This window comes from Oxyura jamaicensis, chromosome 4 (genome assembly GCF_011077185.1).
Source record: "Oxyura jamaicensis isolate SHBP4307 breed ruddy duck chromosome 4, BPBGC_Ojam_1.0, whole genome shotgun sequence".
In the NCBI taxonomy this organism is placed as follows: domain Eukaryota; kingdom Metazoa; phylum Chordata; class Aves; order Anseriformes; family Anatidae; genus Oxyura; species Oxyura jamaicensis.
The window spans coordinates 45,491,308-45,729,312 of record NC_048896.1 but is presented as its reverse complement, the minus strand read 5'-3'; the positions used below and the strand labels follow the sequence as shown (position 1 = coordinate 45,729,312).

Below are 238,005 nucleotides of genomic sequence, written 5' to 3'. Positions count from 1 at the left end.
CCCCCCCCCCCCCCCCCCCCCCCATTAAAAATAAAGATTATTCATAAATTACAGATACCATGCCCAGTGACAGTGTGCATTTTCTGCATTTGCTGATACTAAAGTAAGTCAAATGGACAGGACAGATCCCAAATTTTTGTTTCATGTTTCTATGCTGTATTGTCGCCTCATGTCTCATCAAAGCCATGTCATTAACTCACTAGTGAGTGCTTTCAATAAACCCCATTCCTTCTGGTATAAAGCTTCCCTCGGCTTCCTTCATAAATCATCCTAGAGGTGGAGGTTGAAGCATTGTTTTTCTCATAGTTGGAGATTGCAACAATCACCTTAATAAGATCTCACCCGACTCAGCTTAGCCATCAGAAGCTGACCCTGAGCAGAAGACTGCTTGTGCCAGCAATCTCCATCCTCCTCTGTCCTCGAAGAGGAAAATACATTTTTAGAAATGGATTTTAGAAAGCCGGAGTCATTAATTGTCAGCTGAGGCCCAGTTAACTTCCACACAATTTTTTCTGCTTTCATTTATATACATGCGTAAAACTAACTATACATAAACTAACACATAGTAAATATATATAATGGTATATATGTGTATAGTAGTATGTAAAAAGCAGTAAAAACACAAAATCGTTAAAGTTTTCCTGGTAGATAAAACCAACTTGCTTACCTGCTGCTTTATCCTGACATCCTGTAGTCACGCAGGGTTTGAGGACTTCCACACCAATTAAAGAAGACTGAGCTGAGCACCACGCACGGGAGCAAACCTGCAGTGCTGGGAAGAAATGCTAATTTTAGTGGCAGGCTCCGGCGGTGATTTAGAAGAGCACAAAAACATCCTCCTGCTTTGAAGTTCATGCGTTCTCGGAGCATACCTACTGCATCCGACAGCCCTAGCGATAGGTGAGGATATGCATTTTTACCATCCGTAACGCTTTATGTGGCTGAGAGGAAGATGCACCTGACTGAAGATCCTTAGGGGACACAGAGACAACTTTAACAATGAATAATGAGGCACCTTTGGAGTTCAGACACCAGCTCTGAATTCAAAATGAATCAAATCCCATTCCAATACTGCTCTTGCCACTTGTTAACTTTTATGATCTCTTCACAGCCCAAACTGCTCCCTTACTTTGAAATACACTGTCCTCTACGCAGTGCTCGTGCTGCTTGCTTTGGGATAGCCTACTTTTTGGAAAAGGAAGGGTTTAATGTTTTATTTTTCTCTCTTCTTAAACTTGCCAAACGGCCTGGGTAACATTGCTGGGATCAGGGCAGTGGTTTATTTTCATAGCAAATAACCCAGTTACTGCATCTGAGCTCTCACTGGACTGTTTCCCTTAGCTTCCCATTCTTCTCCCAAGAAATTTCCAATTTAGCTCCGGAGAGTCAAATGGGATATCATGCTTACACGTTTGATAGACATGGATCGTGTAGCTCTAGCCCTCATTTTCTTAAAAAACACGTCAAGCAATGAAGCAAAGCGGGCCTGAATTTTCTGGAGAGAAATGATTCCCTGTTCCATACATGAAGCACTCCGCATCGTTACTTCTCGTGTTGCTTCCATGTGTCTGTTAAGAATCAACCAATTCTTTCTTTGCTCTTAGCAATATTTAACCTCCTTCTGTAGTACACGGGCAGGTTTTTGTCCCTTTCCTGTTTTAATCCAGCCGCTACAAATTCCCCAAGACCAAGGAACGAGTTTCTATTGCTATCAAACTGTTCTTCTACAGGTCCCTTCTGCAGACATCATGGTTAGAGAGCAAAAGGGACATTTCTAAGGCATCTCCACGCAGGCTGTACCACGAGCATTATTTGTAAACGTACACACTGTGTGCCTGCTGCACCCCGTAGGCTGTGGCTGAGAAAGCAAGCCAGGTATTTGTCCAGCACACAGAATAAGGATGCCCCTTTCTGTGTGATACAGCCAAATCCTGCCGTGCTCTGGCACTTCTCCAGTGACTTTTGTTACCCTTCTATTTGCTGACTTTTTACCTTCTGTTCAAGCCAGGAAGCCGTCACGTTCTTCTCCTGAGTCTTTCCTCACGGTGCATTTCAGCAGCCCACTGTCTCATTTCAGATTTCCATCCAGAATCCTTTTGATTCAGTCCACGTTTGGCAAACACCTGGAACAACAAGGTGCAGCATGTGCTCTGAGAGACAGATTTTACTGCATTTGCATGCAGCGTCAGTACCAGAGTTTGGGGTTGCCACTTAGAGGGGATTTGAGGGAGACACCACGGTTGCTCTGACACGACTGGTGCCCCAGCAGAAGGGGGGACCATGTCACCTCTTCCCTTGCCTTTTGCCCCTGCCCTCCTTTAGGTCAAAAAGCCAAAGAAATGGATCCACCAGATTTCTCCCCCTCTTGGGATGGTCCAAGGCAGAATCTCTCCATGTATGATGCAGCATTACTGTGGCATGCATCAACTCTGGTACAGTACCATGGCTTCTTACTGCAAACAATATTAAAAAAACAAAACAAAACCAAAAAAAAAGTGCACCTTTTAAAGAAAACCAATTCTGAAACAGCTTGCTGTGGTTTAACCTGGCAGGCAGCAAAAGGAGCTGAGCAGCCCTTGGCTCTAGGTGAGTGCTGCTCTGCAACAACCAAAACCTCAGGTTGTTGTCTCATCCCCAGTCCAAAATACGGACATGTACCAGCTACTAGGAAGAAAATTAACTCTATCCCAGCCAAAACCAAGACACAGAAAAAGGACTGGATGTGTACCTTAAGCAGCATCCATCTGTCTTCTCTACCAATGTGATAATGTTGAGCTTCCACAGAAAGTGCAAAGCCTCTATAAAGCCTCTAGTGGCACAGCCACGTAATATTCCTCTTGGTTTAAGAAAGATTCTTTCAAACTGGCTCAATTTGTAATAATATCACTGAGCGTAAATTGTCTTCACAAATCCTACAACGGCCACCACTTTCTCAGCCAATTCACATGCCTGGCTACAACCCTCGCGTTTCGCCTGGTGACACCAGCAGGCAGAGCTGCACCATCCACTGAAAGGCTTTCTCCTCATGTCCTTTGTCTTGGGCTGTCACGCTGCAGCTCCACAGAGGTTCTACCAAGAACAGAAAGGTTGCCGATTTCACGTGTGGTTTTATGACTTTGCTCCCTGATGAGCACAGTCATACACATGCAGCACAAGTGCTCAGAGAAGAAAAGCAGACAAAGTAATACCCTGAAATGTGATCAGTACAGAGCAAAGGCAACATCCAAACTTTAAATTAAGAAAAGTTGGCTAACTTAACAAGTCTCTTGACTATTACTTTGCTCCAGCAAATGTTGGAACTTATTCACTGGATATTAATATCAGCGACTGAGGATGCCAAGCACAAGTAAACTTTCTCCTTTTCCCAGGCTCTTCCATCTAGATAACAACACGAAAGGCGGCACAGTGACACACGCGGTCACTTCCCCGGCTTCAGTCCCAGCACAAGAACAAGAGCTCCTCGTTTGGGAGCTCACACAGCACATGCCACCCTGTCTGGAGATGACAACACCACAGCTCTCAGCAAGGATCTCTTTCATACGTGAGATGTGAGTAGGGACCTCAACCCAAATGAGCACCGAACAGTGCCAGGTATGCTTTTAAACGAGGACAAGAAAAAAAAAAAACACAACTGGAAGATTGCTTAAGGCATTACGTTTCATCACTGGGATTCAGTGGGGGTGTTCGAGAGGAACATTTTGGCTTCCATCCCTCTGAAGTTCTGAGTTAGCTCAGGAAACGCTGGTATCTTACCTCAGCTTCTGGGACCAGCTGGAGGACAGGAGGAGACGGGATCCCACCGGGCTCGTCGACGCTTCCGTGCCCAGATGGGATGCTCTCTCTGCAATACCGAACACACATGATTCATGTTACCATCGAGGGATCCTTCAGTCATTGTGCTTTGGAGTGTATAAACAGGGCTCTATGACACAAAAACTGCTCGCTGCTATTAAAACCAACGATTCTACGGTGTGCAACAATTTACACAGAAACCAGACACCTTTATGGCACAGTTAGAGGTGTCATTAAACTGTGAGCAATTCGGTCACCCTCCTGTCATATGCCACCAGTTTTATCCTGCTTATAAAAAAAGATATTTTAATTGGCTGAACTCCATTACCGAAGGCTGATTACTAAAGCTGAGTGACGTTTAATTACCCACAAGGTATATTAGGCAGTTTTGTGGGGTGTTACGAGACCTCAGCATTCTGGCAGCTCAGCTGTGTATTAGCAAGCAGCCCTGGCACACACACGGGCTCACTGAGAAGCTTGCTGTGAGCTACTCTGCCAGCTTTTATTGGAGTAATTTGTTTCCCAAATGAAGATGTGCGAAAAATGTATGTATGAAAAAAAAACATTTCATTAATACAAAAAGCAGGCAGAGAAAGTACATGGTACATCAAGGGATGCCTTCAGCATCACATGGCCTTTGATCACTTAAATACGCGGTTAGAGGGCTAGACAAACATTTGTAAGGGTTAAATACAGCGCAGCCCCACAGCTCCAGTCTACAGACCTCTTGCTCGGGCTCTCTGTAGCAATGTTCCCACCTTCTGCTCATCCGTCCTCCCACAGGAGGACACTAACGAGGGTGTTCAGCACTGCAGCAAACACCCCACGGATGACACGTAGCACGTGCTGCTCTTTGTTTTTCTCTCAAGAACTGCGAGCTGCGCTACTAAAGACGTCAGGCAATTCCACACATTGTACTGGGTTCCCTGAGGACGGTAAGGAGGAGATTTTTCTTACCTGATGTCACTACTGCAAGCCCGCTTTCCTAATGAGGGACCTTTAGTAGAGGCGACCTATTCAGTGTCACCCTCTGCTGCTCTGAGGGAAATCCTTTACAGACTGCAGCAGGTCCCAGCACTGCATGAAAACAACGACAACAAAAAATCAAGTAGGGCAATTTCCCGAGCGCGTGGCAGATAAATCTGACCCACGTTTGTGACCCCTGAAGAGACAATCTGATAAAGTATGGGTGAAGCCACAGGAAGCACAAATGGGGAACGTAAGCAATGCCTGCGCAAGCAATGCCTGCAACTGCATTCCTCAGCACGGGTCTGGGAAAAAAAACGGCTTCTCTTTCTGGCCCTGAAATGCACCAACTGACACTTCAATGGACGAGTTTTCTGCTGACCAGCCTCCCTGGGACAGCTCAGAAGCAAAGCATTTCCACGCCACGTGACACTGCCACCAGGCAAAGTGGCACATGAGGGTGGTTTTTAAGCCTATTGAAAACATCCTTGGAATAATGGCTGCGTCCCGACTGTTGAACCGGCCTCGTGTCAGTGGCAGGGCAGCAATTCCCGTACGGGATGCACATGGACTGCACAAACTGGCTGTTGGAAGGAGTTTGTGCACCTCTCCACTCCCCTGTTTATTATTGCTGAAAATCAGGAAAGTAAACTCACCCACGTGGGAGATGAGAGAAGCGGGGAAATGCTTACATCATGCACCCCATTTACCTGACCAGGACCCTGCTGCCAATGGCTTCTGCAGAGCAGGATCAGGTCCTTCCTTCATACCATGCAAAACACCTTGCTTGTGATTACAGTGAATCCTCTCAGCTGTTCAGAGAAACTCATCTGCCTTTCTGTCCTGATGGAACGGCTGAGCAGGGCATCTAGAAGGCTGCAGGGCAGAAAGCAGAGAAAACCTAAAACATTAAAAAGAACTTGGGTAGCTCTGAGACAAACAAGTAGATCAGATACTGATGAAATCACCATGCTCCCGGAGCTGTTTATATGCAGTTTATCTCAGTTGCTAGTTAATTTTTAACAGACGTTGCTCCTGTCCCTTGCCAAGCAGTTAGGAAACTCGCTGCAGAAGATCCACACGTGCTCCAGTAACAAATATCCGAGAGTGTTTCAAAGCAGATGTAGTAAATGGAGCTCTTACTCAGTGTAGAAACTGTTGTTTAAATCCTATTTCTCCTGCACCTGAAAATGAACAAACTGGTTTTTTTCACATAAAAGAAATTGAATGCAACAGGCAATGTCCCTCCCTCCTCCACTGTGTCCTGCTTTGTGCTACTGATTTTTATTTTTTATTTTTCACCTCGGTATGACATGGCATTACCAGCTGCTCAGAGCTCTCTACAAGGCTCCAAAGTGGTTTCTTCAAGGAGACAATCTTTACCAACGTTCAAAGTCTTTCACAATGTGCACTTGCACAACCCTAAACCAGGGCGACATCAGGACGAGACAAGGAGAGCGCTCCTGGAGCCTCGCATTTCAGCAGTTTTGCTGCAGAGCTTCCAGCCCAGCCCACAGTGACACCAACTGAGGCAAAGCTCCTGAAGAGACCTACTGGTAACTGTACCAGCCTAACTGTAGGTACCTGGAACACCTTTTTTTTTGATGAAAAACAGGCTATAAAAGCCTTTATCCTCAGCCACATACTTTAAAGTTTAGGCCCCCGTCTACCAGGAAGATTCAAGTTAGGTATAAAGCACTGCACCTGGCAGTGTTTGCCAGATCCTGCCCAAACAATAATAAAGTTTCTTTGCCTCAGGACCTGGTGAACCCAAAGACTGTTTTCTCTGGCACGAGAGGCCAATTTACGAGATAAATATTAAGCAAAGTGGAATTTTTTGACTTTAGGAACTACAAAGTTGAACTTTTTCCTGCAGCCACAGACACACCCCTCATGCCTCCAACGCTGAGCTATTTTTAAAAACAATAATTCCTGTGGTATTTTCCTAATAGCCATAAAGCAGCAGGGCATTCTGTCAGACACACGTCGCTATTATTACTCCATCTATGCCTCTTGACTACTTCCAAATCCAGAAAGATTAGCCAGCTGTCTAAAGAAGACTAAAAAAAAATCAGAAGTTCTTCACTTTGTAAAGCCTTACTTTGTCACTTGTTTTTCCTGGGCAGCAGCTCTGGCCTGGCAGAGGACCACCCTTCAGTTCTTGCCTGGAGGCTCTGTCACATCTTGGAAATGTCCAAGCCCTGTGTGTTTGTGTGTCACAAATCAGACCTTCTGCACGCTTAAAAAGGGAAAGAAAAACTTGTATCTCCTGCCAGTGCTTCATCACGCAAACACAGTGAGCCAAAGCACAAGTGAAGTACTGCTGCCGATCTGTGTAATAATGACATCTTTTGTACCTGAAGAGATAACATTAGTTATTTAAAATGAGCAAGGAGCACCAACGTCAGCCGTTCCAACAATCACGCTGTTCCCTCCACCTGAGGAGATGGCAGACAAATTGGGCGTGTGACTTTGCTCGTAATTCTAACGAAAGCACTACGTCCTGGGGGCCTCTCGCTGCAACGCAGCGTTCAGAGGCACAGAACTCTCCTCTCCTCTGTACTTGTTCCCCGGTTTAGAACCCAGAGCAACATTTTTTCTAAGAATATGTAAAGATAAACAAAGATTAAAATTAGGGCAAATATCTCCTTCCACTGACTTTGCCCCCTGAACCCTCATTAAGCTCCTCAGTAAGCAAGGTCAGACCCCATCTATTTTCTATTCATGAGCACAATTTATTTCTGCTTGCCCACGGTTTCTGCCTGGGGAGGGCACTCCCAAGCAATCAACCTTTCACTCCCAGCTCCTGACCCCATTCCTTTTCTCCCCTACTCTTATGTCTCCCAGCCTCCTGCCCATTTCCAGCTTTTTGCTGCCCGAGCCATGAGAAGAGGCGGTGGCATCGTGCCATTATGCAGAAGAAATTGCCTCCTGCCGTGGCTGCCACCTGCCAGGCACGTCTGCAGCTGTCTGCCCTCCTGGAGCAAGGCCACGGGATGCGTGAGCTCTGGAGCCACCCCTCCTGGCTCTGGTTTCTATCTTGCCACCCTCCCCCTACTACTGCAAGGAAGCCAGAAACCCTCTTTTAAGTCAAAACCTAACTTACTGCCACAAAAAACAAGCACAGCAACTGGAAACAGTGCGGTGCTCATTTGTATTTTGGAAAGTTAAAGAGATCTCCGGCATGTTACTGCTCTTTTCCCTCCATGTGATGAGTCCATCTTCAAACCCTGACCTAAAGAGGTGTTGAAAACGAGATGCAGCGAGATCCATGCAGAACAAGATACAGTGAGATCCGTGCAAGTCAGAGCTTCACCCTCCCTCCTGGAGCTCAGCTACTGGCTTCAGAGACGGCAGGACTGAGAGCTTCATGATACTGATTTGCTAGAAAACACATATATTTAGCTGAGAGCAGAGCTGTCATTAAAGGTTTTAGTTCAAATGGCACTGTGCTGGTTTTTCATCAGTTGATGAATTCCAGCTTCATTCCTTTACTCAGAAGTGATATTTAATCCTGATGTGTATCAGAATTACAAAATTTACCATTCTTCCACACCAGACTTAAGGTGAAAATAGGGTTGTAGAGCTCCCTAAAACTCAATATTAGTAAGTGCTGCAAGAGGAAACAACAAACTAACAAAAACGTCAGGGCTCAGAGGGCATGAGGGAAGGACTTCATTCAACAGAAAAGCCCAAAATTCCAAGAGAAAAAAAGTAAACATTTTTTTTTCAATATTGCTTACAATACTTCCTGTGATTTGCCTACATTTTTAAATCCTTATCTGTTCTCTCAGACATAGGGAATAAAACCCACACATCATCTCTTGCCCCTCTGAGCAAGCTGTAGTGAGAGCAAGCATACAGCAAGCTGAGCATGCCTCTCACACCTCTATTTATATGGAAGGAACCACACAAAAATGACATAAATATATTCATGTATGCAAGGGCAAGGAGGGCAGGCTTGCTCTGTCAGCTAGCAGACACGGCAGGATGTGCAATTTCTTCTTCAGAATGGCACAGCATGGCCTTACCCATGCTCAAACATTGCTGGAAGAGCGCTGCCCTACGGAACAACCTCCTCCTGCAGCACTTTTCCCCGTGCTGCAGGTGCAATCCCTCAGCAGGCTGTCATGCCCTGCTCTTTGCCATGACCCTCACCTTCTCCTGGCAGCACCCAACCTCCATCCGTGCCCGTGCTTGCACCGTGCCCGGCACAAAGAGGCTCCAAGGCCAATTGGGCACCTCCAGGAGGTACCTGATGCAAACCAACACCGGAGAGCTCACGCAGGAGTACTTGTCCTGACATTCGGTCAGAAATTTTGCTTCAGCTAATTTGAAGCCCATTCTCCCACAACGTTGTACGGTTCAGGTCACATCGTAATCGTCTGGCCAAACTTAATTCCTGCAGCTCTTTTGATCTCCCCTCGTTAATCAAACATCTCTGTTTCCAAGCTGTTTCAATGCCTCTCACATAGAGCAACCTCCTACTGCAGCCAGCTGCAGAGCGCCCGGCAGCTTTACAATCACGGATGGCAGTGCGGTGCATTTTCTATTAAAAAAAAAAAAAAAAGTAATGTAAATCGTATCATGGCTGGTACTGCATAATTTAACAGAACGTCACAGACTGCACAAAGACTAGCCAGGCAATGACTTCTTGTGTGACACTTCAGCAGTGTTTTGACAATGTGCCAAAGTCTGACAGTAGCCCTGGATTACTGCCTTTGAGCGGTGCCTCTAGGCTGCTCTTCTGGCACACTATTCATCGCTGTCCTATTGTTAGCACCAGCACACTCTAAATGCCACACCCTGCGTTTTGGATCAGGGTGTGTTTCACAGTACCTTTGCAAGTGATGGCACACAGCAGAGGGAGAGGAGTCATCTGGCTCTCAAATTAGAAAACGCCTAAAAAAATAATGGAGGAAATCCCGCACCACTATAATATGCTAATTGCTTCTGAAAAGTCGATAGTGTCCTAATAGATGAGGCTATAATAAACTCTTATACTGTGTTATATCAATCCATGAGCTACCTTATACCAGCTGCTGTACAGACAGAGATTTCTATTCAGAGGGATCCCACTTGTTATGTCAGTTGCTTAAAGAGACAAAACCCCCACACTGTGTTTTCATTTCTTCTCAGGATGTTTCACCTGAACAGGCTCCTCCTCAAACAGCTGTGTTAGAAACTACTCGAACCTTGCAACAACTTCCTAACAGTGGCAAAACATCCACACAAAATAACAGCAAAATATCCACACAAAACTTCTCTCTCTGACAAATTTAGCATAGACTGCTGACAACACTTAAGGTAAGGCTCTCGTCATTCATCATTATAAACTTGTTTGTCTCCAGAGTGGAAGTTTTATTTCAGGACCTGCCAAGGCTAATAGGCAGGATAAATACTCTCCTCACTCATGGCCTAGTGGGAACTCTCTTAAGCACCTCATGTTTGCTATGTGATACCTAGGAAAATGTGACAACCGACATACCATATGCTAAATGTCAGTCTTCAGAATGAAAGCAGGATTTGACTTCAGCTGCTCACTGTTCTTACCCTCCTCTGATCCTGGAGAGAAGCGATCCTCTGTAAACCTGAAACACTTTGACTTGAGATACTAGAAAGGATAAATCAGTATTAGAGGAGTTGTTGTCAGCAGAGTTTTAGATGTACACGTAATGTCACACCAACCTCCTCCAAGAAGGGTTAAGTGCCAGGAAATGAAAAGAAAAGGAGAGAGACAGAGAGAGAGAGAGAAGGAGAAGAAGATGAAGAGAAAGCTGAAAAAAACCCCAAACCCTCCACTCCCAGAAAAACTTAACCACTATTTTTTTTTTTTTAAGATCAATTTTCATAATGTTATCCTTCAGAATACGTTCCCTATGGATTATTTTTCACTTAAAAATTGATATATATTTAATAACAACAGTGTTTATCTTCGTTATCACTTTGCCAGGGAAACTCTGGGCCACTCCAAAAGAATTTGTAAATTTTCATGGTGGTTGGCCTGAAATGATTATCTGCCCTGATAAAGTGCAACAACATATTTCGTGGAAATTTAACTACTGCACGTTTTACTTGGCAAAAAGGTGGAATCTCCTAGTAGAAACTGTTCATAATTCAGTAATCTACATACTCCTGAAAAAGCCTTTGTTACTCAGGTAAGTTCATAATGAAAGAGAGCCCATAGAAATAATCTGTTAGACTCAGAGAAGAAAATTAGTATCTGAAGACGCACATCAATACAGGCATGAAAACACGCTGTGAGTTTACCTCGGTTGGACTCTATCTGTCGAGGTTTCTGTCACTCTCTAGAGTTTCACCGTCACTACATCTGGTCCAGCTACTGCTGCCTGCACTGCACAGCTAGAACAGAATAATTATGTCTAGTAAACTCCGAATCCTGTCCTCAATGTGTCCAACAAACTTCTAGTTAGGGAAGAACTTGCCCATTTTCATTTTCAGCTACAGTACATGTTATTGAAACTTGACAGAGATGCTGACATCTAAATATGCTCCATATGCCTCCGAGCTCTGACTGCTTTGCTGTATTTCCTGAATACATTATGTCTGCAGTTTTCTCTCTGTGAATCACACACATCATCCATGTCAAAATGAATTTAGCACCTATTAATTTCCATTCTTCTGCTCATGAAGTTATGCCACACCTCTAACAGACAAGGGCAATGCTCTGGCAGGGCATTAGGTTGCTAATCTAGTATCACAAAGGGGGTTACAGCATTTCTCCTTTGCACCATGTGCAGTTAGCACTCTTCTGACTGCAGGTTTCTGTGAAATATAAAGCAGGTATATTCTCCTAGTCTTGAAAGAGCTCTTCCCTGAGTTCATGGACTTACGAACTCATTTCTTCCAATTTCAAGAAAGCTGCAGTTTTCCTTGTTCTGCTGTAATTGATGAAGTGTTTTTACCCCCAAGAACATTTCACAGGGAAGTGAAACCCTGCATAGAAAACATTTCATAAATGTTGAAAAGCTGTCACCTTTGATAATTCCCTTTTCAAGAGAAAACTGCAAAACAAGCATACTTTAAAGGTGCAAAAGACAATTCTCAAGGAAACTAAATCCATGGATCTGACACAGCAGTGGTACAGCTGGCTAGAGCTCCACTTTTTGACTTTCCACTTAAAAATATTTTTTAAAAACAAAACAAAAAACAAAACAAGATGTTTTCTAGTGTGAAGTAACTCAACCTCTCAGGAAGGCTCCACTTGTACATAACCATTGCATCCTGTCTCTCAGCCAAATTAAACTCACCTTCACTTTAACTGTAACTGATTTACGATGCCTCCTCATTACAATCAGAGTGGGTGTACTTTTTGACAAGGAAGTACTGGCACAGCCACAGAGAAAATGTACTTATCATCACACTTCCACCCTGACACCTGATTAAAGCAAAAGCTGTATCAATTAGTCATTTTCTTGTTTGGGAAACCAGGTGGTCAGCACCAGCTCTCGGGCATCCAGACATCATTTGACACCACCACTGCTTGCAGTGAGAGGCTCTCTCTGCAGAGAGATCTTGCCCAGTGTGTGAATGATACTTAACTTCTTCTGCAAGAGAGGCTCTTAATTTAATTAAAATATCTTAAAACAGACATAAGGCAAGAATAAAGCCTGTCTGTCATTGTATACAGATTCCCACTGAGCCTTCCTTGAGGGAAAGTGCTCCAGGAGAACCTCTAATGTAGGAGATTCCCAGTCAGCAACTCTGTGACCATTACAGTTGTAGGTACTGGGTTTATATCGTTAGATATTTTAACACACAGGTAGATGCATAGTTCTGGATCCCCACAGAAACCACAGGATGATTTAATAATTAGCAGTACTCCATTTCTCTGCCTACAAACCGTGATACTTGCAGAGTACTAAGCAATGAGCAGACAGTGCTTATACTCTCCATTTGCTGAAGATAGCAGGTTACAGGTTTATCCCAGAAAAAAATAATGCATTGCATTTAGCAGATCACTGTGAAGAACACCTTTCAGTGAAGGCTTTTCAGATATTAGACACCATGAAACTGTAACGTATTTGTTATTTGTAGTAGCACCTACAAAACCAGTTACAATTGGATCCTGCCTAAACACCCAGTAAAACACATCCATCTTCCAAATGGTATGCTGAAGAGTCAAATCAGACACATGGAAGAAAGAGAAACAGAACATTAATGAAGACAACTGAGCAGCCTCAACTCAGTGTCAGAGTCCAGAACAAATTTTCCATCTCCCCAAAACACTTGTTCATGTTGCCTCACTAGTTACAAGGGATGGAGGTGAAGCATGCCATGCCCAGCTCAGCACAGCTTGAAAAACAGGATTCTCACAGCTCACACAAACATCAGTTTGTAGCACATAAGGAAACTTCAACATTGCTCTTTAATACCCAGTCTATTATATTTCATGCTCAGATAGCTCTGTCAAAACCATGGTATCAAATGGCAAACTATTACATCTTCCCACTGCCTCGCACTGTAATACGCTCCCTGAAATGTACTCAAGAAACGTCATAAATGTGTGTACCCAAAAGCTACAAAAATAATAACCCCAGGAAACAAAACAAAGGAGATAACAATAGCAGAATTCACCGCAGGAGCAGCAGCTTATCAGAGCAATGACAGAAAATCAAGTCCTAACAAAGTACAGAAGTCATGCAGAACAAACATGACTGCTATCATTGTATTAAAAAAGCAGGAAAGAGACAAATCAAACACTGGAGCATGTAGTCAAGTTTCCTCCTACAGTTCAGTCCTGAAGTTTCTGGCAAAACCCAGTTATTTTCTACCAGCTTCAGAGTCTCATCTAGTGTTCATACAGGGGCAGATCAGATTCAGAAAGTTTTCTGTCTGACAATTTTTTAGCTACCATTAATGCTAATAAGAGACACAGGGAATTAGACACATCCAGAAAAATCCCAGTCAGGAATGCTTCATTTCCTTTTTCTCCTTCTGGGTCCGAATCTATGTTGCTGTGCTTGGCATAAGCGTTCACCAACAGGAGACAGTGACTGGTTTGGTTCTCAGCTAAAAACGTGTAATTATCTTCATTGAGGAAGACCATCAGATTCTCTCCAATGTTTCAGTAGCAGAATGAATGAACTCTTTTAGAAATACTGTAAGCATTTTTGCAACTATTCACTATCAAGCTTGCTGCACTAATGACAGAAGATTTCCTGCGCTCAGTTTTAACTGTAAACAAATTATCGTAGGCTGAGAACCATATTTATATCCTCAGAGGTGGCAAAAGAAGAGAAGAGAGGAAATAACTCACATGTTTGGAAACAGAATCTGAGGCTCAGGTGAAAACTGGAGACCTCCACCTCCCATGTTCCTAGTTAGCACCTGGCTTTGAGCTCCACTGCTACCAGAAAATACTGAAGTCTTGCTCAGGAGGTGGATATGAGTCTCAGAGATAGTAAGGGAAACAGGAGGATATGAAAGCTGGATAAAACCAAGAACCCTAGGCCTGACACAAGAATAAAATGCTGCCATCTGTGATACACCTGGTAATAATGATTTATATGTATAAAAATAATAACTGAATAATAAATGAAACAGTCAATGGTTGAAAAAATTGAGGCAAAGAAACTGGAAGAGAGACTATGCTACATCACATCAAATAAATTGCTTATTCCTCAGGACATCCATATGTAATGAGTGTGCTACAGTACACTTGTCACATTAAACAACTGTCCACACAGGCATAAGTACCTGTCTGATAATCTTTTCTTGAGCATGAAATGTTCTGCACGGGGTTTGCTGAATGGTTTCTGAGAATCCAAGCTGTTGGCTCACCAAGTGAAAAGCATGCCTCATTCACGCACGACTGTGCCCGAGGTTTCACAGAGGGGCCATACTTACCTGTGGGTCTCTGCAAAGCAAACATCGGCTTCAGGAATACCTCTTAAACAAATAATTACACTGGTGCAATACTGGGAGAACGGATGCATTCCAGACTTGCACTCAGTTGAGAGTTTCTGGATAACAAATTTGTTCAGCAACACTTGACATTAATCCTTTTGTTCTTGGTACATATTAAGTTCTTCCCATATGTTTTCCACAGTTAACAGAGTGTGGGGACCTGTCTATTATTACAGGTATTTTTTTTTTTTTTTTTGATGTTAGAGAACCTTCCACACTGACTGTACACTGTGAATGCCTACACAAACATTTTACTGGACTTTGCAGCTCTTGGGGTTTCCCTTAGCCCTTTTTTTCCCTTTGAATGGGTCTGAAGGTCAAACTCTTCCGGAATACCCAACCATACCTCCCACCAGCCCTGCCAATATTCTCCAGCCCTACTGATATCTCAAGAGGCCCATGGGGAGCCTGAAAAGTCTGCATCTTTAGGATTAAGCTACAATAAACTACCCCCTTTAATTAAGCATAATTTTGTATAATTAATCCATACAGAAAGCATTAATTTTCCTTGCTATCTCAGATTTCCCCTGAGAAAAGCTTTACAGTTCTGATGATGCCAATGTCTATCGTTATAAATCATCGTACCTTAATAATGCAGCCTGTGAGTACAAAGAGCTTCCCACACACTCCTTCTAATCAAAACAGAAACGCTGCCATACACAGCATACACATGAATCCCAGCCTTAAGCAAAAACAAATCCTGACACAAGACACTCTGAACAGCCAATCTGTCAGCATCACTGAGGCTTTCTCCATTCACTGCTTTGGCGTTTCGCGTGTGTCAGGAATCCAGAAACCATCCGTACAAGCCAACTCAACCACAACCCCAGTGACTAGGCAGCCTTGTTTCCTAGACTTGCCCTGTTTGGAAAACCATTCCTCAAGTCCTGTTCTTATCTAATAAAACAAAGGCTGTCTTCCCCTTTCATTAAATCTGTGCAGGAGTTTGCCTGGCATGCTTAGAGCCATGCAACAGAATGTGTGCAGAGATGCTCACCTGAGCACCAGCTTTCTTAATTTACGTTGAGGAAAGAAGAGAAGTCCTCAACTCTAGCAGCAACTTGAGGATTTACTTCATGAAGCAACACCTGCCCTCCCAGTTTTGCTGCTGTGTTGGTAACAGTTGCACCAGAGGAGAAAGACAATTCAGAAATAAATCTAAAATAAAGAAAAAGTCATCTCAGGTCTTGAGCCCATGCCACACACCAAACATTTGTGCATTTTTAGGTTGTCTCTACCCTGCAGTCAAAGCTGGACATGTGCACACAAGGCATAGTCAGAGGTTTACACAGTTCCCACATGTGATGTTTCCTCAGTAGCTAATCTTTATGAGACAAGAGATGGACAGACACCTCCAGAAAGATGTCTTCTTCAGATAAACAGAAATTAACTTTGGTCTGTGCTGAAACGCTTCTTTGTTCTTGCCTCTTGAGTCATGAGTTCTGGATAACCCTAAACCATTTTCCCACAAAGTAAGTCTTTGGTTTATTTCACATGGCATAGCAGCATAATGATGTAACTATTCCCTGTAGCAATGTGTGCTCCAAAAAAAGTATAGGAATTACTGCTGATCTGCTCAGTATTCGCTCTTAGTAGCTGCTATCCATGCAGGTGAGAGCATCTTTGAGCGGGACTGTGCGCGCAACGCTAGTTGTTTTAGAGGAGACTGCCATCCATGGCTGTGCTACTACATCTCAGGAGGAATTGTGTTAGAAAACGTACAGAAAGAGAGAATCTTTTTTACCATTACCTGGTTTGGCGAGGACACTGGTGTTATCAGAGATCAGCAAGGTTCACATTCTTCAGTTCGGCCAGGAAATGGAGTTCCAGCATTGACGGGATAACCTGAAGAAATGCAGGAGATCTGAAGTTTGGATTCTCCCTCCCTCCTTCTCCTGCATGAGAGTTTCAAATAGTCCTTTGATTTCAAATGCCATTTATGGTTAATTGTTATTATGTCTGGAAGTATGCACTTATCAAAAAAAAAAAAGTTACCTACTTGGAGTAACAGCTAACACAATGTACTGTGCAGCCTTCCTAAAAGCACCACCTCTGCTTTCAGGACCATATGTGCACCTGGGAAGACAGGCATGGGAGGCAGGTAAAGATAGGCTGTACATGTATATGAAGAAAAAGCCTGGGAGCTTACAGGACAGGCTTGGGAAGGAACGAGGGCTGGAGGCTGAGTGAAATTACCAGTGAATGATAATTCTTTTCCAAATTTCACAGATTTGGCTGACCTACTGATAAATCTGGGTGTAACATCTGCATTTATTACCTGTCTTCTGCATGCTCAATCGTTTTCACTGACATGACCTTTCCAAGCTTTTAATCATCTTGATAAAAACAATGTAATTTCAACTTCACTTTTAAAAAGTCATAATAAAAATAAAAAAAATAATAAAAAATAGAATTTGGTCCAATTACTCTGTCCAAATACTCTTTTCTTTTAAATATTTCAACGTATGCTTGGATAACTGTTACTGCAAGCAAGCACGGCACTACACTGGATGTACCTATTGTTGTCCAATCTCCACGGTTAGATTAAAAAAAATAAAAATAAAAAAGGAAAAGGCCACTCAAAAAAGCGTCAACAATAAAAAAAAAAAAAGAGAGAGAGAAGAAGAGGAGGGAAAAAACATTTCTGAAATGTATTAGGTATGTATGTACTCATACACAGAATCTAACTAGAAAGATGATCCTTCAGCAACCTGATTTACAGTTTTGGAGAGCCGTACATGACCAAAGGTTATGAACCTCTCCTGCAGTGAAACTTTACTGTCTCCACTGTGGAGCTCGTGCTGAACTAGACTGGAAATGGGGGAGGATGATAACTTGCTGCTTTGCACTCTAGGTGGGGATTGACAGGCAGGCTTTCAGCATCAGCCAAAAAACAATCAGCGACTACAAATTGTATTGTGTGACAAAGACCATGCTGTGCACATGTGGACTGTTCTGGCTGTACACCACCTCCTCGCCAAGAGCTAATGAGATAATTTTTCTCCTCGGAGGCTACACCACTGCTAAATCCAAGAGCAAAGGCAGCTTTCACACAAGCAGTACCTCCCACAGAGCAGGCCCCCGAAACAAAACATTACCTAGCTGCAGACTGCAACTCAGCAGCTCCAGCCAAGAAAGGCTCCTCCTCTCTGACAGTAACTGCTCACAAGTGGGATGTGTTATCTGAACGTCAGCAGTTCCAGGCTCTGTTTGCATACTTTCATGGCTGTTTATATCCCTTCAACACATCTTTGGTGGGTGGCCTTTCTCCACTTTGCTTTTTTATTGTTTCTACCCCCTTCCCCTTTCTGTCAAAGTAGCACCATCACTTTTATTCTGACTGCTATCCGTTAACCTGATTAAAGCTCTCCAGCAACAGGAGGTATTTTTGATGCTGGTTTAATAAAACAAAATAGTAACACTGTAGAAAGCCCTCTGGTCTCTGAGTGGACTCAGACAAAGCCTAATGTTTTAATCTTGCCTGATAACTTTTTCTAGACAGATCACAATAAAGTATTTAAGGTATTTAGGCCTACACCTAACTTAGAGCTAGGAATCATGACATTATCTTCAACCTGACTGTGCTTCTGATCACCTGCTGAATCAGTAAAACAATCTTCATGCCTGCTTATATGTGAACTCGTTAAACTTTCTTCCTAAAAAGCAGTCCCTTGTAAACAAAATCTGAAACGGGCAGCAGGGACTTTACAGGGATTTTGTAGTCAACCTGAGACTTCAAAAGGAAAACAGATGCAGAGAGATATTTTTTTAATCAACTAAAAGGAATCAGTAAGGACAAATCTTGGTAATGAATGACCCTAGGTTTGCATAGAGCGGGTGGTCTGCAAAACAGGTTAACAATACCAGAGGGATGGCACTGCCAGCATTTCCCACCAAAACCATTTACAAACAGGCTGTATGTAAATCCTGACTTTATGAGGACAAATTTTCCAAGCTCAAGTCCAAATTTTTAAGCGTTAAGCACCCAATGCAAAGGCCAGATTTTCAGGAACTTGAGTCTCATTTAACATAAGGTTCCAATTTTTACAAGTCCTTTGTGTAAGTAACTGAAAACTTCTGAAAATTGGCACAAGAAGCAGTTGCTGTTGCATGAAGAAAACTTTACTTAACCTAGGTCATACCAAGCAGGGTACACAGAACACTGGCGTATTTTTGCACAAAACTGCAACAGTCCAGTGCTGTAATAATCTATCAAGATGTTATATACATCAAACAGGTAAGGCTTTGTAACACGACAACAACAAAACATTATAGCAATTAATAGGTGTACAGCAGAGATTGCACTAGCCCTTAGAGCAGAACAGTGGATTAAACATGCAATGATGTCCACTAACAGGCTGGGGCAAGCATTAAGTCCTTTTCATCTACTCCCTGCATCAGCAAAGACTGGGCCAACTGTATGAAAATTTACAAGCTGAAGTCCTCTGTGCACTTCAAGCAAGAAAAGGCTTATGCCTAGCTAAATACATGAGCCTGGGAATTATGACTTTCTGATCACTGGGGCTGTCTGCTTGACACAAGTTTTAGATATGAATTTACATAGAGAATAAAATGAACCTCAAAATTCCTCACACCAAGTCAAAACTCCCAATTCCTCCTGCCATTTCCCATTCAAATTGGTGAGCCATCCACAGCTGCACTTTCACCTGAGTTGCTTGCTGTGGATGCGCAACCACCTTCAAAAACTGTGGAATACAATGCTTAGGGGCTTCTCCTGTATGACTTTGTCCTCACAATACATGTTTGCTTGTGCAATGAGTTAAAAATAAAATCTGAAAACATCACGTCAAAATCTAAGAAAAAATGTTAGGCATGTTCTTTTGTAATTTGTAACTCAGAACTATGAAATGTTTTTATTGTTGCAACTATAGTAGTGTTGAAAAAGAAATTAGGGTCCCATGTGCCATCAGCAAAGGTTCAGGCATAGTTCTGAAAAGTCCAGAAACTCTTACCTCTTACATGTTTAACAACTGATTTAAGTTCCAGTTCCTGCATTTATTCTGTCTTCACTTGTCAGTTCCCTGTAAATACGTAAACCAAACAGTTAAAGGACTGCAATCTAAAGGACTAATGCCTATTCCAGTCTTCCTAGACTGACCTCACCTCATTTTTGAGGGATATCCCCCTGCCTATGTACACATATAAATTATTATTTACAGAAAAAGAGGGAGAGATACATGCACTGTACTACATGCACCAGTTAAAGGTTTCTCAGCGCTCTTGGAAAACTTAATCCTGTCGCCCTGGAGGACAAAAAGTATTGTCTGGGGTCACTCATCACAGAAATTGGAGAAGAAGGGAAGGAACTATTTATATACACATACTTATATTGGTACAATGCCCAAAGGCCAAAAAAAAAAAAAAAAAAAAAAAAAGTTCCATAACACACAAAATTTCCTTTTGCCAAAATAGTAAAATTCGTTTTTATAAGATGGCATCATGGTGACCTGTCACAACCAGAGTGCAATATTTACTCAGCCTTAAGTACTTAGAATTCATAACAAGTTTGTTGAGCACATGAAGTCTGTTCTGCTACACCCTTAAAAGGATTTATCCACATGGAGGGGTTCCACGCAGAAGAAATTAAACAGAATAAAAGAAACATGAATTAAGTGAAAGAGGTAGAAGACTGAGGATTTCAGGATCTTTAAGTTTTTTTTTGGCATTTACTAGCTGAGCACCAGAAATGTGGGAAATCTTCAAGTTCAGTAGACTAACTCTCACGTTAGCTACTGTGACTGCTTATTGCATAACTTTTCTGTGTAGCATACACAGTAGGACTGCTTGGCTATTTTGACTGCCTTTTTTTTTTTTCTTTCCCATTACTTCACACACACACACAAAAAAAAAAAAAAAGGCAGCCACCTTGTCTTTGCCACAGGGGGAGGTGACAGTTCATGCCACTGTCTCAGGGTGTGATCCAAGAGCCGCCCCTGGCCATGAGGGACGTTGGTGCTCCTGTACCGAGCACGTGCAGGAGGCATAGTTTGGAGCACAGCCCTAGGTGTCTGTTATTCTATCTTGTCAGGAAAGAGCAATTAGAGAATAACTCCCTGTTGCCTTCAACTCTCTCCTGCCAGCCCAGTGGTCCCCATCCATCATCATGAAGACTTATCTCGGTGATTCATTACGAGAGGGCTGCCTTTCCAAGGGAGGCACTGAGAGGAATTTTCTACTTCTCTCTCCCTCCCCTTTTGCATGGCAGCAATCTCATTTCATTACAAGCCCAGGATGCTAATGTCACTGGCTTCAGACATTTGCTAATAAGGAACAAGCAATTTCCAGGAGCAGGAGACACAATGAGTACATTAAAAAACACTTCTGAGAAAGAGAACCCCTCACATGCTTCCAGTAAGGAAGGTGAGCAAAAGGTAGGAACATGGGAAAAGTTAAATCCTGGAAGGGTGAGGGGGCAGGCCTGGAAAGCACACAGTAAAAACACTATCAGGCAGGGTGAAAGAGCACAAAGGAAGCCTCAACAAATATTGTCTACCTATGGGACTTTACGAAGAAATCAAGGATAAATATATATATGCATACACAGTACCAAGAGGCACACGGCATTTCAAAAGCAGTGAGCACAGTCTGAACAACTCATTTATTACAGATACAGTAGAACTGTGCATTTAGGTGTTTTTTCCTTCAAAAGTAATTGCAACATTTCATAGTACAATTTGTGTCTGCATGAAATGGTAAGAAGAGTTACCTACTTTTGTAAAACACTCAGATTCATTTATATAATAAATCTTAAATGTTGCATGCGCTACTTGTCTATATATATATTGCACAGAGGTATTGTTATTATTCCAGTTCCTCCTAGCTATTCTAGCTGGGTTCAGAGGAGCTTGCAAAAAGAGCCGGAAGATTTTAACAGCATTGTCAGAATACAGAGAGCTGTTTGATAACTATATGGTTGTAGACGATGGTAAAGAAAACTCTCCATGTTCATTCTTTAGGTACTTACTGCATATGGGGCGTCTTTCCAGGGGCAGGAGTGTCTCAGTTCCTGAAGATTTACAGACACAGAGCTCTGAACCAGTCCTACACTGAGGGCATGAAATACTGAAGATATTCACCAAGTTCCTCTCTGATATCCTGAAACTGATGTCACCTATTTCTTTCAGGCTGGAGAAATGTCTGTAAGAACAGCTCTACTTGAAATAAAGAATTAAGATCAGAGATACAAGCTCATTCGTTTCAAGGAGATTGAGAAAAAATGTATTTACGGTAGGAAATGAACCAAGGCAAATCGAATTATTTGACCTAATGGCCAGAAAGTTAGCCCCTTTGAGGAAGCTGAATGTTGTGTGCTCAGTAAAAGTACGTTTCTGCATCCCCAGGATTGAACAATTCTTTTAAAGTAGCAATTATAACTGCATAGCAGAAGATACACTGTGCTACTCTTGTGCTCACTGGTGCCAGAACTATGAGCTAACCTCCCAAACAAGATAAAGTCCTCTCATGGATAAGATTGAATAGCATAGCTCTGACTTGTTTTGAGTCAGCTTGCTGTGATAATGCCAAGTGAAAAAAGATTAAGGCTAAAACCTGTCTTTCAACAGCTGTTAGAACATGTCAGAAATACCCAGAGGATGAATGTATTCAATTTGTATATGAACACTGACAGCCCAGAACTGTGGAAGACTCAATAATAGTAGGGTATCACATGCTAACTTATTTAAGCAAAGGCTAAATGTCACATGATCGACTCCATGACATTTGGTTGCGAAATTCTGGTCTAGATTTATCCCTGTAAACACAAACGGTTTGTTCCTTAGAAATTCCTTTTAATAGAGATCTGAAGTAGACAAATGTGGACAGGACAGGAAAACAGAGATCTAAAAAGAGTATTTCCCCACTGAGAAGCTGTGAGAAAACTGTTAGCAAAAAAGAATTTGGCATTTCACTACTGCTGAGGAAGAGGTTTTGTACCTTAACATGCCATAGCAGGACATGGAAGAACTACGTAAAATGATACCTCTTCTACACATAAATTCCTTGCATGCAACACAAACTCACTTGAAATGCTAAAAGAGAAGAAATAAAATAAAATAAAAATATTTTTATTACCCTTCTGACCTCTTGATTAACATTAAAAAAAATCTAAGTATTTTAGTCAGTGAAAATAGATCAGATTTTATTATTTCCTAACTGCACAAGAATGTTTAGTATACACTATTAACATGATTGCTGGATGTAACTAACCAACATTTATAACAAGCTTTGTAATACAAGGGCTTCTTGATCATGAATACTACATTGCTGATAGATGCTATGAATAGTTTGTGGGAATGCTGACATCCATTCATTAGTAGTACTTAGTAGGGAAAGGATACTCTACAAATCTGGTCATGCAGAATTCATGTTATCATCTGTCTTTGGCCTCCCAGTTTCTGCATTGTCCTCATACTCTTGCATTTTCATTGGTCACAATACTCACTATAGCTCTTTTTCCCACATCAAATAAAATTAGAAAGCACTATTAATCCCATTTTAGTGAGGGTGTCTGAGTCACCACAATTGTGAAAGACACACCGGAAGTTTGTAGCAAGACAGGCAACAATAGCCCACTAACTCAAGCTATCACTAGAGTAATAGAGTAAGTGAATTACAACAGTGCATGCGCTGATGTCACTCTACCATCACATGCAGGACCACTACCAGAGGTTAATTTGAAGACGTATTTATATTATGATTAAACACAATTTGGGAGGAAGCTTTACAAGAAATACTTACAAATTAATTGATTCACTGGTAATAATGCTCTGCTGATCTTTTTTTTTTTTTTTATGGTTTAACCTGGCTGGCAGCAGAACACCACACAGCTGTTCGCTCCCCCTCCCCCCTCCCTCTCTGGGATGGGGGAGAGAAACGGGAAAGTGAAGCCTGTGGGTTGAGATAAAGACAGTTTATTAAGACAGGAAAGTAATAATAGTACTACTAATAATAATGTGTACGAAACAAGTGATGCACAATGCAACTGCTCACCACCCGCTGACCGATGCCCAGCCTATCCCCCAGCAGCTGCCCCCCCACCCCGGCTAGCCACCCCTAGATATTGTTCAGCATGCCGTCAGATGGTATGGAATACCCCTTTGGCCAGTTGCGGTCAGCTGTCCTGGGTCTGTCCCCTCCCAGCTCTTGCTGCACCCCTAGCCTGCCCGCTGGCAGGACAGAGTGAGGAGCTGAAAAGTCCTTGGCTTACTGTAGGCATTGCTCTGCAACAATTAAAACATCAGCGTGTTATCAGCACTCTTCTCATCCTAATCCAAAACATAGCACCCTACCAGCTACTAGGAAGAAAAATAACTCTGTCCTAACTGAAACTAGGACATTTTTTTTTTGGTCAACCAGTTTCTTTAAACTCTGCATTACACTGGTTTAGTAACTGCTGATAAAATAGGACAGCAACACTGGAATATTGAATTAGGTCCAACATGATTATAGTACTATGAGATAAATTTGTCAACCTACACTAACAGAATTCAGACTGTTCTCATAGAATGCAGACTGCTGTCCAACAGGTATTTTAGTGGTAAGGCTCATGGTTACTTCAAAGACAAATGGAACACTACTTCCAAAACAGAACATGCTTTCTAGCATCATCTCTCAACTGAGGCTAGAAATTTTAAACAACACCGGCTTTACAGCTTGGGATTCAAAGAAAAAGGAAAATCTGCAGTTTATCTAGTCAAGTACACAAATCTAATGTTTGCTCAGTCAGCACTGATCAAGTTTCACTACTTGTCCTGGAAAGAAACACTCTTTTGGGAGGAATAAAAATTCTTCCAGTCAATCTTTGCAAGTTGGACCAGGACAAGGAATCAAATAGCAAGATAAGACTGATGACAGAAATTAAGCTTCCAACATAACAGTGAGAGACGTCAGTCTCACTCACGAGCAGAGAAAAGCTATCTGAAAATGGGAGACTAAAAGGCCACACTTATTCCCACACAATTCCCAGACCAAAATAGCAAAATATTAACACTGTGAAAGCTAAAGAAGGAAATAAACAGTTTTTATCTTCACTGAAGAAGCCTAATTCACTACCCAAACTGAAAACGTAAATTAAATCTCCAGAATGGATATTGTGGACGACACTCATGCGCTGCAAATAGGAACAGGGAGTATGTCTCAGGCCACAGAATTAACAGACTCTCTCACAGTATCTCTCTGAATAATAACCTTATAATTTGAGCTGTGTGCAATGCAGCTCTGAAGTCCAGCTAAGATTGAATCCGATAACCATCCTCCTTAGCTCACTAAAGCAGCATGGAAAGTCTCGCTAACTGACTGTAATGTACAACTATCTTTTACATACCTGACCACGGGCACTCTTAGAGCAGGTTCTTCTCAGGATGATAGGGAAGGTGTGAGAAGTTGAGTCCTCCTCATGAGAGATAATACTCATAAAAAAAGGGATGGCAGATCTAATAACTCGATAAATACTTAATGATATCCAGAAGGTCATAGAAAAAACATTGCATCATCTTATTACGCCTGCGCAAATTCTGTCTACACAAAGACACAAAAGGATCAGTTAGCCTAATGATAGATTAAAGCCTAGAAAAAGACACAAGGAAAGGATGCTGTTTAAATTTAACCCCTTGCCCATTCCAACAAATTAGTTAGCTCTTCATACTTCTACAGATTATTTAGGAGATCAGAAGAAGAAATCACTTAAGTAAAAGAAGACATACCTTTCTCCGCCTAGCTGCTGTGGTTACTGTTTCTACGTTGGAAATACTAGAAAGGCTGTCTACCAGATACCCTATATTGACAGAGGGGAGACCATGAATCTAAAGGGAAAAGATACATTTAAAAAATAACAAATATCTACTTTAAAATTCTCAGAACACTATGTCTGGTCTAAAGAAAGACATTCTATTTTAACAGCAATTATTTGATAGTCTGCAATGATCAAAGATGGAAGACTAAGAGGGTTTATCTCCTTTGCTCGCTTCTCCCTAGGTGTCCACCTGGGTACTATATGGGGAACTTGGCTGTCCTAGCAGGAAGCTATAGGCACATGTAACTGGGGCAAATTCAGTATGTTTTTAAACCTGTAGGAAAAAATCAGACTGGGAAAGGCTATGTTTTCCAGACTAAACAGTGGGAAATATTTAGTTGGAATGTTTTTATTCTAGCAGAAAACAACAGCTCTGAAGAACAGTAATTGGTTTTCTCCTACTAGATCTTCATGATATCCAGTTGCAGTCTAAAACAGAGAATGACTCTGGCACTGCTGGATAAATGACAGAAATACACATGCTAAAAAAACCTTGCCTCCAAAAGTCTCTCCACAGAACTCTATGAAATCTGACAACTGCTTGCTCCACCAGAGCACTGCCAAAATTGGCAGAACAACTGAGCAAATACGTTTGGTTACTCATTTCTTAAACTGGGCAACCACTACAAAAATGGGATAAATTCTCTAATGAAAAATTACCACAAAAAGCAAGATTTTCCCTAGCATAGGGAAGAGGAGATCAAGAGCTAATTTTGTGACAGAGCACTTGTCCTACATGCTTGAATCTAGACAGAGTATGCCAATTTATAGGCACACTTTCAAAAATGTTGACTGAAGTAGTAAGTTCAGGTGTACCAGTGACTTGCAGTCATATCCAGCTGTTAGCTACACAACTTCCCATGTAGTTCTATGTAAATGGGAAAAAATCAGTGTTGTTTAGCAATTCTTGACATTTTCTGCTTTTACACACATCCTGTCCCATGACTTCTCATGGAAAACACATATAAACATCACTTTACCATGTAAACTCTTACTTAATGGCAGCTTTTAAGCTTGCTGTAAGAATATATCCATACACAAATACATGTGACTTAAATCTTACTATTTAAATTCAAAGGTAAGACTGAACTGCACTAGAGTTGAAATCTACAGATGTGCAATATTTCAACACTAAAAATGGCTGTATTATTCAAAAAGGAAGTGTTGAACCTGTTAGGTATTAGGTATTTTTAATTTGAAAGATAACCTGGCTTCTTATTCTAAATATTAGCTGCAGCAGATACTGAACACTTCCTACCTTTCCTACCAGAGGAACGAGGAGCGAGGGATACATTAAATCTTATTTTCTTACAGGCATTTTATTCTTTGGGCTTAAAGTCCTTTCTGAGTACCTGCATAAAGGAGAGAGAACCATTAAGCTGGGATTAAATATATAACATCACCCAAACTGCTGTACTGGGTATGGCCCAATATCCACTAATGAAATACATGCTTGAAAAAGGAGCACAGGAAATATGGTGTAATCCATCTCTGGTGTATTCTCTCAGCCTCTCTTAATCAATAGATTAGGAATTCCATGAGTTCAATACTGTTGATGGTACATTGTGGTAATAGTCAGAAACTCAACTCTTCTACAACACTTCCATAAAGAAGGATTAGACAAATCCTTCTTTACGAGTATTTTTACACTTCTGGCCTCTTCTGGCAACAAATTCCACAGTTTAAGGATGCACTTTTGGGAAAATAGGATATGTTCTGTTTTGGTTGTCTCTTTTTCCATGCCAAAGATCTTCAATCAACACAACATCTTCTGTTTTGTATCCTGTGCATCTTTTTTGGTACTATAAAGCACCAGTACTGTATTCAAAATGTACCACACAGGTTATTTCTGTGATGGTAGAACTTGCTTTGTTCATTTCTTCCCTTATAATCACCAACACTCTGTGGGGTTTGTCTGGCTGTTCTTAAGTTTTGGAATGATGATTCTTGTCTGTCAATGAATTCACCACTGAATATGGTTAAAACTGGTTCTCCAGTGTCCCATATGCACCCTTCCATAGTGAGTTTCTCTGTCATTGAGTATCGCAAGGTCTTTCTCTTTAGCCAAGCAGACAAGCAAAAGATTGATCACAGGGGGTGGTTTTGTATTATCAGCATGGTGGTGTTTGCTCACCACTCCTCTCTGTTTCTACACCACTTTTAAAGTCACCTGAGAGACACAGGCCTTGCCAGATATTTATGGAGAAATCCTCTGCTAGCAGAGACCTGTATTTCTTTCCGATCCTTTATCCAGTCACCCTATCAAACTTCTTAGATTTTTAATGTCAAGAACTTTTTAAAACTTCAGTACAGTATGCTGGCATTACACCTAAGAAAGCCCACATATATCAGTAAATTGTAATTCCATCTTTTTCCTTTTTTTTTTTTTTTTTTTTAATTTTCTTAAGACAAATCACAACTAAGATAAATGGAGCTGAATGGTGCCTTTCCTTCCCCGTGTTCTTTTCACTCATCATACTTTCTCATTAATGCTCTCAAAATAACAGTTGTGGTAAGGTAAGACTGAAACTTGCTGGAGATAACCTCAGCTCGAGAGCCTAGCTTCTGAAAATTCAGAATGAAATATTCTGGCCATCACACAGATGAAAACAAAGACTTCTTTCAGCACCTTCCACAAGGTCTCATCTTCCGCAGTATCAGTTCAAAAAAACCAAACAAACAACAAACCAACAACAGATATTAAATATATATATTTTGCCTGTGATCTACAGAGAATATTCATGACCTGGGTTCACAGCCTTCTCAGCGACCTCTTCTTTCCTCTCCTCCCCTCTCACAACTGTCTCAGCTTTGGAAATCTCTTGTGACAAGGAAAAATAAAATAAAATTAGTTGCTGCAATGTTCTTATTTGCCAAACTATATACTGTTCATGACTGAAAATCCTCAAGTAAGGCATATGATAATCGTATCTTCCAGAGCAAATCCTTGTTACCCTAACAGTGAGGTCATATTGTGTAAACCTCTGTGTCAGGCTATGCTCTAACAAAGAGCAAAAATAGTGTCAAATTTACAATAAAAACTAACGTGTGACTGTAACCAAGTGAGCAGCTCTTTGTCATTCTGTTTGTTTTACAAAATATATTTTATACCCAAGTGTCACAACGTTTTCTAAACTTGAAAAATGTAGAAACAGAAATGTAAAAGCTTCTTCTTCCCTTCTGTCTAAAGTAAATTATTCCAACTTCCCATTTAATGTCAGAGCCATCCTGTCAGTCTTAAATCATAAGAACTGCTTTTCCTGGATTAAAGGTACTATTTTCAAGTAGCGTTCTTGAACTAGTTTATTTTATTTTCCTAGAATCCCTCCACACCTCCCCCATATTATTTTTGGAGTAACGGAGCTGACATGCTAGGAAAGTTAATCTGGGATTTTGAGGGGGAGAAATACAGTGGTGTTTTTTTGTTTGTTTTAAAACATCTCCCCCAAATCTGTCTGAATCACATGTATTCTTAGCTTACTTGCAACAGAGATGTTAATTCCTGTCCCTACTGGTGCTTTCAATACTTCTGGCTTCTTACTGCAAAGTAATTTCCACATCCTCTAGTGGACTGTTGCCTTATGCCCTTTGCAGAACCCTGCTTTCACTCATCTGCAGCACTTGGATCCCTTTTAGTTTGCAAACTTAGTTTGCAAACAGGATTGCTGTCTTCATCTGTCAGTTTTAAATTACAGGACTCCAAAAAGTCTGCAGCACTAGCTGAAAGAATTGCAAATAAACCAAACAGAACTTCACACTTCCAATTAGAGAGTACATTCATAAAACAGTAATTTCTCTAGACTAGTTTTATATGAAAATTACAACTACATTGATTCTTTTTAAGGTGTGAGCTAATAACATGGATAAACATTAGCATTTGTGGAATAAAGGATCTATTGTTGTAAGATAGCATTGCTAAAAAAAAATGTTTGGGGTACACATAATTTTTTCAGAAACAGTTACATTTGCCATGTTTCAGGAAACTGGATGTTAAATTCTCCACATAAGAAAATGCCTTCTCCACTTCTGCAGCATATGATACACTTTGGACTGACTTAGCAGCAGCTCTTACAGTGATCTCCAATCTAGGACATATCTTTATTTCCAATCCAGATGAAAAATGCCTTCTCAAAACAACCACAACAACAAAAGTAGGTCACAAGATACAGCAATTATTCTTCAAAATAAAAGAGAACACATTTTTTCCTTCTTTGATACACAGGACACAACTTCAGCTCATTACTTTCAATATTCACAGTAAAATACTTTTGAAGAATAATCTATTTAAGCGCAGCTTCAAGCCATCACTTGTCAGATTATTTCATTCTGCAGAAAAATTTCTAAGAAACCAAATGCTAGCTGAGTTTCTCTTTCTGTGAGCTCAGCCAGTTACATAATACATCATTGCTGAAAGAAGTTTTGTAGAAAACCTTAAGATTCACATTTTCCATCTGTGCCAACTGAAGCTCTTTATCAAAGAATAAGCGTAAAACCTCTGATCTTGATCTGCAAGCTAAGACAACTGATCATCCAGAGAGGTTGTATAGTGAAAATAACATAATGCCCTTTGAGTTCAGGATATGCATGCTGAACTGTAAGACTTGTCTATTCAGACAGATTGTCCCAAACATTTACAGTCACTTATATTTGTGGAGAAGGAACAGTGAGGAGACCAGTTGGCTTGATCTTGTTGATTCCTCCATCTAGAATGCAGATTCGTGGGTATTTATTCTTCACTAGATGAGCTGCAAACTGAAGCAGATATATCATTAACATGCTGTGTATCATCGACCGTAAGCCAAAAAGAAATGCTTTATGTTATGAAAACCAAGTTAAAAGAAAGCTTATAAGATTCTAGAAGTTCTTTTTTGCACCAACCAGTCCCACACAGGAATCCAGGCCTGTCTGTTGCAACAGCTGGAAATAATTTGGTGGTTGTGAAAATGTCATACCTGAACCTTACTCATTTTTGCTCAGGCAGGATTTTACCTCATTGTTACAGAATTGCTTAATCTTGGAGTAATCTCTGGAACGCCTCTCAAACTGTGAAATATCAGGCAAGTTACATGGGGTTAGCAAGCCCCCACCTTCCGTAGTCCTTGAAACCCTCTCCCCAGTTAATTCATTCTATAAACCGAACATGGCAATTGTCAGTTTCCACGTAGCATCTTGATGAAAAATTGCTACACCGCTTAAAGAACATTATTTCGTTCATCACATGTCAAACTTGCCTTCTAAATAGTGATTGCAGTACATTAAAAAGCAAGTCACTAAGAATGGATTAATTGGTGAGAATCCAAAGTAATTTTACCTTATTTCCAATAGCTGCAAGACAGACTGGCCTGCCATTCCAGTCTTGCAAATTGTTGCTTTATACCAGGTTGACTAATTAGTACCACTTGTAAAAACAGTAAGTGCTTCCAAATGGGCCATGTAAAACAGTCATACTTCCCTTTTCAACTCTTTAAAATGATTCATGATACTATTGCAGAACCCAGTGCAAGCATGATGCCCAAATAACTACCTTTCCAGAAACAACATTACCAACTACAGAACAGCAGTAGGCACCCTGTCCAAACTTGGTACAAGGGATTTCCTCTTACATTCACTCTAATTAGCTGTGATAGCGTTAACAGATACAAAGGCAGAACAAGATGTACCACGTGACTACCTGAATGAGTACAACAACTGAAATAATCTCTTTAAAAGGTAAGAGTTCACAGTAGCAAAGTTTTAACCTCCTTCCATAGCCAGAAATTTTGCTTCACATTGAAGGTATTTAATATAGAGAATTAATTTCTGTACATCTACGTGTCAAAACAACTACTGTATTCCTTTCCTTCGGTTTCAGGACAGATTTAACCAGGCAGTGAGCAACCAGTATATGATCTGTGACCACTGAGAACTCGTTGTGGCAGAGTAAGAGCTCAAGGCAGAATAAGAGGCTAAAGTGCATCAGTCAGGACATTTTGGCTGTCATGTCTGTTTGAAGTACTCACCTAAGGAAGACCAAAAGTAGGTTTGATCATCTCTTCCCTTACTATTTTGGGTCAGTCTCCTCAGGATTCAAAGGATCAAATGGGGGGAAAAAACACAACACAAAATCCCCACAACACCATCAAACAATCAAAACAGCTAACATTAAAGTTAATCCATATACAGATGCCATTTTGCATGAGAAAAGTAAGTGTCATGCTTTCACAGAGGCTCTCTGATGCAGAAGCAGTATGATTTGCAGAGACATTGCACTAGGAAAGTCCGATTACCTCTCACTGTAATTATAGTCCATAAATGTGGTGTACAGTAAAAGAGGCAAATATATTTCCCTTTGTCAAGAACAGTGCTCAGCTGTGCATGCCATGAGCTCCAAAAACAGTATATACAGTGAAATACTCCTATTGCACATCTCTGCTTCATACATTCAGATCTGTCACTTTGCAGTGCTCTCCACCTGTGACTAATGCTCTGCCTTGGACTCCATCCAATGCTGCTCATAACTGGCAGAAGTGGAAAATGACAACAAGCGTTCAGACTGATAGGAAGCAGTATGTTATTGGCTGAGTACAACGTCCTTTGTGTCAGTAGAGAGATTCCATTTCTGAAAACAAACTGTAAACTTTCCTCCTAATTGTTCCAGGCTCTATCCATATTATAATTACCATTTCATGTAACCTGAAAATATGCAAATAATAATTTTATATTTAAGGTTTGAGCACTAAGGCCTGCGTCCCACCATATTTTAGAACTGCTTTTGTAACCAAGGTATGGCTAGAAATAACTTTTGTTTACTGCACATGATGAGATTTCTTTGCAATCTTATGGTGAAGTCTGTCACTTTCTCAAACAGGCTCCAGGAAGCAAGCACTGCAGAATTTGTGGCTGTTAGCAAATGGCATGTAGAAAGCACAAGAGACATGATAAGAAGATACACCACAAGATGAACTGGCTTTTTTTTCCCCCTTAAGTTGTCACAGAACTGTCTGCAGTTGTCCACACAGCTTCTGTGAGAAATACAGCAACTACAGCTCAAAATATTGTATCTGAACATCCAGATGGGGAAAATTCAGCGAGTAGGAAATGTATTAGTATTGCACTACTGTTGGTACCTCACTACTGTGAGAATTAGCTGCAAGTCAGAGGCGCAGTGGCTTATAAATTGCTATAAGCTGAGAGCTGCCAGCAGACTCCAAATATCAGCCTCCATGAACTCTGCAAATACATCTGTCTCTGAAAACGCACTGTGGCTCTGCACTGCAAAGAAGAGAAGAGTCAAGATTTAACTCACAGGTTAATAGGATTTGATCTAATTGAAGACATTCACACTTCAACTTTCATATTCCTACATTGTGTTACACAAAATAGAAATAACTTTTGGTAAAGAGTAGATTTAGAAGAAGCCATCTAACTAGTGTAATAGCCTTCCTCCCTAATTAAAGCTTCGACTTTTTATAGTTCTGTTCTAGTATATGTTTGTGCCCTCCTCTCCCAGAGGGAGGAGTCCCTCTGTTGCAGACAAGAAGAGGAGCTTGTTCACCATGTTTCTGAAATGTTCCAGTACCACCTGCTATCTTTCCCTGCCAAAATATCCTGTTGAATTCTGAAAATACTTTAGCTAGTATTTTCAGAACTGAAGCCAGTATTTTCAGGACACACAAAAGTGTTATGTCTGGCACGTGCACTGATGTAGAGGCATGAGAGGAAGGACTATCTGAAATAGCTACACAGGAGGACCCTTCATGTTCTTCATCTATGAAATCATGATGAAATTTATGAAATATCAGCAACCCACATCCAAGAAATTAAGAGAGAGAAGGAAAAAAATTGTATTTCCCAAAAAAGTTGAAAGAATCAAGCAACCCCAAGGTGCTCTTCTGAATTTATACCACAGACTATTTCTGAAGCAGAAACTGTCACCTTGGACTTAACACCTGGGCTCTATTTCTTTTAGGAGTGCTATCTAAAAGTGTCAAACCAGAAACTAAAGAACAGGCACCTGAATACAGAGTTTTATTCTACTAAGTTGATTTACAGAGGTGCTATTATGACAGAAGATAATATGAGGAGATGAGGAGGTGAGTTACATCAACTTTAGCAACCTGTAAAGCATCTAACATTTTAAAGAGAGAGTTATTGAAACATGTAAGTGTAGTTCACAGCTAGATTTCTATTATACAGGCTGATTTTAAAAAGAAACGAACCTAAGTCACTTAGAAGGTGATTATGCTTTCTCAGCTGTACAAAGTGCTTGTACTGACATCACTTGAGATGTTTCCCCATACCACCAATGGATCACAGTCCTCTGTAGCGCTTCTGTTTCCATTTGGACAACAACACTACGAAGTACTGGACCCTTTTCTTGGGGAAACGGTGTTACTGCTTATCTGTGGGAGAGGATTAGAAAAAAGACAGAAGACTTCAAGCTTTTTCCTTTCTGTCTTGGGTGGCCTTTCCTCAAAACACAGTTTCCAAGAAAGGTTACTGTGTTTTTACTGGCTGCGTCTAGAATTTAAATTGAACTTCCTTTTGCTGTTTTCACAGAAAATATTATATATGGAAGGTTGAATACGTAAGCGATGTGTTTAACAACTCCTATGCCACGGCTTTGGTGAAGATTTTGGAAACACCATTCCCCTATTACATGATACATCAATCACCTCCACATAAAACATCCTTCCTGGTGAGTACAACTGCGACAGCAAATTATAATTTACACATGAAAGCAGTAAGCTAAGACTTTTTCACTCACAAAGTCAGGCTTTCAAAAACACAGGCAAGATCAAAGCAAATTTGTATCAAAACCTGGGTAAATATTAAACATTTTACCCTGTATGGGTGTTGCTCTTGATACAAACGGCATGACAGGACCGCTCTTTTAAGTACCATTAAATATCAAGAACCTTAATAATCTGCACAGTTTAAAATGAGAAACTGATATTCACCAAAGGAGCATTTATCAAAATGTTTCTACTATGTTCCAAGCAGGAAAATCACACCTTTCAAGTGTGCTGGGCATATTACACTAGGCACATCACACTTTCAGACTGTCTGCAGCAAAGAGCCGTAATAACACCACACAGCTTGAGCAGCATTGTTCCCAGCTCCCTTCAGGCTAGCCACAGGGGTTGTTACGTATACATTATTCACTTTCACAGACATTCCTGTGACAGGTAGTAATTAAAGGGCAAGCTGGGAGGGAAGGAGGAATAACTTACTGTACCAGGCTATCAAAAAGGACAGCTGTGACCAATGTTATCGGGGTATAAAAATAACATCGTACACCAAAGGAGTCAGAAGAAAGGGAGGTACATGAGAAGCTGGAAGAGACATTAACCAAATTGTGTAGTATTGCCATCCACTATCATAAGATTTCTGTTTTTTTCATTTATAATCACATACTGGACAAACCTGTCAGGGAGTGCAGTCTGCTTTGCTGTATGATTTCAGTAAAGAGTTAGCCAATCTGAAAGCACATCATGGTCATCAGAGCTTTTTATAATTCTTATTTATTTAAACCAACCCTTTTCATGTGTCAGAAAGCAGACCCAGCACAAGATTAATTTTAGTCAGGTTCTTCTTCTATTAAAAGGTTTCAGGTAAGTGAAAGCATACTTTAACACCAAGGTGAGAGAGAGTCACTTGAAGTTTCCCAGACCAACAAAACAGTGCCTGGCTAACAGTTATGGTATGAAGTACAAAACACAAGGAGCACAACTTTACACAGACACATAATATGATTTAAAAAAAAAAAGAAAAAAAAAAAGGCAGAAAAAAAAAGAGAACTTACTCTAACAAGATGAAGAAAAACAAATCTTCTCACACAGACCTGGCCAAAAAGGAACACTTTCCATTCCATCAGGACAAAAATACAACAGAAACTTACAGCACGTACATGCAAAGATCTGCAAAAATAAGCCTAGACAAACAAATATTTAATAGCTGGTTTGGGGATAAATTTTACTGAGAAATTAAGAGCAACAACTCACATTTCTCCAAGTAGAAACTTTTTAACACCTGCTATTTTAATCTTCCATTTAGAAATGTAATATTACACACAAACACACAAAACAGCTGAAAGTGAGAACCTGAAAATGAAAACTCATCTGTAGAGTTTTAGCTGCTGTAAACAGCTTATACTGACCAAAATATAAGCAATGCACCCAATACAGCTGAATAGACTGTAGGAATTAAACTGCAAAAAGCACACCTATTCTATTTTTTGAGCAGAAAATAGAAAAGCTGTTAGTGAAGAGATGCATAACACATGTGGCCTGAACATAAAGAGAGCATGAGTCTATCTCTTTCCCCCTTACGTGTCCAAAGAAATTCTGTTCACTTCACTTTATTCTTCGCTTTATTTTTAGGATGGCTTTTTTGTAGAATTGTCTAAAGTCTGTCCTAGATGTGGAGAAATGTTCAAAGAAACGCTTGGAAGTACAAAACCTTTCTTTGCACTTTGCTTTACTTTTTAGTAACACTACCCAAATTGAAGTCTCGTGTTTTTTTAACCAGAGAGAGAGCTGACTAGGCAGCCTACAGCAAATCCATATAAAAACTACCAGCTCTTAGACATTATTGATGGCATACCTACACTGCCAGTTTTGGCCTATTTCCTCTTAAACTCTAAGATGTAAGTCCTTGGCCCTCCCTCCAAATGCACATGTCCTTCCTGTAGCAGGCAGCCAGTTCTCTTCAAAAGCTGGTTCAGAACAAGTTTAAAGAAGAACAAAACACCTGCCCCAGACAAGCAGTATGGATATTGGAAGTGCCCAATTCACCAATACAACCCTAGCTAGCAATAATTCAAATAATTCAAATTCAAGTCTCCTGGAGCTGTAACACACCCTTGGTTCATTTCCATCTCTATTTCAGTTATCACTATTTCTGATTCTCTGAACCAAAATACCAGGAAATATAAAACAGACTATAGAACAGCTGCACAAAGTGCTTAATCTATGTTATTATGTGGTAGCCCTAAATACTACAGATATGACCTAATCCACACAAGCTCATGCAAGGACTAGGGTGCTCTTTCAGAGGTGCAGCCCACAAAGACAGTATGCTCACAGACAAGACTGGCATACGTGGAAGAAACTTTGGAGCCTGGCAGCCTTCCAGCATTTAGGTTTACCATCTCGCACCTCTCCAATCCTTACAGAGCTTCTAGATGGTTGAGAAGAGTTGAAATCCTGCTTGCCAGCATCTCCCAGAAGTCAGGCATGTTCTGATAGGAAAAGCTGATGACCCCACAACCACTCCTCAGAACCATCCAAACCTCTGGGTAGTAAGGCAGACAGGTGAGCCAAACAACATCTACACCAACGAACCACCTAAAATTTCCCATAACTGTAACTATTGGTCTCAATAAGGATTAAAGAACAGAACCTATTGGGAGTTTTAGAAGTAGTCTTTCCTTGGCACCTACTTCAGAACTGGGAAAGGAACATTCAAATTCTGCTCCTGAGCCTCCATCTTTCATTTTCCGCTCTTCCTCTTTCATACCTAATGGGAAAAGGGGAATATTTAGGTCATCTCTGCTGTACTTCAGGCATGCCGTGCAAACTAACCAAAGCCACTGACAGGGGCAGAATTACAAAGCCAGCACAACTGCTGGCTTGCAGCCCAAGTGCCTTTCTTGGGCTGTGTGAAGAGCAATGTTCTGGCAACAGCAGCTGGGCTAACTTTCAGCTGATTAAGAAAAAAACATGTATACATATTACAAAAACAAAACCAGACTAAACAAAATACAGACTTTACGGAATAAAATAATGAAGATAATCTAGCATGTCTTAGGTAGAGACACAACCAGCAGGATTGCTGCTGATTAATGAAGCCTCTCTTCTTCAAAGGTGGCAAAAGACACCTGATGATGCCACTAGGCTCTGCATCTAAACCCAGAGTGCAGGGTGATGCCTTAACAACTCAACCAGATGAAAGAGCCGTTCTGGGAATCATAAGGAGTCCCTCCTTCTTTGCAAAGAGAAAATACCTTCAGTTTTCATCACATTTGCTCAATTACTTTTCTGCTAAGCAACATTTACAAGGAAGTGCAGAATACATTAGATAGATTATGTAAACATCGCAAGAAGTTAATTGTCTAATTTCTATTTATTTTCACTCCAAAATTTTCAGTGGCCCCCTCTAAGTAATTGTATTTGTCTTCAGAAGCCTCAACATATCTGCCCGTTAGTATTCTATGTGACACCTAGTTTTCAGACAACCCTATGAAATCTCATGGGTTTCCATTTGTTTTTTAAGACAGGTTTATAAGAAGAAACAAGCTCGAACATGCAGGGACATGCTTCTCAGGCAAAGCTTCTTTAAAAGGCTTTAACAACAACAAAAAAAATAGCACAAAAGTTAAACTAACAAAAAAAAAAGTCAACAATTAAAAACCACCACAGCAGTAACTAGACACTTTTACCTATGCATCTCAGCCTTCATATAATAAGTAACACATCCCTGCAGTGTGCTGAGACAATCAGGCACAAGAACACAAACACAAGGAACTATTTTACATCAATATGGGTCCGAACATGTATTCTACTGCATTCAGCTTTTTAACATTGAAAAAAAAAAAAAAAAAAAGAGTATGAGTGGATGGAGAAGATATTTTAGTCTTACATTCTCCAGACTTTTTTTTTTTTAAAAAAAACACTTCTAGTTCATATTCACTGTTCAATTATATATGCAGAAAAAATTGTCTTGGTATCAGTCTCCAAAGTACCATAAAATAAATGTTTTCTATTATCTTTTTTTCTTTACCCAACATTTTTAAGCATAAGAAAAGATTTTATGTTAATAGATCAACATCTACATTTAGAGAAAAATGTTACTTCCACATAGAAAGAGCTGCTGTTGTTTTTTTTCAGGCTAGGACAGTGTTATACAAAAAGAATCTTGAACTTGACCCTCTCCCTCTTGCCTTGAAAAAGGTCAGTAAGATCCCATGGAAATCCTGCACCACTTGCCTTTGCTTTGGAGATAGTTCATGTATTTTAACTATTAGCTACTCCGTGACAAAATGAGACAGACAACTTTGCTTCATTTACTTGTAGAAATTGTCTAGACAATGTATTTATAGCAACATAACATACCCAGATTTTAAACAAAAGTAACAATCACAAGTTAAAACATTCCCATGTAGAATCTTTAAGCTTCAGCATACAGCTTGCCTGCATTTTTTTTTTTTGATGGCAAGAAATAAATGAGTTTCTAGTTATTACACATATTAGAGTCCTATAAACTTTATTCTATTAAAGCATTTCAATTAAAAAAAAGAACAACAAATTTATCTTAACTGTACTACACAAGAAGCAACAAGTCAGGGTCAAAACTGAGCTACTGCAGCATGACTTTATATCAGATAAGTTATTTCTCCCATCCTAGTTTCAGTCTTTATCACAACAATACAGTCTAGAAGTTGCAAATGAAAGCAGAAAATACCACCTCAAAGTTGGCTAAGGAATGGGAAACAGAGAAGTAATGTCATCCTTCCCCAAAACCCAAACAAATGCCTTTCCTATGTGTCTGTAACTATGATCTACCTTTTCACACATTGTATCTCAGATTTCAAAAATGACAAAAGTCAGGAGAGACAGATTAATGAGCACCAAAATGCTATTTGTTGTGCATAAAAAAAAAAAAAAAAAAAAAAAGTGCTCCTCTTGAGCACTTGACCATTATACTGCCAACAGTAATGATTCTTTGTCTGGATTGGAATCTTCAAGGTATTCATATCGGTGGATGTGGGAAAGGGGAATTTAATTCACTTAAGAGATGCTTCTGCTTAATATATTTAAGTTAATCAAAATAGAATCTGGCTGGTTAATTTGAGCATAACACCTTTTATACGGTCTTGAGAGACGAACAAGTTTCTGCGCTGCTAACAAGTGTCTGGAATCCCCTAGGAGAAGAAAGGCCAGCACAACAGGAGAACCAGCCTGAAGGAAGGGACGTGCTGCAGAGCACAAGTGCAAGCCAAGCACTGCTGCACGATGCCCAATGCAAGTGTCTCTCTGCAATACCATTGTGCAGCTAATGGTGCATTCATAAGGCTCTCATGCACCAGAAAACCTATTCATTTAGCTTTCAAGGCAAGTAAATTAAGTTGCTTAACAAGTAGGATTACCCTGTTTTAATTCTGTCCAAAGGAAGTGTTCTGCTAAAGCCAGTCTGGGGCACTGCTGGCTTTTTTGTCTCCTTCTGGAGCAGGGCCACTGTGAAGTTCTCTCTTATCCCCTCTTGCCTATCAAGTTCTAGACAGCTTTTTTCTTTCCAACTTAAATATTTTATCATCTGGCACCAAATCAAATACACAAGACAGAAAAGAAGTGTGAAAATGGAAAAAATGAGTTTTCTACAAGTCTGTTCAATACACTCAACATTGTGTTTTTTTCTTTTATTACTTCAATGGTGTCAAGCAGGTTACTAACATGAAATGTAATTGAAAGATTCAACCTCCTAATTACAAATAGCCTTATAAATCAACAACATTTTTATACACTTTTGACTCCCACACAGCCCTACATAAATTTAAGTAACACATTTGGAGGAGCCAATCTCTGTATTTTTAGTAGAGTAAATATCGGTCAACACTTCTGAAAAATTCTCCTTTATGGTGAAGGAAGAAATTAGTGGCTAATTCATTTTCAACTGGAAATACATAATTCTGTTTAGAAAAGATATATTTTATGCTGAACGTTTTTTAGTATTACTTTGGATAATACTGTTTTTGTTTCCACACATTCATACTATTAGATTACTTTGCAAAAATTCAAGACAACAATAGTTAATATTTTTGTCTAGTCTCAAGCTAGGTATGTGTGTATGTATATATATATATATATATTTACAGTTCCATGCAAATGTGGTAATGATTGTTTCAGTTGTAGCATGACTGTTTAAAGATAAGGCAGATTCTTCTTACATGGCTGAAGTGCTTGGACTCACTAAGAACACGAAGTCTGTAGAAGTGCATAGCAAAGGAAACGTTCAATTTTCCATTTAATGAATCATTTAAAAGCTGAGACAAATCCAAGATTGCATTAGGAGTGTCACTGTTATATGAGAAATATCTGCTCTTCTTAGCTACAGTGTAACCCACAACCCATACCATGAAGCCTCTGTCCTTCCTTTCCTACAGATATTTGTTTCAGGTTGTTTCTTCATTCTGTTCTAGACATAACACAGCGTTTCTGTTTCAGATTCAACATTTCTGACTGGCCCTGCAAAAAAACTCCCAGAAAATGACTTGCTAGTATGTAGGTTATCTTCCATAAAGACAGTCATTACTGAAAATGAAAGCATTTTGTTTTTTTCTGTTCCCATTCCTCAGGGGGTTAGCAAACAGTAATACTCTTAGTGAGATAAATTAGGATGTTCAGAGATTTAAAATGTAATTTTTGAAAGCTGCTGCATAGCCCACCATCAAAGGTGTCAAGTGTCCATTAAATCATCTCCATTTGGCACTTAGCATTTTATGCATTTTGTACTTAGTCCACTGAGGGGTAATTTATGCATTCAGCATTTAGTGAGCCATTGTGATTATTCAAACTGATTGATTTCACATTGAAATATTTATCATGGACTTAGTCAGGTCTAATACAGAAACCTAGATACTCATGGACTGAAATTATTTCATGTGCTGTACAGTCTGTTTTATACCACCTTTGCTACTGTTTAAAATATATGATACATATCACAAGTTCATTTTCTAAATGATGAAACATAGGTTAATGAAAGAAATTTCTCATGCTACTTACAACTTCCTATATGCATAAAAAACACAACAAAACATTTGTTACGCAGATGAGTTCTTGCCTTCTCAGTAAATAAGCTTAAGAGACTGTGGTGAACTAAAGGTATACTGAACCTAAAAGCACACTTTTGCAGAAAAATATGTTCACTTCACCGGAGACAAAGAATAGCAACAGAAATAATTCCCTTTATTATTCTGCTGGTTCAAAACACCATTAAAAACGTATAGAAATGAGTAGGCAAATCCCAATATCCTCCCCATCTAGTCAAAGTATCATATGGAAGATAGCTGTATGAACCATTCTTCTCTTAATTGAGCAGAATTTCCTAAGCTAAATGATTCTATAAAATTAATCAATATATTATTTCTTACTTGGAGAATATGAACTGTATCTTATTTCCTTTGGAGTTCACATGCAACATGCATGTTGCTCCCTACTTACCTTGTATATTCTTGATAACACTGCAAAAAGTGAATGTTAAACCCAAGTCACTTTTGAAAAATAGATCTTACTGATGCACGTTAGAAGTGATGTCACTTCTATAACATTCCAACATAAAGATTTTAAAGGTGAAAAAATGCTAAATAATTTACTTCAAAATGTTAACTTTCTCAGATGTTGACCACTGTAAATATTTCTGTCTAGAAGCAGAAACTATCACCCCCTGTCCCAAATCCTGCGGTGATACCCAGTTACTAGCGCCTGTATTACCCAGGCTATAGGATTTATGATTACTGTATGCATTAATTCCTGTGATGTATTTCTAAATATAAACATATATATTATAGCAACAGACTTACAGCAGCTGTGTTCTTCACTGCATTTCCTACGATCACCACAACTCTTCCTTTAAAGCTCTGGAGCGTGGCAGTTGCTGGGCACTGGATGAGATCTCCTTCTGCAGTAAATGCTGATGCAAATGGGACATTGATGCTGCCAGAAATGTGGCCACGGTTAAAGCTGAGGAAGAACAGTTAAGGACATCTGAAAGGCAGAGAAATGCGTGGCATGTGCACAGCTGTAGGATGAACCTGCTCTTCATCCTGGCTGATGTGATACAACAATGCTGGTCTTTTGTCTTGGTGTATTTTGACAAACCTCAGTTACTGCTTTCACAAAAACAAAACAATTTCTGACACTACATAGAAAAATGGAGAGAATCAAGAGTTTGTTTCATAAAAGATACAGCATGGCACTACAGAAACTGATCTGTTAAATGCAACAGTACTAAGGACCCAGTATTCACAGTATGCACATTTCTGGGGGTTTTATTTCAAACCAGCTGCTCTAGTCCAATCACAGGAACCAAATCTCAGTGAGCAGCTGGAGCATCCCTTCCAAAGGAATTTTATGCAAATTTACTTAAAATGAGAACCATTACTAAATAGTGATTATTGGGAAATTCTCTTAAACTTCCCGCCAACTCCTCGCAAGCCCCCTATGATTCTGATCCAAAGAGCATCATTTATATTTACCTGCAATCTCAATACCAGTGAGCATGTATTGGGTCTTACACAGAAAACAGTTAATACATGAATGCCAGCAATGCTGAGATGTAGTTAAATTGTGCTTTACTCTCAGAGGGTGATCATTCAGTGAGATTTTCTGAACAAGTAATGAATGTGAAAGTCTCCTCAATAAAAATTCAGCTGGATCACTACTACTTAGCTTTTACTGAATTTCCAGAAAGTGTTACGACCTTAACAAACCTCTGAATTACTTTTATAGACTGTATGCACATTAATGGAATACTTCCTACCCCAACAGTAAATAAGAAAAGCTTTGAAGAGCTGGAAAACTGTAAGTTTCTATTAAAATATACATAATGCCAAATATCCAGATTAGTCACTCTTTATTACCATACTTGCAGAAAGCTACTAGATTTGATTATAAATCCTAGAATTCCTGCTTTTAAAGGGGCAGCCTTAAGTGGAGGTAAGATTTAGCTGACTTAGGTTAATACTAGTATTCATTTCTTGTGATTTCTGTAAGTCTCAGCTTTATGTTCATCATTACTATCGTGTGGGGAAAAAACATGGCTCTGTTAAAAAATCTGAAACAACAAAGACAATCACATACCATCCATTAATATTATCCGTTTATTACTGTTTGATAAGGGAAAATTATGACACCCCTTCCTTCACCACTTCAGAGGTGCAGACATACATTCCACCCCACCCTTAATTTATAACTGCATCATTCTATGATGATTCATTGAGAATGAATCATTCAGATGATAGCTACTAACCAGGGTAAAAGGTCTGAAATGACATTTATTTACACAGAATGTGACTGTGGATATACTTAGCAGCTTATGCTCGTGCCACTGAGTGTGCCTAAATGCTCAAAGAAACATAACTTTTTTTTTTTTTTTAAAAATAAATACATTTGCCAACATTACCACCTAACTTGATAGGTCCAAACTGTAGTTGTCATTCACGTTCTCCTTCATCTTAAGTGACCATCTTAAACATTCTGCTACTAAATAACAAAAAGACCAAGATTTTGTGTAACAGACTTAGAGACCACAAAGTATGTCATTATAAGTTTCATAGCAGGAACCAAAAGCTGATGGTATTTCTGTTAACATGCTTAATGAAATGAGGCTTAGACAGAACTTCTGGCCAGAAATACTGCTTTGAACATATTACCTTTTCATTAGAAAGTCTTCTGTTACAAAGCTGTCCACAGGGAAAAGGGGTCACTAGCTGTTGGTCTTGTAATATGAGCTTCATTATAAAACACTGCCGTAGCTTTCAAGTTCATCCTAATATAAAATATGAATCATGTTTGATACTTATTGAAAGTTCTCTCATGCTTTTTTCAAATCACACTGAAACTGAAGTGGAAGAGGGAAGTTTAGCATGACAGGCATAGATATTGAAAAAGATAAACAACAGAACATAAGAAGTGATCATATTTTTGAAATGGCTCAAAGTGGTCTGTCATGTTTGAAAACACCTACTACAGCAAAATACAGCCTGTCTGACCCTGTTGCACAGGTTGTTATAGTTTCTGAAGACAAAGACTGTTTCTGTACTGCAAGAATAAGACAGTGAACACATTATTCCTATGGTTTCCTACATATATTCAGAATTGATGCCAGTTTAATAGTATTCTATACACTGTAAGTTTCTGCTACAACTGACATAAAAAATAAATCATTTGTGGGGTACTTTTATTACCGACCAGGCTGATGTTTCTAAAATGACATTCCCTACCTCCTAACACCTGCAAGATTCAACTCAACTCAATACTTAAAAGGCAGGTTACAAGCAGAAGGAAGTAGGTCTTTCTGCACTGAACCACACCTTACTCTACCACCACAGACTCCAACCATGCTGAAACAACAGCAGCAGTGATTAAAATGTGCTTTGAACTACAGAGATTTTCTCTCTCCAGCATGCCTCCTCATTCACAAAATATAAAGTGAAAGACTGATTAAAGTTTTGTGATACAAAAAATTACTTCACAAAACCACTTCACAGCAGTCAAATGATTTTCAAATAATTGAAATTTTGAATCTACTTCACATGAACAAAATAGGATTAGTACTTAGTAAAACAGTAGAGTAAAACCTATTATCAAGCTATTAGGAAGGCTACAGAAACACTTAAACACCTTGCCTTTGATCTTGATTGTAATACAAATAAATCCATTACTGGACACAGATAATAGTCTTTCAGCACAATGATTATAGTCTAGACATTTTATATTACTTGTTTTCCACCTGCTTTCTCCTTGATGATTTCTAGTAAGCAGCTTAAATAATTAACACCACAATGATGCATGTTGTAATAAAAACATTTAACTCAGTAGTGTCAAAGCTTTTTATACAGCAGCAATAACCTTTTAGAGCTTTTAATTTCAGGGCTTTCTCTTTTAAACTTTTTTATCTTGATAGAGAAATGTTCTCTTGGAACACAGCCTCAAAAAGAACAAAAAACAAACAAACGAAAAAAACAGGAGAATCACATTTTCAACAGGCTAATTCCAGCCACAGAAGTCTAGAAAATAGAGTCAGCCTAATGACATTCTACTTTATTGGAAACCTTAACTAATGAGTGAAATAAATACATGCAAACAAATGAAAACAAAAACTTTTTTTTGGTATTCTTCTGACCACTTTGTTTTATCTACACAGCAGACCACATTACAGGTTTAAGTATGGCTTACAATAAAGTTATAACTCCCTGAAAATAAGAGTTTTTACCTAGAATAATCAAGTTATACTATTCTCTTTATTATGTAAATAATATATTTACACCTATTTACACAGTAAAAATTTTATTTAAGTTTTTACCACATATTTTAGCCCAAATATTTGGCATTGATTCACCATTAGAGGGAAATAATATGATCCATCTAAGAGCTTTAACAGTAACCGTACTTTTCCTGTTAGAAAGTATGGAAGCTTATAACTCTTGGACATTCACTTCATTGTCTAGTATTTATTCTTTTCTTATACACATGCAGTCTGTTATCAGACACCGGAAAGTTTTTTCCCAGTGGCTGGATCTGTCACTGGAGATGTCTGATAAGCCAGACATAAGTAATATGAATGGTCCTCCTTTTGTTGGAAGCAGAATTTGGACTAAGACTCCTGATTCTTTTATTGTTTTTCTACTGAGAACTGTTTGATCCTTACAAATTACAGCTTGTTACACAGCAAATTAAGAGTACACCTCCTAGCAAAAGCAACAATCTACATCACCTTTACTATTATGAAAGTAGCAGTACTTAAAAAATGATATAAAACAATAATGAGTATATTCTCAATACTCCCATAGAACATAAAGAATTACCTTAAATAAAAACATGTAATTGTTCCCACTTTTAGATGGATGTTGATGAAGATGTGTGTTCCTAGCAAAACACATCTGGTAAGAAGGAATCCCCCTTCCAAAAAACAAGTGAACCCAGCCTCTTAACTATGCCAATACAGAAAAACAATTAAAAAATCCCTCCACACGCAAAGTACTATGTATTTGAAAAAGAACAGAAGAGTATGGTGTAGACAGGGTAGCAATCCTGATAAAAGCATAGCTTCAAGATACGTTTAAGCTTGTTATAAGCAAACTAGATGACGGGTTAGGACAGTCATTGGGCTACATTACCTGACAGCAGTGAGAAGGCACTCGGCAGAGAACTGACTTTCCACTGAGCTCATGTGCTTTGCCAGTCCCTATCAACTCTTCTGCACTTCCCTTCTACTAACTTGAAAAGTCTCCCACAGTTCCAAAATATTGGTCATGTTCAGTGAGGAAGGTCTGCTAGCAACACCTAACACACACACAAAAAAAGTGGTATCAAAGCACTTGTGCTATTGGTACAAAGTATCTTCATTACGACCACAGCCTCAAGTGTGAAGGTAAAAATACATCCATACTCTTCTCTACAAACCAGGACTCCCCATGACAATAAATAAATAAATAAATAAATAAATAAATAAATAAATAAAAATAATAAAATAAATAATAAAAAAAATCAGCCTTCAGTCCTTCCACTGTACCTGGACACATCCCTTCCCATTTTTTTACCATTCCAATATTACACTGCCTGCAGACAAAGAGAAGGTAATTGATTCAAGCATGATTTGGCAAGACCAGCACTTGGATTTGAAGGATACTCTTCACTGTTACGAATGTCCACCACCAGCAGCTTTGGTTTGCTAGGCTTTGTTTTCTTTACAGGTGTTTTGGAATGACTGGGTCCTGTCAATTCACACAGGTCAATCAGATCTTCTGCTGAAATACGTGGTGACACCTCTGCTTTCAGGTCATCCAGCTTGATAGAATCCCTAGACTTCAAAAGGAGAAAAATAATATTAAAGGTGATAGAATTAAAGACATAGCATTCTTGAATCCTCTACTTATTTGACAACCTCAAAGTATAACAACCCAGTTAGATGGAAACTCTGAAGTAATCAGAGTTGGACTATCCCTACAGAAAAGCTCCAGAGCAGTACCAAATGCCTAACCAAGAAATACAGCCCTATTTTCTTTTGAAGTAATTTGAAAATAAAATTGTTCAATGATCAGTGCTAACTGTTTTAATTTGTCGTTTGTTAATGAAAAATTCACCAGGCTGAGGGGCTCGGAAAACTCACAGAACATTTCTCAGCATCAGAAGAAGTGAAGCAAAAGTGAAGCAAACTGGCTATGAAGCACCCTCTGAGAAGACAAGCGGAAATGGCTAAGGCTTAGAGAATGAAAGAAGGGTAGCACCTGGAGACTTGGTACAAAAACTGCAGGAATGCCACTGTAAGCTACAGAACTATCTAAACATCAGGTGCAACCCTCAGCCGAAGACCAGACCAAGATCAGGTCACCAGAAATGTTAGGAATAGTCCTATATAACGATTCTTGATCCTTCTGTCTCCATGTCTTGACAGATGTACAAAATGCCCTCAATCTTCCACTGTATATTTTCAAATACCATGGACTTTCCCCAGTTTAAAACATACAGAGTTACTTTTGAATAAAACCAAACTTGAAGAAACAACAAAATATCATAAAGCAAAAAATCTGTTCCTTTTTCTTTAGTAGGGTATCACACCCAGTAATATTCCAACAACTACTTTAATAATACTTAAATTGTTTCTCATAAGAGAACCTTCATTGTGAATTATCTCAGAAATATTCCTAAGCAGTAACATTTCTGCAGTGCTTTCCTCAATGTATGTTCTTAAAAGCTCACACACTTCTAAAATAAAGCAAAATAATATTATCCCCTTTTTGTGTAAATAATAAAGAATGTAGATATGCCGTACTTTCATAACTGCCAACACATTCAAAACTCTGAACCGCAACAAAAAATACAATTATCTTGTGATGACCACATTGTACAGTGGTTGAAGAAACTTTTTGTCCTTCCTTCATGTTGTTTTACATGCTGAAACTATGTGCCATTACAACTACACTTGCATCCAAAAGAACTAGAAGGTCCTTCATTAACTGTTGAAAGTGCAAGTTTTGAAAACTTTCATAGACTATGCAATTAAGAAATACATCAGCATGCGCCATGGTGTTAAGGAGTTAATCAATTGCACTTATTTATAGTCTTCTGCAGGAAGATTTTATTTTCTGTTATCACCATTGCCTCAATCTGAAAAATCACAGGTAAACTTTAAAGCAGCTTATTTTCATTATGCTTTAATCCAGCAGATACAGAGTTAACATGTTGGCTATTTATACAAAAAAACATTATGGAACTCAACTTACTCTGTGAGTTAGGTACATCAAAGATAGGCTTATAGAGCTTTTTGATTTTACAACACAACTGGTTTGTCTTGTGCAACTGTTAAAAGCTCCTATTGTGCAGAAGGTCAAACAGAGGCAAAAGTTGTTTATAACCAAGTCTGTAGCTGTTCCCAGTGAGTTTTTCTGGCTTGTCAAGAGACAGGAACAAACAGGGAGCATCTTCTGAAATGTTACAGGGAGCATCTTCTGAAAGACCTTCAGACTGTGTTGTCTTATTCTTGAGGAAGACAACAGACTAAATAACCAATAATTTCACCATAAAGATCTGTTCACATACTCCATGGTTGTTCAGAACATGATCACAGGCATACAGAGATCGACTGTGGAAAGCCAAAAATAAAAATAAAAAAGGACAGCCTCAAATATAATGTTACAGCGTATTACTTTTGAGAATGCGTACATATAGCACACTCAAAATATATTCTGGTACCACAGTTCCAAATTTTCTCCTTTGAAAAAACAATTCCACGTCATCTAGTTTTAGATTGCAGCAGTCACACAGATTCAAGAACCTATGTGCACATAAAAAAATTCAAGAGAAAAAGAGTAATGTGCTGAGGGAAACAGGCATTACTAATTAGCAGTAGCTTAACTAACTTATTAGCTCTAGCTTTTTTTTTTTTTTCTCCTCGCAGTTCTAAACAATATTAATTTCACATTTAATCTGAGGACTATTCCAACCCTAAAAAAGGCCATGAAGATAGTAAGGAGAACATAGGCATACACATTTTTCTGAGATATGTCCCAGCAAAAGACTTCCTAGACACTCCTTGTGCAGTTATAAACACCTTTACTGTAATACAGATTACCAAAATGTACTCAAAATTACAGACAGAATCTTTAGGTATGCTTCAGGGAATACATCAGCCCACCAAACTGGCTTTTATGTTGTACACAAACATATTTAAAACACAAGAACTTCCATATTGCTAGACTCATCACCTTACGTCATCCCAAGTTCAGGGTAATAGAGGTCACAATGCTTTATAATCAGAAAGATGCTTCAGTTTCTAGATAACGTATTATGTATTTCAACAGAACAGACCGATACCCAAGGGAGACCTGTTTCAACAAAAACACGAGTGTGCCAGAGAACACAGCCACCTCCCAGTTGCTGTAGAATCCCACCTGCCAGGGTGCACCTGCACCTGAGCATCTGCATTTCCTCAGAAGGACTCCATGAAAAAGAGTTGGATCAAAGGGGGGGAGGAGGAGGAAGAGGAACAAAGTCAAACTCTTCTGACAAACTTCAGACCTGTCAAATGAATTCAACAGTCCATGTCTAGAAAAGTTGCATCAGACAAGTTTTCAACATCCAAGAAAGTTAGCAATGTAGAAAAGTAGTGATTACATAAATAAGCTTCATTTGTCTGATGACTAAAGGTAGCTGGCATCACTACACCCTCCTCAAGCAACAGCTTCTGCTTCAAGAGGACATTTGTAGAGCAATACCAAGGAATGAAAATAAGCAAGTCCACTGCAAAAAGAATTCAAGCCTTGAAGGGGGAACTGATGGTTGCAGGTAAAAACAAACACTCAGGTAGCCCAGCCAGGAGTTACATAAGCAGATTATGCTAGTGAAGTTGGCTGTTATGACCTGAACTGGGTCTTCTGGAGAAACATTTACATTGTGATGGACTCTAACTACACAACCACTTCCTACTTTAATTTATTCAATTCTCATTCTGCATATGAGATGAATACCTCTGGAAATAAGAAGTTCATGAAGGAAGCATGAAGTCTATGAAGGCTACAACAGAAAGCAAAATTGTCAAAAAAAATCCCTTATGATAACACAAAAACATTTTCCCCTGTTTAAGTGTGAAGTCACAAGAAGGGTTCTACAGGCAAACACTATCCGTACTGTGAATAAGTTTTTAATAACCAGGACAAGCCTTTTTTTTTTTTTTCCATTTAACTGGGTCAAAAATAAGGAGAAACATTCAACTATGAACCTTACAACCGTCTTTGTCATAATTTTAGTTACAATTCTGCCTTTTTTTTTTCTCCTGATCTAGGGTGTCCAGTTCTGCCTATATGAACTATTTTGTGTTACAATATCTGTGTAAGTTTTGAGCAAAGCTGTAGGCTAAAGCTCCTTGACAGACTTCTGGGAAAGAGAACTGCTGAAACAATTCTCTCCAATAACAGCTGTTTTATCAGACTAATTTATTTCCTTCATATTGCAAAGTGAAATACATGCATGCACTTATAAGATCATACTTCCTAATTACATTTAAAAATATGACTTCATCTGAGGTATCTCATAACAACTCTATTTTTTATCAGACATTTTTCCTACTTTCCTGACAGTCAGCTCAAGCTAAACGAGGCTAACACCAAGGTGTCACGTGATGCCACAACCTCCCTGGGCAACTCTTCCCAATGCCTGACTACTCTTTCTGAGCGGAAATTTCTCCTAATTTCTAACGTAAACCTCCCCTGGCCATTCCCTCTCGTCCTATCACTAGTTACCTGTGAGAAGAGGCCGACCCCAGCTCCCCACACCTTCCTTTCGGGCAGTTGCAGAGAGCAATGAGGTCTTCCCTGAGCCTCCTCTTCCCCAGACCAAACACCCCCAGTTCCCTCAGCCGCTCCTCACAGGACTTGTGCTCCAGGCCCTGCACCAGTTTCATAGCCCTTCTCTGGACACCCTCCAGGGCCTCGATGTCCTTCTTGTACTGAAGGGCCCAAAGCTCAACACAGCACTCGAGTTGTGGCCTCACCAGAGCAGAGTACAGGGGGACGATCACCTCCCTGTTCCTGCTGGCTACACTATTCCTGATACAGGCCAGGATGCCATTGGCCTTCTTGACCACCTGGGCATGCTGCCAGCTCATATTCAGGCAAGCACTGATTAGCACCCCCAGAGCCTTTTCCTCTGCACAGCTTTTGAGCCACTCTCCCCTGAGCCCATAGTGCTGCATGGCCTCCTCACACCTCCTCTTCATCCCACCATCCTGCTATGTACACCTGCACTTTGGCACTGGATTTGAGGCTAAGCCCCTAACCACCCAAACTTTGCGGATTCTTCTGAATTTTTCCACACCTTCCCTGCTCTTCTCCACATCAGTGTTCAAGCTGTGGCCTACCTTACCTCAGGGGTTACCCTCTTTGCTTTAGCCTAGCCAAACATTTAAGAGGAGGTGCAAGAGAAGGTGGCTGACACACAGAGACTTACTTTAGTGTATCTTACCTCTGGGGGTGAATCTTACTTTACACTAGTCAGGTATAAGAAGCTGTTCCTGAGAGAAGACCAGCATGATACAGGGAAAAGAGCATTTCAACCAAAGTTTGAGGCCTCGTCGTCTCCCAGAAGTTTCCCTGACAACACCCTAAGTACTTGCAAAGTAAAGAATTTACTCTTCTCACTTCATTAATTTTTAAATAGGCCTGGGAATTGCTAAGCCATGTGCACTTAATAAGAAGAAATAGGCATTACAATTTTTTTTTTTTTTTAATATTAGAACTAAAGCTGCTTATACATTCTCAAATTAGAAGTCAAGCTTCAAAAAAGATTAAAGCACTCCAGGACATGTGGCTGGTGCAATCATAACTCCTATCTACTTTTCCATTAGCCTATAATCTCTTACAGACATTTCACCCTTGCTATTAAATGAAGATACACACTTTTGAGAAAATAAGCAAGTATCTTTAGTTCTGCTGAACTTGAACTTAACAGTCCCATCTGATAAACACAGGAGCTGTAAAGCAACTTTTTATCCATGGAAAGGATAGCTTTATCTAAATAGAAGCAGGGCTCCCGCGCTTTTGTCTTTGAAGTTGGCATAGCTGGCTGCAACAAATCTAATAGAGAAGGAACTTCAGCCTGAAAGTCAGTACGATTAAAATTTGGGGTTCAAGCAAAATATTCTTTTCGTAGTTCCCAAGTCCTTCATAAGAAAACATTCTTCATGGACAATGTCATTGCACGTTTCTGGAACGTAACATTTTGCTTCTGAAATCAGTGTATGCATGTACAACTAGGAATAAGTAGTAAATAACGTTTTCAAACCAGCTTAGAAGAAAAGTTTTAAAAGGTATCTGAAGAATTGATGGAAAAAGCAGATTCACACAGCAACCAAAACCAGATGCAACTCTGAATCAAACATCACATCAGTCTGTAGCAAAGATGTTGGAAAAGATGTTGCTTTTGTGCTTGGTTTTAAGTATCAGTAATAGAAGAAGGCTTAGGTAATGTTAAAGTGATTTCCATGTAAACATAATGGTCATGGTCCTAAAGGAGCTTTGGGGCAAATATATTTGTATAGAGTAACACTATTTTATATAAATCGGAACGTAGCAGTCAGATGAAAACAGGTGGAAAGAAGAGGGAGAATAAGCAAGAATTGGACACTTCAGGATATATCCATAGCCACCTTGCCAGGCAGGCAGGCAAAGTTGTCACTCCAGTTTAAAATCAAAAGCAGTTTTCATGACAGAAGAAAACAGTTTTCAGGAATCATCTGAAAACAAGATCAAGGAAGAACACTATGGATTTTAGTCACGTAATTTAAAAGGTTTTATGAAATCAATCATGGTTAGTGTGTTTCTACTTAGCATTTTCCATGCAAATGTTTTTCTTTACATCCTTTGTAATTTAGTAGATTAAGGCAGTACTTAATCCCCCAGGATCCCTGTCCTTTGCATGTTTATTTTTGGTGGATTTTTTTGTTTGTTTTCAAACAAACAGACTGTGTCCCATTGCTCCCTTGAATTCTGATGGCCCGATAGCAAAAACTATTTTACTCCTGTACCCAGTGAGAAAGAATAATGCATAGAACCACTGTTACTGGCAGAAAGAGGCCTATACAGTCAGGGAAGTATTATAACAACAACAACAATAATAAAAACCAAAAAGGTTTGATTTTCCACTCCCTCAGCCCCACAACCAATGCCATTTTTATGATCATTATTGGCAAGGAGTAACACAGATTTTGATTTTCAGTCAGGACTACTTACAAATTCAGGAGCAGCCAAACTTCTAGATATTAGGAACTGTTCTCTAAAATTTTGCAGACACTGTAGTGTTACTGTTTTCTATACAACCTCACTTGCAAATTCCTTGCTATGCCTTGAATTCAGTCTTCCCTTGCCATCATACTCAGCTCTTCAGATTCCCAAGTCAAGATACCAACATCCTACCCTTGTCTATGCTCCCCATCTCCCTCTACTTGACAGTCACTAAGTCTGCCCCATTCCTGGGTCTGGAAGCTGCACTTGTCCTCCCCTTCCTGCAGGGCTCCCCAGTCCAGACTGCACACCTCTGGCCCACCACACTCCCGGCACCCCTGCCAGTACCACAAAGAGCTGGAGCCAAAAATTACCAAGGTGCATGCTTCCAGCGATGCTGCTCTGTGGCCAGTTCAATCTACAGCATTCTGCATTGCAAAGGGCATTTTTAGGAAGCCACAACCCACCTTGCAGCCCGGCCACACATCACACCTCCCATCTCCTCTCTCCCTTTGCTTGAGGTGATGCTGCAGAAAGGAGAGGAGAACAGAGGCCAAAGAAGATGAAGGAGGGTGCAAACAGCTGTGGTGGACCAATTCTTACTCATAAGCTTACTCCAAATGTCTCAATACACAGTTGCAGGTGGTCTACAGAAATATCATATAAGTGGGTTCTGCTTGCCTGAGTAGCCTAATTGCCTGATTATTATGGAAACCTCTCTCTGTCTCCCTGGAATAACGTAATTGAGTGACTCAGCTGAGTCAGCAGAGCAAAAAGACAAGTTATTCCCTGCCTGCAGCTAGGTAGACATGCAGCAAGGTTTCATTTATTATTGCCTCTGATATGATAAAACAGGTAAACTCTTCTCACCACTGCAGGAAGCCCCTTTAAATTACAGAGCTGAGATGTAATCCAGTTGTGTCTGAGAACACCCAGAAGAAGCTTCAATACAAAATAAAACTAGAAGCAGCAAGAACAATCTTGCCTGCCTTCCCCGCTTTCCATCAGTGCATCCAGTTTGCTCAATAAATACTGCCTCCTTGACAAGAAATTGTAATAGTCTGAGGAAAAAATAAATAAAATTGCAGAATCTAAAGAATACCAACTGCCAGATACAACCTTGCCACTTGATAAAACAAAAACAACAGGAATTTAATATAACACCTTAATGCAAACTATAACTGGAAGAGAAATTCCTTCTTCTTTACAATGTGACTACATATGTCACTCGGGGTCAGGGACCTTCAATTTAGAAAATGCATCTTTTTTGGGATTCAGCTGTAGTTGCTTTTTATCCAAGACTTTCTGAATGAGTATTAACAAAGGCAGCACAGCTCTGGGACATTTAGAGAAGAAAAAAAATAGGGTAGGAGAGACCTGGGGAATAGAGGGAAAAAAATAATAAAATAAAATCTTAGGTGTTTGATAGCTATAACTGCATATATCTCCCACATAATGCATCTGGTCCCCATATCCAAAAAATTCCTTTTTACTAGACTTTCTCAATAGCACTGTTACACAGCAGCATGGTCTAAGACATCATTTTTCACAGCACTGATATATGGCATACGCAGAATTTAGTGCAAGATGGAATTAGTGCTGCTGTGACCAGCAGGAGGTAGCTATATGCCTGTGCATTTCAGTGTGTTTGCGTGTGTGGGGGGGGAAAGAGAAAGATCCTTCACTTTACTTCTCCTCCAAAACTTGGCTTCAAAAGTTTCTCCCAGACTCCATTGCCTTCTAATGCTGCAAGCACACAAACACAAAGAAGTCATATCAAGTGGACTATTTCTCTTTGCGTTATTGGTTTATCAGAAGCTGAATAAAGCACCAAGCTTTTAAGAACCATGTTGGTCCTAGAGCATGTTTTTAGCAAACTCAGTGGCTTTACTCTAACAGCTACTTTTCTCCTAAAATTAATTCACATGCGCACTGTACTGCAAAAAAGCACAGGCTGCTATTTATAAAATATGGATTATTTAGCAAAGTATGAAGTAAAACCACTACCCAGGAAACTGTACCAAGTATTTATACTGGTTGCCAAACGGACTTACTTCCACTAGAATCCTTCCTCTCCAAGGAAACCAGGGTGAATGTTAAACTATGTAAAAAGAAGAAGAAGTTACAACTATGTCTTCAGACAGACAGCTTACAATTCAGGACAACTACAGCCTGAAATCATTTTCTCCTTCAGAACTCGCAAGCTGACTCCTTACTCATTTCTCATGGGAAAATTCTAAAGTATCCTTCAGAAAATGTCAGCTTACCTCATATTGTTAGAAACTTGATAAATAATTAGCAGTGAAGTTATTAAAACAATGATTTGTGTAATTGCTTCCTAATATTCTTCAAGCATGGAATGGGTGTTAAAAAAAAGAAAAAAAGAGGAAGCGTTTATAACAGTTTACTATTACTACTCTTCAGTGAGACAAAACAAATAATTCCTCCTTGCTGAAAACTAGTCATACTCTAAGGCTTTGCTCCAGCTGTACTTGTAGAAAGAAACATTTTCAAGAACGGAGCCATGCCAGTCAACACAGCACAGAGATCACCCACCAATAATCAGTGAAGAAAATTGGCTGGCGGATAAAGCACAGGTAAAAATCACAGTGTCACTTGGGAAGTGCCAGCTGCAGCTGAGTGTTGGGCATAGATGGGCAGAGGTAACACTGGCCAGAGAGGCTTTGGAAATTCTGGTCTTCCTCCATTCCTCTTTTTTGATATTCCAGTAATTTATTTTGGCAAGGACTGACCACAGACTACACTGCCAGTGCTACCACATGTGTCTCAGGCAATGTCTTTCACAGGATACACTCCACAGGGGCTGCACCTAAGCACAGAAGAGGACACGGAGTTGGCTCAAATCCAAACTCTTTGCCATCAGTAGCAAACCCGACTCTTTTGCACTGTTCTGTTCACTGCTTTATTGTGGGTCCAACCCTTTAACAACTCTCTCAGTTCAGTAACTTTCACACTTTAAAGGATGCTGACAATAGTTGCCATACTCCTAATTCTGCCATACAGTGGCATCGGCTTACAAATTTAAGTAGTACCATGACAAAGCTAAAAAAAACAAACACAAAACACACCTAATATTTAATTAATAGTTATCATATCCAAAATCTGATTTTAAGGCAATGATTTGAAAAACATGACACAATAATGATGTTAAATATAAAGAACTTGCCCACAAGATGCAAAGGGAGAGATCTGGCTGTTTAACATTATTTGTTTTTTTACAGCTATAATTGCTAAATAAAAAAAGTTTGTTAATCAATCACGGAAACACAATTATACTCTTCAAAAAGGTCAAAAAGGTCAAATGCACCCAGCTTTCAACTTCAAAGTGTGTGTAATGGTGAAGGATTGTGAAGAAAAAGGGTATAGGCAACCAGTGAACCCAGAACCTGAGGCTAGGCTGCAGAGCGTGCTTTGCCTGCCCTTACTGCCCCATTTATATTCACAGCAGACAAACACATCCCAGTGAGACTCAAAACCCAAAGTCTGTACAAAATATGTTTGTAATAATTGAATGTGATCTAAATAAGCATCTAAGAAACTATTAAAGTCATCTAAATAATATTTAGATTATCACAAACACACTGATTCTGCCTCAGCTACAAACACAGCACATCTGCTACAATCAGCTTACATTCAATTAAAACGATTGCTATTTATAACTTGAATAAACAACTAAAACATTCATTAGAGACTCTAAAATTAACATTTAACATCACTTATTTCTTAAGTCAATATATTTCTTATTTATTTACTTTGCTAATTGATGTAATGCCTTATCTGCTATTAGAAAAAGTCCTAAAGCATAATAAAATACATTCATGTTTCTAAACCCAAACAGAGAAAAAAAAAAAAAAGTGCTACAAGGCTTCCTTCAGTTAAGCTAATCTGCAAAACCAAAGCACTAGAAGCAGAAGACTCCTTACACTGACGCTCCCTACTTTGGTTGCAGCCTGCCTGGTTTATGCATTCCAAAATTTTTTTGAAAAGCTACTAAATACACATATAAGGTTTTGATGCTTTTAACAATACCAAAAAATAGTTGCCAGAATGTGATGAGTTAATTATGGCTCTCCTAATTAAATCATTCTTGAAGTAGAGTGACATAAAAAGTGTATTTTAATAAAAGCACATTGAAAATGAAAAATAAACCCAGTTTCTTACTCAAGCTAGTAGATACAGTCAGAGGTAGATACAGTCAGAAAAACAGAAGCACCAAAGGCATACTCAAATTTGTAATTTATACTTATGTATACAATTTATATAATTAGAAGCTAACTCATATCTTGATTGGTTAACATTTTGTACAACCTGAAATAAATTTGAAGAGCAACATGCTATTGTCTTGATCTACAAAAGAAGGAAAAAAGTTTCTTATAGAAACAGAACACAACATAAAACTGGAAATGGCAGAAGGCTCTTCAGGCAGAATACATATAATGGTTGTTACGAAAAGCACAGACCTGGCACTTGAACATTTCCTAGCCTGCACAAAGAAGCTAAGAGATGGTGTGCACTACTCACTGTGCTCCTCTTAGGGGAAGAGAGGGACTGTACACACCACTTCTTCAAGGACTTAACATAAACCTAGCCAATAGATTTTATATGGACAATTATATCTTAGGTGCATACTGGAGGAAATGATAAGCAACTGAGCTTTGGCAAATTTAGTCAATAGCAAATAGGCTTGAATCGCCATCTGTAAGAAGTCTGTCATGCAAGCTGTCCTTGATTACAAGCATAGAAAAATTACCCTCAGGAAACTCTTCTCAAACTGCTTTTGATAAGAAAGCAGCTTTCCTGTTTGTAGTGTTTCATCACGATATTAAGTCACCTTTCCATGAAGGTTTTGCTCCTTCTGCTTCATCAAAAAAGGAAAATCTGAACTGAGAGCATTTAAATCAGCCCAAGAATCAATAATCCTGTGGTAGCTTTTCTCCATCTGAATGATTCAATTCCCCAACATTTTACCAGGAACTCCCACCCTTGAAAAGAGGATGGGTGGTAGAAGAAAAAAGATTAAGGCCTAGGTGTACCAGCCTGGGATGTCTGGAGTCCATCTGTCACACTGAGCAGGCGTATGCAGAGATAAAGGAACTGCACCACACGCTCCCTCTTTATGCACACGGGTAGCTGGAGAGGGTGTGCACATCTACCATGTCTGTAAGAAGGGAGATGGAGGAATCACAGAAAATTGTTACGTGATAAATAGTGTTAGTGTCTGACTCCTGGACTTTCAAGAACACTACTCTGTGTGCTTCTAGGGCATGAAGGTAAATTTCATGCACCAGGATAAATAAGAAAAAAAAATAAAAAATCAGTGTACTGGTCAAGAAAAAGTCAGAAGCAAATTTGCGTAACCTACTATTAAAATTCAGTGGTGAATGCAAAGGGCTTTTTAATTCTTATTTTAGACTTTGTATCTCTCTTAAAATACGCATGCAAATTCACTTAAGATGCACATTCGTTCTCTCTGAAACTATTTCCTCCTTGAGATTTTATCTCAGCAGAAATATGCTTACTGGCTGAAACAGTAAAAGATTAAGCAACACACAAGGCTGGGAGGGAGGAGAGCACCCAAGCCTATTTATGAAGTTGCAAATAGATGTCACTAAAATGAAAACTAAGCAATGCTAATAATAAAAAGTCAAAACAATTTGTTCTACTGGCTGCTGATTTAGGATGAAAAGTGCTCACCCAGGGGCAAATACTTCTCCCGTTATTATTAACCAAACTGTAACATGCAGATATACACAAATATTTGAGTAGCCAATAAAAAGCACTTAAGGGACAAACTGAAACAGCTTAGAAAAAAAATTCAAATATGGGGGTAGGAGACAGACAGTGTTTAGAATTAAATACACTAAACACTTGTTGTTTTAAGAAGTCATAAATTACCTTGAGAAGCAAACCCACAACTCTGTTTTCGAAGGAATTGTTTCCTACTCTTCCCAGCCTTAAATACAGATGTGATCCACAAAGATAAAACTGGAGATACAAGTGTAGCATGTAGTGCTTATTCCATATGAACCAGGTAAATAGGTAGGGAAACAAAAAAGTATGTTTTCAAGAGCTAGACTGACCAGCAAGGACACAATGGAGTTTTAGAAAAACTGCAGTATGTACTGAAGACTGAAGAAAGCAGTTCCCACTGCTTTCAAGTGGAAAAAGTTTTCCAATGGCAGCAAACATTAACAGAGAACACGACTGAAGAAACAGACAATTCTAGGATTAAGGTTAAAAAAAAAAGACAAAACAAACAAACAAAAAAACAACACCCAACAACAATTTCAAATTTTTCTTCACAATGTTGCTCAAATCCATGAGAAGTGGGAGATGTCCCTACCCATGGCAGGGGGTTGGAACTGGATCACCTTTAAGATCCCTTCCAACCCAAACTATTCTATGATTCTATGATGAAGTATCATTTTGCAAAGACAAATATCTAGAAGTGCAGAAGTGGTTACAAGTGACAAGTGGCTCACCCTACATGGGATTTTAGAAGCTTGGACTGTGCCCCCCAACAATACCATAATATACATGTCTCAAAATCTGACACACAAGTACAGCACATGAGAGCAGACATATTTGTACACTAGAACGTCACATATGAAGCTGCCTCCTTGCCGGTCTCCATGAGATGCCTTTTCTCTTTCCTACAGAAAAAAAACAACAAGGGAGGATATTCACAATTTTCTGTACAAATCACAGGGTCCTCCTCCATAAAAAGAGCTAAAAAACCACACAACTACAGTAGATCCAACACCCTTGAGCTTCAAAGAAGTTAAACCACCAGTTATGTGGCAGTGAATCAAAAGTGTTTTACTGTTAAGCAGAAAGAAACAGAAAATAAAGAGAGGGCAATAGAAATTGTGGTATTTATTTTTTTTCTCCATAAAATAGAAAAAACATTAGCTTAATTTATCGGAAACTAGGGGATGGATGAGCCTAGTTACTGGCATTATAAACAAACATTTTTTTGGTATGAAAATAAAATTACTACTGGAAAAAAAAGACCCAACACATTTCTCAGGAAATGGAAGAAACTTTGCTTGACCCAAAACAATAGATTTTTTTTCTCTGCTACAATTACAAATCTTTGCTCTGTTTACTAATTCAGCACATCATTGTTACTCTCTCCCTTATGCCTCCTTGCTGCTTCCAAGCCTCTTTACTCTTGCCTTGACATAGAAAAGCATGAGCACATCCTCAGGACTGAGGAAACTTGGCTGTTTACTCTTGTCATACATTAAGAAAAGCTAGCACATACATGAAAACATTTTCACTGTCAAGCATTGGAGTAGGCTGCAAAAAGAGACTGTGTAATCACTTTCCTTGGAAGTTTTCATGATCTGACAGGACAAAGCCCCTGGCAAATTCATCTGAATTCAGGGTTTTGTCTTTTTTCTGAAAGAATTTGTACCAGATGACCTCCTATCAGAATTATTCTATGAATCTGCAGTCCTTGGCTCCTTCAGAAAGCCTCTCTATGCATCTGTAGACCAGCACAGCAGTTGTATTTGCTGAAATTCCTGTATGACAACCACCAGTATTCTTGTGTCATTTCATTATTCTTCCCAGTTGCCTTTGTACTCCTACCTATTATTTCTTAAATCCTATAAACTCTTTAGTTTCCTTTTGTTCTACATTTGCAGGTCTAGCTCTTGGAGTCCTGGATTTGTGCCTAAGGCTTACAGAAAATACGGTAATACTAAAATATATATATATATATATATATATATATATAAAGATGATGGCTGAATATCATAATCAGGTTTAAGGACTATTTAAGTATTCAGATACACTGAGGTGACAATCCAAAGCTTAGTTTCTTAGTAGTTGAGAAAAACAGATCAAAAGACTAAAATCTAATGCAGATGGTCAAATAGATAGGATAGGTATATATATATTCTTCCCCTACTATTGTAACGTAGTAATGAATGAATTTTGATTGTAGGAGAACATGGAAGAAAAAAATACTGTTTAATTTTATTTATATAAAGACTGACTAGATTTATACTGCTGAGAGGATGGAACAGAATCACTTCAAATCACCAGTACCCTTCAGGCTGTATGGCTGACAAACAACAATCATCAGATTTAGTAGGAAGACAAAGGGATATTTTTCCTGAACTGAATAGCTATGCAGATATATTCTTACTCACCAGCTTTTCTTTACTAAGGCAAAGAAATGCAGGTATAACTTACATGCTGCCTCTCAAAACTGCTTGAGCTGTACCCTTGAACCTGGCATGCCAAGATGGAAAAAACAGCCAGAGCTGCCTGCATCACTTTCCTGTTACCCAGTTCTTTCAATTAATCACAGAAACACTAAGGTTGGAAATGACTTCCAAGATCATCTGGTCCAACTGTCCCCCTGCCACGAATATTGCTCACTGCACCATGTCCCTAAGCACCACATCTACCCTGTCCTTCAACACCTCCAGAGACGGTGACTCCACCACTTCCCTGGGCAACCTGCTCCAATGCCTGACTACTCTTTATGAGAAGTTTTTCCTAAAAATTCCAGTTCTCACTGGAAAACTGCTCTTTTATTGTTTCTCTCCTGAGACTAAGCTTGTTTGTAGTTCTGCAGGTATGAACTGGACAGAGGTCTGTTGTGGTAACAAAGAACACCACAGAGCTGGAAGAGCAGGAGCTGAGAGAGGCAGAGATCCAGCGCAAAAAGAAATGATTTTATTGGCATGTACATCAAAGAAACTTAAGTTCAAAGCAGTGAAGTTTAACAAAAAACCAAGAAAAAATCCCACACGACCAAAAAAAACTTTCTACTTCCTGCTCAGGAAAAAAAAATACAGGGAATAAAGAACTGTATTTCAGAGCAGTTAAACCTCATTCACTGTACTTAATTCTTCCTCAGAATTAATACCATGGCACAGGATATAACACTGTGCAGTAGTTAAGAAGCAAGTCTGTGTGATGAATGTGTCAAACTCCTGTGCTTGGTAGTGACAACATAACTACCAGGGACTGAGGTTTGGTGGGTATTTTCTTACTGCACTAAACAGAACAAAACAACAACAAAAAAATAAAAGCCTCTTCCCCCTGCCCCACCTCATTAAACTGCGACGGGGTGGCAGGGGCTATCAAAAGAACTGGAAAACTTGTACATAACTAAGAAGGACCCAGAGCAACTAACTTGAACCTGGCTGAAAGTAACCACTTTGCAGTGCAAAGCAAGCAAGGTAAAAAGCCAGCTATAGGATGGCCCTACTGTCCAGACCAGTAACATATTAGCAGATGCAAGGGCCTTTGCTACAAAACTGTAAGAAAAAAGTAAAATTGTGACATTGATTAAAAAAAGAAAAAAACAAAATTTCACCAGAAAAAATATCCCTCAAAACACATGCACACAATATTGGCATTAATGTGACTCCTCAAACTTGCACTGAGTTGGAGTACCCTAACTGAATGCCGATAGCAATTCCCTACAGCAGTTTGAAATCTGCTTACCCATTGCAATTCTCACGTGAATCCTACAGATGCAAGAAAGAGACTAATGGCATCATTTTAGATTTTCAAGCAAGATGAACAACAAACTCATCAGCTGGTATTTCAACAACCAACATTGCAGCTATATAACTAAAATGATCCATTTATCTTTCTACCTCCTCTCACCTACTTGGGCAGGGACATATCCCACTATTTTAAACTTTAAAACTTTAAAATATGAACATAAGCTAGGTACAGTTATTATCATTCACGACTACTTTGACGATATGATTTAGAGTTCTCTGAGGCCTTGAGGATTTAGAGTTCTCTGAGCTACAGCAAAGAAACAAATGTACACAATAAATAAAGCTTTGCATTAAAACAATGCAAGAATGGACAATAGTGCATGCCTGTGTATCACTTGTCTTCCCCCTCCATGTGCCAGGGCACTTACCAGGTCACTTCTAGGTGCTTCCTGATAATCTGCTGAAAAGCAGGACATTGAACTTCTCGTGCCATTGCTCTCACCAGCTTGTCGAGGAGGCTGTGCATATTGCCTGTACGTAGCACTCTTCGGGGTCCAGCGAAACAGGTTGATCGACTCACGAACACAACGCTCAATGTCAATCTCTGATCAAGGATTTAAAGAAAAAACAACAAATGCAAGTGTGAAAAGTCAGTAAAGCCCATAAAACTAGCTATGACATTTCTAAATAAACACAAACATATCCATCTATACACCTCTGTCTCTCTTCCTTAAAAAGTAGTTTTCAAAAATAGTTGGCTATTCAAAAAGCACTTAACAACTTCTATTAAAAAAAAAATAGTAAAGGCATTTTAAGCATTAGCTTTATCCCCAGGTATGCATGAAAACACAGCAAACTTTTATTAAAGAGAAATACAACAGAACTTCAATCAGTACAATGACAGGAATATAAGCAAAGCCTCATCACTCTAAAGCATCTTCATAAAATGCCTTTGCAAATCAGATTGTTGACACAAATATAAATGTATGCAGTACATCAAAAGTGTATTTCATGCAGTGTATGCAAATTGGGATTTTTGGATCAACTCACCATCCTATTTATCAGTTATGTATCTGCTACAAGCCAAATGATTTTGCTGAAGGCATTCAGTGCTGTCAAACCTTGTATGGCCTGCTGTTTTGACAAAGCTATACGCTGTCTGTTTGGTGCAAAACAGGGAATCTCAATGTCACTTTCTGTTTGATGTCACACTGGTGCACAAAATGGATTTCTCTTAGAGCTGAGGAGTCCAAAACCCAATCACAACTTACACTGGAATACTCTGGTCAAAGAAACAAAGTGCGAAATGTGACAAAATATTACTCCAATTAGGAGGAAGGTAGACACCCGTTAAAGGTGAAGCATCCTAAAATAAGCTATGGACAAAGAAAAATCACCAAAGCATAATGAAAAACATATATAAAAGAAAAAAAAAGAAAACCTACGATAAACATCATTTTTGCAACACTGAGCATTCTTCATGGATCTATCTTCTTACAAGGTGTAACATAAAAACCATTTCCTTTTGTAAAACTAACCAGTCATTTTGCAGTTATAAATCTGCTGTCTCCGGTTTGGCAAAGACAAAAATTATCCCAACATTCATTTTATGATGAACCCAGCGTAGGGCAGACAAACAACAAGTATATTGGCACTTCTCGTGTCTGCCCCAAGCATCTCGGACAACTTATTGCATGACTCACAATTTAGATGACTGGGGCATGAGTTTCTTTGGAAAAAATAGAGACGATGCAGTCAAACTTTATCTGTACAACTGAAACAGACCTGATACATTGCCATGAATAGATTTGCTGGATTACCATCAATGAAGAAGTCACACCAGAAACTTCAGTCATTAGCATGGTGAGCAAAAGAGGATGAAATTGAAGCCTGGGGCAGAATATTCCAGTTGCATGAGGTTATTTACTTTGTTTAAAACTGAATGCATGATGCCATCTATTAATTTCCCATTCAAAAGGCTGCCCATATTCAGGCAGGATACAGCCTTCAGTGTTTTAATTCCATTGAAGAACACATGCTTATGTGTAAGATTATATCACAATTTTCCTTAACCATATCAGGTTCCTGAGCTACTCAGATAATACTTGCCAGAAATAAATGGAAAATGTGTGCTTCCACAGTAATTAACAACTTTTCATTCTGTCATGAAAACATACTAATTTTTTCATTTTGAAAATGCTATAATAGAACTTCCACATTTAGTATCATTCCCAAGGAAAATCCAGGCCAACTGGCAAATTTCGCACAACTTCGAAATTCAGGAAAGACAGATCCCTTTTCACTGGTTATTATTCCTAAAGTCCACAATACACACCAAAACATTAGTCACATTTTTCTACATTTCTGAAGGCTATTCATAAAAACTTGACAATTGTAGTTCAAGACTGTAATACATACATGTTTTTTGCTCTTCTACTTTATTCTAGAACAACTTACAGCCCTTTCTCAGTACTTTTGTACTGAGTTGAAAGTAGAATTCAGGCAGAAAATAAAAGACCAACACTGATGAATAGCATAAGGAGCTTTCAGTAGTGAGAGGGCATAATAGCCTACAAATATCTGAAATTGAAAACAGAATTGGGAAATAGAATAGGAATTTTCTATGCAGTAGGAAGTTAAGAAAAAGACAAAGGCGGGAATTGAGATTGACGGAGTTAAACATTTAGAGTTAAACCTTGAGACAGACTATCAAAATATTTTTCCTAGAAACAAGCCCTGTAGTTCCAAAAGGAGCCCATGTTGATAAATGCAAAATTCAGTAATGGACTTCCTTGAAAAAGATAACCATCTCTCCCACTTCAGAGTACGAGTCAAAAATTCAGGAGGCTGTTGTTTTGTGATTCCCAGCTGTGCGGCTTCTCCCTTCATCCAAGCAACATTTCTGGAAGGCAGCGGCTATGCCTGGAAATGAACCTCCACGGAACACGACAGAATTTTAAATGGTTTGAGAGGCCATCAAAAACTTAGCAGCAATTTACAGGCTGCTAATTGATTAATAGGCTTCCAAGTAATGCAAAATATAAAAATAAGATGGTGTTTTCCACAAACAGATAACAAAATACGTGTGCACACATATAGGTACATGCATGCATACATTTGGGAAGATCAACATTTATCACCCACAAGGGAGAAAAGACTGTTGGTAGCAAAAGCATTTATTCACTTTTCCTTTTTAAAAGTGATTAGCTTCACAATAGTGGTACTTAAGAAGACATTGAAGTGGGTAAATCATTTACAGAATATGTAATTAGTCACGGTGGGTGAAGGAGCTTCAGACTTGAGTAGCCTTCTAGCCTGTCTTCAACCTTTGTTTGGAATTTCTGTTTAAGAAAGATCACTTCCCGTCAGTGAACAAGATGCAGTGTAATCTTTTGCAGCCTCACTAGATAAGATCTTTTCCCTTCCCCTTGGCTAATAAATTAGGGTCTACTGCAGTACTTCAATATTGATTTCTTCCCATGCCCTTTCAAATAACTGAAAAATGATTCAGTCTCTATTAAACGACATTTTAAAAAAAATTAAATCACACCACAACTTTGTACCCACACAATTTTAATCCTAGTTGTATTCTGCTTGCTCTCAAGTAGTACTTTGTGTTACAAGTGAGTCAATGTTAAAGCTTACACATTATTAAACACATTCTGTTAGGACATCAGAAGTGTAAATATATGAAGTCAGTGCCGAGATCCTTGAGCAGGACAATGAACAAATGAACAGAGTACTTCATGAGGATGCCAGACTACTTGTCATACACAAACGGTTTAGAAGAACATCCTTCTGAGAGAAGGCTCGGAGTAAATCTTAGGGTGGCAGCATGAAGTACACAGGAACACCTAGAAAGGATGGGGAGGGCCTGCTTGTGGGATGTACACACATCTCTGTGCTCTCTAAAGTCCCAGCACTGGTGTGTTCTGTGGTCAGAAAATCACGTGCTTTCCCTTTTTATTCATAAAAGTTACTTGGCTGGAAAATCTGTAATCAAAATGTGTTAACATAACATTGAGCCATTAATTTTGAAGCATGCACTGAAAAAGAAAAAGTTAAGCACAGGTTTGAACATAATAAAATACTAAAAAATAGTTATTTCAAAACTGAGTACGTCTTAAAGCAGCCTGGTTTTCACACAGTGTAAAGCACCTGCATTTCAAAAAGTCAAAGTTGGCACCCAAGTACCTAAAAACTAAAAATGGCCAGTTTCACTACATAACACTGGTCTTAGGAGTTCTAGATCAACCGAGCTCGAGGATTTCACAGTCGAGCAGCAATTAAGCCTTAGAGGAAATAATTCTACGGCACTAGCTAACATCTTTGCCAGGCAGCATCAAAAGCCTTTTTTTTTTTTTTTCCTGATTTTTTAAAATATGTGAAATCTATGAACTGAAAAAGGCAGGAGTGTGTGGGGGTAACAAACAGACTAATCTAACACTAATACCCATGTAATTGATATTAATGTAATGTATCCATGTAACGGATGTTAGTGCTTTTGTCATGGCTCCATCCCACTATTAAGCCTGTTGAAATACTTGGTCCATTTTCTGAAATAAACTTTCTTGTTGCTCTAAGATATCACTCATTTTTCTCTGCTCATGCTAAAACATCCCTCTGTACTGAGATACTGCCTTTGTTTGTCAACAGTCTCATCTGAAAACACTGGCTCACCTGATAGATCTGCTTTTTCAGTTCTGTTTTAGTATTTTTTATTATAAATACAGCAGAGAAGTAGACTGTCCTTGAAATAAACATTAGAAAACATCAGTTTAAAGCTGATGTACGTGTAAGAAAAGCACAAAAACTTATTTTTACAGTAAAACTGGATGTAAAAATATTGTTCACACCAAGGGAAAGCAATAAATAGGGAAAAACATAACACGAAGGGCTCCTCCTTAATGAAAATGTACACAGACCAAGTCTTTGTGCAGAGTTAATCAATTCCAGAGGCCTTTCCTTGGGTAACAAGGCACAAGTTAAGAAGCTTGGCCAAAATAAACTTCTGCTTTTTGGATGCAACCCAGAATTAGGGGCTTGGTTTGACCTCTCCATCACAAGTACTTAATGGCTACCCTACCTAGCACCCTCTGCTTTCCCCACACAGCCACATAAATAGGGAAGCAGACCTCTGCCTAATAAAGGCAGGGAAGCTGAATACATCAGTAAGTTTGATCTCACCGTTCCTGCTCTCCGAAGAAATAGGGGTGGAAAGGCCATAAACCTTTGATTTTCTTGCAACATGCAAAAAGATGCACTAAGCCTACATAATTAGAAGGACGAATTGAGTAAGAGAGGTAACATTTCCATCCAACAGCTCAGTATCTACTACTGCTAAAAGGTTACTAATAAATGAAAAGGTCAATGGAAAATTATTCTTTTTATATATTTATTTCATACATCACAGGATAGTTGTGCTATTTCACTGTTTTGTGGATAGTCATTTGCTCTTACATCAGCATCCCTTTCAATGCATCTCAGGAAAAAAAAAATCATAGGTAAAATAAATACCACTCATTAAAACTGCATCAACTAATAAAGTAGAAAGCTACCATTTTCTTCTTACATGGATGCAAAGTATACATGTTTCAAGAGCTGTCACAGGGACAAGTGCTGTCAATCATGAGACCATCACATTTTCAATGCAGCACAGCAGGTTTACAGAAGTTGCACTCAGACAGATAAATGGTTGGATGCAGAAGCAAAGGCAAAAACTATAGAACTGTGACTTCAGACGGATTATAATTACTGCACAGCTGTAATTAGGATCGATAATTTCAATGCTGCATTGACAGTCTACCTTGTCTGGGAGCACATTTCTCTACAATTTTTGTATCTTGAAATAAAAAATAAAAAATCTCTAGAGGCAGTTTTCCACAGTCAGTATTGTTTACCACTTCTTGCTGATTCTTCTGTTTGCAGTGTACATGTGACAATTTTCTTGCTGTTGGAAAGGGATGCCAAACTATTCTTGAGCCTGAATGCCCACAGTCAGTGATTAGTATATTAAAAGTGAAATGGTCGAGGCCCTGTCTTGGAGAAGGCACATTAAACATCTGTATCAGGGTTTAGAAACACCCAGAAAGGAAGGAATTTTGTTCCTATATTATGAGATCACACGCAATGTCCAAAGAGCAGAAAAAGAACTTGTTAGTCTGTTTATCCATAAAGGAGGTGCCTGAGAACTGAGAAATTAAGTATGTCTCCAGATAAAAGAGTTACGTAGTGGAAGGTATTACAAAGAAAATAGTCCAAGAACAAATAACATATCAATGTGAGACAGAGACACTTCTGCTGAGACCAACAGCTGGTATGCTTGCAGACTGTGTACACAAAGAAGCTGAGAGGAGAGTTACTAAAAGTACAATTATAGCAGTACCTGCAGTTATGTAGTTGTCTGGATCAGTTCACGCAAACACCTATCAAAGGAGCGAGCAACAGAGCTGAGCAGCAGTAAGCACTGAGTCATTCCCAGAGACATTAGGCTGTTTAAAGGGTAAACATGAATCCTTTTCTTACTTGGGACAGTAAAAATCACTCTGGCCCAGCAGTTTAGGAAAAAGGTTTCATAAAGACTGCCTTCCCACATGGGAGCATCATGTTGTCCTGCACTGGTAAAGATGAGCAGGGAAGAAACAGGGTGATGCATGGCTGTATAAAGAATAAAGGTTAACTCTGTGAGTCAACCACCAAATCCTACATCCTATGCCCTATGGAGAGAGAAGAATGAAACAGGTTACATAGAGACTTACACAGCTTGGGCTAGCATGGTTCATGGAAAAGTTCCTACAGGAGAGGGTGTTTTAAAGAGTTATATGAAGCGTGCCAGGGCAAGGGGCAGATGTTTCTGTAAGCTAACAAAAGGTAAAAGACACGTGAGCCAGCCATAACACCAAATTACAGGATACTGGCCAGTGACAGAAGCAACAGGAATTGAAAATGTGTAATGGAAATAGTCAGATGTAGGCCATTATTTAAAAAAAAAAAAAAAAAAAAAAAAAAGATCATGCACGAAAAGGCAAAATAAAGCAAATTATTACAAGAAAGAACAGAATTTCATTGCTTGCTGATAACCATATATAGAAAATTTATAAAAGGACATTTACAAAACATCAGTGATGAACTTAGAGGAGTAGCTTGTTAGAAACACATGGAAATGAGGATTGTTTCCCACCAACACACATCCAACACCATTCAGTTTTTGAAAGATTTTTTTCCCCTCTTTTCTATGTTGCATGGTTTGTTAAAATCTCTCTAAAACTGGCTCAACAGACATTCAGCAACCTCAAATACTAGTGAACCTTACCTCCTTTAGCCTAAACCTGTGCTTCATAGTGGCAATATGCAACTACTGAAGCTCAGTAGGCATTTGCAAGGTTCACGCTGTGTAGGTTTCCAGCTGGTGGATACCACTCACTTCAGCTGCTTCCCAGACATGACGTGTAAAATGAAAAACCCTATGGTCAGAAACTCTGACCAGATCAGTGCTTATAGAATGGATCAATGTCTAAAGTGTCACAAGCAGAAGAGCTTTGTATTAGCATAGTTTTCCTCTTGTTAGCTTTCAGGAGAATTTCAAAGTACTAATAGGAAGTAATTTAGCATTTCTGCTTTTGAAGTAAGATAAATATTCAAGTAACCTTAAGAAGGGTTACTTGTTGCCATGGGAATAGGATCAAAGTCTCTAATTTGACCTCATGTTTCCTAGACCAATAACTGAAAAACTTTAGGTAAAAATTAATACAGGTATCTACATCTGCCCGAAGAATGTCCTGAACTGTACAATACAAACTACCAAAAAACCACCACAACTATTTTACAATTTTACCATGATGTCAGCAATTATTTCTTATTCTTTTCTTTTTTTTTTTTTTTTTTTTTTTAAATCTCTGTGGCCAGCCCCAGCAAACCCACCCACCCACCGTCTGTTTTGACTGAATCCAATTGCTCAACAACTGTTAACTCATGTACTTCAACAACTTGAATGAGAGGGCTGGGAGCTTTCAAACAGCTCTGCCCCAAGCTGAAATATGAACTGAAAAAGTTTCTTGCAGGCGATACTGCTGGCATGCACATCACTGCTGGAAAAAATTCAAACCAGATGACGTGATGTTGGTGAGAAAAAAATAAAATGCCTTTTTTTTTTTTTCTTAGGTGTAAGGGTGGAAGAAACAGCAAGAGATCATCTAGCTCCTCGCCTTGCTCTGAGGCCAAATAATAAGACTACCTCATGCCCTACAGACACTTGTCTAGACTTTTCAGATTTTTGCAGCGACAGAGGTTTCACCTGACACACCCCCGATGTGTACTTAGCCCATTTATCACCATTTTCAAAATAAAAGCTACATTCTTCACATACAGTGGGAGCCCAGTTGGGACACTTGTCTTTCCTAAACATGTTTAGTCCTTCAATGCTAGCAATCCAGTCCCAAAAGCTTGCTATACAAACAAAGTCTTAGCTTTATGTGCAAACCTTGCTCTAGTTCTCCACGATTAGTTTTGTTCTTTCTGTTGACTTCTACTAGAATCTAGCTCTTAATACATTAAGAACAAAGATTGGATAGACAAAATAAAAAGCCTGATGAAGATTTAAAGGCAAGAGTTTAAATTCTTTCAATATTGGGAAGTAAACCGAAAGGATCTAACAGCTATCCCAAACCGTGAGAGAGCTGAGAATTCCTTTAAAGACGCCTTGTTCCTCAGCCCTTACTGTAGCAGAAAGATTTTTCTGGCTCTCAGACTACACTCTGTATTTAAGTGGTTATGTGTGTATCTGCTAACAGCACTGGATCTAAACACACACAGCAAGTGTGTCTATGATCATGTGGAGATGCGCTGCTAATGTACATTTTAATCAAGGAGTCTTAACAACACTACCTCCTAGAGCTTACCCCACTCAGCTCCAACTCAACAAACCTGTGTGTGTAAATCCTGCCATTTCCACCGTGAAAAATGGTACCAATAGTTCTGGCATTTTCGTTTTCCCTGGAAAGTCCCCTTTCCACTGCTGGTTAATGTTATTTGTGCAGCTCATTTTAAAAGTCTCCTCAATTAACAAGTAGAGAACTAAAGGTCATAAGGAAGATCATTTATACCTGTATAGACATACAAACAACACATTCAGCATAATGAAGATATGAACAGATACCCTATCAGACACCTTGCTGTCAGCAATGTTTCCCATAACTGTGGGAGAAAAAAAAATCTACTGCATGCTCTGGCTTTCTAAACAATAGTCTGATCCTGAAGCAGTTGTTATTCTCACAATTTTAGTGAAACCAAAAAAGAGAAGAAGATTTTCCAAAGACATCTTTGTAAAAATAAAAAACAATATATATAAATATATTCACCTCATTTAGATGCAAACCTCCAATAAAAGGAGTTTAACTTGTCTTTCCGTGCCTAGAAATGCTGGTACATTTGACAGTTTGACTGTTTCTGCTTGGATTTTATTCCAGGGTAAGGGTGTACAAAATTCTTTAACAGAAGTATTACTCTATTCTCTGAAGTCCCCTTTTGCTATGAAGGGTACCTACAGCTTCTATCAAGAAACAGGAGGCATCAGCTGTGCATCACGTTGATTTTAAGACACTAGGAAAGTTTTACTGATGAACTCAGTTTCCCTTCTGCTTTGATATAATACAGCTTTAGATAGTCCTTTGCTAAAGGATATATATTCTATTTTTTTCTGCCACTGACAACTACAGAGTAGCAAAAACACTAACATGAACAAAATGAAGGAATTTTCTTTCTTTAGTGTTTCACCCATCCCAGCATTACTCTTTAGTCTCAAGAAGGTGGAATCTATAAATAGAAGTGCATGCTGTTCATGTAGCTACGAGTGGCAAACGTGAATAATTAAAGAATTCACGGCTTCAGGTAAAATGATATCAATCTTACAGTTTGACACAGCAGAACAGCCTTGGTGAGCAGGTGTGCCAGAACAAATTACTCTGCTTCTGTACCAAAGCCAGCTCCCAACCAACACTTTGCTGTAAGCCATTAAGTAACAAAACAGAACAACACAAAAACCCAACAGTTACTAGCAGTTACACAGTTTCTGCTTCATAGATGCCATCATCTACTGACAATACATCTTCACAAACTGCATTATATAATACACCTGCCACCTGCATCTAAAAAGCCATTTAACATGAGGATGAAGAATACATTGAAAAGATGTATCCATAAGTATTAGTCTGATCTACATCCTTGAAGAAAACTAAAAAAGTGATTTCCTTTTTAAACTCTGATGCCTCTTGATGCTTCAATCTATTTTTTTTTTTGTTTTGGCTATAGTTACAACACCATTATTATGTACATCACGTGACAAAGACCAAATTGTTTTTCTTCAGACATACAGTAATTTGAAAAAGCAGCCCAGCTTCACTAATGCCATGATAAATCACCTTGCAGTGTCACCTTCCACAGGGGACAACAGTTGGGAACTCAGGCAAGCTACAAAGCTACATGTCAAAATTTCCTAGTTGAATTTATGAAAAAAGCTTCCTTTTAAAAGCGCTATTATGATTTCTCTTCCCCAGAGTATTAATCGGAGCAATACAACATTTTCAAAACTGTATGAAGAAAAGTCAAACCTTATTCAAAATGGTGTATGATCTTGGTTTTTCTACTGCTTACTCACAGATGGAAGACCCCATCGTATCCCTTTCAGTCTATCCACAGTTGGTGTTTTGTGACCTACAAGTTCACATTTTTAGCCAAGAAGTGGTGAAACAAATGAAACCCGGCACCATGCACTCACAAAATCAGTGTGGGCTTGGTGGACAAGTGCCATTTATTTCACCTGCCAAGTCTTAATTAACTAAACACTGAATCATCAGAAATTCTGTCAAGATAAAAGATTATGAATTGCAGGTGCGTACACAAAGCGTTTTCAGAATTAAAAAAAAACTGCAGAAAGTAGAACAGTAGCTGTCTAGGGGTTGAATATGTACCTAAAGTCGAGTTCTCTGATGTGCATTTAATTTTGCTGCTGTCAGCAGAAACATCAGTTAAAATTGCACCATGCAATCTCAGCATAGAATTTCTGTTATTTGTTAATGTTTAGTCCATCCGTGAGCTGGATGTAATATTTTTAAGCATTTAAACAACTTTCATCATCACAGAATTAATCATTTTGGCACACTGATACAATAGAAACAGATATAATTGTTTCTCTCACATGTTTCTCTCTCACTCTGGAGTTGGTTTTATTTGTTTGTGTCAAATAGTACCTCTAAATCTTCCCTGGTAATCACATTGTTTGAATAGAGTTTATACTCAAAGTAACTCCTCAAACACAAGGAGAAAGAAGAATAAAGAACAAAACAAACAAACAAAACACATGCCTTTGGGCAATAATTTCCTAAATAATCTAATTTAATCAAGTTTTAGCAGTTGCTAAATGTCCTCTTAGTGCAGCCCCACCAGGGGCTAGGACATTTGGTATTACAGCAAAGGGATTTCCCAGTGTTTTAGTTGACCAATTATTTTGTCAAATCCTTCAAACACGTTTCCTAGTATATGCGAATATTCTTAGAACTAAATACTACTAAAGCACATGAGAATTCTGAATGGCATATTCCTATAATTTGGAATAATAATGTTAACCATAAGATTAATGAAGAAAACTGAATCTCCTTTGCACGGTGACATGTATAGTAGTTTCTGTTCCCCTTCCAAGTATAGGTAGAGACAACAGTTTACAGGAGAACTTGGTTGAAACTATGGTTCTCAAACATGGAAATGTATGCCTGAAATATGTTGAGGTATGACTATACCAAGCAACTTACAAGCAGAGGAAAGTGGCACATGTGAACACTGAAGGCTTTGCCATTCAGAAGCTGTAAGCCAAGAAATTCTGAAAAGAACAGAAAGTCAAATGAAAACACTTGATGAGAGACTCCTACTGATGGAAAAAGAAATAAACAAAAAAGCAGAATCGGGACCATTTTTTATTTCCGTCTGTATAGAGAGTAAGAACAAGCATTTTGGGGAATGGTTTGCAGTGTTTTCCTTGATGTAAAAACCATAAAGTTACAGGCTCCACTAGCAGGAGACAGCACTGTCAAACCTAATTATTAACATGGCTTTCCACGACAGAAACACCCTCAGTGCTACGGTACGGTTATTTTTCTGACTGAATTCCTTATACACAGAGCTAGGAATAACTGTCAGCTCTAGCAACTACAAGATTATGGAGAGCAGCAGCAATGATCAATTCTGGAAACAGAGTCTAATTTTATTCATAAAATTAAGTCATATCCCTAGCCACTTTAAAACCACTTTAGAACTGTTTGTTTTTGAAGATTTTTTAGGGTAATTCCCAAGTTTTGTACCTAAACTTAGTGAAGAGTTAAAATCCTGATCCAGTTTCAAATACAGTGCAACTGTCCCTCCAACAAGTAAATAAAATGGTAAGGTTCCCTGCATCACCGTCTCTATTCAGAGAAATTCAGATACATGGAGTTTTGAAGTGTAGCGTTTTAATTAACTTTTAATTTTCCCTCCCTGGCCAGAGTTCAATTTTTACATGAAGCCACAAGCAAAGTATGGCATTCATGAAGGAATATCTGTTTTCAATATTAACAAATTGAGATTTCCACTACAGATTCCAAAACTAGCAAGTGATATCCTTTTATACAGATAAAATATAGTCAAAGCTTTGAGATAATCACTGCAAAGGGCTTTCAGAATCAAGTAATCAATACCAGCACTGTGCCCCTTCTTTTTCCCCACATCATTAACTTCTCTAAACAATAATCAGGACTGTGTTATCTGCACTGAACTCAACTGTGAACTGCAACCAAGTGAACTGAAAATAAATGTGTGGGTTATTTTTTAAATTAAAATGTATCTTTTTAGTGACAGGTACTGTAAAAACAAGATTTTTTTTTTTTAAAAAAAAAACTCTATCTTGCAACTTTATGAAATGTAAAGTAGCTTTATCAGTCTGGAAAGCAAGTCACTTTCACTGGCAGCCTGAGATAAGACATGCTGGTGCATGGAAAGCTTAAAAACCACAGGAGTTTCAGACTGTTGAGCAACAATTGATTTTAGATTGAAATTATTGCAGATGTTTAGAACAACATAATCTCTTCCTTGGGGTGACCCAATTCCACGTAAAGGTTGTTTGTAAATTATTTTTAGAAAATTCACATGCATGGTGCAGAACTTATTTTTACGACAGTAACAGAAACCCTGTTTGGAATATACAGGTGACAAAAGCAAAAGCAGTCAAGACATAATAGGAAGTAAGACTTGGGTTAGAAAGAGAAGCACAAGGCCATGGTAATTTTATGTTCAGAGAGGTTACTGATTACAGAAGTCTCAACTAGACCAACAACATTTTTAAGTCATGCTAGTCATGGTAGCATCATCATCCATGCCTATCCTTTTTTCCCTTGGCAGTCAATTTATGATGTGCTTTGGATTAATCTCCCAACATTCAACTGCGTCACTGTTGACATCCAAACATTGCAGACATCACAAATGCTTTAAATATTTGTTGTCAGAAATTAACTCTATCCTGCCGAAACGTTTTCCTACTGGAACATCAGAGTTGACAAACAATAATCAGCAGAAAGCATACATATTGTAATACTACAGGTTTTAGTTATTTAATTTTACTATATACATAGATATGTATTATGAGAACTAATGTGTTCTTACACTTGACCTCAGCATAAAGTACATCAACTGTCAGAAAATCAGCTGGTTCAAGATAAATTGGAATATATAATTTAGAACCAGTTAAGGGAAAAAAACAGGAAGATATGACCTTAGGCAAGAAAATAGGTAAAATATTAATTAACCTATATTTAACTAAGATAAAGATAATACTTAGGGGAGGACAGAGACAATCTTTTATTTTAGTACTCACCTTTCAAACCACCTGAAGATACCCAGTTAAATTTAATAAGAGAATTTGAAATGACTGAGCATGTAGACCAAAACTGGAAAGAACCCACGCTATATGGAATGGCCTATTTAACTTTCTTATAAATTGAAAAAATAAAATAGCAATTGTGTAGTAGAAACTAAGCTGAAAGGTAGCAGAGAAGCAAAATTTTGAAATCTGGATGTGGGAAAGGAATTTGCAGGTGGCTTTGCGCCGTTTCTCATGTCCTTGTATTAGAAATAATGAGAAAACAAGCTAGAGACAAGTGCATGGAGAAGCTAGACCAATTATAAGTTGTTATCGGCGCATGCTGTAGTTAGTTGCCTATATATACTCCGTGAGAACCTGCAATAGAGGAGGACGATTATACTCGCATCGAGGTTGCATCGTTACTCGGGTCCGTTTCCCTTTCCGACATCTGGACATTTGTTTAATGGTATACAGTGAGAGACAGAATTTATGACAATAGAGAAGCCACAGAGTTTCACCAGTGAGAACTTGCTGAACCTCTGAGAGACTTGACTTACACAGCTATGAACTTAGATGCAGCTTGTTTGCTACCACACTGTAGGCTACTGCTAGCCCCTGAACTCTGTAGTTGTGGAGACTGCCACACTTAATAAAAGATTTTTAAGATTCAATGCTCTTCCAAACTTAATTATTTCATTCAATTCTTCAGGAAAAGAATGACTTCTGTTTAAAGGAATTCATATTTGAATTACACACGTGGTGTTGGAATACATCCCACTAAATTTATAATTGGCCCAGGAAATAAGCAAATGTTAAAATTCTCTTAAGAAAAGGCCACATGATTAAAATCATATCACCTCTTAACCAAAACCTATATCATATTAGTGAGATCCTGGGTTGAGGAGAGGGAAGAAATACAAGATCATGAGCATGTGCTGTGTGCAGTACAGTGCAGTGCAGACTTCCAATTCATGTATTATGTAAATATTAGTCCATCACAAATGGAAACATCTTCACATCTTCCAGTTTACACTGTTTACTCAGTTCAAATGTATGCTACTGCTTCCTTAGACACTCACTCAGAAATAAGAACCAAGCTTCATTGCTAACTGCCTCTTTTTTAAAAAAAAATTTCTTTCTTTTCTTTCCTTTCCTTTTTTTTTTTTTTCCTCAAAAGATGTAAGACTTATTTATATGGATATGTCAACAGCTTCCCACTGAACAGGAGGGCAGAACTTCTGAATGATTATACAGAATCAGAATCACAGAATCACAGAATTTCTAGGTTGGAAGAGACCTCAAGATCATCGAGTCCAACCTCTAACCTAACACTAACAGTCCCCACTAAACCATATCCCTAAGCTCTACATCAAAACGTCTTTTGAAGACTTCCAGGGATGGTGACTCCACCACCTCCCTGGGCAGCCTGTTCCAATGCCTCACAACCCTTTCAGTAAAGAAGCTCTTCCTAACATCTAACCTAAAACTCCCCTGGCGCAACTTTAGCCCATTCCCCCTCGTCCTGTCATGGTTTCTTCAGCAATGCACTTGGGAAAAGAGAAAAAGGGAAGAAAGTTTTTTCTATACCTGGTAAGTCTGAAAAAAGGAGAATGCATTCGTTGAATCCATTAGCCAGAAGACGATCCCTCAGTTGTTGAAGTATAGCCACTCCTATACAGAATGGGAAGGAGGAATTTCCAAGCAGTAACGTATCCCACAAGTGAAAAATTTTATGCAAAGGGAAGACATCTGCATGACAAACAGGCACCACAATAAATAAATAAATAAATAAATTGTAAGTTAATATAAATGCACATACACACATTTAAAGGAGACATACTTTCTTCTCTCCTTAGGGTTATTTCTTTTTTTTTTATCTGGGAGCAAGCAAGATTCAACCTGTTTAAACCCGTTTCTTTTTGTATGTATGTAGACTATTCTAGAAGTAATCAGTACCTTCTTTCTTTATTAAATACTTTGAAATATGAAGGTTTTCAGATTTCAAACACAAACAATATTAGGCAATTTATTCTTCTTTTGGTACAGAATAATTATGCATGAAGAAATGCATATCAGCAATTTCCAATGGCATGAAGACATTAATGAGTGAATCAATAAGCTCAACTACTTTAAACTAGACAAGAAAGTGAGCAGAATAGAGCAAGAATTGGCAGAGAGGAATAAAGGCCTATTAAAAATTGCACCACTTTACCTATAAAGCTGAAGGTGGATCTCCTAAAATACATTATCTTTCAACTAAATAGTTCTAACACTTTTAATTCATTACCAAGAAAACAATCTTCTCAGTTTTCCAAAGGTGAATATTGCAAATTCTCATAAAACGTTTAGAAAATTGGAGAACTGCAACAGCCAGTGCTTTACAGTCAAGATCTTTAGGAACTGGAATCAAGAATCTCATGTGAAATACTTTGTTATTTTAGAGAAATAACCCATCAGCTCTTTTCATCTCACCACTTTTTTTTTTTTTTTTTGGATTCACAGTTTGCCAAGTTGGCATGAAATGAAAAAAAAAATTAGAAAATTAAAGATCTTTGACGAAAGAAAATTAAAAATTGCTTTCTAGACTTGCTTTACTAACTTTCCTGTCTTTCATTAAAAGCTCACCAAATCAGAAAGCTTTTTTTGTTCCAAGTACACCTTCCCAAATATTGCAGAAAAGCAGAATAACAATATGTTAAAGCGCCAAAAGATAAAGCTTGTTCTGTTGGCCTTCAAAAATGAAGTTACCCTTCGTTACCTTAACTGGGTGGGGGGAAAGGTGTTTTAATTATAATTATTATTTCTATTACTTTTTCCAGTACAACAGCTTCCTTTTCACATTCCTTCAGTACTGCATGCGCAGAATAATCCAGATCAAGTTTAATACAGTTCTTTTTTTCAGAAATAAGAAAACACTAATTACTGTCAAATAAGAGCAGAAAGTATAATGTGACAGACACTGTTGAGACTCAAGTCACAATACACATCCCTGCAAATTACAAGTGACCTGCTAAATGACATACACACACAATCAATTAGGAAAGCTCTAGCTGAAAGAGTGAGAAAAGTTATCCTTAAGAAATACGAGAACAATCAGAAAAAAAAAGGAACCATACTCACGTGTAAACATTGTAAGAAACCAAGGAATCGCGTAGAGCTGCAAAAGGTGGGGGAAGGAGAAAAGACAACAGAAAACATGTATTATTAAAAGCTAAAGTTCTTGCTTGGATAAATTTTTAAACTATATTAAAAATTGCACAGCTTGGCAGGAACACATTTAAATGGGAAATAACTGCGGGGCCCGAACTGCTATGATACAACTTTCAGCTGCCAAAAGGTGTTCCCATGCCCGGAACCCCCATTCTCATCTCTTCCAAATTATTGGAACAACAACGACCATCACTTTCAGCAGGCTTACATTTGGAAAGAACACTAGCACCACCAGCAAACCCACCAAACCACCACCGAAGTCTTAAAGCACTCAAGAACCTGCTCTAGTAAACTGTTCCTGTTCTCCCCTTACATCATATACTGCTACATGAAATATGACTAAGAGTGCTTGAAGAAGCATAAAACAACTTTTTGACTATAGAAAAAAATATTTTAATATAAATAATTAAAAGCGCAAATCACAATTTCCAACAGAAGAATTTATAGATTTATGGTATCTACATCTTTTGCCTTGGTTGATATTTATTATAACATATACTTCTCAGTGAAAGGCAGCAAGAACAGTTTAACTCTTGTAAGTCACTTAAGCAAATACTGCCAGTTACTAACACCTTGAGCATTTACATTGTTCTAATGTGATCCGTAAAGACAGGTTTCATCACAAGAATTTGAGGCTGCTTCAGTGCTTCTGTTACTCTGGGACTAAGAACTGTAACACCTACAGAAAACCTTTCAGTCACAGTACTTATGACATCATATATATATATGATATATATATATTTATGACACCTTGAGAGATTCTTAATTTTTAACAAAGTACTTTGTGTGTTGAAGGCAATAGAATCTATTTTCATGAAACATCAAATTCTGCAGAAGGTCTCTACATATTAGGAATGCAAAGGCAAGACTACCATTGTTAAATTTTACTCAGAGCATTGCTCATGTGCTCTGTTTTCCATTTCTGAAGACTTACAGTTAGACATAAAGCTTAATATATTACTTTTTAGCTCATAAAAAGTGCAAATTAATGCTCCTATTATGCTTTCCCTGGAAGTAAGCAAATGAAAAGCAGAAAGCATAATCAATATTATGTTAATAAATGACTACCTATTCCATAAACTCTTAAACTGGGTTGCGGCACTGACAAAACAATGCACGCTTTTGCTGAAAGGCAAATACGTCTATCAAGGCTCTCTCTAGATTTTATTCCCACACCTTCATCTGAGTATTCAATCGCAACTGAACCATATACTGTCTATAAAACTAAAGGTTTTGATGATGACTGCTTAGCATTTTCAATATTCACAAGGTAGTGTTTTGAGTTTTTTTTTTTTTTTTATAATATATATAATTTAAATAAAGCTTGGCCTCCAACCCTTCAATTGATTTTAAGTGTTCAAAAACAAAAACAAATCATCTCCTGTCACCATTTCAGCCTCATTGTACATTCATACTGTCTCCCAGAGTATCTCTCTTCAATGCCTTCAATAGATGGCTCCCTACTGAATAATAACACCCTGTTCCCTGAAATATCCCCTGCAGTGATTTTGATCAGCTAATACCTGTTTACCTGCTTACTTGTATGTGATATATTGCTTTCTATGCAGTAGGAAAATAAGTATTCCTAATAGCATGAGGCTCCTCTTTGCTTTGAAGTACACATTACGTAGGCATCATTTTTTTGAACTACATTACTTCCTCGGTATTTAAAAGCAATTACTTCCTCCTTCTCATACATTTGATTAAAATGTTTTACCAGAGCATATCCACTTACACCTAATTTCATACACAGACACTTGTATCTTCTGTGCATATACATAAAAATATACAAGGAAGACAAAATTTGAAATACTAAACAGAGTTTTAGAAGGTAACAAGGCAAAGCATCACTTTGCTCTAAACCATGCTCACCAAGCCTATCAATAGTAATATGAGAAGTAAGTCAAACTATTTAAGTAGATGGTATCTGTCAAATTTTTATTGAAAAGATTTTGCTCTCAAATTTTCATATATGTAATGTTCTAAGACAAGGAGGTCCAGGTAAACCTGAAGTGGTTATGATTACTATTAATAAGGAAGCAAAGAGACAACACTGGCATTATTATTCCACCATACAAGTGAAACTGAAAAACAAAGATGAGAAAAAGAACTGCACTGACATGAAGTCCTCAAATAAACAGGCTACCAAATCCTTTTAGTTAAATGTCTTCACTTGTAATATATTATTAGTAAATACTGCCCTCTAGCAATCACTGGCCAGAACAGCATTTTGCCATTCTGTACTAACAAGCTGCTTGCTTGCAGCTTAGGCTTTCAACCCTTTACTACTGAACCAAGGAATGTGATGGGGTTATGTCTTTTATTCACACTTAACATTAGGTATGCTTCATAACTATGTTGATTTTATCCAAAGTAGCGTTTGAACTGCTGTTTGAACTGCTGTTTGAATAGCCTGGAGATAAGTCACATTAAAATAAAAGGCTTTAAAACCAATACTTCAATTTTAGACTGAGCTTGAGATAAGCAATACCATAATTATAATTTTGCTTTGCTAGTAACGTAGGAGCAATTCAGTGCTTTTAAGTAAGTAGTTGGACATCTCTTAGATATAAAGAACACAGCAGCACCCTAACATCACTACCAACAAGCTGAAGATAACCACCATATTTTTTTTTAGTTAAAGTTGAAATCTCCTGTCCTTCCACATTGTTTCATTGTCAGTCCTTCCACTATTCTATATTCTATTTCCTAGCTGAAACTTCTCCAGCAGTGCTGTGCTATGACAAATTCTGCTCAATATCTGAAACTGAAGACCCAGTTCAGTGTTTTTCAACAGGGTGAAGACCTTCATTTGCCCCTAGTTAGGGGCAATTTCTAATTTCCCATTAGAAATTCAAACTCCTCAGAGACACTGACTGAAATCTCAATGAGAACCTCTTCCATGAGAAATTTATTGTTGCCTGTTATTACTGCCTTCATTATTTTGTTATTTGGCTTTTCTAGAAGCTGGAGATTGGGATACAGAAGACTTGCACAGAAGTTTGAGATTTCTGTTGTAAAGACAATAGTTTTAAAAATACTTATGTTCAGAGGCTGTTGATTCAAAAGATCTTTTAGAAGGGATAGCAAGTTGAACATGAGTGTTAATTTTTGTTGGTGGGGATGATACAGAGCACTAGGAAGCATACACAATGATCTTGCTCTGTTGAAAGTCTGCAACAATAAAGTGGTTGACCTGTATGAACCAGGTGCACCTCATGAACATCACAAAGCAACTAAAGTGAAGCTATGCACCTGGCTACAAGATAAGGAAAATGAATTATTCATTATTGAAGGTCTGAATTTTCAAAGCATCAAAAATGCCAACCAACACTCTCCACAAATTATTAAACGTTATGTATATGCATAACAAACAACTTTACTGTAAACCTCTAAGAAAGTTCAGTCTCTACACCTCAGAACTACAGAGCTGGGATCAAGGTTAAATATATGCCATTTTAAAGACAACACACACACACAAGCAATAATTATCATCCTCATAATCTTTTATAGGAGAATTCTCATCTGACCATCTGTCATTCAATACAATGTGTTATTTTAAACTGATAAGGCACCTGTCATATCTCTACATATAATAAGAAAAAAATATAGATGGATAAAGAACTATTTTATGGTATGTATTTCATGCTATTTTCAGTGCTCAGACTTTGATATGTTTGTACCTTTCCTCCTCCATGCTCATCACTTACAAAGGAACGACCACAATTAATAACAACACGGGGCAAGTATTCTACCTCCAACAGTAAGGTTGCTTGTTTTCTTCAGGAGAACCTGCTAAAAATGCTGCAATGGACAGTTGCAAAATAGTTTGTCTGCCATTCTAAGCTGCTTTCTACATATTTTATGCAGGCACTGCCTTAAATGCCAACAGAAAGCACTCACAAAATGTAATTATTTTTTTTTTAATTGAATTGCCCAGTAGCAATCACAGACACTGAAGATATGTTAAGTAAACCAATCTTTTTTTTTTCCATTCTTCCCAAACCAAAAGACCATTTGACATAGCAATACAGAAAGGTAGTAAAAACAATGATCCTCAGCTTAAAGGAATAAAAACCTGATCTTGCACCTTCATATTTCACTGCTCTGTCTTCAGAATGCATTCACACATACCTCAAGCCTACAAGGTGCCTAGACAATTCTATGCCTAACTGCTACATAAAGGTGCAAAAATGTTTAAAGGACTGGGGATGCAAAAGAATGGAAATGGAGACCAATTTCGAACTTCAGATTCTACCCACTCACATGCACCTACACAAAATTTGAAGAAGGATCACATTCCTCACAAGATAAAAATATCAGCAAGAAACCTCTCCCCCAGATTCACCACTGGGTAATCATGCAATAGAAGAGACAATCGGAGATAAAGTACTTCAGTCACAGGATTTTTAATTCTTGGTTAGATGAAGCCCTATTACTAACACCTCCCAAATTATCACCAAAACCAAGCTAAGGTATCTATCCACCTGTGACAGCAGCTCCAGCAAGATGGTATTAAGTAACTGCAGCTAGACTTCGTCATCTCTTTCATTGGCCAGCTGGCAACTGCATCTAGCTTCCATAATTTGCAGCTGAAAGCTATTTAGAATAATTTATGCCCCGTTAGTAACATAGCACACCTCCTTGTTTTCCTTCAGCTCAAAATGGTCTGTTGTTGATGTCAGAACTATTCGGTAAAACAGAGAACAGATGCTATAAAACATTACAGAGAGTGGTGGAGATTATAAACTTCAGGAGAATGAGCAAAGAAGAACTGGAAGATTCACTGTCCATACCTCTCTATTTACATGTAAATCACATAGCCACAGCAATGTACTTAATCCAGGCACCACATCAGGTAACTATATTCACAACTATTGAACCTTCAGCAGCGTTCAATATTCGGAGAGCTACGTAACCTGAAGCAAATGAGAAAGGTGCCAGGAAACACAGTCTTTCCTGCAGCAGGAGCCTGCGTTTCAATGATGAAAGATTAACCAGGGTTTACTTTGATAGGATTAGTACTCAAGCACGAAACTCTGGTTCAGATCTCATTACTAAAGTGCATATTCTTCACCTTGATGGATCTTGTGCTGTCTTGTTACAGGTAAAAAAAAAAAACACCTCTCTCACTAATCTGGAAGGCAGAATTTTGTTTGTTTTTCCTCCATATGACATGATTTAGGAAGGACAACCTCTCCTTCAGAGGTTACTGTTAATTTTAGAATTGGATTTTTTTTAATTATACCCCAATTTTGTAATTATTTGCTGCACCACCAATTCATCTCCTGCTCTAGACTGTAACACTTAGAGACAAGGCTTAGGTTTGGCTACGTGCTTTCTGATGACTAGCACAACACAAACTAAAATATACAAAAATAGGTGATTTTTAACTATTCCATTTGACTTGCATTTTTGAAAGTTTTCAGTGTGGAGAACTGTAACTGCATGAAGTGGGAGCTGCTGAAAGAGCAGCAAACAACCACGACAGATTGGTTAGTAGCAGAAACGGAGGCCTGTAGGATGGTCAGAGAATTTACAACTACATATCCTCAATGGAAATGAGTGCCCCGGACAACAAGAAATAAAGAGAAATTGCTTTGGTCCCCACAGGCTACAGCAAATAAATATTGGGTGCATTTACACAGTGATGCTGCTAACTTGTTTCTCCCACAGGAAATTAAATGTTGAAGTTACCCATGTCCTTTATCCCCCGCCAAGCATGCATCCTTTCTACAGATGAATATCCTCCCTTCCCACTTTCCCTCATCTTCATCCCTTCCTTCTTCAGATGTGGTTTATTAGCAGTACATATGGCCTTTCAGAGCATCTGTTTATAGTGCAGTAGCCTAGCTGTATCTTTTGCTTCTTTTAATGCCATATTATCTTTTAAATTTGTATCATAAATAGCATTATTAGGTTAATAACACCTTTACATGTGAAAGCATTTTTTTCCTCACTACAATCTAAAACAGTGCTAATGAGTATCTGCCAGTCCCAAAGACAAGCAAATTCACCCAGGAATTGTGTATAATTGTGATTTTAATAAGCTTGGCCCTACTGCTTTAAGTTAAAGCATTTCCTAATAAGCATAATGCTTTACTGATAAAAGAACCTTTAGATTGTCAGGAAAACAAACACTTTTTTTTTTTTTTTTTTGTGTGCAATAATTTCTGTATCAACCTCTGACTTCAGTTTCCTTCAATTTTCACTTCTCTGCTCTTAGAGAGGAATTCTTATTGACAATGAAAATTGTTTCCATTGTCTAGTCTTAGGATTAATTTATATTTTTTAAAAAAATCTGTTATATTGCTCATGATACAGTCTCGTTTCTCATTTTTCTCTATCTTACAGGCTTCTTCCAGTGAAAGGACCCACCTCACATACGTGTTACGCTCTTGATTGCTAAGCATTTTTCCAAGATCTGAATATCTACAGATTAACCATCACTTGTACATATATATATTATTTATTGTTTGCAAATTGATTTGTCTTTTGTGTTAACCAAAAGCATTTATTTAGTTTGTAGAAAGTTTTCTATTAGTCATTTATGGCCACGTTTGTTTTGCATGCTAATCCACATTTTAAAAATAAAATTATATATACATTTTAAGATTAATCAGTGAGTTAAAACAAGTGATTAGTAGTAATTTTATTGTATTTACCATGCCAACACAAGGGGAAAGACTGAGGTATATAAAACAATAATCAAAACTTCACCATTTTATCCACATACCCAACAAGGTCGATTAATACACAAGTCTCCTAACAAACTACTATCAAAAATTTTGAAAGGCATCTCAGCCTAATTGCCCTAATTTTCCATTTTTTTTACTTCCTTTGAACAATATTTTTAAGAATGCTCAGCACTTACATCTGGAATAAAACCAATGTCATTAAGATGGTTACTCAGCTCTGGATCATGGAATGCAATCATCTGGGAAAACACTGTTAGGTATTCTGAAATGACAAGCAAATTCAAGATCACTAAAAAAAATACATGCCAGTACATCTTGTTATTTCATAAAGGAGCTAAAAAAAAAAAAAAGCTTTTTTTTTTTTTTTAAAAAAAAAAGGCAAAAAAAACAAAAAAAGAAAACACAAAATAAAACAGCAAGTGAATACCACTACTGTTCTCCTTAGCACCATTATATTCAACACAGATGGAGAAACATTTTTCTTCCTTAATATCAATTTGGATTTTCAACAAAGCTTTACTTGACTCATACTCAAATTGTGATGTATACTTGGAATGCAAAGTTAAAGACTTCAGTATGAATATAAGCCACAGGATATTGCTGGAAACACAGTAGAACAAGTCTGTTTCTAGAATTTTTAAGACCCAATCCGAGTGAAATATAAAGTTTATACTCCTTAAGTTGTGTTCTATGTAGTTTATTTTCAACAAAGGTAGATTCTGTAATCCAGAAAGTGTAGTGTTTAGTGTACAGAAACCGCTGTACACTAAACCACTGTGGTATAACTGCCTCAAGAATCGGGCATCAAGAATCTGCCTCAAGAATCTCAGGAGTGCCAGCCTCTCCCGCCTGATGCTGCATCTGCTAAGGCTCAGATGACCTGTCAGCATAACCACTGGTGAGTTAAGTGGGTAAACAGACCCGCACTGAGTTTTGTGCCACCAAGGCCAGGCTGCTTCAGAGGTTTTTACATCTTCTCCAGTATGTTATCTCAGTCTCAAGACAAAGAAATTCTTATTCACATCCACACAAATTGGGGAGATAATGGAATCTATGCCTGAAGTTTATACCACCATATGTGCTGACCTTAAATGAAAATAATTAAAAATTTCATCTGTAAGGTGCATTTTTTATCAGTTTTGCACCATTAAACAACCAGTCACTAGACAGGTAATAAATAGCAAACAAGTAATTCTACACAATCCTACACATTCAGTTGTGCACTGATGAAAACAATTTCACAATTAGATTCCCTGAAGCACATTTATTTTAAAATGAAAATTCATGCCCATGGTCATTCTCTGCAGATATACTACAAGTTGATAAATACCATCTTTATTTGACTAGCTTCTCTCACAAAATATAATTACTGTGTGAGATTACATGGTTAATTAAGGGTCTACTAAAGACACATGAGCCTTCACAAAAAACTCACCAATAGGGTCCAGCCAATTGTTGCTGGCTGGAATTTCATTAAATGATTTTTTTTTGGTTTATTTTGCATAATTAAGTGTTCCATATCCAAACACTTTTAACTGCTCTTGCTTCCTATTTAATGTAAGGAAATCCATCTGATAAGCTTAGGAAAAAACATCTGCCTTCACTGTTTAGGACTGGTCAGACATGAGGAATGCTGAACTCTGCAGTTTAAACAATTTATTCTCTCAGCTCCTATATGGAAGATACAAGGCAGCTAAAAGCTAAAATTGCAGTAGGCAGTCAAATGACACTTCTTGATGCTTTCTTACTACACAGTAAAGCAGGAAAATTATAAAGAATTTTCCCTGGAAATTGTGTGGAAGTCTGGAGTTCGACTTAAGTCCCTGGATTGTATCAGAATACTTGAAAGAATCCTAAGAGTTCCAGTTTGAGTCTTTGACGACAAAACATGTTGCAAAACAACTTGGAAATGCAAGCACTTCTTTATTTTATGGAATCCTACTGACACATAACTTCAGCTGATATTTTTGTAAAATTTTGATTCCTGTGGGTATCACAATAGGGAACCTCTAGAGAGAGAAATTATTATTTTATGTAAGAGTATACCCCCTTGAGAAAATCTTTACCAAGCTATATAAAGCTATATCAGGAACAACTGATATAGTATACTTGTTTCATCTTTAGACCTTTACAGACTTTTTTTTTTCATCATGCACTCTTTCTTTACAGAAAAAAAGGATGCAAAAAAGTTGTCTTGAATCACTTTTCCAAACTATTTTACATAGTCAGTTCATAATGTCTCTGTTCCACTGTCCTTCATATTTTGACTCTCCTAACCATGTTCAATCCTCATGTTAGCTCTCCCCCTACTATCCAATATTGAACTGCTTTTATGGCTAACCTTTTTTTGTTGACCAGTTCTTAATTTCCTTTCTTTTTTGAAGACAAAGAAATGACAGACATTGTTTCTCGAGAAGCTTCACAAGTTATATAGAAAAGAGCATTTCTTGTGAAGAAATACAAGGACAGCAAGCCATGCCGAAACTCACTATTCAACAAACACTTATAACTAGTTGCATCTAAAAACATTCATTACCACCTGCTTTTTTTAAACTATCAAAGGCTTTTCAAACAGCTTCTGTTTTTAAAAAAAACTGTTTACAAGAAAAATTATCTTTGTCATCATGGACAGTGCCAACGTGGCTTTTTAAGTCTGCACAATTCCTTGTGTCTCCTTGAAATTTACAATTAATTTTAAAGTAAAACAGACATTTAACCCCCAGCTGTTGTTTTAATTTGAGACACCTACGTTGCTGAACACTGAACTACAGAACAGTTTTCCCCATGGCTCTCTAAGTCATGTCCTGTATGGGTAAACATTATTAGCTCGGTAAGAAAATCCCCTCATGTCTCAAGCTCTCTGAATACCGTAAAACCTATTTCCTGAGTAGTATCTACTTTGTACCGTTCCTCCTCTTCATCTTAGCTCATTGTCAAGGTAGCTTCTGCTCTTACCGTGCATGTGGATAGTACATGGAGCTGTACCTTTTTTTTTTTTTTTTTTTTCTGTGCAGCTTATAGTTCTATTTTATTTTATTTTATACCTCACACGAATCTTTACCTACTTTACCGTGTTCCCATTATTCTTGCACACTTTCTTGTTTTATTTAAAATAAACTTTTGGAAAGACTTATTTTATAACCACTTGAAAAAGTGTATGTATAAATGCAGACTTAATTCTGCCACTTAGAAGAAATAAAAAATTAAAGAGATTTACTTACCTTGAATAACATGAGAATTATCCTTCAGAAAGAAGTTATACAAATACTTGGGTATGAAAGCAGACATGCAGGCATATGCCAGAGCTGAAAAAAAAAAAAAAAAGAAAAGAAAAAGGATGCAACTACAGAGGTAGAAATGTATGTATATCTGAAAATGTTTATTATTAAGCAGATAAAATGTGTAAGTTTTTTAAATCAATCAATAAACAAAAAGGATTGTACAGATACATAAAAAAAGGGCACATTCCTTATTAAGAATTTCAAAAGCTCCCAACGTTTACCCCATGATTAATTCTTGGAAATTTGGCTAAGAGACAGTTTACCTATTTTAATACAATTCTTGGCAATGGTGGTAGATCAGAGATTTTAAAAGGAGCCTTTGTTGGAAATATGGTTTTGACATAAATTATCTAAAGAAAATACATATAGTTTGGGAAACGATAAACAAAACATCAAGTTTATACCAAAGTGACATAGGATCACATTAGAAATGAATTCTGGTTTATGAATTTTCTGGCATGGAAACCACCATTTAAGTATCTGAGCCAAATGTATGCAATTAAAATAGTAAACTAGAACATGGAAGTGTGTATTTTTCACTACTATTTTTTGCTGCAATGGAAAGAAAACCAGGTTCTACAATCTAACTGTAGGAACATGTCCAAGAGCAAGAAAAACCTGTTGACAGAAATATGTAAAGGTGCACAGTAGGCGTAATAAGAGTTACTGTCCTGAAAAACTAGCTTCCCTTCTCCCCCATCTTATTAAAAAGCTGGGTGCAAGATAATAGAAAGTTGGACTAGGCCTGAACAAATCACATTCTAAGATGCTAAAGGCTGCGTATGTAAAGGTGGGCTGATTTTAGGAATTTAAATCCATCATCAGCTTTTCTGAATGATGCTAGTCTGACAGGTTAATAGTTAAAAAATAACACGTTCATTGAAAAACACAACTAGTAGAGAAGCATTTCTTGTTTTTCTATAGTTATTTGTACTTTGTATTACATTTTCTTTATTGTGTTTATTAATAAATACAGTGTTTGAACCCTTTGCTTGAACAGTAGCACACCACATCCTCTTTCTCAAAAACAGACCGCTTCGGCTGACCCATGGTAACAAGTGCTTTAAACTTCCTTCATAGTTGCAGAAAACTCTTGTCAGTAAGTAGGTGCATGCACATCTGTATACAGCTAGACACAGATAACAGACTGTGCTTCCCTTCATCCCCAGTAGAAAAGGTACTCACCTTCATTGTTAAAATTCAAGTACAGGAATGGTGCACAAAGAGAATCAAGACCTGAAGAGGGAAGAGCCACAAAAAACAGCATGAAGATCTCATTTATTGTATTGCATAAGATGAATTCATTAACTTACCATGAAAATTTGCATACTTGATAGTGATTATAATACCTTCAACATCAGGCTTCATTCATAATGCTGAGAACAAGCGTGAAATCAGTGCATGAAAACAAAGAGGATTTAAAATTGTTAAAACTATAGCACTGAATTGATTCTTTTGCCTTGGCTTTCAAGAAATGCAATTTACATTCCCAAGAACTTGCCCAGTAAGTTCTTCAGTGTTTGAACTGAAATAAGCAACAGATTTTTTTTTAAATGAATGATTGAAATTTAAGGAGAGCATAAGAGGCTGGCAATTTTACATTAAAAATTAAATATAAATTATTAGGATTTAAGTTTGCAATAAAGGATCTAAATTTGCAATAACCCACAGATTCATTCTTCAAAAGAAACAAAAGGAAAGCAATCCAAATAAGGTGTTGTTTTTTCTTAAGTTAACCATAGTTTCCAGGTAATTTTCTGAGCTTGCTAACTTGTCAAACTCACCTTGCCAGTATACCAAATCAGGATGGGAAACAACCCAGGCCTTCAATACACGCCTAAACTTTGCATGACCCTCTGGTGATGACAGTAGTTCATCATACTGATGGCAACGAGGAATATCAACTTCAATCTGTACCACAGCCAAGCATACAACATAAAGAAATACATATAAGGAATCTGGATAAGTGGGGAAGTACTACAGCAATCATGCAACACTAGAGGTGGAAGTCAGCCAGACAATATAGGTCAGACCACCACCAAAACCACAGTCCGTTTCCCCCATCACTCTCAGAAATGTAACTGAAAGGGGACAGGACACTAACAGCCACACTTAAAGATTGAAAACAGAGAGGGTTTGTTGGTTTGTTCTTTAATAAAAATCAGATTCATATTTTAAGAAGGGTTCTAACCATTGAAAGCAAAAAACAACAGATTACATCTATATATTTTTTTTCTGACCCAACCTTTGGCCCATTTCAGGTGCTACCATCACTTTGTTCTACAGGGTAATCAAATCAGAGTTCTCAGAAACCTGTACCCAATTTGATGGAAACTATGTATTCAGCCAGCTGATGGAATAGTTGTTGCTCATCGTGTCTATTTACATTTGGTAATACTTTGTGGAAAACTTAATTAGTCAAGAACCCACTTCTGTGAAGCACATCTTACTTCACAGGATCTCAGGGTACTTGGTGAAGTCTGGCATCAGGTCCAAAAGGCACAACAAATATTCAATAAAAACAGAATTTTCAACAACACATCAGTAAAATTGTTCACTACACTTTGCTGTTGCTACAGAAACAGAAGTTCTGAAGTAAAAGAAGATTTCACTTACCAGGTGTTATAACTCAAATTGAGCTAAACTAGTTGTTCCTATCAGTTCTGCAAGACTCTTGCTACTAAATAAGGTTAGAGGACAAGGGAAACCTCGTAGTATGATCAACCACATCAAGCCATCAAAAACAAATGACAGCCACTAGTGGAAAAGATCTTTGCATTACTTCAACTTACAATATTTGGTCACAACACAAGTCTTCTTACCTGTCTGTCTGTAGGAATTGGTGTGTCTTTATCAATTGCATCGTATTTTGCTTGTATGGCACCCTAAATGTGGAAGAATATATGAAGTTAGAAATCCCTTACTAATGTAAAGGCATATTATAACATACACACAGATATAAAAAAAGCTGGTAGTTTTTGTCAAATACTTTAGTTAGCAACTTTTTTTCTGAAAATATAAACTTTCCCAAAGAACAGAAAATTCTCACTGCTGAATTTTAACAAAATCTTTATCCTGCTATAATTCAGTATATATAGACCTTTCTGTGACATTCCCAATACCCTTAGTGATTTTCTGTTGTTTACACAGGAAGCAATATACTTGATCCATTTTCCATTTTCAAGTTAACTGAAGCTTTCAATTTAAATTAAGTAATTTACCTTCGACACTGCCAAGTGGCTTTCAGCATCATCTGCGTAAAGGCTGCCTATTAATTACTATTGATATTATCCATATATACAACTTTTAAGTAGCCAGTACATGCCTAAATCCCGGAACAGGTATGCTAACAATAGCATTTTAATGTTATGTGACAGGGAAATACTACCTTCATTATACACATGGTAAGCTGATGAAGCATATGAACTCACCAAGAAGGGGCCAGGCCAGGCCCCTAGCCAGCAGTTCTTTGTTCCCTTTACAGCTTTTTTTTTTTTTTTTTCCATCATATTATAAGGCAGTAAGCTGATCACACCCTAAGCTAGATTTCCTAAAAAAAAACAACACCTTGAGATATGTAATCTATAAGACTCTCTGCTGCACTACTGAAGATTGCTAGCAGAATAGATGTAAAAGCTGAGCTGTTGAGCAATCTCTCTGAGGGGTCCTCATTTCTGGGACTTTCCTTTCTAGTAATCCTTTTGGGCAAAGGACACTTCATTTATTTATTCTCCAATCTTTGGAGGATGTGTATTGGTTAGTAGGTGAAAAAAAGGATATATTTGGTATTTTTCAGCCGGATTTGCTCACCTATCGCTGACTGGGGAAGAACTGCATGAGCCAAAAATATTAAAAATAAAATTAAAATAAAGTTAACTACCAGCTGTATTTAAATAATCTCACCAGATTTATCGTATAGGTACTGTTTTTCAAACCTATAATCAAAATGAAATATGAAGGCTTTCAAGTCAATATTCTTTGAAATCAAATAATGTCAGAGGCAAGAAAAGTGCTTGAACATTGTCTTTGCTCATACAATTTCATGCATCATTTTCTTTAAAATTGCACTAATTTACCTGCCAAATCTTCAAATCCTTTCTGGCTTTCCTGTCCAAACTATTCCTATCCCATTTCTTCCCTGGTCAACACTGGAATTTCCACAAATGGCTTCCCATTACTCTTACCTCAACACCCAACAGGGCAGCCCAGGTTACGCCTCTCAGGAGAGGAGGGATGTCAATCCTGGCTTCTTTCCAAATTTGGTTTTTCTTATACGGGTAGGCCTTCAAAGAGAAGAGATTAATAGCGAAAACATTAACACATAACTGAAATGAATCAAATCCCAATCCTGGGATTTTTATTTTATTTATTTATTTATTTATTTTTACAGACAACAAACTGTCAGTATGAACAGTGAATGTAAGTTTTACAACATGCAAGTTTCATTCCTAAATGGAAACCCTGGATGGCTAGTATGGTTATGTTTAAGTCATGGTTAAATATGGTTAGATATAAAAAACCCACTCTTTCTCATAAATGTATTCATGTGCTTTGGTATATATTTGATATATAAATGTAGTGATACTAATTATTATTATTTTTCTTAAATATATGTTTATACTCATATATCCAATTTTGTTTCATTTAACATTTCTAGTTTATGCCTTCCTAAGTACTGCAGCTGTTAACACTCACTCACTCTTAAGCAAGAATCCATCTCTCTGCAAACATGTAAGTAGGGTTCAGTATTCTCGCCCTCACCCCAGTATGAAACCCATGTTTCTATCATGGCTGTTGAGGTTAAGACTGCTATTGTTTTCCACTACAGTACCGCTTGGAAATGCACAAATATGCACAGGTGTATTTATACCTACATTAGGTATATGTACCCTATAAAAGGTATAAATCAGGGAATCAGTCAGGAATAAATGGAATAGTAAGTCAGAAAATCAAGGATGCAGGATTCGTTTCTTCAGTAAATAGCAGGTATTAGCAGCAGCTCTATTTTTATGTGCATACTTTAAACTCTACTTTTATATTCAGCACTAATAAAGAGACCTATTTCTCATATTTTTATTTTCAATCTTGTTATATTTTTGTAAGACATTCTCACTCCTCTCCTTTGTGGTCTCTTGCATCTCTGCTTCCTTTTTCAATTACTTAGTCCTTCAAAAATCCTCTAATTAACAGACCAAATCCAATTATCCAGCATCAAAAGATTCCATACCTTTAAGAGCCTGTCAAACAGGACAATTCTGTTTAGCTGATACTCTGTGTCCCTCTCCCGGATGATAAGAGGAAGACTGGCAGCTGCAGACAGCTCATTACTACTATTTGAATGAGGTAAAGTTGACTGGCTGGAAAAAGAATTAGAAAAGTAGTAGTAAGGAGAAAAAAAAAAAAAAAATCATTGTGAAAGAAATGAATACCCAGTGATGCATTTTTGAGTCAGAAACAAGTATAAATGGAAAATTTTAAATATTCAGCACAAACAGTTGATTTACTGAACAGGAAAACAGGTTAGATTCTCAGTTTGGATTCAGGGCCCTAAAGCCACCGGTGCAAAGTGCCTTTCAGCATTTACCAGCTTTAAGAGCCAAAGCATGACAGACATGCTAGGTTTGCTCTTGGAAGACAACTGTCTAGCTGTACAATGTGCTACTCAAAACTAGTAACTCAAAATTCAGTCCGTTACATACATACAGATTTACACACACTTACTCATCTTCGAGTAATGGATAAAATGCTTCCCCACCAACATCTTTCAGTCTCTGAAATGAAGAATAAAGACAATTCATAATCAGAAAGCTGTTCAGAACTCACAAACAAAAACCTAGTGGGCTCTGAAAACTATTACTTTACATTTCATTTACCAAGATTAGTAGCTTGCTCTGAAACCTGTACTAAGCATTAGCTCAGCTCTCAATCAGCAAAGAAACATACAGCCTTTAACACTAGAAAGTTTTACTAATACAAACTATTTTATTATTGTTTTTAAGAGGTAATGGAAATCCTTCTGCCTGAAGAGAACTCTGTTATTTTCTACATAAACCTATTTACACATGCACACACAGAAAAAGCTTCTATGGACCATGGGTTAATTGATCAATATTATTTACAAATTTTTTTAATTTTCCTTGCTTTTTGACATGGACTTCCTATCTAAGTAGCTGCAAAGCAACTGCAGAGCTTGGTTTTATTTTTTTAATCAGTTCAAATGTTATGTAAATTTGAGTTCCTTTTAGTAGCAGCATCTTAAAACTGCACAGAAATACAAGACACTCTCTGGGAAGGTGACAGACAAGCGTGCCTGGACTCTTGCCTGAAGTTTTCAGACATCTTTGGTGCATCATGATTAATGTTTAATACCATCCTCCCTGCAGTGCTCTGTTTTGCAGTTCAATCCCCAGCTTAAAGGCATACAGCACACAGCCAGTTCCTCCTGGGACTGACAGAACAGTTCACTCTCAGTTCATTCAGACCTGATCCTCTTTTGATTTTAAGCATCATGCTCTGCTCCATGAAAAATGTTTGAAGAATCGTGTAAGTTCAAAAAATTATTTCAACTAACATCGCAAGGTTCAGGCTTGTATCCTCCCCAAATAAAACTGCAGTAAATGTGTAGTGCAGTTTTATTTGGGGAGGATACAAGCCTGAATGCTGCTGCATTTATACAAGTAGGCACTAATAATAAGTGGGCACTAATTACAGGTTAAGGTGGTTTTTGTTTGTTTGTTTGTTTTTGGTGGCAGACAGCAAGACGTCAGGAGTCAATTTCCTTATTAACCTCCATAGTCATATGTCATAACAATTTTTATGAAGACTACTACAGAATTGCAATCGCTACTATAAAAAGCAAGTTGTAAACAGTGCATCGTAAATTTCTAATTCTATAGCAATAAAGCTCTACATCTGTGAAGATACGTAAACAATTAAAACACTTCAGTGATGTATGCAGTAAATCTTGTAACCCACTGCTACAGCAGGTAAAATAGGTTAGCATAAGTTTATTATTCCACTGAGAAAAAACTGCGTTACTGCATTTTGGCAAAATACTTTGAAGTGCTCTTTCAGAGTAGTTGTTTAATAGCTATATATTCCAAAGGTTAGTATTAAACTACTAGAAATTTGACATCCAACTCTAAATGATAAATATCTGAAGGAGCTGCAACTGAATTGAGCTGATCTTTCTTTTGAATTTGTGAGCCACCTACAGACAGGAATTAAAGAATGCAAAAAGACACTCACTGCCCCAATTAGTTTAGCAATATTGCAGAATATCAGGTGCTACAAAATTATTGTGACTGCACCAGAACAAAGCACAGAGCAAAACACAAAAAAATTAGAACAGAGGAGGGGGAAGATAAACCAAATTTAGAAAGCTTTTACAGAAAATGCAACTTAATAGCATAAATCAGAATCCAGCTTAGATACCAAGAAGTCTTCTCTTGGAATCATTAACACTGCCCTTCTGTACAAACAGCAGTAGGAGCTGCTGTTCCATATTCCCTTTAAACAAACGTTTCTGTAGCAAAGATATAAGCACCTGTGCACAGAATTTTTCTTACATTTCGGAGCTGGCACAGAGACAAAGTCACAGTTGTATCATCTAGGAGGGAACTTCTATCTCGTCCTTGCCCAAAGCTTTCACCATCTTCTAATAAAAAGCTTCAAAAGGGAGAGAAAATATATAATTCAGGTCATTTTAGAACATAAGATTTGATTTAGAAAAAAAATATCTTACATCAATCAGTTTCTTCTTTAAAACAAAACAGTAGCTCTTAGAAGTATACTGCGTTGACTCTGCAAAGCATGAAACCTGCTATCAAGGGAATGTACAATCACCTTAAATTATTCAAACAGCTTTTTGTGTAAAAAGGCACATTTCAGGCTTTCCACGACTTTAGTTTGCACACAAAGGAAGACTAATGAGATATGAGATTAATATTCCCTTTTATTCCTTGAGCTTGCATAGACCAAGACTATTTAATGGGAGAAGCAAAAATAAAACAGCCATTTCCAACCATGACAAAAAAAAAAAAAAAAAGAAAAAAAAAAGAGGAAAAATCCAGTGCAGACCTGTTCTGTTGCAATCTAAGGGATTAACTAATGCATCCAAGAAAGAGTATATAAGAATTGCCTGTTTGGTGATATTTTAAAATAGACAGCATCAAACTGATCACTAGAAATTAAGCTAGCATCCTCAGACTTAGGAAATAGAGTCAAATTACATTTTTGAATGAACACCTCATCTTCACCATAGTTTGTATGACTGAAAATGTTTTCCCCACATAACTTGAAAGCAGAAACATTCACCTACAGGTACAGAAAGAGGCAATCCCTCAAAATGTCACACTACTTTTGCCATTACTTAAAATTTAGCTTTTTTCTTTTTTCAAGATACTGCACTTTTGCTGTACGTGCTGATGTCATATGTTTTTACATCACAGACCCAGCAAACTGATTTATATGAACACAAAATTCTGTTTATTAAGATCAGATTGCAGGATTAAGACATCAATATATTACATAAAATTGCAACATGTGCAGCAATAAGATAAAGGCAGTAACACACAGAATTACAAGTAAAACCAAGCATTTAAAAATAAATAAATAAACCAGCTGATCTGCTGAAGAAATGAGCTGACCATTCAGCACTGCTGCTCTGTGAAAGAGAATTCAGATTGTGAGAATTTGCTACAGAATGAATTAAATTCCAATTAAAAATACAATATTCAAGCATAGTGAAACTTTTTTTTTTTTTTTAACTGAAACTTTATGCTACTTGAATGCATGCCAAATTTAGGGACTTCTAATTCATTATGTTGCACTCCACCTAAATTTCTTCTCAAATTTCAGAAAGCAATGTGAAACGCAGCCAGATAACATATACAACTGTTCAAATAACACCTCAAATTTGGTAAGATGGGATGTGAAATGATTTTCTGCTGTTCAAGATTGCTATTTTCACTGTTTTTCACTTATACACAGGTGTTGAAACTAAAAACCAAACCAAAACATTCTCTCAGTATCACTTCTCCATACATTGTCCTTCCCTTAAAGCGCTTCTCTTTCCTTACTTGGGAAGTGTGCAGACAGGTGGCTTTGATCGAATGATTTCCTTGTTGACAAGTTCTTTCTCCAAGTCTCCTCCAGCCAAACACCAGAGATAATAAACCTCTTCAATTGATCTTTCTGCTAGGTAATCACTATCTTCATCTAGGAGAAACCACATAAAAAGCGAGTTACAGCTTTTTAGGCAGCTTGTATTCCTTCCTATCACTCTAAACATATTCTGTGGAAGAAAAGTTACTACACTTGAAAAGTCCTAGACCATAATATGAGGTTAGAAGAGAAAGTGATGTACCCTTTGCACTGCTGTTTAGGAAAATGTACAGAAAGAGCAGATGGGCAGAGATCAGAAAGAAATCAAACATTTTTGCAGTTTGCCTTGATGATAGAAAACAGAACCAATCAGATAAATAAATCAAAAGGTGGAGTTTTGCTTTCTGGGCATCTTTTTTTTTTTTTTTTTTTTTTCCAAAAAATTAAACAAAAGCATTATTTTGTCCCCAGCAATGCTAAGAGTACAAAAAAGAAACTAGTGGCTCATATTGTCTCATCTTCTTTTCACATATCATATACATTAACTAGGTATAAAATCTTAGTCACCAGGAATTGTATAGTGAGATTTTTCTATGTATGTGGGAATCTCAGAGTTCATCAAAAATGTCAATGAGGACTTAAAACTTTCAGCATACTGTAGTTTCAAACTCAGAAACTTCTAACCTTCTTTTATTCTGGATGATATGACCACTCTCACAAGGATTTAGTTTTTCAGTACTTCCAAAAATAATCTCAAGCTATTATTCAACAGAATCCAGTTACCAATTCACAACACAACGTAGTGTGGAAAAAAACACCACCACCAAAAACCATTTTGTACATGTAAGTGTTCAAACTAAAAAGGCAAAAATGATACTGATATCTCAAGGTACACTTGAATAGTAATGATAACTGTTTATTCCCTGAAGTCAGAGTACAAAAATAAAGATGCCATCCTTTGATTTGAACACATCCCTCAAAATCATGTCTGCCTCCATCTATGCCCATTCAAAAACTTACTACAAAAATTGTAGTTTTATACCATTTAATAGTTTCTCTCTAACAAAGCATTCAAAGAAAACTCAAAACCATTTTATTTTCCTTCCCCTTTCAATGACATTCATCCCACTACCTGCTTTTACCTTTGCATAATTGACTTATGTCTTCAGGAAGCGTTAAGTTAGCACACCTTGGAGAAGATGAGAACAGACCAGCAGGTTTGTGAAAGGGAGGGTATGCCAAGGACACTTCACTGAACAAACTGTCATGCAGCAATTCTTCTGGAGTTGGCCTTGAGTTAAGAAAAGAGAATACAACACTATGAGTAAAGTGCTTCCATAAATATTACATTTCAGTAAGAAATGTTCCCAGTAATAAGTATTAACAAGTGACGTCAAATTTCAGAAATTTTATTAGCAAAAAAACTATCAATTTTGTTCAATTCATAATTCATAACACTGTGCAGTCTGTTTATAGCCCAAGTTCAGATCTCACCTTCATTTAATACATAAAGCAACTACTTTCTGAACTCCCTTTTAATTCCTCTAAGCAAATGTGAAAAAAATGCAAATGCAAAACTTCAATTGAAGAACAGAAGCCTATTTCCATTTTCAGAAGAAAGTTGTGATGGACTGCCATAACAAAAATGTCTTTTGAAATAAGAGATTTGAAGAAAGCGGTCCTAATTCTGACTACAGCACAACTGTACTAACCACCACCAAAAAACATTTTGTACATGTAAGTGTTCAAACTAAAAAGGCAATAACTGGACATCCAGTTATGGAATCACTGGAGTTGTGAAATTAAAACTGAAAATAACCAAATAGTTTTCCCACAAAAATACTCTGCATCAATCTCAAGGTTTTGCACACTTCATTATTTTTTTCTGAACTCTTAACTTTCAAATATTGCAAAGTAATTTAACCAGTAAGCTATTGTAGGTAGCACAAACAATCAGTATTCCAAAAAAACGTTCAGTGACTGGACTTCTAATTTCACAGAATCCTAACAGAGTTTATTATGCATTTGGAGTGAATACTTGCCTCTTAGAAGACTGGAACGTAAGGCATTTCTTCAATAGATCTATGGTATTTTCAGGAAGGTCCTGGAACAGAAGAGAAATATGGAGGGGTTCTGGTCATTACTGTGCTAACTGAACAAGCCACTTAGCTCATACTTAGCTTTTAATATACAGGCTAATCCTTTGAAAGCAATAAAATTTGACATCTACGTGTGTGAGGTTAGCTGCATGAGATCAAAATGCTGTATGGAATTAATTTCATCACCCACATTTACTATGAGGAAAAGAAGACTAGAAAATTCAGTGTATGCAGTTATTTATTTTTACTTTTCTAGTCTAGATATTCTGTACAAAGCTTGAACAATACAATACCTGGGAACTCCTGATAACAGTCAGAATTCATTTTACACAGTGTTTCAAAACATAAACACTAAAATTCACTGATTAATTCTGTGTGTGGGGAGGAGTTGAACTGTATAACAACATTGTCAGAATGTGTAAAGCAAACTAGGTAGAAGGCTAAATTTCTAGAAGAAAAATCTTTAACCTCCAACATTGTAAAGAAAATTAACAACTTACTGAACTATCCAGCAAGTATTAAATCAATTGAGGAGTATCTAGCAAGTATTAAAGTAATTGATAACAATTTTAAGAACAAATAAACATTACCAGCACTGGTTACTTGAAAGGATCTTACATATATATTTGCAGTACAGTGCAATAAATTCAAGTGAATAAGTAAGTTTACTTTTATATATATATATTTTATATATGAGTTTTTATGTATATAAACAAATACAAACTTATATTTCATACATATATATGAAATCCTATGCAGCACAACAATAATAAAATGTTTTGAATAATATAGCATAGAAGAGTAAACTAGTTCCACAAACCTTAATAATATCAAGGCAACCATGTTCTTCAGCTAATACTGTTACAATATCATCTACACAGCCTTTGAAAAACAAACAGAACAGTAAAAAAGTTAAAGACCATGAGAAAAGTGATAGTAATTAAACAGGATATCAGATGGAAGCCCACCACAGCATAGAATTTTTTTTTTTAATTGATGTTGCCACATCAACTGAAGGTCAATTCTCAAAATTAGAAACGAAAGTAATATCCCCAATGCAGACAGAAAATTAAAGCCTAGAAAATTGAAATAGTGCATCTAATTTAACAGCAAAAAGCTTTTTTGCAGGCTTAGTAAATCCAGAGCGTCAGTCTCTGCCAAATAAATTCCAACAGCCTTTCTATTTATTAAAAGGAAATTGAAAGAACTTAAAAAATACCTGCCTATAGAAGCTCAGAGGACGTTTTATTTGCTACTTGCAGATTATACTGGAAGTATTTTATAATTTGTTTTCAATGCATTATTGAGAAAATAACTCCCAAGTCAGAATGTGGGCATTTTTCAGTGAATGAAGGTTTATAATAACTTGCACTTAACTTGAAGGGGACTTGAACTCTTCAGGAAGCTTTGCTAATAAACCACATGCCACAACAGACAGAATCTCATCACCAGAGCACTAGCTACTCAATAAAAAGATGTTTTTACTGACAGTATCTTTAAAGGTATCACTATTTGCTCTGGATAAATTCAATAACTTACTCATGAACCTTCAAATTGCAAACTCATGCTCTGCTCTCCTTCATGGCTCATACATAAGCCCCACAATAAACTAAATTCTAAAAGCAACAAAATAGTCCTACTTTCACACTCATTTACATTACTGTAGACACAGATTTTTTGCTTAATGCTTATACAGTTCGTAGATGAAGTCAGAACAAAAACCTAGACCTAGTAATAAGTTCCTCAGCTCTCTATTTTCTGTCTTCCTGTTTGAGTTCTGCTTCTCACTGCTTGGTTTCACACTCCTACTGCAGAGACAGTTTTCTTCAGTGCCATACAGTTCCTATCTCATTTCAGAGACTTCCTGGAACACAGAACAACAAATAACCGACACAAAGACCACCTTTCCTGAACATGTTTTGCCATAGCTTGCCCTTACTCTAACACACTCATGGCTCTTCTGCAACGTTATTTTACCTGGCAGCCATCTCTGTAGCTTCCCTAAGCAAGCAACCATGCTTCAAATGCATTTTAAGTTCTGGAGATGAAAGCAGACAAAAGATAAAGTACCCTGAGCATAACAAGCTGACTAGTTTGTGAAGCTCTAATGATAACACTACATTAAAAAAAAATGATTTTGTGCTACTTACCCAGCATAATTATAAATTTTAATCTTTCTGCTATCTCCAAACTCTGGAATAATTTTCTCCCCTAAATGAATAACAAGATTAAATCAACATTTGAATGCTCGTACATAAAAATATTTAGATAGCACACACATCCACCTATATACAAAAACAGTGAAATAAGCTTCTTCAGATTAATTTTAGAAACATTTAGAAACATTATTTGCCCCCAAATATAACAGAAGCAGTTTCATAACATCATAAAGAAAAAAAAATGTATCATTTATAATGTCTCTTAACTGGAATAAGTAAAAACAAACAAAAAACATGCAAAAGAAATCCCCAGGTTGCCTCAGCAAAGCTGCAGGTTCAGTAACAAGCTTTCAAAAACCTGTATTTTTTCCAATGCGAGCACGAACAAAGGTGATGTTCATGTTCCTGACCTGGTGACAGCCATAGCTTGTATGGCACACTATTTTTGAAAAGTCATCCAAATATCAATTCTAAAATGTTTCAACAATATTTTTATGAAAACGTACTTATTCAAAAGAGGAATAATGATCTATGAACACTATGAAAATTCACAGAATACAGAAAAGAATTTCCAGTGCCCTGATGTATTCACTAACTAAAACATGTTCTTGACCATGTAACTGTCAGACCACTTAATTGTATAATGAAACTAACCATCAGCATTGGTATATTTGCCAGATCATGCTTCTGTACAGAATGTTGCTGTCTTTGATTGAAAGTCAAGTTTAACATGTACAAGTGGTAAAGATTATGTTGTCTTAATTTATTCTAACATCTAAAGCCAAATAAGTATTTTTCAAATAAACCTTTAATTCCCTACTGACACTCTTTAAACTCTGGCAATAAGGCAAATAATAAAGAAACTTTATTTTCATAATTTTATATTTTCATAATAAAGAAACTTTATTAGTTTCTCATCCTTTTTGAAGAGAATGAGGGCATGACAGCAATAGTTACTACATGCTTATAAGCATAATTAAAACAAAAAGTTACCTAGAGAGACTTCTTGGTTTAGAAGCTCTTACTAAGAATTAGATCACACAATTGCATCACTGAGGCTTATAAAAGGCAGCTGCTGTTCATGGTAACACCTGTACTCAGCCCAAGTAACTTGAACACCACCAGTACTAGTCAGGTGGGAATGCAAAATGTAGTCTCGTATTTGGAGTCAAGTGCTGGACAAGTGTCATTAACCCCATTAGCATGAGCAATCAACTTGATGTAACTATTTCCCAAGAGTCACAATCAAACCCTCTTACATACCATGCAAAGCTCAAATAGTATTATGCCAAGAGACCACAGATCTGATTTAGGGCCAGAAGGCAGAGGCCTCTCACACTGAGTATGGTCGCTTGGTTTGACTATTCCCTGTGCAATTACTTCAGGTGCCAGATACGACGGGTACCTAGAAAGATGCAGCAACATTAAGTAATAATCTGTCTGTCCAAAAACCAACTTTTCAGTTACAGTAATGAAATTAATTTTGTGTTCTGAGAAACTTGAATTCATACCAATGCAGGTTGTTAGCCAAAACGTACACATTGCAGCAGTTTCACTCCAAAGACAAAGTAGTGTCTAGTATATGAAAGGCCAAATTTTAATTATTACCTCTGTCTTTTTGTGAAAGTAAATAACAGCACCTTTCAAAATAGTTTATCTATTTAAAGATTCAATATTATGTGTATATTAGATCCATCCCAGTGTTGGGGCGGGGGGGGGGGCGGGGTTGCCCGATTTTGCCGGATTCCCACAAAAAAACTTTCGAAATACCAAAAAAAAAAAAAAAAAACCCCCCCCCCCCCCAAAAAAAAAGTCTTACCTGTTGTTAAATCATTTTGAAAGTAACAATATCACTTGTTATATTATCATTCATGATAATATATTTAAAAAAATCTGAAAACTTTCAAAGGGAAATATCAGTACTACTTTTGTGCACCCAAGCAAATATCCTTAATATATTTGTATTATGTAGCTCCATCCTTACCCTATAGGAAAATCAACATCAACGCCTTGACCAGTCATATGGTATAGTCCAAATTTAGCCAACTTGACATGTCCCTGAAAAAAATAAAAACAAAAATCAAGAGCAGCAGAACCTGACTTTACAAGAATCTTTGAGTTTACAAATATATATGTATACATATATATTTATTTATGCTAATTGTATTAGCTGTCAGAAGGCAGATACTCATAAGAAACCAGCCTCTTACAATTCTGTTTCAGTTATTAAGTACAATTCCACTAAAAGCTAGTAAGGTGCTTATTTCTAATGCTTTTACTCTCCAAGAGCACTGTGTAATCACTTTGGGGTACCTCAGCAAGTCAGAACTTTGTACAGTTACAATATATTTTCAGTAAATTAAAAGGCTTAAATACTCTCTTGAACATTTGTCCTGTTTCAAAAACTGTTTGAATCCTAGAGCTCACTAAGCAGCCCCACTATTCTCTCACCTCTGCCATTTACCCAGCTTTGCTCCTCCAGTCTTTCTCACCAACTCATTACTATCTTGCTCTCTTTAACTGTATCCACATACATTTCAATCAAATAAGTTTTCCAGGTGCTTGGTTTTATTCTGTGGAGGTAGAAAGGTAACACCAAAACCAAAATAACAACAAAAAAAATAGGCACAGAAGTTAAACTGATATATAGTTTCTGCTGGATTTTGAATTCAGTTTCTGCTGGATTTTTGAACTCAGCTACTCTGCAGGTGGTGCAACAGTGAAGGCTACATCAGCAAGCAATTCAGAGGGCAGAGAAAGTCTTGAAATTTCTAGTCTCATGGCCCCCTTTGCTCTTTTACTGATTGTAGGGCTATCTTAAAATCCTAAGTACTCTTGCTTGTTAGAACATTAATATTATGTTCATTTGTTTACAAGTAATTTAGCCAATAACATATTAGTAAGTGTTCCTTTCTTCCTTCCTCCTCTTTTCTTTCTGCCTTCCAAGGGGAAGATCTAGTTATTTTTTTTAAATCAAGCGAGGGGAAGGAGAGAGGGGTTGTCCACAAAAACTGAACTCTTTGGCTGTTAGTTCAGATAAAGTGATGGCTCTGAATGTAACAGTAGCTATTAATTTCTCTCATCGTTTTTGAGGGAAACTTTTATTCCACACTGCCAACTCAGTAGTCTGACAACAGAATTGACAGACTGGAATTTTAATAATGTAGTACGAACAAAGATTTATGTTGATACCTTAAAAGTCAAGTATCAGACCACCATGAAACACAGGAAATGTTATTAACTACTCACTAGCTAAAAAAAATATATCCTTACTAAACAGAAAGGCTTTGTAACTATTTACATTGATGACAGTCAAGTAGACTTAGATCACTTCTTTAAGAAGGATGAAAAAAGTGATTTGGGATAGAAGAAAGTGGGAACAAAAAATTCTGCAACATACTTGAAATTTAGGAAATGGGCTAAAAGTATAGTAAAAAACAACAAACAACCCACGCTTTCTGTATATGCAATTCCCCCTCTCTCTCCCCCCAAAAGGTCTGCTTCTGTCCCGTCTCCAGATATGACACAGCATGCTACTTGGCAGCAGGAGAAAAAAAAATATATAAAAAAAAACAGATTCATTCCTGCAGCCATACCTTTCGATCCAAAAGAATATTGCAAGGGGAGAGCGCTCGGTGGACCATTCCATGTTTGTTCATATATTGCAAACCTTGTAAAACCTCGTAGGCTATGCATAAAATCCTTGAGGAGCTGAAAACAAAAGAGAAGAACACGTTATACCAAACATTTCCCCTCTAATTAAAAAAAAAAAAAAAAGTGTTTGGAATAGGTTTGGAACTCCACAAGTGAGATTTTCACAATTCCGGAATTGTTTAATGGATCAACACTGAAAAAGGGAGGATATGTTCAGTAGCATATACAGCTCTTCAAAATCCCATAAGTAGGTTTCTTCACCCTGAACTGGTCCTTAAAAACAGCAGAAAACTTATCTCAGAGACGAAGTGTGACATACTCTCCATGATACAGACTATGAGATATATCTCAATTTGGGAAAAAAAAAAATCCTAACTTGGTTTTTATTTGCTCTTCCTAAACCTGCTATTGATGTTAAGAGAAGAGTTAAACTGAATTGAAGCTTTGAAATTCAGATGCTAATGGCAATTTATCGAGAGGACAGTGTAGACACACTGCTATATCACACCTATCATCTTCTATCATCTCGACGTCTAAAACAACAAAAAAGGGCAGAAAACATCTCTTTCTGCAGTTTGTTTTAAAACTTTGGAAGCATCATCTCTATCTTCTTTGGAAAGAAATATTTACCATCCAACCCATTTTGACATAACCATGACAAAGCTCAAGAAGTGAACAGGAATTTGTGCAGAGACCACCAGTCTTGATCTTCCAATATGCACCCAAAAGAAGAAAATAAACCACAGATGCAATGTCACCCAGAGGGATTCCTTTAAAGATTTTAAAAATCTTTTAATCTTATTTTATTATCACCTCCTTCTCTTGCTTTTTACAAATCTGTGCAACAGCAGAATGAAGGATTGCATTACAGACTGGCATCAGTGACAAGCCACGTTAGCTGACCTAAGACCCAAATGAATTTCTTCATTAAGGTTTTATTAGCTACTATTCACTACTGTTCAAAAGCCAAAACTTTGTCATGAGAGAAAATAGCTATATTTTGACAAAATCCACAAGTCCAACAAATGCTCATGGAGTAGTGCAACACGGAAATACTGAAAAGAGTTCTATTAATAGTACTCTATTAAGATCATTAAATTATTTTACATGGGGTTATTCTCCGATCTTTAACCTTTTCCTTGAAGAAAGCCTCTGCACTACTTCGCACTAGTTGTGAACATACACTTCTAAGTTAAATGCTAAGCACAAAGGAAATCTACTCTAACATATGTCCACACTGCTGTAACTTGGATCACAGCATTTGGAAGTGATTCTCAAGGTCTTAGCAATTGAACCAAAACCACATGGCTAATGACCACAAAAACAAAACAATCCCCCACAACCATCTCACACCTCCCTTGCTGGCACTTTTTCCCTTCCCCATCCCTCCTATCCTCAAGTTACATCCCAGCGCTAAAAGCTGTTGGCTATGTAGTTTTTCCATAGTCATTCTTAAGAAGAGATGCAAAAACGGTAAAAATTTATGTTGCAGGCTTTCAGATTTTCTGCAGTTTTTGTTTGCATGGCATATACTCCTGATAACTGTTGCAAACCAAATACCCTCTTATTTTTGCACAGCTTTGTAAAGCCTGTTACTACGAAAAGTAACTGATGGAGAATTCAAGTTTCCAGTAAGGAACCATTGCACGTGAAAAGCTAGCACCTTATTCTGGCCTAAAAAGTGTTTCTTCGTATATATTTTTAAAAAGTGAATAAAGGGCACTTGTCGTTGTGCCTGACGTGCAGTATCATCTGAAGACACAAGAGGGCCTCAGCTCTCCATTTATTTTCCATGTTCCCTTACAATCCTTAAAAAAAAAAAATCAGGCAAATGCACGAGAATACCGGTTTTGGATTCTTTGCCATGTAGGATAAATCCTCTCTGGCACTGCAATTACCAGAAACACATGAATAAAGTATTTTTAAATTACGCATATTTCTCAAGCTCTCAGTGCCATCCTAATAGGCAGAAGCGTTCAGCCAAATATCTCACTCTCCAAGGAAAGCAAGCACACTTCCCCAGCCGAAAAGGAATTCTGTATAACTAACTCTCCATAGCATTGTTGCCCATTAACTAGTCCTTATTTCATTTATCATGTACAACATATGGTTTGTGGCTATTACTAATGAGCTTTGCATTTAACTGCAAGTTCAACAGCAGTCGCTTGCCTCACTGGAGATCCCTACCAAGTTATCACCTAGCTTCAGGTGACCGAGCTCTCTCAGTTTCTGTGGCTCCTGTCAATACTACAAGCATTGAAACAGGCTTCGGGTGCAGAGGGTGTACACTTGAAGCTGCCTCCAGGCTTCAGGCATGGTGACCTTTAAAGAATAAATAAATCATAATTAAAAATAAAACCACAATCATAATTAAAAATAAAACCACAAAATCCAAGGAGGACATTTAGGGCACCGAATGTCAGGGACAAGGTCTGAGCTGATTCAGAAACTTTTTCTTGAATATTGAAGCCTGTTTTTCAACAGGCTACCTCGTGTCATAACTATGAGAGATCTAGAAGAATGTTTAGCCACTGGAGCTCTTAAACTGGAGGAGTTTCAGCATCCTCCTTTAAAAGGAGGTAGAAAGAAGAGAAAAAATAAAGAAAGGAAATGAAAAGGAAAAAAAAAAAAAAGGCAAAAGCACTGTAATCTACACCAGGAGAAAAAGGTGACAAAACAGAGGCATAGCAGGTTTGATGCCAACCACTGCTAATACCACTGACCTAGTAAGACCTGCAAAACCAGTTTTGTGATGCTGTGGTTGTGATTATGCCTTTAAACTGTTGTGAAGGAAATTATTCCACTGCTCAAAGCAGATATGGTGGGAGGCATTAAGAATAAAATCTGAGATCCACTTCAAGAAGTAACCTGAAGATCTGAAGGGGCACCAATCATCTCCAGCTTCCTACTTTTGCTAAAAGCAAAAGTTTTAAGGCTCTTCTCTTTATCAACAGGAGCAACTGTAAAGAAACAGGAATTTATCTGCGACAGAAACACTTTGCAAACAGGACAAAAAAAAAGAAAAAAGATACCATCTCTCTACAACTACCAGCACTTTTTCCAGTTCCATTATCCTCAGTGTGGATACCAAAAAATCTACTCGGTTATAATCTGTGAATCTACTGTGAATCTGTGAATCTACTTAAATAGACTTTTAAGAAAGGATTATCTTTGAGTGAGAGGACTGAACACTGGTATAAAATCAAACTGCTTGATTTAATCATTCTCTGTTAATTCCTTGGTTTTGAGAAGAAAAGTAGCTGTGAAAGGAGGTATATGATATTCCTTCACTCTAGAAACAAAGAATTAAAATAATAAATGGATTAATCCAATAACTGTGTTTACATTTGAAACTTGAATGTATAAAACTGTAGTAAAGGATGTACAAGGAGTAACTAATTTGCTCCCTCAGAAATTAATTTTGTAGACAGAAATAAAAAATAAAACTCTACAAGCTGATACAAGCAATTTCAGTCATCAGTAGAAAGCCAGCATGGTTAAAGAGGCATGTGCATGGCATTTGTGGGGGGAAGAGAGAAGGAAGACTTAAAAACCCACAAAAATGAGGATTGTTTTATTACCTCCAGAATTTGTCAGACCAAAAGCTATACCAGACAAATGACTAATTTCCACACGCTAATAGTACACAGGTGGCTACATTGAGCCCTCACCAAAAAACAAACAAACAAACAAAAAACTTTTCAATTTAGCAGTCAGCCTGATCTCCAGCCTGCTGAATTCTTACTGCTAAGGATGTGTAGCTGCTTTCTCAAAGTTTGCTTCAGGAGCACCAACCTAATCTGTCACAGGAAACAGATGTGCCAGCAAAGTTTCGATCTTTTACTGTGCTGCAAAGCCACTGACAAGATGATCTGATTTCTTAGGACGCTTGTCACTTTTTGGACTCAGAGAAGAAAAATGTTACTCTTTGTGTGCCCACTGCAATCTTCCATATGACTGAAAACGGCCTCTGGGCCAAGATGAAAGGGAAAATTTGTACTAATAGAAAGCGGCATACTGAGATCCTTGCCGTCTTCAGAGGATAGTTTATTAAGAAAGAGAGAGAGAAGAGAAGAGAGATTTATCAGGAACTAATTAAAGACAATAAACCCTAAAATAATTAGTGGAATGAAGAACTGAGTGACTGTAACCAGCCAGTAGTGACAGAGCAGTGCCTGGGAACAAATATACATGAAGAATTGTCCAAGCTCTAAATCAGCATAAGCACGAGAGCAAACAAAAAAGCTTGCAAACATTTAGATCAGAAATTAGAAACCTTATGACTTAAAGGCAGGATTATGAATTGTTACCAAAAAAAAAACCAAAACTCACACACACACACACACACACACACAAAAGAAAAAAAAAACACACAAAAAACACACAAATATTAACTACATACGATTCAGCTTGAACAGTTGTTAATTTATTTCTGATTATTAATGGGAGTGATAATGAAACTGCTTGTGAAAGTAAGAAGCTGGATCAGAAACTCCAAGATATGATGCTGTGGTAACAACTTTCTGCAATTGATTATTTCCATTTTAGGTAAAATGAACGGCCTTCCAAACCTTAAAAACTGGCTTACTACGGCAGACCCAAAACTCGAGTTGAGACCAATATCCTATTTCATAAAAAGATGATAGGCAGATGCCTAGGAGAGGGGGGAACACAGGACAAGCGTATGTGAAATGTATGGACCCTGACACTTGCCTGGTTTCCAACCACAGACGCAAAAAAAAAAAACCAACAACACACAAAACAACAAAAGCACCACCAACAAAACACACACAGGCATATACACACACACAGTTTGCCTCCTAAGAATCACATCTGATAATGTCTGAACATAAGGTAACCCCTGTAAGCCTCAGCAGCTCCCTTAACAGGATACCCATTATTCCAAGTCTCTCATCCATGTTCAGAGGAAATGACCTGTCAGTTACTGTGGAAATTCACAGCCACCAAGTATTCTGCTGGTAAGAATTCCTCGCTGTCTATTTTATCACAGGGTTCTCTTCATGTTGCTCTGTTGCTCTAACTTCCAGAAGACTAATTTTAAATTTCAGCTCAAAGCAAAGAAAATGACTGCCAAACTCCAGAGCAGGAAAGAAGGTTTTGGAAAAATGCATCTGACAGCCAGCAGCAGTAGTCCCTGTGCATACCACAGATTACTGAGGGGAAAATAAAAATTACTTTCTGAATGACATCTTGAATACTTAGGAACAAGAGGACTGTAGATCACACAGTTGGAAATCAGAAGTGGGTGGACAAGGAGACTTGACCTATTAAACTGTTGGAATAAGAGCGTTCCAAAAAGAGGAAGGGAATAATGAAAAGAGGTAGAGGTCGGCATTCATGTAAGTATCACAGAAGTCAGATTCACACAGGTTTCCTTTCCACCAGTTGAATGGAAACATAATGCCAATCTACACATGAATACACTGTACTCATCATCTGTAACAGACATGCATTCATGGTATTACCCGTTAAGGTTTTTTTTCCATACTTTTTTGGTGCTGCAAGAAAATAGTTTAACATGGAAGAGCAATCAAGTATCACAAGAGACCTTCCTGTCTGCTTACTGTTCCCAGTTCTACTTTCTCCTAAACAAAGGGATCTCCCTTTTGGTGAGATGCCTCGTCATCATCTACTTAACTGTAGCGAGCCCTATAATTTTTGTACCTACCTGAGACATCTACATGGATGTGTGTTAGAAGCAATGCTTCTTCAATGCAGTAGGAACTCGAAACACAAGGAAGCTTATAACAAAACCTGGAACTAGAACCTTTTTGACTTCCCTCAGGAAGGCACAAGAAGACCAAGTAGAATATGGTTATGCTCATGATACATACTCCAGAGTTTCTCTTTCCTTAGACTTGAAACTCATGGGCACATACATAGAAATGCATGCTTAAGAAGTCCTTCATCTAATCTGTGTATCTTGTTCTAACCTCATATTATTGATGAAAAGAGGTAAAAACTGAAGGAAGAACATCTCAGCAACCAGGAATCTTAAGAAGCTTATGGCAGTGGTACACAGGAGCAAAAACATGGGTTTCTCTTCTGAAGAGGAGTGTCAGCCAGGGTCAGCCCTGAGGAAGCACACCACAGTGACACATACCAGCAATGTCATCAATCACTACCCCAGACCTAGCGAGACAAACAAGCACTGGGAATTCAGGAAGAAGATTCATCACAACAAACTGCATCTATTCAAAGTAGAATGGAACAGGTTGTGAACAGATGTAATATTTCTGAACTCATAAAAGCGACAGTATTTTAATACAAGCAAAACTATAAACCAAAGAAAATGACAATTGCAGTTAGCTCTATTACAGCCAACAATGCAGATAGACTGGTTAGGAGTGGTGTGGCCAAGTGGATACAGCAAGGGATAAAGTTTGGGTATAATCCCCGCTGAGACAACCACTACACTGACCTCAAGAAAGCCATCTGACCTCCTTATGCCTCAATCAACCAGCTGGAAAACTGGATAAAAAGCAGGACTGGGTTGAAAACCAGATGTGCAGATGAATTGGGTCTTCCTGGGTAAATAAATTACAAAATACCCTATACACCTATATGGGCCGTAAAGAGTTTGATGCAGGTGGGAATGGTTTATTTAGCACTTTATTATGTGTTTGATTAAAAAATGGCACTAGGGACTGAGACTGTAAACACCGCCAATTTACTTGGAAATGCATTCACATTATCAGAGTGAAATGTACTGGAAAGGGAACGCATCAAGCAGAGAGTACAAGTCAGAAAGCATGAATTTTATGGACAAAGTTCTCTGGAAGTCTCTAGCTCATGCACAGAGGTATTTCACACAGGATATCTTCAACAAGTTTGTATTCCTCATCTGAGGAAACTCAGTAAGTCCTTCCATTCCACTTTCAAAGTTTTAAGCTGGAAGCATGATTTAAAAGCAACACAGATGATGTTACATTTTTATGAAGGTCTCAATTCGTAATGTCTGATTAAAAAAAATCATAAAACAGTGGATGAAGGCATAGTTAAAAAAGAACAACTTCATATATAAAACATATTGTGCACAAAAAAATTTAATGAATGTGATTTTTCAGATCATTTTCACTTTGAACTTTTTAAATGCATCTCCTCCTCAAAAAGCAAAAATTTTAGAACATAGCACCTTGAATTCCTTTAAGATATCCAGCACTCATCCTATAAGTGGGGGGAGTAAATGAACAAAGTTCTTTAGAAAACAATAAGCACACCTTATAAAGTGCAACCTTAATGAAACCTATAGTGCCTTCTGCTTTGGTGCTCAGAAGGGGAAAGACACACAAATACCCAGATTTTGATCTTGCCACTAATTAACTACCATGTGATAAGTTTTTTTGTTTTGTTTTGTTTTTTCATCTTTGTCTCAGATGTAAAAAGTATAATAATGATGCTTTCAATTGGACCAAATAGTACAGAGAGAAAGTTTCACTCACCACATGGTAAGATTTGGTACAGCAGTCCCTCATTTAGAACCTGATCACAGCCTACACATTCTCAGATAAAAAACTCAACAGAACAAGATGTGCAGCCAACAGTAATTGGCATGGATCACACAAAATCTTTGTTTTCTTTTGGACTTCCTCTGAACAAATACGAGTACTTCTGAAAGTTGTTGATCGCATTTTGTGATCAACAGTCCCAGCAAGACCTATCACAATTCAAAAGACACAGGAAACCAAACGGACAACATATAAAAAGGAAATAAAGGAATTAACTGTGGTCAGGTACTCTTCCTTTAATAAAATAAAAGGCACCAATCAAGATTTTTGGCTGTTCAGAAATGTCTTGTCAAGCCTGTTTCAAACCTAACAATAAACCCCATGCTCTAGGCAGGGAGTACTGTCTTTTTGCATCTGAAAGCACCAGCATCTAAACTTTAAGGCATAGCATGTATTAAATTTCAGCTCTCTGAAGTATAGATCTTGGTATTTCTCTATTAGACATTTCCTATGCAGTAGAAGGTAAAACCAGCAGTAACACCAGAGCCTTAAACCACACAATTGCTGAAGAAAAAGTGACTTCCAAAGCTGCAGGATAAATGGTCACACAGCAGGCACCTCCTATTTCCTTACCTTTCTCTATGCTAAAATAAAAAGACATAGCTGAAAAACAATTGCTAACTGCATCCTGAAATGCCAAATATCAGTATCGGGCTCAGACCCCATGCTTCTGGATCCAGCTCGGTTCAGAAGTGTGAAAGTAACAGCTGTAGATTAAACCACCTGCTTCACAAATCTGTCACAATCACCCCATTACATTACATGACAATCTTTTTAAACACCTAATATTACATGCTTAAATAGAAAATGGATTACAAAGAATAAAAGATCTAGCAAAGATCATACACAAATCATCTCGGTTTGGAGAGTTGAGTGTGAAACGAAATCATGGTTTGGGATTTTTTACCATAGCTTTTATTCAAGACACACAAACGTGCATAGAAACACACTATCACCTCCCCCAAAAGTCATACCATGGGAACTATTAGAACAGGTAAGTGCCTGATTCAGAATGACTAACAAGCAAACTCACCAGGTCCACATACTCACAAGACTGACTTCAAAAACAGAACAGTTCTTCTATTTACAAGGGGTGAGCTAGAAAGGGTTACTAAAATTCAGGTTACAGCTAAATAGGTTAGATTTTTCTATCCAAGATATAGAAAATACGCTTAAGTAATCACACTAAAGTGACCATACTGTATTCACTTAGCTTTTTAAAAAAAACAACACAAAATGTTGCAATACAGTGGCAAGAACTAGCAATACTGACTTTGTAGTTAAAAGTTACAGAAAAGAAACACTATACATTTCAATGTGCATGTGAACTGTCACTAGTGATAACACGTTTCAGCATAAGTGTCAGCCTACAAGGTGGTTATGGGCTTGGGAAGGTGGGTATCAAGCACCACAAAACATTTTTGTTACCCCTCAGCCAACTACTGTTCACCTAGGTCACTGCAGCACTGTGCTGATGAGAAATTTTGTTGATCCACAGCTTGACAGCTTGAGGATTTTTGTAATGTTTAAAACACGATAAAAGTCAAGGAAACTTTCCTTTACTATGAGAAAAAGTTTGAAGAACATAGGAATGTGAAGAGCAAAGATAAAGACCATGAAGTATTCTTCTTTTAGCATCACTTTAGCAACTTCCACACAGCTGGAAGGCTGCAGGGATTTTGAATCCTTCATACCTGAGAGCATAGTCATTTTGAGGGTCAAATCCTTGCAGCCCCTTTTCAAATCAATGAAAGGTGAAGTTCTCCTATGTCTGTAAAGACATTGTTTTTGATGGCTGAAACTAGCGTGTTAGCCTATCAAATCCAGGCATCAGTCAATGCACTCTGGGCAAAAATCCTATTCTGAGCTGCTGATCTCTACTCATGTTAGCAGTCCATTCACCTGCAAGAGCATAATTTGGTCTCGTCTTCTTTCCTATTGTTACAGAAGTTTCAAGACTCTTATTAACAGAAAACCATGCATTCAATTAGGTGAAATTTATGGAGCAACATTCTTCCACACTTCCCTCCCCCGCAAATATAAGCATAATTTAAGAAAAAAATATATCTAAAAAATTGCTCACACTATATCGTATATGTAATTATGTACTGACAATTATGGCAACAATACGTTGTATGTTTAAAGTGTTCTTTCAAAAGGAAGAATATAGTAAAATTATTCTCATAGTCACCACAATCACACACTTTAAAAAATTAAATATATTATTTCCACTCTCCCTGTCTCCAGTGAAATTATATTCTTAATAGTTGCTGAATCGGCACCAAGAAACCAAAATAAAGACTGTTCAATTTCCAGGTATTAGTTTCTAATTGAATCAACAGAGCTATTGGAAATGACAGCAATTAACAGGAACTTCCCTTCCTGTGCTGTTAGTCCACTCAATGAATATCCAAAAGGTTCTCAGAGATTCCAGTGTTACACTTAAAATAGACACTACCACATTGCTTGTTCAGTGGCAATTCTGTAAAATCAGCAAGTCTCAGTACCATTTGCATTGGTCACTCAAACTGACTGCTTTCCAAAGGTTTGCTGACAGGATACGTCTGATTTATTTAATCACCACTTCTCTCCCTCCTCCAATTAACAGAAGAGATAATATTGTGCAGAGTTAGCGAGTATCATCTTTGCCAGGAAGAAAAGGAAGCAGGGTACATGGGAGGATGTAACCAGAGCTGTCATACTGTGCTACAGTTAACTTAATGCAGCTTCCTTCTGTAGATCAAGGGCAGAGAGGAAACATTTTCTTAATCAAAAGGCACAAGCAGGTATATGTGAAAGAACAGTATCAGCAGGTCACTTTAGATGGTATGTTTCAAGCACTGTCTTAAAAAAACAGAAGTTCATATGCTTAAGCCAAATTACTTTCAGATCCTAAGCCTCTTTTCGCTCTGACCCATGCCACCTTTCAGGCCTAGCTCAATGCAGACAGAACCCGAGCCCCATAACCAGAATGTGTAAACCTATATCCACCCTATAGCCACCTTACTGTGGTTTTACTAGGGCTGAGGACTCTCTTCCACAAAGATCTCTATCACAGCAAGATTTCTGCATAAGTTCTCACTCTGGGAGGGAATTGGGTCATAATCTACGTTTGCTGCAACTCTGCAACCACATTCTTAAGAGACTATAGGCCTTGTCAGACTCTCAACTGAGCAGATGAATTGTTTTGAGATATAGTAACTAAGAGGGTGCTTTCTAATAATCTGTTGCTTACAGCGACATTCTTCAAAAAATAAGTTTTAAAGATTTTACTTGGAAACAATGCTTTTGATTGATTCGTTCAACAGGAGCTTCCATTCCTATACTAGTTAGCCCTTGGTTTACAGCAAATACATGAATAGAAATAAGTTAATTGGGGAATAGCAACACAACTCCAAGTCTACTTGAATCTTTTCAAATTTAAAGAAAAAACATCATCCCATTAAGCTAATTTGTTTGCTTATTAGCTTCTCTACTTACAAGATCATGTCTGAACATGAGCCGGCTGTGTGCCCAGGTGGCCAAGAAGGCCAACAGCATCCTGGCCTGTGTCAGGAATAGTGCAGCCAGCAGGAGCAGGGAGGTGATCGTCCCCCTGTACTCTGCTCTGGTGAGGCCGCACCTCAAGCACTGTGTTCAGCTTTGGGCTGCTCAGTACAAGAAAGACTTCGAGGCCCTGGAACATGTCCAGAGAAGGGCTACGAAGCTGGTGAAGGGCCTGGAGCACAAGTCCTGTGAGGAGCAGCTGAGGGAGCTGGGGGTGTTTGGTCTGGGGAAGAGGAGGCTCAGGGGAGACCTCATTGCTCTCTACAACTGCCTGAAAGGAAGGTGTGGGGAGCTGGGGGTCGGCCTCTTCTCACAGGTAACTAGTGATAGGACGAGAGGGAATGGCCTCAAGTTGCACCAGGGGAGGTTCAGATTGGAAATGAGGAGACATTTCTTTTCAGAAAGAGCAGCTAGACATTGTAACGGGTTGCCCAGGGAAACGGTGACATCACCACCCCTGGGGGTGTTCAAGGAAAGCTTGGACGTGGTGCTTAGGGACATGGTTAGTGGGTGACATTGGTGGTAGGGGAATGGTTGGACCAGATGATCTTGGAGGTCTTTTCCATCCTTAATGATTCTGTGATTCTTTGACTGTAACACTGGTTTTACAGTGCTAAATGTGTTTTTTTTTTTATGTTCTTTGTAACATATCAGATACTAAACAGTGATATTTAAGGAAGTTTTTAGATGCTTGAAGAAAAACCTGGTAACTTTTGCCAGGCCACAAAAAAACATGGAATATAGTAGAAGTTCAAAGCTAAAAATCAGGAAGTTTTGGTGTTTTAATAGTGTTTTATACAAGATTGATGGACATTTTTTTCCCCCAGGAAGAAAGGTAAAATCAACATTTTATGACTTTAAATTTCCCATTAACAAAATGGTTGAACTTGACTCACACCAATTGTTTACCATGTTTGCTCAAATTTTAAGGGCAGAAGATTGAAGATCTCACCAGAAAATAGTGGGATAGAATTGTCTCAAAAAAAAAAAAAAAAAAAAAAAAAAAAGGTTGCCTGCTTGGGATTTGAGGGAAATTTTACACAAAAGGCTCCAAATGGCTAACCATAGCTTAAATAAATAACCTTGTAAACACTAAGGAAACTCCAAAACTTGTCTCATTTTTCATTATCATCATATTACATCTGCAGGTCTCTGAAGATTTCCTTTAGCCTGAACTTCCCTTAGCAAGTTTTAAAACTGAATGACTTTTTTGGAGACTAACATATATTACCGATAGCAGACAGGAAAGAATTCACATGTCTGCCTTTATATTTTCATCATAAACTTGCACAAACTTCAGTTGTGTCTGGAAGCCAAACATAAATTAATGACAGAGCAAGCAGGTAGTGCACAATACTGTTTGCCTTATTTTTGAACCTCTCCCAGCTTGGACAGATATGCCGTTCTTCACTATGTGGGAAGAGAGAAGAACAGACGAGCTCCTGGAAATCCAACTTTCATTCTCAGGCACTCCAAGCAGTGAGCTCCCAACCACTGCAATGTTTTCTGAATTCAGAGATTGTGTATTATGAATTAAAGTGGCTTTGACCACATCACACAGTAAGAAGAGAAAATGTTAGTAACAGTGGGATTCTTAGTATCTTCCTGTCTGCTCCCGACAAATCTAAGACTCTTTCCCTTCGTTTCAGGACTAAAAAAAAAGAGTCCAAAAATCACTGCTTCATACACAAAAAGCCAAAAGAACCATCTGAAAGCACACAAGCCATGAAAAAATAGAGCACTCCTCTCTGAAAACCTAGAAGCTGAAAGACTGAGTTCCCTTAAAGGATTTAGCTTCTCTGAGCAGAACAGTCCTCTCACGCACATAATCTAGTGCAAGCAGTACTGGTAATATCAAAGTAGCACATACAACCACTAAGAAAGTTCCACGATTAGCAAGAATGCTATGCATGTTTTCTTTTGCAAGAGTTACTGGATACCAGGAAAAACACACAGAACTTTGTAAAACTACACTAAAGCAATCTCTTTATAAAATTTTCAGCCTTTGAGAGAAAAATGGCACTTTTCCATCTCCGCATGATGGGATCAAGCACTAGTAACAAGTCACATTCCTAATTAAAAACAAACACACGACTACATGTTTTATCAAGGTGCAACACAATTTTTAAATCTATGAACAAAAACTGTAGCAGCACACAGCTTGTCTTAAAGCCAGGTATTTCCTGTGAATCAGGAGACTTTACAACAGTGTCCTTTTAACAGTTTAGCCATACTGTTTTTTTGTTGTTGTTTTTTTTTTTTTTTTTTTTTTCCTCCAACTAAGTATCTAAAGGTTAAAAACCATGCTGAGGTACGGTTTAGTAGTTAGCTCAAAAAAATCTGGATCCTTATATCAATGGTACAGATGCTACTAAAAAGTAAAACAGAATGGAAAGTTCCAAGCAAAGAACAGTCTGCAAATGCAGGTGATCAAAGGGACTTTGCAACTAGGCCAATAAGGAATGGTGCTGCTAGGAATTTCTTAGCTAACAACTAATATTCCTAAAGGCATTATAAGGGCATCACTTTGATCTATATTCCACTATGTGTCACCATAACAGGCAGGAAACACCTATCTAGAGGTAACAATAAACTTTTAAGTAGCCAAAGCAGATGCCTTGAATAAAAATTAGAAAGAAATGTACTAATCAGCATATAATTAATAACAAATTGCCTTCAAACTGACATAAGAATCATCATCAAAGGCACAAACAGAGATGGATGCAGTTGCATGTAGGAGAGATCCACGTAACAAAAGTTGCCAGACAGGAGAACAAGAAAAGAACAGCTGACTGTGCCTAAAAAAAAGAATGCATGTAAATGTGTAGGACAGTCCCAAACCCATTAAAGGATGACTGGCAAAACATAAAACAAAATAAGCAGTACTGGGAATAGAGGGGACCACTCCTTGGGGGTGGAGACAGACTATATCAGATGTCAGCGAGGGTAAGAGTAGAAGAGACACGAGTCCACCTTGATTCTTAATTCTTTCAAAGAGCTCTCAAGCCTAATTACCTTTATTTTCAAGAACCACCAAGGGCCACAGCTACCACAGAATAATTGCGCAGCATCAGCTGCATGGTACTGTATACTCACAGTTAATTTAGGGTATGTGTTAAAGACTAATGGGTGTACATAGTAATGATTAATAACATGCACGAGTTAAAGTTTTGCAACATATGTGCTACAAGAATATATTTAATGTCTTTAAACCCTAGAAGTCTGGCAGATCAGGCTAGTTTTAAACAATCAAATGATGGCAATCTCTAATTCCCTGATACCTACCTAGCCATATACACACGTGCACGCATAGAGGTTGAGCTGAAATACAAGTCCTGCCTGCCTATGCCAGTATTTGTCCATCGGAAAGTCCTGTCGGAACAGCAGCCAAGCAATGATGTTAACTTAGTGCTGTGCTCATGCTGTGGTTCCCACAGAACTGCAGGACAGGGAAAAGACAGCTGTACCTGAAAGGAACTTGTGGGGATCTGGGGGTTGGCCTCTTCTCGCAGATAACTAGCGATAGAACTAGAGGGAATGGACTCAAGTTGTGCCAGGGGACGTTTAGGTTGGAAATTAGGAGACATTTCTCCTCAGAAAGAGCAGTCAGGCATTGGAACAGGTTGCCCAGGGAAATGGTGGCATCACCACCCCTGGGGGTGTTCAAGGAAAGCTTGGACGTGGTGCTTATGGACATGGTTTAGTGGGTGACATTTTTAGTAGGGCAATGGTTGGACCAAATGATCTTGAAGGTCTCTTCCAAACGTAATGATTCTCTGATTTTATGATGATATGTGGTAAATCTACCACTTTGAGCCTGGCACAGCACTGATGTAGGTATGCGATATGGGACTAATGCAGCTTTGAAGCAGGAAAGCAGCTAGCTTGGAGTGAAGGCCCACGTCTGGGTCTTCAGAGGAGTTTGAAGTCAAGAAGAAAACATCCATACATACGGAAGGAATGATCTCAAACCACAATGACGTTAGAGATGTTTGCAAGCATATCAATGCATCTAAATAAGCCAGCTGTCTGATCCCTAATTTGTGACAAACGCTTCCCTCAAGACACCACTCAGTAGTTCCAGATGTATGAGTTTATATTTTAAAAATGTAATCCCTTTCTAGAAGTATGCACTGTATAGCAAGTTTAAAGAGTGTTAGTTCTTCCTTTCCCCCCGCTATAAGTAGAATGAAGTGTCAAACTCTGCATTAAGTAAGAATAACCATATATTAACCACATCTTGTTCTTCCAAGTATACGGACAATGCTTATTACAAACACAACTATAATAAATTAACATTAAAATTAGTAATGTGGCTTAAATCTAGTAATATTTGCACAACAAAAACTTGACATTTGGTTGCTCAGCCATTAGTTAGTTAGCACAGAAATCCCCCTGCAGGATAAAGCCACGCTCCTGTCGAGGATGGGGCTTTATCTGTTAGAGGGAAACTCAGCATTCTCTTCCACTGAAGACTCAAAGCTCTCCACTACTTTTGTTCTTGATAGCACAGCACAACTCATCTTCAGCTCAAGATGTTTGCTACTGCTTTTAGAATGGAAATTCATACGAAGTACCTACAAACAGCTATAGGAGCAGGACAAAGAGTAGAAATACAGTTATGCACTTTCTCCACATGTACAGATTTTATGTTGTATACAGCCATTAGAACTAGTTTTTAATAGCAAATATCTTAATCTCAAAGAGTGGGATTCTTCTGATTTTTTTTTTTTTTTTTTTTTTTTTTTTCTGAAAGAGAAAAAAACAAGTGTGTACACTGTAATGTTTCACACGCAACAGAGATGTGGGCATATGCGCCCTGAGGTGTCTTTGTGCTGCCAAACACTGCAGCCAACTGTACAAGCATAGAATTTAGTTCCATACCTAAAAAGTTCACTCTGACATGGAGTAATACTCCCCTCAACTACCTCATGAAAACTATACCCCTTTGACATTCCAAACAGTCTTTTTTTCCCTTGTGAATTACAGGAGATACCCTATGCTAAAAGGAAGATTTGCAGTGAGACTAAAATTATGGAAATCAAAATACACCTAATACTAAGAAAAGCAGCATTGGATAACATATAAGCAAGTCAGGACTAATAGCTGGTCTTTCATCATAACTTTAGAAACAAACCGTTGGCAAGAAACTAAAGGAAAACTCCACAGCCACTAAACGGCCGAAGTACAGATTTTCACACATGCTTAGGAAAAAACTAATTTTAAGAAGTTTATTTATTAACGCTACTTCATTTTACTACTTCATCATTTATCCTTGCTAAATGGAACCTCGTTATGACATATGGATTTCTCATGTGAAATTCCAACAGACTTGATTCAAAGCAGAGTACACTCTGCCCTTGAAGTTCTGCTCACATGCAGCTCTTCAAGTCAAATCATGTAAAACCTTCAGGCTTTTGATGACTTGCACCTGTCTTACAATATTCCTGAAGAATCCCTGGCTACCCAGAAATTGCCCCCCCCCCAACATTGAATAAGACCTTCTATTATGTAGCTTTACTTCAAGTTTGCCAAAAGTACATTAACAGCAAAGATGGCATAAAGAAATCTAATCTAATCAATGCGCAGACAACTGTTTAATACAGCCAAATAAAATGTACTCAACCGAATCAGTCAGATCATGTTTTCTCCAAACTAGTAAACAGCTGCAGACACAGCCTGCTTCCCATCAAATGTTCCATGTATAACAAACCATACCTTGTATCTCTGATGGTTCACTAGTAATTTTTCAAAACCATAACTTTCCAAACATATGACAACTATATTTTATTGAAGAAAGGAATAGGCTTAGACTGCCCAAGCCACAAATTGAAGACCAATCCAGGAACTCTACTGTAGGTGCCAGACGTCTGCTGAATATCAGTATTTGCTGGCATTTTTATTATTATGAATACAAGTGCAGACCTGCTTCTTGAAAGAAGGAACACACTTCAAGCATGAAAGAAAGGAAAAGCTCACAAGTTCTCTTATAACAGCACAGGAGCAGAGAAAATAACTCCCTTAACACTGTCTGGAAAAGGTATCCCAAAGGAAGGGCTCTAAATGTGTTTAAAAGATGGAGAACCTTAAAAATAAGTTCACGTCCTACTTTCCGGTCTGTGATATTAACAGTGCTAAAAGAACTAGTAACTTTGCAAGTCTTGTAAAGTTGTGACTGCCACAAACATGAAAACTACTCTTAGTGAGAATTCTGAAGTACAATAGTGTTAACCTTCATAATTTTTGTGACTCACATTCTGTTCATTCACAAAATCCTTGCATGCACAAGATGACACAGGAAGTCAGACAGACTTTGAGACAGATTTTCAGATCTCTAAACAGCATTAAACTGTTACGTGCTTAAATCAGGTATTTACTATTGTGCTTCACTGTGCACATAAATTCGTAGTCCTTTAAGAAAATAACTGGATACTGAACATATATCTGAGAGCTGATTTTGCAATAGCAAAAATTATTAGCTAAAGTTAAGTGCATGCTTGCTCTGACTCAGAATAACAACAAACAGGAGAATAAATCAGGAATAAACAAAAACCAAGCAATGACCCAGAATACAAACTCTCAAACTGAAGACAGTGGAGACTGCTCTGGAAAATAATGGGGCATGACTACCTAAAACTTATCATAGTCTATGCTAAAAGTCTTACCCATGGTTACAGCCTGAGTTCCCTGTGGCACACAACTCCAAAAGAGCTCCCTTGCTTTTACTGTGATGTTCCATGGAAGTATAGTAAAGATAATTGAATTAATGTCCCTTTTAGAAGCATTAATTGTAGTTACAATGTCCACATGGTTACCACCCGAATAAAGCATGGAAGACAATGAAGAACTATTAAATTCCTTTTCTGGTTACATATGATAAGAATTGCAAAAAGCCTACCTATGTCATCCATTTGAGAGTTCTTGAATTTTACCTGATAGAGTTCTAACCATGGCACATGCTCCTTCTAGGATCCCAAACACGCATCACTCAGAAAATAATCTGGCCATGAGTTACTGAACACTGACTTGCATTGAAAGTGAAGTTGAGCACTTTAATTTTGAGAAAAATGGCAAACCATCTTTGCAATTCCTGGAGAGCTCTGTCACAGTGTTGGTAAGTAATAGGTGAATTCACAGATCCAGGTTCTAGAAACTGCGTGACAGAGCAAGTTAGGTAAATGATTAGAACTAATATCCAGGATTTGAACCCTATGTGTAAGTGATTCGTTAGAATTATAAAAGCCGATGAAAGTCTGAGGTTAATTACTCAGCTGCATTTTTTAAAAATAATTCATATATTAAGGAATGCATGCTACTCTTGACGCATGACTTCAGACAAGATTAACTGCAAATAACTACCAGACAGCTGTATGGCCTGTTTTCCAATATGTATGGAAAGATAGACAGTTCATAATGTTACATCTTGAATTTCAGCACTAGCATAATAGAAGATTTCCTGCTGATTTTACGTCAGCTTGTGGTACAGGTGCAAAGGACTTAGGTTACTGGCAAGCATAAGGAGAATTAATCTAGAAACCAGAAGAGCAGCTTTTTGCATTCCATAAACAGTTTATAAAATTAATTGCAATAGCACACACATCAACTCCGGATATGTAACCAGTTTTACTATCGTTGACAAATGCAATCAGAATATATGGAAAAAGCCAAATACTACCCTCCAAAGGTAATTAATATAGACAGATCAGATAACCAATAACTGGGAATTGGGCAATCCAAGTTATTTCTGGAAATTTATGGGTCTCACAAAAGAAACAAAAATGTCCATTTTAATTTTAAAACAAAATTAAAAAAGAAAAAAGTAGAGGGGGAAAAGTCAGTCTTGTAAGACGCTTCCTTTGAAGTGAACATAATTCATCTCTTAGCCACTACTGCAAAAGCTGTAATTTACAGTTAAGTAGGTGTACAGTAACATCTCTTAAAGCTAGGAACATACTGAGAGGCTACGTTTTAGCCTATGCCTCAGGTGTTACAACTTCCTTAAAAAAATCCCAACTGGCTCATTAAAACAAAGATCAGATAGTTTTTATTGAAATAAGTTATTCTACTATCTCAAGCCAAGAGGAAAAAGTAAAGCCTGGCTTTATGCATCTACTCTCAATAGACCAACAGCTAAAATAGTTTGTGAAAGTTATCTTGGTGAAATACCTTCTCTTAGCATGTCAACAAACCAAAGCTGTGTACCTTAGCAAACTATCTAAAAATGTCCAAAAAAAGTCTTTCTTGATGCCACAAAACCATGTTAAGAGGGGTACCATGGTATAGAGGGGCATGATGGATGTGCATACAGGCCACAACTCTTATCTGAGAAAGTTTCATTTATACAATTTTGAGAATTTTCTCCTTTCTCATAGCAACAGAATACACATAAGAAACGTATCAAGCAATTCAAAGCAAATTAAAATAGCTACATGCATGCTTTTGTAAAAACAGTCAAGAGGCAGTAGACAGTCTGGGCTGCTTCTCATCTGACACCAAGACACACATGTTCAAAAACCAGTGTGAGAACTGAATGAAAAAGGGGAAGAAAAGAGCTTCTGATGCTTTCACTATTTCTGGAACTTGGTGCAATAGGAACCTGATGCAAAACTGTGTGAAGGGCTGTAATTTATATCACACATGAAAAGCCCTTTACACACCACCTTTAAGTACCTCTCTATCTGAAGAGAAAATGGAAGCCATACTTGCCTTACATTCCTCAAGACATTGTCCTCTACAACATATAACATCATATAAGCTGGAGTCCACAAAAACCTAACGTACAGGCACAGGACGTTCTGCATTTAGATTTATCTCTGCCTGACAACACTGTTAGCATCCTATTTAAGGGCTGCAAGACTCAAAAAGCTTCAGTTCCAGTATTAATTCTCTACACAAGTCTAATTTGGGATAAGTAACAGGAATTATACCTGGATAGTACTATAACAAACATAGCCCACCGGAGATGCCTAACATTAACCGCAGTTAACTGGGAAGACACAAAAATGTGCCAAATATTTTTCTGAGTAAGCATATTTTCTACACTTCATGAATGTCAAAACAGTATGAGATCTAATGCTTGTTATAAATTTAGATAATATAATGCCAGAAACTAGAATGAAGAGACTGGATTTTTCCAAGCTTGCTGCAAGTTTGTATATTTTTGTGTTCTAGAAATAACCAGTCTACAATGCCCCGCTACCCAAATACATTTTTTTTTTCTTTCTCAACTCTTTATGTTTCCTATGTTATATATTCTTCAGGGGAATGGACTTTGCCCCAAAGCTAATAGTGATAGTTGCTTTTCATTTAAAATTACAGTTAACATCAACAAGTCTAATGGGGAGTGTGTTTGTTTGTTTGCTTCTTTAAAGATATAGCTCAACTATTCTATACATCTTAGCATGAAAGCCAGTATTCTTAGCATCTAGCCTTTGGACTTGGTTTGACCAAGCCTTGCTGAAGTGACTGTATTAACCCAAATTCAAACCGCTTATTAGCAGCCTGGCATATGTATCTGACATCCTGTCCACTTTTCTAGTTAACAAGTTCATATATTTCTGCATATGAAAAGCACGCACCAAATCCTATCACCTGTAGTGAAAGCTGCATTTCATCATGTGGTAGACATAAAATTTTCAAATTAATTCTGAGGAAGATAATGATTCTGTAACAGGTTTGATAGTATTTTTTTAAAAAAAGAAACCCCAAAACTGCTATTACAAGACAGGATTTTATGAGCTACAAAGTATTTCAGTTGTAAACTCCCCATATATCTTCCAGCTTCTTGAATTTTACAGAAGTACGTACTCCAGGCATACGTTTGTCTGATAAACAATGTTTTTATGTTCAGCTTTAACAGAGTGAAATTTATATAAACCAATAAAAGTTTAAAGAGAAAAAAAAAAGAGGCTAGGAATTAGCCACAGATGATATGTGAAACTTTGTCAAGTGGATTTGAGGTTAACTTGACACCTTACCTGACTGGTTTTCTTTCTCGTAGCAGATCTTCCAGACTCCCTTCACAGTGTTCAGCAGCCACAACCAGCCTCTCTAATTAAAAAAAAAAGGATATGAGGATTAGAATGCAAGTGAGACAATGTGAATTCAGTCTTCTCAGTACCTATTTGGCAGATGTTAAATTATTTTGACATATGATGTATAGGAAACTGTACATAAGTAATTATGTACAACTTGTATATATCATGATCATTTTCATTTATGAAATAGAGTAGATTACATGACTGAAGCAGATCTTTCTTGTTTTTGTTTCCCTAATCAAAAGTATTGCTATTCCATCCATCCAGTAACCTACTAAATTCTGAGCCCCTCAGCTGACGACAGTCAAATTTGACTCAAGAATAGAGGTTTCAAAGAAGGCAAATATTCACAAATTTACAGAAATCTGTGGTTGAGTTGAGAGAGAGAGAGAATCAAAGCAACATCAACCTTGAGGAAAAGGATTCAGAGTGAGCAAAGCAGTTTCAGTCCTGACTGACCAGCTAGCTGTAGTACTTTTTGCCCCAGCAGAGGGTTTGCATGGGTCTCACATGTTCTAGGTATGGCTCTGAATACAGAGGAAGCGACAAAACTATTGTTCCACTGAAGATGGTAACTATAAAGGGAAGGTGATAGTGCAAGACAGTGTGCAGGGGAGAGAGAGAACTACAGACCGAGGAGGCTTTGCTACTTCTGATACGCACAGAACAGCAAGTACTGAATGTTCAGATTCAAAACCTAATCAAACTAAGCTATTCCAAAATATTCTTACAAGACTGTTACAATAACAAAGATGGAAAACACTGCAAGGCACACAAGTGGTAACACATTAAAGCTGGAATGCTCACTTAACTCTTTCCTTCTCCTTCCTGAAATCAAAGGACCGCTTACACTTTATTTGGAATAAACAATTCTAGAATCGCCTTCTATAATGCTATCCAAGGTTTACAAATAAATTAATTTCACAAAGAAAAAAGACTTTAATTTGAATATTTTTCTATTATTTATACACTAGTCTTCTGAGGGTCTTTTGTGGGGAATGCATACATGTAATTTTTTTGCATCATTTTCCTAGACTGCTATTGTACTTCTCTGTGAGGAGAGAAACTGACATTTTCATGAAAAACAACATTAAATCACTACATCCAGATGGACAAGTGAAGAATTCTGTCAGTATCAGAATGATAAACTTTCCCATCAATGTTATCAGTGTGTTAGTAAGAAAAACTGTATTATTTGAAAGTGATTAACTGGTATTCTAACCACTATAAATGGACAGTCTTTTGACTTCAAGTTAGACGTTTCATTTGCTATTCTGCAAGCTACTTTAATGATCTTAAGATGTTTTCTCCTTCATATTTACATGCACTGAAACCTTCACATCAAGGACTCTTCGCTGTCAAAAAGGCCGAGCTTGCCTATTTAACCACCTCTCGTATTTGTTATGATAGCTAATTTTTCCTAACCTCTCACCTCAAACAGTATTATTAGGAAACCCCATTTTCTGTTTGATGGGGTACTAGCCAACCTAAGATGAAAACAAATAATATTTCTAGATCTCCTGGCTGAAGAAAACTAAAAATTTACAAGTTTGAGAACAAAACATAAAAAGGACCTTCCCCTACCCCGGAATACTTCAGAACATTTTCAGTTGGCAATATCACAATTTTCTAAAAATCTGAAACGTCCTATCATCCTGAATTACAGGGGAAATATATTACCTGCTCTACTTTATGAGACAGTGTAACTACTCAAATACATAGAATGCACTTTTATATTGGAACATCGTTGGTTTAACAGTTAAAGCTGGTAACCACATACATTCTGTCACAGGTGTTGCAGACTTTTTGTGGAAATAAAGTGCTGTACTCCTGCTGAGCTTGCAACAGAGATCATCTGGAGCATAAAAAACAATTGAAGCAGTATTTGAGCTAACAATACATGTGAAAACAGTTATTATAAAACCCTCTGTACTAAAATAAAGTAATTGTTAGTGGGAAAGATCTTAAGCAGCCAGAATTCAGAAAAAATAAAAATATGAGAAGCTTGCAGCCAAGATACAAGATAACTGAGACACCTAGAACAGCTGCAAATGAAGTACAAGAGACCCGAGCATCACATTGAAATTGATCACAGAAACACAGTGTAGAGGCTCAGCATCACAAATGCCTGCATTTCAGTGTCCTACATAGACATGGTGCAGCAATCGAGTACAAGAATTTTACAGTAAGGAATAAAAAAAAAAAAAAAAAGTTTTTAGCTTTTTTCAGTTAGCATAACGTGTAACAAGAGAGAACACTGACAATAACCTCTGCCTTAACTCTGCAGAAAAGAAACAAAAGCACTAATACTGCCTGTTACATCAATGGCGTGCAGTCATTTTGGGCCTGAAAACCAGCCACCTTCTTTAACTGGTGCCATAAAGGCAATATTCTGCTCGGGCACCTTCAGATATTTTTTTTCCATAGAAATATAACCATAACCAAACATAAAATATCCTCATTAAACAGATACTCACCATGTTTACCCCTGGTAATATCGACATACTGGCAAAGCCTGGGATGGGTCATTGTTTTAAGGATTTGAAATCTCCCCAAAATTTTGATGGAGTTGGGAGTCAGAGGAAGGCCATTGCTTCCACAAACATCATGAGGAAGAGCTGAGGCAAAGAAGGTGGAGGCACCCATCTCCGTGTCTTTTAAAGGAAACATCTCTTTTGCATGACCTTATGCCCTTCCAAGCGACTTCTGTTCCTTAGAAAGAAAACACAGATTAAAAATGTATACACAAAAGATACAAATTCTTCTGACGCAGCTTATGAGTTGTTTAATAATGAAATTAAGACTTCTTTTCTCCATTGGGGAGGCACTTTTGAATAACGAACACAATAATATTAATAATACAATGCAGCTGCATCATAAACACTACATTTAAAGATGAAAATACAGTGTTAGTTCTAAACACAGAGGTAAGAATCAAAACTATTTTTAGGAACAGACAAATGCTTTAACACAAGCAATCTTCAGATGACTACTGCAATACAGCAAGTTATTATTCAAAATCCAGTAAAGGCGCTAAAAAGAAAAACACTCTTCTAAAATATCACCTTGTACCAGCAGGCCACAAGTCTAGATTAGCATAGCTTTAGTAATAATCCAGCATCTATATACCATAGCATTCCAGGTATGTAAAGCTAGGAAGTTACAAGCCTTCTGTCCTGCCAATATTTCCTTCCATACCAATAGGTAAATCGTTAGCTCCCACACTGACTCAATAACAAACCAGGGAAGTGATCTATGTTAAATATTTCTGTGGGACCGACCTCTTGTCGAAGAAGTTAGCTTTCAGGTCAGTTCCAGGAGCATTTAGTTTCATGCCCACTTTTCTCCCCAGCAGGAACAACCTTGTTGAACCTCCACTACTCTGAACTATGCATTTCCATTTAGCATGAGCTAAATATTTTCTCTGCACTTTTCCATAACCAACTATTATGCAGTTCAAGAATATAAAAACCTAGAACACGCACAAGTAGCAGAGACCTCCACAATCAGCTAGACCTCAGATAAAACCTTCTGGCCTCTTTCTACCAGCAGGCTAAGATTTGCTATACCAGGTACCACAATCCAAAAAAGGAATCAAGCCTCTGCTCAACCCATTTCTGGACTGCCCAGATCATGAATCAAGACACTGCAAGCTGTCATGAGATAGTATAGCTCTTCTGTATGTCAGCTTCCATAACACACACAAATTTGCATATAAGGGCACAAGAAGAAAGAGAAAAAGGCCAAGCTTAAGTGCTCTTTAGGTGAGCTCTGGCCTGCAAGCTGTGACAGTGAAGTGCATTTCCATGGAACAATGGACAAGAGGACTCAGAACAAAAAGCTTAATCAACAAGCCTACGCAGGAGAGTACCATCCAGCTAACTTCAACTCCAGAGTCCAGAGGCCCCTGTGTATGTAATCAACAGAAACAGTCCACCATCTGATGTGGAAAGTACATCCAACTCTCTCATCAGATAAAGAACAGTAATTCTAGGCTCTAAAGAGTAGAAACAGGTATGTAGCTGCACCAGGATAATTGGAGAGGCAGAGGAACCCACAGGATTTGAAGCCCGTAAGAGAAATAACAGGAAAAGCTTAAAGTATAAAACCAGTGTAATTCTTTCAAACCAGATGTGATAATTCTTTATCATCTCAGGGGCTTCAAGAAATAAAAAATGGGTACAAAAAATACACACACCATTAACGAAACTAAATGCTGCTATTTATTGGCCTCTTGGTGAACATCACAACCTTGTAACCTACACAAAAATCCCATTAAAAATAGTTTTTGTGCATCTTAACTGAGATAGCGTCCTCCTTAACAGGCTGCACAGAGATCCTCCTACACCAGACACATTTACCAAGTCTATACAAATGGGAATTACAGAGCATACCTTCTGTTTTCACTAGTACAGTCTGAGTTAAGATACAAAGTAAATATAAGACTGCTATATATTTGTGTGCATGTTGGACTTTGCCCAAAGAAACAAGAATGTGAGATATGGTCCTTTAATTTCTAGCATAGATCACTGTATTAAAAACAGAAGAAAAATGCAAAATGGCACTGTTGTTTTTATATTTGTATTTTTGTATCAGAAGTCCTCTTTGTAAAGATACAATGTTTTCATATTCATGGATACTTAATTTTTTGGGAAAGTCATTTTTTAGGATGCCAACAAAGCAACTAACAGTTAGAATGTACCACTGAAAAACATAAATGGGATTGAGTGGAAGCAAAAAGATTTGTCAGACAGCAAGTTCCAATAGGAAAGCTTCAACTGTTTATTTACCATAAGTTATGATCCAGATTCCTGTAAAAACATTGCGCCAAAGGAACTACCTGGGTTCAGAAAGAAAATATTTATTAACCATGAAGAAAGAATTCTGATTTAGAAAGTGAGTTATAACCCTATTTGGCACATCGGTCCTCCAATAACTACTTTAGAGTAAAGAAATGTTAATATAACCAGAGTCTGGGGGCAGAGGTGTGCAGAAGGAGTAAATTTATACCAAACAATGTGATGTATTTTGTTTTTAATATATGTATATAAATACTTCAATATGTTGTGCAAAACATATTTACTCAGGTAAGAAAGGTCTTCTTTAATGTGGAAAAAATAATCTGCTAGACAGTCCTTAATATACACTATCTGCTTTCAGCTGACACTTAGAAGGAAATTTTAATTTTTAAAAAATGTTAAATATTAAAAGTTTAATAACCATTTAAAGAGATTAAACTTTTCTTCCATTCTAGATGCACTTTGCCTACAAGGATGAGTTAGACCACTTGGAATGTTTTCAACGAAACAACTGCAGACGTATCATCTGGTTGGGAAGCACACAGACAAAACAGAAGAAACAAGAAAAGCAAACAGTCTTTCCTGCCAGCCACTAAAAGGAATCAAGAAAGAATTTTAGAAGGCATGCATTAAAAGAGTTCTAATTACAAAGTTAATGCTGTTGAATCCACAAAAACAAACATTAAAAAGTTTTCTCTGATACTGGAAAAGAGCTAGTTCTGTCAATTGGTAATTTTACAATTAAGTTCTGATCTCCATCCTAACTCTCAACTTCCATAAATCTCAGGGACTGAATAGAAAAATAAACCAAGTAACCCTGAAACGAGAAGCTTAATCCTTCTTCCACCTTTAAAAAGGGCCACAAGTTACAGCCTAAGTGAAAGGTTCTTATAAACTAATTTTTTTGCAGTCTAATTATTTTTCCAGTAACAGACATTTCTAAATTCAAACATAAGTGTTATATACATTTTAAACATTCACCTGAAAAAAGATCTCATGTAACTTTATTTTAAACTTTCTCCAAATCCACAACAAAGTCAGGTACAACTGTAGAGATACAGGGTATGACACGTTCACTTCATGTGCGGGCCATTCTCCTCATGTTAATTTCAACACATGAAATTCATCTCTTCTACAGAGAAAAGGCATGTATTATGTTAATTTTATAATTTGGAGGAATGAATTATATTCTGCCGAACTTCCTAATTACTGTGAAATAAAAAGGGAAGAAGAAAAAGAAGAGTTTGTTATTTTAAATTGACACCAGGAACAGCTAAGGCAAATTCAATTCCAGGACTGAATTCTGGAAATTCAATTCTGATAATCCAAAACAGTGAGGATGGAGGAAGAAGCGATGACTTGTCTTATTAGTGTCATCTAAAATTACTGAGTCCTCTCCAAAGCTCTGCTTATTGAGTATATGAGAGACAGCCTACCACATCTGCAAAAGATGTCTGGCATAGAGATTAGAAGTCCAGAAGTGGCCTGGTTTGCATCCCACCTCTGAATGACCTTCCCTGCCTCACTACCCCCATCCAAATCTCCCTTAGAAACCTTTACAGTACACAGAAACACAAAATAACATTCCCAGCAAAACCACCACCAACAGATGTCTACAAGTACCTATTTCATGTGCAGATTAGCAATATTTTGCTAATCCTGTAGTATTGCCATGCCAAACGTTAACAAATAAAATACAAAAAAGTTAGCCCCCCCTTTTACTGAGCTCCTTATTTGCTCCTCTGAATACTTACTGCTCTCAGAGAACAAACTTTTTAATTCAAGTTTTAGCATTGTCTAGTCATCATTTTTCCGGTGAAGCGATGGTAAGACAATTGAGTCAATGAACACTAAGAACCTTGTCCTTAAAAAAAAAACACACCACCACCATCAAACATTTGGCTCTCAGAAGTAGGTATTGCATGTACAGCCAGACCGGCCAGAATTATCCATCCTGCAAAACGTATCTGTGGTTTCTAGAGAGTCCGTGTGCAGGAATAAATGAAGTTAACAACACTTGGTGATGTGTTGTGAAGTGGCTAGTTATTTAAAAGCCTCCTGAGTACCTGGATGTTCCTGTGCCTTGGCTTATCAAGGTAGCTTTTCAGAACAAAATATAATTAAAATGAATCCTGTTAAGGAATTATTTTTTCAAACAATCAGGAACAATTTCAGATGAGCAGCTGAACATCCTATGCTTACATCACTTTTCATGAAATACCTGCATTTTCAACATAGTATACCGTTTCGTAAAAAGAAAATATTTCAATATTTCAACAAAATATGTTCTGTGCTAATTCTTTATACCTAGATAAGAGTTTGTTAGAAAAATCACAACAATGACCAGGGATGTAGTTTGCTTCACAGAAGTAATTAAAAATAATCAACAAAAATATTAACCTATCAGCTCTATTCTTGCAGGGTAAAGGGACTGCAGATAACGTTTAGTTCACCCCATAAATCTGTTTTTGTTTGCACTGCAAATACCTACTTCAAACAACACTGATGTACTACAGACGTTCTATAAGATTGCTTTAGATTCTAAATGTAAACAGCATCGTTTTTTATTAAACATCTTCCCATTGGGAATAACAGCAGTATGTCTCTTTTTATAAAAAGTCCCAATTATTCTGACATTCATTTAAGGAAGAAGTATGCCATCTACAAATAAAGAATAACAATAGAATCAAGAGGGAATAGTGACAGAATGTTTAGCATATTCAAATCTTTTTTTTTTTTCCCCCCTAAAATTCTTGTCTAAACTAAAAAAAAAAAAAAAAAAAAAGCAGCATTATTACCTGTATCAAAATCATAATCACAGGCACACTTTGCCTAAACACTTTGATTCAGATTCCAGCTACAGCAATTCAGCACATCTATTTATATAATAAATAAATGTGTCAAAAATTTCATTTTAAAAGTTACTCAATTTGAGATTAACAGAAGATATAAAACGTGTTTCGTCAAGGCTCCACTGTCGTTATTTTGTCTCCTATGACTACAAACCTTTTTGGGGAAAAGAAAGAGAAATGTCACAGTGACTTTGTCACAAGTGATTGACGAATATTTGAAGACTTTTTCCTGAAGATTTGAAATAGTAATTCCCTTCCCTACTCTGGCAGGGATAGTCAAGCATCACTTCAGTCAAGTGGAATACAGCCATGAACAAACATGAAAAAGTGTTCTTTCTCAGCAGTAGTTGAAAAATTTTGTCATAGCCTCTGTCTTGTATGTGGGAGTTGTGTAATAAGGGTTAATGCCATTGTTCAAGGCAACTTAGTGCAACTACATAAAGCAGGGAGATTAAGCCGTTGCTGCTGTGAAGGGCAGGTGCAACAGCGAGGCTTAGCTGCATCCCGAATTTCATATCTGCAGGTAGAACATTTAGGAAAACAGTAAAACAAACCAACAAACCCCCTAAACCCAACACCTGGAGCACATCAAGGAGGCACACAGCCTAATTCTGACAGCCCAGGAGAGATTTTAGCAGGTGTAAACCCGCTATTTCTGTTAATTCTGTTACATTTACCCGCTTACCCGTGCAATTTGGGTCCCCGCCACTGTGCACATAAAGCCGGCCGTGTTGCCGTGTCACTTACACACGAAAGCTGGGGAATGGCCTCTGGCGAGAAGAAAAATTAACTGGAACCGGCTACAAGAGACCCCAAAAACCTACAAATGACCCCAACAGCCCTATAAGCACCCCGCCCGACGAGCAGCAAGACACCCATGGGGCCCCAAAACGAACCCCAGGCCTGTAAGCAGTCCCCTCAGCCCCCCCGTTACTAGCGGGGACCCCCCTTAACCCAGGGGCGGATCCCCTAAATCTGTCCCCTAGCCCTCAGGACGGGTCCCCCCCTCAGCCCCAGCCCGACCCGAGCCAGGTGCCGGCACCTCAGCGGCCGCCTGCGACACTCCGCCCCGCCAGCCCCGAAGGACCACACTGCGAGGCTGTTTGTACGCTGCCTGACTTTTCCTTTCACTCTAACCTTAAAAAATAAATAAAGCGCTGTTTTTTTTTATTATTATTTTTTTTCCCCGTTTCGTCAATTTTCCCTGCGCTAAGAACGTCACAGCACTGAGCTGGGGGGGGGGGGGGAGACGACGTGAAGGGATTTGGGGGGGGGCTTCAGGCGCCAGCTCGTGCAGCCCGGCGGCGGGGGCCTTCTTCCCTCAGCGCCGTGAGGTACGCGGCGGCGGCGGTGGGGACACGGCTCGGCTCGGGTTGGTTTCGGTTCATGTGAGTGCTGCCGGGCCGGCTCAGCACGGCCAGGTTTCCCTGCTAAGGGTGGCGTCTTGTCCTTAGAGTGGTCCCAGCCTGCCCCCGGGGCCGGCCCTCGCCGCCTCCGTGGGGCCGCGTCATGGCGCCGGGCCCGGGGATGGCGTTGTGGGGCCGTCAGGGGGCTGAGGGGTTGGGGCTTGGGGGGTTTTGGGGAGGGGTGAAGTCGCCCTCCTGGAGCAGGGGGTCGTGGAAGTGGTGTTGGGCTCGCCATGGCTTTGTTTGAGCGCGGGGTTGGGGTTTGGAGAGGAACCGTGGTATCCATGATATACTATGAATATATGGTCATTGTTTTGGTGTATAGACTTCACTGAGTGAGAGCTAGCATCGCCATGCCTTTGGTCTCTTCACAGGCTTGACGTACAGCTCGTATCTCGTTCTGGGGAAATGTGGATGGGATGAGAGGGATGGGCTGGTGATTTATTGCTCCTTAGGTTACGTTAGCAGCCCCCAACCCATCGTTGCATCTTTGTGCTGAGTTCGACACTTTGCAAAACGAGGAAAAACTGACTGCAGAATCAGTATGAAGTTGTCCTAGTGTTTCCTGCGCTTTCTGTTCCTTGAACTCTGATTTTTATTTTTATTTTTTCAACGTACTCCCTTCCTCTCACAAGTATTTGTGCTTCAGGGTACGCTTGACGTGAATTCTGTATTAATTAAAATCAATAGTGATCAAATACAGCATCCCGTTTTTGTAGGCCCTTTTCATTCACTTACTATGTTATTTCCCACTTACGTTTGAATAATTATACGTTATTTGAAGACCTATTGAAAAGGAAACCACAAATTTGTAAAAACAGCACCAAAGTCCTAAAACTACTTATAAAAAAATACTTAACATCCTTTAGTTCATGGTGTTTTCTTTATTTTCTGAAGCTCAGTCAAGGGGTTCTAGTCTAGTAGGTTTTGACTTTACACTGACTTGGATGTTCTCTTCCTAGTGAACAATAAAATGTTAATGAACAAATAATGCTATGTGGGGTGTATCGGTAGCGTTCCTCTTTTCCTGGTCGAGAACTTGTCTGCATACTGTATTTGGTAGAATCGCATTTTTGAAGAACAGATTTCTAATTTAGAGAATGTTGAAATAGATACATGTAAGTGCAATATTTTTCACTGAGATTTCATGCTATGTGATTAATAATCAGAATTGGTAGCTAAAATGACATGTCATCACAGTAATTTAAGATTTCCAGATTGTCGCTTAACCTGATGTTTTTCTTCCATAAACTCAAGTAGAAATGTTTGTGTTTTTTTTTATTATTATTTTTTATTTTTTATTTTTTTATTTTTTTTTAAGTTAGGACAAAAGTAGAAAGTTAGAAAAAAGAATTTGTTTTCGTTATTCTGCAGTATATTGAGATTCAGGACAACTGAAACAGTTGTACTGTAGCTTTCCAAACAGTTTACAGAAATAGTATAAAAATACTTCAAAATGTGTATACGTTCATGATACAGCACGGCTTATCCTATAGAACTGTGCTAATTTGTATTGTAAGGTAATAATATAAAAAATGTAAGGAAATAATCAGCTGAAGTGACTTGTGTATTAATTCTGAAGCAACAGGCCACTTCTAAAATCACTGTTTTTTGTAACTTTGCTGATTAGCAGGAGAATCAAAGCTTTGCTTTCTCAGCTCTTACCCCCAGTTCAGTAAAATAAAAAACTTTCAGATTATGTTACTCTGTTTCTATCTGAAAAAGGCCTAAGGAAGCAGCAGAGGTAGCTCGTATGTTTTAGAGGACAAGAACTCAAAAGTAATGGTATCAGGGTGAAGAATGGATCTTAAGTTGGCAAGAACAAGACTGAATTCAGATGCAAAACAGAAGTTTTATCAAGACCTGTCTAGCTTAAATCCCTCCTACTTAAAAAGTAGTCTTCTTCAGGGTACTCGGCTTGAGTATCGGGCTTGATGTGGATTTGCTTTGAATTCCTTTGACATACAAACATTTCTTAGTGATGAATATTCATGACTGTGACATGAATTTATGCTTCATGCAAGGAAAAGCCATCTCACTTCTGTTCTGGCCTCCATTTCATCCCATTTGTTTGGAAAATAGTGATCTGCTGTGAATAATTAGCCAACACTGTGCTAGCTTTTTTGGGTTGAGTGCTGCATTGGATTAGCTAGTTGGAAGATGTATTAGGTTTTCTTCTCAGTACACTGTAGAAATCCTGAATTTGGGAGGGGGACTTACTCAGTGACATGAGTAGAAGACAAATGAGTAAATTCTAGATAAGTTGGAGAACATGACTGAATTCGGAAGATGGAAAGAGCACAATAAATGTCTAAAACCAGGATGAGAAATGTCTGTATAATAAATGTGAGTGTAAAGCAGTTGTCATAAGGGGAAATAATCAAGTGTGGAGGAAGAGGAATCTGATTTCTATCAATGTTTTTGAGCTTTCTTGTGGCTGCATGTCACAGCTGCCATGTAGAGATTTCATTGACATTTGTCTCTTCTATGGAAGTGTTTTCTAAAACGTAAAGAATTTCAAATGCTAGGCAACACAGATAAAAGGAGTGGCCAGTGTAGAAGGCAGCTGCTAGGAACATCAGATGTGAGCAACGCAAACAGCTTCTCCTGTTTCTTTCGCTGATATGAGTTCTGTGACTGGAGTCCAACAGAGAAACGTGGTAACCCATTTAGTTTTCATTCTAAACAGTTAGCTGTATGGTTCTTGTACATTTCCCTTGTTGGATTTTCTATTGTACTTACCCATGGGAGCTGGGGAGGGGGGAGATCAAAGTTGAGTTTTCATTTCCATGGTTACCTTAGTATGAAATAGTAGCAAGAATGTTCCTCTGATAGCTGTTTTTTTTCTCTCTAGTGTGGCCAAAGCCATCTTTACCTGTTATTGAATACTATCTCAAGTCTCAAAGCAGCCTGATGAACATAACTGTTTTTTTTTGTTGTTGTTGTTGTTGTTGTTTTTTTTAATGCTTGGGAAAAATGCTTTTCTTCAAATAAATAAATAAATTTCTTGAGCAAAAACTGAAAATGGATTTACTGACCAGACTTGGTGACCATAGATCAGTAAGTCATCAGTGAGTTTTCCCAATTTCTTTTCTTCTGGAGAGTAAGAAAACAGAGTACTGCTGCGTTAGGAATTTTGAGGTACATTGCCAATGATTCATCTGGTTAGAATTAGTGCGAGTACCATAACCTACCTGCTGCTGCCTTAGACTTATAAAACATGGTTTAAGAGGACCTTGATGTTATTAGTTCTCTTCACATGTCCCAAAATTTCCCTCTGCTGTTCCTGGCAGATGCTTATTGTAATAGTTCTTTGCAATTCTGGTGATGGTCTGTGGAGACTATGGGATCTCAGTCTGCTCCCATATTTTAGTTATTCAGACTGTAAGAATGTATTCCTAATTTGTAACTTAGAGAAAATAAATTAGGAATTTGATTTGTCATCCATCATCATATGTTTCTCTGCTACATAGTAGGTACTGTGTAGAATTACTACGTTAGTATTGTAAGGCTGTCTTCTGTTGGTCTAGAAGCTGGCAAGAGAATTGTGACGATGTTTAAAAGCGGTAGGTAGCAAGAAAGATGACACAATATTGCTATAATCTTACTTGCACCCTTCTCTTTGAGAGGTGGCTGTTTGAAGAAAAAACAGGTTAAATTCCAGAAGAAAATAAAGGCACTAAAACTGCCTAAGGGATCTGCTCTGTGATACAAATGGTAACTGGTGACCTAGATTGTCCTCAGTTCTTGCTCATGTATCTTCTATTTCTTTAGTAGACAGTGCAATCTATGAAAAATAGATGTCTTACCCAAACCAAGAGTGAGTTAGCATTCCTCTACGTGACTACACTTGTATGGATAAAGTTGCTACAGCTCTAACATGAACTTCACAACCTGTTCCTCTTTCTCTGGGTTAAAAAATGTGGTATAATAAAGACGTCAATCAAGATATAGATTACGAGGAACTTAAGAAAAGGACTTTTTGGTGTGGAATATCTTTCCAATAAGGATATCTCTTCGGTTTAGTCTATTTTCAGCTGGGTCTGTCATTAGATGTCAAAGATACGATGCTCTCCTAGTGTGCCCTAAAGTGGGGGCTGCTGGGTGGGCCTCTAGCACTGCTGTCATTGGTCCAGGCCAAGCAATTTCTCCATCAGACTGTCTGGAGAAGATGCTTGGTGCAAGAACTGTGCAACTTCTCCCTGAAGTTCCTATGATCTCTCCAAATTGTTATTTACTTGATCAGCTTTGCAAATTGATTTATATGTCAGTTTCTTCAGAATGAGTGTAAAATTAGTATATTGATGTTTTATTTCACAGGTGGTTTATTTTTCCTGCTTTTCACAGTTAGCAAATCTTTGTATTTTGTTCTTCCAATTTATTGCACTTTAATATTTGGAAAAATAATTACAAAGGCAGATTTGCGGCTTATTTTTAAAAGTTAAAATACAGGGATATAAAAGAGGAAAATATTGTTGGTTGTTTTTAATGCTGGGTGTAAAGAAAAGACTTCAACAGGAGGGGAACAAAAGATGTCAAGCTCATTCTCATCTACTCTACCTAAATTGCTTCTGATGCATTTGCCTAACCTGTTTTTAAAACCTCCTAATGATGGATGTTGCACAACCTCCATAGGCAATCTGTTCAGTCCTTTACTCTTGCTTGAAAGCTTTCCAGATGTCCAACTTAAATCTTCCTTGCTTTTTCCTGTCTGGAGTAGACCTGGTGAACAGTTTAGTCCTGTTCTCATACCAACTTTATTTGTGTTTGAAGAATGAGACCCAGTCTCCCATCTTTCTTCTACAGACTAAACAACTCAACTTCTTCCAAGCCTTTTGATCTCCTTTGAAGTGTCTTTAAAAAGTTGAGGGACAGGAAAGGAGAACCTGACCAAAAGCAAATCTGTGGCAATTGTGAGTGGTCTTCAGTATGCGCGAGGGCTGTGGGAATATTGCTCGGGAAGCCTGTTGAGTAGCTGAAACATTTTGTCTGTGATAAACTGTGGCTAGAAAGTTTTCCTGGCTTGTCTTTCCTTTCTTTCCTCCTGTCTCCTTGAGCCTTCTTTTCTAGGGAGGTTACAACCTTGAAGAGATTTTTGTTTTTAAACTGAGGAATGCAGCAGGAGAATAGATTCACAGATAAGAACTTGTTCCCTAGCGTATTTGTGGTGTGGTCTTAAGTAAATGTACTCATTAGTTGATGTTCTATGTTTTGAGCCATAAATACATTTAATGATGAAGTCAGTAACAGGCATGGAATGCTTTTCAAGCGGGTGTTTTCCTCTTGAAAATGTAACCTGTGTGGTTCTAATCAATGAAATACATCTAATAGAACAGGAAAAAGCACTTTTTCAACATAACAAAAACGTGCTGCTGGTTTTCTTGAATAGCACAACTCTGCTCTGAGTATTTTGAGATAGTCACCGTGTTGGTCTGAGTACTGCTAAAGTGACCGAGTTCCTTGTCTCAGCATGGCCTGTACTTCTCCCAAATGCTTATAAATAAAGCACGGTTCGGTATTTGCGATGGGTTATTGCTGTGGTTTTAGGCATGGCAATTACTGCCACTCCTGCTGAGAGAATTCAGCATGCAGAATTCTGCTCAGTTTTCAAGGGGACAGCTGTTTATAATGCCGGTCATGACCTTCTCCTGGATGATATTCTGTAATAGTACGTAATGGGACAACACAGACATACACACAAAAAAAGTTTAATTTACTTTTTTTTTTTTTCTAAATGCTTTTTTTTGACGTACTTTTCTAAAGAAACCATCAGGACCAACAGGTGGTGCCTGTTTCAGATTTTACTGTCCTCTTACTTTTGTATCACTAGTTCATAGATTAGTTTACAATTTCACTTTTCAGCACTTTTAAATTACTTGGCCAGCTCAAGTGATACCGATGGGGACCGGAGAAGAGCAATTCAATCACTTGTTTGTTCCTTCCTAAACTATTTATTTTGCTATGACAATTAATCTCCACCAATTCTAATGCTGCTGCTCACAGGCTAATATTGAGCTGCATTAGCAGCAGCGTGTGACCACCATGGAATTTGTTTCTGCATCACGTTGTGTATTCTTTTTAAATGTCCTTGGTTCCTGTCCTCCTCTGTAACTCAGCAAATCTTGCTTCCTAACATGGGATTAGGGCAGGAGCAGGGAGATAAAATTAGCTGAGATAATAGGTCATCAAAATTAGCTGGGATATAATAGTCATCTTCGTGAATAATCTTTCCTTTGAAGTCTTGCACCAAAGCAAGTGTTTCGCTCCCAGCATTTTGCTTGTGTGCTTGCAGTTTGTCTTGTTTCATTTGGTTTTGTCAAGGTGTCCTCAGTTGTCTCCTCTTAACGCTGGGTCACCCATTCAGTACAGAGAAACTGAGCAGGGGGTGCTTATCCAGCAAGCCTTTGGTGCCCTCACTTAATGTGACCGTTCTCAATAAAGGTGTGAATAAATGGATTAGTGAGGCAGTCATCTCTGCCTGTGGAGATGAAGGACAAGGTTTTTCTTAAGTGATGTTTACAACCTAGAGAGTATAGTCTGAAATTGTTCTATTTTGATTATTAACCCATCAGTGGAGGTCCTTCACAGCAGCTGTAATCACTTGTTGATGCTTGCCATTTCTAAAGAAAATGACTTAGATACCTTAATGAAATGAAAATTTCATAGAACCCTTCTATGCTCTTTCACTTTTTAGAGAGAAATTCCAGAGAAAAGCCATCTTCTGCTAACCTAGCTCTTATATTTTATGTCACACTCCACAGCTTTGTATAGAATTCTCAAGCTCTTATCCTAACTTTTTGTAACTTAACAGCCTAGAAACTGCTCTTTCACTTAAAACAACAACAAAAACAACAAAACAAAAACAAAAAACAAACAAACAAACAAAAAAAACACCTATAGGGGAAAGCTTAAACTAGCACTGTTTTTGGAAAGTAACATGTACTGTATTTAATCACCATCAGTTAAACCCAATTCATGTATAAAAACCCATTCTTTCCGCAAAATGCTGGGGACAAAAACCTGACAGATTCTGTGCTGGATTAGAGGAAAATTGAATTCCTCTCATAAGTGCCTCCCTAGTGTGTTGTCTCACATTCTAATTATCTGAAAGCAGACAGATTCTGAGATGCTTTTTACATTTGAAAGCAGTTGGCAATGCATAAAACATCTTTAAAAGCTGCCTTGAGTTAGCAAATCTTTTCTTGAGATCATTTGGTACAATGTTTTGGCATAAAACTTCCCATTACAGGAGACTTTTATTTCCATTTCCTTCTCATCAGGAGCTTTCCCAACATAACCTCCACTGTGTCTGAATTGATAGTTTAAAGATTAGCCCCGTACTTCGGGATGCTCTCGGAAACGATCCATGGCTATTGGATCTAGTTTCCATCCCAGTGTATTTCTCAATTACAGTTTAATATACAGCTTTGTAGTGGCATCTTATTTCAGACTGAAGATAAGTGAGCAAATCGCTTCAGCAGCTCAGTTGGCCAGGCAGCTTGGGGCTGCTGGTCCTGCAGGAGTGTACGTGTTTTGCACATGGCATGGAGGAGGCTCCGTGCTGGGCTTAGTAGCAGCCGCTCTGGAGCGAAGGCCCTAAGTTCATGCACTCGCTTGTCCTCCTGGAAGCTTTGGAACCTTCTGTGTGAAGTGGTCTGGTAATTGGTAACAGTCGCACACTGAGGAAGTTGCCATTGCCAACTAGGATATGACACTGAATTGTACATCAGGGAAATTAATCTGGTTTTAAGGGTTGAATTACCCTGCTCCATTGCAGTGGGTAAGTAATTTCACATCCGTATGACCGTCTATAAAATGACACTAACGATAAGAACTCAGATGTGGTGTTTTCCTTTGCACATATAGCCTTTACCTTCTTCTCCATAATGAAATTTTACTGAGAACTTGCCTGCAGGTTTGCATCTTTGAAGATGTTAAAACAAGTTACTCTACATGAAAATAATTGTTCTTAAGCTGCTGTTTTTTTCAATAGAATAATTTGGAATACAATGAAATCATCATTTGGCTCAATCTGTTGTAAATTCTGGAAACAAAAGCAGCTTTGACTCCATAGGTGAAATATAGCTATTCCCTGAAAGCTGTTTGGAGGATTTTACTTAGTAGCTGGCGTAAGTGCCTTCCATGTCCATGATGAATGCAAAAGGTTTTCTGTTTGTTTTGCTCTGTGCAAATCTAGGATTTAAGAGGGAGAAGTCATTCACATCCTGAAAGTCTTAAAAACTCTGAACCTCTCGAAAGGCAATAATTACAAGACTGCTTACTGTTTTGGTACAAGACTGCTTAATTTTTTGGTACCATTACAAGATACAGTATTGCTATGTTTTCTCTTAAAGGGTGCTCAAATATTTATAGGTGATATGGTCCAGAAGTTTACTGAGACTGACAGACTATTCACTCAGAAACCATGTTGGTCTGAACTGTGTCAAGACAAGTATAGTTACCGCTGAGTGTAGTTACTTTGAAAAAGGATTATCAAGTGCTCATAAAACCAGATCTTTAGTAACTCAGACCTTCCTACTTTAGATCTTTTTGGTACCAGTACAGGAGCATTTTTGTCAGAAGTTACTCATGAATATATGCAACATTAAATTGACAGAGGAAAGTAGATGGGGGCACTGTCCTGTAAGAGCTGAGTTCCACAAGAGAAGCTAGAAGGTACTGCAAGAAACTCTTGATGTTCCGCTCCAGTTTAGAATACAGAAAATAACTGAGGTCTTTCACCAACTAGCAATGTAGATAGAAATCTACTGAAAACTCTTCTTCAGAGATCTTTCATCGCTACAGGGAAGAATGCTCTGTAGGTTTTAACTGCGTATAAGTTAGAATCATTGATTCAAAAGGGAGAATAGTTAGCTACAATACATAGTAGCTGTATTTGGAGATGTCTTAGATACTTGGTAGGAATTTTAAGTCTCTTCTCTCTCTGTGTGATTAAAGGAGACACCTGTGTTTCGGCCCTGATGCCCAGAATGTGAAGTGGTACATGCTGTGGGAACACGCTTTTCAAGAGAAATGTAACTGCTACTAGGGATTAGTTGCTGTCAGCCTGCTTCAAATTTAATTAATTCAAATTTAAAAGTTAATTCAAATTTAAAAGTTAATTCACTGTACAGCTGAATAATTTTCTCTGCATGGGTTAAGTTAGTATGTTTATGAAAGGTCTTCATTAAAATACTGTCCTGCTGTATTAAGTGATTAAATTCAGCTCTGGAAAGTGCAATTGTCTGTGTGATGAATGAACTAGGGAAGTTGAATGTGTGTGGGAGGGTTTAGCTTAGGTAACTACAATCCTGTGACTGCAGGTTCAAAGGTTTGCAAGGACTGCTTTTCTCTTTAAAGGCAGCTTTCTTGTTCCCCATTAAGTGATGTTTGCCATTGCTCCTGCGCTGATTACACACAGACGTGCACACACAAACACGCACATCTTCAAGTTTAATTTTCTTCAGCTTTTATTTGGCTCACATAAAGAAGAGCTAAAGTTTCTGTCTCAGTAAATAATAGCAATTGTTAGTGCAGTTGTAGTTTGAGAACACTGATCCTCCTGCTGTACCATCTGCATGATGTCTGCTGAATGCTTTTGTGAATGAATAATGATTATTTTTAACCTTTGTACTTGCGTTCACTGAACAGTTAAATCCTGCTTTGTCTTAGCAGTGCTTCGAGATATTACTTCTACATGTAGAAAAACTGACAGTAAAGTCTTCCTGAGCACTACCCAACCAATACAATTATTTTGTACCCTATTGCTGACATGAAATACATTGATGAGTGATATCTTTATTCTTTACGTCCAAACTCCTCAGACTTCTGAGGAATGGCTATCTTTGACATTTTAGTGGCTGGGGTTTCTGACAAGGGTTGGTAGCTTTATTGCACAGGCAGCCCCAAAAGAAAAAGGTTGGATTTTGAGAGGTATTTTAAAAATGTGTATGTTTGCAAGTGAGACTAATCTTGGGGGGGGAGGTGGGGAGGGGGGATAGTCATTTTTTCTTTACCTTTTTATGACTGCTGTTGTTAATTAAGCAGGTATTGTGACCACTTGCTTTTTTAGGATAAAGTTACAGAAAACAATAAATATATCCAAGAAATGGTGTTCTACTTGATATAAACAGGTAGCAGAAGAGGAACCAGAACTGTGGTGAAATCCATCTGATTTACGGGTAGTTCACTGTGTAGCTATGACAGTAACCTAAAGCTTTCACTCCCCGGTAAAGCCCCAGTGGATGAACAGCAGTACAGATTCTTCGAGTTCTTCTGTGGCATATGCTGACCCTGGAGACTTGTCCAGATGCAGCTGAGTCCACTTATGTTTCTGAACTTATAAGCACGTGTGTATGTCTGTAATTGTGAAGTCTGTCACCTGTCAAGGAAGTTTTATAGGGATACTTTGAGGCATACGTGTCAGGTACTTTTTTTTTAATTCAGTGGTATCCACTGGATATACTGTCCTTTGGAAAGCTAAGCTTCTATAAATAAATGAAAAAAACTGTAAAAGAACTTGATGTAAGCTTTTTGTTCCAAAGAGCTGGATGCATTTGGGGTTTGGAAATCTTTGCTTAAGGTCAAGGAAACAAGGCACTGTGTTGGAGGTGTTGTATCTTTTCCATCGCAGGAGTTATGTAAGAATTCCTTCTGCACGTGGTGATGGTTTACTGTACAATTCTTACAGTGCTATTAAAATATTAATGCAGTGGGATCCAAAAGATATTCTGCTGAAGAAATACATGAGCTTGGCCAACTGTTTTGGCATAGGAGCTGCTGCTTAAATTTCAGAGTGCACTGTGAAGCACAACCAGATGAACCTGGTAAACTTCCAGCAGACCTGGCAGCTGTAGCGGGCACACAGCCTGTCGAGGCTGAAGTTGAGCAGTGCAAAGAAGTGGCTTTTCTTCAGCTGTGCTCTGAGCCACCCAAGCATTACTGGGCACTCTTCTCCCATTAGTAAATTAAGCTTCATGTAGCTTTGTATCCTGTCTTTGTTGCTGACAATTTTTTGGTAGCCACAAAGAATTTTGTTGCAAGCCTGATCCAAGTCTCGTGACTTTTACCTTAACCTGGACAGAACTCCTAATAGTCACGTCTCTGCTTTTAGTGCTTTGGTGTCCTCTCAGCAGTTGGAAGGAGCACAAAGTTCATTTGGAATTGTGCTGAGGCAAGTGGTGGTAATAGAAACATCAACCCGAGTACAAATTTAGCACAGGCTTACAGACCAAGCATAAATGAAGTTGCAAGTACTCGTCACTTTTGTTAAGCCTTTGAATGCCATAGCTGTTTTGTATTTAGATGTGATGCACTTAATTACTGTTGTAGCACCTACTAAATCCTGAAATGTGAACTTGAGCAAAATATTAGAATATTTTTTTTCTGTTTCTAATGATACCTACCATTCAGTACTAAAAAATGCATTTGAATTCAAATGAAGTCTGTCGTCATACTGTTAAAGAATCTCATGCTTCTACTTTCATTTGTTATAATAAATAACTGACACATTTCTTCAGGCAGTCCTTGTAATAGATTGGATTTTGCTTGTCCCATTACTGATGTGACTAGCCCATGGCCTTGGTACATCCTTCCCTTTCAAGAAAGACTTGTCTTCATATTTAAAAATAATCTTGACTTGAGTAGCTTCTCTTGCCTCCAAATTGCTGCCAGTGGATAGGCTTTTTGTGCAATGTTCCATCACATTAAAAAAAAAAGAAAAAAAACTCTTTCATGCTGTGCTGTTTTTTCAATATGAAAAGGTTTGCTTGTGTGTGTTTTTACTCTTTACTGCCCTTTAAAATAGGGAGGGGTAGGCTCTTAGGACTACTAAAGGACCTGTCTGCAGCTGGGATTGAGCCTGATTTATCTGGCAGCCAGAAGGGCTGAACTGTAGTCTCCAGAGCCAGCAAATCATTTCGTAGGGCTGGCATCGCTTCTTGGATGGCCGGCGTTAGACATGTTAGTTGTTTGGAAATCCTCAAAGCAATTATTCCGAGTCTCGGTACAAAAGATGTGAGTTGAAATAACATCTGGCAGAAATGTACAACTTTGATTAATAATTTGCTGCTTGGCAAATTGCTTTCAATACTGACTACACAGGAGTTTATAGTTTATGAATACTTTTAAAAGTGTAGTTAAGTGCTCCAGAAATAACAGTAATAGCAACAACAGTACTCAGGCTGCTCGGCTGTTTAAAGCCCTAGTCAAAACAATCACTTGTCTGGGGAGAACAAGGGAAATTGCATTGATAAATTTACAAAACTCTATTTCTTTACTTTACAAGATTCTCTTACATCTTAGGCTGTAATTCTGTTTTTCTCAAAAGCTGTGTTCTTTCTTTCAGCAAAATACAAGATAATGGTTAAAGCTTCATTTCATGTTTTACAGTGCCACAATTCTAGTACCTGGCAGGTGATCACCGATCTGGTACTGTGAGTCAAAATGAGATTCTGTAATGATTGATTTAATAATCATTTACAGACTTGGAGTTTTTACACTGAAATTATGAATAATGCTCAAAGTTCTGGCATCATACTGCTCTCATTGCTAGTTGCTGCTATTCCATTGGTTCCTATCATTCCAGCGTTTGCTATCATTATGCCAAAAATATCATTTGCACATCTCCTTTCCTGTATGTGGATAAGAGTTCTAGGTGAACATCTACTTTTCTGTCATTTCCATATTTAGGGTTCCAAGGCGTGTTTTTAATTACACAAATTTATTTTGACAATGTGAGACTCGGGAGACCTGTGTTCTTTCCTTGCAGAGCTAGCTATGTATGCTCTGAAAGAGATCAGCTGGTAGTTAAGTCTTAATACATTTTTGTCTTTTCAATGTGGGTGAGATGATCTTTAAGTGTAATGGGGTGGGTTATGTCTTCTTGCTGTATTAGAACTAGCAAACTAGGGCTTTGATCATCATGGAGTTGCAAGCAATGCGAAAAATGGGTCTAGTACCTGAGATACTTGCTTTCTTTCTCAGTATCACGCTACACGGGTATTTACTGATACTTCAACTTACCCATATACAGGCTTGAGAAGCACATTTTCTGAAATTTCTCTGTGATTGAAAGCTCTGTGAACAGCTTCTTGTTTTACTTTATTTTGCAATTGAGGAGTTATATTTTTCCACAGATGAAAATTTGTGATTATGGCAGTTTCAGATAAATACCTCTAAATATTTTTAGGCCTCAAAAGATGGAGAAGAATCAGTCTTTTACAATTGTGTTCCCAGAGATGGAATATTTGGGTGTAAATGCCATGACCGCATTTTTCAGTGTGTAACAAAAATCCAGTGAATGACCCAAACATTTTGAGAAGAGAATGGAGCAATAGGAATAGGCGCGTTTGGCACTTACTAAATACAGCTGGTTTCCAAAATGGACGAGAAATAAAAGCGCATCACTTCAAGTGTGCAGCTAAATGTAACAACGGAGCATCGCCTCCTGAATGACAGATTGAAGTTGCTGCTGATCTTCTGTGGTTTGACTGAAGTAGGGAGATGGCCAAGTGAATACTGAGATGTGATCTCAGAACTAATCACAGTTTTTTATTTTAAAGTTGTGTAGTTTAGAAAATCAAGCTCCAATTTTTCATACTGAAAACGTGAATCAAATCTTATCCAAAAATGTTTACAGCATTAGGTCTGGCTTAGTTTATCAGGAATTAGGAGAAACTTTGAAGAGAAAAATCATTTTAAAGCATGAACTTGCTGACTTGCTGGAGGCAGGAGAATATGGGGCAAGTAGAACAATCTCCTCATTGCACTGATCTTTCGAGTTATCTTCACTCTATTTTTCTTCTGTTTTGATCTGATCACTACTGTTCCTTACTCTGTGGAATAAAAAGGTGTGATGTGAGATTTTAAAATCTGCTTCATCTTGTGTCCTGACAGTTCATAGAAGTGTAGAGCACAGGGAAGCAGAATCTGGCAAACAGCTGGCACATTCTGTTATATTTATGGGTTTTTGTAAGATTGTCTGCCAGAAATGACCATCCCAGAAAAAGATGCTCAGAAAGAAGTCTTTGAACACACTCTGCAGAAACCAAGTGGTGGTTGATGCTTTCTGTCTTCTACAGAAAGTAGAGCACGCTGCTATACAAGTTGAAAACCATGGTGCGTCTCGAGATATCTCATGGAAGAAGAAAAGGGGTTTCGCTTGAGAGCTACTTCAGGCTTAAGATCAAAAGCTTAGGGAGAGAAGTTGCCATGAATAGTTTCGTGAAGTTTGTTAGTTAACTTAATAACATTTCTCAAATGCTGAATGATCTTTGGAGCGTTGGTAACTTTAAGAATAAAGTTAATCCTGCAGCTACTGCTTCATAGTGACAAACTTCAGTATGAACAGAGCGTATCAGTTGAAAAGTGAATGTGCTCTTACAAATGTTTACTTTCTTCTATAGTGACTCCTTGCCCCATCGTTGGTCTTGGCTTTTCATTTAATGGACTACTTCTCCCAATGGAATGGGAGAGGAAGAGAGGAGAAGCAGGCAGTTGTGGTGATTTTATTTCACTGTATGTTAGTTGATGAATTCCTTGTCTCAGCACATGCCCAGGGTGATCATACGGCGTTTGGTTGTGTTGCTCTAAGGCCTGCAGGAAAGAATGAGAACAAGAAATGAGATGGCTGTAGGAAAAGAGTGTAAAGCCTTACTGACTTAAAAATGCTAAAACAAAAGCTGCATCACTGTCATAGATGTACTCAAAGCATACACAGGGAACATGTTGACTTATAGGTAAGAATACGGTTAGTAATCTTATGTTGTGTGTTGGCATTAACAAAGCATTGCAAGAAAAAGATGAGTACTGGAAAGTACTGACTTGTTTTTAAACCTGCAGCTGGAAGATGGAATGCATAGAGCTAATTATTTTAGTTTTGGGGAGTCAGTTGGCTTCCCGTTTCTGGGTTTTGGTTAAATGATTGCTTTTCCAATAAGTGAAAAGTAATTGGTTCCATCTTCGGACTAGGGATAGATTCCAAAAACAATTTTTAGAGTTTAAGTTTTAAATCTTGTCATTAGTTTTATAGGGGTTTTGGCTTTTTGTTGCTTTTAGAAGCAGATAATATTAATATTGAAGAGTAAGATACACCAAGGTTTAGGTTTTTACTGTCTTGGTCTGTTCATTTTTTGATCTGGACAAAGTCTAACGTTTGGACCAGTTTTGCTAAACCAGTATTTGTAAAACATTGGCGTTTTGGGATAGTTTATACTATATAGCTAGTATTGAAGCTTGCCACTTTTGGGACCCTTCCACATTGGGTGATCTTGGGAAACAACATAGAAAAATGCCTGTTTTCTTACGTGAGGGGACTGTAGCTACTTAGAAGATCCCAGCAAGCTGTGCTTTCTGTTGGAAAAAGGTGGGCAGCTCTTTGAAGTTAGCAAATAGAATGATGAGAAATGAAACTACTTCTACATACTGATACCTAGCTTCACAGATGTTTGAAGATGGAGTTCCGTTACTGCTGCCTGGTAGGTCTGGGGCAGTGCAAGTAACAAAGCAGGAATCGGAGGTCTGAGGTTAAGCAGATTTTGTGGCTGTAAACCAGTTGGTCACCCTTTTCAGAAGGTCTGTTCCACTGCTGTAGCAACTCCTTACTTGTTTTTTCCACAACTTTTGTATATGAAGAAGGGACACAATTGTATGAAGTGACTTGAGTTTCAGTTGTTTTTGGTTAAAAATAAATAAAAAATAATTGTGCTATATTACTGCCATATTAAAATTCTTTTAATTTTTGTATCGCCACTAGTTTTTCTTGTGGGATGGGCAGGATAATAGAGGGGAAAGGGAAAAATTGACTAACCTTTGACTTTTGCAATACTGATGTGTTTTTATGTGTTTTGTGTTTTATAGTAAGGATGGATCTTAAAACAAACAAAAAAGATTGTGCCCTTTTTGGATGCATTTTTATCACACTGCTTTATGGTTTCATGTGCCTGTGCAGCAGTGACTTCAGCCTGTTGGCTCTTTATATTAGCATCGGAAATACCTATTCCTTTGTGTTACTGTTACAATAACTAGGTTTCCAGAAATTTATTTGACAAGTGGGAAAATGTCTACCCATTGTAATCATGTAGCTTTATTTCCAGATCTTCAGTTCATTAGCCAACTTGGCTAAAACCTATCAAATGTACCAATTCTGTTCACTTTGAAGTTTTAGTAGCATTTTCTGTTGTTGTTGGCAAAGTTTCCACTGTTAGTATTGCATTCCCCTGAGAGACTATCTAGCTTGCAAGAAATCTTACTGGTATGCAGACAGTAATACCCCAGGCTTTGTATTATGCTGTGTTGTGCCATAATATTTTTATGTTTATTTCCATTTGATATCTAAATCAGTAACTTATTGGAATCACTTTTTTCCTTTCTAAAACCCTCTGTATTTTTCAGACTTCATAAATAATAGATCCTGCATGCTGCACATGGAAAAAAAGAAATGTCATTGCAGAGATGAATTTGAGTATTAAAATTTAGTTCTCTCACCAAGGTGATTCCTGCTACTCTTCTATCCATGAAATTTTGTTGCTTTTAAAAAGAAAAATCTGTTGTGGATGGGGGGGAAGGTGTGATGATAGTAAAACGTCCTCCGTCTTTTAGGAATCTTTAGCATATTAAACAGGCTTCCACTGCCTTAGATTGCAAAGAAGGCAAAAGAGTTGTTTGTTCATCACTTGCAGGAAGAATATACCCCATGTATTGTCTGTTGGACTACTACTCTATCTCTCAAAGGAAAACGTGTAAAGCCAGAGAACTTTTAATTACACTATACCCAATTCATTGTCAGCTCTGGTCCTTTATTAAAAAAAAACAAAAAAACAGAACAAAACAAAACAAAACAAAACAAAACAAAAAAAAACGAGGGGAGGGGTTGATTCTGAAGAAATGAATTCTTATGTGGTGGAAGATCAGTCATGAAATATAAGTTGCTACTGAGCAAAGGTGCAGTGTTGTGACTGGGATGAGCGTGGTATCTGTTCACCTCCTTTCAGTTCTTTTTAAACTGTTTTGTCATCAGTGTGGCTTTTGTTGCCAATCCCAACAGAGAATATTCATTCGAATGTTAAAACAGACGTAGGTCAGAGTGTCAGAATAATTTTGCACTAAAGTGGAAAATTTTCTTGCCATTTTTGTATGAGAAGAGGCATTTTGGGGCTCTGATAAGGTTTGGGAGCCAGTGCGTGGATCTGGATCATTAGTTTCTTATCGGTTCTTCCCTTTGTTGCAGTTCATGGGCAAATTCACAGGAATTGCATCACTGCTACTTGTGATGATCTGCAGAGCATCTTTTCTTCCCACCTATAACCTGTTTTATTTGTGGATTCTTTTATCTTTTAGGTCCTGGGCAGATGGTAGAAGCACCATGTTGCAGATATGAGTGACTGTATTTCATCATTCTGTTGCTAATATTTGAGTCTTTAGGGTTAGATGCAAATGTTGCAGGGAAGAAAGTGGATCACGCTTGGAAGGATTCAACAAATAAGGGCTGTACACAAGGCATAACTAGTTTCTGGAATACTAGAGAACCCAGTAAAAGAAACTGAACATCCTGAAAGAAAGAAAACTAGACAGCATTTATTTGTTTTCTTACACTTTTCTTTATATTCCTGCTTCTTGAATTTGTTACCTGGGTGCCTGACGTTCTATTGCAGTGGAAACAAAATGAGATGATCAAAATGAGTGCTAAAATAAATTTGAAGCTAGAAACCTGCAGTAAACATCACATTAATCAGAGAGGAGTAAAAATACTGGTGAATTCTGCTTAAAAGTGAAATAACAGTGAAAGCGCATGCACAACCACGCTGTGTAAAGTATTCATACCTTCTGAATCAATTCATTAGAAAAGTTTGGAAACTTGTGGGATGTTTCTATTTCCTTACATTCAATAAAATTCTGGGTACACTTCATAATTTTGTCAGATAAAACCAGGATACGTTGTTCTTTAGTCTAACCTTTTCCCTTTTATTTCATTCCCCCCTTCCCACCCCCCACCTCCACATATTCGTGGTATTCTGTAAACCTTTCTTTTTCAGAAGGTGGAATTTTTCCTGTTTCATGAAGCAAGAACATGTTTTCTGCAGCTGGGAAGAAAGTTGCTTTTCTTCCAAAATACTTTAAAGCAGCTGTCAAACATCAGATTCTGTTTAACATAGCTTTTTATATGGGCTTTGCATTAGGAGGTGGGAGCCCAGCTTGTTTGCTTAGCAAATTTTCTTACTCAGCAACTGATTTTAGAACTGCTTCATGTGGTAAGAGTTGGTAATGTTAATTACATAAAGAAGTAATTAATTTTAGACCATATGTTATTTGTCTAGGTTTTTATCCCGTTTCTTGATAAAGATGGCAGCCAACAATGCGGTGCTGAACAGACTGGAGCAGAAGGGTGCAGAGGCTGATCAAGTTATTGAATACCTCAAGCAGCAAGTTGCTCTGCTCAAGGAGAAAGCTAGTAAGGAATTCTCTGTCTTATGATAAGCTTGTTAGCCAGGTGGTTGACATTAAATGCTCATCTGAAAAAAATGAGAACATGGACAACTTCATTGGTGCTGTCAGCCTTTCAAGTGTGTTTTGGGTTCTCAAAGACCAAGCTCGTAATAGTAGCACCTTTTCACTGTCTCATGGTTTGTGGTTTTTTTGAAGCTGATTATTCTGAAATAAAAAAGCATGAACGAAGGGAAGAGCAATGGCACAAAGAGATTATGAAAATGTGATATATGATGCTTCTCCTTTAGCGGGGGAGAAAGGCACTTGGGAAGGGTATGAGACTGAGTTTGCATGAATGTGTTACTGCTTTTTCACCACTATGTGATTATCTAAAGAATATCATACCTTCACCTTTGATATTTTACACAGATCAGTATCAGTGAATGAAGCTGCTCCATATTCCAAACATGTTTAAGCTGCTTTTTTAGTAGGTTTCTTGGAATTCCCTCTTGTGAGTCAACTAAAGAGACTGAAAAACTACTATATTGAAGGGCAACTTGAGTAAACAAATATTATGTTCCAAAAAAAAAAAAAAGAGGGAAATGCCAATTTTAACAGCAACAACAAAAATTCCAAAAATATCTGTAACAATAAACTTCTTGAAAGTTACCAGTTCTTTGGTACTTGGCTTGCTACGTTTCACTTCTCTCTTAAAAACAAAACCTTTTGCCAAGTAAATGAATGCTAATTATTGAAGCCTATTTTTTTTAATATAGTGTCAAATTTAGTCTTGCAGGCATCGCTCCGAGAAGAGAAGAAGCTTCGTGTGGAAAATGCTAAACTAAAGAAAGAAATTGAAGGGCTGAAACAAGAGCTGATTCAGGCAGAAATTCGAAATGGAGGTAGGGAAAAAAGTCCTATATTGACACAAGTTAGATGGAGTTTTTGGTCATGTTTTTTGCTATCTTACTACTTCTTTATCTTTTTGTGACTCTGGCATTTCTCATAAGCTCTGGATTTTCCTTGATTCCATGCCTATGAGAAGTTGTGTACTTCCAACATTCTAGTAAGCTGCAAGTGTAACAGGTACATGTGCCAAATCTTTATCAGACGTGGAACTGGTTCTTTATGTGTTTTTGTTGTGGCATCTTTTATAATGAGCTCCGAACTTGAATGATGTCTGAGCATTCACAATACCTTCAAAATGGCTGAAACTTTCAACACTTTTTGATCACGTTGAGTAATTTTATCTAGTTTGACTGAAATCCCTATGGAAAATTGAGCCATTGTTCAATGTACAGATAGTGATTTATTAGAAAATCTGTGGCAGTATAAAACTAGAAACGATGTCTTCAATTTTGATTTCATGCTTTGGTGAGACCAGTCTTTCGTTGCATTATTTTTCCTTCTTTGCACTCTTCTGTGTAGCTCTACTCAGCTCACACCATCATGATATAATTCCATAGTAAAAAAAAAAAAATTGATACTGAAGTGTTTCAGATGTGGCATGCTGTGGCAGAGCTGTCAATATGGTAAGATAGTACCCAGTGTATCTAGATGCTAGTATTCAACCACGCTTACTGTCTACTGGTAAAACAATGCATTCAGTCTTTAAAAAGACTAACATTTTATAAATACAGTTGTTTCTTTTCTCCTTTTGGTATGAATAAAGCCCTTTCATGTACTAAACCAAACCATTAGTTTATATTTCTCCATCATGTATTAGTCCATAGTAATTCTTGACAGAGACAATATATTTTGCATAATTTCTATTATGTCTGAGAGCAAAGTCTTAAGGTACATAGATTTTTCCAAGATGGGATTATAGAATATAAAAAGAGTAAGGAAATTAATATTTTGTTTGATACGTATCTTTCCTTTTTAATCTTTTTTTATCTAAAAGGTAGTAGAAATAAATTCAGATCTTTTTTTTTTTTTAGTAAATTAATGTGTTTTGGCTGTGACAATATTAAGTGGTTGAGCACAGAAATATGATGAATGTAGAACATAGTCAAGTGATTCTTTTATGATTTTTTTTAAATAATGTTTTTCTCTAACTATTAAGCAAAAAGCAAGCCTTTTTTTGTATAAATGTGATTCAAGTGATTGAAAAAAGTAACTTGTGCAAGTTTTTTTTATGCTGGAGAGCAGGTATCAATAAACTCAGTGCAATTCCTCAGAAAACTTAATGTCTAAGGTGTAAAAAGAAGCATGTGTGCAGAATGTGGAACGGTATAATAGTGATACTAGAAAGATTAATCAATCACAGAATAGTCTAGGTTGGAAGAGACCTCCAAGATCACCGAGTCCAACCTCTGACCTAATGCTAACAAGTCCTCCAGTAAACCATATCCGTAAGCTCTACATCTAAATGTATTTTAAAGACCTCCAGGGATGGTGACTCAACCACTTCCCTGGTCAGCCCATTCCAATGCCTCACAACCCTTTCAGTAAAGAAGTTCTTCCTAATATCCAACCTAAACCTCCCCTGGTGCAATTTTAGCCCATTCCCCCTCGTCCTGTCACCAGGCACGTGGGAGAACAGACCAACCCCCACCTCACTACAGCCTCCTTTCAGGTACCTGTAGAGTGCAATAAGGTCACCCCTGAGCCTCCTCTTCTCCAGGCTGAACAGTCCCAGCTCCCTCAGCCGCTCCTCGTAAGACTTGTTCTCCAGACCCTTCACCAGCTTCGTAGCCCTTCTCTGGACTTGCTCGAGCACCTCCATATCCTTCTTGTAGCGAGGGGCCCAAAACTGAACACAGTACTTGAGGTGTGGCCTCACCAGAGCTGAGTACAGGGGGACGATCACTTCCCTGGACCTGCTGGCCACGCTGTTTCTAATGCAAGCCAGGATGCTGTTGGCCTTCTTGGCCACCTGAGCACACTGCTGGCTCATATTCAGCTGACTATCAACCAATACTCCCAGGTCCTTCTCTGCCAGGCAGCTTTCTAACCACACATCTCCCAGCCTGTAGCTCTGCTTGGGGTTGTTGTGCCCTAGGTGCAGGACCCGGCACTTGGCCTTGTTTAACTTCATACCGTTGGCCTCGGCCCATCGGTCCAGCCTATCCAGATCCTCCTGCAGAGCCTTCCTACCCTCGAGCAGATCGACACACGCACCTAACTTGGTGTCATCTGCAGACTTGCTGAGGGTGCACTCGATCCCCTCATCCAGATCATCGATGAAGGTGTTAAAGAGGACTGGCCCCAGTACTGAGCCCTGGGGGACTCCACTAGTGACTGGTCTCCAACTGGATTTGACTCCATTCACCACAACTCTCTGGGCCCGGCCATGCAGCCAGCTCTTAACCCAACAAAGTGTGTGCCAGTCCAAGCCATGAGCAGCCAGTTTCCTGAGGAGAATGCTGTGGGGAACGGTGTCAAATGCCTTACTGAAATCAAGGTAGACCACGTTCACAGCCTTTCCCTCATCCACTAAGCGTGTCACCTTGTCGTAGAAGGAGATCAGGTTTGTCAAGCAGGACCTGCCCTTCATAAACCCATGCTGACTGGGCCTGATCGCCTGCTTACCCTGCAAGTGCCGCATGATGATGCTCAAGATAGTCTGCTCCATGAGCTTCCCTGGCACTGATGTTAAACTAACAGGCCTGTAGTTCCCCGGGTCTACCCTCTGGCCCTTCTTGTAGATGGGCGTCACGTTTGCTAGCCGCCAGTCGAGTGGGACCTCCCCCGATAGCCAGGACTGCCGATAAATGATGGAAAGCAGCTTGGCCAACTCTTCCGCCCGTTCTCTCCATACCCTCAGGTGGATCCCATCCGGCCCCATCGACTTGTGTACATCCAAATGCTGTAGCAGATCACCAACCATTTCCTCGTGGATTGTGGGAGCCACATTCTGCTCCTTATCCCCTTCCACCAGCTCAGGGTACTGGGCGTCCAGAGAACAACTGGTTTTGCTGCTATAGACTGAGACAATCCATCATTAATGATGGTTACTCAGTACAATGATTTGTTAAATGGTGTTAATGTGATCCTTTGAAGAGTAGAAAGTAGAAGGAAGATGATTTTTAAGTTGTCATCTGGTGAGATATAAAATTCTGTAAATCATCTTACTATCAGCAATTTAAAAAGAAATACAAAGAAACATGGAGAATTTAGAAAGGTGTGGTATCATTTTGAGGCTTCAGATACTTTCTTAGAATGAGTTTTTTCAGGCTCATTTTCTTTAGTAAAACAGAAGAAAGAGTTGGATTGATCTGACTACCCTATTAAATTCAATTTTATTGGGCAAAAATTATTGGGTAGTATTATATATAATGAGCTAATAGCTAAAAGCTAAAATGAGGCAAACACAAGAAACTGACCCAAAGGAACAGCATGAAGCTGCAACGGGAGGTCAGGATGGGTGTTAGGAAAAGGTTCTTCACTGAGAGGGTGGTTGAACACTGGGGCAGGCTCCGGTGCTGTGTCCACAGCACCAAGCCTGCCCAAGTTCAGGAAGTGTTTGGACAATGCTCTCAGACACATGGTTTGTTTTTTGGGTGGTCCTGTGTGGAGCCAGGAGTTGGAAGGGACCCATAAGGATTATCAAGTCCAACTCAGGATATGCTATGATTCTATGAAACATAAATGAAGAATAAGGATTTAGTAGTGAAGATAACTAGATGTTGAAGTAAGCTACAAAAATACTTTTTAAATATATTTTCTTGTATTTAGCATTTTTTCACAATTTAAAAAATATGTAGCTGAACACATTGTTCTTAACATCATAGCAAGCGACCAGAATAGTCATATAAATTGAGTTGTGATGTCTACTTTGTAACGTTGTGCTTCACTACTCAGCAATTTTGGTTGCTTAGGCATTTTAAGCAAAATTTTCAGTCTCTACTTTTCCATTTACATTGAAAACTTATAATGTTGCATTGTTCCAAGTTTTAGTACCCTTTCTAATGTATGTGTTTTTAATTTTTAGTAAAACAGATTGCAGTTCCTCCTGGTACAACTGTTTCTACAGCTTCGTTTGCAGATGGTGATCCACAACCCACAGCAGTTACATCATCTCCTGGCCCAAAAGATCACGTTAAAGGTGAAGATGAAGAAAAGAAAAAGAAGGAGAAAGTAGAAAAAAAAGGTATTTAAATTTAAATTTTTAAAATTTAAATTAATTTTTTTTTTAACGGTGATAGACACAAGCCATTTAATTTATGGAAGTGCTTTTAAATCATTCTGGGGATTGAAAAAAACAGTTCATACAGCCATGGTAGGAAGTCATGTGCTAGCTCTTAAAATCTTGGAAGTACTTGAATCTAAGGCCATCAAACTGAAAAATCTTAGGTGGGTTACGTGCCAAACTTCTTTTAATATTACTGAACTCCCTTATTTAAAAAACAACTATCAACACATACCAACATTACCACCAAGAACAAAAAAAAAACCCCAAAAACCAAAGGGAGAACAAGGACACAAAGTTCAGAGAGCTTTTTGGCAGACTGGATGGCTTCCTTATAAGAGGCTTTTATTTTTTCAGCTGCCTGTATTGACTTCTCTTTAACAAACTCTATTAAGAGAGAAAAAGGCATAAGAACCTGTTACATTTGCACGAAAGTGTAGGTACGTATCTTATTAAACATGTCTAAAAGTAATTATCTTATGCAAATTATTATTAATTTACTGTGAACTTATTTGTACATCTTTTCAGAGCTTGTATATTATGGTGGTAGGGCACTGTATCTGATTTATTTACCTGTTTTTCCTGATGAGTTGTATGCAGGCTTATAAACTACTTTTTTTTTTTTTTTTTGGTGTACTTCAGCATATGACATGTCAATATTTTATGTAGCTGTAAAATGAAAGCTGAGCAGAGATCACATGTTAATCAGGCAATTAACTGTTCTTTGCTACTAATCACTGGCTACAGAACAAGTATTGGCTTGGTAAGGAAAAAAAAATCTTTCCTGTATTGAATTTCCCCTTATCCTGTGTAAACAGCTTAAATTTAGAAAGCAATCTATTTGACTTCTTTCTTTCCAATACTGAATTTGGAAAAAGTTGAAGTATAGCATAAATGTTAAATAGAAGCCCTGAACAAGATAATTCTGTGGAGTTCGGCATCTTATTGTAGACATGGTAATTAACTAGCAAAGTAGCTAACATGTAAAATTTGGTTTTTAGTCTTGGAAAATGACAAAATTACAGAATATCTCAACTCCTTTTGTTTTCTGTCACCTGCCTCGCTTGTTTCCTCTCTGGTAATTTCCATGTTCTTCATTGCACTTCTTACAACTTCCATCTGTGATGCTTCTCTGGATTGATTCTGGGCTGACTGTCACTGGCCAGAGAACAGCTCTCTCCTTAGCCACAGCATTGGAATGGGTTTGTTGTGCACATCTGTGTGTGTGCTGGGTACAGACATGTTTCACTGTGTTCTCTTTTTTCATTTGGTGACAGGTTCCATTTTCCCTAAAGAGAAATTGGGTTGTAGGAGGTAATTGTTTGGCTCCTGACCAGTGCGGAGACATGCTGTTAAGTGGAGAACAATTAGAAATGACATAAAGGATAAAGATAATGGGTCTTTAAAATGATCTTATGCATTAAATGTCAACTATTTTGATGACATTTTTTTCAGTTTCTCTTTAACATAGGGATACACAATAATTGCACTTAAATTAATAAACCTTAGTCATTAGTACTTTTAAGTCATCGTATATGAACTGAAATATTTTTGAAGAGCTATTTTTTTTTTTTTTAATAAAAATGCATTTCTATCTTTTGAGCATATGAATGAATTTTATCCTTATACTGGAGCAATGATCATGAATCACATTGGCTTCTGCGTCCACTTTTGCTTTTTGTTCCCTAGAAAAGGGAGTTCAGTTCACATTGATGAAGGTTTATGGTAATACAAAAATTTTGCTGGATAAAAGAATATACTTATTTTAAGTACGCACTTTTTACATGTTTCTTTATACCTTCTTCATTAAGGAAGTCATGAATATCTTTCAAACAGGACAGCCTTACATACAAAGTGAATGTAGCTTGCTTATTTCAAGGAATGTCTAAATAGGAAGCTATGTATGGGGAATATTGCTCAACTCCTGTTTTACGGTATACAGTGTATGTATAGGTGATAACTAACCCTTGTGTTATGATTGGATAAGGACTTATTACTCATCAATGGAATTTCATAAGCTATGAGCATACTCACACACTGGTTTATCTGGGGAGTAAATAAAGTTAGCTGAGCTCATCTTGAAGGGTTGCTGGGTTGCTTTGCAACTGTAATGCCACAGTTGCAGTTATTTGGCAGTGCCCGCAGTCAGGAGCTGTTGTGAAGCGCTCGTAACCTGATGGCTTGTGGTTGTCTGGCTTTCATTTGCTGGTGAAACACCATGGCAAGACTTATTGGTAATTGTTTATTATTATAGCAGTACTATTAAGCTTATCAATGTGGCCTTTGGCAGATCGTATGTGTCACTTACATCTTAGCTACATTTAAGGTCAGGATGACTACATTTTACAAGCAAGAAATAACCTCTATCCTACAGTGAAAATTATGTGTAGTAACAATCTAAATTGGAACGAAGATCGTTCTTTTCTCGAAACTAGCAACAGAGGTGCTAACTCTTTATTCATCGTTTGCGTTTTGTACTGGATTTATACTTGATTCTGAGATTGTAGCTCACTTGTCCCTTGCAAATAGCCGCATACATGATTTTATACTAATTTTTGTTTCTTGAACTGAACTTCCTTCAACAGGTGAAAAGAAGGAAAAGAAACAGCAGCCTGCTGCTGGAAGTAGTGATTCAAAGCCTGTAGATGTTTCTCGTCTGGATCTTCGTGTTGGCTGCATCATCACTGCTGAAAAGCACCCAGATGCAGACTCTCTCTATGTTGAAAAGGTGGATGTTGGAGAGGCAAGCCCACGGACTGTTGTCAGTGGTTTAGTGAAGCATGTTCCTCTGGATCAGGTATTAACAACATTATTTACTGAGAACCTATCCCTTCCTAAAGGAACTTAGGAACATCATCTCTTTATAGTGCGTGCTTTCATTTTGCTAAAAGGTTTTTACAGTCAAAAAAAAAAAAAAAATAGTGAGAGTAGGGCTTAACAATGTTAGCCAAAAAAAGGAAAAGTACTCCTCCCGTGAGTCAGTTCTTTACTCCTTGCAGTGCTGCTGTCCTGGGATCTTAATCTGATTCCTGTGTAATGCCTTTGGTACACACTATACTTTAAGTTGAGCAGATATGACCCTCCCATTAGGTTTCCTAGTATGTAGTGGAGAGTCTGTAGTAAAGGTTTTGCCAGCATCCAGACTGTTGAAACCTTTGCTTTCCATCTCTCATTATAGCCCATTGAAATTTTTGTCATGGAGGAAAGCAAAGGCAAGGTAAACTTAACTTAAAAATACCTGTCAGCAAGTGACTTAACCAACTGTGGAATACAAACCATGTTTTTTACTTCCTTGGCAGGAATAGGGTCTGCCTCTATCTCTTTTTCGGTTGGTCCACTTCTGTGTTTGACTACCTGACACTTCAAGATCGCTTTTTCCTTTCACACCTCTTCTAGAGGGTTAGTAGGAGGGAGGAATTGACTGAAGGCTCCTTTGACATTCAAGTGCAAGCTTGGCAATTAAAGAAACGTTGTATTGAGCAACTGCAAACTGGCTGTGAAGGAATTGATATCAGTGTGGAAAAGCTATGCTTTATTGAATGCCTTTTCATTCCCTATTCATACCCCCTCCCCATGGTGAGGCTGCAAATGCAGGAGGCAGTTCAAGTTGCATTTGTGGTTTTCAGGATACAGAAATTTACTTAATTGAAAAAAATGTGTGAATATGTTAACTATTCTGCACTGGTCACCCAGTAGCATCCAATTACTGGGTTTGCAGTGGGCACAAATTCAAATTGCTCAAATTGCTTGTTTTTAGCAGCCTGCTCTTGGGAAAGCATTTGGGGAAAAACAACTTTTTTCTAAATAAACTTCGGAACACGCAGTGTACAGAATGTAGCAATAGTTGCAGTCCTTTCTCTTTACCCTGCTTTCTGTATGAAATAAATAATCCAGAATACTCGTTAACAGAAAATTAGGTGTCATTCTTTCACATTCATTAGGAACAGTTTCTGTCTGGTTTTCGGTTTGGCAAGTGTCTGTTAGCAGGGCCCTGTAAATTCTTTGGGACGAGCTTCCAACTCCGTGTTTTTGCAGTGTACAGCATAGTGGAGTCCTGGCTTGTAACTATTGCCATATATTTAATTAAAAACATATATGTCATAGCAAGTACTAGAAACATATCTAGTACATAGCAAGTACTAGAGACATTTTACCAAAAAATCAGCTATTTATGATTGCCGTGTTTGATATTCTAGTGCAGCATTATTTGAGGCTGTATTATCTGATTTTACTTCAGGTTGGGAAGCAAAATGTGTATCTTCATTCACGTTTCAGTACGCAGTGTAAGTCACTTATAGGCATGAACATTTTTCACGTTTTGTGCAGTACAGAGTATTTTTTTGCACTGCTGATGGGAAGTTGGGAGGTTGGAAGCTGCACCTTCTGGTATCACGTTTAGAACATGTAATCAGTAATAGGGATACAGTACAGAAACATGAAGTGGACTGTGCTAATACTGAGTTCTTTCAGCAGTAGCTGGTGACAACTGGAGAAAATTTTGAAACATTTGCAGAAGTTGGCAGTATTTCTGCCACTGGTTTTGTTGGGAAATGTTGGGAATGGATGTTGGGAAAAAACGCACAAAGTCAAATCTTGAATTACTTACGGTTATATATTGCCTGCATTAGGAGTATGGGATTAAAGACATACATTTTTCTGTCTCAAGGATGTTTTGGGTTTAATTTATTTTCAGTTTGGAAGTGTGCTTTGTTTTCTAGGCTAAAATATGACTATTCCCTCTATCAGTTTTTTCTCTCTCATTTACTGTTATAATTTTCACTAACATTCAAGGACAGAGAAGAAATCTGGTTTATAGTTGTTTGCTCTAACAAATGGCAGTGGATGGTATGTGCAGTTTAAAAATTTCAAAACATTTGGGTTAAATAAGGTAGAATTTAAGACTGAAGTGAGCTAGCTAACTGTGTAAAACACCTGTATGTTTCCAGGGCACTAAGAATTTCTTATCTATGAGCTAGCCTAATCAGTAGAGTGTTTTTTAAATGGAGATTCTTTTATCGTACTATACCAAAAGTGGACTGAAGTGATGACTTAGACTGAGTAAAGATGGAATGTGGGTGAAATGTGTCATATGGTTTTGGGACTTCTGGTTTTTCATATTTATCCATGATAAGTGTGTCACAATTCACCCTTTATTACATCTTGGGTATTCTCAGACTAATTCTTAAGTGGTTTAGATGTTATTTGGTACTAGTGTGCAGCCATTAAAATCATGCATCTATTGTGTTTTGTGCTTCTGTTGCTTTTGTTAAGGTGCCTTCATAGTAATTCTTTTGTTAGAATGAAATAATTTAAGTCATTAGGCAATTAAGTATTCAAATACTTCTGTTTTCCTCCCTCAAGATGCAGAATCGGATGGCAATACTACTCTGTAACTTGAAGCCTGCGAAGATGAGAGGAGTCGTATCTCAAGCCATGGTGATGTGTGCCAGCTCCCCAGAAAAAGTGGAAATTCTGGCTCCCCCAGCTGGGGCAGTACCTGGGGACAGAATCACATTTGAAGGTTTTCCTGGTACGCACTGGGTATTTGGGAAATGGGGAACTTGAAGGAACTAGGAAACAGCTGACCTTTGAAAAGGTGACATAGGTGTTGAAGCGGATATAACAGTATTTATAAGCCCATTACATTCTTGGTTGAAATTTTCTGAATTAGTTATGTTAAAACCCTTTATTACAGTGCTAGGATTGTGTAAATACAGGATTGAAAATATTTAGCCACGTGCCAGAAGTTGGAAAATACAGAGAAATAACTAACTCCTACAGGTTTTATGGTACTTTTAACAAACTGAGCAATTTTATATTAGTTTATCAAGTGTTTCAGCATTGCAGATGTGTGAGCAAAGATAATTGCACTTTGTAAGTTGCAATTAGTAAACATAAAGCATAGAAATATCAAGTATCTTGTCCAGTGTCTCAGTGCAAGTGATGAAGCAGTAAGTTGATGGTTCCAGGTCCTCTCCCTAGTAGAAGTCAGAACTTGAGCAGGGCTTTTGTGCAGGAGGAAGGGTGACGCCGATGTATGAGAGGAACCTATAATATTCAAAATGGGAGGGGGAGGGGGGGATTTTTTGTTTGGTTGTGTTTTTGTTTGTTTGTTTGAAGGAGGGGGAGAAGTGATTCCTTGGGTCTCCAAAGAAAGACATTAGATTCCTTTCCACTTCAAATAAATAATATTTAGCACACAAAAATAGTAGAAATAATTTTGCATTGTTTAAATGGTGGTTTACAAGTTAGTACATCATCAAAATAGTTTTCTAATTCACAAGCAAACCCTCTGAATAGAAGATTCCCCCTTTTGGTCATTCGAGCTATTGTAGGATTTTCATACAATGAGAAACAGCTCTATTCAGTTTTTCACCTATCAAAGGAAGTTTACATACCAACTTGGTGCTGTGTTTCTTTTTTTTTTTTTTTTTTTTTTTTTTTTGATAAAGGCAAGGATATCCAGGAGATGTAATTGCTAGTAACAAGTAGGAGCTGCCTGCCGGCCCCTCTGTTAAGATTATCTGGCCAAGTTTATACTGTGGCCAAGGAATTTATGCAGCACAGCATAGGGCGAGGCCTGCTCAGGATCACTATGTGACATTATTCTAAGAAAAAGTGGTCTGTAACTCCAAAGATATCCTATCTTGGGGGAATTCTGTGTGTGTGTGCATTTATCAATGAAGTGTTTGTAGCCTTTTCAGAATTAGTTTGTTACTAAGAAGTTTTCTTTCACATGTAAGAAAAACATATACCTTTCAGTTTTGTACAGATCCTATCAAACTTTTTAAACTATTGTGTCTCTGACAATTTCTAGATGCAGAGCAGTATTTTTGTTTATAAGCCTCTTGGCAAGCTCTATGCTTCTTAAACACATCTGCATAAATACCTTTCATAAATACGTATGTGTGCATATGTATATGTGTGTGTATGCATATATTTACACACTTCCCAGGACTGAAAATGTTGCTTGTATATACATATATATTTTTGGTTGGCATGTGATTAAGGAAGCAATGGTCTATTCAGGTGTTTTGGAAATAGGGAAGAAAGCTCAGATTTCTCTGATTTAATGCTGTGATTGAAAATACTTGATAAGAATACTGCTTTTAAAAGGCTATCAGTCTTGCAGCATTTCTCATTTTCAGCTTTCTGTTTTAAAAATGCACCAAGCTAGCTGAGATGCGGTATCGGTAAGCTGGATGTATGCAATGCATACTGCAATCTGAAAGGCTTCAGCAATTGAACTGGCTAAGCCAAAGGAATATTCATGACCTCTAATTTTTCATCACATTATCTGTGAGTAAAGTTAGACCAAATGGTAAGTGTGTGTCCTCTACTACATGCAAGGATCCACTCATACTAGTTTGTTGTTGTAGAAATAGCCATGCAAGAGACAACATCAAGCTGCCGAGCAAACCCTGCTAATAGCTAAGACCTGCAAAATAATGGAAAAGGCAGCCTGTGTGTGTGTTTTGAGGGATGGAGGGTGACTTTTTTCTTTGTCTAAGACATATCCTTACTCTAAATTTATGTCTCAAGTAACTTCATATAGCTGGCATTTGAAAATCATGTAAGACCAGCTAGTGGTGCTATTCTGTTATCCAGCATATCTATTCTTGCACATGAGGACTAATGAGGTAGATTTTATCAAAATAATAAAACCGACTCTGTTGTTCGAGTTGCAAAAAGCTTTTCCGAGAAAAATACAGTTATAGGAACATCTGTTTTACAATCATTGCCAGATGTATAAGATATACTGGTATTCCGTTGACATTTTGATTCTTAAAAAGACATAGAGTATGCTAAAGGTGGTGTAAAAGTTGTACTTTAGTTCTAAAGTTATAACCTGTAGCCTGTGGTTATAAGGTTTTGTACGCTTCACAGCCATTTCCTTCTGACAGGGAGCCAAAGACACGGAGCTTTGGTAAGTGCCTAATGAAGGCTTTTACAACCTATCTGAAAAGCATATGTATCCAAGGCTACAGATTGTAGTCTGAAATATGGCAGCTGTTTCCTAATATTTAATAAATAGTTGCTCACAAACATTGGCAGGTATGAGCTGGAAGGGAGTCATGGACTTTGAAACCATACCTCATGCTTAACAGTACAGAGTAAAGCGATAAATCTCCTAGAATTCCTATAGCAAATGGGAGGAAAAGCTAGATAGTAGCTCACTGAGGAAAAAAATGTAAAGCACTATCTTTCAAAGAAAATGCTTTCATCCTCAACTGTTGGTATTTAGCAGACATGACTTGTAATGAGGTAACTGGCATATGGTGGCATGCAGTGTGGATGGGATCTTGTGTGCGTTTATAATCTAACAATAATAGAGCAGGGCAAACTTTAAGAATGAATTTACATGCAAGAGCTCAACAGGGTACAAATTAAAACAGTGATGCAATTTTAGGATTTTAACTTTTTTTTTTTTTTTTTTAAAGAAACTGGAAACTTGTTAATAATTTCTGTTAACCAAGCAGGGAAAGCATTCCTACGTGGTAGGAGTGCCATACAAAATATTCATCAGATACAAGCTAATTTTCCATGTTGATTTTTAGCTAAACAAACAGTATCTTGCTTCAACCTCATTAAAACTAGTTGATCATTTTTCTGAAGAAACTTTAGAGTTTTCTTAGAATAATTTTCAGTATTTTAGGCTAAGAAAGATTTGCTAAAGAATGTGTTTGTCTGGAGGACTACCTGTTCACTTAATGTCGTTGCATTTTAAGGGAACTTTAACACCATTTCATACTCTAATATATGAATTCTTCAAGATATATTGGGCTTTTTTTTTTGTATTAAGAACTTTATCAAATTTATATCCAACTTCCATGGGAAAGATCTGATTCATAAGCTATAGAAAAATTATTCCTTCACATGTCTGTAAATATACCCTCCTACGCAGTAATTGCTGTGAGATGGCAATTAACTGGAGTTTTCACAGCTAACTGAGAAATCTTCTTTCTAGTAGCAGTCTAATTGATGCCATGACAAAATTCTTAGATGCGAGAATACCACAGGAACCACAAGTCTATTATGTAAATTATTTGATTTAATGCTAGTTCTCATTTAAGAATTTTTGACATTTTGGTCAAAACCTAGCTCTTTAAAGGAAAAAAGTGCTAAGACTGCAGTGCAGTGGTTGGCTTGTATTTAACAGTTTTCTTTAATCAAAGCTTTAGTGTATGGGTACTTTCCTTCAGTTGCATAGTTATATTCCATGGTAGGCGTTGTGGTATTTTTCACAAAGTCTTTTCATAGTTACTGAGTTGTTAGAGTGGAGAGGTTTCTTGCTTATTATGAAAATTTCTTCTGTAATATTTAAACTGTTAGACCAAATTACATATTTAACCAAAATTGGGACCTTTTATTTGTTTATTTTTATGTAGAATGGGAAGCTTGTTAAAACCACTACAAGTTTAAATTCATTTTTAAAAGTCCTTCTAAAGAATATTTTCTGAGGGGAAAAATGTAATGAAGGGAAAGCTTAGGAAAATACACAGCTTAAAACTCTGGTATTATTTAAAATTGGTGCCTATGCTAATCTGAGCTCACCACAGATCCCAAGAGAGTTGAAATGGGATTGAAAATAAACTTATTAACATCCAAAAAGTGTTTTTTATAATAAAAGTCAGGTTTTGTTCTTACTGGGAAAAAAAAATCACTTGCTTTTTATGCTTGAGGAGGGGGGAAGAAATGCACAATGGATCATTTAACATTCTATTTAATGATTTTATTAATTTATATGCATTCACATGGTCTAAATCCAAGTCTGTCTCTGTGAACTTGAATAGGATTTCAGTTTCTTTGAAACGGCACAATTGGCTCCTAGCGATTAGGTTATTAATGGTATTGCTGTATTTCTTTTAAATATTAAGTATGCTGCAGTTGTGAAATAACTTGACTGTGTTACTGAATCCTGCTCTGGCAACCCTAGCCTGCTTAACACAGGAGTCTGGCCTGGTACGCTTCTCTTGCACAGTTGCAGATGTAGAAGCTACAGAAGTTAGACCTGTCTACCGGTTGAAATAACTTATTATTGCAAGAACTGAGAATGTGAGTAGAATGAATTACTGAAAACATTTTAAGAAGAAAATAAGGCAGGTTGGAATGAGAGTAGTTCACTTAATCATGCTTGTCAGTCAGTCAAGAATATACCAAGCAGTAATAACTCATCCAACTACTAGAAACATAACTTGTGATATAAGCCTACAGGGTTTTTTTCTTCCTGAGCTTTTGGGGACATTGAGTAGTGGAAGATGTGAGTACTTTACATTCTGCTCACATAGAGAACTTTTCATTTTGCCTTCAGGAACTTCTTGCTCCCTGAGAGGAACCCAGGGAAAATCTGTTTGTCAGGATTTGTTGTTTGAGTCTTGTTTTCTTTTGAGGTTTCAATTATATAGGCCAAATGATACCAACATTGCACACCTAGCTTTTAGCAAGTAAAAATACATGCACAGTATCAACAGGTTATAGATAGTATGCCACCCCCTTCAGCATTTAAGTGTGTTCTGATTATATTTAAAACAAGCCTTTGTCCTGCTTGTGTGTTACACACGAAAGGTTAAGAGTACCCAACAGCATTATGATTAAATAACTTTTAAAAATGAAATAATGTTTTTGTGTAAAAGGATCTGTGTTGTATTAATATTCAGAAATTAAATTTGCTTGATCTTTGATTGGAAAATAAATGGTACAGTGAATTGGTTGTCTTGCTTAAACTGGATTATATTGACAGGCAGCAGTTTTTTCAGTATACATATTTACCACAGGGAATCTTATTTACTGTAGTTGTTTCATTCCTGTATTTTGGATTTTAGGCCCATTTATTAAAAAACAGGAAGAAATATTTGACTCTGGAATACTTCACTTTTCTGAGTAATGAATTTGTATTTTAAAATATTACTAGAAGAACCTTTTTCTGTAGTCATTAGAAATTTTTAAATAGATTTCCTAATGTAGTTAGGCTGTCCCCATGTAAGAGATCAATAGTTTACTATGGTATCCACGTGGAAACAGAGGTGATTTACAGAGACTGAGGCCAAAATTTGTGAGATACAAGTTGGCCTTTAATGCTACTGTTATTTTATGCACCAGAGCTGATGCCTAAATGGTACAAGAAGTAACAGAAAAACATTGAAACCTGGGGCTAAAATTTTATGTCAGTATCCTAGTTTAGGACTATTCTTGTCTATGTTCAATATTTTTCACCTGTAAAGGCAAAATAAAATTCTAAAAATTCAGTTATTCTTAAGATACTTAAGCTGCGTCTTTCAGAGTAATATATATGGTATCCTATAGTCCACATCTACTTAATTCTTAGAAATTCTTTTGCTTTTAGGTAATGTTTGTAAACTAACAACAAGTAATAGTTTGATTTCTTTGTTTTTGACAATAGTAGTAGTCTGTTACTTATGCTTTTTTCCCTGAAAGCCCACCATTTTGAGGGAGGATCTTTTGAGGGAGACGTTTCCTAGACAGTCCCTAATTAAGATTAAAGTTTCATTTTTGGGACTCGCAGGTAATATTTTTTTTCCCTTAAAAGTTTGTACAAAGATACTATGTGAGCTTTCACAAACGCATATTTATGCACATGTGCATAAATAGAACTCTTGCTCTATCTTCTGTATTGTGTGCTATTAGTTTTATTCTTTGTTTTGAAACAGGAGATCCTGAGAAGGAACTTAATCCCAAGAAGAAGATGTGGGAGCAAATCCAACCTGATCTTCATACCAATGACCAGTGTGTTGCAACATACAAAGGAGTTCCATTTGAAGTGAAAGGGAAAGGTGTCTGCAGGGCAGAGACCATGGCAAACAGCGGAATTAAATAAGTGGTTATTAGCCTGTTCAGTTGTTGAAATGGAAAGTAACGAGAGCACAATAAAAACATCAATATATAACCCCTCTGAAATGCATGGCTAATATGTTTTTTTGTTTGATTCCTCTTCCAGAGATACAGAATGTTCTGCCTGTAATAGTTCAACAATTCACTCGTTCTCCATATTTACTGTCCCTGAGGTTATGTTCTCCGCAGTCAGTAACCACACAATGTTCAAGACTTAACTGCCAAACGCTTGTTCATGTTAGAACTGAATTATGGCAAGCATCTTTTCTAGACAGCTGAAAGTTTTAGAGGATCCATGAAGCATGAGCATCTCAATAAGGAAAACTTTCTGCCGTGTTCCTCGTGTGGTAACCTCAGTTCAAGAGGTACAGCATGAGGTCAGTGAAGACCGTAATTAGTTTCATTCTTCTTGTCTTTCAGAGGTTTCACACCTCTCAAGAATTTTTCAGATACATTATAGACTTCTGTGAATTTTGATTTTGGATGTGTCATCTGAGCTGCCTGTGGGCAGTTGTAATGGGAATATAAAACTGTCCATTTATGCCCTAATACAAACACATTGACATACATCAAATATGTTGTTTTACTATATTAGCTTGTTTAATCTTTTCTAACTTGATAGTTCCAAATGACAGATAGTACTACAGAAGAATGAATAGCTAATAGATGGCCAAGCAATGTTAGACAAATACGCCCCCAAAAAAGTTTCCAATGCTTGAAACACATATAAAATGAATTTATTTCTTGTTTTAATGTATCTTTGATTAATATTTTATACAGAATATGCTTTGGTTTTAATAGAAATGGCTTCTTCAGGTTTTACCATTTGAATTACTCCATAATACGTTACGAGCAGTCAGACCTGCTATGGGAAAATCCTCAAATGACTCCTTTTAATTCTTGCCTTTCAATACTCTGAAGTAACCATTTTAGATCAACTCACAATTGAACCTTTTAGGCAACCATTTAGGGGTAATTGTATGTTTGAGCATATACTATTTAATTAACTGTCTACAGCCTAACTACTCAAACAGCACTTTTCTAACCACTGAAATAATAATAATAATAATAATAAAAAAAAAAACCTTACCCAACCTGAATTTCACAGGCTTTGAACTTCATCCCGTAAGCTGGGAGACAAAAACAAAATGATGATGATACAAAATTGAAAGGAGCAGGCACAAAAGAAAAGATGAACAGGTTTCTTTTTTGGATGCGTTTTGTATGTGCCTATGCACTTAACTGTGCTAATTTTCTGTTCATCTGGGAATAAGCAGTAGTAATTAGCACATTTAAAATGTGCTGAATACTGTTAGGCATATGGGAACTATTTTAACTGCTTTGTAAACTACATATCTGTTAATACCCTATTAAACAACATTCTTGAAGTTGAAAATCTCAGTTCTAATTATTTTTGAATCAAGGTAAGGAAATAACTTTGCGGTAGATAAATCTTAATTTTTAATACTGGAAAACTTTTTACAAACACCGGATTTCAGAGAAGCTTCTGAAAGCTCCAAAAATTGAGCAGAGAAGTTCCTTTATTCCTTACAGGCTGAGCTCTTGCATTTTTGCTTTCTCTTTTTCTCCAGATCTATGTTTTATATGAACTGCAATATACAATCAGATGTAGCATAAAATCTTACTCCTCACTGTGTGTGTATTAGGTATTAGCACTATTAGTATATTAGCTACATTTACATACATAACATGTTAGCACTAGTTTGGTCTGATTGAGTGGCTGAAGCTGGGATTCCAGATGCAGTAGTATGAGGTACTCTATGAAAGGCACGTAGTTTGGGAATCTAAAGAGAGATTTCCAACCGTATGTTCAAAGATATTTGGTGTGGAATTGGATGTGAAATGTTCCAACTGCTGGCTTTTCTACTGTTTTATTTCCATTAAATCCTATAAAGAATAGAGAACAGACACGAGTACCTGAAAGTTAATTTTATTCTTTGCTTTGTTTAAGTAGAAGCACTTGATAATTATTCTGTCTTATAAAATTCAAGAGCTTTCTTAAGACAATAGTTCTTTCCTCTTTAATTATGCTCTTCTGGCTGTCCAGAAAAACATATTTGTGCTGCACTGAGCTCAGTAGGGACAACAGGGTACTTGAGGCACTGCGCAAATATGCTTCCTCACTGTATCCAGCTTCTTTTGCCTTGTCTGCATGAGTAAGTAAAACCGCAGTGAAATCCTTCCATGTGGCACCCAGAAGTTCCTGTAAAGAAAATCAGATCTCAAATAGATATCTTTTCTTGTTCACTTTACCCAATCCCACCTCATATACTTATGTATTAACAGACCAGAATATGTTCTTTTCCTGGCAATAATCCAGTTTGTAGTATTTGAGTTGCTGGAATTTCAGGGGGGTTTGACTGTTGAAGAATATGATGTCCCCTTCTAGTGGAAATATGTGGTCATGCAGTGCTAGCAGTTCTTTGTTCTCCTGCTACAGGTGGTAGTAGAGTTAAAAAGTGCATATATGTAAATAAGGAAAATGGTGGTTTAGCTACAGCACACATCAGCATAAATAACACGTAAAATTCAAGTAGTTTATAGCAGTTTCTACATATCTATAATTCTAACTCTATTTGTAGAAGCTCTTTGGAAAAAAAAATTATAAATCACCTTGCATTGAAGAAATAAAATGACTCATTTTGATATAACACTAATTTCAGTAACAGCTTTATCCCCTAAAACTGAGTTGTTCTCAACAATTCAGAAAAAAACAGAAATCAAATGCATCAACTTAAGTGACAGCCAGAGAGTGTGTCTTTAACTACAGTGGTTCATCTGATGGAGGGGAATGGAGAAAACTTTTTTTTTTTTGTTGATGTGAAATAAAGTAATATGAATAAGAGATTGGGCTTTACTTTACAAATTAAATAAAATTACAATTTTAGAGCACTCATGCTAACTCCTATGTGTGTGAAAAGAAGCTTACTTCAGTAACAGAGGTTACTTTGCAATGATCTCAACAACTCTGTAGTCTATGTGTATAGACTTTAAAAGGTACTTTAAAGGATACTGTGGCATTCCTAAGATAAACAGGGAATTGGGGTGGAGAAGGAACAACACAAGGTATATTGATAGTCATTAATCTATTTTAGATATTAGGAATGAAAAAAATATTTGCAAAAAAAAACTTGCAAAATAGATGCTTACTGTATTTTGGTGTAAGTTTTCTTAGGAAGGGTTGAGGTATAGGTTTTAGGGAGAGAGAATAGTGCCTCAATAGTGTACTCAGATGAATTGGTGCTAACATTAATTCTGAAATCAATATCTACCGCTTCCCTAATTCATGAGAATATCAAAACAGAAATCTAAAGAGATTTAAATTCTAATAGTCTTCTGCATGACTTACTGATATTCCATCCTTAATATGCGAAGACTTATTGTGAGAACTGAATGCTAAAGGTAGTCCTTATGGTAATTTATTCTTGCAGTGACATACTGAAATACAATTGTTGTTTGTATTCCCAGCACTCAGACAGCTGTCCTGCCCTATTTGTTAGTGGCTGATGAAATCATAGCACCTGGTGTTTTTAGAGGTTAAGAACTAAAATAAGCTGACAGTCAATTACAATCACAAAACAGAAGTAAGTGTTGCTTTCTCACTCTTTTATAACATGCTTTATTTCATTTCCAGTGGGGGGTTTTGTAGCTTCACTAAAGGAGAAGGGTATCCTGGCATCTCTTAAACTTTTAATGCCCAGATGGACTTGATCCAAAACAATCTCAAGATGATTTTTCTTTAGCTTAGAGTAAAAATATTAGAGAAAAATACTGAGTGCTCTTAAGAATCTTGAAGTATAGAGGAATGGGAGAACTGAATAAGGAACAAGGGTAATGCTGAGAACAAATATATATGTAATCTGGCAATGAGTAAATGCTGTGAAAATTTAACAACTAACTCTCAAAGTACTAGGAAAGTGAGGAGTAGTCTAGCAGTACAGAGTAATCATGAGGAAAGTGAGAACAAGTTGAACTTGTGTGTATATATATTTTTAGGCAATGTCGTTACTGCAGGTGATAACGCTTGATGCACCAGGAAGTCCCTTTCAGTCTTAAAGATTTTTAGAAAGTTAATTTGTGTAAGATAGATGTGAAGTGTAATACACAGACTTAGACAATAACTGAAAGCCTTGTTTTTTTTGTAACTCGTATAAACAAACCTCTTTGATCTGATCAGATAGATAAACTGAGCAATATCCCTTTGGTCTCCTTTTCAATGAAGTATATGCATGGTAATTAAAACGTTTCCACAGAAAAGAAAGCCATTTCATTTCAGTGTCTCTTCCTCCCACTTATCTTACCTACTTAACAAAAATTTTCTCCCCCAGAGAAGAGATTCAAAATACTTGCTTCAAGCCAGTTATCCTAGAAATTTTCCTTGCCTAGAGTAAATTTAGGGTAACCATCTAGTTACTTTCTCTTGAACAGACATGGCAGTAATAACAATGCAGGACAGAAATGAGCATCCTTGTCCTCAGTCAGTCAGATTTCCTGTGTGCTTTTGGACCTGTCATTTTCTGCTTCAGGCTGTGTTCTATCCTATGGAGTGCAGAAGAGTAAGGTAACCAGACCTTTGCTTTGTATAATGTTTCTCTTTAACAAGCTAGATCTGCCATAGTAAACCTTTAACTCATTTCTGAGAGAGAAGCTTGCTTTGGTAGGTAAATTTAATTTCTAAATCCTGTTGTGCTGAGTCCAAGTACAGCAGACAGCAGTTCTTACCTCTCTTCTTGGGTTTAGTGTGATAAGTGTAGCTATGGTTTACAGTGTTGAATTGGGAAGGGTGTATATTTCAAATAGGGGATTGGATAATGTTCCTGTTTTCAGCTGCACTTCTCTAACTTACTTCTGCAGTGAACTCTTCCATAGCTATTTTCAGCCACAGTCAGAGTCCCCGTTGTGGGCAGAGGCTTCTACCTATTTACTTATTTGTTACCTGGATGAACTGAATTGTGTGATCGATTTCATCCGGACACAGAGGCAGGTCAGCCCTCAGGACCAAAAGAGCTAGATGCAGGCCTTCCTCCTTGAAGTGGTGAGCCAGGGCTGATCGCACCATCTCTCTCACCTGTTCCTTGCTCAGGCTGCTGTGGGGATAGCCTGGAGTGTCAAGTACTCGAACACGGAAAGCAAGCTCACAGCCATTCCGTCGCGTAATCCCTGAAATGCGGCAGCTGTGGCCCAGGCTGCAGCATGTAGTCACGGAGCTGGGGGAGAGCTGGCTTTCAAAGTCATCGCTGCCTAGCAGGCTGTTCCCAGCAGCACTTTTGCCAGTCTGAGTTCTTCCAAGGACAACAACGTTGATTGTCATCTCGTTGCTGTCAGCCATTGTCTATGCTTTTAGCCACAAACCTGTCATTAAGTGAAGAACGAATAACATGAGCTGTTTCAGATGACAACTTTAAAAACAGTCCAGCAAAAATGGCAAAATTCGGTGTCTTTTGAGTGTCCTTCACTGCCTGAAATATCTAAATGTGTACTGTTGATAGACATTCAATTCACCACACGCATACCTCTGATCCAAGGACATAGCTTTGTACTTCTCCAGTTTGCAACTCGGAAAGAATGAGACTCCCTGGTAGCTCTCACAGCTAGCAGCACAGCCTGATGGGCTGCCCTCCTACGCTGGTGGAGACTGAGGAACTGGGAAAGTCAGATCTGAGGAGATTTAGGAACAAATAAAGCAGATAAATTTAAGGAGAGGCAACAAACGACAGAGAGCAGGAGCTGAGAAATGACCATGGAAAACAGTGTTGTGGGAAAATGTTTTATGATAATGAGGAAAATTAGGGGAGGAAGAAGTAATAAATGTGTGCTGCTGATAACTAGGTGACTGTTTCAAGAAGTAAATCTTCACGTGCTTTTAAGAGGGGAAAAAAAGGATGGTATGGAAGAAGTAGCTTTTAAAGGAGCACTTTTCCACACCAGAGAGCCAGGTAAATAAATATAGGAAGTATGTCTTAGTGAAGAAAGAAGAGCTGAAATAGCTAATGCTGCATATTCTAACTGCAAGTCAAATTGAAACTTAGGAAATCTATACAGTCTTTTACAGCACAGTGGGAAAGAAAAGTGTAAGCTAGTGGATAGAGAGGGGAGTTGAATAAGTATTGTTTCCAATTAATATAACTGTTCATAAATAAGCCTTCTCACTGTAATCCAGTGTCCAAAGGGGTTTGATGCACATGAATTGTCTCACAGGAATATTAGTTAAGTTCAGAGATGTTTCAGAGAGAAAAGCAATTAGTAAGCAGCTGATTTCAAGCTATCAGTGACACCTGAATTTAAAGTTTTTGTATTTCTTTATTTTTACTTTTTAATGTACTGTGTTTATGTACTCAGATTGTGGGTAACTTCACAGCGGAATTGTCTGCATTTAATTTTAGATTTTTGCATATGCAGTTCAGGGTTTCTCCTTTATATCAAATCCATGCCCAAATCAGTCTTTTGAAATAAATTCAGTACAAAGCCAAACATGCAAGATCTATTATGTTAACATTACTTTTGTTACAGACAACACTGAGTTCTGTACGTGATCTTCCTTGTAGAATTCACAGTGAGCTTTTTGTGAATCTTTCCATGATCCATTTCCTTTTTTTTTTCTTTTTTCTTTTTTTTTTTTTTTCTTTTCTTAAGGATACCTACCTATTCCCTTTCAAAAAGACACCTTATTAAATGGTTGTCATCAGTTATTCATCAGTCTAGACAGGTTTAGTACTCATTTTTCGTAACATAAAAATATGATATGGAGGACGTGAATTCGTGCATTCCTTTTTTTTTTTTTTCCCCCAGTCATAACCAAAGATTTTTGTTCTTTTTCTTTTTTTTCCTATGTGCAGTCAATACTTAAATGCTTGGTTTAAATTCATGGTATGTAGCTTACCTTATATTTCCTGAAATTCTTCTTTCATTGTCTTATAATCCATGTGTGCCAAGTAAAAAGACGTTCACATTTGAACTTTGAAACTAACAGCAGCAACGTACCATGCTGAAACTGTTACGTACACATTAATCTGGTTAATCTATTACTGATAGATCCTCATTCAATTGGATATATTTGGTTTGTACTTGACAGTGTCCATTGAATTTTTGCAAGTTAGATGCAAACGCGGATTTTGCAATCACTTTATTGATTATATGAAGTTGGTGTTTTTTCAAGTTACCTAAGTTCTATTACCAGTTTAATGTGATAGTGGTAATGGAGGTACTGGATTATTTTCAGTTGTTGCATGTTTCTGAATATGTGTTCGTATATGCATGCGATGAGTATATGCAATTTCTTTTATTCTTACGATTAATTGATAACCACAGTATTTTCAAAGCACAGTGTAAACCTTATGCAGATATAAAGCTGTTTGCCTAGAAAAGATGGATTACAATAATCCCGAAATGGGTAAAAACACAGAAATCACGTATGAATCAGGAAATCTGAACACTTGCACTGGCACCAATAATATGAACTTGTGTGCCATAGTAGGAAGTAAATTTACATACATACTTTAATGTCTGGATTCTGGTAACAGAACAAAAAGGTGAAGCAAGTCTGCTCGTTTGTTCACAAGGGAAGGTTTAGCTATACCTCCCCTCTAACCATAAATTCCAAGTGGGTGGAGGCATATGCTTACTCAAGTAATCTGGAAATCTGAGAACAAGAGTCTGGTATGTAGGCTGCCTGTGGTGGGAGGAAAAGAGGAGGGTGTTTTCCAGAGCCCAGTCCTGCTAGGGACATTGTCATCCAAAATGTAGCTCTATTTGGGAACTCAGATGTATTGGTTTACCCCAATTTTGTTGCTGTATGTTTTTTAAAAGCACGTAGCAAGTTACCCATAGGTAGCTCCCTGCTCTTGAGCCTGCCTGTTCTGGTGAAAAGTGAGATGTTAAATCTTTTCTTGTGTTGTATGAGTAGCTGAGGCACATACTGCTAGTTTCTACCATGAAAAGCTGTAAAGGTCAACACCATGCGAATTGTGTACAACTTGAGTCCTGCACAGGCTTTCTCTCTTTATATATATAAGGTGTACAGCAAGGCTTCTTTATCTGCCAGTGGATAGGGGTGATGCTTGAAAAGCAAAAGAGTAGGTCAGTAAGACTGGATATTGAGAAGATAAAATGTGGATGCTTCACTTTAATTTGCCTTGAAGTCTTGCCTTTGGTTAAATCATTACAGTCCAGCTCTGCACCTTTTGTTGGACTGTTCCTATGCATAGTAATGCCTCTTGTTAGATCTGAGACAGTATATGTCCTAGCAGTTGCATCTAGCTTAACCTATAGCCTGCCAGGGAAAGAGTTTAAGCCGTGCATGGACTGGAATTCAAAATACCAAGAAAGCTAGAATCACAGAAGCAGTGGAGTGGTGTACACTCCACTGTAAATACAGCTGTAGGCAGAACAGGGCTCTTACACTGGCAAAATGGCTATAAAATTAAGAGTAGTGTAAATGAAGCACTGTTTAAATGCTATCTAAAACTTAGCTAAGCATTCTTCCCCACCCAGACCAAAAAAAAAAAAAAAGACATTTCATTCCAGTATTGTTATTGTTATGAGTGTTGGGACACATCTGGAAGGTCTTATGTCAGCATGGGCAGAGGATTTTAAGAAGTCCTCTTCCTGGAAGGATATGATGGAAAAAATCAAACTGATTTATATGACACTTGCTTAGGCTCCTTGAAGTACATGGAAAGAATCCTCCCCAAGGTGGCAGTATCAGCCTGCTCCACAGGTACCGTGAAACTCAGCTGGGGTCCCCTGGCTCTGAAGTCCAATGCTGAAATGAAATACCAGGTCAGAAATGGGCGAAATTATTAGAAGATACAGAATAATTACAGGGGCCTTCAAACATCTGGTAAAGTAACACAGATGTAAGAAGCATTTTTCTTTCATTTGTTACAAGAAAATAAACTTTTATATTTGTGTAATAAAAATATCTATATTTTTCTTTATATGTGTATGTAGAAAAAAAACACAGCACAACATCTTATGAGTTTGAACAGCAGTAACACAAAGGTAGCAGTTAAGAAATTGGAAGTTTTATTTGCTGTCCCTTGCATGATTCTTTTTCTAATACAGACCTTTTTTTTTTCTCACAGCTTTTGAGTTTAGTTGGTGACATTTGTCATGGGGCTTTGAATATGAGATCTTACAGTGTAATGTCAGAATATGAATTTGCAAAGATCAAGTACGAAGTGTAACATAATTGCACTTGATGCTTTTTAGCACTACTCACTGCCTGTGGGTATGCTATTATTTGGTTTCCTTTGTGTTTGTAAGACTTAGTTTTTCTCTTTGCCATTTTAAAAATAAAACTGAGCCTACTGTGGATTGGCAGGCAAGAAGGCTTCCTGTAATTGATAAATGAGTCTTGTACTGCTCCCATAGAAATGCCAAGCAAGTCTAGTAAGGGATTGCTAATAATTGAAGGAATTAAGGCCCCTAATCTGATTGAAAATAACTGGAGTTCGGGTGTGCAAGTTCTCCAGCTTTTGAAAAAGCAATGCTAAAATAATTTGCAAGTTGCTATTGGATTTATATATATTTACAGAGTTAACTAGAGTTGGAATGCATCTTAATCACATTACCCTGTCAGCTGCTGTTGTATTCCTGTGATCACCCAGTTGGTCTCCAAGCACCCTGAGCAAGCTTCCACCCTGCCTTTTAGTGTGTTCCAAGCAGGCTCCATCTTCTAAACTGAAATGCCATAGGTTCTCTTTAGGCACATTACATCCCTCACCATGTGTCTCCCCTTCAGTTCCCACACCGTCCCACCCCTTACAGCTTCTTTTCCTATGTGGGCTCCTATTTGGGCCCAAGATGATGCCATAATAAGTAATTTAAGATGTGCTTTGATGAAGTTCTCTTAGAGAAAACCCAGTGAGGTCATTTGATGGATTGCCACACACAGAGGCAGGCTTTTAGCCTTCCCAAACAACATGAGAAATCCAGGAAGGTATGCAGTCCATGTAGCTGGTGGGGGTTCAGTTCTGGTAGACACATAATTTCAAAGGAAAGCCACGGAAGTCACTGCTGAGAAAAAGATAGGACAGTCTAATGGTGCTGTGTTCCTTTTGGACTGCATTCACAATGATATCTGTACTGATCCTAAATGAACACACTCGGAATATACACTGTTACCTTAAAACAGTCTTTTTTTTTTTTTTTTTTTTCCTTTTCTTTTTTTTTTCCTTTGCTTAATCCTAGCCTTACTCTTGGTATTTTGCAGTAAGCAATCATCAGCAACCTACAAGATCATGTTTCTCTTTGCAGTATAGGTGGTATGTAGTTTATGTGCAAGTGGATTGATCTTGCTAGGAAGAAATGAGATGGGCTATAGCTACAGACTAACTACACCTGCTTTGGGACACTGTACAATTGCAGAACTAGCTCCTCAGGTTCCCACTGTACTCCTTACAGTGGAATATGGGGTCAGGGCAAATACAGTCATCAGAAAGGCAGATCGAGGGCCTGCCTTGCATTTAGGAGGAGATTGAGCTGAACTGTCAGCAGAGAGCATCTGCCAGAAGTTGTTTTTCTGCTTTCCCACTGGATCACCAGGATCCACAAGATAACCCTTTCATTCATCCCCTGCAAAAACCTTCGTACTAGAAGCTGGTGTTTTTGACATGGTGATCTGGTGTCTCTGCTGTGCAAGTATTGTCTCTGCTTAGTTGGCAGGAATGATGTTCTTCGAAGCACTCGGCTTCTGAGTGCTGCTCTGTAACAAGCCACAGGAGCATGTTCTCTTCTTATTTTCTCTTAGCATGGTTTGGTATAACATGGCTTTTCGAAATGCAGGGGATGTGTTGTACAATGGGGCATGTCACACTGCTACAGGTCTCCAATTTCAAATGCTCTTACTTATTCCCACCTTCTCTGGTTTAACTAACAACTTCCTCCATGGCACCATATCATTTATTTTTTTTTTTAATATAGAATGTTTTTAATATACCTTACTGTGCTATATTGTCTTTTGAGCAGATTACTTAGAGATATTTAAACTGTCTTGTTTTCACCCATGTTTCTAGGATACATTTTCTGTAGTATAAAGGTTGGATGTAAGTTGCTAGTGCACAGGATTGGCCATAGGACTGTGCAGCAAGGCTGACGTGTTTGTCTCTGCGTTCACTGCTTCACATGAAATAGACAAAATGGCCAAAGCAAATAAGAGGTGATGCTACAATTAAGACTATACATGTATAAATAATAATAATTCATAAGCAAAATCATAAGGCAGGTACTTGAGAAAGAAGCAATATCCAGAAAGCATGAAAATACAGACTTAAGAATCCTGTTTCCTTGACACATACTTATCTGGACGAAGCCTGCGACTGGCTGCATACATCATCTTCTGTATTGACAACACGAGTCGGAGCACCATACTCATTCACTTTCTTGTGATCAGTCTCAAATGCATCCTCATAAGTAAAAGCATTTTGCCCCTCTGCTGTCTGTCCTGTGAATGGAGAACATTCATGGAAGATCAGTAAACCTGGATCTGGCTACTGGTTTTGTAGCTCTCACTCTATTATCTGGAGAAGCTGCACAAATTCTCAGTTTCCTCATCTAAATAGCAGAGGGAGTATTCACTTCTTTTGACAGTACATCGTGGATTGATTTACCTGAAGGCAACAGATTTCTGTAGGGCAATAACAGCATCGATCACAATAAAATAAATAATAAAAAAAGGTATTACTGTTATTGCAAAGTGTTCACTAGGGCCACAGATAACTTGAGACTTACTTTCCAAAAAATATTCCCACAATGCTGGAAAGGTTGTAGCCCCAATAACCACAGAAGCTGCACCTACACAGAGGTGGCATGGTCCCACTTCTACTCATATGCACTCTAATCCTTAAGTGGTTTTTCATAGGATATAAGACATACAGAGCATATAAAGTTTCTACTTAAGAATGTAAAAGTGATACTTTTCTACTCAATAACATATCCGTGTGTATTTTGGTCAGCTTCAGTTACTTCATTTCTTATTTTCCAGGCTTTTTAGGGTGTAAAGATACAACATGTGTTGAAGACTTCTCTTAAAATACCTAATACCGAACAACATAGTATTTTTTTATATTCTGATTATGGTTCTTTCTTGTCTTCTGACTATATATATGTGCTTTAGGGGCAAACTGCTCAGTTGTAAGGAATGTTTCATAAAAGTACAAGTTTAAGAAACTGGAATACCAACTAAAAGTACTACTGCCCTTTCTTATTTCTGATAATCATGATGGCTTTTAAACATCAAGCCCGAACAGATGTTTTTATATTTCAAAAAATTCGAAACAAGCTGAGTCAGAGGTATCTTCCACTATTTTTCATGATGTCAAGCCACTGAATGTGTAACGTCAGTATTATACTGTAAAAGTTGTTCTCTAAGCCACTGGGGCTTGCTCTAGCAATGTAGTTGTTTAGAAAAGTATAATTGCTGTTTCTGGTTTATTAAAGCTCTGCATAGTGTGTGTTTATAAAGCTGGTGTGTGGATTAGGACTCTGAGCCCCAGACTCTGTAATTAACCCCCCTTTCAGGGCTTGAAATGTGATAGATTGGTATCTTATTTGGTGGCTGGAAATCTGCCTGTTTAATGTTAATTACAGAGCTGCATCGTGGCTTGCTCTCCTGAAGGTAGCTTTGTAGATATAGACAAGAAAAATAAAACTGTATGGAAACATTAGGAAACATTACCAACCTGAAACTTAGACCCAATAAGCACTGAATCCTTCTGCAAAGCATCTTCAGATGTAAACAATCAACTCTGGCACATGGAAAATGTGAGCCTGGTTCCTTGTTGTGTCTTACCTCTTTAAGACACCAAAATTTCAAGGCTGGCGATCATAAAGGGTGTTAATGATATGTGAAGAAACAAATAGGGACTAGAATAAAGTTTTCAGAAGTCAGTTTACATTGTTTGTTTCTGACTTCGAGGTCTGGAAATAGCTACTGCAAATTCAGGGAACACACTCTGCTCCTTAAGGTCCCCAAGACTTTGAGTAAACCTTGTCCTTTCTCTCCTCTACTCTCACCCTCTATACTTCAGCTGTTTCCTTCTCCATGTCTTTCCAGCCAGGAGGAGCTGGGTACAATTTCCATCCATTCAGTTCCTTACTTGACAGCTGCCTCTGTGCCCCAAAGAATGCTTGGTTTTCCTCCCATATCAGATATCTGGCATCCTGGAAAAAGCTGTTTCTTGACAGCACTTCCAGTTCTGATGCAAGCCTGGACCCCCTCTACAAAGGAGTGTAACTGGGGGCTGAAGAGCAGGCTGATGATTGTGGCCTTACTCACACTCTGTCAGGTTCATGGAGTGATAATGTAAATTAGAATAAAAGCATTTTTGCTAGGTTTTTATCCAAGTTCTAAGTCCCCAGTGTATTTTATTATACAATGCACTAAACTGTGGGACAAGTTTAAAACGTGGTGTCGTGCTGTGGCTAACTTCTGTGGGAGAGATGAGACTTTTCCATTTCTAGCCCAAGGCAAATAAAACATGGCCAGTGGAAGTCTAGCTAAAATTTATTGTCATGCAATGTTTAATATGCCTTTTATCAGAACAGAGGCTTGCAGGACCCAGCAGTCCTTAAACAACAGCCATATAGCAGGGACTAAATGCTGACTCCCAGTATGACAACAAAGGTTTCTGTCTGGCAGTTAAGCGAACCAACTAAAGAAATTGGAGCTTCAAGTGCAGTTTATTTTTTCCAGTTAAAAACTAATGCAGTGAGCTGATGTTTTCACATCAGATTGCTCATAGTTCATAGTAGATTGATCTGCTTGCCCATTATCATCAGCTAATATTTTATAAAATCTTTTTCAGTCAGCACAATATCATTTATGGGCTCTGAAGAGCAGAAGTGCACTAATTCCTAGTCTACACCCACAGCTCCTCTTTAGAAATCATATTTGTCTCAAATGAGGGAACAGATTTACTTAAAAACAACACTAAAAACTAATGTGGGAATGAGAACTTACAGCTGTCAGCATTTACATAACCTCACAATACCCGATTTGTCTTAATTTATAATCTTGCTGTACGGAGAAACACATTTTTGTTTTTCTGTTTCAAATTTGTGTAACTGGATGCTTGTATTTACATTGCATTTGGGCAGGAGATGTGCTGCCTTTAACATGTTTTAACCTGAGCTACATCTCCAATTCCTTTCTGTTACCTTATTCTGGGTGTTATTTTGTGACAAGTGTGGAACTTTAAACTGGTTTTGATAGTTCTAACTCTAGCAAAAGGATAAATCCATCCTGATTCAAGAAAGTACTCTCTTTAGCATGTATACAACTCAGATTCAGTGGGTAAATTATCAGTTTCCTCAGAAAAGACCAGCTCCTGACGGTCTGATCCTGTGCTTCCTGCGGGGTCACTGAAAGCCTGTAGTCATGTCCAATGAAATGTGTGCTAAATAACCTTAAAGAGATGGAAATCTTCCCTGTAAGTATGAGAAGTCTCAGCACAAGGTATTTAGTAAATCTTTGATATCATCGCTTAACCGGTCTGGATATAAAACAGGTTGTCTTCTGGTAGCATGTGGCAAAGCTCACTGGACTCTGGGAGAGCATGGTAGAAGTAAAAACTTCAGTCACTCTGTAAGCTCTAAGCATAGCAATATTGCAGTATTTTCTCTATCCTTCAGAAACATAACTTCATGGTAGGAATAAATAAAGTAGGCACATTTATTTATTTATTTATTTATTTATTTCAGAAATGGTAAGAATTAGCTTCTTAAAACTGCAGTTTTTAACTTGCCACAAACACCAGAGTTCAACTGGCAGCATGTGGAGCAGATGGGCTTCATAAATGGGTGTACCAGGAAGGGCAGACATCCACCCCTGCATGCTGAGAAAGCATGAGAAATAATAGGGAAGAAGCTTTTATTAAAAAAAAAAAAAAAAAAAAAAAAAAAAGGGGGGGGGGGGGTAGGGGGTAATGGTGGTGGTGGTGTCTGTTTAGTAGTTGGGAGGTTCAATACCTGCATGAAATACGAACTGATCATGGAGCAGCTCTGTATGGTTTTTTACTCAATCCACAACATGTGGCATGTTATCTTATTACACATGATAATCACTGTTATGGAAGACTCAGCTTATGGACGACCCTGGCAGCTGAAGAGAGGAGTTATGCAGATGACTTCACACTGTTTAGAGTTTCTGCATTTGGGGAATATTACAGAATTGCTAACAAATTAGTCCTTTTTAATTGTAGTGGCATGTATTTTATTTCCTGTCCCAGCATGTCCATGCTTATTCATAGCACACCGAAAGAATTGCAGTGTTTTTTTTTTTTTTTTTTTTTTTTTTTTTCTTTTGAATGCAAACAGCACAAAGAAAGATGGTTTTCTAGACATCAAAGATAATGAAGTCAAAATGACCAGGAAACAACAGAACTCTGAGTATTGGCCTGTTTTATACCTTTAAGGATAACAAGACCAGCTATTACAGAAAACAGAGGAAAAAAGGGAGAGGGGACTTGCCCACAGTTTGTATTTATAAAGAACGATGAGTTGGCTGAAAAATTGTAATCGGGATTGTAATTGTAAAAAAAATTGTAAATTGTAATTGTAAAAAAAAAAAAAAAAAAAAAGGTAATCGGGGAAATAAGCATTTTTGGACCTTGGTTGGTACAAGGATGTTGTGGTAATTTAGACAATAGTTTGGATAAGACATTGGGTACTTCAGTCTGTCCTTGCACAGAGTGACTTCTGTAGTGTTTCACCTCTCAGATCTCTCTCCGTAACCTTACTGAAACACAAATTTAGACATGGGAGTCACTTAGCTGCAGCCATGCCTCCAGTGAAGCACAGTAAACCAGCAGTTTAGAGTAGGAAGTTAAATACATCACAGGAAACTCTGAGGGACTGTGAAGGCAGATGGCAATTTCTTACATGGGGTGGGGATGGGGCATACTAGCTATCTGTTAGCTACAATGTTTTTTCAGCCTACTTTTGTTGTGCCCTCTTGCCAAGTACTTGGTTTAACCAGTATGGGGAAAAAGAAAAGTTGGTGGGGGGGAACATGCCCAATCTGAAAGGGAAGACTACAGACACTTGTGCAGGGTCAGGAGAAAAGGACAAAGCGTTGCGCTAGTGCAAAAAAGGCACCACGAAGTATGGCAGAACCTGCGAACTAAAAGTCGTGATTAGACTGGGTGATGCAGGAGAATGACTGGATGCTTGCTTTATTGGCTGTAGGAGTCTAATCTGAGTCTAAAGAACATGTAGTGTTGAAATAGGCTTGGTGAAACAAATAGTAAGATTGTACAGCTTTGCCAAGGTTCCTGTGCAAGTTAAAATTAACACATTTGTTTTTTTTTTGTTGTTTTTTTTTTTTGTTTTGTTTTGTTTTTTTGGGAATCCTCATAAAACCTTTGTGTCTATATACATCTGATGCATCAGGAATGTAAATTCAGACTATCTGCAAGGTTGAGAAAGGGGACTGTGCAGCTGCTGATGGGTCTCTCTTTAAACAGACGTTGATCTTGGGATGAAAAGCAGCTGGATCTTCTGAGGCTTAGGACAAGAGTATCACAGAGGGATACTTCAAGCAGGCTGCTTCTTTGTTGCCTTGCCCCTAGATGATATCTCTAATTTCCAGAAGCACTCAGCATCCAAGAATTCTCATTTGAGTCAGTAGGAAAGGGCAAGTGTTGCAGTTTTGAGTTAGGATTATGAATTTAAATGCTTAAACATGGATGTAACAAGCTTTCCAAGTCCTTAAAAAAATTGTCAGTTTTATACTGGTCACAGATAACAGCACAGGCACAATCTCTGGGGTTTGGATAATGGCTGCAGCTCCAGCAAATCCTGCATCATCACTGTTGGAAGGCTTTGCAGGAGTGTTTCAAAGAGGAGGCTTGATCTAAGAGTGAAACTCTACATGTTTACAGGAACTCTGATCCAGCTTCCACTGGCATCAATGGGAATTTTAGCACCGAATTTGTTGGTTTCTCCTCCAAATCATGCAGTTTTTATACTTTTCTTGTGCATTCACTTTTTCTTTTCTTTGGCAAGGTCCCAGATATAACCATATAATGGCTACCAAACTGTCTCTTTCCATCTCTTTCCTGGATCTGTCTCTTTTGAGTTTATCTTGGAGCTTGTAGACTCTGTAGTTTGCAGCTTTTCAGATTCACTGACTGAAAAGAGTGTAGAAAGAGTTTCAAGCACAAAACTATAACTGTGAAAGCAGCTTAAGAGTACTGGGCAGGCTTTAATATGTGGAGGTATTAATGAGAACAAAAACAGGATGGAGGACTTGTGTGTAGGCACTGTTAAGCTTAACTTAGAAGAAAGCAGGCTTATTGCTCATGCATTGAGCCACTAGAACATGACAATGGTAAAATGCCGCTAAGACTGTTTAGATTTACATGAATAACAGTAACTCATGACTCATGCAAATGCAGCAGATCAGATTTCTCTCTGCTGTACCCCAGGACAACTCTGTTGGCTTCATTCATTCAAACTACAACAGTGCTCTTTTGGTTGGGTGTGCTTATAAATCATTTGAGTTACGCTGGTTAAAACTGAAATAACATTGATGTAAGTGGGACCTTTCACTTCAAATTGAGATGGCAAAATATGTTCAGCCTCTTGAGAGGAAATGACAATGAGCTATGGCATACTAAAGGAAAATTGAGCATTGTAACTCTTGGGATCCCATTGAGAAGCTCTTTGTAAGGCCATAGCCTCTCACTTCATATTTTCCAGTGTCCAGACTGACTTTAATTCTGTTCAAAAGAAGGACGCTCAGACTTTTATTTTTCCTGCAAGTTTGTGTTCTCCTTTCTCTCACTTTCACAAAGAATGTTACCTCAGAAACATTAAATGGGAAACATGTGCTTCAGGGCTAATGGTATTGCTGCTTTGTAAGGTCAGCTCCAAAGTCTCAACATAAAGGCTTTGTTAATCTAAGCTGAAATAAAAGCAGCTGTCATAAAGCATGTGATATATAAACTCTCATTTAAAGTTGTATTATATTTCTCATATTATTTTTAATAGTCTGAATTGAGAGAGATAAAAATATTTATTGAAAGGGTAAAAAGCAACACTTCTCTAAATGGCCTTCCTTAAGAAAGGGGAGACAAGCATTTTGTCACTCACAGAAAGATGCAATTGTTAGGTGCCTTTTTGCCCCCAGTACTCATTTCTCCTGGGTCATGGATTTTGTGTACAAAAGAACAAGGAATGATGATGTTCTGTAAGTGAGCGTAGCAGGTCAGATAAAGCAATTTCACAGCTTTTTCAAGAAAGAACATTTTTCTCCTCTCTCATTAAGTTCTTTTTCTGTCCCTCCCAGTCACGGATTTGATTTTGGTTGGTGGTTCCAAGGAAAGGCATTTTCCCATGCCCCTGCTTTATTTGAGAGTTGCAGTTAAGGTTCAATAAAATCAAGTGGTGCTGTTTGTGTCATGAGACTTCAATGTGTCAATGGGTACTGGTTTTCTCTGCAAATTTAAGTTGCTTTTGTCTTCTACAGACTCCTCTGTTGCCTACTTTGTATCTCGTTAAGAGTAATGCAATTGACGACATTGAATCCTTGCTAAAAATGATCATTCGCTCTTCGTTGGAACAACTTTAGATGTTGCACCTCGAGGCCCAAATGATATGGTTTGCATCACAGAAGTTTCATGTTGGATATGTGACTGGGGAAAGGCAGTGACCTTTCTGGGTTGCTTGACAGACAGCTGCAGCTGTGAAATCCTGAGATTCCTACCTGCCGGAACAGGGAGCCAGTAGTTTCTAGATCTGAACGCTCATCCTGATGTTTTTCATTTGGGGATTGTACAACTTGTAAGATACACAATGTTTCAGTTATTCATAAATATCCAGGGAAAAGTTGCTTCTTTTTTAGAACTGCGGGTCAGTGTGTGTGTCTGATTCTTCTCGCTGAAAATCCTTTTGGAAAGGTGTGTATTAAAAGCAGGGTCCTCGGACATACCTTGAAGGCCAAACTACTTCAGCAAGAAACTAAAGATTCTTGACAAAGGTAAACTGTGAAACTTAAAACACAAGCTATGCGTGCAAGCACTGGTTACGCACTTTTTCTGAGACACTGATGATCATTTGGCCACAGTAAATGTAATTATGGAAGAGCATACAAATGTGGGAGAAGTTTCTAAGATGTTGGTTTGGCAACGTGCCTTTTAATGTGTCTCAATAGGAAAAGAAATAACCGAGGAAAACTTAAGCCGTGTTTTGTTCACTGCCTTGCTTGTCCTCATTGAGGCTGTTACCTTAATAATTAGAAAACTGAAGATCTGTAGGGAACCTTGGTGTTTGTTGTTGTTGTTGTTTGTTTTTTTTTTTTTTTTTCAGAAGCATATGTATATTTCTCATACAATATGTATATCATGCATGTTTATCCATTGCATCTTAGCTGTTTTTTTTCTTAGTGCACAATGGATAAGTTAGTTGTGATACAGCAATATAATATTTGGATAGTTTAGTCATCAATTAAAAAAATAAATGGCACTCTACATAGAAGAATAAAGACAACAATGGTATTAGTAGAAAACTAACAGTTCTATGACTTGTAAGCAACACAGTGCTTTTTCTCTTAGTTTCATCTGTCTTTCCATTTTCCTAACTTCAAAATTAATTCCTGTCTGTATTCTATTTAATATATTTTATGTTTTCCCTCACCTGCAGAAAAAAACTTTCAGGATTCATAGTAGTTCTCTTTAGCCAAGTGTAATGCTATTGCAGTATAGAAAAAAAAATCATTTTCAGTGTTTGATTATAACTGCTCTTTGGAGAGCCTGTGTCCATTTCATAACATACATCTTATGCTACTAGTTTTGGTGGACTTTAATTGGAATATCCTCAAAACTTTCTTATAACTCTTCTGGATCTCTCTCTCTATCTCTATCTCTCTCTCTCTTTTTTTTTTTTTTTTTTCAATTTACTTTTTTTTCTTTGTTTTTTGAAATCACAGTTTCTCTTTTTACAGTTGTTCAAGAAATCAGAAACCTTATTAAAAACTGTCAAAATGGAAAAAAACATGTTCTGTGAAGCCAGAATATCTGTCTTAAGTGTTTTTATGGTCCATTCTTCCTTTTACACAAGATCAAAGCATCAAGGGACAAGAAAATAGGGTGAGAAAAGTCAATTCAAGCTTGCAGAAATTGTGCTCAGGCCAAATATTTATCCTGTGATTCATCAAAAATGTTGCAAAATATAGTACTGGACTTTTAATGATCTAAGGTTTCACTGCCAGTTCTTGTAGGACATCCTGTTCTGGTGCAGTGCTTAAAAAAAAAAAGAAAAGGTCAAGTAAATAGATTAGGTTGAAGCATAGTTTGGAGAGACCTGGAAGCACCTAATGGATGGGCATAAGCTATCATGAAACAGTGGTTTATAAAAGAATGTAAATATTTATATTCATGGTGGTAAAAGGGTCACATTTAAATTGATATTAGAGAAATTTATCATAAAGGAATGAGTTCCCGTTTCTGCTCTGAAAATAAAAGGAATTCTTCAAGAGTGAGGCAAGTTCTGAAAAGCTGCTGCACAGGGATGACGAGTCACATCTCACGCTTCAGTTCTGCTGAAAGAAAAGAGGAGACTTCAGAATTTCAAATGACAAGATGGTGAGCAACTGATTACTTGTTAAAGGACACCGAATGTGTGGGACAGAAGGATGCACAGGGGAAGCAAGCAGATCCGGAGCTCAAGCAAGACACAGTGATAGTAGAAACAGTAAAGAAAACAAGGTAAGGCAAAGGTGCAACAGTCAATATATCAAAGAATTTGAAGGACAGAATAATTTAGAATTCCAGTCAAGGTCTGTATAGCCATTTATCAAGTACAATTGAAAGATGTTTACATGAAATCTACCATTTCGCTGAACTTTCACATGTACGAACCATTAATAGAGAAGAGTCTGTTCCAACATTTTTTTCCTATCATGAATTGCTGCATTCATCTTTCCTACTAGACCATGTATTAAAAACTTAATTTAAAAACAAAAAAGTAGAGCATACGCTCAACCATATAACTTATATGTTAATGGGATTAGCATATAGACAGAAAAAAGGTAGATGTGAAGAGCTAAATTCAGAAACTTTTTGTTGTTGTTGCTGTTTAAAGGAGAACCTCTAGCGAAGATAAGTTTTGCTAGCAAAGTATCGGTGCCTCTTATGTGAACTGTGTATCATGTGTCTGTGTCCACAGCTCAGTGTACAATTTTAAAACTGATCCATAACTTTTTTTTTCATGGGATGGTCTTAAATGTGAGAATACACAGTTGGCTATTATGGACTGTTCTGTACAACTGCATATAACCACAAAGGTTATATACTAATGAAGGTATAAAATACAGAATGAACTTGGAATGAAATGCATGGGAACATTTTGGCTCTCACAATACATGGAAAAGGGCAAGCAGAATTGTCTCTTGTGAAACATGAAGGAAATTATGTAACTGAAATTTTAAACATACAAGTTTCTTGGCTTCTCCTCCTTCCAGGATTACTGAGGTAATGAAGACGGGATTCTACTTGTACTTTTCAAAATGCTATTAATGTCATTCCTGATCTCTTATGGAAATAACTCTACTGACTCTTGATAGACTATTCATTTCTTTTGGAGCTGTAAAACACTGACTGTTTGCAATCATCTTAAAAATTTCCTTTCTCACTCACTCCAGGAGAGAATTTCCAGAAAAAAAAAATCAAGTCCAGCACCATGTATGCTTACTTATGACATCTAAGCAAGGAGAAACATCCACCCTCTGTAATGTGATAAGAACTGCAGAGAAAAGAGGAAATGCTGCTCCATGGCACTCAGCCTCCTCTTTAGTGCTGCTTTTGCAGCATTTCCCACTCCAACAAACGTTAATATGTCATCTTCACCTTGTTGTTTAAAAGCATCAACACCAACAAAACATGCACTTTAAGAGAATCTGAAATTCTTACTTCACCATAATTTTCCACATCAGAAAGCATAGAAACCTACAAGCAATGGGGCTCAGGCCAAATAAACTGGAGAGGAATTTGAATGCAGGGAAGAGGGGGGCAGTTAGCCTTGCTCTCTTGAGATAATCCTTAAGATCAAACAGTGGAGAGATGGTAGAAAAAAAAGGATTTGACAGAGAATGGAACTTGGTTCTCACACGGAAAACTATAGCTTATTTTTTATTTTCTTTTCTTTAGGTCACGCATCAAGAGAATTCAAGTAAATGTTGAATAGTTCTAGAGCTCCGAGAGGAAAAGCCCCCTCTCTTCACTTTTGAAAGAAACAGCATTTTTAGTACTCCCGCAAATAAAACAGTAGAAAGAAAATGTTTTGAGATACATGGAGATGTAACAGCTGTAAAGCGTTGTTGATATGATGCTGTTATCTTCCTGAACTGGCAAAACTTGGTGGTGAGTGGTGATTTAGGCTTTGTTTTGTAGCACCTGTGCTATACAGTTGATGGCATCCAAACAGGGGGAACACCTGTGAGCTGTTTGCATGCCACAGGAAGTCTTTGCTCCCTCAGTTGAGAATGTGTGGGGGTATGCCTTGGTCTGCTCTGTGTGAGTTTTCTTCAAAGAAGCACACTAGTTTTTGGGTTTACAGTTTAGTTTTCCTACACTGCAAAGCTAAGAGAGAAGTTGACCTCTGATGAGCAGCAGTGTGTGGTTTCCTGCGATGTGTAATGGAGGTGAGTGACTGGCTGCCGAAGGCAAGTGAGGGGTGTTAATTAATTAAGTTACAGCAAGGCGATTTCCAAATGGTGGATGGGGAAAAAGGGTAGTACTTGGTAGGCTAAGTGGATGAAATCCTGTTCCTTGTTTATAGGTGTGCAGAAGGGTTTGGGCAGCTCTGTAGCAGTCTCAGTATTTCTTGCTACTGCTTGCCTGTGGAAGAGGCATTTGTACCTGCTTGTGTTAACATGTCTGTGTCCTTTTGCTCCTCTGTTGGATGTGTTGAAACTTATAGAGCTTACTGCCTTTTTCAGGAGGTTCTAAATCTGATTAGCAAAGCTAGTTCTTATTAAGGTTTGGGAGCATTTTAATGAAGTATTTCCAGAAAACTACTGCTGTCTCTGCGCATGCTTAAGAAATTCAGCCACTCTTTCCTACCAGATACCTTTAGTCTCTAGAGCTTTGTCCTGGAGTGGGCTTTGTGGTCACAAGTACACACAGCTCTGCAGCGTGTTTTGTATCTGCTGATATGTAAGGAAGAGAAGGTTGGAGATGGTGTGTCCAAATTGTTTAAATAAAAGCAGTTGGTGTTTGCCACTGCAGTCCTTGTTGGTCACAGTCAATCTTGGCCATCAGGGGAGATGGAGGTGCTGGAGAGAAGGTCAAAACCAAGAAGAAAATCACACCGGTGCATGTGGACGTTAGAGCTTTTCCAGAAGTTCTTCTTCTTTGTTCATACTGATCTTAAAACGCCGTATATGATGGGAACTGTTTGAAGTGCTATGTTTTTTCAATCCTATATTGTTCCCTTTGAGTTTATGCAAATATGCCAATCCCACAAGTGGTTTTATTTATTTTTTCCTCATTCTCATGAGGAAGAAAGAATTTCACCAACTCAGAAAAAAGTTGATATGGGCAATTTTAGGTTGAAGTAAACTAGTCTAACTGTTGAAACAGCCCTTATCCAGGATAAAATTGCACTAACTGGAAGCCCAGTGCTGGATATTGGTGTAGGGCAGGTGTGGTGGCGATTAGAGTCTGAAAGTGAAGCCTGCCTCCTGCATCAGTGGATCATCCTAACTGCAGGAGGCAGAGCATCAGCTGGTCCCAGTTAGCATGGGGATGTGTGCCTCCAGCTGGCTTGCTGCCTGGCACACGCCTGTGCCGTAATAAGAGACAGGCAGGACTTAGGAGCACATTAGGAGACAATTTGACACAGAGCTGTGCAGGCAGCGCTGAAGATGAAACAGGGAGTTTTAGAGGTAGGCGTAGAGTAAATTACCAAAGCATTTCTCTTTTCCATGTGTTTAATTTGAGGTCTGAGTTCATAGTAAGTGATACCATGTGGGGCTTCCTTAAAGTAATACTTACCTATTGTAATCCCTTAAACACTCTGAGATGCCTGAAGCATGAAGTCATTTTAATCTATTACCTGGAATGTACTAATCACACTCAACAAATTTTTGAACTGCTAATAAATACTTGAGTGTCATTCTCCCCACTCCAACCAGTGCAGGGCTGGAGATATTGCTGTTTCTGCAGCAACCCTGGCATGGACACAGTTATATCACGTACAGCCACGTTCTTGGGGGATGTTGGGTGCATAGATTGTTTTAAGCACATCTGTATGTTTGGACAACATAAATTAATAGTCCACACAGTTAATGCACTGTGTAGCGTTCTCCTTGGTTCAGCTGGTAGTTTTCAGAGAGCTGTTCTACTGGGGGGACTTTTTTTTTTTTTCCTTTTTTTTTTTTTTTTTTTTTTTTTCTCCTCCCTTCTTCCATGCAATACATGATAAACATAGTGACTGTTGCTTTTTACCAGACAACTTGTTTTTGGCCCGGCCTTGATTCTCAATAAATGTCCTAAAGATCTCACTGAGGTGGTTGTGCTTAGGTTGGTAATGTGAGACAAAAGAAATAATGTTCCATGTTCCTAGGTCTCTTTATAATGAGAATCTGAGGAATGCAAGAGTTTTCCAATAAAAGCATCATAGTAATTGTATTAAATGAGTGAATCATACATGTCATCTTTCAAATATGCTGGCGTGGATTTTGTTAAGACTGACTGACTTGGCTAGTGTGGTAGGTATGTTTCTAAAGAATGGAGCTTAATGATAATATAGAGATCTGGTCTCAAAGCTAGGTAGGGCTAAATCTTGAACACGCAAACCTTCTGGGGCATAACAGTGTGTAGAACCAGATGCTTTTTATTTCAGGAGATGCTGCAATGGCAGAAGTGATTTCTGTAAAAAAAAATATAATAATAATAAACTAAGTTTCCACTGTGACCCTGACAGCCTGATGGCACTAAAACAATCAGTGAGGTTGGAAGGAGCTGAATTCAGAGCCAGTCTGTTTTTCAATTAAGGGAGCATAATAGCTTTCCTAGAAAATCAGGGATGCTCTGATTGGTACAGCCATGTACGCTGTTATCCTTCAATGCTGCCAGGTTGCATGGTTCACTAATGTTTAGACTCCTGTCCATCAGGACCCTAGGGTCTTTGCAGTGGAGCTACTAGCTGCTCAGTCAATTCCCACCCTATAATATTTTCAGATCCTGCACAGCTCTTTCCTTGAAAGAACAGGGCTAGGTTGCATGAGAGACAGAAGTCCTGCTCTCATTCCTCGAGAGATAGCAAAATCTGTGATTTGTGTTAATAGTCTGCCATCTTTTCCTTTTCTAATTAGATATAGGGGCTTGCTGGTACTTACTGATTTAAAGTGGCCCTGTTTCACCACCAAAAGGATTGCTTTTTATGTCAGAAGAGATGGTTATATAGTCTAGACCTGAGGGAGTGTTAAGAAAATACAGATAATCTTGGGGAACGCATTGAGACTTTCTAAATTAAAACAACTTCAGAAAAGTGATGCATAGATGCACGAGCCAATTTGCAAGTCTCCAGTGCCACTTTCATTAGGGACAAGGTTTTTTTTGTACAACTCACGATCAGAAGCCCCACTTAAGTATTATCATACAGCAAGGTGTTTGCACTTATTTAGGAGCTTTTTACCCTACTGCTTGGTTTTATGCTTCTGTTTTACTGTTATTTTCCTAAGATACAGAGAATCTCATACTGATGTGTCTTAAATAATGCTCAAATTTTCATGTGAATTCAGCATCACTCATTAAAATTGCTCATTAAAGGAGATGTGTTCATAGTAGTAATAAATAAATGATTGATTAATCTGAACACAAACATGGACTCTGAATACAGGTTAATAGTTAAATACTCATTATAATGAACTTTGTATTGCTACAGTGTGTAGCACCTGATCCCCACCCAATGCCCTTAGAACCCAGATGATAATTTCTTCTTTTACTTTTTGTCTCCAGTGTTGTTGTAATTGTGGGAATCATTTTTGTTTTGATTTTTTTTCCACTTCATTTTAATTTAAATAGTACAAAAATCTGCTTTTTTCTGTTTCTGTGCCTTTCAGGGATATTTTTAGTGTAAATTCTAACGCGCATTCATTGCTCAATTAGCTCCTGATGCTGAGGGGAGAGGTGTAAGCTAATTGCCCAGTGTTATTAATTTAATGAAATGTGGGAATTAATTTCTGGAAACACATCAGAAAAATATTTAATTTCGTCTTCATCTGTTCTTTCAAACAACAAATGAACAGCAATAATAAACAAGCCAGTACTGGTCTTGGAAAAAAATGTGAAGAATGAGAAAATACAGACTTCCCTAATAAAAAAAAGTCATTAAATATTTGACTTCTACAGATCAGAATTAAAACAAACTTCTTTAATACATATTTTTATTCCTGGCCTAGCATTGTTTATCCATTAAGATGCCTATGAATATTAATGTACATGTTGTAGGAAATGCAGCCTCAAGAACCAGGAGACCTCCTGGCTTTTAAATTTTTATTATTATTATTTTTTTGCATGACTGCAGAGAAAGAAATCCAAGAAATGCAAGAAGTAACTGAGAACAAACTTGTTGGTTGGTCTTAGGCTCCTTGGGCAGTTTTTGTTTATATTTTTCCTGGAGCCCTTGTCCATCCACATGGAAAACCATAAGGCTCTTTTGGAAGTGTTTGGAAGATTGGTTTCAGCAATAGTCATTTTTTAAGGATAGCTTTTCCATTGTTTCACCTACCTGTTACAACTGGTATCGATGTCACTGTTGGATCTCTGCCCTGTGTTTCCTTGTTTACCAGATGCCTTCTGAATGCAGAACTAAAAAGCTTGCTGGGTCCCACCTTTGCCTGATACACAGGGGGCTCTGCTTCCTTTTGCCCCATCCCCGCACCTCAACCCTTCTCACAAGCAATTTTTTTTTATTTTTATTTTTATTTTTTTTTTTAGTGCTCTACTTTTTTCATTCTCTTTTTGGATTGAGTTCATGATTTCCGCATGCCTGGGAGTGGCCTTACTCATGGTACAAGTTTTGAGGTGTCGGCCTGTAAGTGAGGTTGCCATTTCTTAAGCCTTAAGCTTTTCCATGAGATTACAGGCTTTTTATGTCATTTTCAGCCTTGTTTTGTTATGGATTTTTTTTTTCCTTGCACTCTTTGTTTCAGTTGTGGACTGAGAGATTGCAAACAAGTAACCTTAGGACTTGAGGTGGCAGGGGAGTTCATGTTTGTGTACAGGAACCTTCTGCCTGTGAATTGATGTCTGTATTAAATTTATCTGAAATGAGAATCAAAATTACAAAGACACGTTTGTTTCTATTGGGCTTTTTTTTTTTTTTTTTTTTTTTTTTTTTTTGTAGCATTAGAAACCTCTTACAAGCCTTGTCCCTTGTCCCTCTAAAACAGTGCCTCTTCTAGGTCTTGAACTTGTTTCAGGGTAATTTCATCTGCCGTAGAAAATGTCTCCAATAACAGACTTGATGCATCTGCAAAACTGACACCTTCAAGGACTTTGGAAAAGTAAAAAAAACATCATGAAATTGGCTCCTTTCAATGCTCAGAGAAGCCACAGGTGTGATTAAAATCATAGACTTTTAATACATACTAGAGAATTGGGAAATTACAAGAGTATTTATCAAAGGCGATTCTTGACTGAGGGTCCTCTCTGCATATGGATCTAGTACTAATTTCTGAAAACTCTTCTTTATCCTTTTTCTCCACTCCAACCCCAAACTGTGCTCTAGAGGCTTTTGACTTAGCCAGGCACGTCAAACAATCCTGCAACCAGCACTTGGGGAAGAGGGGACAGCTTAGCTCAGCAGTTAAACACTTACCAATAAAAAGGCAAGATTGTAGTTTTGCTGTTCTTGGAGACATCTTTAGTAAAACCAAAAGTGTATTCTGATGTTTTTCTGAAAGAGACAGCTATACCGTACTGCATGACTAGGTCCCATGCATACCTTTATCAGTAGAGAACTAATGCCTTCTCTATCTCCATGACGAAAATGGTGCGAGATCATTGCTTTGGCTGTGTTTGTCCCTTCCCTTACAAAGTAAAGTTTTGTGCACGTTGAAACATTGAACTGTTGCAGTTATTATTTTCGGTCATTGTTTATAAATTGGGATTTAGGGTCGCTTACGGCCTTTTAAAAATGGTAGAGAACAGGTGGCTTCTTGTGCCTATTGAGTACTAAGTGCTTTGCATGACAGGGTACATGCAGGAAATGGTTGCCACTGTTACTAGGGTGGGTGTGCAGGAAAAGAGGAGCTCAGAAACAGGAGGCAAGTGCCTGTGAGCTATCTGCTAATACTTGGTTCATACAATTGCTCATTTGTGCTTGCTTGGTTATAAACAGGTTTGTATTTAAAGAGGAATAATAATGGACAAGGTTAACATCACTTTAGTATGCAGAAAAACTGGAGTTAAACATTTGTCCCAATTCTGCAAAGAATCTTCCTGTGTTCCAGTGGATTTTGCAGTAGCACTTTCCTTATTCTGGTTTTAATTTTTTTTTTTTTTAATTATTATTTTTTTTTTCCCTCTCAAATATGAATCTGCTTGCAAGCCCACAGCATAACTACAGATACAGCTTAGTATTGTAATGTCTCTTTCATCTGAAAACCTTGAAAAAGCAAATGGATGAAGACTCCCAGTATCATTGCCTTTTGTGGCAGCATTATGAGGTACAGTGGAATACTGAGTTACTGCTGGATCCATCTAAAAGCCTGAGGAGAGCTGCACTGCTATACGGTAGCAGTCATTCCTGTAGTTCGTCTAAATTTGGGGTTGTTGTCACTAGCAAATTCTTCATGTCCATTACAGAATGTGAGCTGGAGAAAATCTTGCTTGTAACAAGTGAGATTGAAACTGGATTATTCAGAACTTCGGTACTGATCAGGCCTGTTAATCTGCATACTGTGTCGTTGCCACAAGCATGCTTTCTTGGCGTTGTTTTTAATGAGGTTCTGCTGTTGTTGCACTCAACAAAAATACTTCTTTTGATAAGTTTATGTATGCATGGGAATTGACCCACTCCATTAGAAAGGGGGAAAAAAAAGAAGGGCCACAAATTTTGCATTATCCAAGCTGCCTCTAGAAGGAAAGGATAGCAGCCTGTGAGGTATCTGGAGTTACTGTAGAAACAGAGACTATGAACAATGCTATTTCAGCAAATTGATAGGAGCATGCAGACAAACTCTAAACACCTAGATCTCAGAGACCACTCATTCTCCTCTGATGCTAAGAGAAGGGGATTAGTTAGGAAATTGACATCACATTAAATGTTAACTACTGAAGAAAAATGATGATTGTTATTGGGAATAATGTTTTTCTTTATGTTGGTAACAAGACAGATTAAAAAAATAATACAAATCTTAGCAGAATAGTTTTAACCATGGATTTTGTGTGAGCTGGTCAGTGGCATGATCTAAAGATCTTCTTTAGCAGCATATGAGCTGTAAGTGAGAAAGATTGAAATAGTAACTGAAAAACCTAAGTGAGAAAAATTCTGAAGCTTACTCTTAACTGTCTTGGCATTATCTACATACATGTGAGTTTCATGAGAAATGTATACCCCAAGTAGTATTGGGCAAGGTAGATGTAGCCATTTGGAGTTACATCTACCTTGTAAAAAAGAAAAAAAAAAATACAGAAAACAAAACAACAACAACAACAAAAAAAAACCACTAACCCTGCATTTTAATTTCCAAAACCAAAAAATACTTCGTATTCCTCAGGAGAAAAAGCAAGATACCATCTGATTCCTAAAAGACTGTCACAAAGACATGAGGTTTAGTGAATGTACTGGGTGTTTTCAGCAATGCCTTTGAGGTTCACCCACTAACAGTACTTCTGAAAAAGCGTAAAGTCTGCATCTTATTCTTTTGATGGATTACCAGAATCTCAGGCTCATGCCTGAATTTAGTGCGGCACAAACTGTAGCTAAGGCAGAAAAGGAGGAAATGAGATGAGAATGCCTGAAGAAACTTTGAATGTCCTTGCTTTGATGTATTTCACAATCTTAACATGACTTCATAACTGGCAGTATACAATATATACAGAACTCGGAGAGCCAACACAGCATGATGACCAGAAAAAGCAGTATGTGTTATATATCAGGAGAAAAGGGAGCTGAAATTATCAGATATAACAGTAGAGTTCAAGCAAAGTTGTTAAGAAGGTACCGATTGTGGCCTCGTAGTCATGAATTGACCTGTATTTTATTTCTGAAGAGTGCATTAAGTCCTGATCATCTCTAGAAAGAATTAAGGTGTCTTCACCCCCAGATTAGAGCAAAGAATAAATAAAGGTTATGTCACTGTTCTGTATGGCATGCATACCTGCAGGATTGGTCTGGCACTTTCTGAAATAGAAATTTTTACTTACTGTCAGACTCTGGAAACTTATTGCTCTCATGAGTAAAGCCCTGTATGCAACTTGTAATGAGGTGCAAGACTAATTGGATATCTCATTAGGAAAACATGCTATGAAGAGAATGTTGGACACCCTGCATATTCAGAGAAGAGGAGCCAGCTGTAATATATCTTGCTGTACAAAAACATCAAGATTGACAGGACACAAATGCTAAACAAACACTTTACTACCGTTTTAAGGGCTTCCTCGAGACCTCTGTTGCTGTGGTGGGTGCCTCAGCAGTGTTTTGCTAACAAGGATGACATTGTTGGCCTGTAGCAATGAACTTTGAGTTGATTACAGAGCCACCTGATCTCAGGATGACTGTGGACACTTGTGCATAGGAGACAGCTTGCCATCTCTGGTAAAGATGAGGTAGCCAGGAAAAATGCTTAGAAAGATTTCTTCACAGTTTGCCTGAAGGGGGAAGCAAAGACAAAGGTGTTACTGTTCCTGTCCCAGCTCAGGTTTAGAAGATCTTTGAGAGTACTGAGATATTCTAAAATTCAAGTGTTTTAATAGCAATCCTGGTACATCATGGAGGTTTTGCTGTCCATCTGTACTCAGATCTGACTGCCACAGCGACAAAAATGATGGTGCTTTTATGACTTTTAAAAATGTTTTCAGACATTAGAGAACTGAGATTGCAAAGACAGGTGAGAAGCAGCTTCTAACCTGTTTATGAGTAGTAACTGCTACAACATCTGCCCACTTACTTCTGTGCAGCAGGATAAACTCTTGGAACAATCATGGAGATGGAATCACAACAAATGCGATAATTTGACAAGCAGAAAGATGCCTTTTTTTTTTTTTTTTTTTTTTTTTTTTTTTTTGGCATATAGGCCAGGCTGACCTTTCTTGTTTGATTGTTTCTGATCTCACTTTGACTTGTCTGGTGGAAAACAGGACTTAATCTGGCCACCTAACAAAACTGATCTGGGATTCTTCTAAATTCTTATTCACTTTTCTAAGTGTGTGTGCTCAAATGGGTGTTTGCAATGAACTGCCAAGTAGCGTGCAGCCTTTCCATTGCAGAGGAAAAGTAAGGTATTTTCTGATGACTTACAGGGTTGCTTCTATTATCCTGAAAGACAAAGGACTAACTTCCCTGCTGATTTTACTTTACAGGCTGTAGTTTGGTTTCATCTGTAGACAACTTGGCTTTAGGTGGGAATGCTGGACCTGAAACAGTACAAAATAGTAACTGGCAATAAAGGATGAGACATGCTCTGAGAGGCAGATCCTCTACTGTGCTGTAAAGATAGAATCTTCTTTTGTTGAAAGATTAAGAAGCCTTCTGTTACCTCTTAAAGAAGTACTCAAAGTTTGATTTCTAGCTTCTCAGCCAAGTGTTTGTTGTCAAAAGCATTTATCACTAAGAGAGGTAAAAGAATGAAAGATGTTGCCAAACAAATAGTAAAAAATAAAAAAAAAATATAATAAAAAAATAATAAAAATCAACATTCATTGTTGTTCCAGATGAAGAGTATATTAAAGATGTGTTAAGGTAGCGTGGTTGAACTTAGCTTTGGTATTCCCTGGCTTTTTTTTTTTTTTTTTTTAATCTGCATTGTATTGGTGTTTTTAATACTAGTTAGATTAGCAGGTCACTCTGTGTTCGTTGCTTAAGAAATGGCGTATGATAATTTGAGACAGGTATGTATAACATCTTGGATCTAGCCTCCCTTCGCCTTACTTCAAGGTACTTTAGTTCAGGAGTAACCAGAATATTATAATGATATTTGGAGAATTACTGAGAGATGCAAAAACCTTGCTCACCAAATAAGTAGTGTTATCCATTTTATGCATGCTTCTAAACTTATATCAAAGATTAATTAGAATAGCATTGGGTTAGGTTAAAAAGATGGTGAGCTGTATCAAAGCTGAAGCCCAGTGCATGAGCACAAGCAGAGGCTGTCTCTCTAAAGAGGAATTTCTCTTTTTCACAGATGGAGGAAGCCTTTTGCCTCAAAGACTTGTGTTCTGCTCTAATGAAAATCATAAGGCAGGAATTAATTCTGTAGTCTAAGAATACTGACTTGCCACTTAAATTCAGCTTTGTGCACTGTGGCAAATGCAGTAAGTGAGTATGTTTTGTGTGGCCTTTCCCCAGTTACTTTGTCAAGCAGGCAAGCTTAACATCCGTGGGCAATACAGAATTCTGTTCCAGTGTATTTCACAACTTCAGTGAAAAAAATCTCAGTGATAAAAGTTTGTGGTTGCAAGTAACATGACAACTTGTCATCCAAACCAAACTTTGGTGGAACAGAGACATGCTGTCTTCCTTCCCATTTTTGCCCAAGAGCGTACCTCTTTAGGACTTAAAATACAATTATTTTGATAATAGCGACTGCTGGGCAGCTAACATCTGAGAAGAAAGTAAAGGAGTTAGTGGGTTTTACATGGAATTAAAATACATCTAAAACTGGGTCCAGCAACCTAATTTTCAATATGGGATGTCTGGATTAATCCCTTATCTTTATAACTTTCATTCTTACAAATCATTTTGTCATAAATTACAATAAATCTCATCCTCAAATATTAAGGTAAAATAAAATCATACAAAACAACAGGGGCTAACTTTTTCTAACATTTTGCATGTGAAATATGATTACAGCATTTCCAAACTGACTCAGTATCCTTTGACAAACACAGTGAGAAGCAAACGGAAACAACTAGCCCTCCATTTGGACATCTTCTGTTAACTCATTGACACTGATGTGAAATCCTTCACTGAGCTGTTCAATATGAGCAAACAGAATGTGCCCAAATGAGAAGAAATAATTTTGGAGAAGAGTCCCCAAGTAACTCATAAGAAAGTGTTGAATTATCTGACATGCAGATATGTGATGGCTGTAAAATAATGACAGGAGGAGAGATTAATGAAGCAGATGGCTGTGTCAGGAATTAATCGAATGTCAGGATACAGTCTGGAGCAGTGGGGAGGATGGTTTGCATGTACTCAGAAAATTGTACCAAATGTAGCTCAGAAACATCTCAATCACTCGGTCTGTATGGAGAGCAGGGGGCTGAGCCGACTTCCGAGCACCTTGCTGGCTGCGTTGTAAGCAGTGTGTGTTAGATCAGGAGAGGCTGCTGGGTGCACAGCATCGGTGCAAGCTCCTGCACTGCTTTCAAAGCAGTTGTGGCTGTTGGTGGCCTGCTGGCCAAGGGGATGTGCAGGGACATCTACCCAAGGAGGCAGAGATGTGAAAAACCAGTCTGTAAAGAATGGGTGTTTGAACTGCTCTGAAAAGTTAGCTGTAATGCTCTGAGTTAAAGTACTCTGCACGCCTGGGTCCCTGTACCACTGCTGAAGGAGCAACCTTTTATTTATTTATTTATTTATATTTTTTTCCATGCACCATGCTGTTTATGTCTTAATCCTGTGCTTTTTATTTATCAAAACGTAAAACCTCTGGTGGCAGAAAACACCAAAAAATTGAATGGGGCGTTGTCTCACCTCACATACAGTATGTGGCAGCCTCAAAGTGACTCTGATCAGAGCTGCTTTCCAACCTGCTTGTTGTCAAAGGATCTCCCACGGGCCCTGTGAAAACTGACATTAAGACCGGAGTAGGAGCAATAAACTTCTGTCTTCTATGGTTATAGACATCCCAAAGCCTGCCCAAAGGTGAGCTTAAACTGTACCCAAAATCATTGCTTCTCACTTAAAGTTGTAGAGGTGGAAAAAAAAAATATCTCTTGATATGGATGATAGATCACTGTTGAAGAAATCTCCAGTGCAGTGATTTATTTGGTTTTAGTGTTGTTCTTGTGCTGGAGCAATACTGATTAGGGCTAAGACCTTTTTTCAGTGCATTCCTTTAAAGAACTTTTTGGGAGACCTCAGACATAGGTCCCCCTGTTCTTGTCCTTGTACTTGCAAAATTATCAGTGGAGTCACCCTGTAGTAATTTCACACCAGAGGAGTGCCATGATCAGGCCTGCGGAAAAGTAGGACTCTTGCAACATATTGAAAATATAAAGCAAACCAGTTTTTTCTTCTGAAGAACTTGTAAAGTTCATTCTGAGCCCTGAGAAACCCACACAAAAGTTCCTTTTTTTTTTTTTTTTTTTTTTTTTTTTTTTTTATGGGGCTAGTTTTAAAGTTGTTTTCTTTATTTAAAGAAAGAAAACTAATAAAAAGGGATCTCTTTCTTTACAAGTGGTTTAATCCCACTGCTAGAGAGGATATAATCCAGATGACTCTCTCAGGGGATAAGAAAGACTTGTGCCAATGTTCCCGTATTGCTGAAAGATTCACCAGGCAACTTTCCTAGCTGAGAGAAAATTAATTACTGCATCACTATTTAGCTTTACCTTCCTGCTTTGACCCTCACTCACTTTTCTTAAATCTTTTGAGAAACAAAAAGGCAGCAAAGCTTCAAGTGAAAACCTTAAAAGGAATTCCTGATTGCTTTTAAATGGTAGCCTTGCGAACTCTTGGTACAGCAGTTAACTGAAATTTGACATTATGCAGCTTATTTTCATTTAGTTATGTAATGATGTAAGAGAGTACTGTTAAAGATACTTTTAGTAAAATTACAAGAACTCCTAAAGTTCTTATTTGAAGAAATCCAAGTCATCTGAAGGTGACATCTAATAGTAAAGGTTTTGAATAGCTGCACTAATCTCTTTGTGTGGTGTTACTTTTCTTCTTCAACAAATATTTGCCCCAACTCTATATTTTTGTTGTGTTTGTTCTACACATTGTATTAGTGGTTGGGGGGAGGAGGGGTGTGGATTCCAAAAATTATATCAGATGTTGCATCTTTCAAAAATTCTATTTTTCTGTATCCCTTTTGTGGCTGCTTGAGTTGCTTAGAACATCATTATTAGCATCATACCTTCTGATTTTAACTTGCAGTTTGCTCTCAAGACTTTTCTTTGCTTATATTTTATTTCTTTATCCTGCAGCATAGCCAAATGTTAGTGACACTATGGAAATGTACCCTTGATAAAGCTGTGTTCACACAAACTTCTTTGAAACACAGCCACTAGATTAGCTATTTGAGTAATGTGAATTAAGGAAGTCTACCAGAACTAGTTATTCGTAACCTCTTGCTTCAGAACATCTTCATAGTTCAAAATGTATGTAAAGCAAAACCAAGCTTCTGTTACCATTGAGCTAAAAGGACATAACTTTATTTTGTTTCCTATGGGGGTGCCCAGCTGAAAGGACTGTCCTGTTGACCCACCATCAGAACAGTAGAGTCTGATCTGGTATGAATAGTGTCTTTTCTCTAAGATTTGGTCTTTCTGTATTTTTTTTTTTCCAGCAACTGTGGGTAATGTGATTTAAACCATTAGTTTTTATTTCATTCATCTTCATTGCAGAGTGTATTTACTTTCTCATGTTATGAAGCACTCTTTCCCGTGAGCTAATCTGTTGATTGGCGATGCATAAAGATAGTGTTCAAATGAATTAACTGGTCCTCCCCTCTTACCTCTGAATTCTCAGCACAGATGCATGCACCAAGCCTATCTCTGTACAGCCAGCTATTATAGAAAACATAGTAAACAGAGTTTTTGGGGTCCCAGGTATTACATGAAGTGTAATAAATAGAGCTTTGAGGGTCTTTCTCAGAAGAGAGCTGATTGAGTAGTTGGAAGTGCACAGAGAGATCTCATCTCATTCTGTCATTGACTTGCAAGAGCTCATGGATTATTTTAGGAACCCTCTTTGTATTGCTGGAGCTGAGTTTAAAGTAGTGCTGCAAAGCAATGAGTCCAGTTGGCAGGCAGAAAAACTCCCCCCAAATTCAAAGTGAAATTAGACTAGCATAAGCAGTATTTTAACAATAAGATAAATCAGGTAAGGGAATAATTTGTGGGAAAGGATCTTTAACGCACCAGTGCCAGAGATGTTCCCTTCTGGACTGCACGTAGTGTAGACAACGCTTCACTGAAAAGGAAGGAATAGGAAGGTCCATTCTTTCTCACAACCATAGCACAAAGCACTGCTGCCTTTGTGCTTGTACATTCTTTTTCACTTAGCAGAAAGCTTCTTGGTGAAGATCAGAAAACTGTTTAAATAACCACTTCCTGGCATGTCCTTGAGTTGCTGATAGCTCAAAGGAGACTTTTTTTTTTTTTTTTTTTCTTTTTTTTTTTTTTTTTTTTTAAGCGAGAGTATTCTGTTCTTGATCATGGCTTGTGTGGGACTGTTTGTGGCTAATTAGTATGTATAAAGTGTAAGTAAAAATCTTAATGATTTGTGTATGTACAAAACTATGACCAAATGCTTCTTTCTGCTGTAGAAAACTGTCACACAGAAAAGCTTTGAAATGGCCACCTGACTTAGAAATAGACCTGTAGTCTGATGTTCTGTCTTCATTCATGAATACCAGACTAAGAGGAAAATGGAAAAAAAAACTCTATTGCATGTTAAAGTAGGGCATGAATGCCTTCATCTTGCCATGGCCTTCATCTCCGTTGTGCTCTGAAGCAGGGTACTACTAGATAATTTTAAGTTTCTTTTGTAGTTTAGGTGCTAATTTGAAAACTTTATTGTATTTCTTCTTTCTCTTCACCCTTTAACATCAACTTTCAACCGTTCTTCAATCGGAGTTTAGGAAGGAGTTGCCTATTCCTGTAATAGCTATAAGTGCTTTTCTCAAAACCTATTCTAAATATATAACACTATTCTGAGATGTATTTTGCACTAGGATGTGTCACTATTATATAAAGAAAAATTAACTTGTCTTAAGACTTAACTGCATAGATGAAAACAGTAGGAACGGAATGTTGAGGATGAACTGCTGGCAGCACTTCAGTTGAAGTCTCAAAGCAACCAGTCAATCATTTTATCAGCTCATAACTATATTTTTTTCACCTGTGGATGAACAGTGAGGATGAACTTTACTTATAGCATCTGTAGCCCTTCTGAGCATGACTGGTTATGGTTGCACAGGTTCTTCCTTGATGAAATTATTCCTCTACAGTGTTAAATCTATATCTAAACTGCAGGCAGGTCTTTGGAGTGCCTTCAAATTACCATACTGTAGCATGTTTTTGACTGGTTTCATGTAAATTCAGGGTAGAACGAGATGTGGTGCCATCACTCCTTTCCATCCAAAGGACTCCAGGCACATGGGCCAGACTTTAGGTGTGCAAAGTATGTCTGGATTTACTGTAAGTGAGCAAAACTAAAATCAATATCCTTTCTGTCCTTTCCATGCAAATGGCATTAGTGTCATCAATAACTAACCTAAAAAAAACCCTAAAGTCAGTTGCATTGGAGTTTCAGTGACTCAGAAATAAATGCCAGTCTTGAATTGGCATTTCTGTTACTAGCTCTTCAGAGTCCTTCTACTACTGCACATCCACATTCAGGCCTTCAAAATTAGCCTAGCGAGACTGGTTCTTCCTTTTGTGGTTGTCAGATAGCAGGGGAGATTGGAAAGGGTCATTTCACATAAAGAAAAAGCTGCTGGCTACCAGTTTTTCTACAGAGGCTTCAACACTGGCAGTAATAAAGGGAGTCCTGAGATAATGATAGAAACTGAAGATAAATCTTATTTTCATTATAGTTCTTCATCTTCTTGTTTATTTGTATTTTTACTTTAACAGTGAAACTGGAACAGGGTAGCAATAGAGGTTTATATCCTCTGTGAACTGCAGTTAAACCCTCACAGGATCTGAAACGCAGATAAAGCAAACCTAATCAAACCAGGAGCTTGGTTGTTCCCCTAACACAGTGGGTCACAGGACATCCCCAACAGCACAGATGAGGAGAAAATGGAAAACCAGGACTGTGTTCAGCAGACTGAGGATGGGATGGGAAGAAAGCTACAGGTGAAATTGCATTTGGTTGTTTTATACTAAATTTGTACGTTGGCCGGGATCCCTGAGACAAATTCTTCACACTAGAAAAATGTTTCTCAGGGGAATCTGTCTTATTACTTTTTTTCCATTTTGATGAAAAAAAGTAATGATATGAGGTGGAAAATGTCAAGTAAAATTAATCTAAATATTGGCCCTATGTAGCACAATAGAAAACACATTTCACTGTGTGGTGGTGTTATTCACTAAAGACCTGAAGTACAGGTGTGCCAAACTGTCAGGATGTTTTCATGTAATGGATAGGTTTTCCTTTGCTAGAAAAAGGTGCAGTCCTTGGGGCTTGTTCTCCCCATCATTCGTGACCTAGAAAAGCTCCTAAATGCTTGCTGTACAAGGCCTTTTAGTACCTCTAGACAATCCCAAATGGGGATTATTTTTGATCTGTGTAGTGTGGCCCTCTTACCAAAGGGACTACTAAGCATCTCACCTGGACTGCTCTTGTTTTCTCAAAGAGAGCAGTGTGAAAGTGAGGGAGACGCAGGAGAGCTGATGTGGCAATTGCAGTCCAAGCATGCATACAGTTTGCTTTTGTTGCATGTCTGTAGCAAGTCAGTTCTGTATGTGTGTCCTGTCACCAGTGTATACAACTGGAGTGCTGTTCACAGTGGGTAATGGGGACTGCAGCTGGAGTCTGCTGCCCAGCCTCCAGCCAGGGAGTCCCTCCAGGATTCACCATTGAAGCTCACTGCAAGAGAGCTGTTCATCACTAGTAAGGCTGAGATGCTGTGGTCGTACTCCAGAACAGAGAGCTGCTTATTTCATTAACTGGAAGGTAGAAAACACAGATGCTTATATATATATATATATATATATATATTTGAAAACAAATGCTGCTGAATTTGTTACCAAGTTTGATTTTTTGACTTTTTTGGAATCCCTTTGGTAATATAATCCAAGATACACTGGAAAGTCTTGTGAAAGCAAGCAATCAAACCATTTAGTTTATTTGCAAATCTTGGCTGGTTTTCGAAATATTAGAATGTCTTCTCTCTCGGGGTCTAAATTTCTAAAACAGAGCGCTCCTGATTACGTGCTGTTTGGGTGACAGCTTGAGAAAGTTGTAAGATGAGTGAAAGATGACCTACTTGCATCTCAGTTTTTTTTTTTTTTTTTTTTTTTTTTTTCATTAATAGTGATGTTCTAGTTTATTCATTGATTTTTTATTTGATCACACATTGTCTGAATGTTCTTTATTCCACACGTAGCTCTCTTCTGAGTAGACATCCAGTGCCTCTTTAAGCAGAGTTTTTACAGCAAAACAATTGTCTGACATTTCCAGCGCTACTACTAGGGGCAGTATTGAAGGTGGAGAATTAAAAATAGCACTGTGGCCACAGGGTTTGCTTCTTTCAGGGTGAGAAGGATAGTTAGTTATCTGTCAGCAACCTTCTCAGAGATAACTGTGTCAAGGTTGATGCATTTGTTCATAAATAAGCATCTCTATGCGTATTTATTTATGTCTGTAGACACTGATGGTCTCCCACTGGTGAGAATAGCTGGCTTACCTTCAATACACAACAAGCAGTCAATTTAAATACAATTCAAATTTGCTTCTGTTTCTCTTAGCTAATGAGTAGCAAGTCATTTGACAGCCCTAATTGTGGCGTTAATGTGTTTCCAACAGGCACAGAGAGAATAAATGCCACTAAATTGTAGAGTGGCTTAAAGCAGTTTGGTGTAACCTTGTGTTTAAACAAAGCAAAATACAGCCTCTTTGTTACATGCAGTCAGTGGTGGCAGCTGAGGCTTATTTTGTATGACAAAAAGCAGGCAAACAAAATGTCAGATTAGAACTGTCCTGCAGAAATCCAAATAACTTGTTTATTTTATTTTTTTTCCAGTTATTTTTACAAACTTCAAAAATGCATTTGTCAGCTATCTGACGGCATGTGATGTTCGAGGTAGTGCAGTCAACCAAGGGCTGTACAGAAGGTAGAACCAAAAAACTGAGGTTCTTTGTTGCAAAGATAAGTGCGGGTCTTCTGGGTTTTTGCTTTGTTGGGATTTTTGTTTTATAATGCACTGATGTGAAATTACACCAACTGCCAATCCCATCACCTGCAACTTTGTTACGTGGACTTTGAAAAATAGCCTGTGTAAGTCTAGCAAATCCTTTCAGAGGGTACAGCTGGTTTGAAATGAGCTGTTAGAGAGGATTATTGTATGGGCTGTTGCATACAAAAATCTCTTTTCCTCTTTTTATCTCTTCTTTTATTGAAAACGTATTATAAGCACTGATTTTGAGCTTTCCTTGAAAGCTTTAAAAAACCTTATGTTTGTACAGAGCAACTTATGTTTTCCTTATGTAGCTCCTGGTGCCAGAGGAATTTATAAAGTGCTTTTAGTGACTTAAAAGCCCGCAAAGTGTAGGATAATCCCTCCCTCTATTTAAGTCAGTCCAGTATCCCTTCACCAGCTGTCCAAGTGGGATGGCTCTTTATTGTAGTAATGTCTTCTCTACAGTGGATGCGGTCAGGCTTGTAGACAGGTTGAGGCTTATTCTGCTGAGTGTATCTTATTTGTCATTTATCTTCCCTCTAGAAGGCTGAAATAAGAATTTGTAGGATCCTTCTGAGGCTTACCTGGTAGTATCAGTGTGATAAACTTGAGCGTACACTCTTGTACATGAATTCCCCTCAAACCTCTTGATTTTGTTCTACCAGTTTACAGTTTTTTCAGAAGCATGATCTGCTGACCAGTACTGCACGGAAGTACCAAGTGCAGTATTGGTCAAGTACTACTTTTGTGCTAAGAGGCAGAGGCTTCCGCAGCCCCATCTTCTACCAGATGATTTTTGCTGCTGGCTCAGATGTCTTTTGGGTTTACTGTTTGGTTCTCTCTGTCCTCCTCCTAACAGTTCAAGGATCCCTAGAAAGTCTCAGTGCTTCAGAGTGAATGGCCGAGAAAGCTAGTAGAGCCAAACTTGAAGTTCAGTCCCTATCAGCTTAAAAAGAAACTAAGGTCAGAGTTGCACAGAAGGTATTTAGGAACCTCACTTTAGACTCCTAAAAGGTGTTTTGGGAAATCCTATGCCTGATCTTACAGGAGTTTGTTTTGCCCTCTTGTTAAATGTTTCTGTCCAGATTTCATAGTCTGGAAATAAAGCAGAAAAGTTAAAATCCTGGACCAGCAAGCCACGTGCTATGACGTGCTTTTTGGGTCACAGTGTGAACCCATAACTACTTTTGGGGGACCAAGATGAGATCAACTTGTCTGAAGATGTGCTTCTAGACCACCGGGGTCAGAAGTTGGGAGACTCTGGTTCTCTCTATCAACAGTAAATGATAACATCACTTCCCTCACTTAAACTGAATGGTTGTTGGTATGTTTTTCAGTCCATATGGAAAACCCATTTCATGCTTCGTCTTACCTTGTATTCCAGACAATGGCTGGGGAAAGGCTGTAGAGTGGAAAATGCAGGGAAAATTGGACTCTGATACCGATCTGAACTGAAACAGCCAGGAAATACCATATTCTAAGCTTAGTGGGCGCCGACATTTTTTTTTTTTTTTAAGAGACCCTTAGTCCTTAATATGACCCATATTAAAAAAATAGCCTGTTAAATTCATCAGCTGTTTCCCACATGGTCTTAAAACACTTTCTGAAAAGGTATCTATGAAAGTAACTTTTTTTTTTGTTTGAACAGATTACTTAATGTTTTCTTATTTCTACATGTTTCAAAGTTGGACGTTTATCAGGAAAGAAAAAGTCTTTAATAGCAGGTGATACTCCCAGGTTCAAATAACATCTCTTGATTCAAAATGTTATTCAGTGCTTGTAAAATATAAGGATATTTACTGGCATCAGATTTAGCGAATGGAAAGTTTTCCTTTATTTAAACTTTCCAACTTTAAACTTAAGCCGTAAGGTTACATTTTGCACAAGTAAAATATCTGTGACTGTTTGGGAGTAGTGTTCACCTTTTGTCATGTTCAATACAGAAAATTCCAGTCTCTGAAAGTAAAATCCAGTTTTATTATAGTAAAGGATTGCATTTCTCTTCCAACCACAGAAAATCTTCAGGCAACACATACATTTTAATGAAGTCACCTCCAGTTCATGAAGAAAGTACTGAGTCATGGCCAAACAGGTTATGTGACAGCTTTTCATACAGCTGCCAGAGGCTCAGAACAGGAGAAATCACAAATCTCCTGACACCTGTGTGGCACTAAACCACCTTACCTGCTATGTTATACCTAGCATCTTCTCTAGGACCTTCCTTTCTGTTGAGCAGTGACATTAACCTTTACCTGCTACTATGTTTGGGTGGTCTTTCTCCATATGGCAGAGATATAAACAATTGGAAAGTTTAGCTGGTTCAAGAAACTGTATTATATTACAATTCTTGGGTTAGTTTAAATTTGGCACATGATCGGATACAAGGGGTAATTATATTCTTGGGTTATTCAATATTTGAACAGCTCAGAGACAACAGCCTTCAGGGAGATGGAGGCTTGATTATAGAATCGCCTTATTTGTGCCTTGTAGGGCTACGTTGTTTGCTGGCTCCTCTCTGTTTGACTCAAGGTGCAAAAGGAATAAAATACTATCATAAAGATTTGAGTTAGGGTAGCCAAACATTGATAAGAGTAGGTTTTTTTGAGCAAAAGATTTGATGGGTAGCATTTAGTCAAGTAAAGAGCAGAAGGCATGGTCTCACCATCCCACACTGCACAGCTTCCTTGTGAACATTTGTAAGAGGAGTGACAGACTAAAAGCTAGATTTATACTGGAAAAATCAAATAAGCCTTCATTCAGGGTGTGTTGCTCAACTTCCTCGGTTAGCTTACCATTTGAGTTCCCAGAGCCTTCTTATGGCAATAGCTTGCTGTAGGTTTTAGCTTTCTGTATGGCCTTTGAACCATCAGTAGGAATTTCTGAGCAACATCTGAGCTGCCCAGCAGTTCAGAAATTAACTGGTATCTAAATCATCCAGGCAGCTCTGAAACTGTCATTCTTAATGTTTCTGTACTATTCATTGTCTTAGTTGAGAAAAGATGCCGTAGTGATGAGTGCCTGAGGGCGCAAGACAGATATCTGTCATTATTTGTGTTTTATTTTGCCTACATAAGGTATGTAAGTCTGTTTCTGGAACTGTATTTAATATGTAGTAATGTTCGCTCCCCTTTCCCAAGTTCTCTGAGGCAGCGTTATAAAACAACACATTGTCCCTGAAGAGGCCAAAGCAGATGACTATTTGAGGGACATCTGAACCACATGATCTGTCCTGCAATAAACATCTGTTTGGAAGTTCCCAGCATGCTGGGAATGATTAATGAGTGTTTTTAAATGTATTTTGCTTTATGAGCAGCATGTGACTGGCACTAAATGGCAGTCTCCTTTCACTTAAAATATCTCGCTGCGTTTACTCATGAGCCCTGAAGTATTTGTTTTCCTGTCTACCTTCTAGCAGCATAGTAATCTGAAAACATAAATGTGTAGCATGCAGCTTTGTTTTTCCCCTTGGGACTTCTGAACACAGACTTTCTGTGGATGTGTAGGCTTGCAAGGTATCATTAAGTATGGAAGGTGACTTTCCAAAAGTTAATTAGGAATCAGGAGAAAAATAGCTGAGCATCTTTTGTCCAGGGATCTAAGTTCCTGGGAAAATGGAGAGGTTTTCTGGCTTGATTGCAGGTAAATGGGGAATTTCCCAGCACCTGAGCAAGTCAATAGTATGTAGCTGTTGAATGCTCTTGACATGAGTAAGTGTCTCATTGGGGGTGGGCTTGCACAGTGCTTTTGTGCAATCTGAAGGGCCACAGATGAGGTGAGTGAGATGGAAGATGCAGGTAAATGTTAATTTTAGGTACTGGTTAAAACCTCTGTGGATAATTCTGAAATCACACCTGTCCTCATCACAGACTGTTTGGGACAGCAGCCATGAGTAGAATTCCCTGCATGGGGGGAGCTGCTCTGAAGGGTAGGAGTCAATGAGAGGGCCTTGAAGAAGAGGGGAGAAGGACCTTAAAGGAAGAAAGAATCGGATTCTTTATCGTTGTTATTATTCTCATAGTACTGTGTAAAATCCACCTGGTTTTGTGCAACATGCCTGTTGCGTAGACATCAGTGAAACCTGGGAATGCAGAACGGAAAAAACACAAGAGGTTGTTCAGCACCTCACTGAAACCATTTGCAGCTTAACTGGCAGGCAGACAAGGCATTTAGGATCATTCATCATTCTCACCAGCTGGTCATTCAGACACTGGCTTCTCTTGTCCTGTTCTGAGGACTTATAGCAAAAAGCTGTAGTTCTGTTGTGACTGTAACTTGGCTATCCAAGAGGCTAACCAATCTGCTCAAGTTTGTAACTCTTCTGCAGATTTATGATTTTTAGGAGAAAGATATAGCTCTTCAACCTTTCAAAGGTGGAATCCATGTTCCTGCAGTTCTCAAACCCAACTTTGCTGTAACACTGGTGCATGTGTATAAATGGCCTTAGGCTGCTCCAAATGGAAATGTGTAAGGCCAATTGATATGGCTGACTATGTTCCTCAAATTGCAGAGGATTAGTCACGTGGGACTGAGCCATAGATGGATCCCTTTACTAAATTCAAGCTCCAACTCCTGTGCTCGACACGGTGAGGACAACCCCTTTCCCCCCAGGTGATTGTGTGCTTTACACAGCCGACCATTTTCAGTTGCAAGAGACCTTTCTGTGCTGTATGAACAGTGTCAAGACTAAGCCATCAAAATGAGCTTAAAGTCCTTAAGCCCAAGATGTCACATCTGCTTTACAGAAATTACAACAGGAAAACAACATGATTAAAAAAAAAAAAGCATTTCAAAATAAACATTGTAAAAACTTAGTGGAAAAACATCTGCAGTTTTCAGACCATTACAACAGTTTGTCAGGAAGGTCATGGAGAATTTTTGCATTTTTCTCCTCGAATTTATTATTCTTGCCTTCTATTTCTAAATAGTATAATTTCCCACCAAGAAAGATGTAATTTATGCTGATGTCAGCAACAGCATGTGGCTCTTAGGCAAGGTATATAGAGTCTGAAAGACTGGGAAGAATGTTTGTGATAATTAGAACAGCACAATAAATATGAAAGCAACATTTTCAAGGGTTTGTTCTTGTACTTTGTCTTAGAAGATGGAGATGTCTGGGGGGGGGGGGGGAAGAACTTTCCGAACTTCTAAGAACAGTTAGTGGAAGAAGAAATGACGCTTCTTTTTTACATGCAATAAAAAACGGCAAGCATAGCCACATTTCTGGACCAGAAAAAGAAGTGTTATGAGTATGGTTGCCCTAGAAAGGATGGCTTAATATAAGGTGGTAATGCGCTGGTATAGAGTTGCACAGGTATTGGAGCTGATGTAGCTGAAGCTGCCTGGGATGGGAAGGTTAGTTCTGTGAGCTAATTATGCCAAGAAGTAGAGTTGATTTGATTATGCTGGATTTTGCTGGAAATGCTCTCCCAAAATTACTTGTGAACTAGCTTGCAAAAGCTGGCAAAGTTGTCTTTGCCAAAATTGCACAGCTCTGGAAAAACAGAGGTGGCAACAGCAATGCTAACGTGGATCACCCAAGTGCTGACATGAGAGCAGTCATGCTGTTAAGTATTAGCGTGGTCACTGGCAGGACTCTGGTCCTGCAGACCTTCCAAGATGCTTTATTTCTATTTGAAATGTTTGCCAGCTCTGCAGATGTGATTAAAGTTGCCATTTTAACAGAAATATTTGCTGTTTTCTTTCACAGATGCACAAAGGGAAAAATTTAGGAAAGTCATGGTTTCCAGAGAAATCTTAAACAGAATAGCAAAAATTTAAGTCACTTTTGGTAAATTCTTCTGTACATTCAAAACATGCTTTCTAGTCTTTAGTGCTTGAATCGAAGTGCTGTCACTGCAGGACTTGAGTCAAACATTAAGAAGCAGTGTTGTAGTGACTGGCTTAAATCAAGTCTTTAAACTTCTGGTGTAACTGAATGTAACCCTGTCCCTGATTAACATTAAGCAAACCTGTCTTTTTGTGATGTCCTGAAGTACTTGGTGTAACTTCTTATGAAAACACAAAACGTGTCTGCTTTCCAGTGCCCGATGTCACATATGGCTTTCTGTAGCTGACAGAAGGCAGACACTGTTGTACTTTGACTACAAAACTAAACAAGGATTGATTGCAGTGTGAAGAATCAGCATAAGTTTTGCTTAGGGCTAGGTTACGGGAGTGCTCTTTGGGACTAGCTCAAGGCTCTTCCTTGGACCTCACATGGCAAGCAGGAGGCCTGTAGAAAATCTGGTAGGATGTGCTTTGGTTATTTAACAGCTGCAAAATAAGAGCTGAACCATCAAACAAGCAAGATGTGTGATGCTAGTGTTGTACTGTATTACCCTGTAATCAGACTGCACTCACTGATGCAAAGCTCCGAGTAACTCAGCATCTGCAGAACTGCACCTCATTCAGCGTGCATCTCAGAAGTCCACTTGAATTCAATTTATTAGGTTTGCCCAGACTTACTCAGGTAATGCAAATGGACTGCTGCAAACTTTTTGCAGACCCAGCTTCCATACCAAGTACTAGAAATTAATGAGAAAAGATTATCTTGATGACGCTTCACAGACACAAGTTTCTCAGATACTTGTAAGATGGTCAAATCCAAGCAGTTTCTACCAGCCATTTCTTGATTGAGGTGCTGAGTTTCTCCATGTGTGTTTATGGTTTGGGAGGGAATCTGTGCTCTGCTATTTAAAATAGGTATTTAACATCAATTTAATATCTCTCTGTGTGTGTCTGCATAGAGATACCTTTGGTGGACAGGGAATAATTCATATAGTCCACTTTTCAGGGAAATGCCATAACCATTTTCCCCTCTGATTTAATATACTGAACTTGTTGTTAAGCTGAGATAAGGTAGGAAACCTCTGATCCACATTCAAAATAGTGAATTAGAAAGGCTTTCAGCCCTGTTTAATGCATGAACACTTGTTTCCTTTTATCTGTGGCCAATGCTTGAAGCAGCCCCTCACTGTATAGTGAAGCACATGGCCTCCGCCACCTGTGAATGCAGCCCCATTGGGCTAGGGACAGAAAGGATGTGCAACTGTGGGACAGGATTTGAAAAGAATTTCCAGTACCTCTTGGTGTTAATGGCAGCCTCCAGAGCATCTCACCTGAGGTGCCAAACAGCCTTCAGACAGGGACAAATGACATGCTGAGAACCTGGGCAGGGTCGGCTAGGTTATGCATCCCCATGGTTGTCTCCAGAGAAATGTACGACTCCCCCTGTAGCATCCCTGATTTCTGAGGCAAAAAGAGTGAGAGATGATGACACAGGTGCACAAATGTATGAGTGAATTGTACATAAGCTGATCGTGGAGGCTCTGTGTATAGGGTCAGATGGAGAGCTGGCTCTTTCAGAGTAAGACAGGAAAGCTGGGAATCCAGATTTGTTCTTACTGGAGCCAGAAGAAAGTAGTCATTTAGAGAGGTTTGAAAGGGGAAGCAGGGAGTAAGAGGACATGAGAATGGAGACATACTCAGAAGCACATATTTGTATGTGTACTTTCAGTTGCTGAAAACATTATTGCTTCTGCTTGCTTGAACCGACATTTGTTAGCTTACAGTGAAACATTTAAGTGTCATTCCCTCAGACATCAAACACATCACTGCAGTGTGCAAAATGGTATAAGCCAGCTAAGGTTGCTGCTATGATGACAAAGCACTAATGGCCAAATTCACTCAAGGATACAATATGTGAGTGAAGTCAGCAATGCAACTACTTTCTTGAACTAATCATATAAAGAAAGCCCAGAACTTGTAATGAGTTGGTCTAGTGGTAAGGAAATTTTAACACAAAAATCTTATTGTCTTGTTTATTTTGATGCTAATAATCGCACCCCTGCTAAAACTAGGACAATATTGTTTCTATATGGAAGAAACTTAACAACAACCTCAAATGGAATAGAATACCAGTTTTGTGGTGAGTCAGAATATGTTGATGAGATGTGGTTGATCTAATTTACAACTGAGTCTTCTGGTTTAGTTAAAAGGCTTTTCCTCCTCATACCATAAATGCCACGTTCATTCTTCCCAGATCTACTCTCATGCTCTTTTTCTGTATTTTATATCTGGAGTTTAGATTGTGTAGAAACTGGGAATGTCCCTGTAATAAGTTCTCTTTCTTTTTATCCTCTTTGTCTCTCTTTCTTTCTCCATCCCAGACTGATAGTGCAATCCATAGTCAGCACTAGCTTGTAATGTTTTCCTTTTCTGTGGTTTGGAAGCTCCCATTTAAGGGTTGTTCTGGAGAGAAAACAGTCACTGAAGAACCTGGAAGGAGTACTTAAGCAGAGTGTATGCTCATGAGAATAGCAGACGTAGCTAGCTATAGTGCAGGTGACCTTCGCATCTAGCGTTCCATCTGAAGTAGGGTGGGACCCCAGTCTCTTTGGGGAGGGACAAATATGCCCTCTGAGAGAGAAATTGCAGAAACACTCCACAAGTCAAAACTGGTAGAGTTTCCAACCTGCTGTCCATGAGTTATTCCAAATGGAATGCAAACTCATTCAAGATTGCAGTTCAGTTTTTTTTTTTTTTTTTTTTTTTTTTTTATACAGTTCTTCCAGGTCCTTCATAGTACACATGAAGCTGAGCCATCTGAGAATATCTGCTCAAAGTGAAGAGATACATGAATTTGACAAAAATAATAGAAGCTTATACATCTACTCAGTGTTTCCACAATTTTGCTGCTTATATATATATATACATATATATATATATATATTTTTTAATTGAATACCTAATTTATAATATAGGAGGGAATAGAACTGTAATTGCATTGGAAGGCTACCCTTTATTCAAAACTGGGATACTGCATTATATTTTAGGAAAATGAGTTTCCTGTACTCTAGGTGTAGGGAAGTACTAATATCAAGGTGTGTTTGTGAGAAGCATGAATCTTTAATGACATTTGCTATTCAAGGTCTAACTATTGGATCTAGCCTGCAGGAGGTTCTCAGAAAATGTCAGTGAGTCCTGTTGAACTGGTGAGTTCTCGAGATAGAGGTTATTGAAACCATAAATAACACGCTAGCAATAAAGTCTACCGTTAGGGAGTTGTGATAGTCTGGTTGGGTCTCAGTGCACGAGCAGGTCAGCAGAAACAAGCTCAAATCCTTTCTTGCCTTGCGAGTCTTGTTGTTTGTCTTTGGCTGTAGTTTCCACATCTGCATTTCTGCAGTGCGTTGTGCCAAGTCCTGTGCACTCTGCTCGTGTGAGTCATCATGCTGACCTCAGTTGGATGGCTCCTGTGAGTAAAATGAACGCGATTTGGCCCACTGCCAGCATGAAAAGTAATAGCTAGTCTCTGTATCTGGACTTCAGTTTTGTTGAGCTTTCAAGGTACCTTACTCCAGCTGCTAAAGGCAGAGCATCTGAAACCCATGTATGTTGTAGCTTGAAGGCCAACAACTAGGCAGTCCTGAAGACGGCTGTACCATGATGGCTATTCCAGAAAATGTTCCATGTTATGCAAAGGCCACTGATTCCATGACTTCTGTTGTGGGCTGTCTTTCAAAATATGTTTTTTATTTCATGAAGTCTGTGTTTCCTAAGAAAGCTTTTAGTGACATGTTTATTCATGTTGGTCAAATGAAAGTCATGTGGCACACCTCCCTTTTTGGTGCGGCAAACCACACAGTGTTTGATATAATCCTACTATCTTGTGTGGAAAAAAACAGCTGAATATCAGATGTGTCTGGCTTGCATGTCAGTGAAACAGAAGGCACGTTACACAAGTCACCACACTCCACAAACTATTTTTATTTTGGAAGAACCCTCCCTTCAACTTTTTCTACTCACTTCTATTAGGAGTAGGGTGAATCCAGGGCTTTCCTTTGAGGTATCTATATAAAAAGAAAAAATGGCACCAGGAAAGATGCTTAAATAGGTGCTTAGGCACATGTACGCTCTGACTTTTTATGCAGTTTCCAATGGTCTTGTGATTACCTGTACTGATAGATTAGCTGATCTTATACTCTGTAGATGTATGAGTGATATCTGTAAAGGGCTGTTCAACTGCTGGAGTTCTCTCACATGTAAAAGACAGAGCTCAAGTGAAATAAGGAAATGCCAAAGCTCCAAATAAATATTTGAGGGAGAAAAAAAAAAAAAAAAAAAAAAAAAAAACAAACAAAAAAAAAACTTGTATATTTATTTACCTTCAAAAGTAAGTATAAGACATCCTGAAAATATCCACACTTTTAGACAATTTGAAAAGCTTCACGTTAGCGCAGGTAATCATTTTCTAGCTTCCAGCTTTGCTTCTCCAGTTGCTTCTGGAATAGGCATCTAATAGGTGTGTCTAATAAACTAGTGAAGAAAAGCAATGGGATAAGATGAATTGAATAGCTGAGCTGACACCATGTTTATCAGCATAATCTGTTGCTGCCTGATAATTTTTTCATATGCATATTTAATCAACTTAGCTAATTCTCACCAAATATGGATATTCAGGTGCCCTATTCATGGTGGGGACACCATAGATGAGGAGAGGTTGAGAGCAGCTAAGCATCACCAACATGAAAATCAGCAGGGCTAATATTGGCTTCATAAAACTAAGCAGGGAAAGTGAAACAAGAACATCCCAAAACAATGGGTAATGCAGATGACTAAAATCTAGAGTGCAAGAGCTGCTTATGAGAGTAGAAGAAACGTACGTCAGGAGTGTGAAGCATAAGGTTGGAGAAGTCCACGTGTGCAGAAAGCACCGATGAGTATGCTGAAGGGGCAGAGAAAGCACTTAGCCCCAGCCAGCAGGATTGCCCTGCTGGTGATTATATAGGAGGAACAGCAGGAGAGAGGCAAGACATATTTGGGGCTCTATTGACCAAAGTGTACACTCTCAGAAGGGTTGGTCAGGCAGGAATGATATTTGTTTTCATAGTAGTTCTGGTCTTCCTACAAATTGACATCTTTCTCTTAGTAATTTCAGAAAAGTTTGCATCACGTCTCAAGCTCTGTGCATGTACATGTGAGCCTATTTAGGCTTGAGAAATTATACAATGTGTATTTCAGTGCAGAATTTATTCCACAAGGTTTATCTCCAAAATATGCAGTTTGGATTTGACCTTTAAGATATTTTTTTTGCCTTGTTTGCAATGGACATCCAACTCTCAAGCCAGGAGCTAGAAGCGCTTTGCAACTTTGAGTAGAGGAAAACTGCATTTTTTTTCAACCCGTGTAAAGATGGTTTTGCTAGCAAAGAAGAGAAAGCCGTGCTATCCTGCTGCTGCTGAAAAAACAGATGCAAACAAAGAAATGGGAGAAGGACAAAGGAGCCCAATCATGGGAACACTGAGGCTCTGGTTCTGAATCAAGTTGTTTTGTTTCCTTATTCAGACCATGCCTGAAACTCACAAGTTTTCATGAGAACAAAGAAATTAAGTGAACTTAAATACAGCTGGTTATCCCTCTAGGTACCATTGGATACATTTCACTGTAATTTATTACTGAAAAGTGAAGGATGTTTTGTTTGATAGAAAACAGGCAAAAAGAGGGAATTAACATCAGAAGTGAAAGAAATGTGCTCCCTCTTAGCCCATGGTATTGGGCTACTGCGCTCTGGACGTGACTGTGTTGTAGCATGTGATGTTCCCTGCCGCCTGGTTCTGAGCATGCCCTGGGCAAAGAGCAAAGAAAAGGACTGCCTCGCAAATGCCACTTCTGATGAGCAGAGAGCTGGAATCCGGTATTTTGTACTTGCTTGAAGAGAGCTGGCCTACAGCTGACCTCGGCCTGGCATTTTCATGAGAAGTGCTGCCTCCCTGACAGAGGAACTGGTATATAGAAGTGGCCAGGTGACTACTGCTATTTAAACGTGTGTTGTCACATTACACCTGCATAAACCAGAAATCTTAGCTGTTTACATAAAACAATTTGGAATCACTTTTTTTTTTTTTTTTTTTTTTTTTTTTTTTCCTTTGCTTTGCTGCCTTACAATCAGTCTGTGCAAGCCATGGTAATTCTAGCAGTTAGTACCAGTACAGCACAGAGTTTTCTTCCTCTATGAGAAGCAGGTGCTGGCACCCACCCTTATGACAACTTCGCTGTTAGTTTGTAACTGAGTAACCATGAGCTTGTGTTCCTAGGGCTGTTCTTTTTCCTTTCCCCTCCTTTTCTCCTTTTTCCTTTCCCCTCCTTTCTCTTCTGTATTTTTCCTTTGGACTTGGAGGGACAATGCTGTTCTTAGCAAAACTAAGCTACAGGCTGCCTTTTTTTCTGTTGAGCTCAATAGATGTAGGCTGAGCTGAGACAGACTAGCTGTGCTATCTAAAGTACAGTACTGAACAAAAAGTTAATTCTAGGTCTAAACATTTTGCTATTAACTTGTCACAAAGTCAGGACAGCTCCTCGTGGTTTTGTGGCCCTAATGCAGCAATGTGCAATTACTAAACTGTAAATGAGCTGTTCTCATAAGAAGTAAGTTATGCAAGTAAGAGGAGCTTTACCATCTTTCAAACTGGAAAGCTGTGCTGGTTCAAAATCAAGTTGAGAAGTTGTTTTATAGATGTAAGCATAGCCAGAGCTGGCTGACCCAGCAGCTCCAGGAAGGCAGAGCTGCTGGTCTGGTCTGGTTAATTCCGGAATTTCTTTTCTCTCTCCCCACCTCCCCACACACTTCATCAATTTCTAATATGAAAACCAACCCATTTCCTTATTTTCATCATCTAAGTTGGAACTGGATGGGACTTTTCTCTGTGTCCTCAGAATGATGAGGGCAGAAAGCTCATTTATCAAAGCTCTACGATGAACAAAGCCAGAGCAGAGCAGCACAGGCATAATTAACAAGGAAAAAATTGAGTTTGTGGCTTGATGTTGATGGATACAGAATGTGCCACAAAAGAAACAAAGCTTTGAGAATGCTTTGAACATAAAACCAGTCTCACGGGATCAACAATCTCATGCCAGAGAGTAAATTCAGGATAAGAAGGATAAGATCCACCTATCATGACAATCAACAGCTATACTGCCATAGAAGTGGAAGCTCTAGGTGGTTCCTGGACATGTTTTGACATTGCATGGGGAAAGTTCAGGGTGGGATAAGCCTATTGCTCATTTTCCCTTGCAGTGTTCCAGTTGGCTTGGGTATTATTGCTACTGATAGTTTTAGAATGGCAGAAATGCATTCCTAGTTAAATGACATATATTTGTCTGAGCTGTCACAAGCTTCTCGCCATGGAAGGCCCAAGGACAAGACACATGTATGGCTAGAGAGGCTCTGTTTGCATACATGATCACAAGCCTACTGTAGCTAATCATTCAGCTGAGCTCAGTGTTACAGGCTGCACATCCTCTCTTCTCACTCTAGCACTCTGTAGGAAAAGGAAAAATAAAATCAAGTTCCTTTTGACCACTTTTATCTAAAACCTTTCTTTTATGAAGGTTCCAGGGAAACAAGATTTTAAAACTAAATACTTTTTACCAGGAAATAACTTCTTTTGCCATTGTTACATTTCTGTTTTCTCATAGACTTAGAAGTCTTCCAAACTCAGCTTCTGTAAAGATGTGCTTGCGTGTTCCTAACTCTGCAGTCGAGTGTTTAGGCTAGCCAGTAACAGAGTCTCAGCACACAGAGTTGAAATTGTCTTCGACAAGAGTAGGCAAAACTTCTCTCCTGAATAGTAAGACTGAAATGCAAATGTGCAGAACAGAGCTAGGATTGTCAACCCTGTTCAGTGGTGGTCCTAGCAAGATCATTGAGGACTTCTAAGACTTGTACTTTTAAATCTTGCTGCTGATCTTTTAAAGCAAGAAAAGGGAAAGGGAATAGATCTCAGTACTGTGTCTGTCCAATAGAAATGGTTTAAATATGGGGCATGTTTCTTAGATGTTGTGAAGGATGAGGAATTCAATTACCTTATGCTACCTTATCATTCGTGTCTTGTTTTATATGACCTGCCTTAGTCAAGTCAGCAAAATGAACCTGTTCACATCCTTATGGATAAAACTATTTCAGTATGATTGAAGAACATATACAGACAGTCAGAAGTGATTACATTTCAGTTTCTTTGTGAGTTACTGCTACTCAGCAGATTTTTGGACTATGGATGTACTCTTAGGCTAGTGCAAAAATAAAACAATATTAATGGATTCATATTCATAGTATCTTAGGCCAACATATTTAATTCTGCAACTTCATTGAACTAAAAAGGGCAATTTATAAGCAGGAACATGGTAAGTCATGGAGCTTTTCCTGCTTCTGAATACTTATGAAATGGCATAAATTTTAAAGACATACTACTTGTCATTTGGAAGATAGTTCGCTCACAGTGTTGAGGAAAAAAATCAGATTTTAACATTCCAAGCATTAAAATTTTGTATGTTACATTTGTTGTTTTATGTGTACATTTAAATGTAGTAGGACTCATCTATGTGAACACCAAACTTGAATTCTGATTGAATCGCTGCAAGGGCCCTTAGCAGGGTTTGCTAATTCACTGAAGTCCAGAAATTTTCATGGTGGCCTTAATGATGTAACTGTGCTGTCTTCCTGCGCCTTTTTTTTTTTTTTTTTTTTTTTTTTTAATGCCTTTAGGCTTTTCATCTACTGTAAATATTTGTGAAACATAAGCTTGTTTTTAGAAGTATCTATTCTCAGCTAGCTTGCAATTGCAAGTCTGGCAGTCTGCTTTCTTTTGTCATGTCTCTTCTTCTCCAATTCCCACCAACAATTTCTTAAAAATTTCATAATGATTTTCCTAATGTTTATTTATGGTTTTTGAGAATCAACGCAAACCATATGTTTCAGTGAGGTTATGTGTCAGTATTCTCTTCCTTCATACAAAACCACACAATTTTCAGTTTCAGCACATTTCCACAACTAATGCGTTGCTTAAATCTGCATTTTTTCCCCTCTGTATTTTAATAGTTCTATTCTGAAGAATATTTGGAAAATCTAAGTCAGAAATGGAAGGGGAAAAAAAAAAAGAAAAAAAAAAGACAAAACAAAACAGATATTGTCTGTCTAGTCACAGCTGTGGTGCAAGCAATGAAATGTGAACTCTTCCATTTTGTCTTTGCCTACCTCTGACCTGGGAAGATGACCACCTCTTGGGGAAGGAAATAATTTAATTTCCATTCATGTCAACTTTCATTTCTATGCGGAGAGGCAGCAGATACATTTCAGATTCTGTGGAATCAGGTGTTTTGCTTTGGTGATGTAACATCTCTCTGTAATAGGGCTGATGGTAGACCACCAGGTTTCCTTTTCCTTCAGAACCTTGGGTGAGCATGAAACCAGGCTATGTAACTAAAAAGAAAATATTGTACCCAGTAAACTGTGTGCCCACTTTTTTTTTTTTTTTTATTTTGTTACAGTTTTTACTTTGATTCTTTTGTGAATAAAATGGTATAACAAAAGACCACAGGAAGGATGAGGACTATAGGAAAAGCAAACAGGATAGAAAAGGAATGAGAGTGGCAGGTTGGCTTTTCAATTTTATAGTGTTATATACTCCCAAACTTCTTACTTCCAGAGTCCAACAAAAGCCAGCACTTCATTAGACTTTCATTGATAAATTGAAGAGACATCCGTCATCTGGAAGGGTACAAGCTGAACTAGAAGTTCTCTACCTACTGCTACAGAGAAGCCTTAAGGGTCCTGGAAATGAAACGTGAAAAAAAAAAAAAAAAAATCTGTTGGATTTCAGAAGTGATATTAGGTGAGGAACTATGGATTATTTTCTTGGTTATCAGTGGTTTTCCCCCAGTTTTGCCAAGTGTGGTTTAGTGATACCAGCAGCTGCAAAGCTACAGTTCAGGAGGCAGAAAATAAATTGGTGGATTGAGAGAAATTAATAAAACAAAGAACTGCAAGTTACTTAGTTGCCACCATGTGCAAGGAAGGTCCCCAGAGGAAGGGCTGATTTTTGCTTGTGTCTGGGCCTTCTGGGAGACTGATGCAAAAAATACCTACGTCAAAAGGCAGCAACAGCAGAAGGGTACAAAACCCTGAGCACCACCAGGACCTTGAGGATTGTTTTACTTCTCCTTACCTGCAAAGGTAGTACACAGTAGTTTGCTACTTTCAGTTGGTTATAACATTAGAAAGCTTATTTTGGCTGACAAAAATTCATTTCTGATTTGTTAGTTATCTTTGTTAGTTATATTTTGTGAGGAAAAAGTAAATCCCCACTCACATTATATATTTTAAGTCTGATTCTCTGATCTGTATTTTATTTTCCTCTAGGTTTTGAGGGGGGGAACTTGAAATCTAATTGTGTTCAAGAAAATAAAAGAATCCACTTCCATCCTAGCAAGCTTGGGTATCAAGTTTAGCATTAAAGGGCTGCACCTGTCTGATGCTCAGAAATTCACCCACAATGTGTTGTTCAGTTAGGGTGATGTGAGGATCAAGTTGTGCAGCACATGAGTTCAAGTACAGGTATCCCTGTGCACTTGGCTGGTAAAATCCTCTAACTTCTCCAATGTAACAGTTTTTGGGGAAAGCTTTCCCCCATGTTTCAGTGTCTTAGTCCAAAGTGTATGTGCTAACTCTCAGTTGCTTTGGCCTGTGCTGTAACAGGGCATTTGACTATGCAGGAAGGGCAGGACTTGCAGATTTTCCTAGTCCCAAAACATACAAATTGGTCTTATATCCAGAAATGCTGCTTTCTGTCCTCAGCGAGAGAGCTGTTCCTCATCAGGCAGGTCACATTTACTTGACTACTGTGTGCTTCCATACATGTCACTACAAGCAAACTGTTCTGAATACATGAAGAAAACATCCTGCTCTTCGGTCAATAAACAAGATAGTTATCCTTGTGCTAACCCCCAAATTAATTCCTTACTCCAACTACAGAGTTTGCTGGGGAAAGGAGGAGGAGGAACCCAGACCAGAAACCCCAAACATCCATTCTTTATTGCCTCCCTGCTCCCCTGGCAAGCCTGGTGCCCATGTGTGATTTAGCCTGTGTTTAGATGAAGAAGCTGTGTGCTCACCTGCTGCCTTGTGGGTGAGGCTCTGGTGGGGGAGACAGGTTTGACATCCTGTAACATCAGACATGGCCATGTGTTTGGCATGTTGCAGGTGAGCTTGGGGTGGATGTGGAAATGAAGATATGCTCATGATCTTCCAAAATTGCTCTGAAATGTCTGCTTTGTGTTTTATTCCAACTTAAGACTTGGCTTGCAAGAAGTACGGGCAGCTTTTGAATTAAAGGCAATAGTCACAAGGTGATAAGCGTGTAAATATCAACACTGACAAATGTGACAGCTCAGTTTGGCATAGCTTTTTGTCTTAAGCATTTGATGAATGGCCACTTCTTCAAACAGGTTCATGTCTTGCAATAGGGTCTTCTCTTACAGTTATTTGAGTAAAAGACTAATACATCAACACCTGGTGGTTATTCCAGCTCTTTTTTTCAGGAGTCAGTGAAGTGTCAGCATTGTGAGCTAGTGAATGTATGAGAACAATTCTCCTTATCCAGTGAGGGTCCCCTGGATGTAATCTGCAGGTACCTTTGTGCCAGTGAGACTATAATGCTCAGGAGCAGTGGAGCACTAGTGAGTGTTGGTGTTGTATTACGTGTCTGATCCTAGAAAATGCTGAACTGGGCCACTTGGAACAACAGCCAACCTCCAGCAGTGGGCATAAATGTGCATGATTCACTGTCTCAGCTTTCCATGGCTTCTACCTAAAGAGGCTTTTATTTTTGCAGAAATTGTGTAAGGTGACCAAATCATCATCAGTGCACAGCTTTGTTCTGGGTGTGGGTCTCAGCCTTCCTGAGTGTGAGCTAATCCTATGTAGCTTTAATGCTATGTTGACAGCAAGAGACTCAGCGGAGCATCTGTGGGAGTTGTTTTGTTTTGTTTTGTTTTGCTTTCCCACTCCCTCTGTAATTTCCTGGGAGTGTCTTTTGTGGTAAATTTCTTAACAGAATTCAGAAAAGATGTGTATAGAATAGCTTATTAAAATGCTGCTGGAGAGCTATAACTGTGCCCCCAGGCACACTGCGAAGATGCAGATGTATTAGTGATTAGCCAGGAAGCAATAACTTGCTACGTTTGGAATGCACAAATATGCTGAGATCAGGTGTTCAAAGCCTTGGCTGTTGTATACCACTCCAATTTCTGGCTGTACCTGAACAAGCTTGCTCTGTGGGATCCTGTTTTTGAAGCCTTAGAAGTAACTGTGGAACTGGGATTTATACATATTCACACTGAAGCTTGTGCTGTAAATCACTGTGGGTGTAGTGTTGTTCTGTTGTTTAGGACAGAGGGCTTTATCAGAAAACTCTTTGTTCTGGGGACAAGCTTCTCTCAAAGCTCTTGTAACTTATTCTGGATTTTTTTTGGCTTTTCATTTAATGACTCCAGCAAAGGTAAGCCAGTATCACACAGCATTTCCCCTCTACAGGCAGAGGACTCATAAAAGGTGACTTAAGTTTTCTTTGTGTAACGTACAGTCAAGTCATAAAATCCTGTGAAGTTTTGCTTTTGGAGCTGCCACGTAGCTTGATAGGGATACAAGTAAGCGTAAGGAGAATGTTTATAGGGATACAAGTAAGCGTAAGGAGAATGTTTTCTTGGCCTGTAGTCCCCTGCCCCCAGAATAACTGATTCATAAATTAATTAGGGCTGACAATACTGAAATCAGTGGCATGATGTTTCTTTGATTACACAGTGGTATAATCAAGAGATCAGATGTTTTAGTAGCTCGCAGGAATGTAGAAAGAGGATATATGGGTGACGTTTTGTTTTTGTTACTAAGTATTTACTGAAGTTAGGTTTGATCTGTTCTGATACCACTGTAATCATGAACAGGAACTGGACTTGTTTTATAACTAAATTTGTTTATTGGCCTGACAGCTTTATATTCATAAGTCTTTGGACAGAAATCTGTTCTGGTGAAAAGAGAGAGAGATGCTCTCTAGGTATTGTATTAGATTTAATAGTGTGCAGAGCCCTTTTAGTTTCACTGACGTTTTGTGTTGTTTTTCCTAAAAATATAACTACTCTCTAATCCTAGAAAACATATATATTTTTTAATTGGATATCCTTTTGTTATTTAGCATATAATAAAATATGTGGAAGTCCCAGCAAGAAGAGTTTGAGATAAAATGAACTGGCCTGGCAAAAATATTACATGTGGGACACTTCTGTTGGTCATTTGGTCATCTTACCTTAAATTATTGAGGTTCTGGACCCACTGCAACAAGGCGGGAATTCCCTCTTTCCCCTCTCCCCCACTCCTGCCAAAAAAAAAGGACATCTTGTTGAAATACCACTCACAGCAGGAGGTCAGAAGTACTGTGTGTGTGTAAATCCTTCATATTCATCTATGTATTGGGAAATGCGAGGCTGAAGCATAAATTTTTTTAGTTCTGGCCAAGCACGCACAACACCATTGAAGATTACATATTCAGGTGTGGAATCTGCAATAAAGGGGGAAACAAACGCACAAGTGAAACCACATGAGACCGGGCTGTCTGTGCTCCAAGGCTGGCAGGAACATAACTGCGTCAACCACGGAAGATGCCTTTTAAGTAGTGGGCTGCCATCCAGTTAAAGACATAAGCCTGTTCTACATCAATGGCGATGTCATACTTTTATGGGATAGAAAATTGTAAGATGGTTCCCAAGCTAATGACAGAAATGCATCACAGCTGAGAAATGGCATGTTTTGAAAAATAATTTAAAAAAAAAAAAATGCTGAGTTCTGCTCAAATGCACAACATTGGTCCTTTTGTCAGCTCAGGTGGCAGGAAGGCTCAGGTGGTATCTCATTAAGACACCAACAACTTTTCTTGCAAGCACAGTCACAGGCTCCTTGACTGGGCAGACTGCAAGCCTGCTCTGCTGGCCAGTTCAATTAGGTGGAGGAACGATATGTGCTCTGCAGGAGTTGTTAAGGGGCAGCGCAGGTCCCCGGTAGGGTGGAGTGAAAGGAACATGGGGCTGAGTGTGCGCTGGGGAACTGAGTTCATGCTCGTCCTGCTGGCTCGTTTTGTATCTTTGGCCTTCCAGCAGTTTTAGGTTGGCTTATATTTTGTTGAAGCCATCTGTATTTTGAGGAAGCATAAAGATAAAATTTAGATATCTAAACTACTGCAAGCAAACATATGTTTAAATGGAAGGTGATATTTATTTTTATATTAGTAAAAATTTTTAATCCTCAGTAAAGTGAACAAAGTAATGTGATGGTGATATGGAATTGGTGACATTCAATTTACTTTGGTGACTGCCAGCACTGGAGTTGGATAATAGGGGGAGGAAGGTAGCATTGCCAATAGATGTTTTCTTAATTAAGAAATCAGGAATTAGGCTGTATTGCTTTGGTAAGCTTCATCTTTGATGCTAGTATTACAGTGTTTTCACCGATTATGTAATTACATGACTTAAAGAGCAAAACTGCACTAACTCACAAGATGCAGTAAATACAGACTTCCAGATCATAGTTATGTGCACACCTGGACAACGCTATCTCTAGAAAACAGGAGGGCAGCAAAGAAAACAGCTCTGCAATGGATCCTGGACAGAGTGGGTTACCACCTCAGATGAGGTCCTTTTTAATGGGAATCATTGCTTGTGCTGGTTTGTACTGTTATTCTAAAGAAAGGAGTCTGCTGAACGGTTTTGTCCATACCTGTTTAAAGTTATGGAGCAGTTTGTGTGGTGGTGTTTTGGTGTCAGTGTTTTTTGTTGTTGTTGTTGTTTGGTTGGTTGGTCAGCTGGTTTGGGTTTTGTTCTTCTTAAAGATTCTATGTTGAGTCTTCGTGTCCCATGTCTTGCCCCCCTCCTCCCGAGAAATTATGTCTAAGGCTTTAAATTATTGGAAAATAGCGTGCCTTTCCATTCTATCCCACTGAAGAAGGCAGATGTGATTTTTTTGCCTGTTTTTTGTCCATTAGGAAATAAGGCTCTTGAGACTGGCTTGCTGTTTAGCAAGGGTGTTAGACATAGAGACCATCAGTTTATGTATATTTGTACATACTAATGTATCAGCTGTTATATTCTCTCTGTGGTTTCTGTAAGTAAGGACTTAATAGCATCCTGAGGCCTTCTTTCATCATATTTTGTTTTCCTCTGTACTTGCAAAATAGACGCTCTATGTTACACTTTTGCGGTTACCCTTATCAACTGGAAAGAACACACAAACTCATTTTCCAAACCTATAACTTGTATTGCAGCTGTTAAAGGGTGTGCTGGCCACCCTTTCAATTACAAAAGCCAGAGCTGTGAAGTGAAACAAGTTATTTGTAGGATGTACTCAAATATATAGACTGTAATAATGTGTAAACACCTGTAGCACAGTATGTGGCTAATTGGTTGGAGAAAGAAGTTACAAGTCATATAAGTAATAAAAGTCTTGTTCTGCTACAGCTCAGACCTCTCTCATTTGACCTTATTTCTCAGATCTTCAGGACTTGTGTCTCTGTTTAGCCATCAAGATCATAGAATCATAGAATATTCAGAGTTGGAAGGGACCCATAAGGATCATCAAGTCCAACTCCTTGCACTGCACAGGTCTACCCAAAAGTTTAGACCATGTGCCTACGTGCACAGTCAGATCTCTTCTTAAATTCAGGCAGGCTTGGTGCAGTGACTACTTCACTGGGGAGCCTGTTCCAGTGCACAACCACCCTCTCAGTAAAAAATCTCCTCCTGATATCTAGTCTGAACTTCCCCTGCCTCAGCTTCACCCCATTATAGATAATAAGAAATATTTGGATTGGGTCATCTAGTTAAGGTGGAGAGGAGTTAGAGCATTATTTTAGGGTTTCTTTCTTTAATGGGGAAGAAATAATGAAATAAAGTAGGTGATGCTTGGCAAATAAGAGTGCCAAAAAAAAAAAAAAATAGCATTGTGTGCACTACAGAGAGGTCTTTGTCAATAAAAGGTAGCCAATAACAGGTCCCTGGAGAGAGGGGAAAAAAAAAAAAAAAGGATTTACAGGGCATGTTAAAATTTATTCTGAATGTCACAAGCAGAGATTGTTCATTACTCTGAAATGTAGTCAAAACAACATAGACATAGAAAGGGCATTCACTTTTCCCTGTTCCTTTTTTAGCTGTCTAAATGTAATGAAAACCCAAATGACTGGAGCTGTGTGATACCTTGAAGTCTAAGGAAAGATACACCATTTTGTTGTCTGGCAACTCCGAAAGAGCCCTGCAGTCCTCAGAACTAGAACAGGGTAGCTGTTTTCCACTGACTGTTTCATTTTAATTCCTGAGCTAAGCCTGGGAACCAAATAGCCAGTTGAAGCTGTTTTTTATGTCTAACACCTGATATGTATGTCATGCTTTTTCCTCCAGGGTAACGACTGCTTCTTATTTACTGCTTAGGAGTGGTCAATTAATTAACAGGGGTGAGAATGTGCACGCTTGACTAGACACTCAGAAATCGCATAGGTGATTCCTGGAATTGAATGACTTTTTTTTTCTTTTTTTTCTTTTTTTTTTTTTTTGTCATAAAACAGCTTTGAACTGGAAAAGCGCTATTGTCAAAAGTATGTGCTAAAAGTTTTATGTGTATGCAATAATTTATTTTTATTACAAATAATGCTTCTCTTACTCTTTTAAGGAGGATATTGAATCTCTACTAGTAAAATACAACAAAATCTTTGCTGTATTTGGTGGCACTTTTTTTGCTTAGTGTTGATGTTTTTTGCAAATTATCCTAGTTACTAGTTTAGGGGCATAGATGTAGGTACATTAATAAGTCTTAAACGCCTTTTATTTAACTGACTCTTGTAAGAAGACTGCTTAGGTAGTGGATGAGGCCATCAGCCTGCAAGGTGATGTTCCATTTGTTATTCATAGTGACAAGCGGGTAAAGATGACTATATTTAAAACTAGTGAACTGGAGCATAAATGGTTTGTCAGCAGAGATGTCTTCCTAATTTCTAAGTAAAATACATTATAAACAATTTCTTGTTCGATAGAATGTTTTGGTCATATTTTACTTGAAAGCTAAAGCATAGGAAATCCATGGAGGGTCTTCCTATGGACAGGTTCCCTATCCAAAACATATTTGTTAATTAGTAATAATCACTTATTAATATCTGAGACTCAGGAAGTCACAAGGCTGTGGCTGAAGACTAGAGTTCCTCCAGAACACGGTGAATGTTGGTTTCAGTCAATTAAGTGTAGTCAAATATTGGTTTTAAACCTCATTGTTCTTGCACGATTGTGTTTCACTGTTGCTCTTTGCTCATGTTCTCCAGAGAGCTGTATACTGAGAGCTCATCTGTGACACTTTTCTGGCTGTGTGTATCCAAACATGCTGCTTGAGCATGCATGAAGGAGCCAGGGCAAACTCATGAGGCAGTAGGTCAAGCACTGTCATTTGTGGGCTTCTGATGTGAGAGCGCTCTCTGGGTTTGGTGGTTCATGTGTCAGGCTCCAAAAGGATCTGTTGCAGATGTTGCAATGGTGTTTATGACATAATATCTCTTCCCAACACGGTCAGATCTCTGAAAATGACCATCAGTTATGTATGTGGGGGGAACGCTCACATGTGTGATTTCATGAGGGAGGCAAGTCAACCATCACATGCTGGAGAAACTTGGCCAAGTAATATACATAAAACTGGACTATGTCTCAGTGCTGTCCCAAGAGGACCTGCATGCAGATGTTAGTGGGGCATTTGCAGAATTAAATCCCATCGAAGAGAACTAAATCAAAGCTGGACTGCTGAGACGTGAAGCTCAAGTTCTTTGTGGCATGGTTTCCTCAAACAGTTTTTATAAACACTTCCTAAACGTTTTATGAGCTATGAAAACAGTTGGGGAAACTGTGGAGCCACAGAAAGGTCACATGCTAAGTACGTTGCTGGAAAATGTTCAGTAAAGTTTGAGAACCAGCAGTTCACTGACAACGTTGTGGACCTTTGACAAACCTCTCTTTGCTGCCTTCTGCTTAGCTATTTTTATTGAGACTTATCTATGGTTATTTATTTCTTTAAAGAAAATGCGCCATGTGCTAGGCACTTATCTTCATTTCATGTCCTTTTAATATGACACCATAAATTGTACACCCTGAATGAGAAGGTGAAAATTAATATCTTTCTGCCTATGCCATGTATATGGTCTAGATTACGGAAGCATAGCTTATTTAAAAATAAATAAATTCTTTTTAAAAGTGCAATTTTCTGTATTTGATTTATGTTTGCAATTTCCGTAAATGCCAACAGCTTATATTGTGGTTTCCCACTCTTTAAGTTACTGGAGTTTCTGCTGGCTTCCTTTGGGTTGCCTGTGAAATATTCTTTGATGTGACTGTACAGAATTTATCCACTGTGCCAAAGTCTTCTCCATTCTCGGCTTTTGCCTGTTTTCTCTGCTGAACAGGTGTCCCTCCCAGATATCTAAGTGATGGTCTCCCCATATCGGACAGGTCCATTTCATTTACCTGTGAACAAGGCTGTACTAATATGGCTGAGAAGATTGCTGTGTTCGGGGGCTTCCAGCTTGCTCTCTTCCAGCAATATTGTCGGTATGGGCAGTCCTGGCAAAGGAAGCCAGCTCGCCCCAAATGTAGACTGAATTCAGTGCTATGATAGATGACACATTTGATTTTAATAGAGAATAGGCCAAAGGCGCCTAGAGCCAAGTACTGAACTGAGACAACAGACACTGATCATCTGCCCTGTTTTCTTGAAGATAAGGCTTTGAAATGGTGGTGAGTAAACTGAATGATAAATCATCGGATGTTGGCAGTTTTGGGAGCAGCGGATGTTAATTGTACTTCAGGAATGCTTTATGTTCATGAATGAAGTTTATACCATGAGGCTTGTGTGGTTAGCCATCACTTTCTCCTCTAGCTTTTGGCCTTACTATAGAGGCAATGATGTTAGCTGTGGCCCTTCTTCACCTACAAAAGAAGGGAAAGCTGGAGGCTGAGTTACTGTCTTTTGGAGTGATGTCAGGGGAGACTTAATCATCTTCAGATCCCCACATAGCTTGGTGACTGCTAAGTCAGCCTGTTAGTAATTAGGACAGACCCCACTTGCCATGCAGGATAGCTTTGGAGTGCCTGCTCCCCACCCCTGAGGAGAGCCAGCGTGGGGCCTGGCTGATGCACAGCTACTCTCCTGCATCTTTCTCTGAAGTTCAGATCACAATAAAGGAAATATTTGGGGGGGGGGTGA

General features: G+C 38.2%; 3 protein-coding genes and 2 long non-coding RNA genes across 15 annotated transcripts in view; 1 reads left to right on the top strand and 4 right to left on the bottom strand.

Annotated features, from left to right (window-relative positions):
- Positions 1–3,399, bottom strand: part of LOC118167111 — a 6,538-nt gene extending 3,139 nt beyond the window's left edge. Inside the window, exons 1-3 of the long non-coding RNA XR_004750942.1 lie at positions 2,729–3,399; positions 1,993–2,453; positions 668–772 (exon numbers count right to left, since the gene is read on the bottom strand). This is a non-coding gene — a long non-coding RNA (uncharacterized LOC118167111). The remainder of the gene's footprint in view (positions 1–667; positions 773–1,992; positions 2,454–2,728) is intronic.
- Positions 3,400–3,797: 398 nt separating this feature from the next.
- LOC118167112 lies at positions 3,798–23,100 on the bottom strand. 5 transcript variants are annotated; one of them, XR_004750947.1, is made up of 6 exons: positions 21,674–23,100; positions 16,439–16,533; positions 15,711–15,846; positions 10,247–10,372; positions 6,860–6,997; positions 5,276–5,942 (listed from the first exon to the last, which is right to left on the bottom strand). It is a non-coding gene; the product is annotated as an uncharacterized LOC118167112 (long non-coding RNA). The 5 variants fall into 5 exon arrangements; XR_004750944.1 differs by lacking the exon at positions 21,674–23,100 and having other exon boundaries at positions 16,439–16,664; XR_004750946.1 differs by lacking the exons at positions 15,711–15,846; positions 16,439–16,533; positions 21,674–23,100 and adding an exon at positions 3,798–3,837 and having other exon boundaries at positions 5,411–5,942; positions 10,247–12,731.
- A 5,091-nt stretch (positions 23,101–28,191) lies between these two features.
- On the bottom strand, positions 28,192–136,954 carry TBCK (TBC1 domain containing kinase). Of its 4 annotated transcripts, none has more exons than XM_035326348.1 (27): positions 136,859–136,954; positions 136,502–136,586; positions 130,643–130,871; positions 128,106–128,178; positions 106,996–107,110; positions 105,384–105,457; positions 104,663–104,804; positions 103,391–103,451; positions 102,061–102,122; positions 101,184–101,245; positions 100,284–100,432; positions 99,117–99,258; positions 97,605–97,704; positions 95,758–95,807; positions 95,264–95,393; positions 94,221–94,319; positions 92,859–92,921; positions 91,821–91,947; positions 91,222–91,272; positions 89,977–90,060; positions 86,932–87,017; positions 79,968–80,004; positions 78,435–78,596; positions 63,397–63,572; positions 46,886–47,061; positions 42,057–42,216; positions 28,192–30,250 (listed from the first exon to the last, which is right to left on the bottom strand). In XM_035326348.1, exons 3-27 carry the CDS (start codon positions 130,833–130,835, stop codon positions 30,140–30,142), a joined length of 2,685 nt encoding a protein of 894 aa, XP_035182239.1. In that variant the 5' UTR covers positions 130,836–130,871; positions 136,502–136,586; positions 136,859–136,954; the 3' UTR covers positions 28,192–30,139. The 4 variants fall into 4 exon arrangements, with proteins under 4 accessions (XP_035182239.1, XP_035182237.1, XP_035182238.1 ...); XM_035326346.1 differs by having other exon boundaries at positions 130,643–130,877; positions 136,859–136,921; XM_035326347.1 differs by lacking the exon at positions 136,859–136,954 and adding an exon at positions 136,804–136,821 and having other exon boundaries at positions 136,502–136,587.
- Positions 136,955–137,110: 156 nt separating this feature from the next.
- AIMP1 (aminoacyl tRNA synthetase complex interacting multifunctional protein 1) lies at positions 137,111–174,019 on the top strand. 3 transcript variants are annotated; one of them, XM_035326355.1, is made up of 7 exons: positions 137,111–137,250; positions 155,534–155,670; positions 156,434–156,547; positions 160,582–160,740; positions 163,365–163,576; positions 166,141–166,309; positions 172,449–174,019. In XM_035326355.1, exons 2-7 carry the CDS (start codon positions 155,562–155,564, stop codon positions 172,613–172,615), a joined length of 930 nt encoding a protein of 309 aa, XP_035182246.1. In that variant the 5' UTR covers positions 137,111–137,250; positions 155,534–155,561; the 3' UTR covers positions 172,616–174,019. The 3 variants fall into 3 exon arrangements, with proteins under 3 accessions (XP_035182246.1, XP_035182245.1, XP_035182247.1); XM_035326354.1 differs by having other exon boundaries at positions 137,123–137,204; positions 155,537–155,670; XM_035326356.1 differs by lacking the exon at positions 137,111–137,250 and adding an exon at positions 144,748–145,002 and having other exon boundaries at positions 155,537–155,670.
- Positions 174,020–174,564: 545 nt separating this feature from the next.
- On the bottom strand, positions 174,565–179,662 carry GIMD1 (GIMAP family P-loop NTPase domain containing 1). Of its 2 annotated transcripts, none has more exons than XM_035326357.1 (3): positions 179,531–179,662; positions 177,587–178,002; positions 174,565–174,853 (listed from the first exon to the last, which is right to left on the bottom strand). In XM_035326357.1, the coding sequence occupies exons 2-3, from the start codon at positions 177,977–177,979 to the stop codon at positions 174,581–174,583; spliced, it is 666 nt and encodes a 221-aa protein (XP_035182248.1). In that variant the 5' UTR covers positions 177,980–178,002; positions 179,531–179,662; the 3' UTR covers positions 174,565–174,580. The 2 variants fall into 2 exon arrangements, with proteins under 2 accessions (XP_035182248.1, XP_035182249.1); XM_035326358.1 differs by lacking the exon at positions 179,531–179,662 and adding an exon at positions 178,164–178,234.
- Positions 179,663–238,005: the final 58,343 nt, after the last annotated feature.

Coding starts and splice junctions, on each gene's coding strand:
- TBCK (XM_035326348.1), bottom strand. CDS start 130,835: ATGTTTCCTTTAAAAGACACGGAGATGGGTGCCTCCACCTTCTTTGCC. Junction 104,805..105,383: donor GATGTTGATTTTCCTATAGG/GTAAGGATGGAG, acceptor GCATCTTTCTAG/GTACCCGTCGTATCTGGCAC. Junction 97,705..99,116: donor CCTGTCTGCACACTTCCCAA/GTAAGGAAAGAG, acceptor TCCCTTTTGAAG/CTTTTTATTAGAAGATGGTG.
- AIMP1 (XM_035326354.1), top strand. Junction 156,548..160,581: donor GGCAGAAATTCGAAATGGAG/GTAGGGAAAAAA, acceptor TTTAATTTTTAG/TAAAACAGATTGCAGTTCCT. Junction 160,741..163,364: donor GGAGAAAGTAGAAAAAAAAG/GTATTTAAATTT, acceptor TTCCTTCAACAG/GTGAAAAGAAGGAAAAGAAA.
- GIMD1 (XM_035326357.1), bottom strand. CDS start 177,979: ATGGCTGACAGCAACGAGATGACAATCAACGTTGTTGTCCTTGGAAGA. Junction 174,854..177,586: donor ACACAATTCAGTTCATCCAG/GTAACAAATAAG, acceptor TTTTCTTTACAG/GAACTTCTGGGTGCCACATG.